General features: G+C 37.1%; 9 protein-coding genes across 20 annotated transcripts in view; 5 read left to right on the plus strand and 4 right to left on the minus strand.

Annotated features, from left to right (window-relative positions):
* Window positions 1–841: 841 nt before the first annotated feature.
* LOC130421086 (solute carrier organic anion transporter family member 1C1-like) lies at window positions 842–11,909 on the minus strand. 5 transcript variants are annotated; one of them, XM_056748765.1, is made up of 17 exons: window positions 11,796–11,909; window positions 11,618–11,725; window positions 11,431–11,500; window positions 7,283–7,402; window positions 7,001–7,142; window positions 6,652–6,784; window positions 6,436–6,560; window positions 6,215–6,361; window positions 5,990–6,088; window positions 5,635–5,844; window positions 5,281–5,445; window positions 3,939–4,134; window positions 3,614–3,779; window positions 3,204–3,388; window positions 1,958–2,022; window positions 1,747–1,864; window positions 842–1,582 (listed from the first exon to the last, which is right to left on the minus strand). In XM_056748765.1, the coding sequence occupies exons 4-17, from the start codon at window positions 7,385–7,387 to the stop codon at window positions 1,300–1,302; spliced, it is 2,139 nt and encodes a 712-aa protein (XP_056604743.1). In that variant the 5' UTR covers window positions 7,388–7,402; window positions 11,431–11,500; window positions 11,618–11,725; window positions 11,796–11,909; the 3' UTR covers window positions 842–1,299. The 5 variants fall into 5 exon arrangements, with proteins under 5 accessions (XP_056604743.1, XP_056604747.1, XP_056604742.1 ...); XM_056748769.1 differs by lacking the exons at window positions 11,431–11,500; window positions 11,618–11,725; window positions 11,796–11,909 and adding an exon at window positions 8,218–10,053 and having other exon boundaries at window positions 7,283–7,323; XM_056748764.1 differs by lacking the exons at window positions 11,431–11,500; window positions 11,618–11,725; window positions 11,796–11,909 and adding an exon at window positions 8,218–10,053.
* A 4,080-nt stretch (window positions 11,910–15,989) lies between these two features.
* On the minus strand, window positions 15,990–31,210 carry LOC130420849 (solute carrier organic anion transporter family member 1C1-like). The gene is made up of 15 exons (XM_056748341.1): window positions 31,124–31,210; window positions 30,105–30,158; window positions 28,312–28,453; window positions 27,752–27,884; window positions 27,134–27,258; window positions 24,848–24,994; window positions 24,333–24,431; window positions 23,255–23,506; window positions 23,008–23,172; window positions 22,093–22,288; window positions 21,841–22,006; window positions 21,172–21,356; window positions 17,942–18,006; window positions 17,742–17,859; window positions 15,990–17,312 (listed from the first exon to the last, which is right to left on the minus strand). The coding sequence occupies exons 2-15, from the start codon at window positions 30,150–30,152 to the stop codon at window positions 17,099–17,101; spliced, it is 2,055 nt and encodes a 684-aa protein (XP_056604319.1). The 5' UTR covers window positions 30,153–30,158; window positions 31,124–31,210; the 3' UTR covers window positions 15,990–17,098.
* A 1,392-nt stretch (window positions 31,211–32,602) lies between these two features.
* On the minus strand, window positions 32,603–57,575 carry LOC130421256 (mucin-2-like). Its single transcript, XM_056749046.1, has 45 exons — window positions 57,453–57,575; window positions 57,177–57,206; window positions 56,771–56,996; window positions 56,447–56,576; window positions 56,235–56,298; window positions 56,044–56,126; window positions 55,500–55,692; window positions 55,286–55,408; window positions 55,077–55,197; window positions 54,709–54,844; window positions 54,551–54,628; window positions 54,189–54,258; window positions 53,973–54,104; window positions 53,710–53,853; window positions 53,393–53,487; window positions 53,175–53,307; window positions 52,313–52,556; window positions 52,155–52,195; window positions 52,046–52,079; window positions 51,519–51,759; window positions 51,252–51,406; window positions 50,354–50,492; window positions 49,961–50,059; window positions 48,977–49,177; window positions 48,334–48,576; window positions 48,013–48,169; window positions 47,761–47,871; window positions 47,016–47,156; window positions 44,972–46,840; window positions 44,392–44,469; window positions 43,686–43,763; window positions 42,329–42,532; window positions 38,810–39,048; window positions 38,476–38,662; window positions 38,072–38,285; window positions 36,933–37,111; window positions 36,288–36,357; window positions 35,918–36,027; window positions 35,130–35,161; window positions 34,869–35,019; window positions 34,745–34,782; window positions 34,441–34,548; window positions 34,294–34,333; window positions 33,838–33,946; window positions 32,603–33,195 (listed from the first exon to the last, which is right to left on the minus strand). Exons 1-45 carry the CDS (start codon window positions 57,499–57,501, stop codon window positions 33,033–33,035), a joined length of 7,482 nt encoding a protein of 2,493 aa, XP_056605024.1. The 5' UTR covers window positions 57,502–57,575; the 3' UTR covers window positions 32,603–33,032.
* An 11,585-nt stretch (window positions 57,576–69,160) lies between these two features.
* LOC130420552 (proton myo-inositol cotransporter-like) lies at window positions 69,161–125,628 on the plus strand. Its single transcript, XM_056747888.1, has 10 exons — window positions 69,161–69,830; window positions 76,796–76,955; window positions 78,352–78,560; window positions 104,181–104,289; window positions 118,679–118,842; window positions 119,393–119,513; window positions 121,761–121,886; window positions 122,415–122,533; window positions 122,722–122,874; window positions 123,665–125,628. The coding sequence occupies exons 1-10, from the start codon at window positions 69,299–69,301 to the stop codon at window positions 123,889–123,891; spliced, it is 1,920 nt and encodes a 639-aa protein (XP_056603866.1). The 5' UTR covers window positions 69,161–69,298; the 3' UTR covers window positions 123,892–125,628.
* Window positions 125,629–125,655: 27 nt separating this feature from the next.
* LOC130420553 (uncharacterized) lies at window positions 125,656–131,492 on the minus strand. Of its 5 annotated transcripts, XM_056747892.1 has the most exons (13): window positions 129,812–130,071; window positions 129,614–129,656; window positions 129,321–129,462; window positions 128,967–129,099; window positions 128,803–128,878; window positions 128,602–128,673; window positions 128,500–128,526; window positions 127,706–127,824; window positions 127,470–127,585; window positions 127,333–127,393; window positions 127,194–127,245; window positions 126,288–126,621; window positions 125,656–125,965 (listed from the first exon to the last, which is right to left on the minus strand). In XM_056747892.1, exons 1-13 carry the CDS (start codon window positions 129,832–129,834, stop codon window positions 125,907–125,909), a joined length of 1,257 nt encoding a protein of 418 aa, XP_056603870.1. In that variant the 5' UTR covers window positions 129,835–130,071; the 3' UTR covers window positions 125,656–125,906. The 5 variants fall into 5 exon arrangements, with proteins under 5 accessions (XP_056603870.1, XP_056603869.1, XP_056603868.1 ...); XM_056747891.1 differs by lacking the exon at window positions 129,812–130,071 and adding an exon at window positions 131,390–131,492 and having other exon boundaries at window positions 125,661–125,965; window positions 128,500–128,673; XM_056747890.1 differs by having other exon boundaries at window positions 125,661–125,965; window positions 127,488–127,585; window positions 128,500–128,673; window positions 129,812–130,065.
* Window positions 130,568–141,305, plus strand: LOC130420551 (ATP-binding cassette sub-family D member 2). The gene is made up of 10 exons (XM_056747887.1): window positions 130,568–131,696; window positions 132,235–132,415; window positions 132,720–132,841; window positions 134,724–134,889; window positions 135,298–135,392; window positions 137,276–137,421; window positions 138,202–138,347; window positions 139,341–139,425; window positions 139,520–139,645; window positions 140,021–141,305. The coding sequence occupies exons 1-10, from the start codon at window positions 130,749–130,751 to the stop codon at window positions 140,235–140,237; spliced, it is 2,232 nt and encodes a 743-aa protein (XP_056603865.1). The 5' UTR covers window positions 130,568–130,748; the 3' UTR covers window positions 140,238–141,305.
* A 702-nt stretch (window positions 141,306–142,007) lies between these two features.
* LOC130420571 (kinesin-like protein KIF21A) lies at window positions 142,008–187,970 on the plus strand. Of its 3 annotated transcripts, XM_056747933.1 has the most exons (35): window positions 142,008–142,292; window positions 157,673–157,895; window positions 160,826–161,005; window positions 161,368–161,517; window positions 162,011–162,142; window positions 162,836–163,003; window positions 164,065–164,180; window positions 164,283–164,478; window positions 165,224–165,413; window positions 165,583–165,646; window positions 165,882–166,082; window positions 167,382–167,429; window positions 168,321–168,396; window positions 169,592–169,697; window positions 169,792–169,980; window positions 170,196–170,395; window positions 170,881–170,988; window positions 171,084–171,152; window positions 174,361–174,500; window positions 174,695–174,839; window positions 175,329–175,523; window positions 175,655–175,756; window positions 176,566–176,731; window positions 176,840–176,860; window positions 177,652–177,709; window positions 178,258–178,312; window positions 178,925–179,106; window positions 179,309–179,431; window positions 181,360–181,496; window positions 182,553–182,727; window positions 182,831–182,995; window positions 183,394–183,511; window positions 183,803–183,973; window positions 186,929–187,128; window positions 187,233–187,970. In XM_056747933.1, exons 1-35 carry the CDS (start codon window positions 142,249–142,251, stop codon window positions 187,288–187,290), a joined length of 4,671 nt encoding a protein of 1,556 aa, XP_056603911.1. In that variant the 5' UTR covers window positions 142,008–142,248; the 3' UTR covers window positions 187,291–187,970. The 3 variants fall into 3 exon arrangements, with proteins under 3 accessions (XP_056603911.1, XP_056603912.1, XP_056603913.1); XM_056747934.1 differs by lacking the exon at window positions 176,840–176,860; XM_056747935.1 differs by lacking the exon at window positions 167,382–167,429.
* Window positions 187,971–192,643: 4,673 nt separating this feature from the next.
* Window positions 192,644–288,358, plus strand: part of LOC130420573 (copine-8) — a 98,161-nt gene continuing 2,446 nt past the window's right edge. Inside the window, exons 1-20 of one of the 2 annotated variants that reach the window (XM_056747938.1) lie at window positions 192,644–192,957; window positions 218,954–218,994; window positions 221,432–221,478; window positions 222,034–222,137; window positions 228,975–229,014; window positions 234,195–234,271; window positions 248,047–248,110; window positions 251,571–251,674; window positions 263,409–263,513; window positions 265,513–265,554; window positions 266,392–266,467; window positions 267,815–267,868; window positions 268,622–268,683; window positions 277,567–277,613; window positions 278,752–278,933; window positions 279,409–279,536; window positions 284,002–284,104; window positions 284,435–284,492; window positions 285,522–285,595; window positions 287,168–288,358. The exon at window positions 287,168–288,358 is cut by the window's right edge and continues 2,446 nt beyond it. In XM_056747938.1, coding sequence (XP_056603916.1) covers window positions 192,848–192,957; window positions 218,954–218,994; window positions 221,432–221,478; window positions 222,034–222,137; window positions 228,975–229,014; window positions 234,195–234,271; window positions 248,047–248,110; window positions 251,571–251,674; window positions 263,409–263,513; window positions 265,513–265,554; window positions 266,392–266,467; window positions 267,815–267,868; window positions 268,622–268,683; window positions 277,567–277,613; window positions 278,752–278,933; window positions 279,409–279,536; window positions 284,002–284,104; window positions 284,435–284,492; window positions 285,522–285,595; window positions 287,168–287,356 — 1,707 coding nt within the window. In that variant the 5' untranslated portion in view covers window positions 192,644–192,847 and the 3' untranslated portion in view covers window positions 287,357–288,358. The other variant, XM_056747939.1, reaches the window with a different exon arrangement.
* Window positions 255,990–259,336, plus strand: LOC130420572 (uncharacterized). The gene is made up of 2 exons (XM_056747937.1): window positions 255,990–258,685; window positions 259,129–259,336. Exon 1 carries the CDS (start codon window positions 256,024–256,026, stop codon window positions 258,436–258,438), a length of 2,415 nt encoding a protein of 804 aa, XP_056603915.1. The 5' UTR covers window positions 255,990–256,023; the 3' UTR covers window positions 258,439–258,685; window positions 259,129–259,336.

Consider the following 288,358-nt stretch of genomic DNA (forward strand, 5'->3'; position numbering starts at 1 on the left):
AGGTCCAACTGGGTCCCACTCCGCGATCAAAACAAGACAACAGAGGAACAACCAGGGAAAATTGTAATGGCATAATGTAACTTTATTCCTCTGCTGTCCTACATCGACCACAAAACAAAACAAGACCAAACCAGACCCACACAGTCTCAACAAATGAAACCACAACCAAAGAGCCCCCCTCACTCCCCACAAACACCCATCCAGGAACCTCCAATCAAAGTCACTGAGTGCGGCTATAACTTCAAACTGCTGTCATTGATGTAAATTTAGCATTAAGTACCAAGTGTTGTAAATTTAGCATTAATGTGACAAGTAGTCAATCTTTGCTCCTGGTTGGGGATGGAATTGTCTGAGCTGGGATGATCAGTCAGTCGCAGGCTCTCTGTAATAAAACAAAAAGTAGCCGTGAAAAACCTTTTTTTTCTTATGCAGCAGTTAAGTGCCTTAATGTGGAATCTACACCTATTGGAGAACCCACAGTCCTTATGTGCCAGATGTTTTATGTGCCAGATTGTTTGAACTTTGTTAAAATACCTTTATATTGAAGAACATTTACTTATTGATGAGAAGGGCATACAGTAAGTGAAGGGTTTTGCAGAGTCATTATCTATTCCTCTCTAATCAACAAAGGAGTCTTTCGACCAAATTGTGAGTACTTGAAATGCTAATGATTTAGGCCGGACTTGACTTACTTGACCTAACCTGAGAATAATAAATGATAAGGTTAAAGGTGGTAAGATAAAAGAACACACAGTAAAACATTGGTTGCTGTGTATGTGTATATTTTTTGTGCCTTTATTAAATACCTACTGTACCTACAGTTTTATTATGTTTCCCAATATGTCAACAATCGGTGAGATTTTGGAGCAGGACAACCTGCTTGTATGGCCAATGGCAGATAAGGTGAATTCAAGTATGTGCATTGTTTATCAATTCTTTTTTTTCAAATGTCTTTATTAAGAGATTTCAGATCTGAGTTCGTACTGTTTTAAGATACAGAGATTTGGGAAGTTGTGAACTCCTATGTTACATTTACATTTAGTCATTTGGCAGATGCTTTTATCCAAAGCGACTTACAGTGCACTTATTACAGGGACAATCCCCCTGGAGCAACATGGAGTTAAGTGTCTTGCTCAAGGACACATTGGTGGTGGCTGCTGGGATCGAACCAGCAACCTTTTGATTTACCAGTTGAGTGGTTTAACCCACTAGACCATCATCTCCACTCTATGTATTTCCAGCTGATATTTTGATGGTCTTTGAATTTCATGGTCATTCTTCATTGAACTAATTGTCAGTCTAACCCACCACAGGGTTCCCTACATGAGAAACAGAAGGTGGAAGCTGCTCTTTAGTGCTGGTTATTGCTGTTGTGTTTTCTGTGGGTCTGTTGTGAGTTTGGGATCCATCAGAGATGCACATATTTGGAGCCTGAAGCTCAGTTTCACTTCGCTTGCTGGCAGTTTGCTGTAGTGCTATGACCTCATCCTTCCTAAACTGTTTTCTCAGGAGAACTATTACTGCGATGGCGAAGACGTAGGAACAGCCATTCAGACATGTGAACAAGCCCAAGAAGATGACTCTGAAAACAGAACATTAAGGCTTTGTTCACATCGTTTGCATCGCTTTATTTGTACATTCATTCACATTCAAATGTTCAGATGTTTAGATTTATGTTCAGTTTAAATTCAGGCTGTTATAAAACGCATCTAATGAGGACAGGGATGTATGATTACAAACACATACCTGAACATATCTGAGTCATACATACGACAGGCACCTCTGCCTTCACACTTCTTCATTCCCCATTTCAAACATGTAGAGTCGATGAAGGCTCCATAATACACTGGTGCAGTAATACCACCTTCAGAATAAAAGTATTTCATTAGGCCAGAAAAGTTAAGACTTGAACTTATATTGCCCAAAGCTATATAGCTATACACAACATGCTTTGTACCTAGAGTTCGCATCATCAGTGTTTGAACACCTAATGCTAGGGACTTCAGCTCAGGTGCAGTGCAACTGAAAATGTAATGAAAATATTTAAAGAATGTTAAGCATTTAAAGTAACAGTACCACTCAAAAATTTGGAAACGATTGAATGAAATGTTTAAAATCATATTAAAATCACAAGATATATGTTCTGGTGTCTGAAATCACTTTTGTAGAAAAAACAAATTTGTGCCATCATTTACATTTTTGTTCATTGGAAAATTGAACTTTTATTATTTTAAATATAAAGCCCTGGATAGATGGGAACTTTTACAATGCTCTTGGCAAAAGGACACTCAAATATGACTTTTAGTTTTTTAGATGCTTTTAGTCTCAACAGAAATATCCCAAATATCCCTACTGTAAAAAAAATGATTTACGTATTTTTTGTTTTGTAATTTTTTTTGTGTCAAGTTTTTGCACACAGTTTTTAAAGTAAAATTTACCCAACAAAAAAAAACACCAAAATAAGTAAATCTTACCAGTTGATTTTACTCCAAAGTTGCAATGAGTTTACTTTTTTTTTATAAATTAAATATTTCTAAAGATTTGATTGGTACTGTAGGTATCCATTATATATGTATTATCTGAAAATAATGCCCAATTTTCAGTGAAATGAAGAAAGTGTTATTTTTATATATTTAAAAACGGTAAGTTATAAAAACGTATGAATAAGCAAGTGAAATTTTTTGTCAAAAAAGCATTTTAATAACACTTAAACTTTAGAATTCAGAAGTTTTACATAATTAATATTGCATATAGGAACTTATAGTCTGTTTAATATTTGACCTGTGATTCTCTATGCTTTATCTCAAAAGTGTGCTTTCACTGTGCGAGTGTGTTTGCGCGTGTGTGTTGATGTGTGTAAGTATGTATGCATATTGTGTGTGTGGAGCATTTATATGTTTGTCTTTTGTGTTTTCACCTTTTTCTTGTTTTTACAGGTGTATGACTTTAGTTGTTTTACTTGTAGTCAATGTGTCTTATGTACAGCTGCTTTGTAACAATGAAAATTTTAAAAAGCGCTATATAAATAAAGTTGAGTTGAGTTGAGTAAACGTAGCTACAATATGGAAAATAAAAACATTGTCACGTACAAGCATTTAAAAAACAATTCTATACCTCTCCAAGAAGGAAAAAGTACTGCAAATATTCTATGAATTGATTACTCAGATGAAACAGAATTAGAAAATATCCAGGTAGTAGCTGACCGTAAAGTGACCATGTATCCTGGGGTTGTGCCCAGCGAGCTGATAAAGAAGCTCAAGACAGAAACTGCCATGTAGGAGGTGAAACTCTGAGTGCATTCTGGGCCCCGGGGACACTGGCCCAGAGATACTGACGTACTGTCCTCTACTGGTGAGGGAGTGAGGACACAGCTACAGTTGTGGAAAACCTGTGATCACCAAAAGCAAAGGAGAAAATATTACAACAGTAATTCTGGAGATCCTGTAGGCTAATAAGTCAACATCTGAAAAAGTGTGTATAAATATTATCCTAATATACAATGTATGGGTAACCGAGATAACAGCTTTTAACGACAAGCCTTTAATTATTTTAAAAGGTCTATAGGACCGTTTTGGAGCACCTTTGTCATTAATACATGTACAGAATGAGATACCGTGATATTGCCTTGTCCGATGGAGCTGGTACATCCTGCGAAACATGGCGATGCGTATGTAATGCCACTGTCTGAGCATACCGGATTCCATTCACTTACGGAGCAGGAGCAGTTCTGGTTACACTGAGAAACCAGTGAGTGTTCATCATGTGATATATTTGCAGTCCTGAGGAGAAATTTTTAGATTGTTGATTGTTAACAGTCAGCATTTCATTTACCAAACAGTAGCCTAAAAGCTGGAGAAAAGGGTGGGTCGGAGACACAATGCTGCGGTCAACGAAACTGGAAGCCAGTGTTTACTTACAAACATATACAAACACTTTACCCATTGTAGGACACAGTGATCCCGGCCACACGCACATTGTCACATTTTGTGCCAAACTGGAGGAGGAGCAGAAGGTAAGCTGTGATGGAGGCAATAAAAGAGAGCTGGGCCCCGGCCACCACACTCAGCTTATACCTCTTCATTATTAAACCGCCCAAAAATATTCCTACGGCAATCACAGGCAGGTTCAGGACACCTGGAGACATAATGTGTTTTTGTTACAATTACAGTCGAACCCTTGTTCTCTGTATTTTTTTGGGTTTGGTTTTGTGTTTTTTTATTCAAATGCCCCTTTGCTTTTGGTAGCCAAGACATACTTGCCCAAAAGTTTATCCTTGTTGCAAGTGAAATTAAAGAAATGCCTTGAAAAACATTACTGGTGTGCAACTTGACATAAAACAATGTCACTGACATTTAAGGATATGTCAGGACAAGTTATTTAACACAGCTCAAACATTCATTTTAGTCTGGGACTATAGCCTTCAGGTACATACACACCGGGCGTTAATCGCACGCGCTTGATGCCAGCGTTTTTCAAGACATTTTAAGGTGTTCATACCCAAACGCAGAGGGAATGTGCAAACTCACTTCCTGACATAAATGCTGCTTAATGTAAAAAAGAAACAACCCGGAACACACGGTGGCACTGCGCAACTTTATGCGTTCTGACACATTTGCTTGACACGCAGAATAAGAATTCATCTCGGTTCCTCTTCGTCAATGCGTGTTCGGCAAGACTGTTTTGTGCTTGAGCACCACCAAGTCGTGTTTTACTCTTCGAGACAAAAAAATGGCACTGATATATTCTAAGATTTTTTTGGGCATGTTATATTAAGTTAAGACTGGTCACACATTCATTTTAGTCTGGGACTAGCCTTAAACCTTGTCTGTGAAACCGGGCCTACATGTGTTATTTCCAACTTTTAGATTTGAATGTTTTAAATATGTAAATTACTAAAGTCAAACATCTTTTTTTTACAGAATGTTTCAAATGTCAACAAAACTGAATTTTACAGGGTTTTTTTACAGATTTTGCTCATTTCTTATTGAAATACGGTTCAAAATTTCTGTTTTTAATACGATTTTTTTTTTACAGTTTCATTTGTAAATACGGCAAAAAACTGTTAGATTACAGAAAAGGCCACACATTTTCAATACATATCCTTGTATTATGTAACTTTACAGGAAAAAATATTATTTTACCGTATATTTCTGACTCTTAAGCTGTTTTTTATGGATATTTTTTTACAATTAACCGTTTGTTAGTAGATATTGAGAAAAAGCCTTCATTTTCGCCAGTCATTTAATAAGATGCTGTTTTTCATTTACATGAAAAGCTTACCAATAAGAAAAGTTGCTCTTGATGTAGATTGACCAAACTGTTGCTCCATGTATTTGGCTTTGAAGGTGAAAAGGCCGCTGAAAGAGTTGAACTTCAGAACAATCTCACACAGCAACAGAATGTATATTGGAGTGCTTAGGAGCCTTTTCATGGAAGGGAGGAATCCTTAACAGTTGTAATAGAAAGTAAGAAATAAGCAATTGTTATGAATTAACTTAAGACATGTAAGATCCATTCAACTTAAATAGGAATTGTTTACTGCAAAATGTTATGTCTGGATGAACTTCAACCATTTGTGTTACATATATGGACAATACATGGATAACATTTGCTTAAAAGGTGGAAGTCAGTTGCCTTTTGCAATGCTGCCCAGTTTCTTTGAGTCAATGTTGTGGCTCTGGTCCACGTTAGAGTTTTCTTTTCCCTCCTCCCCTTGTTTGGGTAAAGATCTAGGCAGGAACCAGAAAGGGATGCCAGCAAGCAGTAAGAAGGCAGCTGACACAAAGAAGCCAAGCCACCAAGCACCTACCCAGCGTGTATCTTTTGACGTGATGGTTACAGTGTCTGAAGGGGAAATGCCATGGGGGGGAAAGAGTGTTTAATAAAATGTTAATACTATTATCATTATACAATACACAAAGACCCAAGGAGCACTTTTCAGACTGTACATGAATACACATTCATCTGCAAATATTCTCTGGGTGCTTACCTACACTGACAAATCCAATATCCACGTAAAGGCTGGCACAAAATGAGCCCAGAAGGAACCCAAATATCGGACCCAGCAATGTGATAGTCTGAAGGCATGCTTTACATAAAAAAAAGTTTGATGTAATATTACACTGTAAGTATTATTTCAATCGTTTGCCCATTTTCACATCATGTAATCATTTGATAAAAATCCTGAATATCCAAAGACCTGCTTTTTACTAACCAATGTAAAAGGCAGAATTTTCTGCTTTGGCAAAATCGTCAATATAAGAGATGCCAAGAGGTGTGACTGGTGACTCTCCGATTCCTCTGAGAGCATTTCCCAAGAACACATAGATCCACATGCTTGATCCCGGATCCTTTACACATTCTAGGGTTGAAATAGCCAACGATCATACACATATAGTGCTAAATATTTTGCATTGTTCTGTTTTAATCAGCTACCTGTTCCGATGTCATCTGAAGAGGGGATGTGTGCATTTGAGTAATCACTCTGAGCCATGGGATTATGACAAGAAGCTATACTTGTCTTATTAGCAAACCCTTGTATTACTGTGTCATATGTGTACCTGTATAAGTGAAAATTTAAGTTGATCATTATGGTAAATGACAACAAATGCCCACTATAGAAATGATTACATGTGTGTATAATGCATGTACCGCCCCATGAAGAAATGTGGCAGTCCAGTTAGAGCTGATCCAATGGCCATAAGGAAGCAGCCTATCCCTATAAGCCGAGGCCTATGCAGTGCCGCCCCAAAATGACTGACCAAGGCCATAAACAGCAAGTTACCTGCAGCGACATATAAGAGAACAGTCTGTCAGCCACACCTAAGGAAAATCCACAGGAATCTGTAATAACATTTACGTTTGTATTATAAATCAAAATTTGTGAGGTATTGTAAATTATTGACAATAAATTCAATTGTTGAACTGAATTGTTGGAGATCCAGTTCATTTTAGTGATGCTTTCAGGGAGATATTCTCAGAGAGTTGTACTAATACAAACCCATCTCGAAACCACCATCGATAAGGCCAACAACAGAGCTGGCAATATCAAATCTCCTCTCAATCTGAGTGATGGAACTCTTCAAGTAGGCTCCACACAGAGTTTTGGAGAAGTAGGCAAAGGAAAGAGCAATCATGAAAGTCTTTTTGAAAAGTAAGAGTAGAAAGAGAACCAGTGAAAAATATTGTGATAGCTCAAACAAAATAATGTCTTCATCTTCGATCATAGAAATTGATAAAAATAATTGTAACAGTGAAAAGAATGTCAAACTCAGTAAAATACCTTTAATTTGGAACAGCAGTAGTCCTTTGGGGAATTTTTATCTGGAATGCAAAGATGCCGTTGGCTGGCTGTCTTACTATAGTCGTCTGCGGTTGGCTCGGCCATTTTTCAATGACAATCCTGTCAATAAGCTTTTTTAAACCTAAACTTGACAATACAGGTAATAACAATCTGCCATCATTTACTTAGCCCATGTTCTTTTTTTTTCAAAACTTGTAAGGATTTTATTTCCTCCTATATCACAAAAGACGATGCTCAGCAGAATGTAATTTGATAGTTCTAGCAAAAATTTAATTCTGTCATCATTTATTTGCCATCAGGTCATTCAGAACCTGTATAGGACTCTTTTTACTTTTTTGTGTTTTGCAGAGAATGTCACACACGTTTGGAATGACATGAAAAAAGGGTAAATAGTAAAAATAACATTAAATTAATTAACTTACTCAAAATTACTGTCTTATTTCCCGGATGTGATGGCAGGGCTTTACGTATAGTCTGTATAGACTATAGTTGTATTGCCTTTAATGATATATGAACGTACCTGTCAGCATTTGAGACCAGTGATCCTGAACCGGACAAAAGATCACTGCGATCGCTGGTCTCAAATGTTACGAGAGTTTCCATGATAAATAAACAAGCAGGAGGCTCCCTGTAACTTATAGATATCACCCAGCACCCGAAATAATATCAAAACACTTCAAAAGAGCTTCATTATTCGCAAAAGGTGGATAAAACCTTGAAAAATTTAATTAAGAGCCCACCAAATCACAGAGATCCCGATTCGCATGGGCTTAAGATCACAGGCAACCTCTGCAATTAATACACATGACTAGAGCTCCCCAGGTAATACTAATCTTGTGCGAATAGTGCTCGGGGCACGTCAAGTGATCTCAAAAAAAGCAATAGTGACCCATAGTACAATTTTTTTTACTCACATAAGATTGCTGCACCATTCCTATTGGATCCAAAATTGATGGCACAGCACTACTTTTTAATTTTAAACTCTCCACAAATCAGTGTCGACCTGTGCCTTGTAATTGAGAAATAAAAAAATGATCAAACGCTCCGTTTTTCCACATGAGCTGGAACGTCTTTAAAAATAAACTTTAACCACGCATTCCTAATAACGGAATCCGAAGGAAGCTTATGCAGCATTGTATTCTTCCACAACCAAGGAATGGCACAATATTTAGCTATCTTTAACACCGTGTTTGTTTATTGCTTGCTCCCTCTATCCGGTTCCGAACCACTTGTGGTACTTCAGTTCTGTCATGCACGAACCAGTGGGCGGGGCTAGAATAGGAGTCGTTGATATTTTCTATTGAGGCGGTGTTCAACCTATCAATGTTGTCATAGACAGTTGCATTCCAGAATCTGCCATTCACTGGGCATTGTGTCAATAACAGATGTAATCTCAGTAACAAGGGCATCTTCAGTTCTGACACTTACATGATGTTCGCATGAATACGATTCACTCTTATATAACAAAAGCCTGGGTTAAAAATGGGGTTTTAATACATGCCTCCTTTAAGTTTTGGTAGACTAAACGTATCCCGAGAACTGACTGCTGCAGTCCCCATTCACTAATAGTATGGAGAGAATAGAAGTTTAACATGCATTAAAATCTGTGTTTAGCTGGCAAAACTAGCCGAAAAGGTTTGGAACTACACAAAGGTAAGAAAATATTTTACTTTTATAGGTGAATATAATACTTTTTTAAACATTTGCAACCTTTTTAAAGGGACAGTTCACCCAAACATTTAAACTCAGTCATCATTTACTCACCCTCATGCAATTCCGTACTCCTAAATAACTTTGTTGTGATGAAAACAGAAAAAGATATTTTTCAGATCTGACTAGGGCTGTCAATAGATTGCAATTTTTAATTGTGATTAATCGCACCCTTTTCGTGCGATTAATCACACACGTGTAGTGAAATTAAACATACACTATTTATTTTATTTAACATTTTAAGTTTGTGCTGTCAATCAATTAAAAAATTAACTAAATTATCAAACACAGCTTTTAGATTTTTAAATATGCTTTTATATTCTAATAATTTCACATTGTATCTCAGAATTATTGTAGAAACAACACATTTCTTCAACAGCATCATTTTATGAATGAAAGCCAACATTCTTATTTTGTTGGATTTGCAATAAAATATACATTTTTCTTCGAATCAAACCCATTATAATAAGTGTTCCCTTCCTACCTGTACAATATACAGAAAATAAATACAGTTCTCAAACACTGTAAACTCTTTACTGCTAAATACATGAAATACAGACGAATCCTCATTAAGCTACAAATCATATAGATTTAACAGTAGTGACAGGCAGGCGCGGATTAACCTGTTAAGGGTCCTCTGATTGGCATAATTTTTATTTTAAATCTACTTCAGCGGTAGTTAGCTCTTCATGTCATCGGTAATATATCAGGTAGTTATTCCAAAATGACACGGATCTTATACAGGTTGTCTCAGAAAAACATTCACCGATGCGTTTTTAGAGGCCGTTCATATTTCGCATATAAATGAGCTTACTTGGTAAACTGGTTCTTCGTGTTGTTTTCTTAGTAACCAGGTATGTAGAGAAAACTCTATAGTATTTGATTTGTCTGAATCCGAATGCGATTATACTGACACCCCTCGCAGCGTCGGTTTGTGTCTCAGCTTGATTCTATCGAACCCTGGTGCGTTTGCATTTACCTTACGTCATCAGGAACGTGCATGACACATGATAGTAAACAGAACACGAGTCAAAATATCTTGTTTTCATTCACTTGATGCTATTATGAGCAGCGCAGAGTTAACAACACTTCGTCTTACTGTTACGCTTAGGGACTGTACCGCTTAGGGGCTGTGTACACTGAGGCGCTTTTACGCGGCAAAGCGTTGCGTTCTTTCCCAAGTTGAGCATTTTTCAACTTTGGACGCCCGGTTGAACGCCGACGCTGAGCGTGGAAAAAAACGCCAGCTGCTCGCGTCTTCAAAAACGTGTGCCTCGGTGGACACAGCCCCATATTGAACTTTCTGCTGCTTTCAAACCGACTTTTTATCATTTATTTTTAAATCTGGAAACATCGTATTACCATTTATTTGCCGCTCCGAATCCATTCGCAACGCGCAAAATAATGCATGTTCACTCTTGCTCAAATCTAAGGTTAAATACCAACGGCAGCATCTTTTACAATTGTTTTATTAAAGTTAATACATTGTAATCGGCTAAAGCGCATGCGCAGGGTTTGGTGTGCACCTGAGTTCGCATGACATCTTTTACATTAGCAATTTTTTATGCAAACCGTGCTCCTTTCAAAACTAAACTACAATCGTGAAAGGCACCTGAAAGCCACCTAAGGGGGGCCTCACCCAAAGAGCAGCCTAGGGGCCCCTGATCCCCTTAATCCGCCCCTGGTGACAGGAGTCACAGCAGCACATTTTAGAATGCTAAGGAGCTGTAAAATGCGCTTCCCATTTTTACTACTCTTTGCATTCATTTAAGACTTTATCTAACTCGTTGAAGATTTTTCTTGAGAAAATAATAGATAAAATATGTGGTTTCTGGCACAATCTTGTGTGTTTTTGTTCATTCAAGCACGAAAGGGAAGTTAATGCGTTAATCTGAAAAATGAATAGCATGCATTAACACGTTAACTAGTTGCTTAATAGATGCCTATTTTTTAGTTAATTAGTAGTTATAAAGCACATATTCAACGTGACCATATTCTATTTCCCTAAACCTAACAACTACCTTACCTACTATTAGTAAGCAACAAATTAGTAGTTTACTGAGGCAAAAGTCATAGTTAATAGTTTATTAGTACAGAAAATTGGATCTTAAAATAAAGTGTGAATCAAATAGATATATACAATTTTTTTACTATGGAAATGGATGATGTCCCACAGCAGAAAATTGCTAACATTCTTCCAAATATATGTCTATGTTTTCATGAGAACAAAAAAATCTAAACATGTTTCAAACAACCTGCAGGGGTGAGTTAATGATGACTGAATTTCCATTTTTGGGGGAACTATCCCTTTAAAAGACATGACATAAATTTCAGTTCACTCATACAGTTAACACACATAAACACTATAACATTCTCACTACATGTGTCAACAAAATGGTATAAAATTTAAAACTGACCTTGAATATCCGAAACACAAAGATGTTTCAAACTTTGCTGAAGGCAATGGTCAGCATTTTATTTCCCCATCTTCACAAGTTGTTTAAGCAGACAAAACATCTTATGTAAAAATCTTTAATTGTACAATAACACACTACTTACAAGCAGAAATGAATGACCAAACATGTTAAAAAAAGATTAGCAAACCTTTTGAAACAGAAAGAGCCGCTCTGCAATGTTTTTTAGTCTTACTTTGATAATCCTCTCATATTAAGGTTCCCCTCCCTGTAGGAATGACTGGAGACGGCTACACATCTGAGCGAGGTGAAAATAAATGTTGTGGGTTTTGAGAAAACAATGAATCGTGTCCCAAAGTGAGCTCTACCTGACATGGGAAAATGGGTGTGTACTCTCCAATGAAGGACCGATGTGCTTTGCTGCCTTTGTTTTACTCTCAAAGCCAGAACACACAAAAGCTACTCCACATTTCTATTCCAGCAACGCTTCAGCTCAGAACGACACCAACAGCCTGACACATGCTAGTGAAAGAGAATGTTTTTGTCCCAATAAAAGCTCAGAACCACGTGTCTCGATTACATACAACATGTTTTGATGTCAAAGTTGGTTATTATGCCATATATTAACTTCAGTGCCGGTACACGTGCTAGGTCACTCTACACTTTAAAAAAACATTTCCGTTAATGCTAAAATGCAGTTTAATGCAGTGCAAAATGTAAAATACAGGTTAAACAACATTATAGTCTTATAAAACACGTGCCAAAAACATTGACCTTTGGACACAAAATTAGAGTGAACTATATAATCCGGCCCAGCCTATTAAAAGTGAATTGGTGTCTTTTAAATTATTTTTATTTTAAGATGTTTTACTATTAGTTGTACAGTTAGGTGGGATTTAAGGTGGTTTGATTGTTATTATGCATAATATGCTGTTATTACTGTGAGAATTGTCTGTCACAGCATGTGTACCTCCCTGAGGAATGTCTTATTATAATATATTTAACAGCATGTGAGTTCTGACGCCCATTTCTCCAAGCAGCTTTACCCCAACAGAACTGATGAGGATTAAGATTTACACATTCTTGAACGTGAATTTCAAGGGAATATGCGATTTTTACCATTAACCCAAAATGTTCTCACAGAGATGAATAATGCTCTAAAAAATTGCTGAGATTACTTATCTAGAGTCCATTATAATTTAAGAATTTATAATAATATTTACCCATGTTAAAGATACCAGACATCCAACATACAGTTGAAAGAAAAAGTATGTGAACCCTTTGGGCTTACTTGGATTTCTTCATAAATTGGTCATAAAATGTGTTCTGATTTTCATCTAAGTCACAACTATAGAGAAACACAGTCCGCTTAAACTAATACCGCACAAACATTATACATTTTCATGTTTTTATTGAACACAACATGTAAACATTCATAGTGCAGGGTGGAAAAAGTATGTGAAACCATAGGCTAATGACTTCCCCAAAAGCTAATTGGAGCCAGGAGTCAGCCAACCTGGGGTCCAATCAATGTGATGAGATTGGTTGTGTTGATTAAAGCTGGCCTGTCCAATAAAAAACACACACCGGTTTTGAGTTTGCTGTTCTGAAGAAGCGTTGTCTGATGTGAACCATGCCTCGCACAAAAGAGCTCTCGGAAGACCTACGATCAAGAATTGTTAACTTACATAAAGCTGGAAAGGGCTACAAAAGTATATCTAAAAGCCTTGATGTCCATGTGTCCAGGGTAAAACAGATTTTCTACAAATGGAAGAAGTTCAGCACTGTTTCTACACTCCCTAGGCGAGGTCGTCCTGTAAAGATGACTGCCGGAGCATAGCGCAGAATGCTCAATGAGGTGAAGAAGAATTCTAGAGTGTCAGCTAAACACTTACAGAAATCTCTGGCACATGGTAACATTTTTGTTGACAAATCTACGATAAGGAAAACATTAAACAAGAACTGACTTCATGGGAGGACACCACGGAGGAAGCCACTGCTGTCCAAAAAAAACATTGCAGCACGTTTGAAGTTTGCAAAAGAGCACCTGGATGTTCCACAGCACTACTGGCAAAACATTCTGTGGACAGATGAAACCAAAATTGAGTTGTTTGGAAAGAACACACAACGCTATGTGTGAAGATGTTGGTGAGCACAGCACACCAACATCAAAACCTCATCCCAACTGTGAAATATGGTGGAGGGGACATCATGGTTTGGGGCTGCATTGCTGCCTCAGGCCCTGGACGGATTACTGTCATCGATGGAAAAATGAATTCCAAAGTTTATCAAGACATTTTGCAGGAAAACTTAAGACCATCTGTCCGCCAACTGAAGCTTAACAGAGGATGGACAATGCAACAGGACAACGACCCAAAGCATAGAAGTAAATCAACAACAGAATGGCTTCAACAGAAGAAAATATGCCTTCTGGAGTGGCCCAGTCAGAGTCCTACTCAGCTATATATCTCATCAAGACCAGATGATTCCTTTAAGCTATCCAAACTGGCAGAGTGCATCGAGGACATAAAACATTGGATGACTAGAAATTTCCTCCTTTTAAACTCTAGCAAAACAGAAATATTCCTTATAGCACCAAAATCAAGTAAACAGAATATCTCCGACTACAGCCTGCAAATTGAAAGCTGCACTGTTTCTCCAACAAATACAGATAAAGACCTAGGCGTTATATATTGGACGGCAATCTGTCATTTAAAAATCACATCTCAAATATCACAAAAACAGCCTTCTTCCACCTTAGTAATGTTGCCAAATTACGAAATAGTTTATGTTTTGCAGACGCAGAAAAGCTTATTCATGCATTTGTGACCTCACGGCTTGACTATTGTAATGCTCTACTTAGTGGTTGTCCTGTATCATCGATAAACAAACTACAGTTAGTTCAGAATGCAGCTGCCAGAGTTCTTACTAGGTCAAGAAAATACGATCACATAACCCCAGTTTTATCATCGCTTCACTGGCTACCCATTAAGTATCGTATTGATTTTAAAATTCTTTTAATTACTTACAAAGCCCTGAATGGTTAAGCACCTACTTACTTAACCAAGCTTTTATCACGTTACAACCCTTCATGCTCTCTAAGATCTCAAAACTTAGGACTTTTGATAACACCTAGAATAACAAAATCCACCAAAGGGGACGAGCTTTCTCATACGCAGCACTTAAACTCTGGAATAGCCTTCCTGATACTATTCGAGGGTCAGACACACTCTCCCAATTTAAATCTAGATTAAAGACACATCTTTTCAGCCAAGCCTTCACTTAATGCATAGTTAATGAACAGCAGCTACGCTAATTATTCTCTTTATTCTCTTTCCGCCTCTGCCTCGGGATGCCCATGACCGTGTCCAGACGACTGACAGATGCCCATCCCCAATTTGAGATTACGCCAGCTACAGCTGCAGACTGACTGACCATCCCAGCTCCATCTAAGGCAATTCCACCACCAGCCAAGAGAAATATGACCATCAGACCATCCCAGCTAAGACCACTACATCCCCAACCAAGAGCAAAGACGGACTATTTGTCTTATTAATGCTGAAGTTACAATATTTGGTATTAAATGCTAAACTTAAATCACATGTCAGCAGTTTGAGTGCAGCTATGACATGTCAGAGGGGATCTGGCCCTCCCTGTTGAGCCTGGTTTCTCCCGAGGTTTTTTTCTCCATTAATCAATCATTGGAGTTTGGGTTCCTCGCCACAGCAGGGCAGTGTTGGCCTGCTCACCGGGAGACTGCATTTATTCATTTATTTATTTATAAATTAGATATTATTTATTAGAATGATCTTACTCGTTGTATAAACACCATGCACTGTGCTGTGTTCTAACTTATCTGTTTTTCCTGTTTGCCCCTGTAAAGCTGCTTTGAAACAATACACATTGTGAAAAGCGCTATATAAATAAACTTGAATTAAATTGAACTGAGTCCTGACCTCAACCCGATTGAGATGCTGTGGCATGACCTCAAGAGAGCGATTCACACCAGACATCCCAAGAATATTGCTGAACTGAAACACTTTTATAAAGAGGAATGGTCCAAAATTTCTCCTCACCGTTGTGCAGGTCTGATCTGCAACTATAGGAAACGTTTGGTTGAGGTTATTGCTGCCAAAGGAGGGTCAACCAGTTATTAAACCCAAAGGTTCACATACTTTCTCCACCCTGCACTATGAATGTTTACATGTTGTGTTCAATAAAAACATGAAAACGTATAATGTTTGTGCGGTATTAGTTTAAGCAGACTGTGTTTCTTTATTGTTGTGACTTAGATGAAGATCAGAACACATTTTATGACCAATTTATGAAGAAATCCAAGTAAGCCCAAAGGGTTCACAAACTTTTTCTTTCAACTGTAGATAGTACGAAATCACCAAAGAGATGCTTAACATTCGATTCTTAGGTTAATGGTCAACCAAGTTGAGCCACTTTCAGAACTGAGAGCAGCATTGCATGAAAAAAGCAACGTAACAATGACAAAATGATTAGTTTATGTGAAAAGACACCATGTTTCATGTACTAATATACAGAAAAGTACAATATTTACTTCCATGGACGTGAGACTTTATTCGACACAGAGAATTACAAACCGCTGCAATGTATACAAATAAGATAAAGCAGACAGATATATGTAACCAGAATCTATCGGGAGGATAAGTGAGGTTAGTTGCAAGGCAAACATTATTTTGATACATTTAGAAGGTACAGGTGTGAATTGTAATCACTATGATACATTCCCACCATTATCTTGGGGTGACAGTAAAAGTTGTGCGTCTCTGTGTAAAAAACGAACATTTACAGAACAGAAGACAAACCTAGCTTATTATTTGATTAAACGTCATGTTAACATTTGCTTTGCATTTCATAACTGATTTTATTAACAGGTTCTCCGGTTCAATTTGATATATAACATCCACACATATTTTACAGATGTTTGAGAGGTCAAAAAATCATGGCTATGAACACAGTAAAGATTGTAACAATACTTTCCAATGCACCTTTACTGGACCCAAACGGAGAACACAAAATAAAACTATAGTCCTGCATTTGCTGCATGACCACGAACAAACAAAAAACACACACACGCACACACAAAATGTGATCCTTTAAATGCCTTGAATGATGTATTTCTTTCCTTGGGCCATGAAACATAGAACACATGGATCCAAGTGTCCACATCCTATGAGGATCTGTTTTTTGAATTATGATTTTAGAATTGGTTGTCTGTTTTGGTTGTGCTTTTGTTTTATTTAGTGTTTTGAATTTAGAAAAACATAAGTGCAAGAAAACAACAAAAATCCACCTCTTTTTTTACATGATATGAGAACTTTACAATGATATGACACTATAAGAGTGATTCTATGTAACAATGGTCGGAGGAACTACATTAAACAAATGAGGACATGTCTTCTTTAACTACAAACATTGCATACAATGTATGTGTTTTTTCTCCATTTAAATACTTACTGTTTTACTTGTATACTTGGTTTTGATATGATACTTGTAAAACGTGAAATGTCTTAAACTAGCACAACATAGTGAAGACGTTTAACCCGGCAACCTGCATCTAATACTTCTACCACGTCTATCATCTTAAATGTATAATAATAAACAAACAATTTGACTTTGTCTGTGCAGAGATTTTCTATATTCAGATAGTTGTCTCCTGGTCAGGATTTTCATTGCATTTGATGATGGCTGATGGGGCCTTTCCACTACCATTGGTGGCTCTAGCAGTGTCATCCTGGTTTAATTGGTTCTTAAGATCAAGTTTCTTTTGACGATGAGACAGTCTGTTGTACAGGACCCCCCAAAACAGGTAGGACAAAATGTAAAGGCCATAAATAAGACCCAGAAAAGTATTTCTGTAGAGCAAAAAAGAAGAATATGTATTACAAACCTTTTCTCTCATTTGCCCAAAATACTGTTGTTCTGTGTGATAATATCTACAATTTACAAAACAGCGAGCTGCGGTGAGGCGCATCTTGATCAAGGAGAGTTGAAATGAGGTCAACTTTAAGGTAATGAGCTATGATGCGGTTCGGTGGCAACCAATCCGAACGTAGAATGCGGTCATGATTCTGCCCCATCATGTCATGTTTCTCTTTATCTAGTGACATGATCGTGACAGAGCCAAGTGTTTTTTGTGGAGAGAGGCAATTATAGCCCTAATGGCCAATCTTTTTACAGGTTTCTTTATGATTCTATATGATATTGTATTATAATACTTGTGAATTGTTATTGTTAATTGTTATAATTGTGTTGTTAAAATTTCCCATTGTAATTTCACTGACCTGAAGGCAACCGAGTCGTAAATGCGACATGCCCCTAGACCTCCACATCGCTTTGAGCCCCATTTAAGACACGTCCTGTCAATTAGGGCTCCGAAATAAATGGGTGGAGGGATCCCACCTAGAAACATTTCTTATGTTAGCTAAACATTATTCTGCTTTGCAAGCTAGGGTTAAAACGATTACAGCATGAATCCTCTTACCCAAAGTCCGAACAGTCAAAGTCTGTATACCAAGGGCCAAAGACTTCAGCTCTGGTTTAATTGATCTGAGAAAAATAACAGATTATAAACATACTTATTTAAAAAAAATCAAGATTCTATTCTATTCCATAAATTTACGGTTCAATTTCACATTGGTCATTCTGTCTACATGGTGCATTTCCTGTCCGGAAATTAAAAATATGCTGCCAAAAGGGTCATTTATAGAGAAATAACAAAAACATGTTTGTGACAAGGTGAACATTTTCGTTTAGTATCTGGTGTCACTCACTCGTGCACATCAGCATGGAAAACATTTGGCCAAAGTACAGACCTTTAACTCGAAGGAAGTTTTCTCACATTGCTTCAGGTTTTCCACAACGTTTCTGTTAGGATCTGGACTTTGACATGGCCATTCATTAAATTCACATTAATTTTATACTTCAACCATTCTCAAATAGAACAACACGTGCATAAGGTCACTAAAAACTCTGTTCCTCCTATTTATCTATCTATTTAAAAAAAAATGCATGATTGATTTGATTATTTACCTTATGTCTTTGTGTCATGTTTAGAATGTTTTATTTGATTATATTTGGTTTTAAAAGGTTTACAACCTTTTTCCGGATGACTTTAAATATGCTAAAATACAACACAGTCATATATTTAGTCTTTATTTAATATTTAAGTCACACCCTAATTCCCCATAGACAAATTTGTGCTATTCCATTGTTTTAGAATAAGCACACTGTTGTTTTTTAATTTAAAAATAATATGTAAGTGTAATAAAGTATTATGTATAAAATAATGTGTCTAATGTCCACCAAGTGGCGCCAAAGACAAGTTAATCTCTTAGTGTTTATGATCTGCCTTCACTCTATATATGATGTAATATGCACATAAAACTGTGTGTACTATTATGTACTCGTATATTCAATCTTATTTTAATTTCACATTACACTCTGTTGTGACATAATGTTATACTTGTAATATAATTAGTGCTGTCAATCGATTAAAAACGATTATCTGATTAATCATTTTTTTTTAATCACGATTAATCACAAATAACATTAATGGGTAACACTTTTCTTTAAGGTTCCCTTTATAAAGCATTCATAAATGTGTTCATTAATGATAGATAATTAATTTACAAATGCATTTTATAGCATTTATAACGGTGTCAATAAAAAGGAATTCTATCAAAATAACTGCCAAATAGTGATACATTTTTAACTCACATGTTATACACATCAATACTTCACAGGCATCCACTTTTCTTTAGAGTAAACTATGCTGGGCTGTCAATACTTCTAAATATTACAATTCACATCATAGATGTAGCCTTGTGAGCGATCATTCTGTTTCTACAATAAATATTAAATCAATATTGTGTGATTTTGATTGACTATTGGAAGTAATTGAATAATCAATAAAACATTGTAAACAAACAAGTTTACAACAACCTTTGTAAATTTAGTGTTAAAAAGTGATCAATTGTTTGAAAAAAGACATAAGATTTGAAATATACAATAATAAGAAAGAACACCATAACACTATAATATTCTGTCTAACAGCCTATTTTGCGAACAACATCAAGAAAATAATGAATCTGCTTTTGAGACAATTAAACAATGAATACAGACTTTTTAATACTTATTAAAAATGACTCACTATTTGGCAGGTAATTCTTTAGAATCCCCCTTCTCATTTATGCATTTATTACTGCTTTATAATGCATTTGTAAAAGAACACATTCATAAATGCTTTATGAAGGGAACCTTAATGTAAAGTGTAACCCATTAATGTTTTAAAATTTATTTTGACATTCTAAAAATTTCACATTTAATCTCCAAATTAATTTACAAACAACCAATTTCTTTAAAAATACTTTTTTGAATGAAAGCCAACATTCTGAGATTAGTACTGAAACTGATATCTCCATAAAATTTTCTTTTTCTATTTTATAGCATTAATTAAAGCCATTTTACATTAAAGTGCAGTATAACTTAAAGGTTTTTTAATACTGATGCGCTGACTGACAGAGATTCACTGACTAAGCCTTTAGCCTGTGATAGTATACATGCAGCTGTCTATGGCTGTGTCAAAATACCCCCATTTACGGTCCTTGCACTTGACCACTTGACTACTTTCATGACATATTCCCTGTTTTTGGCCCAAGTGTTCTAGTGGGCGTGAAGATCCAAACTGAGCATATTTTATTTACACTTAGCAAGTGCAAACATGTGATTAATGTGGTGTTCCTAATTATGTGATAAAAATAAGTTTACTAATAAATAACTTGAGTTTTCAGCTATGACATGTGCAAGACTTTACATTTTACTACAAAATGATATGTAATATCTAATCATATAAGTCAGATTTATTTTTACAGTGCGCTATTTGTATTAAAAAAAAACACATGTCAGACAAATATAGAGTATATAAAGATATAACCTTAAAAAGTAGTAGTAGGCCTATAACTTGCACTGGAAAACTACATCTCGTGAGACCCGAGTGAAAAGTCTACTGATTAATATCCAGAACGTGATGCATGATGGGATATACTTAGCCCTAAATTCCCCCATGGATGCGGCATTTAAGATAGTGTGGGTTAAGTGTATGTTAAGGTTGCTGCACTTTGGCGTGATTGAGACATTGGAAAGACCTTCACTTTTTCTTCCTTTCACGTATACTCTCAAGTGGCCAAAACCCCAAGTGGGCGTAGGCTATTTGGACGCAGCATGCTATTCTGAACGCGTCTAAGCAACTGTTTCAAATTGCACTTAAATGGTTAAAAGGCCTATACACGAATAATAATGTGATCATATAATGTAACGCATGAAAAAGGATGGCAAAATTAACGGATAATGCGTTAATTTTGCTAAATATTTTAAAGTGTTAACACATGCCTTAATTTTTTTCAGATTAATGCATTCAAATATTTAACGCAATTAACGTTGAAAGCCCTAAAAATAATGCATTGTAATCATGAATACAGCCCTGACGATAGGGTTATGCAGCAGAGTCAATATACAGTATACTGTATATCAGTATTTGTAGTAAGTATCAGTTTCTCAAAATCATTTGTATACAGATTTTTCTTCTGGTAAAACTGTGATATAAACATGCATGTTGTTCAAATTACGGCATAGAAAGAATGATCCATATACTGTATATTGTACAGTATATATGTTATGGATAGATGTAGTTGCACTGTTGTGTACATTCAGTACCTGAGCAGAATAATGTAACTCGGTGTGGCCCCACAAGCAGAGACGAAGGCGCCTACAACTGTTACCGCCATGTAGATTTTAAACATGAAGTCACAGTCTGCCTTGCGAGGGCATTGCCCCAGCACTGCCGACATGTTTGCATGGGTAAGAGGCGAATCTCCAACACAGGTGCAGTTGTGGAAAACCTATGCAAAGAGTGAGACTGTCAGTGAGTTCAATACCTGTAATTCCCTGGTTTCCCTGGTTTACGGTTAAATTCACAATTCACAATGAAGCAAAAAATAAAGAAAAATACATAATTAAAGACTGAAGAATTTTGTGATGTCTTCTCAATTATTATATACTATGAAACACTTTACTATGGGTCAATTATGCATATCATGGCACTGAGCGTGTTTCACCCCAATCTGCAGCAAAACTTTTTGTTACCACATGTAACAAACTTGTTTAAGTAGAAACAACAACTTTTTGGCATAAAATTTGGTAAAGATTCAATCTTAGCCTTCAAAGTTTACTGTTAAGTATTCTTAAAAAATGACCTTATGGTCGGTGTCATCTCTACACATATGGCATCACTACAGGAACTCGTGTTCTGTACCATCATCTAATAATTGTGCACAAATCAGATTCAGACGTGCATCACTATCTGCAAAGGTATGGATAGCTTACCATGTCCTTGCCAAACCCAGTGGAGGTCTGGCAGCCAGCAAGGCAGGGAGAGGCATAGGTCATGCCATTGGAGGCGCAAATGGGATCCCAATGCTTGAGAGAGCAAGAGCAACCGGTGTTACACTGAGAGATCAGAGTATTCTGCTGGTATGAAACCTGTGGAGTCCTGTCACAAATAGAAAATTACAACCATTAAAATTGCCAGACAATGCTAAACACCAAAAAAATTGTTAAAATTTCTGATATAGTTACCCCTGATAAGACACAGTCAGTCCAGCCACTTGCGAATTATCACATTGCAGGAAATATTGTACAAGCATACAACAAAAAGCACAAAGAGAGGCAACAATGGCCATTTTCGCCGCACCAAGAACATTTATCTTGAACCTCTTCATTACAATCCCTCCTGTGATAATTCCCAAGGCAACAGCCGGTAGATTCATAATGCCTGGCAAGAGAAAATATTATTTTTGACAGTAGGATTGATAGGATTAACAGCTTTATACGATATTACATCCCTTTTTCTTAAGGTAGACAACTTCAATCTGCATCTCCAAAACATGGCAACAATGTTGACCTAGAGATGGTCCCAACAGACCAACATATTTAGCAAAATCAGAGTTCATGTGTTTAGAAAATGTTGCCATCGAAACATAATAAAAAGTTTTACAGAGTGATATATAGTTATATAAACAATAAAATAATTATTTAGGTTTTTATACAGATTACGGGAGCAATAATAGAGACCATTTTAGTAGTGTAACTTCACATAGATAGAAAGGAATTGGAAATCCCGGTTACACTTTACAATAAGGTTGTACTTTTTAGCAATAGTAAATGCATCAACTAACATTAACCCTAACAATGGAAAATATATTTTATACGTGAATTAATTCTTTATAACGTTAGTTTATGTCAATACAATTATTCAAATTAGCTCACGGTGGATTAACTAAAGTTAATAGTTAAAAGTTTTCTTTAAAAAAAATGTGTATAAATGATTAAATTAACATGAGATGAATTAGAATGTTGAAAAAATGCTTTAGAAGTATTGTTTACTATTATTTCATGCTAGCTAAAGCATTATTGAAATGTTAACCAAATTAACCTTATTGTAAAGTGTTCACTATTCAACAGACAGATGCTATAAAATAAATGCAATCCTACCTATCAAAAAGATGGCTCTTGATGCTGATTGGCCGTAGATTTGCTCCATGAATTTTGGCTTAAATGTGATCATTCCTATAAAACCATTTATTTGCACAAAAGAGGTGCATATGAGGAGGATATAAATTGAGCTGCTGAAGAGTTGCTTCAATGATGGCAGGAATTCTAGAAAATATCAAGAACTTAGTCTACCTGCAAAAAATCATGAAAACATACATTTTATATCTCATAAAAAGAACTAAAATACCTTTAGCCATATCGCGCATTGAGACCTCCACTGGTTTGGAGCTCTGTTTGTTGTTGTCGGGAATGAAAGTGTCCTGCTCACCCTCCTGGGCGTTTGATTTCTTCTCAGCTTCACTCTTACCTTGCTTTGGAAGAGACTTGGGAAGGAACCAGAAGGGAATTCCAGCTAGTAACATCACCACGCCAGTTATTATAAACCCCAGCCACCAGGCGCCAACCCAACGGGAGTCCTTATAGTTGATGGTGATGGTATCTAAAGTTAAAACAAGCACAGACATGGGATTTGCATTTTTTTATGTCAACGTCATTTTAAGTTGATGTATCTTATTCAGTTCCTGTTATGCCCTAAGTGTAGTTTATGACTTCATGGACATAGAGCAATGTCTGAAAACCATGAAGTGTCACAATAAGTTTTGTCTCTATGCTGAAAAGTTTTGTTTTAGCATTTGAAACCTCACAAACATTTTTGGTGTTTCACTAAGGACTCTATATGTCTACAAGTTAGCAGTTATGTAGATAGCGAGGTAATCTTTACCTAAGCAACACTGAGAATGTGTCACACGCTTTATCATAAAGCCCTGTCATTCATTAAACCACATATACGCATGTTATTAGTGACTGCAGATCTCATATAACAATATGTATGGCTGCAGACTTTTGGGAAAACAGAGGGCTATCACAGAGTTAACCTTCAAAACTGATTTGCACAAATGGCCTGATAAATCGATGAGGCACAAGGACAAACACTCACCTTTTGCACAATTTACGTTAAGTTACAACAGTCATAATGAAAGGCGAAGGACTAATTTCTATGTATCAGATTTATGTAAGGAAAGTTAATGTAAGGAATGTGAGATATTGGTAATTTCATCCATTTTATTTTCGACTGGAAAAGTTTGAAATATCCTAATTAAAATTCTCTTGTTTTTAACTATATACTACTATAATAGAAACAACAATGACTGCGAGTCTTTTTAACTCCAAGAGTGCTCGTATTAAGTACAAAAGTACACATCTGTACACTGCTTGGTAACACACATAGCTTGAGGCTTTTGTAATATTGTGTTAAAAAGTGTAACCTGAATCAATGGCTCCTATGTCCACATAAAGCTTGGCACAGAATGAACCCAGCATAAATCCAAACACGGGCCCCATAATTCCCACAGTCTGTATGCAAGCTGAAATAAAAAAAGTGCAAGACACTGTGAAAAATCACAGAAAACCTACCAATTACAAAAGAAAGATTTTTGTATTTTCTATTTAAATCAAAGATTTGGAAACGGCTACTAATGACCATGCAAACGGATTCACATAAATTGAGGTAAATAGTAAACAAAGAACAAAAGATCTTCAAAGTAAGCGTTTGATGATGTCATTTGGTTGAGATTCATGACCTGTGCAAAAATGTTTGGGTTCATGTCACCTGGATGGGCATTGTCGTGTGGTATATAATTATTATCCACGATTACAAATTAATCCAATTTACCAGTGATGAAAGTCTTAAGGGGTTACAATGTAACTACCAGGTTGTAACTAGCCTTAAATGTCTGTCAGAATTGCTGATGTAGTATTTGAAACCAGTAATCAATCGTACCCAAGTAAAAGGCAGTGTTTTCCTCTTTTGAAAAGTCATCTAGGTAGGACAACCCAAGAGGCATGACAGGGGTCTCTCCGATACCACGAAGCATGTTCCCGAGAAAGACATAGATCCATAAGGATGAGCCGGCAGCTTTCTCACACTCTGCAAGACAGAAAACACAACAACGGGACAACTTCACACATGGCTCTTGAGTACACAAACGAAAGTAAATATACTTGTAAGAGAAAACGAAGGTATCAATGACATTTAGGCTTACCAGAGTAAAGTAGTTTTAAAATGAGAAGCCAGAGAACAGATTTAGAGTGCAGTGCATTGTGGGTAGTAAAATCATATTACAAGCCAAACATTTTTAATTTTTTGTTCTAGCTTCAGTTTCCCAGGGTTTCTAATGGCACTTTGCATGTGTAGAAAAAAAGCGTCTCTTTACATTAAAACTGAGACAAAAGAGATTTGTTTAACACTATCAGTGTTAAAGTTCAAATATGATAGCAAAAGTTAAATGACCATTTCTATACGGTTGCATGGCATTGAGATTGGATTTTTTTAAGATTATGAAAAAAACGATTTATAAAAATTCTGCAATTTTGAGCAATTTTTTTAGGCAAATTGTGATTCCATTCCATTCCATTTTCTACCGCTTATCCGAACTACCTCGGGTCACGGGGAGCCTGCGCCTATCTCAGGAGTCATCGGGCATCAAGGCAGGATACACCCTGGATGGAGTGCCAACCCATCGCAGGGCACACACACTCACTCACACCCTACGGACAATTTTTTCCAGAGATGCCAATCAACCTACCACGCATGTCTTTGGACCAGGGGAGGAAACCGGAGTACCCGGAGGAAACCCCCGAGGCACGGGGAGAACATGCAAACTCCACACACACAAGTCTGAAGCGGGAATCGAACCCCCAACCCTGGAGGTGTGAGGTGAACGTGCTAACCACTAAGCCACTGAGCCTGGCAAACATAGCTTGTTTAAACGAAAAGTCATTTGACGGACTTAGAGGGTTTTGCATCTTAACTCTTCATATATTTTCCAGATGTTATACAGGGCGTTTCAGGCTGGTCTAAGTGAGCAATCGCTATAAGATAACTTTTGTTCTTAATTTTAGCAATTTAGCGTGTCTTACACAAGCATTGGCAACTTATGACACACCAAAGACAAAGAAAAACATGTATTCACGCCATAAGGACGCCAATAAGCAATAAAAGCCATGACTGTATCGATATCTTATATTATAATTCATAACAATTGTAAAGTAAGTTATGTAAGTAATTAAAATAATTGCTTTAAATGAATTGTCTTTATAAAGAATGGATTTCATGACTTTGTTGTTTTCATTGTCAAAAAATAATGAATCTTTATTGTTAAAAATACACTGTAAACTTTTCATTGTAAATTTGCAGTAATTTCAAGGAACTTTTTTTCCACAGTTCTTTACTTTATGTAGAATTACAGTGTGATACGGTGTTAAAAATGTACCTGCCATATTACTGGCAGCTGGGATTTCAAGATCATTTCGTTTCTGTGTATTAACATTTGCAAGCGTCTGCCAAATTAATTAATGTAAATTTGGTGTTAGTTTAGTGAGCGTATTTAATTTGATCCCACTAAAAAAGATTATCTGACACAAAATGAACCTGCTAAGACATATTAAACAACAATTTAAACATTTAAAACAACACCTGAACTGAAGCCTCACAAAAAAAAATCATTGAATTACAATAACACATGTGTGCCAACATAATTTACATAGATTAACCTCGCATCAACAACCACATAGTTATTTAAAACCAAAACTATAGATCAACAAACCCTTAAACACTTCTGCTAGTCCTCAACACATTGGTGACATTGTTGTAATTTTACGTTAAACTACTGGCATTACCTTCACCTGCATGAATATGTTTTTCTACAGTTTGTTTGCTGTAAATGAGATTATGAAGTGATGAACACAAACACAATTACTGAAGAAAACATAAAGGAGAACAAAAGAGAAGACAGTGTCAGAAGCCACAGTTTAGCTGCAGCCCAAATCAAACAAATCTGAATAAACTCATCAATGTGGTTCCCAATTCCCGTCCTCAGGACCCCCTGACAGAATATTTTAGATGTTTCCCCAGTTTACAGTATGACCCTGTATGTCATCAATACAGCAGAATACTGTAGAATTTCACCGTAAATTTACATCAAAGTTTTACAGTGTAAGTTAAATTTTTCTGTAGGGTTGGTATTGTGGTCTTATCACAGGTCTGTATCTGTGTCATGTGTCTCACCTGCTTGTTTATCTGCTCTGGAAGCTTCATCATCTTGTGGAAGACTGCCATTGGCTAAGCAAGGTAGGGCACTCTCTGTCCCATTGGGGTTGATGGAATGTGAAAGTGTTGTCTCATATTTATACCTTTAAAGTATTGTTTATTGTTAGTTCATGTTAGCAAATCCATTAACTAATTGTTAACAAATACAACATTACTGTGAAGTGTTACCACATATTTTAAATCATTTTCCCAAAGAAGATCAAAGGACATTCTTGTCATGGTGCGTTCAGGCCCCATGGGCAAGAAACATCTAAAGATCTAAAAAAGAACCTCAAAGGTAGATCTTATTTATCCCAATTATCTAATATCTATATCTACTATCTTCATTTCAACTGTTAAATTGGTGTGTTTTTTCTATCTCTATATAAGAAAATACTGTACATTAAATATGTGATAATTCCATCAGGCTATGATAGTGCAACCTCTTTGCAATTATGGTTTTCTCTGGGGTGTATATCTCTAAAAACAAAATCTGATAGACATAAAAGCAGGTCTAAGACCACTAAGAATGTTGTCCGGGAACACATCCCATCCCCGATGTAGTAAGTATTTCAGAACATGTCAGTGTCAACTCACGGTCCTTGGAAGAAATGTGGCATGGCCGTTATAAAGGATCCTACAGCCATGATTAAACATCCAATTCCTATTAGCCGAGGTCTGTGAAGCCTAGCACCAAAGTAACTGACAAACGCTATTACAAGCAGATTACCTTAAAGAAAATGTTGTAAAGAAATATATCAGACATATGTTCTTACAAAACAAACGTAAAAAGTCAGAGTTTGCAGCCTTTACAGTAAAATAACAATTTTCCCAGGGAAGTATTTGGACCTAAAATGACATTGTAATGACATTTGTAATTTGACTTTGTTAACCAAGTTATTTGCAGGCAACAACATATTAAACCAACATTCATTGATTTGAAAGACCACATCCTTGGAAGAATGAAACAAAACAAAATTTTAGGGTCAAAATGATGTTGGTAGTAAGAGAAGTTCTTACATCAATTAATTGTACATTGTTATGTTTATATTGTTTCCGATGCAAAGATGTTCAACTCTTTTTGGGGCTATACATTAAATGCTTATGTTTATATTCTGCTACATTCAAGGCCTTAAACAAGTGATTTTAATTCTTACCAATTTCAAAACTTCCATCAATGACCCCTATCAGAGAGCTGGGAATGTCAAAGCGTCTCTCGATCTGTGTGATGGAACTCTTCATGTAGCTTCCCTGAAAGGCTTTGGCAAAGAACACACAGGACATGGCAAACAGAAACATCTGAGGGACACACACACAAACACATTTTGTAGACCTTTTAAGCATCAATTCTTTAGATACCAATACTCAGTTTCAAAGACACAGACATAGATGTTGGCAGGACATTGTTGTTACTAAAGTCTTCTATGTGGTTGGCTGGTCAAAAGAGCCCACTCCCAAGTTTATGTATTTTGTATTATGTATTATGAAAATAATTTGTATTTTTTTGGTATGAATCATTTAAATAGTTACAGTAAAAACCTAAGTGTTCTTTCGCAGTGGCTCCATATTTACACATATGTTTTGGCTGTGCTGTGTATATTCCCTGTTACATTTGAAGTATATTGGATTACCATAAAAACAATACATTTGTCACCGTGGACAACAAAACCAGTCTTATGGGTAAATTTTTCTAAATAGAGATTGAGTTGTTAGAATAGGACAATATCTGGCTGAGATACAACCGTTTAAGACTCAGGAATCTGAGAGTGCAACAAAATAAAAATATTGAGAAAATTGCCTTTGAAGTTGTTAATTAGGGGCACTGTGGCAGGCCATCCACACACACAAATAAAGTTTTTATATATTTAAGGTAGGAAATTTACAAAACATCTTCATGGAACATGATCTTTATTTAATATCTACGTGATTTTAGGCATAAAAGAAAAATCAATAATTTTGACCGATACAATGTATTTTGTCTTTTACAAAAAATGTTAGTGTGCTACTCAAGACTGGTTTTGTGATCCAGGGTTACATATAAGTACTACATTTTATTTTAAGATAATGTGTTTATTAACATAATATGGTATTCTTTCCAAATTATTAGAGATTATTGAACTACCAAATGAGATATAATAAATAATAATCTACACCATTAAAAGATCAAGAATTAACGTGTTAAATCTATATTCTGGGGTCAGAAGTCACACCCTTAATTGGTTACAGTACAACATGGTTAAGTATAGTATTGCTGTGAGTAAAGGGTTCCCACAGGCTTTATTACTTTCAATGCCTTTTTAGCTTAAACTTAAGATAAAATGTTAACAAATGTTAATCATAAAACAGTTTACAGCAGTACTTTTCAGAAATTTATATCACATTTAAAAAAATACTGCATTGCATTGAATGATAAAATCAGCAGGTGGCGTCTGCAAATAAATGATGTTAGAACTTATCAAAAATGCAATTTTAATTTTCTTTGCCTTTGTTACTTTAAACCTATTGTAAAAACAGTGTAACTCTTTCTTTAATTCAATTGGGGTAAATGGGATTAGTCAATTGCCCTCAAATACAGACGTCCTAGCAGAGTATACACAGCTGTAGTTTGTCACATTAACAATGAACATGTTAAACTAATGTCTGACATTTAAAAGTGTTTACATACTGTTTTTTAACAATTTATCTGTTTTATCATTACCAATTTTACACAATCTAAAAACATTTTTGACTGAAATGTGCACTTTTAAATAGATGCCAATAGATGCCACAATATAAAAAAAATTCAACCACATTATTTTGTAATGTATAACTTTCATGTCTGAATGTTGTTTGGCTCCTGGAAAGTAAATCTCATTAGGTAGAAAAGGTTGACTTGATCTACAGATGGGATTAAATGGACTGTTAACAGCTCTTTGATCATGAAGGATTAACAAAACCAGTGCATAATTACCTTTAATTTGGAGCAACATGGCTCTCGTGCCTTCTTTTCCACGCTCATGATGCCCTGGAAGCAAACCAAACAAAAGAAAGATGATTGAAGAGTGCAGAATGTCCAAACATCAGGATTATGTCCAACATCACGCTATTGTGCAGTAAACGGCATTTTCATAGCTCCATTGTTCATGGGAATAAGAAAACATCATATGAAGGGAAAAGACCCCTGAGGGTGGAGCTGAGAGGGTTTCAGAAATTGCACCCCATTTCCTGCAAGAGGAAGGGTGTTTAGAAAAAATCAAAGTTTTGTAGAAACGTGGACAAACATTGTCCTAAGCATCAAACCAACTTAAACAATGAAATGTGATGTGAGGGAATGTTTTTTCAACAACCAAATTTAGTGTTTGATGCTCTTCAGAAGAAAAAGAGGTTTTAGGGGGTGCTGGGGCTGGTTGTCACGTGGGGAAATTGTCATAATAGGTGCATCTCAGTAACTGTAAGGTTTAGAGGCAAAAGTCTTATTTCACAATTGCTTGTTTTCTCTTTCATAGATTAACTATGTTGGCTTCAAACGTTAGTCAAAACAGTCAAATTGTTTATATTTCATTTAAGTCAAATTGTAGCTCAAATAGTGGAGCATTGTATATTAGCAACCAAAGATTGTGGGTTTCAATCCCAAAGACACATACCTATGCTTATAGAAATTTGCATCTCGAGTGCAATGCAATTCACTGCCAATTTCATAATTTATGTAAAACGGCTGTCTGTATTATAATTGTTGTCTTGTTTTTTACATGTAATTAATCGCTCCAAAAACTATGTTAAGCAAAATAATTACAGTTTAAAACTCTTCTGCATTTCAGAACTGTTTTGCTCAAGTCTATAATAGGCTGCTAGCAATTCCAAATGTGACAATTTCGCAAATAGTGTTTGCGTAAAATTGACATAAATTAGAGAAACTGCACAGATTAAAAAATAATGGCATTTTAGACAACACGATTCATACAGTGAAATGTAAAGAGAGCTCAAATGTACCTGTGCTGTTGTCTGCTCCCCTCAGAATGGATGGAAGACGAAGGGACTTTGCTCACAGGTAATGCCTTATCATTCAATGTTATAACATCTAATCAGTAACCAAACAGTCATGACCATTTGCTGATCATGTCAACAGATCATTTCTCTGCTGGGGATTCACAATGTTACAGACGACACAACAGACAAATAAACATGCTCTCTAACACTGTGGCATAAGAGTGTGTGCCTTGGACAAACAGAGAGGGGACGCCACAGTAAAAGGCGGCTTGCTGAAGACTGTCACTAGTAGTTCTTTGAACAGTGAGGGCTTTCACTGCAATGCATTTACTGTGAAATCGCCTTTTACTCCAGTTCAAATACTTTAAATGATTGCAAAACAACTGGTATATGCTGTCCGGCGTAGAATACTGTGTTTGAACATACAGATCTGATGCCTGGAATGTATCTTCCAAAGATGGTCTAATGAAATTTCACTTTTTTAAATTTAGTTAGTGAGCATAAACAACATCTGCCAATTCGAAACAGTTTACAAGTAAATTAAGATATTTTCTCAGCTCGTTGGGACTACAACAAACTTTTCACTCGGTCAGTGACATCATGAATCCCAAAATTTACATTGACCCTGCACCCCAGAAAAAGGATAGACTAATGGGTGGGACATCTCAAAACACACTCAAACCGGTACACCAATCACAAAAGATTGGCACAGCTTGACCTATCGGAGCATTTCAGAAGGAGGGACTACATAGAACTAGGACCTCAACAGAATTTTCTGAGAATTGAGATGACGGTGTAAAACACAGGTGAAATATGTAATACATGAAACTTTTTTTTTGAAAATCGAAACAAGAACGCATATTGTTTAACATAATAAACAGTTTTTTTGCAAAATAAGCAAAATAGGACCCCTTTAAAATGACCAAATAATGATGTGTTCAGGATTCTGTACTATACACTAGATTGCTAGTTAAATAGCCTTATCTATGTGTGACAAGGAGAGGGGGATGAGGGCCGTGAAGGAACGGCGCGAGGCCGGTGACGCGAGTGATAATGACCGTCAGCTGCGCGTTGCACCGGTTTCGCATTTCTCACGGAGGAGCTCCAAAAGATTAAATAGGAGGAGCAAAAACAGTGAAGGATGAGAGAGAACCAGGCCTGGATTTTATGTTATGTTTTATTATGTTTGTGTGGCCGGCAGTCTACAGTGAGGGTTCGTTTTGTTGTTTGTTTATTTTATTAAAAGTTGTTAAATGTTCGCAGGTTCCTGCCTCCTTCTTCCCGTTTACTTGGAACGTTACACCATGAAACTGATAATGAAAACTGCTTTGATTTTTGGCTTGATTAAAGAAAGATGTTCTCTGGAAAATTACTAAATCCTGCTGGGATATCATGATTCATTAAGTTTTGGAGTTTTGAAGTTCATGCCAGCTCGAGTGCAAAAAAAAGGTGCATACTAAATACCACAAAATTCTAAAACACTTGTTGATTATTAATGTTTATCTCATGTTGTTATGCTTCTTATGTATCACGTCACTTTATTGAATGATTATTATGCATCATGATTCCATAAAATGGATTATAGTAACCTTAGAGGCATTAATACCTAAAATCAGGTTACAAATTACATACAGGATTGGCATGAAAAACTGATTTTGGCACAAACTGCCAGACAGACGGCTGAGATTCAATAAAGTTATTTTCTTTTAGCACAAAATGTTCCAAAAGCCAAAAGAAATGCAGAAATGAAAGAAATGTGTTGATCACTTGATTATAAAACAGAACATAGAGTTGATGTGCCAAGTAAATTATACAACACATCAATGTATTAATCATGCATTAACATTGAAACATTATCATGTATAAGGTAATCATGTGTAAGATTAACCATTTTCTCACACTCTGTAGCACATTAACTTTCAAACTTGCATTCGCAGCCCATGACATGTCTGTATGTGAAGTGTGTGGGGGGTCTTTTATTGCATGTCACTGTGATTTCCCTCATTTCATAAGCGCTTTCCTTACAGCATTGGTGACCCTTTTCGAGCTGTAATGTCCCGTTGGACTGAACCCATCTGTAACACAACATAAAGACTTCAGGACAAGCGACTGAGGCCACATAACTTACAGTATTCGAAATAAGACATGGTTTGTATTTAGATTTTATTCAGGGTAAAAAAAAAACTCCTGTAACAGTGACTAAATTTATATAATGAAGGTATTATGAGATAACAGAAAATGGTCACATTTTAAAAGTATTTTAGGTCTGACGTGCATAAATGTATTTAGAAGTTACATAAATGTGAGGTCAAAGGCCACCCAGCGAGTTAATACAATGAATTATTTATTTATTTTTTAAATCATTATGTTTAACAAAGAAAATATTGGTATGCACAAAAATCCTTGTGTAAATAAATGAACGAAAATTATAAAATAAAATGTTTAGTAAGTAATGGGCACAGGTATAATTTAAACCCTCTAATGGCCAAAATGCTTTTTTCCAGATAAACTTTATCAGAGTGCTGACTCCAAATTTGAGATTAGTTCATCAGTTAAATAGATAAAGACATACACATTAATCAGATATACACCTTACTAGCCTATAGCTAATGATGTGTCCAGTGGTCTCGTTTTGCCTTGCTTATGAGTTTTCCAGACAAGTCAAAGACGAAGATGAATATGTTTCGGGGTAAATAAAAATCAGATGTACGACTTGCCTGTTTTGTGAGTCGCATTGGCCTTCACAGCTGGGCAGCTCGACTTCCTGTGTGCAGTCAGCATCTGTGAGGTTCACTCGGGTCAGTCTGGCGGCACATGTAGTGTTACCTATGATGCCCAGAAGAAAACCACATGAACATAAACATATATCTTTATGTCTTAATTTATAGATTCACTGTTCAACATGAATAAATATCTGTGCATTTGCTGGTTTCTATACATTAAAAAGCATAGTACACCATTTGATGACTTGTTGTACATTTTCCTGACATTTTCTGTATCACGTATTTATAATGATAAAGGTCCAGGTCTCCAGTACACAGTACCAAAAAAGATTTATTTCAAACTCCTTCTAAACTAATTACTTTAAAATAATTATGACTAAAGTTCAGTAAATACTGTACATGTATCAATAGACCACCAACAGGAGAAATACAATTTTAGAATAAGCTCACATGAATAGCAGCAATGATGATTGTCCCATATGCGTAAGTCCTGAAAAACACACATAAAGCATGACAGTATACACAGTAGCTGCGTAAAAGAAGACCTCTGCATTGTTGTGTATTATTGATTTTCTTTGTTATGCTGATCTGAGTTACCTCAGCACAGGTCAGCTCTGGACAAACAGTTCTCTCAATCTCAGTTCCTTTTTGGCTACAGCTGAAAGACTCACATGGATGTAAGGGGTCTGTCCACCGTTCACCCACCTAAACCCACACAAAACACAAATCTTCACAAATACCTCCAAACTCCTGTATAAACATCTATGAAAGATCAGCTTGAATAATATAAAGTAGTTCTGGTCCTCGAATCTGATTGGACAAGAGGCTTTCCTAGTGTGTTGATATCCTGAACAATGAAAGCACTGTTGTGAGTAATACAAATGTAAATTATTTCCCTTACCTTGTAAGTGTATCCGTTGTACTCACAAGTCTTCTCAACTGCAATATAGCAAAAGATACTCAGAATCAATTTTGCTGCGAGCGTTGGGAAGAGACAACTTTTAGATGTGAAGTTTAAACATTACCACAGATCTGATTGTTACAGCAGTCAGAAACAAGGAGGGAGTAGGAACTGCATATGGGAGTAGCTGTTGGAGGCTTGGGATGACACTCTTCAGATTTGGTCTGGTTATTACATGTGCATATGTGACACATTGATTCCCATACGGCCCCGACCTTATAAAAAGAAAGAAGATCGTACAGTAAATGAATAGTCACAATAAACATCTGATCAATGCAGCGTGAGCTTTTTATTCATGTTCTTGCATGCTCTGTTGTAACCTTACCGGCATAGGCTCACCCAATGGCCCTTTGCACTCTGTAAAAAATAAAATTGTAAAATATCTACAGGTGAAATTTGAGATTAAGATCATATTTGCGTATTGTCGCTTACATATTTGATACAAGTGTGATTGTTTTCGATACGATATTAAAGGGGTCATATGACACGGCTAAAACGAATTTTATTGTTTGTTTTAGATGTAATGCAATGTGTATACACTTAAAGTTAAAAAACGTTGTATATTCCACATACTGTGCATGTTAGTGTCTCTTCTTTGCCCCGCCTCTCTGAAAAGCGAGGTGTGCTGTAATTGGCCAGTTAACTAGTGCGTAGTGATTGGTCAAATACTGCAAGCGTATATGGAAATGTAACGCCTCTTACCATATTTGGAACATCAGGTACCAAAGCAATTGTACTGACAGGTACGCCCACCTTACTTGCGTATACATTTGGGCGGTCTTAGTCAAATAAAACCACGAACTGACATTGATTTGTTGGGGTGTGGTTACACAAGGTGTTTGTGGCAGGTCTGGTTGAGCATTCGCTTTTAGATAAAAGGCATCTTTTGCTCCAACACTTCAATTTTTGTAATTTTACGTGTCTAATTTACACACCAAAGACACAAAAACGTGTATCCGTGCCATACGACCCCTTTTAAATAATAATAACCAGAGTAAGCATTATATGAGTCTGGTATTACATAGTATTATATGAGGCACAAGATAACTGAAATACGTTTAGCATTTGACACATATGGCTGAATTTGGTGTGTATGTAAAGGAAATAACTTACTTGTGCATTCAGATACACATATTTTCTTGTGTTCCTCAGCTAGTATCTGGCCGTCTGGACAAAAGCAGCCTGAACTTATACCAACCAATGATGTTGCAGGAACGGGAATACTGAGGAGACAGTAAAGCGATGAGCGTGAGCTCACCTCATTTTTAAAGAGACATACATATGACCCTAGTCCAATTCTTCTAAGCAAAAATCAGTTTTAAAAGCTGAAGGTAAAAAAAATACCAAGAAAACAACAGTTTGCACAGAATAAAAAAGAAATCATATTTTTCCTTGTAACTCAATCTTTCATTTTAAAGGTGAAACACATGACGCATGGTTTGCACTGTGGGAAATGTTTCGGTTGTACGAAAAAGATTCTCACCCGCCTTGACAAATATCTTTTGGAGACTGTCGACACTCATCATATATCATTCCTTCAGGACAGCTGACGTCTAGAACACAGTGAAATATTATTCAAAGAGAGAAACCGACTTTTAAAGATCTGGTCTTCTACCAGAACACATAGAAAATACATTTTAGACAATCAACTTATCCGTTTGCAAACACCCTAAATACCCTAGAGGACTTAATTCACAACACGCACAAAATGTACAGTGTAAACCATTCTCAGACCTAAACATAGAGACGGAGTGAATGACAACAATGGGGTCAGTGGTGTCCATATTAAGATGCAATGGTACGTGGGTCATTACATTACATTTTATCCAAAGCGACTTACAAGTAGGAGAGCATGTAAACACTGTTAGTTTAAAAGGCCATGCTACTAGGAGGATTAAAGCCGGAGTAATAATCAGACAGACAGACAGTAGGTGTCTCGTCATCCATTTGGTAGTTAGTGAGGTTTGGCTTATTTTGTTTAATCTTTAGTGTTTAAGTTGACATTGCTTTATGAGGCAACACGCAGGGGAGGCAATACATTGAAAAGCTGATCAACAGGTCTAAACAGCCATCTTTGATTGTAATTTTTGGCTGCATCAAAGACTTCTACACTGAAGGCTTCTCTTACCGCAAGAGCCATTGGTGAGATATCTCCAGTCAACACAAATACCGATCGTCTTGCACACTGATGCTGCGTACTCCAGAGAAGAACAGGCACCAACAATAGTTGTCGATGAACAATGGTCGAACCTGCAATTCTTCTCCACGGATACAAGGTCAATGCTTTTGTTGCATTCTGCAAACACACTGCAAACAAGGTGCCCACATGTATCATTATAAAACAGGAGAAGGCAAACAGACTACTTTGTACAAAAAGCAATTTTCGCTACTTTACCGGTCAAGCCAAAAAAAAAATGTCTAGTTGGTGAGTCAATGTTTATCTTATTCGAGTGAACTGAAGCCTTATGGCTTTTCTGTAGTTTAGGTGGAAGAGCGTGAAAGCAATGATGAGTTAATAGGTTTGGACATTTTAAAAACTGATGCTTTTTGGTGTTTTTTCGACAGGTATTTACATTGCATTCAAGGTTTACATTTGATAATTATTTAGTCTTTCCAGAAAATCATACCCATGATAATGAGGTTTCTATTTGCCATGCACTACCAATGAATCCAAAGGGACATTTAATGTTCAGTAGAAATATAGATATATAGATATATAGAAAATATAGCCCTAGAATTGCCCACTGATTTCCCTGAGAGTGAATTTAGGAGCAGAATTAGACATGATACAAGGCTAGCTGACATTGTAGGTGATAACACAAAACCATTTTCAACTAAAAACTGAAACTGCATTTTGGAAACTCTTTTGCACAAATGCGCTTATAATCTCCGTTTAAACAAACTTGCCTTTTTTTATAGCTTACACCAGGAGTGTCCAATGTCGGTCCTGGAGGGCCACAGTCCTGCAGAGTTTAGCTCCAACTTGGTTTAACACACCTGTTTTGAAGTTTCCATTCTGCTTTGCGAGACCTTGATTAGATGTTCAGGTGTGTTTGATTAGGGTTGAAGCTAAACTTTGCAGGACAGAGGCCCTCCAGGACTGACTTCGGACACCCCTGGCTTACACAGTTTAAAAATTGACATCACCAACTACTGGCCTGCCATTTTTCGTCATTTTCACAGATCAGTGTGTACTTTTCAAAAATTGCAAAGGGAAAATGTTTCCGTTTTAAGTACATTTTGAAAAAACATGCAACACTGGCTTACTCATGGTGAAGGAGGTCACATATTGGGGCACTGCATGGAGGTGGAGGTGGAGGTGGCGTTGGTGTGTGAAATATACAAGGAACATTTCTTGTTGGAGATTTGCAGTAAGGTTTCAGAGGATCTTCCACCACCCAATCGTACGCAGTCTTATCACAGCAGCTATTATCTTCAACTATGCCATTTCTGCGTATACAAGACTGCCCACCACAAACACCTGCATTCAAAGCAGATAGAAATACAGTGCCCAGAGAAAAACAGACACGCATAGAACAAAACATTTAGTTATTGCCTTTATCATTAATTATTCATTAATTAAGTATTATGATTTGATAATTTAACTATAGTATATAGTAATCCTGCATCATTCATGCATGATATCTTATGCAGTCATTGTAATGACATACCACACTGTCCTTGAGTGTTGTTGAGAAAGTGCTCTTCTGCCAGGTTGATCAACAGAGTATTAAATGGTGTAAGAGAAACATAAGAGTGAATAGGTTTGATGTAGATGGAGACTTCTGAACCAGTGCTTTCAAACTTGAAGATGTCATTTTCGTATGGTGGTTGAATAGTTTCTTGATTCAAAGTAGACTGTAAAAAGAAATTTGAACAAATCAGAACTTTGTGTTTTTTTCCAAATAATTATGCATCCTGGAAATGTTATAGGTCCCCAATACACTGTTAATGTTATCATACCTTGAGAAAATACTTTTTCATTCATTAGGAACATAAGTTTACCTTCACTGTAAGCTCTGGTGTAACCATAAGTGTGACCTTGTCATTCCAGTACTTAATTGTGATGCCCTTGGAACATGAAGCATCAATGCCTGGCTCGCAGAAGTAGTTGTCTCCAGTAATGCTTAAATTGTGCTGCAGTACTTTTTCCTCCACAAGAGTGTAGGTGCAGTTATCCATGAAGTCAAAAGAGATGCCTTGGAAGGAAATGTAGTGAGGGTCTCCATAAAGCTGACACTGGCCTGTGTAGTTAAACAACCGAAGTTTTAGTTTGCATCAATGGCAAAAATATTGAATTTCAGATATATCAGAAACAGTTCAAGACATATGTTGAGCCGGTTGGCCCGATTAAAAAAATCAAATACTCAAGGAATACAGTAAGTTTTTAGCGCACCAGCAGACATAATTCACCAAAACCACCTTTTAACTACTAGTCATCGTTCAAAAGTAGGTTTAAAAAATCCAGAGCAAATGAGCAAAGATGGCATAGGCCTACTTTGCTTGCCAACTTACCTCCACCAATAACTGCCATCAAGTAAGTGTTTAAGGTACAGATTCTAACATAGATCATTTTTTGAATCAATATTTTGCTGCGATTGGATTGGTTGGACTGGTAACCCCCCCATGTTTAGGCAGTAAACCATGACAGCCATGTCAGCTCAAGTCATCCTGTATAGACACCATAAAGGAATAATTTACTAGTTGCACAAGATGGCGCCGGTGAGATTTTGGGACTCCAGATCCGGTAGAATACTTAGAATACACTGTATGGGAAAAGGAGGATTTTGGGCCGGCAAATATGGGTATTATATTTAGAATTATATTAAGAAAGTAATATTTAACCCTCCTGTGGAGCCACCACCTACAGGAGGGACCGTAAGGGGCCGGTGCAAAGTGGATCGGGTGGTAGTCGAAGGCGGGGGCCTCGACAACCCGCTCCCTGGACGCAGAATCTAGCTCTAGGGACATGGAACGTCACCTCTCTGACGGGGAAGGAGCCAGAGATTGTGTGTGAGGTTCAGAGATTCCGACTAGAGATAGTCGGGATCACCTCTACGCACAGCTTGGGCTCTGGAACCACACTCCTCGAGGGAGGATGGACTCTTCACCACTCTGGAGTTGCCCAGGGTGAGAGGCGGCGGGCTGGTGGGGGTTTGCTTATAGCCCCCCAGCTCAGCTGCCATGTGTTGGAGTTTACCCCGGTGAACGAGAGGGCTGCTTCCCTGCGCCTTCGGGTCGGGGATAGGTCTCTCACTGTCGTTTGCGCCTATGGGCCAAATGGCAGGGTAGAGTACCCGGCCTTCTTGGAGACTCTGGGAGGGGTGCTGGAAAGCGCCCCGACTGGGTACTCCGTCGTTCTGCTGAGGGACTTCAACGCCCACGTGGGTCAGGTGTCAACGACAGTGACACCTGGAGGGGCGTGATTGGGAGGAACGGCCCCCCTGATCTGAACCCGAATGGTGTTCTGTTATTGGACTTCTGGGCTAGTAACAGTTTGGCCATTACGAACACCATGTTCAAGCATAAGGGTGTCCATCAGTGCACATGGCACCAGGACACCCTTGGCCGGAGGTCGATGATCGACTTTGTGGTTGTTTCATCTGACCTACGGCCGTTTGTCTTGTCCACTCGGATGAAGAGAGGGGCGGAGCTGTCAACCGATCACCACCTGGTGGTGAGTTGGATCCGATGGCGGGGGAGGAAGCTGGACAGACTCGGCAGCCCAAACGTATTCTTAGGGTCTGTTGGGAACGTGTGGCCGAATCGCCTGTCAGAGAGATCTTGAACTTCCACCTCCGGCAGAGCTTCGACCAGATCCCGAGGGAGTCTGGAGATATTGAGTCCGAGTGGACCATGTTCTCCACCTCCATTGTCAACGCAGCCACTCGGAGCTGTGGCCGTAAGGTCTCCGGTGCCTGTCGAGGCAGCAATCGAGGGTTCATGGGAGTTTGCCCAACCAGTCAACATGTGTTTTGTGGATTTGGAGAAGGCATTCGACTGTGTCCCTCGCGGCATCTTGTGGAGTGTGCTCCGGGAGTATGGGATTCGGGACCCTCTGCTAAGGGCTATCCGGTCCCTGTACGACCGGAGCAGGAGCTTGGTTCGCATTGCCGGCAGTAAGTCAGACTTGTTCCCGGTGCATGTTGGACTCCGGCAGGGCTGCCCTTTGTCGCCGGTTCTGTTCATAATTTTTATGGACAGAATTTCTAGGCGCAGCCAGGAGCCGCAGGACGTCGGGTTTGGGGACCACACGATTTCATCTCTGCTCTTTGCGGATGATGTCATCGTGCTGGCCCCATCAGACCAGGACCTTCAACATGCACTGGGACGGTTTGCAGCCGAGTGTGAAGCGGCTGGGATGAGAATCAGCACCTCCAAATCTGAGGCCATGGTTCTCAGTCGGAAAAGGGTGGCTTGCTGACTTCAGGTAGGTGGAGAGTTCCTGCCTCAAGTGGAGGAGTTCAAGTATCTTGGGGTCTTGTTCACGAGTGAGGGAAGGATGGAACTGGAGATTGACAGACGGATCGGTGCAGCTTCTGCAGTAATGCGGTCGCTGTACCGGTCTGTCGTGGTGAAGAAGGAGCTGAGCCGCAAGGCGAAGCTCTCGATTTACCGGTCAATCTACGTTCCTACTCTCACCTATGGTCATGAGCTGTGGGTCATGACCGAAAGGACAAGATCCCGGATACAGGCGGCCGAAATGAGCTTTCTCCGCAAGGTGGCCGGGCGATCCCTCAGAGATAGAGTGAGAAGCTCGGTCACTCGGGAGGAGCTCAGAGTAGATCCGCTGCTCCTCCACATCGAGAGGGGCCAGCTGAGGTGGCTCGGGCATCTTGGGCATAAGCGATACGACATATCCTCTTTACATTGCAGTTCCTTTATCCAAAACAACTCGATAGACCGGAAATTAGTCTGGACTCTGGCAAAAGTACAATGGCGCCATCTTGTGCAACATCTTTTGTCCATTCACCCAAATATTCTGTCATCCTTAACTCACACTTCAAGCCTGTATGACATTCTTTGTCTTGCAGAACACAAATGAAGATATTCTGAAGAATCTTGGTAACCAAACAAAGCCAGCACTCATTCGCTTCCATTGTATGGACCCAAAACCAATGTAAATAGGTGCCGGTTAAAAACATTTTTCAGAATATCTTTTTTGGTGCTCTGTGGAGAAAGTCATACAGGTTGAAATGGCAAGAAAGAGAGTTTTTTTGGGCGAATTATCATCTTAAGATACCTTAAAGAACCTATACATTCTATATTTTTGCCATTAACATCGCAAAAATAGGTGAATTTTAAAAACAATCCATAGTGTTAAATTCACCCATCCATATTTTCATTAATTTTTTGTATGTGTCTTCTATAGAAGGAAGATCATACAGGTTGAACAGACATGAAGCTGAATAAATTGTGAAAAAAATTAATTACTTGAACCACACTTTACAGTCATGAAATCGGGATGGCTGAAAACAGAGATCATAACATGGATGTGTGTTCATGATTAACCAAGGTACTTACAATAACACTGCCAGCTCTCACAGCAAGTGTCTTTATCCATAATCAGACTCTTCATGCCTCTAGGGCAATCGGTCCTGTCCTGTAATGTTGGGCAGGTAATGGGTGTTACCTCAATCACTCCAGCCTTACAGACTTTATCAGCGCAATTCTCTCTCCAAGCGGCACCATTTGGCCAGGTTTGGTTCCGCAGCACATCTCTGCAGTCTGTTTTGAAAAAATAAATAAACAGAAATACAGCATAAGGCAGAGTTACACAAAAGAAAAAAAATATCTCTTTCTTACCTTTTTATAATCTGAAGAACCTTTTTCACCATTAAGGTTCTTTTTATGTGAAGGGTTCTTTATGGAACCATTTAGACAAAAAGGTTATTCTATTCTATGTTTCAACTTCAACTTTGTGACCATGCAAGTTTACGTTTTTGTTGGCTGGTCAGTGTGTATTTAACACAAACATTACATTATACAAGATTTTCTGAGAAAAATGGTTTAAAATATTGAGCTTTGAAGTCCTCAAACTGGATAAAATCATAATATGAGGGTAATCTGCATCTTCGAGATGGACATTAATTCCTAACGATATGTTTTAGATTAATATATTTTTCCTAAACTAAATTAGTATATTTTCAGTTGACACATATAGATGATAATCAATTGAAAAATAGAGCAGACATGGTGGTGTCATGGTTGGATAGAAATGTAGAACATTTCTGTTATTTGTTTTTTTATTTTTACGTTTTTATTCACTTTTATTCATTTTTGAAGGCTGTTAAATTTATTCACCCCCTGTATTGTGCAGATATGATAAATTATGTTTAGACCTTATCTTGTGAACCAAAAGACAGATCCAGAAAAAGAAACTTGAATTTTCGGCTTTAGTTTCTTTTGCAGGGTTTTTAAATAGGATATTGTTTGCAATTAAAGTGTTCAGCTTTCATTGCTCTATACAGTAAATACTCACCCTTTTGCTTTTTTTGTTTAACAGTTTTTGAAAGTATTTCAAATTTAAAAAATAAAATCTTGTTATCTGCTGGGCGCATTAATAAACTGTAAAATAAAGTTTTTCCAGTTAAATCATATGTTTCGTTTTCTGTAATTTTTTTATATTTTTTGCAATTAAAGTGTTAAGCTTTCATTGCTTCATACAGTAAATACTTGCCCTTTTTTTACATTCTTTCCCAATGTTTTTCCCCAATTGTTTGTTTGTTTGTTTATTTTTCTGGTATATACATTAATTCAGAATAGGGTTAGCACCAGAGGGGGAGAAAAAACATATGGTTGTCTAACCCAATGCTTGAGAAGGTTAAACAAAGAGGGTTAAAAAAGTGTAGGGGCGCTATACAAGTAATGGTACTGGTACCTGGTGACGTGGTCGTTTGGACAGTCTCTGTGCCTGAAGTAGTCCTGGAGATTGTTGGGCCTGTAATAACTGTAAAATCTGTTGGCAAAATTTATGATAACAATTACATACATGAAACTTTATTATTTATTTATATGGTAACATTGTTGTCATATTCTAATGGGTAAACAAATGTACACTGTTAAAATATCCATAAAAAAACAACATTTTCTGTCAGCTGAAGTGACATAAATACACCGTAAAATAACAGTTTTTCATGTAAAATGTCAGAATAAAAGGATGTATAATTAATTGTTTTCCCGGGTTTTCTGACATTTCTGTAATTTAACAGTTTTTGAAAGTATTTCAAATTTAAAAAATTAAATCTTGTTATCTGCAGGTCGCATAAATAAACTGTAAAATAACGTTTTTCCAGTTAAATCATATGTTTCGTTTTCTGTAATTTTTTATATTTTTTGCAATTAAAGTGTTAAGCTTTCATTGCTTCATACAGTAAATACTTGCCCTTTTTTTTACATTCTTTCCCAATGTTTTTCCCCAATTGTTTGTTTGTTTGTTTATTTTTCTGGTATATACATTAATTCAGAATAGGGTTAGCACCAGAGGGGGAGAAAAAACATATGGTTGTCTAACCCAATGCTTGAGAAGGTTAAACAAAGAGGGTTAAAAAAATGTAGGGGCGCTATACAAGTAATGGTACTGGTACCTGGTGACGTGGTCGTTTGGACAATCTGTGGGTCTGAAGTAGCGCTGGAGATTGTTGGGCCTGTAATAACTGTAAAATCTGTTGGCAAAAATTATGATAACAATTACATACATGAAACTTTATTATTTATTTATATGGTAACATTGTTGTCATATTCTAATGGGTAAACAAATGTACACTGTTAAAATATCCATAAAAAACTAAAATTTCTGTCAGCTGGAGTGACATAAATGCACCAGTTTTTCGTGTGAAATGTCAGGATAAAAGGATGTATAATAAATTGTTTTCCCCGGTTTTCTGACTTTTCTGTAATTTAACAGATTTTGAATGTATTTCAAATATAAACTGTAAAAAATAAAATCTTGTTAATCTGCTTGGCGCATAAATAAACTGTAAAATAAAGTTTTTCCAGTCAAATTATATGTTTTGTTTTCTGCAATTGTATGTTTTTTTACCTGTTTTGAAAATACATACAAAATTCTGTAATTACATGTTTGTTTACAGTGCAAATTCCTGAAAATCAAAAAATATAAGTAAGTTTATGCCTATTGTGGTTACTGTTGACACTGCGTGGTCGTACCTATTTCAGTTGTTGGTTGAGCTGTGCTTGTGTTTATCTTTGTAGCTGTGGGTGGTTCAGTTGATTTTTCTAAAGTTGTTGATTGTGTGATAGTTATAGTTGGTGGTAACAAGGTTGTGGATTTTTCTGTGTTAGCATTTGGTTGTTGAGTTGTGGTTGTGTGTTCCACTGTAGTTGGTTGTATTTTGATTGAAGTAAATGATTCTGTTGTCGGGTTTGGTGGTTGTGTTGTGTATTTTATTTTCGTAGAGGAGACTGGTTGTGTTGTGGTTGTTGGTTCTTCTGGAGTTGTAAACCATTCTGTTGTCCTCTCAGTTGCTGAGGTTGTGTGTTCTTTTGTTGTTTCAGAGGTTGGTGGTTGTGTTGTGGTTGTGTGTTCCTTTGGCGTTGAATATGTTTTAGTTGTTTTTACTGATTTTGGTGGTTCTGTTGTGGTTGTGTGTTCGACCAGAGTTGTATTCAGATGTGTTGTCCTCTCAGTCGTTGTGGTTGTGATTTCTGTTGTACTCTCAGGGGTTGGTGGTTCTGTTGTGGTTGTTTGTTCCATTGGAGTAGAATGTGATTCAGTTGTTATAACTGAGGTCGGTGGTTCTATTGTGGTTGTGAATTCTGTTGTGCTCTCAGAGGTTGGTGGTTGTGTTGTGGTTGTCTGTACAATTGGAGTTGTAAAAAACTCTGTTGTCTCCTCAGTTGTGAATTCTGTTGTCCTCTCAGAAGTTGGTGGTTGTGTTGTAGTTGTGTGTTGTGTTGGAGTTAAATATGATTTGGTTGGAGTCTCTGAAGATGGTGGTTGTGTTGTGGTTGTGTGTTCTATTGTACTTATATAAAACTCAGTTGTCTCATCAGTGGTGAATTCTGTTGTCCTCTCAGAAGTTGGTGGTTGTGTTGTAGTTGTGTGTTGTGTTGGAGTTAAATATGATTTGGTTGGAGTCTCTGAAGATGGTGGTTGTGTTGTGGTTGTGTGTTCTATTGTACTTATATAAAACTCAGTTGTCTCATCAGTGGTGAATTCTGTTGTCCTCTCAGAAGTTGGTGGTTGTGTTGTAGTTGTGTGTTGTGTTGGAGTTAAATATGATTTGGTTGGAGTCTCTGAAGATGGTGGTTGTGTTGTGGTTGTGTGTTCTATTGTACTTATATAAAACTCAGTTGTCTCATCAGTGGTGAATTCTGTTGTCCTCTCAGAAGTTGGTGGTTGTGTTGTGGTTGTGTGTTCTTTTGGAGTTAAAAATGATGTGGTTGTCCTCATTGAGGTTGGTTTTTCTGCTGTAGTTGTGTATTTTGCTGGAGTTGTATTCAATTCTGTTGTCTCCTCAGTTGTGAATTCTGTTGTCCTCTCAGAAGGTGGTGGTTGTGTTGTGGTTGTGTGTTCTTTTGTAGTTGAATGTGTATTGGTTGTTATGACTGAGGTTGATTTTTCTGTTGTAGTTGTCTGTTTTGCTGGAGTTGTATTCAATTCTGTTGTCCTTTCCGTTGCTGTGGTTGTGAGTTCTGCTGTTTTCTCAGAGGTTGGTGGTTCTGTTGAGATTGTGTGCTCTACTGTGGTTGTATACAGTTCTGTTGACCTCTCAGATGTGGTTGTGTATTCTGTTGCCCTCCCAGAGGTTAGTGGTTGTGTTGTGGTTGTGTGTTCTACTGGAGTTGTATATGATTCTGTTGTACTCACTAAAGTTGGCAGTTGTGTCATGGTTGTTTGCTTTATTGGAGTTGTACTTGATGCTGTTGTCCTCTCAGTTGTTGTGGTCGTGTATTCGGTTGTCCTCTTAGAGGTTGGTGGTTGTGTTGTATTTCTTGTAGATGTATGTAACTGTGTTGTGCTCTCAGTAGTTAATGGTTTAGTTGTGGGCAGTATCGTAGTAGTAGATGGCTGACCTGTGGATGTGCTAATTGTGTTTGTTGGTGCAACTGTAGATGTTGGTATGCAATGGATGTTTCCTTCAAGGCATTTGCTATAAAAAATAATGATAAGTTGTATCGTTGGATTCTATAAATATTTTGTCTAGAGTGTCTTTACAGCATCAAGAAAACAATCCACCCTGTGGCTTACCAGCACATATCTGGACTGCACACTCATCTTTAGGAGTCCACACTTTGTTCATGAAGTTACAAGTGCAGTTGTCCAATGTGGAGCATTTACCTGTATTCTCATCATAATATGGTGCCTCCGCAGGGCACCTTGGATAACAACCTGGGTAAAAAGTTAAAGCATCAATACATCTGCAGTTTCATTTATCAAATGAACAGTACAGTTTTGGTATTGGGTAAGTAATTGAAAAGTGTCTTTCAAATTCTTTACATTGCTACTGTATATATTGTTTGTTTAAATGCAATGGCATTTGAACATAAGAATATCACTGGTCTACAGTCCAGTCCATTTCAGGGAAAGTCAGTTCTCTCAGCAGCCATATCTGCTACATTTACGCATCTATCGCATTCATACAAGTCATCCCAAGTCAACCTGAATGACTTTCAAAAGTCAATAAAATAACACATTTCCATCTTAAAGGCACAGTTCACCTTAAAAAGAAAAATTCTAATAATTTATCAAACAGCTATGGCACCAATTGACCACTAGACGCAAAACCGCTGATAAGTCAATGTGTTTCAGAATAGCAAAAGGGTGAGTAAACGATGAAAGAATTTATGAACTAAATTAACATGATAAATTGACAGCCCTTTGTTCAACCTTAACACTCTTATATAGCAATAATATTAAACTAACGGTACTGCTGGTTTATGGCAGTAAATGATAACAGCATCATCGAGAAAGGGAAAAGAGAGAAAGTAATTACCTTCAAGCTTTCCTGTAAAGCGGTTGTTAGTGCCGCAGGTTTGAACTTGACCACAGGAATTGTAATGCCAGGTGCACTGGTCCTCTTCATTGTAATAATCACAATAGACCGCTGTGGAAATACTAACATTATAATCACTTGGCTAACCCAGTCATAGTTCTAGTAGACCAATACCAGGAAATAAACATTCTGGAATTTCTAAAGTGTTTCCGCAATACAATACAATAATTAGAATGTGAAGCAATTACGTACGACACAAATCCGGGGTTCTCCAGTTTATGCAGATGTCCTTTGCACTGCATGCCTCTGCGTAGGCTGCAACAGCCGTACAGAAACCGAGAAACTTTCCCTCAAACTCACAAGAACACGACTCAAAAACACAGGCTTGGTAGTAAGGTTCTGGATCCACCTGTTGATCAAAGGAATGCTACAATTTCCTTGAACGCAGGTGTAAAAATTTTTTTATATAGAAATGTGTTTGTCATTGACCCGATATTAACTGCCGTACATTAACCCAAACATTAGAAACTATATTGCTTTATGATTGTGCTAAATTAACACATTTCAATCTACCTTCAGGTGGCAATCGTTAAAGGTGTCAGATCTAAGAATCATACAGCGTCTTTGGGCCCAGGCTGCACAGTAGGAGTGGCGCTCACAAGGAAACATTTCGGTAGTCACGTCCAAGCAGGGTGGGGCTGCCGTCTTCCAGCTGTTGCCAAATTCCATGACACTGAAAACCTCAGAGGAGCTGCTTGTCAGAAGGTCATTTGTCACCCTTCCATCAAAGTTCCCACATAGACCCAACACTCTGCCCTTTTGAACAGATGAGAAAAAGCATCAGTATGTGGTTTCCACTCTTATGATCACATTAAATGTAGGGCGTATTTCTTGATGTCAAATAATTTAAGCCTTCGGTAGAATTATTATCACTTTAACTCATTCCCTAATCCAAAACCTAAACAATCTCTACAATTAAAACAAAATGTTTTCTTATTAAATATTTACTCAGACAATTAACATTAATACAAACTGATCATGCTTCCAGTATGCTTCCATAAGAATCAAAATCTAGTAATATGGATACATTTTTTCAATGTTAAAACTAAACAGGTACATTATAACATTAGGCCAGTTGTTCTGTTGGATTTATTGACAATATGTCTAACCTCACAGACATAGATTTTATATCAATATTATAAACATTTCTCCTTACTCTCCACTGAGACTCCAGCTGGATTGTGAGCCTGGTGTGTTTGTCCCAGATCACAGTCAGGCCTAGCAAGGGTATTGAGATGATGATGTACAGACCCACAATGTGGACAGAGTACAAGGGCTCTGTCAGCATGCTCTGGGTCCCCGCTGACAGATATGTCTCAGTGACCTTCATATCACTTAGCAGAAGAGACACTTTACCCTGTCAAATATTAAAAAGCATCCTCATCTTTATCAGGTATAAAAATAGGGCAAACAATTTTAATTATTGTATAGTCTGTTAAAATGGGCCTCAAAGTGATCAACCTTTTCAAATATATACTGTGGTGGTACAACGTTACATAATGCAGTATCAAATGGTAAATCGATAGATAACAATGATTGTTAAAGAGATTCTCCACCCAAAAAGGTTAAGAGGAGACATAGTCAACAAATATTATGATCGCATTGTGCAGTTGTTACATCATACTGTAAAATCATTTCTTTACCACTTTTCTTGGTTTCAATGTTTGAAATTTAAAACACAAAGTACAATGACAGAGTAAGTCTGGCATGAAACTCTAGATTGCGCGTTCCCAAAGTCTAAACCAATCTGACATTATAATTTACTACACTGTGAAGCTGATTGGTTCCCGCCGTATCAGCAGCCAATGAGCTTAAATATTGACAAGAGATTGTTGTAGAAGTGCAGTGCGTTTCAGAAACCCTCCTCCTTCCCCAGCTCCACCTGTATAGATCTGCTACAAGGTGATCACGTAAGCTATGGGGGTTTATTCATATGTTATATGTGCAGCAGCAGCATTCCTCATAGGCACACAGCAGCGTTCCTAATATGCAAGTCTATCAGCGTAGCAGATTCCACCAAGACAAAAAACATTTACATGTCATGTGCTCTACCATGCCAAACCCTCAAAGAGTTGTCATGACATAAATATATGTACTGTATGTACATATATACAGTACATATATAGAGATGATCAGTTACCCATAGCTCCACTGAGATGGCGCGAGAACACGTTAGCGACTCGTCGCAGCATGGAACACTCTCAGTTTGGATTGTAAACTTGCCGAGTCCACTAGCATCCTTATTCAAAGACAAATCAAAATGAAGGTTAAAAATTGTCCGGTGTTTGCCCAATATTGCATTTAGCATTTGCAGAATTTACAAACATACTTTGAATAAACTAAATCATGCTATTGAGATAGTAAAGTAGGTTTCCATTCATTTTTAAAATGTGTGTCTATCTTCCGTAACATTGATTGGTTACTAAATTGCTCCTGCCAATACTTATGTATAATGTTTAAACTCCTAGAACACTCAGCTAGGTTTTAGAAAGGTCATTTGTTGCATACAATGCCTTTGACAAGGACCACGCACCTTAGATAGTGTGTACTGACAGTGACCATCAAACCGGTACCATTTGGAGTCAAATGTGCGGTACTGCCCATTCCCAAACACTTCACACACTCCTGAACATGCCTGGTCGATACAAGACCACTCACCTCCTCTACAGGTGCTGTGAGACAGAAAATAACATTTTCAAAACTCGGGCAACCAGAATTTCATGGCCATGATAATCATGAAGTGAAGGCATAGCAAAACATAATAATTAAGAAGCAGGGAATAAAGGATAATGTGTGTGTACATGTGTATTATCTAAAATGGCTCTGAAATTCTGACCCAAGAGAGCAGACATACATCTGTGTTGTATTTATGAGTTTCTAGCTTTATGTAACAAATAAAAAATATTTCCAGGTGGAGCATTTGAGAACTAGTGAAATTAATCTAAATGTTCTATTTAATCAAACTCAAATTGTTCCAAACCGGTGTGCATTTATTTTTTCTGAACACAAAGAAAGATTTTTGGAAAAAATCAAAATATCCTCAGTTGGATAATTATTTTATCATTTTTTTGTTCCGTTAAACACAAAGAGATATTTTAAAGAATTTACGAAAGTATATAGTTCTGAGGCTCCTTTGACTACCATAATTTTTTGTCCTATACTGTAGTCAGTGCTGTCCCAGACATTGCTAAATATCTTTATTTGAGTTCAACAAAACAAAGAAATGTTTACAGGTTTGGAACAACTTGGGGGAATGAGGGGGTGAAATTCATGACAGAATTGCGATAAGCATTTTTGGTGAAGTAAAAGGATGGATTGATCGAACTTGCTTTTGTTCCAATCAAGGAAGAATATCATACTTGGAGTTTATTACACAATGGGTCTTTTCATAAATGATCCATAGTAAGGATTCCAGAGTACAAAAGTCTTACCATAGTTTACAGTTTGTCTCCACACTCTGCCCAGTTTCATACACTGTTCCGCTGAATTTGCAGGTGCAGTTCTCATGAGTCACACAACCGCCATTATGATCTTCAAAAAAGCCTTCTGGGCAATAACAGCCACTGATACAGGTGTTATCTTTACTCTGTGGACACAGGTTTCATACTCTTTTGAAACTCTTCGAGACAGGAAAATACTGAAGAATTTCAACAGAAATGCCCCCGTTTAAAAAAAAAACATAATAGAACAACGCTTACTAGTGGCTTGGTCAAGCTTTCACAGGTTCTGTAAGCCGTGTTCACAGGTATTTGAGAGCAATGCACACAAATCTTCCCCACTAGGCAACCTAGAAAAGAAAGTTTTGAAAGCATATATTGCACTGCAAAAATGATTTTCAAGAAGTTTTGCATCTTCCATTCAAGATAAAAGAAACATGTAAAATTATTTTTACAGATTGCATCTTGGATCTTAAAAATCCATATTTCAGTGCTAAGATTACTTTATATTATTGTGGTGAGGAAGGCGTGACGGGAGCCGTGAGGCAGGGCCGGTGGCGTGAGTGATAGTTGGAATCAGCTGTGCGCACACTGGTCCCGCATATCTCACGGAGGAAATCGGGAGCATAAGAGGACGAGCGACGGGACTGCTGACGAGAGAGGACCGGGCCCGGACATGTGTTACGTTTATATTTATGTTCTTGTGGCTGGCAGTCGACCGTGAGAAGGCTGCCGGTCTTTTACTTCCGGGTTTTTTTTATTTTTATTAAAGTGGATTGAATGTTCGCCGGTTCCCGCATCCTTCCTTCCCAACTATTGAACCTTGTTACAATTATATAATACGTTTTTAAATAAAATGGTTATGTGACAAAAAAATAAAAAAATAAATGAAGTTACCACACTCTTCAGGACATCGTAGTTGTCCATTTTCACACATGCTGGAACACAATAAGTTATACGCGTGTGTGTACACATGTTAAAGAAACAAATATTGTTTGTATATTACTGGAAAATGGAATCAACATGAAAGTGTGACAATTTGTATTTATCTTTACCATTGACGTCCACCAATAACCACCGGACCTGGCGGTACGACACCCCCAGGGTGGTAACAGCTACAAAGAGGGCGAGGGCTGCAGGTGTTTCGGTTGTTCAGGTGAGTGCCTGGCGTGCATCCACATCCCTCCACAGGGTCATCCACTACCTCACAGGTAATATCAGGGCCGGAGAGGGAACGGCAGGTCTGGTTACAGGCCATCGTGGCATATCCAAATATCAGGTTGCCCTCACACAAAGCAACTGAAACCCAAATAGTTGCGTGTCAACTACTTGTTTTATCTTATAAAAGCTAAAAGTGCAAATGTGTGTGTACTACAGGTGCTTTCTTGAAGACTCCTAATTTAAGCTTGGACTAACCCGTCCATCCTTAAAGTCACAGGGAAATAAAAAATTACTATTCTTATTTTTTCATGAAATATTGAAGCATTTATAATAAATATGTTACCAATGTGGGTGATTCTCTTTTAAAATTCATGCACACTCATAATCTTCAGTAAAAAATCTGAAAATGCACTTATAATGACCATCCATCTAATGAGCATCCGTTAACTCCTCGCCTTCAACTCTCGGTCTGCTGCCAGTTTCATTTCAAAATGCATTGTCACAATGTTCTTTCATTCATTCATTCAAAAACACATTACCAAAAAATACCATGCATGTTTATATTATCTTGGAACTTATTATTTATCACCAATGATGCAGATTTGTAACCTGGGTACTCCTTAGCTGTTGTTCATGAACTTCTTGAAATTTTGTACAGTACATATACATATGGCACACTGCTTTTAGATAAGTAGGCTTATTGGACACAAGAACTTCCACACTACAGCATAGTCAAGCATCGCTGTTGTGACTCACGGCAGTTTGTTGTTGATCTCCAGTCCTGAACAGTGATTCCCTGAGTCCCGCAGGCTTTGGCATAGTTACCAAAAGAGACACATAAACACTCCTGCAATGATGCTGAGCACTGACATGTTCTCTGTATGCAAGCCTGATAAGAAACAAACATTAATAACAAGAAAACAAGAATACATTCTAAACGTATCAAATTTGTATGGGATGCACAGTATCCTTGCCTCGACAAAAGAGGAAACAGGTACATAGTCATGACACAAAGCAAACACTCCATTCGGATCTGTAAGCTGGGCACAATTCTCTTCGGCAAATAACTCTGAAAATGCAAGAGATACGAAGAAAGTTAAAGGGCTGAAAGTCTAGTTTTCCTGACGACTCAAAGAGATTTATGTTTTTTCACTCAAAATTTAAAACACATTTTCTCTTCTCTGAAAGTTAAAATTAAATAGTTGAAATAAAGTAATTCTATAAATTAAAAATGAAATCCAGATTATGCATTTCAGTGAATATTCTATGGTAAACAGGTTATGACCGTTACCATTGTCAGTGTTGATGCATCCAGTTATTGGAAAACAACTATCCATTGACCAGGATTGGGCAAAAAGTTGAACTGAATTTTCTATGATACCACTGAAAGTAGTGAAGTCATCACTTGTGTCATTATTATGGGTTCCACAAAGTCCTAAAACAAAACATTTATTTAATACAAGTTTTACATTTTGACCTCCATGCCGAATTCACTTTTGATGAAGACGTATGTTTACCTTTAGATTTGTTTGTATGAAGATGTAATTGTTATACCTTTTGATGTTTCAGTTGACGGCAAATACAGATATATTTGAATCTCTGGAGACACCCGAATTTGCATTTTTAGGCCAAATGAAGTCTGAACTTGAATGAACATCGAAGACTGCCAGAAGACTGTGGCATATTCTGAAACAAATCCAAGTAGAATGCATAAAAAAGAAAGTAAATTATGTGAAGCATATTCTGTATTTTGGAATTTAAAAAACCTACCAGTCTGTGACAGGTCACGGATTTCTATATTGTTCAGTTGCACATTGTTTACAGAGAAGATATATCTTTCCTGGAACGAAGACAGCATTAATCATTCTTTAGAAGAATATCAGGGTAGAATTAAAACGTACTTAAAAAAAAAACATTATTAACAGCTGAAACTAAAACCAAATAAACTTAATTTTAAAGATGTTGTCAGGACATCCGTGTTATGTTTAAGTGTGCATTGTCATTTTTTATAAAGTGCAAGATATAGTTAAAAAATAACTTGGCTTGTAATAAAGATAATGATAAGGACTTGCTGAAAAGGTGTGCAAATATGCAGCAAAAGGAAATAAATGCAAGATTAAAAATCAACCAACCTGATTGATATTAAGATATGCCTTTTCTATGGCAATAGCTTGCCCAGAAAACTGAATGTTCAATGTCCAGTTAAGTCCCTGAGTGATAGAACCAAAAATCTATTTTCAAATAACATGTAATAACACAATAGTAATATTATAAAAGTATATTCAGTTACCCTTGCAGCCACATAGGTACATCTGTCTAGTAGAGAATACTGTTTGCCATCAAATGTGGTTATTAACTGACCCTCAATAATACACTTGGATGGACATGTGTTTGTAGAGCATTCCCATTTGCCTCTCACACAAGTACTAGTGAGAAAAAAAACTGTTTATTCCAAGAGTGAAGTCAAGTAAATCCCTACATTTTATACAATATAGCAAACTATTACATCTACAACAAAGCATTCTTTGTTTTTTAACTACACTTTCAATCAACTATTTCTAGAAAATGATGCCATTGTGGAAATCAATATTTATATTTAATTAGATACTGGTTTACATCGTACCATTTTAAATCCACAAGGAAGTACTTAGTTCTCACCATGTCTGGCACTTGGTGGTGCGATTCTGCCCTGGTGCATATATTGTCTTCCCATGCACACATGGACAATCCTCCACATTAATGGAATAGTGGGTGTCAACGCGATCATTCACAACCTTCCCTGAGAATAAACAATATATATCATTATACAAATATTATAAAATGACGTTATATTTCTGTTTTTGTCTTAGAATTTCTTAAGGACTGACCCAGAGGAGGCTGGCAGGTGCTGGTGCTGGTGAATTTTGGGTCAGGCTGTGGATTGGTGCAAGTTGGTGGGAAAGGAGGACCCATTTCCATGTATTGCAGGTCTCCAGGGCAATCAGGCTCAGCTGAAAAATGAATTCTTAGTATTTCAAACATGGTAGCTTATAAAGACATACAGTATGCAATCGATTTTTTGTAATAAACAATATCTCTTACAGCATTTGCTGTTACTTCTCCAATTTGACCACAGCTGACTTGAGGTTCCGCACATAATCGAAAGCTCTTTAAAAAATGAGCAGTTTGCTTCTTTATGCTGCAACCCTTGCATGTTCTTTTTGCACATAGACATGTATATGGACTTTTTCTTTTTAAGACATTCAGAGGAATGGGACAAAACACGTTCACAAACCTAAAAATAAATAAAAACGGTTAGTAAATGCTAAATATACTAAAAGTAACTCAAACATTGTAAAGCTAAATGAAGCCTGTACTTTATGTGTTTTTTATTGTCATACATTAAAAAGATGTATAACAATTTAAACACAATTCAAGAAACCACAAGTGTGGATTTTGAGACAGGTTCAAGGTTTCTTTAAGGACTATTTGGGTAAGCAGAGAAAAAACTTAATGTCTTGTTCATAGAACTGTATGATATTTGACTCAAAATAGCTGTAAATTGCTGCTGCATATGACATTGCTAATCTGCAGTTATCATAGAAAGCATTTCCATTTATATTTGTTCAGTAATGCAGAAACTCACTTCGTTTTTCCCTTCAACAGAATCTGCAGTCAGGCATTGTCCATCGAAGAGAACGTTGTCAATTATCAACTGCTGCATTGTTTCTAGCAAACATGAAAAAATACTTTTAAAGCATTGACAGAATCTTAACAAAAAATTACTGGTTTTACAGTAAAACCATAAAGTGGGTTTCGACCATGGGTTTTCAATACCTGAACTGTTCTTGTGCCCACAAAGTCCACTCATACCTTCTACTAAATTCTGGTCAAGTTGCACCTATAACAAATATAGATTATTTTCCTTCAAATTATATAAATGTATAACAACAAACATGGATATACAGTATCATTGATGCATAAAGTATCTAGCAATACGTATTAAACTAAACAAAACCATTTTTATAAAATATGTGTTGCCAGCTCACCCATACAGAACTTATGCCATCCTTAACATTGTACCAGGTTACAGACAATGGCAAAACTTTGCTTGTGAGTTTGGTGTAGATTCCATAATGAAAGACATGCTGATATGTATGGTCATATGGAAGTGAAATTCTGTGAAAAACAATTTATTTTATTATTCGATTCAAATGTTGTCCACATATTTGTATCAAATTGCCAAATGTGCCCCATGGTAAGGTCATGATGTTATTTTCTTAGTGAAACCTAAAATGCATTGCATAATTTTTTCTCCATTGCACTGTTGATTACGTAACGTAAGATGCAGTAGATAGCCACATGTTTCATACCTGCTTCCCTCAACTGTAATTGTGTTATTGTGAATAAGGGTCACAACTTTATTCACAATAATCTCCACCCTGCTCATGAGCCCATTCTGCTGACGCTGGACAATGATATGACAGTCCACTCCAGCATGTGTGAAGTGTGTGAGGGTTATAGAACACGTAGAATTTAGGTGAAACGCAGTTTTGTTAAACGTCTCAAAGACTCCACTGCCGTACGTCTTACACACATCTGAGAAAAGACCAAAAAGATTATTTTTCCCCAAAAGTATACAAAATTGTTTCGAATTGTTTATAAAATGATAAGTAGTTGTTTGTCACAAAACAACTAGCTGGTCAATAAAATCAACAATTTTTAAAATCAAAATAATTTAATTTTGCAATGAGTATATTAAATTAAACAGCGCCTTACTTTGGGTGGTAAACACGGAGTGGATATTGCCTGCAAAATAAAAACGAAAGAATCTTGTGTAAAATTATTTATTTACATATTAAAATGAACCTTTAGGATTTGTAACATGTAACAATAAATAAACCTAAACCTTTTAAATTATTTATATTTAATCACATTCAAATATTGTCGTTTAAATTATATTAGAATTAAAATGTTAATAATTGAAACTAGATATTATACTTTTTTAATGAATATTTATTTTTCTTTTATTTAAAAAAAGACAAATATACTAACCTGAGAGTAGTACAATTAATCCTAAAAATATGGCCACTGGAAGAGCCATGCTGACTAATAAATGTGCTCACAGGAAGGCAAATGCATCAGGACTTCAGAATTTCGTGTTCGCAGCCTTTTTATGATGAGACCTTTTTCTCTAATTTGAATAACATGAGGAAACAGAGCCCAGATTAAACATTGACTATTCGCATGAACAAAAAGGGGAGTTTAGTACACACATGTTAACAAAGAGCTTTTCATTTGATCTGATTAGTGAGAAAGTAATGGAAATTCCTTTATTTACCAGTAATTATGTTTGGGTCAGCCTCTTTTTAACATTTTTCCTCATTCCCCTCTATGAACACTGGGGTTTGATTTCAGGAAGTTCAAAGAGTGGAATATGATCTGAAAAAACGCACATGAATAAGTCTGATCCCCAAATCTTTGTGGCCATTACCTTAAACTCATGTTTTCTATAAGCATTATTAAACTCGAATTTAAATGTACTCAGACCATGGAAAAACTGCTCTGTCACTTAATATAAAATAGACACCCCTGCTACACCTGAAGTAGTGGCACATGGTTGAAATAATAGTGTCATTTAATAATAATAAGTAAAATATTACATCCTTCTCCTCCAGGATGAGCAGAAACAAAACATTCTTAAATGTCTCAAGGACTAGAAAGATCCTCATAGCAACATGACTAATGAACTTAAATGGAGTGTTAATATTAGATAAATATTACCTAGAGCATATAAACGCCAGTTAGGGAAACCCCTTTGGAGTAATCTAAACAGTATTTGCAGATGCAGTTATTAGTTATACTGAATATATGTTTGAAAGTACAGTATGTTTTTGCTCTTCCAAACTTTAAGAAAAAATTAAATCTGATCTGATTAAGGGTACAGTGACACAATTTTTCTTTTGCAAGTTATTCCACTCAGGTTTTAAATAGTAAAGTAAATGTAATACTTGTTAAATCAAGTAAAACTTGGTTAAGGAAGTTGAGTAAAATTAACAAAGTTAATGAGTACATATAATTTGGCCTTTTAAATTTGGTTGAGTAGTTTTCACTCATGTACCTGATGTAATATATTGATATAATTAAGTAAATTCTATTTCTCTTTTAATTGAATTTTACTGGTTTTGTTAGTGTTAGTCAAATAAAATAAGTCACTGTTACAACAAATGTGCAATCAATAGTTATTTATTGAGAGCTTATTTTTACGAAATAACAAGGCGTTACAGAAATTGTAGATCTTTAAGATCCATAACATTCCTTAAAATCAATGCATATAGACATTTGAACAGGTCAAGGTTAGGACCTTGCTTCCTTCTAGGTATAGTTCACCCAAACATGGACATTTGCTGTTTATTTACTCACTCTCAGTTCTCCAAGACATTGGAGTTTCTTCAGTTGTCTCATCTTTTGGCAGGGCAAACAAAGAGTCTTTCTATTCGCAACGAAACACACAGCGTCTCCGCGACATGGCTGCGGCGGTGACGATACAATTTGATTTACAAGTACGTCCACTACACTTCCGTTTAGATTTTGCCGATTTTAGTCAGGTCATACCACGAAATGATGTAGATTATTGGGGGTGTGGTTACACAAGGCGTTTCAGGCAGGTCTGGGTGAGAGTTTGCTTTTAGATAGAATGCATCTTTTGTTTCCGACACTTACATTTTTGCAATTTTATGTGTCTAATACATGCATGAGCAACTTATAACAAACCAAACTGATCCAAACTGCTACATTACAAGACAACTGCCAATCTTCACAGTTTAAACTTGAACGGCACCGCTCTATAGGGCACACATTTCAGGTGTAATCTGCACATTTGGCAGAGCCTGTAGATTATAACATTGTTGTAAGAAACGTTCAGTTTCCTCCAAAAACAAATAAATTTGCTGCACAAGACGTCAATATGTCACCAGGAACTGTGGAGATTACTGCTGAATGTATCTGCTTTTAGAACACTCCAAAAGGCAGAACCTGCAAACTTGCATTATCTGAATCACTGGGGACTGCGTTTTTTGCTAAAAATCTTCTTCTCTGTTCTCTGGTGAGCAAATGAACAGCAATTTGTTTTTTGGGGTAAACTTACCCATTAATATGTCTGGGACTTAGATTGCTGTCTTTGAATAGGTCGTCTGGCACATCTCCGAACATACATTAGTAAACAATGCCTATACAGTATATTTGATCCAAACAACCTTTATTAATAGTCAAAAAAGCCTTTTCCAAAATATATAGTTTTAAAATATATAACCGTTTCAAAATGTTTCAGTAACTTCGGTAAGTAAAATAGAGTGTGGAGGAATGGATGTGTTTATATTCATGATAAAAGAACACTGTTTTCCAAAGGAAAGCAGACAGAATAGCAGATACTGAACTAAGGACAATGTTCCCTATTCCTAAAAGAATGTGTTCTATTTCGGGCTTAAAAGTGTTTTTTATGGCAATTTGCACATCATGTTGTTTTCTTATTAAATATCAGTGCATTAACCTGTTGTTAGTCCCTGCCTCCTCCTTCCAAAAAGGCATGTATGTAATGAAACAAATATGTGTAACTATGTTTAAAACTGAGCTCAAAACTACTCAACAATAGCAAAAACATCAGATTTGTTTAATAACACACAAATTATAGCAGCCAATACAAAAGCAACATAAAACTATAATTCCCTGGTTTATACAGCTACTCGTCACATACCTAGGTCAATACATTGAGTATAGGCTGAATCTTGAGTCCTGCAACACCTCCCTTAGCTTTCATAAGCTCCAAGAGTTTTGGCGTCTAGCCATCTAGTTTAGATATAAAGGTTTCTTCCAGAGAAATGGCAGTAATTCTACGGAATTCCTCCTTTACCTGTAAAGACAAAAAACATTTTTTGTTAAAGAATCTCTTTATATGAACACCAATGACAACATTCAGTTCAGTTCAGTCATTCTAAAAAGTTTGATTAATTTATTGTACCCCAATGTGGAATGAAGACAAAAATGAATTGTGTTTGGTCCCTTTCAAGTGATCTAGAACAAGTAAAACACACTGGACAGGATCCACATGAGAGATATAATCTGCTATTAAGGAAACATAAAAAGAAGTAATTAGTAAACTGTAAAATACTATCTATAAACCAAATATGTTATACGATATTTGCAGCACCCAGAATGAGATTACACATACAAACGTGATAAAACGAAACCGCAATCTGTAATGACATGTTCAAATCCGAAGCACTATTTTTAACATCAGACGCGAAAAGATATTATAACCGTCATTATTAGCATCATGCCTCGCGCCACTCGCGTCAAGTGTAGATGTGGTCTTGTATGACTATCAAAAATACTCGTCACGTTTCTTCATTTAAGAATGCACAACCATACAAAACTACAACAGTTATCAAACAGAAACGTATATCACGTTTCGAAGATGTCGTGTAATGTTATAACGGTTATATCGTAAGAATCCCTCCTTGACCATACAGCATAAGTACACTGTAAAAAATAACACAGATATTTACTTAAAAAAATTAAGGTAACAGTATTACACAAAATATTTTTAAGTACTTTGGAGCATATTTTAAACGCAATATTTCATGAATATATCAAGTAAAACTACCTTAATTATTTAAGCAGGTCACATGATAAACTTTAAAAGATGAAGGAGAATTACTCATTTGAGCATTGGATTTAATTTCTTGATCTTTTTTAACTTCATTTTAACATTTATTATTGTTCACAACATAAACGATTTACAAGTAAGCTGACAGTTGACTCAGTACTGACATTAGCAGCATTGCTGTTCACTGAAAAAACACTGTACAAGCTCTCCCACAAACTAAGTACAAGCAGCACTCTTCTGAAAGATGGTAACCACGAAACTCAGAAATACAAAAATAATATCTTCTTAATCTTAAAGACAATGGAACAATAAACACTATCAAGTCTTTCATTTCATTCTAAAGCACATAAAATAGCACTTTTTAATAAAAATGACTCTCCTAATGCAGTCACATGCAGAGCATGCTGGGAACTCTAAATTCACTGCTCAGTTAGGGATTTTAATTTAAATAATTCATGTAGTTTCACCACAAAATAATTAAGTAAAGATCCTTCATACAAGTTTAAGTGGGTTGAACATGATACAATTAAGTCGAATTCATTCAATTATTTGTGCATTTAGAGTTCTGAGATATTTCTATAATTTTAACTTAAATTTTGGTTAAAAAAAACAAGAACACAGTTGTACTAAGTAATGTTTACTCAATTAATTTCATGAAATCTACTTTGACAAAGAATACATTTTTACAGTGTATATCGAATAACATCTAATCGAACAAAACATATAACACGGGTAAAGTAACAAACAAATTCACTTTATTGTGTCTTTATGTAAAACTAGATTGTTGGAGATTGTTTACTAACGTTAGAATAAAGATCACCGAAGACTCCAAACATTTCAAATGTGCAGAAAATATAGAGAATTACAGTCGTGACAACTCGGATGTTTAATAATAAAATCCTCGTCATCAGCTAAGAATCTTGGCGTTGTATTCGACAGTACTCTCTTATTTGAAAGCCATGTCGCCAACACCTGTAAAATTGCATTTTTCCATTTTAAGAATATATCTAAATTACGTCATATGCTGTCACTGTCAGATGCAGAGAAATTAATTCATGCATTCATGACATCAAGACTAGATTACTGTAATGCACTTCTAGGTGGTTGCCCTGCGGGCCTATTCCAAATCTGCAACTGGTTCAAAACGCGGCAGCTCGAGTTCTTACACGTACAAAAAAGTATGAGCATATAACCCCGGTTCTGTCAACCTTGCACTGGTTACCTAAAGCATCGCATTAACTTTAAGATCTTGCTTATTACCTATAAAGTCCTACATGGTCTAGCGCCGCAGTATTTGAATGAACTTCTATTGTATTACAGACCTCCACGTACATTACGCTCTAAGGGGTCCTGTCAGTTGGTAATACCTAGAATTTCAAAATCAAGTGCAGGTGGTAGATCGTTTTCTTAACTAGCGCCTAAACTTTGGAATATTCTTCCCTGCACGGTCCGGGAGGCAGACACACTCTGTCAGTTTCACAAAATTACTCTTTGCAAAAATTACATTTTTTTTAGTTTTATTTACAAAGCCTTAAAATCATTTTTTACAGTGTAGTGTACATTAAATATGTTAATATTCATTCGTTTTTTTCCCTCATATTTATTTTTAGAAAATACATGGTAAAAATAATTCCCTTATAGGATTCGGTGCATTTGTACATCTGCTTGTTTATGCTCGATCTCCATGTGCTTGAAGGTGTTACCAAATGTCTGGTTTGTTCATTCCTATTATACATGTATAAAAGATACATAACTCCACTGTTTTATGTCAGAAATGTGCGACACACTGACTTTGACCATTGGCAACCAGGAGATATGAGACAAAAGAAGATCATGAGTCCCCATGCATCAAACAGGAACATTATAAGTGTTTTACACACTGTTGCAGTGATTATTATAAAGGATTACTCCATACACACAAATATTTTTTTCAATTCATTTGCACTTGTTATCTTTAATCAAAAACGTTGAGTCTTCTCCCCTTCTCAACAGCAACACTTTACCACATGATGTCAGCAACAAATAAGAGATATAAAGGAGTAGGGATGTGTATCGTTAAGATTTACTAGTTAAGATTTAGAGATACTGCTTATCGATATCGGTATTATCAATACTGTTATCGATACTCCACTCTATAGTTTGATGATGAAACATAAAAACATTTGAAAAGATGTTAAACATTTTAAGGTCCTTTCATTTTAAGTCCCTGAATAAGTTCCACTTATTCAGAGGAACTTGAATTGACCTAAAAATGGTCAGATTGCATCAATTGCTTTTATTTTCCACATAACAAACATCTACAAAACCCCTTTTTGACAATAAACTAAATATTAATTTGATGTCACCATTATTGTGATCAGTGTTCACTTTAGATGAGCTCTTGACCCTTACACATGTTTTACTGAAACCAAAATATCTGCCATGAAATTCAAATGAGGACCCAGGTGCAGACAGCAGGTGACAGAAACAAATATATTTATTATCAAATAAACAGAAAACCCACGATGGGGGACACCCATCTTGGGGATACACCAAAAACAAAAGACTTCCCACGTGGGGGACAACCAGAGAGTACCCATCTAACAAATAACTATGAACAGGAATCTTGACAAGACAAAACTTACTGAGGAAGATCACGAATGAATGATTAATATTGATCTCATAGTGTAATCTAAACGCACACATTTCTACATGGTACATTTCCTGTTAACTTTATTTTGTCATTTCATCGTAGAATCCTTCTCATACGCATTAACACTCCTTAAAAAACACTTAAAAATGCATTTACTTTTTTTTATGATGTGTTGTATTAAATTTCTGCAGCAAATTTTTAGTGTTATTAACACAGAACTGTGGTCCATGAAACACTGCTTTGATTGACAAAAGAGAATTAACTTTGTGAAGTGCAAGAGTCAAGAGCTCAACTAAAGTGAACACTGATCACAATAATGGTGACTCAAATTAATCTTGTGTTCTTTATCAAAAAGGTTTTTTTTAGAAGTTTTTTATTTGGTCAATAAAAGAAATTGATGCGATCTCCTGTTTCTGACCATTTTAAGGTCAATTCAAGCTTATCTGAATAAGTCATATGTTTAATAATTCAATATTTATCATTCATAATAAGCATATGAACTGTTGTCGGTTATATTAACTAATATTACTCCATTTTTATAAGTAATATTATTGAGAAATATTAGGTAGACTTTATCTAATTTATTTTAGTGCATTGACCCATGTCTGATAAATTTAGGTACTTTTTACTTGAAAACATAGAATAAAAAACTACTCAATCTAATTAAGTGCAAATTGTTACCTTAATTTAATTGAGTAGTAATTCAGTAAGTTTGCATATAGTTTACTTAGCTATCTAATATATGTGAGTAAAATTGAACTGATTTGCGTGGGTATATCATTTTTTTCAGTGTGTCCTCTATCAGATTATTTTGGTAATCATGGAGACTGTCGCTCTTGAAACACCAAACACTCAAGCTGATAAAGTTACAGATGCTTATGCTAAATGGACTGACTTGTCCCCTTAGAAAATTTCACAGGTCACCTTTTTCACCATTTTTTTGCACTGCTGAAAATAATGTGTTCTGGCACAAGATTTTCAAAACCTTGTAAAAACTGGACAATCATTCAATATGCCAGACCACGCATTAGAAGTTCAGAGACTGATTGTGGACTCTTAAAAACGTTTACATAGGAAAAGCCAACGTCTTGGAGAATAGACATACTGCCACCTGTTGGAAAAAATGGAAACCAACAAGCCTCTAAAAATCACTAAATTTTTTATTTAGAAAGTCTGCCCACAGAGGTCAAGAGAAGCTTCTGGTGATAAAAATAATTCATTATTTGTATGTGCATCAGACAAATGCTAACTTGAATAAAACCAATTCTGCCTATTTATTAGAAAAAAAATGATTATATAAATGATAATGATTTGATTTGCTTCACAAAATTTCCAACATATAAGACCCATTATCACAATTCAAAAATTTAAATATGAATTTGTACATTCCACTTTTAACATATATCTTTAACCACATTCATTTAGTTTTTTTAAAGATACTTAATTTGAGCAGGTCCTTAATTTTAAAAGATTAATTTATCATTTCTTTGCTAGAGTTAATTGCCTTCACATAAATCAAATTTTGGTCACACTTTATTTTAAGGTCCAATTCTAGGTATTAATAAACCATGACTTTTGCCTCCGTAAACTACTTATTTGCTCCTTATTAATAGTTAGTAAGGTAGTTGTTAAGTTTAGGTATTAGGTATGATTGGGGAAGTTAAATATGGTCATGTTGGATATGTGCTTTATAAGTACTAATAAACAGCCAAGATGCAAAAAATAGGCATCTAATAAGCAACTATTTAAAAGTGATAATTGGTCCTTATTCTAAAGTGTTAACTAATTTTTGATTTATGATTTTAATGTTAACTAGTAAGGATTTATGTTAAAAATGGAACTTAAATCATCTGCAGTAGTACTATGATTGACTGTTTGGTAATGAAAATTAATGTAATTATTGTTATATCTACACTGTAAAAAGGTTTTTATCAGGAAACCATCCTTAATTTGTATTATTCCTGTATAATTTAGTATGGTTTAATACCAAAAGTAATGTCAGATCAGACAGCTCATAGATATAGCCACAGCCATGTTCTAAAGAATGACACTAGAATTGCCCAGATTGGATTCACATTAAAATGTGGCTAAACGATTCCAAAATGGCAGTACATGCAAGAAATTCCTCAGAAATCTCGACACTACTGCGTTATAGCATTAAGTCAGTTTCTGCAAATTGCTGGATAATTATGTAAAAAACCCACAGGAGGTGTCAGATACTTTAGAAAATCATTTTTAGAAGCACATTTCTTTGTGGTTTTGTACAAAGTCATTATCGTCAATAATAACCATTGTTACAAAAATACTCAAATGCTTGCCATAAAAGATGACAATTTCTGAATTTATATTACTGCACGTGTTGTCTGTTCTGGGGCAACAGTGTAGGTCAGATGTTCACTACTTATTTTGTAACCGATTTTTATGTATGTCTAGAGAAGCGTAAACGTACTACCATTAGCCAAAATGAATATTTAAAGACAAAAAAAAAATGGTCAGTCCTGGAATGCCTTCTGTTGTTTGAAAAAATGGACAACTATGTTGAATACTCTGCTGCATTTTTCCACTTTTTTATAATGTTTCAAAATATATCAAACATACATGCTTATAACATAATGACAAATAACATGATATCACATTTGTATTATCCATATCTAAAATGCATGTACTGCACATGTGTATGTTGGTGTGTAGCTGTTTGACGTCATGGCAGTCACAATGACACTGAGCTTTACCTTTGCCTCTTCTCTCATCACTATTATCGAAGGCCACTTTAGCAAAAAGTCTTTAGACCTAACGTGTACTGGCGATGTAAGGCGTGTACGTGTTATTGCACGTAAAGACGTTGTCATGGCAAGTGTCAAAACGGGAAAAAATCTTGAAATGTATTAAGCATATAGTCATGACTTCATCATTTATGTAACCACGTGTGATTCATGCTTGACTTTGCACGTGTGCCTATGTCATCCGTTTTCCGTAAAGGTAAGCACTATCTAAATACACATCAGTTGACACAGATTTACATCAGTAGGATAAACGAAGGATGTTGTGGCCAGGGTTATTTTCATTCATCGAATAATAATATTATATCTGCCAAAATAGATCATTGTTAATGTTTTATTATGATAATATAATTATTATGTTGTGTATTATAATATTATTTAACCAACAAATGAGATAGCATAATTTCGACCTAATACAGTAGGCTATATTGTTAATAAGCCTTATTATGTATGCTTAGTAAGCTTAATTATGTGCCTTTCTTACAAATAAATATTGTTTTTGTTTTTGTTAATCTTTAAGTATTACCTTCAAGACCCTTGACTCTTGTTAGACTCGAATGCTAAAGAGCAGAACAAACAATTTTATATTGAAGCAGCTTACAACAGAAAAGATTGATGTCAAGACCTGTTAGGGAATAAATCCATTATTAATCAAACAAACGCAACTTTGACAGGCAGAAGGGCAGTCATGTTTAAATAACCAATCAAACAGGTTTGTAGGGAAAGATAATATTTGGCATTAGGAGTAAGTCAGATTCAACCCCAAACTGAGAGAAACACAATCTCTCACAAAGTAATAGTGACGCATAGCACAAAAATGTTTTACTCACAAAAGATTGCTGCACCACTCCTATCGGATCCAATATTGACAACACTGCTTTTTAATTTTAGTCATTCCACAAATCCAGTGTCGATCTCTTCCTTGTCCACGAAGGAATCCTCGGAGAAATGAAACGAACATACGATCCATGTTTTTCTCACATGAGCTGGAAATTCTCTAAACCTAAACTTTACCCACAAATTCCTAATGTCAAAATCCGAAGGAAGGTTATGCAGCTACTAAATTCTTCCACAACCAGGGTTGGCACAATATTAGCTATCTTTTGTTTATTGCTTACTAGCTCTATCTGGTTCCACGTCACCTGTGCTACTTCAGAATTGTCATGTGCGGACCAGTAGGCGGGACTGTAGAACTAGTTTTATTATTTTTTTCTGTGGAGGCGGTGTTCAACATATCAATGTTGTCATAGATAGGTGCATTCCAGAACCTGGCGTTCACTGGGGCTGGTGTCAATAACTGCTGTAATCTCAGTAACAAGGGCATTTTCAGTTCTAACACTTACATGATGATAGAGTGAATACAATTCCTTCTTATATAACAAAAGCTTGGGTTAAAATTGTGATTTTAATTCACGCTTCCTTTACGGATGCACAGACAATTGGCGTATCAGTGTATGACATCAAAGTACTGCGGGAGTGATTACAAAGTTCCAAAATGTGCTCTCATGTACCTTTGTGGACTCATGCCTAGTACCCTACAAGGTTTCACTTCCTGACATCACCAAGTGTGGACTCAGGGGAGAACTTTCCTGTCCGAGCATGCTGCACAACTCCTAGTCCATTGTCTTGTCCAGACTGCTCTATTAAAATACGATACTGGCTGGACTTCCAGCTTGCACAACCACTCTAAAGATGATCCAGAATGCCGTGGCAAGAGTGGACTTCAATGAACTGAAGAGAGCACACGTCACTCCTCTCTTCATGAAGTTACATTGGCTAACCATAGACGCTCGCATAAAATTCGAAGCTCTGCACATTTTGAAACGGAATTGAGGTTGTCATGCTGGACTTGCGGTACTTTGATGATGTACGCTGATCAGTCTGCACAGCGCCGGATGAAGTTCACCACACTGTTGTGCTTTGTTGTTATATGGGACTGGACATTCTGTTTTTCATAGTTCTGTGTTTCATATGGTGCTCGTGCCACCCGAGCATTGATATTTGTAATGCAACTGCATATATATTCTATATTCATGTATTTACCTTATGTGCATAATGTTTTCTTAATATGCATATATAGTATGTTGTTACTTAACATTTCTGTATAATACAGAAGCTGTGTTGTTCTGCTTTACAGAACCCAGAGACCATTAAATGCCATTGGTGTTGGTAAATGAGTGTAGTCTTGTAAATGGTAGTATTGCCTAATAAATAATTCCAATTTTCTTTTGTTTTGTTGCTTGTTTTGGTCTATTGTGTCTTATAATGTCTCAAATTTATTATAACAGGAGTGTAACATATATGCTATATTTTTAACAGATTTTTCTGAATATAAAAATGTAATAAAAATAATCATCATGTCATAAAGCAACGTGATATAATTAAAACGGGCCTTAATAGCAAACAAATAATAATGAAGCGTAAACAAGGAATGCCTTATTAAAAAAAATAGTAAGTGCTAAATTGCTTGATGTGAGTTTTATTTTTACAATGGGAGTTGTCAAACACGCAATTAGGCGTCCACGTGTCTAACGTAAGTACACGAAATTACGTATTTAGGCGCAATAACGCGTACATGCGCTAACGTCTGTACACGTTACGTCTAAATAAATATTTGCCAAAACGGTCTTCCATACACTGTCTCATCCTTCAGACTTCAGACACTGAGCCGTGGGATAACTTATGAGGAGTCAACCTGTGTAGACCGCTTATAAAATCTCACCAACAACAGACCAAAACATCGAGTTGGACTCACGTCTGCCTACTTTTCCAGTTGATCACCTTTGACTCTTTGTGGACATTTTATTCTTGCGGGTTTTCACTTATGTCCCGCAAATCTAGCGATGACTATAATCTACGTAGTATGAGCAATCTGATGGGCGAGAGGAGAAAGCGAGCATCGGATGATGGAGAACGGAGTCTCATCAAGGCTCCGTCCAGCGCCAGCATCAGCAGCACCGCGCACACACCCGCCGCGCCCACCGCGGACCTGGAGCGGGCTGCGCGCAAACAGTTCCAGCAGGATGTCACGCCGAGCTTTGTCTACGTGCTGGCCGTTTTCTCCGCGATCGGCGGCTTTTTGTTCGGCTATGACATGGGGGTGGTTTCCGGAGCGATGCTTTTGCTTAAGAGGGACATGAACATCACTGCCCTATGGCAGGAGCTGCTCGTGTCCGGGACTGTGGCCGCGGCGGCGGTGTCGGCGCTGCTCGGGGGGTGCCTCAACGGGCTGTTCGGGCGGCGGGTGTGCATCCTTTTGGCCAGCTTCATCTTCTCCGTCGGGGGAATAGTGTTGGGATCTGCTCCGAATAAAGAAGCACTGCTGGTTGGACGGCTTATAGTGGGAATTGGGCTTGGTAAGTATAAGACGCACCCGCTGCTGGTTCACAACTTTAGTGTGCTTTTGACATCAGGAAAGTTAAAATAAACATGTTTGATGAACGATGAAACTGATATATTTTCTAGCTCTCCGTGTTAAACATTACTTTCATTTGTGTAAAGTAGTCATGTTGGTTATACTATAAAAATTATAAAAAATTAAATACTGTCATCATTTACTGTCATTATCTCCGAGTTGTTCCAAATCTGTATGAGTTTCTTATGATGAACACAGAGAAAGGTATTCGGAAGAATGCTTGTAACCAGACAGAGTTAGCCATTGACTACCATTGTATTTGTTATGGGAGTCAATGGGGGGCAAGATATGTTTGGTTATTAGAATTCTTCCAAATTTCTCTCTCTGTGTTCATCAGAACAAAGGGATTGATAAAGATTTGGAACAACTCGAAGGTGAGTCAATGATCACAGAGTTTTAATTTTTGGGTGAAGTATCCCTTTAAATAAATCCAGATATCCCGTTTATTTGCTATACCACATATTTGTGTGCCCAATGCTGCCATTTTATTAACAATTAAATTCTCTTTATTGTCTCAAACAGACTTTTAATTAAGTTATTGATGTTTATATTGAGTGTTGGGTGTCAAAGTTCACTCAACAAGATACTTTGACAGTGGCCAACATGGATAAAAGGAACTCATATAAATAAAACCTGGAATGTGTCCTCTTTATTATACTGCCACAGTAAGATGCTATAAAACACTTTACAATAATGTTTACAATAGTTAACATAAACCAACATGCTTCATTAGCACACTGTAAAGATTAAATAAATAGTTGAGAAACAGAATAAAAACATGGCAACCATATACAATAAGATTTTTTTGATTGTTTAAACATTTAGATACGTAAATATGCTCATTTATGCAATGCTTTTGTTATTTTAGGTTATTTCACACCAATTCAACACATGCCAACACTTTCACAAGGCTCAAACAAAGAGATTTCTTGGATCAGTGTGAAAAGCCTTCAAGTATAATAGACTCTAATAAATATTTGTTCAAGTTACATTGTTTCCTTTGTTAGGAGAACATCTTGAAATCCGATTTTTTTACAGTGCATTTATTAATTATGGATGATATTGTTTTTTTAATGCAGACATATTGTACATTATTTGTTTAATATTAGAGCATTCAGATATTGAATGCGTAATTTTGGAGAATTCTTCGATTTAAAATGATTACATATTTGACATAATTGCATTTAAAGGGGTCACATGGCGTGGATACGTGTTTTTCTGTGTCTTTGGTGTGTTATGAGTTGCCCATGCATGTATTAGACATGTTAAATTGCAAAAAGGAAAGCGTCTGAACAAAAGATACATTCTATCTAAAAGCGAATGCTCACCCAGACCTGCTTGAAACGCCTCTTGTAATATTCGTCAAAAAGTCAGTTTTTGGTATGATTTGACTAAGACCGTCCAAATGTTTACGTAAGTAAGGTGGGTGTACCTGATGTTCCAAATTTGTTAGGAGGAGTTACATTTCTGTCACACGCTTGCAGTATTTGACCAATCACTACGAACTGGTTAACTGGCCTATTATAGCACACCTCGCTTTTTTAAAAATCTGAGCATTTCAGTGACGAACACATGAGAGGAGACACAAACATGCACGGTGTGTAGAAAATACAGAGTTTTTTAACCTTAAATCGTGTATACACATTGCATTACATCTCAAAGAAACGATAATATTTGTTTTACATGTGTCACACAGTATGACTCCTTTAACTATTTGTAGTATTTATAAAAAAACAAGTGGCATAGTACATATCATGTAATTATCTGTTTTCCTTAAACATTTTATTAGCTTGTTCAACACGTTTTTATGTCTTAATGTTTGTCAGCTCAATTAAAGCCAACCTATATATCAATAGTGTTATTCTGAATTTAATTGAAGACCTACTCTTTTAAATTGTCTTTTCCAATGTATTGAGTTCCAATCTAGCACAAATAAAGCTATTATTTTGTATGCTTTCTTTGCTTGGATTTAAGTATTTCACTTCTCCAAGAAATACATTATGACTCAACAAAAGCACAAGTTAACTTCTTTGATGTGATTTCAATATGCCTGATTATTCTAAAAGATTATAGGCAGCCTGTATAATTACTTCACTTGAAAGAGTGTGTAGGCCATAACGTGTGTATAAGATCATAGGCTTTGATAAGATTTCATGCCGTGCCTCATTGAAAATTCAGAACTATTTTTAACGAAGGCAATTACTAGATCAGAATCATAAGGATTCACACGATTTGATTGGGTGGTTAGACTGACAGAGCTCCACTTGCTGCAAGTGTAATTTCTCATTAATGCATGTTCCATGAGTGCTTCCAAGAACGAGTCAAATGTCCCATGAGTGTTCACAAAAGCAATTTGGCTTATTACTTATTGTACAGGATTACACACAGTCATCAGGGAAGACTGGTATTTTCTCAAGCTTAATATTGTCCTGTGTATGCGATCTTGGTTGCTCAGATACAGTGAATCACTTTTACCTTTCTCCCAGTTAGGGTTGGGCAATATAACCAAAAAATATAGCTAAATATTTTTTTTTTGTCGTTTTGTAATATGTAATTTGATATGTGATGATATGAATGTATGCTGTCTGAAATGTATTAGAGAAACAACAATTTTGACCAAAGTATAGATTTTTTCAATTTAATGCATAAAGTTAATAGTTCATTTTTGTTTATCGTGACTCCCAAGACAAGAAGGGATTGTGAAACAATCCCTGACATGCTCTCTAAGAAAATGTAATGGCCATCCCTATTATATCGTTATACTAATAGTCTCTATTTATCTATATTTTAAGTGCACATTTCTCAAACATCATTGTTGGTGCTTTCCGCATGTTAAATCAGAAGAAAAATCAATATACTTGTTTTAAAGGCAAGACCTAGCCATATAAGGACATAAAATATTAATGAGATTTTGAAACCCACACACATAACAACATACAAGCAACTATATTCACAACATGATGACAAATTTTGCACCAGCAACAAGCGTCACTCACGCTTTCTTCACAAATGTCTTATTAAAGCTTTTTCGTTTCATTAACAAGTCTAATTTCACTGTAAAATACTTTTCACAAATTACCTCGTAGTTTACCTGTAATGTTACCTGGGCTTTTTCTTCAGAAGAAAGACAAAATGTCTGGTTCAAGCGATTGAGCCCAATTATTTTTGAACTGACCTTTATGAGAACACTATAACAGTAAAGGGCAGATCCGAGGTCAGTGGAACCATAAAAATGAATCATATTTTTTCCAAGCCTATTATCTTCTTTATTTCTAGTGGATAGTAAAATCTTCCTTAAAATCAGATAGTCCCCTCTAAAAGTCGAGTAAAGTCACAAACACAGGTCAGAAACTTCATCCCGAAGGATTCACATAATTCCTCCAGGGTTTTTCCTGCATAGAGAAATTGGAGGCGGCCGTATCCGTCAAATGTCGTGCCGCCTCAGTCTCTCGCCAAAACTCTGTCATTTGTAACTCAAGTTGAGGCATTACCCCACAGTGGATACACTGTTATCATCACACTTAGGCGCTAAAAAGAGTTGCAGAACAAGAGCTGGCTGTGTTTCACGTCTGTTTGTTTTGCATCCAAGTACGTTTAATTTATTGAAGTTTCTTAAATAAACATGACGTACATCATTGTAATATCGTTAGATTTGCAGTTGGATCGTTGAATCAGCATATACTGTACGAAGTGAGTTCGGCAGTATGAACGCACATTGCGTGCAGAGCAACTCATAGACGAAAGACTCATTTGAACCAATTCATTTAAACTATTTAACTTTTCAGTCACTAGGGAAAACAAGATATCATTGAATCATTTAAAGTGAACTGCAGAGAATGCAAGGTGTGATCAATGAGCTTTGCTTACTAAGTAAGACTGGTTAATTCAGTTGGCTATTTTGGGCTGAAAAGTTAGTTAAAAATGATACAAATATTTATTTGATTAATGTCTGTTTGGTCAAATAAAAATGTTTTATATAACTTAATAATTGTCATTTTCCTCTAATTTAATTTGAACTTTTAATATTTCAAAGTCACTTTGTTGAAGCCACTTAAAGGTACGGTAGGCCTATGTGTGTTTACAAGATCAGGATGGCACCACCTCCGCCTCATTTTGAGCCAGGAAAAACCCTGTCCTCACCCTTCAGTCTGGGCACAGACCTTTCTTCTAAATCCCAGATGGTGTAAACTAGCAGTTCAGTTGGCCTGATGACGTCTAAGCCAATGGTGTGATCAGAGAAGTTAAGCTGTCTCGACTGCTGTCTCCATGACTCCACAATCCTTCTGCAGTGAAAGGCCAGGGTTGGCCTCCCACTGTGTGTGTCTGGGAGAGGCAGTTGACTTGGATGGGTTTTGGCTTCAAGATACTGTCACTGGTAAGAAAGGACATCCAATGGCTTCATTCCCACTTTGTTTACAGCGTGGACTCTCCCAATAATGAATCCGTCCCCACGTTCGGCTGATGAAGAACAGTAAACCAAAGAAAAAAACATCTTTGATATCGTCAATGGATATAAACAAGCACACATCTTCTACCTGACTGTTCCATTTCTACAGATAAAATACTGATGTTTTTATGTAGTGTATTTCGCAGTCTTAAGACATTGTATATTGTGTTTTGTGTCAGTGAGTAGATACTTGATACTCATATTTTAAGGTGAATTTTTTGAAAGAGCAACAGATTTGCTGATGGCCATCAATGTGTATTGGCACCGGAAGGTCTTGAGGAACATAATAATGCGACTGATTTTAGCATTATTTTTTATCCTATTGACGCTGTCTACAATTGCATTGTTTTTTAGCACATGCTTTTATCCAATGCAACTTCAGATCATGAAGCATTTTGTCATTCTACTGTCCACAAGCAGTTGCGATGTAACTGAACACCATACATACTGGATTGAAATGATTTATTTAGCAACTTGTTTACAGTTACTCAAGTGCATTGCACAAATTGCTTTGCTTATGAGAGATACACAAAAAGCTATTGCTCTTAAGAGAATGATTCATTAGAAATTCATCGCAACAGTGTAGCTTTCACTTTTTGAAAATGATAAAGGTTCTAGGAATGAGATGTGGTTTTATTGCATGAACACATAATCAGCTATTTTAAGCATTGGGATAAAGGTATTAAATGAACTGTATGCGTGCTTCAGACCCTTCAGCACTTACGTAATAACAGTGTGTTTTCACTACATAACAGCAATCTGCTTCAAGCATGTCTCATTCAGATCGCCAAGCTGGTTAGGCTGATCTGTTTTAATGATTATGGGAATTTTTCATCAGAATGACAAGCTGCCTTACAAGCCAAACCAGCTGACCGCAAGTTGGTAAGGGAGACCATGTTAAATCAGCAAATGACTAAATTGTTTTTCTCCACTGTTTACATCGTGGTTATAATGACAGATATATATCTACTACATGTCTGCTCATAATATTATCCACATAAAAAAACAAAAACATAATAGTACACAGCTTCCAAACAGCAATGTTGCATGACCTGCATCAAACACTTTTGTATGAGAGAATACGTATACGTCACCCATTTGAAGTCTGCGTTTTTCAAAGCGTAAATGATACGCCAATAACAACTGTTGTCTCACGGTATTGATTAACCTCCTTGCGAGGCAGCAGTGAGGCGTTCCCATGGCAACAGGTACGTTGTCTGCCGGGCAACGAGAGCGACGGCAAGCAGTGAACTGGGGCTATTAATAGACTTTATAGGGAGCTGTGATGTCGTAGACCTTGTCAGATAAATGTGGCCATGCACTATTGGTTTGTCTTCTATTATAAATATCGTGAGAAACGTTGATTCTGCCATATCACATTAAAGGCTACTTACAGTATCTCCTTTCCCAATCCGAGTTATCGGGGAAACACATTTACGTATCCAAGTGATTCCTCAAATAACTTGCTTGTAAATTATTTGCATAACGTGACACTTCTGTGATGTAATTGGTCAGGTGGTCTGATTGTAGCATTGGGCTTTTCTTAAACCCCATTTGATTGATGGGGAACATCGGCACACAAAGAATATTCACTATGCAGGTCAAATAGTCTTGTGTGTAGTTCTTCAGAGAACTCTTACAATGTAATAAACCTTTCAGTATTTGAGGATTAATTGTGTTGGTGACTCATAAAGCATTATTGGTATGTACCGTACGCACAATTATACACACGCAAGAAAAACTAAAATGAAATAAATGGTTTATGTAGTCATTTCTCACCTTCAATTGTTTACATAATCCCAAACCTCCCAAAACATTTCTTCTTTTGCGAAACCTAAAAAGAGTTTAAACTCACTACATTTAAAGTTCCCTGAGCTGTACAATAGCTTTGCAATTAATAAATTCAAGTCGTCATTTGTTAAAATATTGTTCTTTGCTGCCTGACTCTTTGCTATTATCGTGTCCTAGACATGCCAGGTTGCACATGAATGATAAACGCCTTTAACCTGTTATGTTATGGTTTATGGTTTAAATTGGTAATATAGCACAATTATAGGCTAAATGACAAAAATATATGTTTAAGCTTTCCTCTTTTTTGTTGCACTGATACTCATGAGGGCAAATGATGTTTTTCTGTGCTTATGTTTCATTACTATTCATTCTAACGCTCTTTTCAAACAAGACTAAACAATATTTTATCAATTAAAGATTAAAGCTCTCTAATTTGGAAAAGTGATTAATTGCTTTGTAAATAATGTTGAAAATATTATTTTTGTTTATGTTCATGACCTCAACACCCTTTTTATGTATGCTACAGCAACATGCTCTTTTGTTATACAGTAACTTGTCATTAAAATTATTATTTTACAAGCAGAATTTACCAACATTGCAATGCTGTGTGTAGTTTGTAGTCATCAAAAGTATCAAAATGTAATGAATGAATGAATTAATCTGTTCAGGTATAGCCTCTATGACTGTTCCTGTGTACATCGCTGAAACATCTCCACCTCATCTAAGAGGACGACTGGTCACCATCAACACATTGTTCATTACAGCAGGCCAGTTCATAGCAAGCCTTATAGACGGTGCCTTCAGCTACATGCATCATGGGGGCTGGAGGTATGTTCTACAGCTTCACTGTTACTGTGGCTCAACCGATACTACAGGTTATTGGTTAAAATCCCAGGGAACAAATAAACAAATCCTTGAACTGTACATTTGAAAACATTGTGAACCTCAGCAAAGTTTCAGATTCAATGTAACATTTCAGAAAGAAATCTAATTTGCATCAGGACACCACCATAGGCGGATCTCCTGAAATACTGTAAATATGCAAAAATGGCATTCAATTACAATAAACAAGTGTTTATCGGGTTGGCAAACAAAGTGTTTACACTGAGATATTTAACATCAATGTTTCTTGAGGCAGTACGTAAATAAACCGTCCATGGCTATGATTATATATACAGTACAGTATTGTTTTATGAGTTGTTTCTGTGAAATACAGCTTAAAGTATTGGTGTCTATTACTTTTAACATACAAAATTTTGTTTAAAGGTGTTCAATGGTCAATTTCAGGGTGCACTGCGTCAATACAATACATAATTGGTTTTCAAAAAAAATCTAATTCCAAAGAATCGTTTACAGAGAAAAACCTGACTTCATGCAAACTATATTGCATCGACCTAGTGCCATCTGAATTTTGTTATTTGTTCAGATTTTATATAACTATCTTATGGCGAGCTGTCTCTGGCTAAATGGAACTGGATGCTGAATGGATGAATCATACAATAAAAGATCCACTCAGTGGATTTGTTTATCTCAGTTTGACGTGAATCTCAACCCGAATGGAAGGAATCAGCCAGATCCTGTCTGCCGTCTGGCACAGTAAACCTTCAGAACAATACACAATAAACCAGACCAGCTGCAGAATATCGCCCTTCAACATGAGGGAAAGAAAATCTGAAAAAGATCTACGGGATGGGTTCTGTAGTTGTTTTAATACTAAATACATTTTTATATTTTTAATTTAAATAAAAAAAGAAATCTGAGATCATCTTCTCAATCCTTTGATAGTTTTTTTTAGATTTCTCAAGTCTTTAAAATAAACTGGTGTGTATTGCCAATTGTTTGTCACTAATTACGCTAAATCGTTAAAAAAATCTAAATATAATAGAATAGTGCAAACCACAACTATAACAACAACAAAAAAATATTGTCGGAATCATTTTTAAAACAATTTTATACCAACTGACTAAAGATTAAACACCGACAATCAAAATCCATTTGAATTTAATGGGCATTTAAAATGTAAAACTGCAGCAAGCTTGCTTTGTATAATCATAAAGTTATCATCTGTTGTTGTTGCTAAGACTGTATATTTTTAGTTTTATTTATAGTCATCATTCTAAAAACGATCCTTTAAGCAGGTAATAGATGTGTAAACTGGTGCAATTGAATATTTTTGCATTCAAAGACAGTTTAAGATTTAACATTCTTTTTTTTGTCTGTGTAGGTATATGTTGGGTCTTTCCGTGGTTCCTGCTATGATGCAGTTCCTTGGGTTCCTATTCTTACCAGAGAGCCCACGCTGGCTCATCCAAAAGGGTCTTACCCAGAAGGCCAGGCGTGTGCTGAGCCAGATCCGTGGTAACCAGAACATAGACGAGGAGTATGATACTATCAAAAGCAGCATTGAAGAGGAGGAAAAGGACTGTGGAGAAGGTGAGAAAACAGTTTTCACACTCTCATCCATGCAAGTAGCATGTAGAAAAACAAACACAGTTCACTGGTTCATTAAATTATGGAAAGTAGTTGTTTTCAATCTTGCAAGAACCACGTGACCAGATTCATTCTGAATGACTAAATAGCAATGTGAAAACCATACAGTTATCAGAAGTAGTAGCAAGGTGCTTTGCCAGATACAAACAGTGATGTTGTTATGTGTCCCGTTTAGGTTATGGGGAGATGGTAGGAAGGCTTGAAAGACACTGGTTAAAGTCCCCCAAAAAATGTGTTTAATTGATGGCAAAATTGAAAGGAAACATGTAGGTATAAATGTGCAAAAAAGAGAAAACTAGTTCACAGACATTATTTTGGCAACCTTAACAAAGAAAACTTTTTAAGAAAGCTTTAAGACACTTTAAGCTCATTGACACCTCTCTCGCCCCAGGTTACTACTAGACCGGCCTAAATAACCTTGGCCAGCCTCACTAATACAACCCTACAAACTGTTTCAACTCTTTTAACAGTTTTGAGAACAATTGGTCACAACCTCAAGCCTAAAGTTATATTACTTGGCCCCACATTGCAATATGGTATGACCCACAAGAATAAATAAGAATAACTATTGTCTCTCTAAGTGGCACTCTCTAAATCCTTGGTTTTTCCAGTCCGACGTCATCATGCAATCATTTTTATTGGCAATTTTAACAATCATGGGTAGTTTAGATCGTTAGCATAAGATTAGGGTGTGGATTAGGGTAAAAGTTTGTTTAACTTGAAACAACAATGATTTAGTTAAAATAAAAAATTCACGCCCATGGATCTGACTCGAAACACCAAGGATTTAGTGAGAGCCTCTCTTAATAGGAGGTACCAGTCCAGGAATTGTTGAGTCGGCCACATGGCATGTAAGATGACTTATTCACATATGCAATATACTACAAAAAATATGAATAAAACACACATAATCTCCGAATGATGAATTTATGACTGGCCAGATTGATATTCTCCATAGATAGCATAAGAGGAGAATATTACTCATGTAAAATATGAATAGATGACATTTCAAACTTAAAGTTGGCTTCTGTAAGAATGGAAGCCCTGATCAAAAGCCAGTTGCATATTTAGCTTCACCTTTTCACTTACTTGAAAATTTTAGTGTCAACGTTATGGAGGAATGTTGTGTTGTGTTTGTAGTTGTCGTGTGGAATGTAAAAATGATTGTGAGTACGTTTACACAATAAAAAACTGATATTTTTTTTCCTTTGCGTTTTCGAAAAGATTCAAGTACACATGACAGCATTATCAAAATTATCTGAATTAACATGGATCCGGGAAAGCGTATAAAAATGATGTATCATGCATGCCAGGCCAGAGGATGCTGATGTGATGCTGATATAAAGTAACACTACGTTCCTGCACACATACGTATACATTGTTTTAATGGAGAAAGCACTTTTATTACACTTTGTCCACGTGTAATGTATATGTGTTTGTAGTATTGTGCATATAAATGCTTTGTCTCCGCTGGTTGTAGTGGTGCAGTAAATCTATTTTTGCTGGAGAAATGAGTGTGTCACGTGGCACAAACATGCAGGATGGAGGCCGCCATTATTGTTTGGGGAATACTCGTGCATGCCTACAGACTGAACCCCCCAAAAATAAAACTTTTTATAATATAAACACCTTTAAAAAGACCCAGGTCTCACATGGAGTCACAGTTTGACCAATGCTGGCAGCAGGGGCAATCAGGGGCACCAGAAAAATAACTGTAAAAATTAAATGACATGTTGTTCATGTTATTTTACACCAAACTTGCAAATTTACAGTATTTTACCGCATTTCAAAAATACTGAAAAGTCTGTAAAATAAAACAGTACAGTTCTGTAAAGTTACAGTATTTTAAAGTGTAGGCAAACAAAGTTTTTTTTACATACAGTAAATTTGCTGTAAATTAATTATTGTAAATTGAGTCATGATTCGACTGCCCAGAAAAGTTAAACTCTATCAAAGAAACCCATTAAAAATTGAAACGCTTAAAATACAAATGCCTTAAAAGAAACACTCCGCTTTTTTCATTCTCCAACTCTCCCAGAGTTCAAAAGTTGAGTTTAACCGTTTTGGAATCTATTCAACCGATCTTCAGGTCTGGCGACAGCACTCCGAATTAAATCTGGACTCTTCTATAGTTATATTGTGTGCTAAGACGAGTGTTCTTATAAAAAGACCTAGGTCTCACATGGAGTCAAAGTTTGAGCAATGCCAATACAATGTGAAAGGGGAAGAGGACCTTGAAAACTGATTTGGTTCTGCTAAATTTCTCTGACTTTTGGTTTTTATACCTCACTGCTATAGGCGAAGGACCCCTTTAGTGTATTTGAGCTCTATACATAATATCAGTCATATTATAGTGTATAAGAAAATGCCATGTTGCACATTTTATTTGACACAGTCAGAGTACTGCTGTAACGCCAATTGGGTAGGGAAATAGAATATGAAAATTATAAATAAAAGCCAGACAATGCAAACACATCATGGCAGTAATCTTGGGACCACAACTAATTTGAATTTGTTTTAAGGATCAAGTGTTATGGAAGGTAAAATTAGTGGCTATTTAATGGCAGCGGGTGGCAATTAATTATTATGTTATGTTGAACAGCATGTTACATTCTGATTTATTCAAATGAATCTAGTTCAGCCGTAGGTGGAGACAATTGCTAGGAAGCTGCTAACCCCCAACCAGCCCTTATACAATCTTGTTCACAAATCACATGTCAGTCTCACTCTCCCACACCTGAGTTTTAGGAAGACTAGTGGCCAATTACTTTCTTTTGTTGTAACATTTTGTTGCACTAAATTGAATCTGTACCTTTTCTATTTATTTACATCAAATTATTCACAACAGAAAACACATAGTGATCATTTTTAAATGAAACTGTATTTAACCTAGTGTTGGACATGTTGTTAATGTTAAAATCAACATAATTTGGTTACTTTCTATCAAATGAGTGATAAATCTGCATCTCCATGTTGTGGGATCTGATTATTGATTGTTTCCCCCCCTGTTTAAAACATATGAGTTTTGACCTATCAATTTTAATATGAAAAAATATAAAAATATATTTGTGTAATATGAACTGCATTTTCCATTAGTTTTGCTTGTTATCCTTGACCCAGTCAAAACAGATCAGAACATATGTCGGCCCCAGCCATGTCATTGTGGATCAGCCATAAACCAATCGCTCTTGGGCATCATAAAAATGACACCTTGGACATAACACATACAAAACAAAGTCATGCTCTCACCTCTCAAATGTGCAAGGTCATTTGTTTTTTGTTTCATGAACATGAATGGCAGGGACTTTTCCCAGTGGCACAAAGTTGAGCAGGGGTCAATCATATTTGTCATGGTTCCACTACCATGTCATGTTTTATTTCTTGTCTCAAGTGGAGCCATGGCATAGCCTGATGGTTTCATGTGGGGAGAGATGTCTTGTCGGTTAAGTACTTCCATACTCTCCCCGAGTCACGTGATCATTCCTACCCTCCTGTTTCCTAGTTAGTGTTAATTACCTTCCCCTATAAAACATCCTCTTGTTTCTTTGTCTAGTGCGCGTTCATTGTCTGTGATGTACTTGTATGCTGTGCGTCTACCTTGCCTGTATGCTGTTTGTTGTGCCTTGTCTGCCAAGTTCCAGTTTCCCTCCAGTCTTAGTAAGTGTTAGTTTAGTTTTGTATCAAGTGTTCGTGTTTATAGTTTAGTTAGTCAGTGTTTGTTGTTAAAGTTTACATTATTATTTATCCTGTATGGTTTTCCCCATCGTGGGTTTTGTTTTGCCTTTTTGTTCTGTCTTGTTATATATATATATTAAATCTGTTAACCCCGTATCATCTCGTCCCGTCTCTGTCTGCTATTGGGTTCGATTCTGAGATTCATAACAGAATGAACGCGCCTTCTCTGAACCCAGCAGGCAGAATGGAAGAACGGGGGATCGCTGCCACAAGAGGCCACCAAGCCCACGTTTTGTTTGGCCTCCGGCAGCGGGGAGGGTCCGTGAAGGACTTTGCCTTTGACTTCCTGGCCGCAGCGCGGTCCTCGGGGTTCAACGAGGCGGAGTTAAAAACTATTTTTAATAGTTGCCTCGATGAACCCCTAGGACCCGCTGAGATGCGCCAGCTGAAGTCCCAGGGCTTCGCGGACACGGTCCAGGCCCTTCTAGATCGTGAGTGGTCTAGGGTGAGCTCTCCCACGGGGCCGGTCACCATCCCGGAGGACCAGACCCTGCAGATCGGATTCGTTGGTCTCTCCTCGCCTTCTGTAGCCACTCCACCGCCCACCACCTCTGTTGGCAAGCGGGGGAGAAAGAAGAGGCAACGGAGGACAGCCCCGAATCCTGTGGTCCCGAGTCCGGTGCCTTCCAGTCCGGAGCTATCAGTCCCACGGTCCCTCCAAGCCCACTCAATGCTTGGACTTCGCCAGGGGAGCGTCGGTGATCGGGAGTTCGCCGAGCTATTTTCGACGGCGGCGGTGATGACCGAGTTTGGAGAGGAGGAGTTGAAAACAATTTTCAACTGCTGCCTCACTCGGCGCCTCACGCCGTCGGAGAAGAGGCTGCTGGCTCCCCTGGGGTTTGCGGACATGGCCAGGTTCGTGAGCAACCGGAGCGATCCCGGAGGTGAAGTTCCACTTGGGACTTCCGCCTCACGGTCGAACGCTCCGGGGAATCTCGTCGTGGCCGCCGCAGCCCTGGGGGACTCAGTACCCGCTGGCTTGAGCTCCATGGTCGCCGGTCCCTCTGGTGGGGTCCGTGATGAGTGGGGGAGGAGAGACTCTGGGACGCCGCCAATAGACTCCTCTGTCCCAGAACCCCCTCTGTCCTCCTCGAGCCCAGCCATGGCTCCGATTTTCCGGAGGAGGAGGCGGGGTAGAGGAGTATCCAGTCCGGTGCTATCCAGTCCGGTGCTATCCAGTCCGGTGCTATCCAGTCCGGTGCTATCCAGTCCGGTGCTATCCAGTCCGGTGCTATCCAGTCCGGTGCTATCCAGTCCGGTGCTATCCAGTCCGGTGCTATCCAGTCCGGTGCTATCCAGTCCGGAGCTATCCAGTCCGGAGCTATCCAGTCCGGTGCTATCCAGTCCGGAGCTATCCAGTCCGGAGCTATCCAGTCCGGAGCTATCCAGTCCGGAGCTATCCAGTCCGGAGCTATCCAGTCCGGAGCTATCCAGTCCGGAGCTATCCAGTCCGGAGCTATCCAGTCCGGAGCTATCCAGTCCGGAGCTATCCAGTCCGGAGCTATCCAGTCCGGAGCTATCCAGTCCGGAGCTATCCAGTCCGGAGCTATCCAGTCCGGAGCTATCCAGTCCGGAGCTATCCAGTCCGGAGCTATCCAGTCCGGAGCTATCCAGTCCGGTGCTATCCAGTCCGGTGCTATCCAGTCCGGTGCTATCCAGTCCGGTGCTATCCAGTCCGGTGCTATCCAGTCCGGTGCTATCCAGTCCGGTGCTATCCAGTCCGGTGCTATCCAGTCCGGTGCTATCCAGTCCGGTGCTATCCAGTCCGGTGCTATCCAGTCCGGTGCTATCCAGTCCGGTGCTATCCAGTCCGGTGCTATCCAGTCCGGTGCTATCCAGTCCGGTGCTATCCAGTCCGGTGCTATCCAGTCCGGTGCTATCCAGTCCGGTGCTATCCAGTCCGGTGCTATCCAGTCCGGTGCTATCCAGTCCGGTGCTATCCAGTCCGGTGCTATCCAGTCCGGTGCTATCCAGTCCGGTGCTATCCAGTCCGGTGCTATCCAGTCCGGTGCTATCCAGTCCGGTGCTATCCAGTCCGGTGCTATCCAGTCCGGTGCTATCCAGTCCGGTGCTATCCAGTCCGGTGCTATCCAGTCCGGAGCTATCCAGTCCGGAGCTATCCAGTCCGGTGCTATCCAGTCCGGAGCTATCCAGTCCGGTGCTATCCAGTCCGGTGCTATCCAGTCCGGTGCTATCCAGTCCGGTGCTATCCAGTCCGGTGCTATCCAGTCCGGTGCTATCCAGTCCGGTGCTATCCAGTCCGGTGCTATCCAGTCCGGTGCTATCCAGTCCGGTGCTATCCAACCCTAAATATTTTTTGGGGGGGCGCCGTGGGAAGGTGAAGGTCCGAGCAGCCGTTCCGGCCGCGGATTCCTTCCAGGAGCCGGAACCAAGCCCGTTCCAGGAGCCGGAACCAAGCCCGTTCCAGGAGCCGGAACCAAGCCCGTTCCAGGAGCCGGAACCAAGCCCGTTCCAGGAGCCGGAACCAAGCCCGTTCCAGGAGCCGGAACCAAGCCCGTTCCAGGAGCCGGAACCAAGCCCGTTCCAGGAGCCGGAACCAAGCCCGTTCCAGGAGCCGGAACCAAGCCCGTTCCAGGAGCCGGAACCAAGCCCGTTCCAGGAGCCGCCGTCAGAGAGCGCTGCCCAGCCGCCGTCAAGTCATGCTGCCCAGCCGCCGTCAAGTCATGCTGCCCAGCCGCCGTCAAGTCATGCTGCCCAGCCGCCGTCAAGTCATGCTGCCCAGCCGCCGTCAAGTCATGCTGCCCAGCCGCCGTCAAGTCATGCTGCCCAGCCGCCGTCAAGTCATGCTGCCCAGCCGCCGTCAAGTCATGCTGCCCAGCCGCCGTCAAGTCATGCTGCCCAGCCGCCGTCAAGTCATGCTGCCCAGCCGCCGTCAAGTCATGCTGCCCAGCCGCCGTCAAGTCATGCTGCCCAGCCGCCGTCAAGTCATGCTGCCCAGCCGCCGTCAAGTCATGCTGCCCAGCCGCCGTCAAGTCATGCTGCCCAGCCGCCGTCAAGTCATGCTGCCCAGCCGCCGTCAAGTCATGCTGCCCAGCCGCCGTCAAGTCATGCTGCCCAGCCGCCGTCAAGTCATGCTGCCCAGCCGCCGTCAAGTCATGCTGCCCAGCCGCCGTCAAGTCATGCTGCCCAGCCGCCGTCAAGTCATGCTGCCCAGCCGCCGTCAAGTCATGCTGCCCAGCCGCCGTCAAGTCATGCTGCCCAGCCGCCGTCCAACCCTGTCAGGCCGATCTTCAGACCCTGGTCCAGCCCGGCATTCCAGCCGTGGTCCAGCCCTGCAGTCCTGCAGGGAACTAGGACGGTTCCCCCCAGAACTACCCCTGTCAAGCCTCCTGGGGCTCCGCGCCCTGGCGCGTCCCCAAGGGCTGGAATTTCCCCACCCAGCCCTCCCCCTTCTGGACTTCCCAGGTTTTCTTGTTTGCCCCCACCCCCCCTCCCTTGTTTGTTATTTTTATTATCCCACCCCAACCCATGCATAATTTTGTCCTGCATGCCCCTGATCATGTTCACCTTGTCTGTCTGGTCTTTGTCCTTGTCTAAGTCAGTCTTGTCTTGTTAGTGACCCCTTGATGAACACCTGGAGGTGTTCATTAAAGGGGGGGCTTATGTCATGGTTCCACTACCATGTCATGTTTTATTTCTTGTCTCAAATGGAGCCATGGCATAGCCTGATGGTTTCATGTGGGGAGAGATGTCTTGTCGGTTAAGTACTTCCATACTCTCCCCGAGTCACGTGATCATTCCTACCCTCCTGTTTCCTAGTTAGTGTTAATTACCTTCCCCTATAAAACATCCTCTTGTTTCTTTGTCTAGTGCGCGTTCATTGTCTGTGATGTACTTGTATGCTGTGCGTCTACCTTGCCTGTATGCTGTTTGTTGTGCCTTGTCTGCCAAGTTCCAGTTTCCCTCCAGTCTTAGTAAGTGTTAGTTTAGTTTTGTATCAAGTGTTCGTGTTTATAGTTTAGTTAGTCAGTGTTTGTTGTTAAAGTTTACATTATTATTTATCCTGTATGGTTTTCCCCATCGTGGGTTTTGTTTTGCCTTTTTGTTCTGTCTTGTTATATATATATATTAAATCTGTTAACCCCGTATCATCTCGTCCCGTCTCTGTCTGCTATTGGGTTCGATTCTGAGATTCATAACACATATTTATGCAAATGAGTCGTGGGAATACCAAGGGGAGTAGAGACAGAGAAGTTCATGTTATCCAATCCAGTTTCTCAGAGATGACATCTTTTTGCAAATAAATATTTTTTTACAAATAAATAAATAAACACATGCAGGAATCAATAATTAATTAAATAAATATATGCATAAAAAATACATGCATAATGATATTTGCTAATGATCGTAAATCATTAGCAATCGTTCTTAAGACGCCCGCCATCTTAGATAGGGCTAGTAGTAACGGACACAGAAATACAGAAATAAATAAATGTAGAAATGCATAATTAAATGTAGAAAAATGGAAATAAATTTAGGAATTCAGAAATAAATGTAGAATTACAAAAAATGGTACAACGTTGATATTTTTGACAGATTTATTTACGCATTTATGTATTTATTGATTTATTAATGGATGTATTTATTTATTTAATTATTTATTCCTGCATTTATGCATGTATTATATTTGTTTCTTTATTTGAACTTAAATCATTTCTCGTCCTCCATATCAAGCAACACCATAAGCTAAAAAGAGAGAAATGAGTCTTCAATCTAGATTTAAAAAGCGAGGGAGAGGATCTTACAGCAACTGGAAGTGCATTACACTGTTTGGGTGCTGCTACTGCAAAAGCTCTGTCGCCCTTAGTCTTTAAACAAAACCAAGGAACAGAAAGGAGCAATTGGTTTCCAAAGCGGAAATATCTTGTAACAGAATATGGTTTAAGTTGAACAACAATGTACTTGGGTGCCTTCCCATGGAGAGTTTTGAAAACAATCAACAAAACCTTAAAATCAATTCTGTATTTAACTGGTAACCAATGCAGGAAAGTGAGCACAGGAGTAGAGTACTTACTCCTCCTAGTGCTGATCAAAAGTCTAGCTGCTGGATTCCGGACCAGCTGCAAGGAGGAATGAGACCCATAAATAATAAGTTACAGTAATCAAGCCGACATGTAATAAGTGCGTGAATCACTACTTCTAGGTCCTTCTTCAAGAGAAACATCTCGGGTTACTTGGCTGTAACCCTGTTCCCTGAAAAAGCGGGAACGAGATGCTGCGTTTCAAACGCTATGGGAGAACAGTCTTTGTTCGACCGGTTGTGAAGCACGTGTGTCAAACACGCCAAAAATTATTTTGGCTTTAAATAACCTCGGCAGGTGACGTGGCTAATTACACCCGCACCTGCCGGTTATAAATACGCGTGAATGCGGACGCGTCATCAGGTTCCAACTTTGTCTGAAAGGACGTCCGGGCACGCCTACAGTGCGGCATTGAGGCGCAGCATCTCGTTCCCGCTTTTTCAGGGAACAGGGTTACAGCCAAGTAACCCGAGACATTCCCTATCAAAAGCTACACTCGATGCTGCGTTTCAAACGCTATGGGAACGAGAATACCAACGCCGCCGCACTGGAAGTGTCTGGACCCCCCAAGGTTGTGTGACGTGTGTGCACAATCCGAGAGGAGGACTCAGGCACGACTCTGGGATGTAGACTCCAGGACACGTGAGCCGGGAGTGGCATGGACATCCAGACTATAAAATCTAACAAATGTGTGCGGAGAGGACCAGTCCGCCGCATCACACACTTGCTGCAAGGGGACTCCTCTTGCTAAGGCCATAGAAGAAGAAAGCCCCCTTGTGGAATGAGCTCTGACTCCTAGAGGTGAAGCTTGACCGCGCGCCTCATAGGCCAGAGCAATAGCATCCCTCACTTCAGGGCCCGAAATACAGCCATCATTTCGAGGCAATTGATGTGCCAATCGAGAAGATGACCTCTCCAGATCCCTTGGGCTGGACGGCGATTTAAGACCGCACCCCAACCCGTGAGGGATGCGTCTGTCGTTAGCATCTTGCGACGACAACACGGACCGAGAGTGGGACCTAAAGTCAGAAACCGAGGTCTGAACCACATAGAAAGGGTGCGAAGCCCCTGGCGCGTCACCCTTATATGCCTCTGGGGGTTGGCCCTTGGATGAAACCCCCTGGCTCTGAGCCACAACTGAAACGGTCTCATATGCAGGAGGCCCAGAGGTATCACTGTGGAAGCCACCGCCATGAGACCTAGAACTCTCTGAAAGTAATGATTTGTCACTTTCTGGCCTAACCTGATGCTCCTCAGGGTGTTTTGTACGGACTCGACACGTGCCGGAGACAGTTGTGCCTGCATTTCGATCGAGTCCCATATGACCCCGAGATACGTTGTATTTTGCGTAGGGGAAAGAACGCTCTTTTTGACGTTGAGTCTCAACCCTAGAGCTTTTAGATGAGCTAGGACGACATCCCGATGTCGAAGCGCTAGCTCTCGAGACTGAGCTAAAATCAGCCAGTCGTCTATGTAATTCAAAATGCGGATGCCCCGGAGTCGCAAAGGAGCCAGAGCTGCATCCATGCATTTTGTGTATGTGCGGGGTGACAAGGCTAGGCCGAATGGAAGAACCCGGTACTGGTAAGCGTCCCCCCCGAAAGCGAACCTCAGGAATCTTCTGTGTTGTGGCAAGATCTCTATGTGAAAGTATGTGTCTTTGAGATCGATCGTCACGAACCAGTCGTGACACTGAATTTGAGACACAATCATCTTGATTGTCAACATTTTGAACTTGAGTGTCTTCAAGTAGCAGTTCAATCCGCGAAGATCTAGAATTGGACGCAACCCCCACTCCTTCTTGGGGACTAGAAAATACCGTCTGTAATAGCCTGACTCTCTGTCTGATAGGGGAACATGTTCTATGGCCCCTTTTACCAGCAGAGCTTGTAATTCTTGTGTCAACAGATGCACTCGCTCCGGTTGCACGGAAGTGAAGACCACGCCGTTGAAACACGGAGGGCGATATGCAAATTGAATTCTGTAGCCTTTGGTTACAGTCCTTTCTACCCATGGAGAGATACCTGGCAGTAGTTTCCACGCTGCCAGATTCTCTGAAAGGGGTAACAATGTCAACACTTCGTCCTGTTGGGGGGATGCCAGACATTCGGTGCCCTGCAGTATGGCAGGAGACGACCGAATATTTAGCATTTTTGAGCCCGCTAATCCCCGAAAGGTCGGTAGCTGCTGGGATTGCAAAGCGGCCCTGTGAGGGTACCGAAGAGGAGCCTCTAGTTTCTCTTGGAATTCTGGGCACCCCTCCCCGGGGGGGCACACCCCCACAGTCCCGGCCACACATGTCTCAGGGTTTCTTCTTTTTCGAAGAAATAAAGCGGCTCAGGTCCGGACCTCCCGATGCGGCCTGAGGGGGAAAGTTGGGCCGTTCCCCTGCCTCTGCGAGGGGGGGCGCGACTCGCCACACTCTCCCTGAGGACCTCACGTCTCAGGTAGACCGGACCCACCCGAGACTGTGTGCCTGGCCGAGACTGGGGAAATGATCCAGAGTGGGTGGCCGACACTCCAGACGCTTGTGCACGGCGGGGTAGGTATTTGACGAATGCCTCCTCGTGTCGTCTCGCCTCCCGGAACCTGGTGACAACGGTATTAACCGAATCCCCAAACAGTCCAGAAGGCGAGATCGGGGCATCAAGGAGGAAGGCTCTGTCCCTGTCCTTGATGCCTGTGAGGTTCAACCACAGGTGCCTCTCCTCTGACCCGCTGCCTGAAAAGCCTTTCCCACCAGCGCAGATGTAACTCTGCAAGGCTTGGTGGGAAGAGAAGGCTTTTTCAGGGATGACGATGTCCCAGGGGAGAGATAGCTAGCCAGCGTCTCTTCCACCCTGGGCATCGCAGTGTATCCCCGTGTCTTCGCACCAACGATGGTCGAATAAATTGACGTCGATGGCACAAAAACACGGGAGGAGTGAGGTTTCTGCCATGAGCGAGATAGCTCGCCATGGAGATCCTCAAAGAAAGGGAGAGCCCTATTCTGGGGCTCCTCCCTCCGGCGACCCGACAGATATCTGTCGTCAAGCTTTGAACCCTTGGGGGCCTCTTGTTCCTGCGGCCAGTCGAGGTGGAGCCTGTCGACTGCCTTGGTTACCGCCCCGATTAGATCCTCAATCGCCTTAGTATCACGAGAGGAACGCTCGGAGGCGGTGCTATCTAACCCCGCAGAAACAAGGGAAGCCTCGTCCTCCGCCGGCTCGGAAGAAGTGCCGAGGCACGCTCCAGAAGCGGACGCGAGGACGTCGCCGTTCGGCGAATGCACGGGGGAAGCGGACGGATCCGTCTCTCGTGCCTCAGCAAGCTCAAACCGCGAGCCCCAGGATGAGGAAGAGGTGGCTCGGTCTCGCTTAAAAAACGCGAGCCGAGCACGCAGAACTCTGAATTCAAAAACATCACAGAGTTCACACTCTCCCTCAAGTCCCCGGGCGGCATGGTCAGCCCCCAAGCATTCAAAGCAAAACTCATGCTTATCGAAATCGGAGAGGATCCTCTCACAGGGAGGAACACATCTCCGATCTGAGTCAGTCATGGTTTATTTTACTTTTCCTTATTCTTACTCTGGGCTAAGAAACTCAGAGAGTGCTTGGTCACTAGTCTAAGAATGTAGGTAATATCTTGTTTTGTTTTGTTCGTTCGTTCGTTCGTTCGTTCGAAAACAACAAAGCAGGAGACTTCTCCCTCACACACACGCACACACAAAGCGGTCCTTGAAGACAAAAGAACCTGATGACGCGTCCGCATTCACGCGTATTTATAACCGGCAGGTGCGGGTGTAATTAGCCACGTCACCTGCCGAGGTTATTTAAAGCCAAAATAATTTTTGCCGTGTTTGACACACGTGCTTCACAACCGGTCGAACAAAGACTGTTCTCCCATAGCGTTTGAAACGCAGCATCGAGTGTAGCTTTTGATAGGGAACTGTTTTAATTTGGCGATGGATCGGAGATAAAAAAGCTTCCTTTGACGCCTGAATTTATCTGTTTGTTCAGTAATAAGTAAGAGTCAAAGATAACGGCTTCGATAATCTTTACAAATTAACACAACATGTCACTTTTGAAGCCGAAATAAAATCGGCAGAGGTAAAAAGCAAACACGATGCTATAAGCAGACTACACGTAAGGTCGTTTCATATCAACATCAAAAGAACGCAGTCAATATTAGCAACTTGTTAGCAACCACCATTTAAAGACAAAATAAAGCTTTAACAAATCACGAGTGGATAATAATTGGTGTATTTGAAAGAATTAAAAGTGAAAATATTTAGAGGTTTTGTTTACAACATTTTCTATTTGAGCCATTTACCAAAAACCCATAGACTTTGGAGCGATGGAACCCGAAGTCCTGAAATGCTAACTCGCTTCCTGGGTTTGCATACAAAAATATGTCATCTCTGAGCCTCCCTATACAAGTGAATTCTCGTGTTGAGTGGGAACTAGAGGTTTCCTAAGCAAACCTTCTATGGCTGTGAGTAAATATTTAAGAAAACACTTATGGAACAAGAACACAGAAACACAATAGAAGCAATAGAACAAAACAATTGAACATAGATGAATAATGTGTTTGTTGAGTATCTCACATGAGTATTGAAAAAGCATATAAATGTTTCGAGAGGACACTCTTCACTGTATTAATGATAATACGTGTGATAAAGATGTACTGTAATGCTCTGACCAGTGACCAAATAGTTTTCGCGCGGACATTTTAGTCCTGTTTCAGCTACCGTAGTGCTTTGAAAGTGAGGGGATAGGTCGAGTGAGCCGTTGGTTGCAATTCTCAACCTACTTTGTGTACTAATATTTATTACTTTAAAATTACAAGCTGCTTTACCACAATGCAGAATACTGAAATAATAGTAATATGTGCTAAAGAATACATTAGAATTGGAGATGTTCAAAGTTTTAAACTTACTTTTGGCAGTTTCTTCTTTGCTGGAGTATGGTCTCACAACAGCAACAATAACATAGCAAGTGCATCCAAGTGTAAAACAGAATTAAGTCATGAAAAAAGAATAAATTTTGTAGATGCTACATGGCTAGCTTTGACATTACAAACAAAATGTTCTGTAGTTGATGTCTAACATTTTATAAACTGTTTTTGTTGACTTGTTCTTTGGAGGTTTTTGAAAACAGGAAATGGTCTTTTCGCAAAAAATCCTGTTTCCTTAAATCATTTCTTTAAACCATACTGTAGCCAAACAAGACTCCAACAGTTGTGATAATGATCTAGAATCTGGATGAATAATTTAATAGCCTTGATATTTGTTCCAGACAAATTATTTTCTGAGATTGATGTCACTTATTGTAATGTAGGCTACACAGAGGGATCGCCATGTGCTGCAATCATGCTTTGTTGCCCTGCTGTGTATACTGCGCATGTTGTTCTGGTTTAGTTCATCATTTTGTTTGTTTTGATTTTTCCTGATGTGGAACACCACGGCACTAATAGAAAAGGATGTGATAGATTTCTAGAGGATCAGGGGAGATGTAATGAGAAATTGTCTGTGAAAATGAGGTGACACTGTTAAACATGCCATCTGTGATTGCACCGACTGCGACAGCTAAAACATCACATATAGAAGAACACTGATAAAATGGGACTTAAATGTTTTCGTTGCTTCTAGAATAAACAATTCAGATATGAGGATGGAGAGTATAATACCTCATAAGCCTTAAAGTTCATAAGCCTTAAAGTAACTTGTAAAAATTGTGGTTTAAGCAAGGGAAGTTTGTGTAGTGCATTGTGTTGCATACTTCTTGCACACAGAAGGTTTTTAAGAAAAAAGTGATAGAGAAAGTATAGGATGGAGAGTATAATACCTCAAGCCTTAAAGTTCAATATATCCCAATTTTGGGAATTACTTGTCTTGGCAAAACTTGGTTGTTGTGGGTGGTTTCCAGGATCTTCTAATTTATAAAGTTATCTTTATAGTAGCCTATGTTGCTATATGGTTGAATGTTACAGTGTGGATATTCCTTGATAGTTAATATAGTATGTGGTTGCTTACTGGCAGGGTGCGTCTCTAGACCCCGTTTACCGTAGTATAAATTTCAAGCTTAAGTTATAACCATTTTGTTTAGTTGTCAGTGTAATAATTTACATTAATATAGCGGCAAAAAATCTATATGCAACATAGTAACCTAATTCATGCTTGTAAAAGCAACGCAGTCGTGCATTTGAACCAGTCCGAAAACACAAACTCGTGCTTTACTTTCGCGGAGAAATTTATGTCGGCTCACGTGTGTGTTTCCTTGCAACAACTCCAGCATGGAGCTGCGCATGCAGGGACAAAAGGGTTACGACACACGACTGAGGTACTGAAGGCTATGAAAACAAAGTACGTTTCTAAATAATATCGATGATCTTATTCTGACCCCTGTAGATGGACATCAGAATTTGTTTGTGCAAAGCAGGGAAATGGAAGCAGAAAGGTTAGATGATGAGTTTGAGTGAGGTAAGACTTGATAAACAAACTATTGTACATGTCTGAAAATTGTCAGGAAAACCTTTGTCAAGTCTGTAAAATTACTTTGTTGCTCAGAAATTAAATTAATATATAATTTACGAGCTCTATAGGATATTACATAAAAAGTTGGCAGTAACTATGGCTGAGCTAACTATGTGCTATTACAGTTCAATGCACTACAGTTGCAAGTGCAGTCAAAAAATTAACCAATTTTGTTTGGACTTGGCTGTAAATCCAGAAAAAATTGTTTGTTTTTTAACAAACAAAATATGTTCTTTATGTTAGTTGGAGCCATAAAATGACTGGTTTATTTGAAATATTGTTGAAAAGATGTCATTATTGTTTGTTATCATTGTTTAATGAATGCGGATGTGCAAGAAATGCATTATTTCCATACAGTGCATGCAAACACATTAATACATTGTTTGTTGTTCTTAAGTATGTTGAAGATTCATACATATTTTGAAAAACATACATGTATACCTTCCCCAGTATTGTTGCACTGTAAAAATTGTGGTTTAAGCAAGGGAAGTTTGTGTAGTGCATTGTGTTGCATACTTCTTGCACACAGAAGGTTTTTAAGAAAAAAGTGATAGAGAAAGTATAGGGGACTATGTGCCCCAGTACAGCTTTAGGTTTAGCAACGCCCCTACTTACTGGTCAAAGAAAACAGTATCTCTCCAGTATCTTCCTGATAACATGTCACCAACTGTAAGTAAAAATACATCTGCATCTACTTAATTGGTTTTGATGTATGTTTTAATGTGCAGATTTGTATGTATACATCATCACCCAGTGACCACAAGAGTGTAAAGATGTGTGGGTTTTTTTATGTGTAGAATGTTGCAGATTGTTGTGGCAATAGAACAGTTCAGTTGTGTGTTTATGTTGTGTTCACATATTTAAAAACACATGATATTAAGCTTGAGTTCCAACACCCACATCATGGTGTTCAATGTTAATGACAAACACTTTAATCTTTTTTTAAATATAAAACTAAAGTTTTCTTGTCCTATGTTGTGTACATGTATAACAGGTTTATTTCATTAATGTGTCTTTGTTTTGCTACATCACAGTGATTGGACACAGTGATTGGATAGGGCAAGACATTGAAAATAACCAACATTATCCTTTGATGAAAGCCTAATGTTAGAAGATTTACGCTCAGGCTTTTAGTGTTATATTAATGAGACGAAATAACAGAATGTACTGTAATGATGCATTTAGTAGGTCTATGATGTTTGCCGTGTTATGTCCATTCAACTTACTATAAAGCTGAACATTTTACAATGCTCCCAGGAAAAATATGGCCAGTTTATTGCCTGTAGCTGTTACTTTCTTTAGTTGCATCCTTTCAAATGGTCTTTCGCTTGGATAACCTTTTAGTGTAAGTTTCCCAAATGGGCAGGCACAATGACTACAGGTATGACATATAAACACACACTCTGTCTATGGCTGGCGAATACTGTCGCATCGATAATATCTTGCCAGATATGTTCCTCTCTGCTAATTCTGCCATTTGGGTGACATTTATGATTGTGGGAAACACACTTGAATGATGTCTTACAAATCTTGAATAATTAGATTTTTAAAAAGAGTGCGATGGATAACCATACCATTCACTATTTTTTATTCATGAAGAATTTACATATAATAGCTGATGATGTCATTGGAAAACTGTGGATTTGTATAGATAGCCTGAAAATAAAGATATAAGATTGATATTGAATACCGAATGTAGATTAAAATACAGACAATACTTTTAGAAAATAGATGTATAGATATTTTGAGCATGTGTAGTTTAAATAGCTTAATAAAACCTGAAAATATTTTCTGATGTCATATTGATTAGTTATTACAGTGCACCTAAGGCTCATAATTAATAATAATAACCAACAATCGTTCTAATACGTATGTGAAATTGGGTATGGTATGACAATATAATGCACTCATTAAAGACTAGACTGTGACAAATAGAAGAAGACAAACTTCACATCATATCACTATTTAAAGAGATGGTAACGATAAAACGAGAGAAAGGACCTTTATCCCCCTTCAGAATTTTTCTCAATATTAATTTAATATTAAATGAAAGTCAGAGTACAGCAGTAGCTCCATTATAGTCCAGGGTGCTGTTGGCTAACCTTTTTGATTGTTACACAAAAACATTGCTTCTACATAATTACAAAGTAAAGTATTTTCTGTCCTGAAGGGATTTTTTAAGATGTAATCAGTATTTAGTACTATGCAATGAAAATAAAGATTTTGTACAGTAGTTGAGGTTTTATGATAGGGAAAATAAATAATAATTGAATGAAAGTTTGATTAGCAAGTCTCCAGGTTTGCTTAAGAGCATAGTTTCTGTGTAGTATGATATGTAGACTTAAAGAGATCATACTTAGAGTATGTGCAAATTAAGCAAGCAACAAGCGCTGCATTCTAGTACATTGTACGTACATCTTCTACTTCACCGGAGAAATGCCGAAGTGACAACCCTGGAACACCTGCAAATTAATAAAAAGTCAAAAGTAGTATTGAGTTGCCAAGTTCATCATTCACAGCAATAATCTGACTTTAAATCTGAATGTATTCATTTGTAGACATTAGACTTGTTCAACTTCATGTTGCGCCGTATCCTCAAGAACCGACTGGCGGATGACATCACTTTACCACAAGAGTGATTAAAAAGGGTATGGGGCAGTCGGCTCTTGACTCTTTCTCTGGGAAATGTGATGTTATCTGCTTGTCGGTTCATGTGGAGCCACTTGAAGTCAAAAGCCCAAGATTACTTCACCACCTATGTGACATCATCAGCTATATTGTTGACCCAATAGTTTAAATGATTTATGATTAAGGAGAAAGTTACATTGTTATTTGGTAAACACAGCCCTGGGTTTTTGCAATGTGCTGTGGGGATTTTATGGGAGTGAATGTTTCAGTTCCCTTGAAGGATTTTGACATTGAGACAGATCAAGAAAGGCACTCCTTTGGTCTGTGCATTAATTATTAAAGTGATTGAGACATAGCCTATATTCCTGTTCTAGATCTACAGACTATATATGTGGTTTAGTCAAAACCTGATTTCGGACATATGTCAGCACATAATATTTTTCAGTATTGTAGTGAACATATTTCATGTGAACTGAACAACAAAATGGATCTTCTTTTCTAGCTTTACTCCTTCCTCTTTCTTTTGGAAGCTTTTTACCACGAAAGGCCACATGATGCCATTCCCAAACAATATGCTTTTGTTCATTGCATCAGGGATGCCTTTGCACTTCATACCAGCTAAATGTCACTGTCCATCAGGGAAAGTATAGTTCCCTCCTTTCAAAAGGCCATCAAAGCATATTCTTAAATGACAAAATAATTAGATTTTTGGAACTAATCTCAAACCTTACATAGACATTTAAGACATTGTGAAGTGGTTCCAAATTCCATTTTGGCCAATGTACCCAAGCAGGTTGACTATATATGATAATGACTTAAGGGTCAATCAGACAGAACGCGTTTTTGATGTTAGACAGGACTCTTTTGAATTGTTTTCAGTTGGCAGGGAGCGCTTTGCGCGCCTGCTGCACCTTGCGCTTTTGGCAGAGTGCTGTGAGCACCTGAGGAGAGGCGGACCATACGGTGTGGTGAAGTTGTTTGTAACGTCCTGAGACTGCAATGAGGAAGAAGAAACTTGTGTTGGTTGACCCGAGTTAACCGAGCAAGGTCAGAGCAAGTGCCCTCTGCTTGTACCTTTTTAAAGTTTATGATAATATAACAGCAACTATAAGCTTGCGCTATAATCCTTGACTTGACAGGACAGCTGTTTCAACATGAAAGTAGCGTTCTATGTGACACAGGTGTCATGTACTCTTTACAAGCATGAACAGGAACAAAACTTTTCATATAAACTTTACCATCATCTGGAATGTAAAACCACCCCAAAATAAACAAGGAGAGTATAAACATGTGGACTTCAGAGGGAACTAATCAAAATAGCTGAACATAATTGGTAGCTATGGAAACAAATCATAACACAATAGGTAACTAAGGAAACTGATGAGGAACTAATTAAGCTAAAATTTGACTAAAGGACAGGAATCACAAGAACACAAGAGTTAACAGACAGTTAACTGGGATATTTTGCCCTCCAAAGGGCACTTCGGAGTGAAAATATCATGGTGTCCATAGTGAAAGGTCATTCCGAACCGAAACGCTCGAAACTGGACACTTCAAAGGGCCCTTCAGAATGAAGGATTTCGAAGGGTACAACCGATGGTAGTATTAGTAACGTAACGTCATGTGCTTGTATGCCTTGTATTTGTCATTGGAGATGTTCCACCTTTTAGCACTGTCATATTTGCACTATCAAAGTATATGTATATTGCTTTGAAACACTGACACAGTAGACATTTACACACTACAGATATCAAAAAATTTAGATCCATCTATATTCTTTATATACTGTATGTAAAGTAATATCCATCCTTATTATATAGATATCTTCTTTTCTTTAAATAGCTCCCAAAGGCTTCTTTATAAGTTTGAAATAATATTAGATAGAGGGAATGCATAGACGCACTTTCCCACGTGAACATGAAGGGACACCCAAGGAACACAGCCACTTGAGTTGGAAAACACTTCATCAAAAAATGGTTGCTTTCAATAGAAGCAACAAAGAAACCGGGACTAAACGCAATTGCTAATAAGCACTGGACTCGACGGTGATCCTTACGACTACCTTACGACTTGCAATGGAATCAGGTGTTCTTGGACACTCAAATGTTGCGCGGAAGAGAGTTTCCTGACATTGTAATCATTCATTTTGCCGAGTGTTTTACCACTCGTGTGGGCGTGTTCACGTGGTAATCACATGGGAAAGTGTCAGCAAACCCCCCAACAAAAAGTGCAAAACATGCAGAAATGTATTCATTATGTCATATTATTTCTTTTTTTAGCATGGTCACTTGATTTAATCAATAAATCCTGGTTGTGGGATTTAATGTGGCTTTTTGCAATAGTTCTTAAAGGATTTAAAATTAGTCTCCTATTGTATTTCACAAACGCATACTCCTGAATAATAAACAGCATGCATGCCCCCTGCAGCAGTCAACCACAAATGTCTACAGCATCTCTTCTTCAGAATGTACTGTAATCATTACCTTATACAAATTGTAACCCATATGCAACACTTTTAACAAGTTAAAAGAGTGAAAATCGCTTTTATCTATATTGCATTTTTTCTGCATATGATTTCAGGACATGATAATGAGGACATCCTTTGTGTGTAGACTTCCTTTATTCAAAGCCGGTCTGAGGTCTAAGAAACAAAGCGTGTAGACTACGAGATGAGAGAAAGTGAAAGAAAAAGGGAGAGAAAGCTAGAGCGAGACCGTACTCTCGTCTCCAGGGTACGTCTAGCATCCTAGCAACCATTTGCCCAGGGCACTCTTTGATAACTACCCAGCTGCAGGGGCGACTCTTTGTAGCCGGGATTGGTGAACTTAATCGGGGATGCCTGGCAACCAGTTCACCTGATTCTTGGTCAGAATTACATGAAAGAGTGATAGGCTTGTCCCTTTGTTGCCATAGTGTTTATAAAAAACCATAACTGCCGTTCTTTGCTCATCCATTAAAGTGTATCAGAAGTGGTCTGTCATGTTGTAAGCAAATTGTAGTCCAATTAAAGTGGGCACATGATTGATTAGAGATTTATGAATGATGTGGCTGGCTGCCTTTTTGTGGCTCCAGAGTAGTTGGCACATTGATCGGTCTTCCGTCTTTGAATCGATCCAGATATAGCTGGCAGGGATTTTGTTGTCAATGGGGATCACCTGTTCTTTGGCAATACCCTTATTTATTGGTTTATTCACTTGGTTAGGTGGTGGTGGTCTAATGTCTATACTGTCTATACAGGGCAGTGTTGACTAGCTCACAGGGAGACTGCATTTATTGAATTATTTATTTATTACATATTATTTATTAGAATGATCTTGCTTGTTCTATAAACAACATGCACTGTGCTGTGTTTAACTTTCTGTGTTTTTCTGCAATTCTTTGCTCCTAAATGCTGCTTTGGAACAATGCACATTGTGAAAATACTATATAAATTATCTTGAATTGAATTGGTTTGGTGTTTTTGGCGCTGAAAGGTCCTAAATACTGTTTGGGAATAACTTTGCAGTGCATTTTCAGTTAGCACATTGATGAATCATAGAAGATCAGCAGTAAATATGGGAAATGTCTGTTAAACAGGTTTACACAGTAGATAAATATAGTCTTGCAGCCATGTCCCCTTTACTAAGTTAAAGTAATATGAGAGAATGCAATATTAAATCCATTCTGTTCTAATACGTTGAAGCTCCTTCTAGCTATTTTTGAATACACAAATAAACGCGAATGGCCCATAAAAAGGTGTCCAATATTCCGTAAATCAACCTAACGGTGCAAGGCTTCCCCGAGACCAGTTCTCCAGTTACCTATCAATATCACTAGAGCAGAACAACATTTTCGGTCCAAAAAAGAACTTTACTGTAAGAAGATCATGTAACAGTAATTGATGTGTATTATGATGTCCACTGAAATAAGCTCATATCACTGCATAAACCCTGGAGAATGGCCACACTATAATTGTTTTCAACATAATTTGCAATTACGATGGTTTTCTGCCTAGTGTTATAGGTATTAAATGTACTGTTATTGGGGATTTCATTTTGTTTGGGCTCAAAAGGAAATTACATTATCATTAAATAAAATGGTCCAAGGGTAAGCCACACTCAGAGTTAACCACCACTATACTTCTAACATTTTACTGCTTCAGTTAATGTGTCTACCTTTGACATTAGTACAGAGAAAAGGTTATCTGACCAAGTGGTTTCCATGGAGATCAAGAGAAGATTTTTGTTCAAAGCAATCAAAGCCAATTTAAATATGGCATAAAGTGCTTGATTGCAGGCCTTCTTCAAATACACTTTATTTTGTGCATCTTAATGAAAACATACATACAGTTATAGTATAAGAAACCGTTTAACGTTGTTGTAAACGTAGGTTATTGCAATAGTGTTCTTTATGAATGTTGGTTTTGGTGGTTATAGGGTGTTCTGGTAATCTGCTTACCCGCACAAATCATCATAGTCCACCCGCAAATCTCCATTTTATGTCTCAATTTCATTATTCGGGTAGGCCAGATGACATTGTCATGCGGTATCTATTACACTATTCAAAACTACGACACTACTCAAAGACACAAAGTTGTTCCTTGGAAGAGCCAAATCTGCCATTGATTACTATTCATAGAATATATGTCTGAACTAAATTATGGGATAAATGGAGAACTGCACATGATCACCACTTTACATGCTTTCTTCCATAAAAAATCCTCTGTACTGGGAAGAATGTTTCTCCTATTTCCTTAGTTACTGTGCTCCTGCTGTGATTCGATTAAAAAGAAACACAGATGTTTATCCGCTTTATTTGAAACTAAAAATTGCAGGTCTGTGTGGATGAACTCAACACCATATTAAATCTTGTTAAATGCAGTTTATGAATCTGAATTTGGAGCAGTAATCAAATCAGCCGATGTCTCAGAGGAATAACCGGCCATCATTTTGCATAAAATATGCAGTAGGTTTCTTTCACAATCTGATGCGTTTGCCGTTTGGAGGCTAGTTTAAAAAAACTGTTTATGTAAGTAAAGCTATTGATAATTTTACAGTGTAATATTTCTCATAAGCAAAAAAAGAAACACTCTCAGCACTAAGCAACAGTTCCCCTACATGTAAGGAGGTGGTTACACTGGTAGAATTTTCCTTTTATGTAGAATTTGTTGTGCTAATTGTACATATTGTTAATTCTGAAAAGCGTTTGAGATCATTTTGCCGTTTCTTACAGTACTCAAGTACTCAAAATGTGTTGCGCAGTACAAATAAGTCATACAAAACAAATATTTGATTGACATGTGACATTATGGCTTTAATTAGGGTGGTATATCTGTTACAGAGGGGAGTAAGGAAGTGTTGCAAAAATGTAAAAGCACCCTTAATGTTAAATATTCTGCAAATATGGAAAAAGGTTACTGCAAAGTCTACATCAGGGAATTTGTATTTAATGTAAAATACTACTGTAGTGACAATTTTTTCTATTAAAAAAGGGGTATCGTCCAATTAATCCAAGGAACAGCACAGGAACACAAAGCACACATAACCATGAACAATACCAAAACAGGGAACACACAGGGCTTAAATACATAGGGATATAATCATGGGAAACTGAATTAGGTGTGGGTCAAATGACAACAAAGCGAACAAACGAGGCAGGAGAGCAGAAAACTAAACCAAAACAGAGCATAACTGTGACATATCGCCCCCCTACCGGAAAGTTGCATTCTCGCGCTGACGAGCAGTCCAACGGAGGAAGTAAGGCGTGGACTCAGGAGGTGGACGAGGGGCAGGCCACAGGAAAAGGGGACAATGCCGTGATGAAGGTGGGAGGAGCCCGGAGCAGGAGGAGCAAGGTGTTGGCCCAGAGATCAGCCAGGACTGCAGTCCATTGGGGAGTCACCGGAGGGAGGAGGCATTGCAGAGATGGGACAGGCGACACAATGGGGCAAGGGGAAAAGGGGACAGTCCAAGGGGCCAGGGTGGTTATGAGGACTGGAGGAGCCAGGGAGGTGCCCGGAGCAGAAGCAGCGGTGACAAAGGAGAGCTGGATGGGACCAGCTGGGACTCAGGAGACAAAGGAGAGCTGGACGGGACCAGCGGGGACTCGGGAGAAGAAGGAGAGCTGGACGGGACCAGCGGGGACTCGGGAGACGCAGTAGAGCTGTACGGGACCAGCGGGGGCTCAGGAGACGAAGGAGACCTGGACGGGACCAGCGGGGACTTGGGAGAAGAATGATAGCTGGACGGGACCAGCGGGGATTCGGGTGAGGAAGGTTCAGGAACTTGGTTCGGGAGTTGGGCTAGAGATGTCCTCAGCATGGCAGACTCCACAGAAGTGCCGAAGTTCTCTCTAGGACCGTTCGCTTGTAGGTGTGCCTTCCATAGCTCCCTCAGGCTGGTATATTAAAAATACTGAGAGAATGGTCAGGGAAGGGCTAACACAAACCGAAAAGAAAGAGAGAGCTATTCTGTAACGTGTAGCCTTTATAAAAATATAATGAACACAACAACAGAGTATAATCCAAAAGGCTATCGTTTAATGAGTCCTAAGAAATCCAATGAAATACAACAGGAACAAAAAGCACATGTAACCATAAACAATAGAAGTCAAGGAACTAAGGGGCTTAAATACATGGGAAAATTTAATCAAGGGAAATTAAATCAGATGTAGGGCAATTAACAGCCAAGGGAACAAAAGAGGCAAGAGAACAGAAAAATAAACCAAAACAGAGCCTAACCATGACACATGTAGTGAAGTGCGCATGGGATTGTACAGAAGGAACAGACCTAATAACCACATGCAGTACATCACTTATGATTATTTGATATCTGTGTTTTCATCTGGATGATTTCATTAATCGGTTTAGTTAAAAAGGGCATATCTTTGGAGGATCATTGTTGAATTCAGTGTAGGGACTCCACATTAAAGCCATACCGAATTATGTCTGCTCATATAAGTAATGGAAATAGGTTTGGAATCTGTAAGAATCTGATGCTTTCATTTTGTTTAAATGAAAAAGCCTTTGACGTATTCTCTGGATCAGTTCGAAATTTTTGGAATGATCTGCCCCCTGCACAAGATCAGCAGATTCTGTAGCCATCTTTAAGAATCGACTGAAAACAAAATCTCTTCCATCAGCACCTGACCGATTAGTTCTGACTTTTATCTCTTTTCTACTCTTTCTATCCTAAAAGATTTGCACTGTGGCTATATGGCTATATGAGACCAGTTTTATGGCGCTTATGGTTGTTGTTGTCCTTATTTTGTTCAAATTGCTTCCATTGTTTACCTCATTTGTAGTCATAAAAGCTTCTGCTAAATGTAAATGTACACTACTGGTGCACATTGGGCCTTTCTGATTTTGGCAGGTGAGAGTTCTTTGGTCATCATCATTGTTGAAGTTTACAGTTAATGTAATGGTGTATTTTTAACACAATCCAACCTGAACTGAAACATCTTCACTTTGCAAAATATCACTTTCGCTCTTTTTTAGATGTTTGTAAACAACATGTTTCTAAATAAAGTTAAGTTTTACAAAAATCTTAGTGATGTTTGTATTTGTACTGGTGACAGAGGGAACAGCTGTGATGCCAAGTGTGGGTCATTCGTTTTTGAGGAATTTGGTCAATGTTTTGACGTAAATGTGTGTTTTTGTGCTTACAGAGGGCCCGGTGATCTGGCGCATGTTGACCTATCCTCCAGTTCGTCGCGCTCTCATCGTGGGCTGTGGACTCCAGATGTTCCAACAGCTTTCCGGCATCAACACGGTCATGTAAGTCTCATATTATCTTTTAACTCAGGTAATTTTGGAAACGAATTTCAACATGGCCAGTTAAATGAATGCTTCTTGATTTAAAGTAAGGTGAATTCAGACTTTAAGATGAGTCAAAAACAGTCCTAATCAATATATATTCTATATTCTACACTTCTGCATCTTAAAGGTTTACTTTTACCTAGGTTTACCTATGTACTCTTTCAAAATTAAAAAACAGATGTGTTTGGGATGATCTAAATAACAGCCAGATCAATCGATTTTCGTGTGAGAGATTTGTGTATCTGATTTAAAATTTAGTCCTTATTTATTCACTTTTAGTGTACCTGTACTTGTAATTCTTAATTTAGGCAACCTTTATAAATACCTTGCTATAGTGCGGCTTTCCTTTCATGATCACTTTCAAGCATTGTAAACAATCTCGGAATGTGTGATGTTGCTAGGCAACCTCTCATGAGAAAATGAGGAGTGTTTATTGGAGGGTGAGGGGAAAATTGTGTGTGTGGACTTTTTTCTCAGCTGTCATTTCGGAAGATTACAGGTCTTGACAGATGGGTTCTAAAATGACATTCTCGATCTATCAAACACCTTCAGTTTATTCCTTCTGTCGTTGTCAGTCCATCTTTTCAGGGTGAGTGTAGACAGAGAACGTAGCAGCTAAAATTGACAGATATACACACAAACATATACTCAGAAATGCCAAACAGAAAAATCAACACAACCTTTATACAGCATACCATTACCCCAATGGGCAGAGCGATATTAATCCAAAATTCGCTACTTCTCAGGCATTTACAACTCTGTCAGATGTAAATCCCCTGTACACATAAAAGCTTGTCATGGAAAATGTTGTCCGTCAAGCGTAACCTCTAGAAGAAGCATTTGTAAATGCTGCAAAAAAAAATGACTAGGGGTAATTAAGTTATGCCAGTTGTGAATATTGATTATGTTCAGACATGCATGAACACAAACCTTAATCAACTCTGAATCGAGACAGTTTGTTCTAGCATTGAGAAAGTCACATGTGACCATTTTCAGTAAAACAACGGCCTTTCTCTTCTATTTTTAGTGTGTGGGCTTCATTTTGCTTTTATTATTTGGGCCTAGGCACCTCATCTTGGACTTTTTGGGCGTTTTTGGTGTATATATACTATACATAATTGGACAATGATTTCCTTGCATAGTGCTTTTATAAATCAAAGGCTCTGTGAAGGATTCATGATTAAATTTTTTGCTGTGTACCCTTTGGAACAACATTTGCAAACAATCAAAGATGTGCAATATCATAAAGAATGGAATACAGTCTTGGTTTAAGATGCTAAAAGTAATGCATAAATAACATGATATTTTACAATGGGATGATGGAGCAAATAAAATAATATAGGTAAGTCAGTATTACATTAAAAAAATTATACTGGGTACTAAGTACCAGGTGTATAAGTGTGCACATTTGAAGGTAATCAGTAAAACACTGGTGTTCCCATCACTGGGGTTAATGTCATTCAGTGGATAATGCATAGTAGAGGACCAAGAACAGAGCCCTTTGGGATACCCTGAGTAAAATGAGTAGTAAAGGATTCACTTATAAAAGCAGTGCCTGAGATGTCTATAAAAAGTATTTGTATATGGCTATACAATTAAGGTATAAATGGTATAAAAAATGGTATGGTATAAAAATTAAGAAATACAATACAGTAAACATAAGAGTAAAGCTATAGAGAGTAAAGTTATGTGTGTATGTAAATATGTACAAGTAAAAATAGAATAGACTATTTCAGTAAAAGGTATGCGTTATATACAGCAAGATGAAATATAATTTACAGAAAAAGTTGTATAAAAAATAGATAGTGTAGGAGATGAGTCGAATGCAACACTTTTTTGCATTAGGATGGTGAAACAAATGAGTTAAGTCAGCACAAATGAGAATGTTGTTTGATTATTCTCAGTGTTGCAGTTTCGGTGCTGTGGTTTGATCACAAAGCAGTCTGAATAGGATAAAACAGATTGTTAGATACTTGAATTAGAATGTAATTGAAAGACAGATCCAGGAGAAATTAATCAAATTAATCCGGCTAATCAAATATGACATAATAAAGGAAATGGCAGATAAACAGTCATTTAAAACACATTGAAAGTAGTTGCAGAGCTCATTAAGACCAGATATATGGTAAACAAAGAACTGAATAAATGTATCGACAGTAAACAACAAGAGAATATTGCAACATTATAATGTGTATCACTAGCCAGTGGCTATTATTAATACTAATGTCTTCCAGGGCAATTTTAATTGTTTCCAGTTGCAAGACGCAGCATTAATGAGATAGCTAATTAACTAAATATGAAGAAAAGGGATGTGGAGTGTTTTACAGCATATAAACGTTGTACAGTTTAGCATCATTATACCAAAATATAAGACTAAAGAATGCTGTGACTGACAGAAAGCTGCGTAGTTAATATTCATATGGAAAACTGTCATTTGATTGTCAAGACTCTTTGGCGTCTAAATACATCCGAAGACAAGGACAATAGATTTCCCTTATCAGTGATAAGCAGCTGGATGATATCCCAGTGTAGGCTGAAACACTGGCCATGCTGCTGGTGTAATTAGGTTGTGCTAATGCTTCCTTCTCATCAGACACCGACAAGTCTGCTTTCCTGCAAACTGCTTCCTCTCCACTCACCTCATCCCATACAAAACCATCATTTATATGCCTTAATTGCTAATTAATGCTTTACATACACGTTTTTCATTTCAGTACAAAAGTGTTTCAACAAGTCACAAGGGTTGTGAAGTGTGAATTTTGGAAGAGCTGTCTGGGCATCCTGTACAGTGTGTGTGTTTGTGCACGTGCAACTGAGTCTCATCTGTTTCTGAATTAAAGGATGAATTGCCAAAACAGGCACAATAATCTGGAATCACTGTTTTTAAATGAAGACTGATGCTCATTTGAGTCATTATCGAGCAATGCCGATCAGTTTGAGCTATAAAGCGCTGGCCTGTTTCTGCTGCTGCTGGCATACTGTGTCATTTTATTATGTTTGTGGCATGGACAGTGCTGGCAACACCAGTCTTTGGCGCTCTATGGTTTTCACGATCACCATGTATTCGTGTGTGATTCATGTTTAGAAGCCACCAATCAGACCACAATCTGTTGACTGACCATCTGATGCATACTGCAAACAAAAATGGTTTTCTGAATACATCAAGCTCATTTGTAAGGTTTGCAGTTTGACATTTAAAACAAGTGCAAAATCTATAAAAGTTCAATCCCTTTTGTACGTAGTTTTTTTTTATGATGTACTTATTGACATATGACCTGCCATCCAGTTTAAAGTTAACAAAAAATGATTTTCACTGTTTACGTTCGCAATCATTTGTAATATATTCACCCATATGATGTTGGATTTCTATATATTATTAAAAATGTAGAATTGTAGGGAAGAAAATGTAGATTTATTTGAATAAGTTGTGATCAAACATTTTACTTTTTTCAATTGTAACAAAAGATAAGGTCATATGGAAAACATCCAACAAAACAAGTAAAATGTAACAATCAGATCCACGAAAATGAATCTCGTACACTTTCTTTATAAAGATAATTATATGAAATAAAATGTTTTTCAGATATTTAATAAACAGATGAGACGCTTTTGAAATGATACGTCAGAAAAATTCCCTTGTTCACAAAATATTCGCCATGTACTTTAGCGGACATGGCAGACGTAATTGAAGCTGGATAACGACATGCCAATGTTTATAACAAACATAATTCAATATGTCAAAGTCTTGAAAAATCATTCCAGTGCACTGAAACATCTGCGCCCTGAACAATGCAATGCAAAAAACAGGGAGCACTGATGCTCACTGTGTTCTCTTATCACATCACATTTTCTGAACCCTCTCACCGTAACTCAATAAAATGCAGCAGAAGTTTTGAAAAGACAATTTTACATATTTTATCAACATGAGCATAAACACCCATTGCTAGTCGGGATAGGAACATTTAAATTAACATTTGCATAAAATGTTCATTATGTAACAGAAATATTATGTTTCAAACAGCATAAAAACAAATGTCTGAAACCTATTTGTAATGTCATTGTTGATGAACACTAGTGATGATTAATAACACGCTTAGTTGCACCAAAATTAATCATTGAGACAAAGCAATTCAGATTGATTTGTTTGAATAAGCAGGGGAGTGTGTACCCATAGGTTTGTATACTAGCATCTGAGCAATGCTCAGTCTTTTCATTATTGAAATAGGTTAGCCCTCATGGGAGCACATCTCGCTCTACCTCTCTTTCTGTCTATCTCTCTGCATCTCGCTCTGTGTTTATTTTCATACAACATACATTTGTCTCTGCCTTAGTGTTGAGTGTAAATCCACAGCACCCTCCCCGCTCCCAACCTGTTGTCCATGATGTACCTTCACTCCCGTTTACATAACAGAGTATATCATTGAGATGGATGGTGACTGAGAATTAGTCAAAAACACCACAATCTGCTCTTGAATGAGTCAAATTGCATGCAAACCCACGGCAGAATGCAAATTTTTAGGACTACTTTAATGGAGATAAAGATCCTCCAAAAAGGACACAACATTTGTCTCTCATACATACCAGTGAAAGAAGAGAAAGTGCCAACAGCAATATTCATTTTTTTCTTAAAATGAATAATCTAGGTTTTCAGGTTTCAATCATCCTAATGCTTCTTCTGATAGCCTAACTGTGTGCAATAAAACAAATGGCTGTTAAACCTACGTTTTGTCTCGGCAGACTGTGGCGGCAATATGACCTTTTGAAAACCTCATAACTTATTATCAGCATGAGGTGTGTGTACCTTTGGCTAGAGTGAACGAAGCCGTCTGTCGGCCAGCGGGAGTCTCTTACATGAGAACATTGTGTCTGGTATACATCTGTGTGCACTTTTATATCGACAAAGTTGGGAGTTTATTTCATCCTCGGGACACAGCTGATGACTTCGTAGAAACTCTATTTTAGTTACTCAAAGGGATAGTTCACCCAAAAATAAAAATGTTGCATTTGTTTTCATCATAAAAGTTGTGAACACTGTTATTTTAGGTTTCATTTACCACTATCTTCAACAGCAATTCTCATAGCGTACTGAGTCTTTTTGGTTGGAATAAATGATTTCATAATACAACACTCTCAAGAGATCAAAGAATATAATATTTGTTATGATATTCTGCAGGTACAATACAAGTTTTAAGTCTGTCCTGTGGCTACACATCTAGTCTAGACCTGTATCACACCTCTCTTTATCTCATCCAAAAACTCACCTATTATGTCCTCTAACCCCTCTGCCATCCTTCTCTGAACAATTGCCAACTCTGTTGTATTTTAGACTCCCATTGAGAAGCCTTAGTTTTTTTTTTGCCATGCTGGGTTATGTCTAAAGACTCTTCAAACACTAACTTTTTTTCAGATAGGACTTGGAGTCCATCTCACAGCTTGTCATAAATCCAGGACTTTTGCCATTTCACACCCATACCTGTTTTTGAGGTTTTTTTTTATTTTTGATCATAAAGATTTTATTCAATGGAGGCAGGTGGGCTGCACAAATAACACATAGTCGTGACTATGTTTGTTCTTTCATCATTTTGAAGGTCAGTGTGTTCTGTTTTTCACAGACTAAAAAAAAAACTTCCAGATGAAACAACTTACATAAGCTATAAAAGTAAAGACAGAAGTTTCTATTTGGACCAGACAGCTGCTAATTTAATTGATCACTATTCTTTAAGTTATCACTTTGAATTTTAAGTTATCTGTAATGTATTCTTAGTCACAGTTGAATGAACTTGTTTTTATTTCTCTCATATCTCACCAACAGGGTTGTTAATGATGAACTGAGAATCAAATAATTCTAATTTAATAGATTACATTCGCCTGTAGACAAATGCTAATTTCAATTCATTTCAAAGAGTACAATTATAGATAAGTGAGTGAATAACACAGAATAAACAAGCTGTATTTTTATAAAAAAAAAGCTTCATTCAGTATTGAAAGAAGCTCTGCTCTTACCAACTTATGAGTAGTAATGTCCATCTAGATGCAATAACAGTACTTTAAAGGGGTCATAGGGCGCGAATACGTGTTTTCTGTGTCTTTGGTGTGTTATAAGTTGCCCCTGCATATATTAGACATGTAAAAGATGGAAAAAAGATGCATTCTATCTAAAAGCGAATGCTCACCCATACCTGCTTGAAATGCCCAGTGTAACCACATCCCCACAAATCTACATCGGTTCATGGTATGATTTGACTTAGACCACACAAATGTATATGCAAGTAAGGTGGGTGACCTGTCAGTACAATTGCTTGGGATCTTGATTTTCCAAATATGGTAAGAGGTGTTACATTTCCGTCACTCGCTTGCAGTATTCAACCAATCGCTATGCACTGATTACCAATCCTAGCACACCTCGCTTGTGATGAGTGATGAGCTTCGTAAAAAATCATCACGTTTCAGAGAGGCAGGGTAAAGAGGAGATACAAACATGCACATTATGTGGAAAATGCAGTGTTTTTTAACCGTAAACCGTGTATACACATCGAATGACCCCTTTGTATACTTCCTGGATTAAAGACTTTAAGGACTTCTTCTTAAACGTTTGAATATTATGCTGCTATACAGTAAGTAGAACATTCTAGTTCATGTTTGTTGAATTGTGTTAACTAGACTACTAGCTTTAGTAGAATGCTGCATTTAGCTGAATTGTAATAAAAATATGCCGTAAAATCATAATAAAGTATATTTTGAAATATTAAAACCTGGATTCATTCAGTATTTTCCTAATACATATTTCTAAACATCCAGTAGGTTTAGAACCTAATGATGTTGTCAATCATCATTAGGAGCGTATATAAGTGGCAGTTTCCGCAGTATCAATGCTTCAGACATCCTTCCAATTTCCAACTGTTTTGCTCTTATTCTTTCTCTGTGCAGTTCTATTATGGGGTAGGGTTACATTCGGAGCTCAAGACAAGCCTCGGTTTGAGCCCGCTTCAAGTACAGCAAGCCAAGTTTGTTTACCATGAATAGTTTTTCAGTTTTGAAGAGGACCTAGCATATGTTTTTTAGGCCCTACTTTGGTTTATGGAGTGTCCAACAACAAGTTTATGTAGATACAATGTGTTTAAACACTTTAATGTCGTAATAATAGGCAGTTATTCGTACCTTACTTCTTGACTGACTCTCAAATGATTCGTTCCGCGATTCATCCGTCTAGGCCCCGGCTACCCGCTAACCTTTTGTCATGTGATTGGTCAGATGGTATAGTCTGTTGTTATTGGTCAAACGCGTCCATCATTTGGCGCAAATGGAACCCCACTACCATCATTACAGTATTACGGTTTACATGTGGTTGGACGTCACGTACATTATATGTGTAGCTAGAGATGGAGGCGATTTTTCCGTACCAATTTGAGCCCCGAGTCTGACGAGGAAGAAGACACTAATCCACAACAAACTCCACCACGACTGGAGCAGGATGTTTGTCAGTGGCAAGTGACAACTCTTGTCATAAAAACTCCCAGTGTGACAACATGCATGTTGTGCTTTTGCTCATCAATGAAATAAAATATTTTTTTCTTAAAATACTGTTAATACATTAGTAATACTATTATTTCGTCTAAACTGTGCGATGTCATGGTACATAGAGCATTTCAGAAAGTCGACGTTATGAAAAATTATTGTAGTATCACCCAAATATTTCTATATAGGTGCACGTGCGGCAAATGTGTCAAAATGCAAAGTTAATTGCAAGATAAACAAACTGTAACACCCCAGAAATAACAGTACATGCTAATGTTAGCGTTATATGCATAAGCTAAACACAGACATAAGGTACGGAAATATTTCTTGAAGTTAAAATGAATTTTCACACTTACAGGTTGTGATTCGGTGGAGCTAACAGGTCCAAATAGAGTTGGTATTGCCCCCTCTTTCAAGGATAGTCGTTTCACATACCCTGCAGTGAACGAGCCAATATTATTAAACCAATCTTCGGTGAAATGAGGCGCGCACAGTTAAATCCTGGGTTTATACTCCTATGGTATCGTTTGAAAAAGGAATTGTAACCATTTTTCCCTCAGACGTTCTTCCTTTGGTAGTTGAAATAAGACGGACGTAGTGTCACACCGTAGAACACAGGCTCTAGACATGATACACACGCATCACGAACGAGCGACAGTGTTTGGGGGAGGAGAAATAAGTTCGCGTCAGTCTCAGCAAAACGTAGGCGGGGACTATGTATAGTGACGTAGATATGCGGGTGAACTATTCCACATCTCGTTTGTGTGATTCAGAGTCGACTCCCATTTTTACAAGCAAATAACTTTGTTATTTCTTCACCTTCGGATTTACAACTTGGCAGACATCTTACTTTCAAACACGGCAACATAACAGACTGCATGAAATGTCATTTTCATGATCTCATGCTACCTACTATTTAAGTATCGGACTAGTATCTGGTATATCAGAGGATACTAAAACGAAATGTCCTCGATCAGATCGATGTGATCAGAACGTCCCTATTTGTCAAATGAACACTCTCAAAGTGTGGATTATATATACAGTTTAAGGAGCCAGTCTTTTGCTGTTTTAGAGGATTTGATTATGTTTTTTTGGGTGTTTAACAATGGATGTTCATGTTTCTAATAAAAAAAAAACGCTTTATATTTCACATATTTCAAGTCTATTGTTCACCGCTGTCCCTCTTCTAACAAAACGACTGGATTTTTTCAGGTCTATATAAATTCCTTCTTCCGAAACTCTCTGATTGGTAAGCTGACCAGGTCTGTCGTGATTGGTTCCCCGCTTAGAGTGTTTGTGTGAAGATATCCCAGTAACCATGGCGTCAACCTCACTTCACTAATTACATTTACATTTACGCATTTGGCAGACGCTTTTATCCAAAGCTATTTACATTGCGTTATCCTATACATTTATACATAGGTTTTTGCAATCCCCTGGGATCGAACCCACAACCTTGCGTTGTTAATGCAATGCTCTTACCACTGAGCTACAGGAAAGCAATTAAATACATGTGGATCGAACAAAGTGTAACTGAGGTCTGCTTGTGCATGTGCAAACGTCAATCTTTGTTATAGATCGCACATTTTTACCCACTATGGCGAGGGAAATGACACTGGAACTGAATGGCGTCAGACCGGTTATATTAATTAACACTAATAACAGAAGCTTTAGTTTTGCCTTTTTATATTGGACCCGAGTTGGATAATAAAACAAGTAGATTGACCAAGAGATACTTGCAAGCAGGATTTCAAAGGATGTTTCATAGAAGTGTTTAAGAGGTATGCGTGCACACACAAAATATCAGTGTATTACACGGAACAGCTTTCCCAACCGATGTTAAAGTCATGGAAGCTGTTATTTGACCATTGGTGATCTTAGAATGTGTGCAGCTGAATTCCTATTACCAGCTGTAGGGCTGTGATGAAAATTAAAGTAGTTAAGCGTGTAGCTCTGTCAGATGTTTACGATCCCTGATAACCAAACAATACTCCAGGCTCTTCCTCTTCTCTAAGGAAGGCCTCGTCCATTTTTTGGCGTATTCCTATGGGGGGAGGTTTCTAAAAGCACTCGGAATAGTGACATCATGTACCCGGGAAGTAGAGGGCTGTAATCGGATTCCAGCCGTTTTATGTAGTCCTTGAAAAGCGAATTCTGTTAATGAGAATATCTCGCTTGGCACTGAACTTTGAGCTTTATCATTTTGCTGGTATTGTCTATGCTCTAACAGCAACATCAGACACTAACCAAAGGTTGAAAATGGGATCGCAGGAATGGGACCTTTATTTTGACCTATTTTAACTGCTTATTTTGCTGTGTAGCAACATATCCTGGTTAATTCACCAGTAAAGGTAGTTCAGATCACATTTGACAGGTTCAGGGTCGACTCTAAACACTGACTCATTGAGCAAATTGCCCAATCAATGAAATTGTCCTTCACATCCCACACTTTATGGCTTTTTGCTCATATTGCAGCATTTGAGGAGTTGAGTGGTTCTAAAGCACCACTACCTTTAAAACAATTTATCTGCAGTCCAAAAAGATCTCTGACCGACTACTAGAAGCACTGTATTACATATAAAGAAAAAGAATGTCCTTGCAATCCAGGGGGAAGAAAAGACACACTTCTAATTTGGGCCTCTAATAAGTACTCATCAGTGTCTTCTCATGTCCTGACCTTCTGTGACACCTATTACCACGAGCAAAATACCCCCCACCTCTGTCATCCTGCTATATTTCGTCTTGAATTCTCTCCTCTTTTTTTATTAATCCACATAGTTTCTATATGAGATCATTAAAGGACTAGGGACCCTTGTTGAGAATGATATTTTCATCAGACTTCAAACCTCAGGAATGGAGTAAGAAGGCATTAAAAGATAAAGCCACCTCACTTTTTTACATAAACGCAAGGGAATACTGGAGGAGAACCTTTGATAGGCCTGGGATTTCAGATCCAGTGGATAATGTGATGGGTTCAATTTGCTAATGAAAGCAGAAATTAGTGAAATATCTTAAAAGTGGTGCTATGTTCATGGACGTTTCCTACTTTTCTATTTTCATTCCAATTAAATCTGTGTTGCCTCATGCAATGAAGTTAAATGTTCACCGACTCAGAGTTGAGACCTATGACGTTACTGGCGGATTTAATTCCAAGTCTATGCTCCAACCATTATGAGAGGAGGTTGTTCGCCCCTTTCCCCAAATATGCCCATAAGAGGGTGAATTGGTGCCTCTACCGGCAGCAGGCGAAGCTATTGCTTACTGTTGTCATGAAATCATATGTATGTGTATAATGTTGCTATGATGATGATTGTGTTGGGTCTGGTTTTTATTTTAAACCATTAGAATTAATTGTATTTGCTATAGTGCCTATACTTCTTAAATATAACAACAACACCTCTCACCCAACCAGCAAGCTAGTCGCCAGGGGGTCTACCCCCACTCTGCAACTAACAGCTAGGCGCAGGACCAGATCTCTGGTGACCATAGCAACCCACACCAAACCATCAAGATAAGAGTATTTTATGACCGAATGGAATGTAGGGATATGATATGATATTTGTAGTAACTCATTTAGGCAAGATGACGTGATGTTGTTTGTAGTTCATGCTCATAATCCGGAGTGCCTAAACATGCAGATTGCAATTGATCATAATCAATTAAATTCATCCCAATTTGGGCTGATATTTGTTTCCCTTAGAAAGGGTGTAGGAGAATATATTACTTATAATTGCGATCACAGCTCATGATAATTCTTACAAATTTGGTGAAGAATAGTGTTTAAATAATACTGTTCCTCATTTAATCCCCTACATTGCATTACACAATTTAGGAATTTTGAGGAAAAACATGCTGTTTTGGAGGACAGTCTCTTAATTCCAGACAGATGAAAGGTTTATTGTTAATGTACAGGCAATAAGAACAAAACTGAGGTTTCAGTTATTTCCCCAATAATATAAAAAATATATATTTGTCTATTAGTCTCACATATGGAAAAGTAAGCTATTTCTTTGAGATACATTATTAATCTCGTAGTTTGCTTTGACACAAATGCTGTCTGTTTTGGAACTATGGCTAATTAAACTTTGTCTCTGGTTTGCTTTGACACTTTATCCTCTAATCAGCATTCTCTAAGCAATCTGTGTTTTCTGCATATTGAGAGGATGTCTTGGTGGCGAAGCTTTGTTTTCTTTCTTTATAATAAATTCCACAGTGTGAAATTGTTTTGTTTCTCCCCACCTTTTTATAGATCTTTTACATTTCTGGGGTTGTTTCTCCTGTGTTTCCCCCAATTTCCCATGATCCTCCACGTTCCCTCACCAGTCCCTCGTTTGTAAATATAGCACCGCCTGTCATCATCCTCATCACTGGACACTATAAATACTCAGCCTGTCCCCTTGTTCATTGTCTTGTCTACTCTTATGTCAACCTGTGTTGTTATCCTGATTTTTTTACTGTTGTAATCTTGCGTGCCTCTTTAAATGTATCGCATGTGTTGGAAGAACCTCATCTGTGGGTTCCCTGGCAGTGGTGCTATAAGTATTGTGGGAATATTTATTTTTATGTAGCATCAGTGTTTTTAGGCGTATATAGCTTGTGGAAATTTTGAGCTCATTTCATTAATTTCGATATATCGGTAAATTGCAAATAAAAAACAGTACAATTTTCACATATTAAAAAAAATATTTTCCAATTGTCACTGCCAGAAAATTCTAGAAATGTCTGTTGTACAGGGAAGGTGGGATGACGCGATGATAGGGGACTACGTCTGAAACTAAAACAATGAAATGTACACTTCTGAAATTTTGGACGATTGCCTTTTTGTAATTGTTATGTTAAACTTTTGTTTTGTGCTAGTACCTTGTTATTTCTGTGTACGAGTAACAATAACAAAATGTATTAATACGTGAAAATATTTGTTTTTTCACCGTCAATGGTATAAAAATATGTAATTTTCATATTCAACATGTTAAACTTCATAAAGAAACTTAACATAAAGAAATTTTATTTTAATTGTTATATTGTGCTCTTTGTTTTTTCAATCAGAGTTTGACTGGTTGGGTCAGTTAATGGAAATGAATAAAAAACATATTAGAAACAACAACAGAGTGGCAGGAAAGACTACTAAGCCTACTTCACATTGGTTCCTGAGACTCACTATTTGGCCATTAGGTGTGTTGGAGTGCAAGCTGCGCTCCAGAGATCGATTAGCGTATGACAAAGTATCATGAGGGCGACCCGACAGTAGCTTACTGCTTTCGAATCACTCTTGATACTTCGATAGATTTCTATGTTGATTGATCTGTGCAGCACCACATGAAGTCGAACACTGTATGGCATTAAAAGAGAAACCGAGAATAATGTGGCACTTTGAAGATGGGCTTTATACTGCTTAAATTTTTTAAATTCTCTGGATTTAAAAGAACATTTGCAATTATCTAAGTACACAACTGAACAAAATATATAACACGGTGTTTTTTGGACATTTCAATGCAAAACAGAGTGTGCTTTAAAGATGACATTTTTTTACTTTTATTTTTAGGAAATGACTGTGTAACTTTTGATAAGAGTTAAACAAATGCAATAAACGCCAACATTTTCAGTTTATGAATGATTCCTTGTATCACTCTGTTCCGTAGAGGAAAACACTTTTGCCTGAGTTTTGCCCTCTCATTAACTTTACATCCATTATGCAGTACTCAAGTGCTGCAGTCATAGCCAAGCGTATGTGTGTGCGTGTGTTAAATTGTATGTGTATGTTTTGAAATAGTATAAGCGTCTTTAAATATACATTAAGAGCTCCAAGACTCTGTGTAAAGTATTGGTTAAGGGAAAAAACAGATGAGATGATAGCATGAGGGACCTGAGCAAGACTGTTTTCTCATTGCCTGTCATGTCTAGTAATATAATGTACAAACAAGCTATTCTAGCGTTATGCCTGTAAAAAGCACCCAGTAGGCTACTATGGCATCTCACAATTCTTCAAACATTTCATATGTGATGAATGACAAGCTATTTTGAATATTTTGACACATTAATTATTAGTCGGCAAAAAAATGTAAGGGATAGTTCCCCCCAATATCCTAATTTCTTTACTACCGTTTAATTCAAAACCTGTAAATGACTCCTAGAACACAAAAGACAATATTTAGAGAAATTTCAATGTTGTTTGGTTACCAACATTTTTTAAATATATTAAACATATCTATATATCACCAAATATTTTTTGTGTTAACTATCCTTTTAAGACATATAGCATAATATCATGTGATCATCTCACAACTAAATGTTTATGGATGCACAATTAACTTATCTTACTATTTAAAAAAAATAACAGGCAGTATAGAATTTTCCTGTAGCTCTGTTGGTTGAGTATTGAATTAGCACTGCAAGAGTCATGGGTTTGATGCAGGGTACACATACTGATGAAATGAAGACATTGGTTCCAGAATGAGATAACTCCGTTTTAAAAAATGTTTAAATATTTTTTTATTATGCATTCCAATTAATATCAATCACACTGCAGTTGGTTTGTTTTGATTTAAGTCATAATAACAAAAAAATAGCATGATAACAAAATAAAACACATGTTATTTTATTTTTATTTTAAACGGAGTTATCTCATTTTGGAACCGAACTCTTCAAATATAAACACTGGATGCAAGTCCCTTTTGGATTAATGTGTCCCAGTGTCCCAAAAATGGTCATATATCATACATTGAAAGTAGCTGATGTTCCTTGACAATAAATCTTTTTCTTTTGGTAACATGAATATGATTGTTTTTAATGTAAATAGGTATTTTCAACTGTTCCCTTCCCATTCTATTTGTAGGTATTATAGCGCCACTATTCTGCAGATGTCCGGAGTTCGAGATGAAAAGTTGGCCATCTGGCTAGTGACTGTGACAGCATTCACCAATTTCTTGTTTACCTTGCTGGGTGTTTGGTTGGTTGAGCGGGTGGGCAGACGCAGACTTACATTGGGGAGCATCTTTGGTAAGATATTGACATCCCTAAATAAACGATACATATGTTGTAACTAAAGCATTTCAGTGTTTTTCTGTACATACAGTTATATCAGGGGTAAGAGGGGCTGGTTGTCTGTTTTTAGAGGATTTTTGTCAGTTCTTCCACACCTTACAGCCATTGCCCAAATAAAAAATATTTTAAAGATCATTTAAATCATTGTCGCAGAAAACTGATATTGTGCTTCATGATTGTATAAAATGCCAAGATATAATCTCGTGGCCCCAATATAATTTGCTGTATTTACCACCTCAATCTGTCAATCAAAACTCTCCCCTGTAAACCCAGTTCAGCCTTTCTGTTAAAATCTACTTGAATCTACATTTGAGAATAAACAAGTGTTTGTACATTGAAATACAGTTTCACGAGATATAGTTTGCTGTGCGACAATACTTGTTCTTAGTACATTTTTGTTTTTCATAGCTATTCTGAAAGCAAGGTTGTTATATGTACTGCTGTATGTGAGAATGTTTGGTAACATATTATTCAATGTGAAACATGTGCACTTTTTTATGTATAGGCACTGTTTTGAGTCTTTGCGTCCTGGCTGTCGGTTTTCTGCTGTCAGCTCAGTATTCTCCACCTGTCACACAACATCTGACAGACCCCACAACCCCCAACTCCAGCTGCACAGCTCATCTGTGAGTATGCAGTAATACACATTGTTATCTTCTAGAGCTAGCTCTCCATTGCAAATAAATAATTTATAATACAGCAAACAAAAAAGTGGTTTCATGTAGATGTATTGTTACTTGGTGACTTGTCAAAAAGATTGCTATTACAAGAAACTAGAGTCCCATTTTGTACACATGCTACTCTTCTTATTTGATCAGTGCATGTCATTCCAAAGCAGAAAGTTTCTTTGTTATCTTCCATCAAAGAGTAGTAACTGGGCTTAACATACTGTTAACCAAAAGGCTCACATTTGACATGAACATTCTGTTTTACGGTAAGTAAAATGGGTTGCAAATGCAAATTCTATCTTAAAGGGCTACTTCACCCAACAATGAGAATTGTGTCATCATTGACTCACCTTCCAGCTGTTCAAAATGTTTATACATTTTTCTTCTGATGAACACAAAGAAATAAATTTGGAAAAATGCTTACAACCAAACAGATCTCAACACCCATTGACTACCATAGTATGAAAAAATACAATGGTTGTCAAAAGTGCCCCAGAACTGTTTACTGTCCTACATTCTTCCAAATTAATTATTTTGTGTTCAACAGAACAAAAAAAGATGAAGTCATTTTTCCTACTATGGTAGTCAACGGGTGTTGAGATTTATTTGGTTATAAGCATTCTACCAAATATCTTTATCGGTGTTCATCAGACCAAAGAAATGTATACACATTTGGAACAACTCAAAGGTGAGTATATGATTATATTTGATGGGTGGAGTATTCCTTTATAGTAATGTTTGTCTGGATGGATTTAAGTCCACTAAGCACAATGTGTATAACCATATTCTTACTGTGAAATTATACGATGTCTAATGGGTTTTTTCTTACTTTAGACAACAAACAATACATCAGCCTCAAAGCACAGTGAAAATCAATTTTATGTTTGGCTCTACTGGTGTGTACTCTGCAATAATAAGAGTGCGTGTTAGGGGGTCCAGGCTGCCCGCTGTTGCCTAATTTCACAGTAATAGGGTCTAGAGTGTTTCTAACCTCATAACAATGACCACCCTTGTAGTCTTAAAGAGTGTGGCAGCTCCCTCCATCCTAATTTACTACCACAACCGTCCTTTAGATCCCCCTGCACACAATGCAGAAACAAAATACGTTTATTTTTCTGCTAATGGAAGGTAATGGCAGCTCTGTCACGATGACAACATACCAATTTCTCGAATGACCTGAACTCAAGTTGTCTATAATGGAAAACTATAATAGTGATTAACTAACTAACTACGCTGTCACCACAGTGAATTTGTCAAGACTGCTGGCATGTTCTGTTAGCAAAATGTATGTCATTTATTTTAAAGCATTCAATTTTTTCCCTCAAATTCATTCTATAATAATATTTTGCTTTGAAAATTAAAAGACTTTTTAAAATCTGATACCATTTTCCATCCACTCTCTTCCTACTGTTTATGTACAGTATTAAACATGTTGTACAAGCTACTATACCTTTAGAATTTATTTTATTGTAACTGTGCAGTGCACATGTGCAGAGCCAGTGAAACCTATAACTTCTAACCAGAAGTGCAAATAGCAATATTCATGTGTTTGTGTATACCAGAGTTACTATAGTTTTGATTTGTTTTTTATTCATATTTTAAATTAGCTTTTATTTTTAGGTTTTGTGTTAATTTTTGTTAACGTTTTTAGCCATGTTGGTATATGCTTTTGTCATTTTATAATTTATTGGTTTATTTTTAATGTTGCTTTATAAGATTAATTAATATTTACTTCTGTTTTTGTTTATTATTATAATTTGACATGGTCTAAACATACTTTAAACATGATTTCAATGAACAGGAACGTTTTCAAAGTTTTAATTTAAGTAAACTAAAATAATATTGTTATGAGATAGACGATGCAGAGAACCAGCTTAATGCAAATGACTTAAAAAATGACAATGAAATTGTACCACATCTATATGTAAATGACCTCTGTTTTGACTGGCCAGTGCAACACAATGTTGTTCATTGGGACTGGCTGGGAATACTGAATAAGTGTTGTTTAATCGATGGCCATCTTAATGAGGCTCTGGTTTGGATGTTGAGGTATTTATTGAGAACCTGGATCAATAAATGGTCTGGAATTGACTGAGGTTGTGAACGTTAGATTACGTACATTATAATGTTTTAAGTCAATGTCTGCCCATTCAGTATGACTTGAAATTGAAAAAGTTTTGTCTGCATTGGCAACTTGTGTTTCAGGTCATGTGAACCCTGTATGTTGGATCCTAGCTGTGGTTACTGTTATCAGGAAAACAACACTGCTGTGTTTGCCTCCTCCTGTGTACCAGTCAATCCGACCTCAACTGAGAGAGCAGCGTGGGGCAGGTGAGTCACCACTGATGCAAAGACCAGCTTATTTATGGGGTTTTATTAGTTTTACAGTAAATCTCCAAATGCCAGGGTAAAATTGCATTTAATTACATTTAAATGTATAATACATGTGTAATAATCTAATTTTAAAATATATGTCCTCTAGCTCATTTGGGATAGTTTACCCAAACATTTGTTACTCTTTCAAACAATTGATTCACTTTTTATACACTAAGAGTGAACAGGGTGGACTCTGTCAATGAATAGACACAAGGAGATTCCGAATCTCGATGACTACAGTTTCTGTGTATGGATTTAGAATGAGCTATTTCTATCTACTGTACATACACCGCTGGTCCCCTTACATGGATTTTGCCATGTTGTTTCTACGGTAGCCATAAACGGACAAAATTCTATAAAGATCGCATTTCATAAATAACAATGATAATAAAGGCGTTTTCTTTAGTCATCACCCAGAGCATTCTAGTGTCCTAGCAATTAAAATTCACCCCTACTATTTTGTGTCTTTATTACGTCCAACAGGTGCTCTAACTCAACACATACGCCGGATAGTGGCATATGGGCTTATAACTTTTGTCCAACCTCTTACTCATGGGTTGTGCTTCTGGGACTTGTGCTCTATATTGCATTCTTTGCCCCAGGTAAGATAGTCAAGTCACTGGCTCAAACTTTTTTATAAATTCAAGTATTACGTCATTTCAGCAAATAATGGACCTGAGATTTGAAAACTTTTTGTTTTTACCATAACGTTTTGTTGTTAGGTCTTAAAACAAATAAGGTCCAGTAACAGAGGCTAACCTACAACAATGCATTTGTAACCTCCTGACAGGAATGGGACCCATGCCCTGGACGGTTAATTCTGAAATTTACCCTCTGTGGGCTAGAAGCACAGGCAATGCTTGTTCAGCCGGGGTGAACTGGACCTTTAATGTACTGGTGTCTCTGACGTTCCTCCACATGGCCCAGTACCTGACTTACTACGGTAATGCTTTAATTAGTGCAGCGACATCAATCATGAACATGACCTTTTTGTCAGCACTGAGACCGTATTTGATCTCACAACTTCAAGAGTGTGTACTATGCATGAAGGTATTTAGAACTAATTATGTCTTCATGACTCAGTATTATTTTCCCCTTAAGGTCAACACAAAATCAAAATGCTGCCTTTTGGATTGGCCATAAATTGATATCATGACTGAACAGCTCTATTGGATAATGTTAACACATAACCATGAACTATTTACAGTTTTACATTAAGGCCCTACCTAAAGTGAAAACCCCCAAAAAATCTGTCATCATTTACTCAAGAGTCACCCTCTTGTCTTTTCAAACATGTAGGACTTTCTTTCTTCGCAGAACACAAAAGAAGATGTTTTGAAAAATGTTGTTAACCGGCCCCCATTCACTTGCATTGGTTTTGTGTCCATACAGTATAAGTGAATGGGGGCCAGTGATGTCGGTTTTTGAAACTTTCTTTAAAATATGTTCTTTTGTGTTTTGTGGAAGAAAGAAAGTCAAGGGTTTGGTGGGTAAATAATGACAACATTTTCATTTTTGGGTGAACTATCACTTTAAGGTCAGCTTTTCACTTTTTTATGATTTATGTAACTCTCTGGAAATATCAAATTTTGAATTTTTTTCTCATTTAATATCCTTGTACTTGTATATAAAAGTTGACACATTATTTTATCTATATAACAACATCTCTTATAACTAAAATAGATTTTGAATACCATTTTGCATGTAACATATTGATCTCTGTGGTTTTTCAGGTGCATTTTTCCTCTATTCAAGTTTGGCCCTGATTGGTTTGTTTTTTATTTACGGCTGTCTCCCCGAGACAAAGGGCCGACGACTTGAGGAGATCGAGTCATTGTTTGAAAACAAACTGTGTTCGTGCGGTATCTCAGATTCAGATGAAGATCGGCAGGTGGAATACATCAGGGTTAAAGGGTCAAACTACCACCTATCGGACAACGATGCATCAGATGTTGAATAACAGGCAGAAGGGGATGAGAAGGTATCGATTGAACAGCCTCACTTAACCCTGATGTCAAGTCCGCCCACTGTACTGGTCAGGTTGAGTCTCTCTCATCCAGACGTCCATCGTGATGGCAAGAACAGGGTTGCAGAGCACACATTATACACACAAATACACACAGTGCCAAGCCAGTCGTTATAATGTAGTCAGTGTTTTTGCGCTACTGGCATATAGTGTTATACCCTCTGCTTATTCATGTAAAATGACATGTACAAATATCAGTACTATGCTGAAGGATATTGTTTGTTGAAGAACCAAAATGCTAATTTTAAATAAAAAAAATTGCATTCTTGATACTACTGCTTAACACGTTATCCCCTGATCATCAACAACAATAAGATAATGGAAAATATTTGCAAATATTGAAACTTCAAAAAATTGTAGCATACCACGTTGTTTGTTTGTAATATGTGATTTGTATGATTCAAAGTTTTCATTATGTAATTTAAGACTTTTAACCTTTATTACTACTTGGGCCTTCATAAGCAGTAGGATCAAAAATAATTTACACTAAAAAGTCTTATGTAGCTTTCTGCAGTTTCCTGTGATGGTGTTGTGTGGCCTTACAAAATATTTTTGCACCTCTTGGTTCAGTTGGTTACTGTTTTTGGACTCATTTTAAAGGTTTATGTTTATTATTTGACTTTTGAATTTGTCTTCCTTATAGCCTAGTGTACAAAAGCCATCGCATTGGTCTTGTCCATATAGGATAACTGTTTTGACAAGTACTATAATATCCAATGTTCTGGTGTGCTACTATGTAAGTATCCAAATAGAGTAAAAAGAAATCTCTATGTTGTGGCTTTAGCTTTATCAAAACCAAGTTGATAGCTAATGTGCAACTGAAAATTGATGGATTAAAGGTTTCAGTCTGTTCTGTTCAGTGATACATAACTGTGCACATTAAGATTTGTGTATTGTGAGTTTTGTTGCGTTGTCATTTAATATTCTTTATTGAAAGACTTGTTAGAAAGAAGCACAAATTAAAAAAATTATCTTTTCAGGTTTTAGAGAAATAATTCACACAAAAATGAAAATTCTGGCTATATCAGGTCATTCTAAACCTGTAGAACTTTGTTTCATCATTGGAACACAAATGCAGGTATTTTGTCTGAGCTGTTCTTAACAAAATTCGATCTTAAAAGAAGATCATATCACTTATGAGATCCATACAGTAGCTTTGTTTGGCTATCAGAAGGAAAAAAACATACAGGTTATGAGAGACGTGAAAATGTCCAAATGGTAATAGAATTTTCTTGTTTTGTTGTGAAATATTCCTGGGATTAACCAAACCTCCAAAATATAACGTTTTAGTTTAACTAGGTCAAAGAAAAGCGAATAAGTTCCTGATTGTCTTTGATGTAATTTAGAGGTTTATTGAGCAGTTTCATGTGTAGCAGATGTATTTGAATTTTTTTATTGTATTTGGAAGGTAGTCCAACATGGACAGCCCTTTGTCACTACCAACACATCCAATGTTTGTAGTGTATGACACATCTAATGTATTTTTGGTATTTGTATGTGCAAAAATTTAAATGCAGTGTTTTTACCATTGATACAAACTAGTGAGGACCAATGTTGTGTTTGATTACTGTTGCTGTAAATGTTGGCTAGATTTATATTCTATAAAACTAAATATATAAACTTTGAAAACTTGAATATGTACTTGGAGATAATAATAAAGAAATACAAATACCTGCATTGTTTTCCTACGATTCAGCTTTTAATCAACAGGCATTGAACGAAATGAACACAAAGTAGAAACAATAATCAGCTTTTAGTTCTCGTAGTCTAAATTCATTGTCCTCCTTCTTATCTAAGTGTTAAATCCTTTTTTCATTTTGCATGTCAGCGAAATGTCAACAATTTCTTTCCTAGTTTCCTATGAGAAACAATTCACACCATTCTCTGCTGTGAAGTTCTTCTTAACGGCTGACGTCCTTGACAGGGTTTCGCATCACACTTTCCAACTGTTAGTCCTTACACCTCTCTATATTTACTCTGCATTCCATCAGCTGTCCCACTTTCAATTCTAGAGTAAACAAAGGGTGTAAAAATGTTTCTGATCTTACACCAACGTATTTCAATTTTAGAACCATATTACAAAAGCAATTCACAAAAAATCTTTCTGTATTTCCTGCCCCTCGTGTTAATATATAATAAAATACAATTATATCAGTTTTAGAAATAGACTGCAATTAATTAAAAGCTTATTTTCCATGTGACGTAGCAATTATTTTCCTTGATTCTATGAGGGTGAAAAAAGTTATGACAGAATTTTCATAATTTTCAGAAACCAAATCTAGAAGATGTGTTTAGTAGGTTTCACATTAGATTAGATACTATATTTATACCTAAGCCTTTGCGTAAGGGACGTTTTAGTATTGGAGTTTTTTTCATGCTGGCCTGTCGGTGAGATTTGCGGGAAGATAACCCTTTTGGTAGTTTTGGTTGTGTCTGGGCCTGCACTTTTGTTGCTGATGCACCTGCCGACACTTCATTAAAATGAACAGACTGCCGCCTAGTGGTGTGGACGCTGGTTGAGTTGATGGAGTTTGCATGAATAAGTGAGCACTGCACTGAGACATCACAGCAGGAATTGTGGGGAAAATCTGCCGTTTGAGTCCCTGCATCCTGCATTATTGTGGCATTTTTCTCAGCATTCACATCATGTGCTTGTTTTTTAATCTGCAGATGAGAAAGAAGAAATGTATCTCTCTTGTATTTCACTATATTATGAAGAACTTTCAAAACAACGGCGTTACCCATTTACTTCTGTTGTATGTGCACAAAACCTTTGCAGCTACTGATATTCTTTAAAATATCTTCTTTTGTGATCTACAGCAGAAAGAAGTCACTTACAAGTTTAAATTACAAAGTTCATTTTTGGGTGAACTATTCGTTTTAGATATCTCAGTGTTTCTTTTGTCCAAAAGGAGGCAGTATATACCAATGCAGGAATGCATTGACGCCTCATGAGATGAAGAAAAGGGTGGGACATATAAATCACACAGAAAATCAGTACAAAAGCTTTGTCACTCCAGCTGTACCCTAACAGTGTACAGAACCGTACCTTTAAACATTTTTGGATACATTTTGGTACCTTTTTGTACACTTTTTTTAGGGTACCGCTGGATAGTATTTCATTTAAACCAAAAGATTTGTCCTGAGCACAATTACTTTAAGTTCCCACAGAGAAGCAAACAAAACATCAATGTATCAACAAGTTATTTTGGATTCATTCTTAATGTTCTTTATACCTGGGTTAGGAAGTCTCCATTTCGGTCCATGTTTTGTGATCCATCACTGTTTCTTGAAGGAAAACGATAAGACAATCACTATATGACACAAATAATGTTTTTTAAAGAACATCTACTTATAACAAATCAAAGCACTAACTTTATTCTCATGGAGGAAGAAAGTGATGTTTCCAAAAAGATGTTCTCAGTGTGAGGACTTTCTATAAGCAATAAAAGAGGAAAACTTAGTAAGGTTCATTAACTGAATGGATTGTTTGTGATGAGCCTTATCATGACCTTTATGATCTCTATTACTGAAATCGATAAACAGCGGCTCTTCCTGTTGTTCACTGCTCTTTAAAGGGCTGGTTGGATACAAAACCGAGTTTGCTGACTCATCTGCTGTACCTGTGCTGTGACAGATGATAATTATAATGTTATACATGGGTCAGAACAGATTTATCACGTGCCTATAGCGTGCCTAATATATTTTATTGCTGGACATTGGAATATGATAATAACAGTTCACCCACTTTGGTAATGTGATTCCAAACTGAGTTTCAGCAACTGGGCTGTTCTGCATGACATGTGCTTCCTTTGCTACATCTGTGCATGGATTAGCTGGTTTTATTCGCTGAGAGAATGGCACAAACTGAAAAAACACAACATTTCCAATCAGTGGTTTTAATAAAGGACAAAAAAAATTTATTTGAGAAATCTTATGTATATTATAACCTTGGAATAAACTAATATGTAAAAACAACAGATATACCCACATCATGTGATGAAATTTTCTTACATTAGTTGTTTAGGTCTTCATACTACTTCAAATTTCATACTCATTATCATCGAGGCATAAAAGTTAAATAAAAAACTTGGCCCTCACATTCTTATAACTAGTTTCATCTGCACAATTCATCAGTGCACAATATTCTCAAGATTTTTTTTGTTTATGTTTTAACTTTCTCCCCACTGAAATCACTTTTTTCTGCTGCCATGATCATGTGCACATGCATGATTTACATAAGAAAATTTAAGGGGGCATCCCAATGCACAACTTGCTGCCATAATGCTAGGGTCTAGAGGCTGATGCTTTCTGACCTGAACTGATGAAAATCTCTGTGAAATTGTTCCCTAAATATGTTTTTTTTTTCATTATAAATCTAAAGGATTCTAGTTTCAGGTATGATCATGTGGCGCGTGTCTCCTTAACAAGCTTTATGATCCATTTCTCTTACACAAATGGTGCAAAGGTGCCAATATTGTGTTTACTTAAAAAATATGTCATAAGTTAAATGTATTGTGAAAGCTGAGTTACACAGTGTACCTTCATACTGTCAGGGTCAGGGTTTTCCTGAGATGGCAAAGACGGAGACACATGTGATGCAGGTTTGGACTGAATACTGAATGGATCTGGCAGGGAGCTTACAGTGTTCAGGATGTGAGGTTGTTTTTCTGAGCCGCTAACGTCAGAGAGGTTCGATTCAAGCAAGGGTGAAAGCTAAGACAAAAAAGAGCAGAATAAAATGCTGTTTGATTAAAGCATTGAAAAAGATGTGATATAAATGTCCGTCATTTGTCAAGTAAATACAGGTAATTTGTAGTATTGGCCATTTTTAGTTAAACTTACCGGCTTAAATTTAAATTCATTAGAAATCTGATGTTTTCCGACTTTGAAACCAGGTGTATCAACATCTGAATTGGCGCTGTCAAAACCAAGACCCATGATTTATGGTTCATAATGAATTTATTAGGAAGCATATGCCATACAGGTAGATGAAATAACATGCTTACGTAACCATGTACTGTGGCTGACTGGTAACCAGGTTCAGTTTTGAAGGAGAACATGGGCTCATTGGTAACTCTAAGGGCTCATTTAAAGTTTTCTTGGTCTCTTTTTTATTAAACAAATTCATTTTAGGTTTGCCTGAAAGTCAAAGTATAACACATGACCTTAATTTTTATTTAACGTTATTTTAAGGTTATTAAAAGATGAAATCATGCAGATAGAAAACCAATGTTCATACTGCTCTTTTAATTTAACATGCACATAAATTAGTTACAGAATTTAATCCAGAAATCCAAAATGTCTACATTCTGATGGAATCAGGTTTCAACCTGCTTGTAAATTTAGAAATGTTTATGTACCAGAGTGCATTTTCTTTGATGCTATCTGATTGACAATGAATAAGGTCAGCAGGTCCATATTTCCAGTACTGTTTCCATTTGGTGATGCCTGTGGGTCAACATTTTTGCATTTTGCCTTCATCCTTTGTTTTTGAAAAAACACCTAGAAGTTAAAAAGAGAAATCACACATACATGCTCTCTGACAGAATAACATACACGTACACGTAAACATAACCGTCACTCCAATCCAGTTTCATGCAACCAATACAGTTAAGCTCATATTTGCACAATTTTGAGAGAATGAATACACTACCCTTTGTTTCATGGTGTCTTCTTTGTTCTTCATAAACCTGCTCCTGAAATGGGTTAGTTAAGACACATTTATACTTAGGCCTAACTCCGGCTACTTCATTTAAACGATTTAAATGTTTTACGTATCAACTTCTTTGGTTTAATTTGTATAATAAAGTCTGTAAACAATGAGTTTTAAGTTTTCTTGTTAGTTACTTACCGCGCTCCTCCGACCCAGTTCATATTTTACAGCAACGTTAAATTGAATAGACTGAGGCGATGTAAATAAATTTCTCTAACGTTATACAGATACTAAATGACTGCGATTTTTGTTTTCGTAAGGAATACACCAGAAATCAACGGGATATAGGAATATTAACCTCAAGTAATTGCAACATTTTAATACCCTTTAATACACGTAACGTCAGGCTACTAAAAGCAGCTAGGCTAATACATTCGGCTAAAGTCTGCGCGAGGAAGAAATCGAACTTTTGAAGGAAGCTTGTTGTAACGTCACAACCAATTTTAAAATGTATAAACTTGTAAATTAAAAAAGAAGAATACGATGCCCATAAGGAAAGCTTCAGCACATTTTTGTCGTGGCCAAAAATAGCCAATGGTTTTATTTAAAATATATGTATCGATTCATTTTGTAATTGTGATCTGATCTGACCCTTAAATTCACATTTTTTTAGGTTACCCGACTTAACAGTAAAAAATGATTAATAGTTTAAAAAATGTTTTGTATATTTGGATAAATGATCGGCTAAATGAATGTGTGATGTAAACACAATAACTTCATAACATTTGACAGTTAGATGTGTGATAGATAGATAGATAGATAGATAGATAGATAGATAGATAGATAGATAGATAGATAGATAGATAGATAGATAGATAGATGGATAGATGGATCCGTTATAAGCAAGTTAAGTCCAGGAGCCAATCAGCAGAGCATACGATGGGGGCGTGGTGGCCTTTGAGGAAACCCGGACGGTCACGGAAACGTTGCTAGCGAGCGGTGCTGTTTCAATATCACAATACCATGAAGTTATCTGTTTATATCACCTTTTTGATGCATTGAATAACCTTATGGAACTAGTTCGGAATAGACTAAAGATTCGAAAACATTTATTTTTCTAACACCAGGACAAAAAATGAGCAACATCCTCCATGCGACATCTAAAGTAAGATGGAATCAGAGCACTGCGGCGAAACGAGCGGTGTTTCTAGCGGCCGCTGCATACGGGGCGAAAACGCTTTACCCCATCATCTGCAGACAGATAAATCATCGCAAAACCCAAAAGAACAACCCACCTGCAGCTCGGCAAGAAAATGGATTGATATCATTAACACATAAATCCGAACCGGAGAAGATTTCGGGTCTTAATAAATCGCCCGGCGTCAATGCGGAATTCTTCAAGCAGGTTCTTGAGCTGGTTAAAATCGTTTTTCCGAGGTTCTTAACTAAGGAACTGTTTTTGCTTAGTTTGCATTCAGTGGCTCTGGTTTCAAGGACCTTTCTGTCTATTTACGTGGCTGGTTTGGATGGTAAAATAGTGAAAACGATCGTAGAGAAGCAACCGCGGAGCTTCGTGATCAAACTGATGAAATGGCTTCTGATCGCCATCCCGGCTACATTTGTGAACAGCGCAATCCGTTATCTGGAGTGCAAGCTCGCACTGGCTTTCCGCACGCGTCTTGTCAATCACGCATACAAAACATATTTTACCGACCAGACCTATTATAAGGTCAGTAATATGGACGGGAGACTGGCGAACCCCGACCAGTCACTCACCGAAGATGTGATGATGTTCTCACAGTCCATTGCGCATCTGTACTCAAACCTCACTAAACCGATCTTAGATGTGATTCTCACTTCATATACATTAATACAGACTGCGAGATCTCGCGGGGCGAACGCGACCGGACCGACCCTCCTGGCCGGTCTTGTCGTGTTCGCAACGGCGAAGGTTCTGCGTGCCTGCTCGCCGAAGTTCGGCAAGCTGGTGGCGGAGGAGGCTCACAGGAAGGGATACTTGCGATATGTGCACTCCAGGATCATAGCCAATGCAGAAGAGATAGCCTTTTATAGGGGACATAAGGTGAGTATTTAATGCGCATGTGTATTTATAAACATAAATGAAGACCGTAACCATGTTGTTTCTAGAGCTCAGTTGGTGGGGCATTACGTTAGTAGGGAACGGTATAAGTATTTAAAAATGTATAGATATAATGATAATACATTAAAAATCATATCAAAAGAATTATAACAAATGCAGAGGTTATCCTTCTACAGATGATATTGATATAATTATGGGGGTGGATATGAGGCAGTCTACGTTGTTAATAGATTTATATAGAAAACATAATGCAAATGGGATTTGTAAATACTTTAAATATGACACGATGGGGCAAAAGTTACAGACCATAATATACCGGAAATATATGCGTACAGTAGAAAATAGCTGACTAGAGAAAAATGAGGTGTGAAAGATTTCATTTCAAATTCAGTTTAATCGGTCCAGGTTCCTGCCGATAACTAGACACTTGCTATTTGAAAGTCATTAAAGAGACTTTCAAACAGCAAATGCCTTACCAGCCTCCTTTGGCTGTTGTCATACATAATTTTGCCCATGGCAGGTGGAGATGAGGCAGCTACAGAAATGTTATAGCGCCCTGGCAGAGCAGATGAATCTCATCCTTTCCAAACGTCTGTGGTACATCATGATCGAACAATTCCTAATGAAGTACGTCTGGAGTGGAAGTGGTCTGGTTATGGTCGCTGTGCCCATTATCACCGCCACTGGCTTTGCTGACAACGGTATGTTAATTCTGTCTCCCATCTCATATGTCCATTTTAATGTTTTGGTGATGTCATTTTTTTGTCTGAATGTTTGTTGTTTGAGGTGTCAGACTTAATTTCAGAGTTTTATATGCAAAATGTCATTGCTTTTAAATGATAAACACAACTCTCCACTCTACAGCTGCCAGGTCTCTGATAAACGGCAGTCTTTTATTGATTGCTGGATGGCTATTTTAAATGACACTATGATACTATGAGTAACCTAAACATTTTAACAGCATTTGCTTACAACATGTTTTTTCACATCCATTTGCTTTTCAAGAGCTGGCCGATGGTCAGACACAAGTGTTGGTGAGCGAGAGAACAGAGGCCTTCACAACTGCACGCAATCTGCTGGCTTCAGGAGCCGATGCCATTGAAAGGATTATGTGTTCTTATAAAGAGGTAAAATGCACTTTCCCTTTTTGGGGGGTGAAATCCATGATCATCATTTATTATTGTCAGATTCGGATAAATCTTCATTATGATTGTTCTTGATATGATCACTGAAAATAAGAATATGAAGAAATAAGTATAACATCATCATATAAGTGTAACATTATGTGTAAAGCAAAGACCCAAAGATCTATGAAACTAGATGGATAAGGCTGTAGTGCTTTCTTGTACTTGTTAAAGAGCTGAATTGCGGCCGCATGCGTCAGATCACCCTGGGAACTAAAATCATGAAGATGTGGTGTCGCAGATCATAGAAAGCTAGGAATCTTTGCATTGGCTAGTGTTCAGTGTTGGTATCAGACTCACTCTCTTTTGACCAAGCCTGTTGGGCAACTTAATCCACCATCTTTGAACAGAGAAACAGTCAGAAGCATGCAACGTACAGCATGTAGTTTGAAAATATGTTACCTCAATCCGATGCTTTAAATTAAATTGTGTTGTGCTTATCATACAGGATGATGTTGAGGAAATACTGGACATGGGCTGAACTACTTTTTTACATGCTCAAAGTTTGCTTGCGCATTTATAGATGGTTGCTTTATGGTTTCTAGGTGGTTGCTAGGTTGCTCTGCATGGAAGAAAGGGGGTTAAATGGTTCAACATAGGTCACACCAAGTCTCTGGGATATTCTTGTTCCTCCTTCAATATACGTCTATAGGGATTTTTTTGTCCGTTTTATCGGCTGAAGTACAGTATGGCAGACCTCTCCTCTGCAAGTCAGTTTCAAATGCAATTCACGACAAATTATTTGCCAAAATGTGTTACTTAAGATTAAACCCTTATGGTTGAACTGTTCAGCTTGAGTAGGAAAAAAAGTAGAGAAGACTGCGGACTGTTGCATCATTGGTTAGTTGCAACATGGCTTATTCCTCGGGTCAGGAATAAGCTAGAGTGATGATGCTCATACTCCATATGCTCAGTTTGCCCCTTCAACCGCTTGGAAAAAAATCTGACATTTGTTACCATTCCTTCTTGCCAAACTAGATACTGTCAGACTAGACCACAACATAACATTAATTAAAAACATTTTATTTATTTAAAGACCCTGTTTGTTCACAAATAAAATAAAGAAATTGCAAAATTATGTTATAGAATATTTTTATTAGATTTTAATGAATGTTGCAACTGTCCCTGTTATGTGGTCAATTGCATTATTTGACTTTGTCTGTTCAAGTATCAATTGTGTGTATATTATCATACATACGCATGTTACAGCAGTGTAGGTTGGCAGCTGACAGATGTGTGTTTAACATATACAAATGTTGGCTTTCTACTAAAAACACTCTCTGAGAAACTGAAGGTTTCACAAAATGTTGCAGCCGTACCCAGTCTCCCCTTATAGTTATCCTTGACTTGGTAAACATCACTGCACATTAGAAAAACTAACAAAATTCTGATCTCAAAGTCCCGATCCATTAAAAGATCACTTAACAGGTCATTCTGTAACAGTATGAATCTTTTTTGTGTTGACACCACTCAGTTCCCTAAGGAAAGCGTCATGTCTCTTGCTGAGCCCCTTGGGATGTGGTGTGTCTGCTCAAACAAAGAAAAATTCTTGCTAAACACATGCTATGAATCAGATTTGGAATTCTGACACATGCAGGAGAATGGATTGATCTGTTAATGTCAAACATTGGGCTTAGCATAGGCTGAATAGCATTATTGATGCAGGCTTCTAGTTTCAAGATGCAGAATTCTTAGGTCACATGTTTTCATAAGTACTCCAAATGCCTGGCCAATGACCTTGAATCTAAAAGCAAGCTATGTTATCTGATCCTAGACCTTGTTGTTGGGTCATACCAACCTTTAATGTTTTCTTTGTGTACTATAGGTCACAGAGTTGGCTGGTTACACAGCACGGGTACACAACCTGTTCCTGGTGTTCGATGAAGTCCAGAGGGGAATATACAAACGTTCATCTGCTGCCACCACTGCAGGGGAGATCATAAGCGGGAACCAACCTGATATTCACATTGATGATCCTTTGGAGATCAAAGGTATTGGAAATATAGAGGAGCTCTGCAGCTTTGCAAAGAACAAAAAAGTACCATATCAGTAATCTGTATACTTGTAATATATTACAAAATGTGTTACAGCAGGTGTGAGATCAATGACCATCAGTCCCACGAAATGTGACAACCAATGCTGACAGAAAGATAGACCAAAGCATTTTTAAGAACCACAGATTAGACCATTTTCAGTAAATACTACGAAAGTTGAGCACATAATAGAGTTCACAAAGTTCAAAAGAGTTCAAAGCTCATTAGAAAATGCATGCAGCCTTTTATTATTGGACAATGACCTATTTGCCACAATAAGTGAATTTTGAATTCATCTGTTTCAAAAAATTATTCTATATTCCAGAATTCTGCCTGATAAACATATTGTTTCTGTGCACTCTATAGGCAAAGTAATAGATGTGGATAAAGGTATTGTTTGTGAAAATGTGCCTATAATCACTCCGAATGGGGATGTGGTTGTATCCAGTCTAAACTTCAAGGTGAGTAAAACAACAATTATAACAAACTTTTAAATGTACACATATACATACAGTATACACTAAAACAAGTTTAGTTTAGTAAGTTTTCATTCAGTTTCATTGCAGTATCGATTATAATTCACCAATCCCCACACAGCAATGACATAACCTTGTGCTACCAAGCTGGTATTAGTGGTTTTGCTAAAGCAAGCATCTATAATACTGTTACTCATACTTAAAGTGGATGTGACACATGCAGTTTCTGCCAATGTCATATTAATCTTGATTACCTATAGAGTTGTTTTGCATGCTTCGTAACATCGAAGACTACATTTGTATTAGACAGATACAGCTGTACATTTATTTCTGAAACCAGACAACCTCCTGAAGGAGTGCAGGGGTGTGAAACTAAAGCTTGAGCACACAATACATCATCGCATTATCCCTAACTGATTCGCGATAAGTTTGTGTTCTTTACATTATGCACGTATGCGCCTATTGCCAACAAAACACAGACATTTGATTCTGGTTCACTTACCGCGTGCGGTTCATGTCTGGCATCTTTTAGCGCTGGGACCACTCCATCTAACAGTTTAAAATGATCTCCAAATCCACCATTATATCCACTGTTTATATATCCTTCCTAATGAAATGCAGTGAACAAACAAACACAGCTGAACTTCACAAACGAAGCGCATTGATGGGTGTGCTCTTTCTCTCGCTCTAGCTGGTTGACGTGTGTGCGTGCTATTTCTTCCACTCTTGCTGGTTGTTGCATAGGCGTCCTTTTCCGGGAGAATTGTCAGATAAGGGTCTAAGAAAAGTTGTCACTTAACTCTTTCACCGCCATTGACGAGTTATCTTTCAATTAAAAAAAAACGCTTCCCTGGCAAAGACGAGTTTTTATGGCAATCAGTGTTTGTACTTTTATACATTAGGTGGCGCTATTACACACCATTGGGAAAAAGTATAGAATCCCAGAACCTAGGACGTATATGTTTTAGCGGTTTTTAATGATTGTTCTGAGTGTAATCTGGGCGGAATCTTTGACAAAAAACGTTAATTATTTTAGCTGTTTAATCAAAATGATGCATTTTTGTAGAAACCTACCCTCATATACGGAGTGATAATAAAACGAACAAATGAAAATAGCAGAATACGGTTCCTTTTGTTTAAAAGCTGAGACTATGTTCTTTTATTTGACATATTGTTTGTCCATATATTCTTTACAGAAAATTTACTGTGAGCCATTAAAGTTGGGTGAAAATGTTAAGTAACGCTGGCGTAGGCTGGCAACTTTTCTTTTAAAAGGCTGGCAGCGAATGAGTTAAGGGAATTTCATATTCGAAAAAAACTTCCTGAAACCTATACGAACGCTAGGAGAGTGTATCAAGCACAGAAATACTATGTTAATGTCCAACTCTTTTTTTGACAAGTTGACCATGTCAAGCATGAGAAGCCAGCACTTTTAACATTGTAAAGTTCAAGTTCAAGTCAGCTTTATTGTCAATTCTTTCCATGCACAAGACAAAGAATCGAGAGGACATTTTCTCATTCACCCGTAGTGAAACAGATAAAGTGCACAGGCACAACAGATATGACGGAATGCATGAACTAAGAATCCATGAAACACTGTTGAACCACCCCTTAAAGGTCATGGATGCTTAACAAATGTTTGGTTCATACTGTAACTCATCCTACCCAGGATGTTGTAACTTGTTGTGAACAGGTGAATTCACAAAAACTTGTTGTGAACAGGTGAGCTTTTTCAAGTAATTACATGTGTGGTTTTGAAGTCACATAGATTTTAACAAGAATTAATGTATGCTTTGCATTTACATTAAAATCATAAAATGTCCAAGACTTATTTTATGTGATTGGGTGTGCCTGGGTCTTGATTACAGGTAGAGGAAGGGATGCATTTGCTAATCACAGGGCCAAATGGATGTGGGAAAAGCTCTCTTTTCCGGATCCTCAGCGGCCTTTGGCCCGTGTATGGGGGCCTTCTTCACAAACCTTCACCTGAACACATGTTCTACATCCCACAGAGGTATGTGCAACAGTAATTATTCATAGGAACGCTGACACAAATCGGTTAAGGCGCAAATAAAAATATTACACACAAGCTGTATTCTCATTCACCATCTTGAATGAATATATTCACAGAGGTCATAGCGATATATTTTGGGACTGACTTGTTAGCGATGGATAGATTTTTTGTCGAGACATAGAATCTTAGTTCCTTTGGAAACTGCTTTAGTGAATGAAGAATTTATATCATGATGCCTTAAAATGGTGTCTACTTTGCAGATGTTGCGCCCTCAGTATTTGACCTGTGCAGACCTGTAACCAGAGAAAGAGACAACGTAACTAAAGCTCTATGAACTGCAGAGTGACAGAAACCAGAGTCCTCAGTAGTGAAATATTTACAGTTTCCCGCAGGTGCAAGCGCAGCCAGAGCTCAGGAAGGCGGTTAATATTTTATACTCAGGCTAATGGGAGAAAAAAAAAAGAGGCACCAGATCAGCTATGATCTTTGTAGCTGTTCCCTGTTGGTTGAATCATCACTGGGATTTTGTGCAAACTAAATGGTTTGTTTTTGTTCACTTCTGACAAGGCAGCAAAACTGTGAAGTGATAAATTTAGAGAAACATTTTCTTTCTGAATTCTATTGTCTTCTAGGTCACAATTCATTTTCAATGAGTTAAGTGCAGACTAGATGCTCTGTCATGTAACAGAGAAACTTAAGCAAAACAACTTTTTCACCACAGTCTGACCTTGTAAATATAGCTCATGCATCATTTTTGCTACGTGTAATTCATATTCCCAGGCCATATATGTCCATCGGAACGTTACGGGACCAGGTCATCTACCCTGACTCTCTGGACGACATGCATGAAAAGGGTTACAGAGACAAAGACCTGGAAGTTATTTTGGACATTGTCAATCTAAACCAGATTGTTACTCGGGAGGGAGGTATGAAAGGAATTATTCTTTCCAGCCAAATAATAACGTTTCCACATTGTCACATCTATTCTTGTTTCACATAGTGAATACAATCAAATATTTCCATAAATGTCTCAGAATAACAAAATCTGAGGTGCAAAGACAGGATCCATACTCAGTGAAAATGTTTCCAAATCCAAAACAATAGCTCCTCATCATGATTTTGAACAACACGTACACACGTCCACACGTGAAGAAAACCACCAGCTAGAGACAGCAATAAACACAACGGTAAATACTTTATACACATGATAATGATTAGGGGGAACAAAAAACAGCTGGACACAATTAGGGCAGGGCAACATGAAAGGACTACAAAGGCGATCAACATGACTACAAAAGGAAGTGACAACATAACACTACAACCTTCAAAATAAAAGACAAGAAGAAAAACTTTTAACTATCATAAAGCAGTAAACACTTTACTTGCAGAGTGCTTTCTATTTAAAAGTAACATGGTGCTAGTAGTAGACAGTTAGAAAAAAAAACGTTAAAGAGTAATGCCTGTCTACCTTTTATATTGATCATGGCAGCAATATTTGAATTATGGAGAACGGTATTATAACTTGACACACATCCAGATCTGTAATGGAGTCAAGTTTACTTTTTAATTTTAAGAGCCTAGATCACAATAGTGGAGTGATGCTGTACAGTCCCTGGTGCATTCACAATCTACAACAGCAATCAGAACCAGTCTGCATAATGGGTCATTGTTCAGGGCAAATTTGCTGGAAAATTTGTGCACCAAATTTGCATAATTCATGTAGTTTATTAAACACTCAATTTCCACTTAAACAACATCAACATAACATTTTCTGAGCTACTATATCTGAATATTGTAACTCAATTCTCCGAAACAAAGTTGATTCTTACATACAGCAAGTATAAACGCCTTTTAAATCTTCAGGACAATGAACTGGAAGCCTCCAAGCAATAACATTTTCTTCTGGTGTACATTTTCAGGCTGGTATGCTGAGCTAGACTGGAAAGATGTACTTTCTGGAGGAGAGAAGCAGCGTATGGGCATGGCACGCATGTTTTACCACAAGTAAGACATCTTAATTTATACTGCATTTGTTTGTCCGTATTTACTGGTACATTATGTTGAAAGCTTATAGAATGTAATTTAAACCTCTCCTCAGGCCCAAGTATGCACTGCTAGATGAGTGCACCAGTGCTGTCAGCATTGATGTAGAGGGTAAAATATTTCAAGCTGCAAAGGATGCTGGGATCTCTCTGCTGTCCATTACTCATAGACCCTCCCTATGGTGAGAAACATAACACTTTTTCAACAAACAAAAAAATTTGAGGGACCCTGCTTGTAGGGAATGTCTTTGAAAGAATATTCACAAATATATTATAAACGTTCCAATGGCCCTTCAAAAAAAAATATGTATGTTTGCAATATATAACAAAATATATATTGCAAAAGAACACAAAATAGACAAATTATGAAAGGTTTAAGATCAATATACTGTTAAAAAGAAGAAAAAACACATCGCAACACTTTGTAAACAATTGCATTTGTAATTATGTTATGCTGTTGGGACACCTTTGTGAACATAAGGGGAACCAACTGTATAAATACACTAAACTCAAAAATGGAACAATTGGCTAAAGGTAATTTCTGCCCTTGTCCACAGGAAGTATCACACGCACCTGCTTCAGTTTGATGGAGAGGGTGGCTGGAGATTCGAGGAGCTGGATACAGCCAAGCGGCTCACTCTGACAGAGGAGAAACAGCGCTTAGAGTCTCAGCTCGCCGGCATCCCAAAGATGCAGCTCAGACTAAATGAACTGTGTAAGATCTTGGGTGAGGATTCGGTCCTAAAGACAACAGAACAAAAGGATGGGGAGTGAGAAATGTTCTTGATTTTCAGGAATGCACAAGTTTCTATACTTAGGTTTAAACATTGATTTTAACATTTGGGATGTATACATTTTCCTCTATAATGAACTTTAATTGTAAAAACTTCTAAAATCGAACTTAATTTTGCTCTTGTTGTTTTACTTATTTTGTTTTGCTTAGTTTTAGCACTTTATCCAAGCTTATTTTAACCAGGAATTCAACTGTAAAAATAGTTTTCATGTTTATGTTGACAAAGAGAAAGACTCAAATGATGCATTTTTCTTGCTTCGGTTAGGTACTTTCAAGTATTACAACTCTAAAGTTATTTTGCTGTGTTTCCTCATATTGTTTATTGTAATTATGTCTAGTTTTTTATAAATACCCTGAACAACTTACCTAGGGTAAAACCAATATGACAATATTTTTATACACATACAATCCACAGAACAATCGTTTACACAATCGGCTACCAAATGAGACAAAGGTCATTGTTTCTTCTTTTCTGAACAAAAACTGAATGTTCTATATTTGTTTCTTTGTTCTTTTGTCTCATGTCAGGTTGTATAATTTGGTTGTTTGGCAATGAATTTGCACATATTTGTCTTTTTCAGACTGATATACTGTGAAATTTGTCTAACATAGCTGTGATATGGTTGCGTTCAGTTCATCGTATTTTTAGCTTCTTAATTTGAATGCTTAGGTCAAACATTTGTAGTGTTTATTTTTTACCAGCAAAGATTAAAAATCGTACTTGTGTTCGGCAAGCTGTGATGACCAGCAAAACACTGCATCTTTTCTTTACGGGCAGATAAAATAATAACTACAATATGCAGGATAGCACCAACATCACTAAATACCTTCAGACTACATACATTTTAGCCAATTGTTATGGTGATCATACCAGAAACAATTTGTTATAATCAACTATTACCTTTAAAAATTATAATACATGGAAGATGTTGATCTCTGGGTATAAGATCTTTCATTTGGGAGTATGTTTTAGTTAAGATAAACCCAAGGAGTAATTGTACTACCTAATGTACAAAATGCAACATTAAATAAACAGTGAAAAAAATCTATTAACTTTTACTTTTTTGATTAACTCAATGCCTGTCAGGAAATGTTTTGTACTTTTAATTATATATGGATGAAACTTGACTATCACATATGTAAACAATCAATAACATGTAATAAAAATAACATAACCAAAAAAATAAAGTTTGTTTGTCTGTCTGTCTGCTTACAAGAAATATATACAAACGGTCAAAGGTCTGAATTGGACACACGAGTCACATTATTTAGTATGCAGTTACAGCACGTTGTCCAGGTGGAGGTGCTCTACCTTATATTACAAGTTTTTATCTTTTCTGTATGTAAACCGAAGCAATGCTGTTTTGCTTTGAGCTGTGGTGCTCATTAAGCATGTAGGTAGGAAAAATAACGAATAAAACAAATGTTAAAATTATTAATAGGTCTACATAGGAATACGTAATGCCCTACGTATGTATATACATATATATGAGTATGTATGTATATTATTATTTTATATAATAAGCATTTATCTGTTTTTTACAATTATTTAATGTAATATTAACGTTAATTTTATTAACGTTTTATTGAGATGTATTCGCTCATAATCACAGAACACCTAGTAACATTATAAAAAAAATTATAAGGAAAAATCAGACGATCATAGATTGGGTTGTCTTTGTTGTGTTGCAGGGAGGAGGCGTGGCCTAACGTGCATTTCGATGACGTACCGCTCCGGGGGAGAGTCTCTCTTCAGGTCACACAACGCGTGTGTGCAAGAGCAGTCAGTCATCGAACAGTACCTGCACCGATCACGAGATGTTTTGTTTTGTCTTTTATCAATTCATTTGCAAGAGAGCAGCTGTCTGGATTACTCGCGCTTCATAATGGCTGAATAGACGCTCGGAGAGACGCCGTGTGTGTATCCGCTGCTTAAGCCGATCAAGAAAAGGAAAATCATCTATATTTATCCCGTGTCTCCTGAACGGGATCATGTCTGCGGGACAGGACGAGAGCTCAGTGCGCGTGGCTGTCAGGTATATCATCTAAATTTATTATATTCATTCTACGGATTTATTATACTCTACAGGAGTGCCGACAGAGCTGACGATGCTCCATATGGGCCCGCCTCTAATGTACCTGCTACCATTTCATCATAGGGCCCAATGACAACATCACCACAGGGTTTTTATGTTCGGCACAAGCTCATTGTGTTTACATACTGTAATGTACTGTAAGCGGTTTAGACATTTTGGTTATATAAGGTTTTTTGCGTGCAAACGACTTTTACCTGACTTTTAAGGTTGTCGCTCTAGGCCTTATGTGATTATATAAACATTGCCCTTATATTCTATACGGCAGAAAATGTTAGTGAAGCATAGAAGTGAAGTTATGGTAAAAACAGATGTCATGTGTACTGCATGTAGGCTATGGTCTTTAATTTTACCATATGTTAATTTCTAAGTCTATTAGATAGATGAAGCCATATTATATTGTGTATATAGTATATCAGTATAGTATATATTATATAATCGTGTTATAATTTTAAACTCTTATTGCCATTTCAACTCTAGATACCTTTTAATTCAATTCAATTTAAACAAATCTTTGATGTCATTAATATGTCTTGCTTGATCCTCAGTGTATATATCATTCATTTGCATATAGGTTCAGGACTGTCATACAGTTCAGGACTATCATGACGCTATTCAACACGTCCTTTTGTTATCAGACTGAAAGGGTATACAGAATGCTTCTTTTTAAAACAAAGGCTTTCTATCCGCTCAAGTTTCATTGTTCTGATAAGTCTTAGGATCTCTGGTTACTTAAGTTGACAGACTTTGACCTGCAGCTCAGTTTGCTTAAAGTCTGGTCTTAGGCCTAATGTCATTCACTCCGCCTCTTATTCTTCTGTCACATTTCTATGAAGAGATCCTGTTTGTCTATAAAAGCTTGTCAAAGATTGAAAGGAAGGAGTGGGAACTTCGAATGTATCTTAACAGGTGCAGTCCTCTTTGCGAACACCTGAGGCACCGGTATGATCTGGGAATGACTAAAATTAGAACTGTATGTGTAGTGCTTCATATGTTTGTTACAACCAATGTTTATTACAAAGGTATATAAAAAGGGAAATGTAAATCCTACATTGTACAAATTATGTTCACAGGAAATAGGTAAAGTTGGCTGAGTAGGTCTATACGTAATTTTGTATTTTTACTCCGTAGGCATATGGGATAAAAGCATGTACAGATCACATGAGTGTGTGTGCTATTCATTTCCACTGTAAAAACCAGATTTTTTGGGGGGCATTTACTTAGGTACAGTGGTGTTCATAAAAGTACAGTCATACATGCGTAACAGTTGTTCTTTCACTATGAAGCTACTCTGGCTCAAAAATAGCAAATTAGATTTCCAAAAGAACAACTGGAATTTTAAATTTGCGAGCTTTTGGTCACGTGACAACGAACTGCGTCCTTGCGATGCATAATCTCCATTGAAATCAATGGATTTTCAGAGTTCTCTGGCATAGTGCAAACTCCAGCAAAGGTGCACCCTAAGAACTTGCTTGTGTTGACATATCTCAGACATTATCACACACAACAACACCCCCTCTGGGTTTCAAAGCACAGACACCACAAAGTTTGTTTAAGCTTGAATTGTACTTCGAAATCACTTTGCGTAACGTCTTCAAATTCTAAGTATCAGTGGAATTTCTCTTCACAAGGCATGACATCAGTGTTTATTTGTCTGGTTCAGCACCTAGAGACAGTGGGAGTCTTTATTTTCTTATAAAAGGAGTCGATGAAGACTGCCTTTGACAGAAACCTAAACCCACAAATCTGCTACAATAATACATACAGAATGAATCTATCATTTTTCTTTTTGTTAGCGAAAGACACTGCCGTTTAATTATAGATTAACCAGTGACAGTGTTTTTACTGTGGAAATAGATGAGATTTAGGAAACTTCTCCCACATTTTAGTTTATCCAGGCTGAAATGACTTGTTGATACAGTACCAGTCTCTACCTGTTACACTGCTGCCTTTCAAATGCACTCCATTTGACTTGTGTTCGAATCACACTTTAATTCATTCATCTGTTGTGTTCGTAACTCTACTTCAAATAGAATTCTGATGCTTGGATGCGTCTCTTTTTCTGAACGGCATAACAACTCTAATACTGGGGAATTCTATCATGTCATATGTCTGTTCATTAGATGACAGACTTAAACCTGAAACAAGGCTATTAGACAGTTTACAGCATACTTGAATAAACCACTACTAATGGGCCAAACAACAGGGTGCTTTGTCTTGCTATTCTCATATCAGTAGTGGTACTTGCCCATGCAAAAGTCTTTGCAATTGTTGTCAGGGCACTGTTATGATGTTGTCAAGGTCTTTTGAATATTCCTGGAGTAGGATGTTTAGATGGTTTCAAGTGTGTTTCGCGGTGGTTGCTGGCCCACTGCGATGATATGTTGGTCTTAAGTTGTGGCTCAGGTCTAAGGAATTAAGGAATAGGTTTTCCTATATGATTTTACATTCATTCGAATTACTTGTAATTGTAACTAAAAACAGTAAGTAAAAACAAGTATTCATGTTAATATTCATGTTCATGGTACAGAAGGAAAGCACATTTTTGAACCACTTAACCATAACCAATTAACAGTAAAACCAAACTAAAGGTAGTAAAACTAAGGGTATCCCAAAGCAGTTGGAAGGGATTGTTTGTGTACCTTGTGCAGGTCATTGCACTTGAGTTTTGCAATTGACACTCTATCGTGTATGAAAAACAGCCAGGCAGATACCACACTGATGAGCTTTTTTACTGTATATAGTTTATTGAAAGACCTTTAGAAATGTCATGGTTCTTAGCTTATAAAACTTTATCAATGGTACAGTATATTCAGTATCACTTGGATGCTTGAGCAGGCCATTAATAATTGAAGCCCTTGGGCCTCACAACAGGTTGCTTTGTCACATTACTCTCTGAGTCAGTTGAATTGGTCCAGAGTTTATATTGAACATGATACAGCATTATTGTTTGGTTTTGCCATTTGTTTGTTAGTGGTTCACTTTTTTGACCTCTATTCTTCTATTTAAAATGTTTACTCCGAAGGGCAATTGGGCAAACATTTGTTATTGAGTAACTCAATTGAACTGAATACTTGTACCCCTTTCCCCTGGTTAAAATGTCATCATTGTTATTAGAAGAAAAACTCCACTTGATCATAATTTCAATTCATGCTTCTTGATTACAAAGCGTAACATTTTTTTGTTTCGCCCAACCTTTTTATAGTTCTTGTACAATTCTTTGGTGCTAATTATTGTGGTAATATTTATTGTCATGTAACATAAATGTATCTGTTGTATATTATATCAAACTGCATTTTGCGATCAGTATTTGATACAGCGCGAGCAATTTTTACAAGTATTCGCGCATGTACAACCTGCCAATTGACATTTTTTTCTAATTGTTATATCTCATGTGAAAAGACAAGTAGATCACCAACAGTGTAGCAGGAGAGAGTTCCGGAGCTTGGCGGCTTGGTGCCTGATGTTTCTCGGTGTCGTTGCGTCGGTCACAGCTCAGCTCAGCTCAGCTCATCAGTGTCCTTAAGAGGCCTACACAATAAAGTCATCATAAGAATGAATTAAGACAAGCCCTTTCGTTTCGCTTTAACACTATAAACAACCAAATATATACTTTTTCATACAAAAGGACATGCATATATTCTGTAGGTTCAAATGATTAAGAGTACTAATTTGGTCTGGTGTATTCAGAGTTTAAACTCTGTATGCTCTGCCCCTTTTAAAATGATGAGCAGAACCAAGCCCCTGTCACCTGCAGTTAAATGCGTAGTAGTTTTTTAAAACTGTTTTAACACATTTAAACCCTAGATTTTCTGCTTGCGTCCCTAAAAACAGTGCAGGCAACAGTGCTCCTGGTAAAAAAAGGTAGTCGTGAGCCCTGTCATAAAAAACAAAAGAAACAAATGTACACTTCTGAAGTTTGGTAAAATGATAATCACCATTTCGTTTTCTCAAAATTTTAATCACGTTTAATATACACGATTATTTTGCCAGTTCAGAACATTTTTTTGTAATGTTTATTAGGCCTATACTTATACAGCCAATGAATATATTATAATCTGCTGCCGTTGAACTTCTACACCTTATTTCAAAGCACGCAATCAATCATCTGAACACTCTACCACAAAAATGTTGTGACCTTCGGTATGAAACCTTGCTCCATTTTTTATTTTTTGTTTATATATTGTTCATATTGGTCACCCTTCATGTTTGTCTGTAGATTTTGCAAAAAAGTATTAAAATAGTAGAAATGCAGTGAAAAAATGTTGTGTTTTGTATTTCCTGTAAAGTGGCATTTTAAAGGATACAAGTTTTGCGATGATTTTCTGACCAGCATTTCTCAAAGTGTGGGGCGAGCCCCACTGGTGGGGAATAGAAGGGAAATGGGAGGAAATTTTGTCTTTTTTGTGCACATCTCTATTAATTCCTTTATTTATTGACCATACACTCAAAACATTTACACATTTAATGGTAAGTCTAACTTAAAACAATATCGGACTGCAAAGAAAATTGCAATTGAGCCATAGTAGCATATGAGAATGATTTCACATCGGAATGCAAATTGAAGCAGAACAAAAACATTATTGTGGAGAGGTGGTAGTGTGTATAAAAATTTGCAATGGATAAGTTTGTGACATGGAATGAAAAGAAAAGTGGAGATTCAACACCAACAGACAGTTGACCACAATTTACCAGTTTGTTGGGGCGATTGGGGATGGGTGGGGTTCGGAACCCTTCGATCCCTTCAAAGTTGGGAATGGGATAAAAATTTGAGAAAAACTACCTTATCGGGAGTTTTGTGCTTGCTTTTAAAACCTTAAAGGAGGGATGAATTAAAATCAAAATTTTAACCCGAGCTATAGCAGCTTTGTTATATAAGAGGGAATCGTATTCATACAAACATCATGTTAGTGTGTTAGAACTGAAAACTCCCTTGTTGCTGAGATTACATCTGATACACCAGGCCCATCGAACACCATGTTCTGCAATGCACCTATCTATGACGACATTGATAGGTTGAACACCGCCTCCATAGAAAAATATCAACGACTACTTCTCTGGCACCGCCCATTGGTTCGCAGGATGACAATTCGGAAGTGAATATTAAAGATATATATTGTTTCAACCTTAGTTGTGGAAGAATACAGTCGCTGCATAACCTTCTTCGGATTCCGACATTAGTAATGCGAGTTAAAGTTTAATTTTAAAGACGTTCTAGCTCATGTGGAAAAAGATGAAGTGTTTGTTTGTTTCAATTCTCAGAGGATTCTATCACAAACAAGGCAGAGATCGACACTGGATTTGTGGAGTTACTAAAATGTTAAATCAGTGCTGTGTTGTGAATATTGGATCCGATAGGAATGACGCAGCAATCTTATGTGAGTAAAACATTTATGTTCTATGCATCACTATTCTTTGTTAGAGATCGCTTGATGTGCCCTGAGCACTGTTCACTCAAGATTAGTATTAACTGGGGACCTCTAGTCATCTGTAATACTTGCAGAGGTTGTCTGTCATCTTAAGCCTGTGCAAATCGGCATCTCTGTGATCTAATGGGCTTGTATATAATTTTTCAAGGATTTATTCATTGTTTGCTAATAATAGAGGCTTTTTTGAAGTGTTTTGGTATTATTTTGGATGCTGGATGGTTTCCATAAATTACCAGGAGTCTCCTGTTTGTTTATTTATGATCCAAGCTCTCGTAACATTTGAAACCCGCAATCGCTGCTATCTTTTTTCCGGTTTGCGATCCCGGGTCTCAAATGCAGACAGGTACGGTCATATATCATTAAACACCATACAACTATAAGCAATATAAACTATACGCAAAGCCTTGCCATCACATCCGGGAAATAAGTCAGTCAATTTGAGTAAAATCATCCCATGCGATTGCGTCACATGAAATACTGATGTGAGGAGGTCATTTTTAATTTACAGGAGGTCTTCAGATAATAGTGATGCTGTGCGAAAACTGTGTATGGTGCTAATGTGTTAGCTAACGTAACGTGTCTAACCAAATTCACAGAAGGCTCCAACTATGCAAACTGCTTTCCAATCAAAGCAGTGGGCGTTTAATTATAAAGTCTTCAATGCGGCACGCCCATTAAAACCATGCGTTTGCAGAGCTGACCTCAAAACCTGTGTAGAAAATAGCCTTTTACTTATTGATTTTGATGTTTAAATGTAAAAACCATAAAACAGTTTTAAACAATAAACAAGCACAGTTCATGAGACCTTTAATATCAAAATGATTGTGATCAATAAAGCATAAATCGTTATCACGATTGAAATACGATTAATCCAGCAGCCCTGGCTTCACATGTAAAGTATTTACTGTATCCTAATTACAACTATCATAGACAGAATTATGGTTAATATTTTTGACATTTACCCTTGTTAGATCGCAATTATGAAAAAAGTGTTTTAGCCGCTAACTTAAGACTAGTCACACACAAGCAATTTGAAATAACTGACTTAAAGAATTCATGTCCAGTCTTGAAGAAAAAAATGTATGACTAATTTCTAAGACTAGTCTTAGCAGTTAATGCAACCTGCCTGATTACAGCACATCACTTATGAACGGTATATTAACTCAACGTAAAGGTAACATTTATTCTTAATTGCATGTCTTATTGTGAAATAAAGGAATAAATTGAATGTAATAACCAACGATGTAACAACTTTTTTAACAGTTTTATCCGAGCCCTCTTGTTTTTCAACACCTTCTATCTTACCAGTCATCATGAACAGTGAGGCACTTCATTTTTTTGTGATAAGAGTCCTGCCCTACATTTGATCATTTTTTATTTAAAAATCGTTTTTACTCGAAAATTACTAAGTTAATGAATGATAATTCATACTTTGTCTTTAACAACTACTAGTTTAGTTCGGATTTGTACGCAAAAATACAGTTGTCACTATTTGATATTTCAGGGTAAATCCTCGGAAAGGTATTGACAGCCGTATTTAGCTCCAAGATGTAGATTTTAATAAGTGGATTTTTGATAAGTGGGTGGACTACATTAAAATCAAGAGTTCCACCTTCTGTCTGTGCTGAATTGGATTTTGTTAAGGTTTGCTCATGACTATTTATGAAGGAGTTATATAGAAACAACCCTGAGAGCCATCTGTCATGTTAATTCATGATTCAACACACTCACGTGCACAAAGGGCTGGGTGGTTTTGTGTAGAGATGTTGGCATTAGTGGACGTCTTCAGATAGATGGTTTTATGTTTACTCATGCACATGAGACATCTGTTAGCATGTTAAATTGCGTTTTTATAAAGCAAGACTCAATATCCACTATTTTGAAACATCAAAGCTGCATACGTCTCAAAAGTTTAGAATCACTTGACCAAATTGCTTTTCATGATCATTTTATCTGAAATCATGTCCATGAATGTTGAAATTAGTTATGTGGAGAAAATTGTTTTCCTGGATAGATCTGTATTTACTCCTGTGAAAATGCATTATTCTTGAGATATTGTGATATTAAATATGCATATAGTATATATCCATAGACTGGCATAAATATCAAAGAGCCACTAGATGAATGCATTGTTTGTGTCGACCCTGTTACATTTATACTCTTTTGCAGTTTAATGCTAAAGAGGTGAAAGTTACTGATATTTCAGTAATAAAGTTGAATCAGTCAAATAATTAGAAAAAGTTGAATATAAGATTCATTTAAGCTTTAGAAAACTTTCAGACTGGAATGCCTAATTTGCTGATGTGTACGTATGATGTGTACCAACTGACGGTTTTCCGTGTTTTCATTATTGGTCATTTATTTTTCCCTTCTTGACCCATGGGGCGGCAGTTGGACACCTTATGTTTCCGTCCTGTCCATGACCTCGCATGTGTGCAGTGAGTCCTTTGATCCAGGAAGTGGCAATCGGGCTGTCAACCAGTCTGGACACTTCTTGTATTTGTGCGACTGAAATATACTTATTTCACACTTTCTGATAATGCAAAGCTGATTCTGCAAAAATTCCCTCATTATTCTTTATACTTCAGAGACATTTTTATCCTGTTAGGACGAACACTTTCACTGGATATTAATAGGCTTAGAAATGCGATAGCATGATTCTGTATGTTACAACGTGTAAGAAAATAGGCTTGTTTGTACCTGTTATTTAAAGTTAATTTGCAAGTTAAGCTCTATTAGTTGAAGAAGGGGATGGTGACAAAACCTGTTTCATGATATAAGTAATAAAATTTCATGCCATCGATATGCACTCTTATATAGTTACATATAGAATCCCAAGCCATTCCCACCTCTTTAATGTTTATTTTTTGTCACACCCAATCTCACCTGCCACTCGTTTTAACGTGCAGAAACGCTGCGTCTGAGTTGACCACGCTCAGTTATTTAAAAACCATACACGAAATAGAAAAAACTGTTTCTGTTGACATTTTATTCCGTTGCAGAGACATAATCCGTCATACCTTGCAGCCTTGGTAAAAACATTGAAATCTGAAATTGAAAAGTACCTATAAAGCCATTGCATAAAATATGGCTTAAAGGGACAGTTCACCCCAAAAAAATTCTGTCATTTATTTACTCACTATTAAAGCTGAACACAAAGGAAGATATTTGTAAGAATCAAAACGGATCTTAACCCCCATTTATTGCAATAATAGGGATAAGAATATGGTTACTGACATTTTTCCAAATAGCAGAACAAAGACATGTATACAGGTTTGGAACCAGGCTGAGTAAATTATGATGACAGTTTTCATTTTTAGGTGAACTATCTAGGGATGCACAATAAATTATCAGTCATATCGGCTTATAGGCTTATAAATAGTCATTTTTCATCTCTTCAGTATAGGACGATAATACAATTTAGGGCTGATATATTATAGCCGATAAATCATAAATCATTTCATCTGGTTAAACTTCTTCAGCTGCACATTGCACACCGTTAAAATACAGTACAGTACAGTACAGTATCTTTTTGTCATGATCATTCACTATTAGCAAAACATTTTTGGTGTAGGTAAAGTATGTAGATAAAGTATTAATAAATGAGGCAATTATAGGAGCAAAAGCATATTGTTTGAATCAAACTGTTGTCTGAATGCTTTCTGTTTTGAGACCTGTTAGACATGTGGCTATAAAGAAAATGTTCTGGGTTGCTCTGGAAGAACATGTATAATTTGTTTATTAAATAAAAAATATGCAAGAAAAGTTTGAAGGTTAATGAGTCATTAACTAGTATAAAGAAGGCTTGGTACATTATTTTCGGTGGGGGAAAAGAGAACAAATGGTAACCTTGTTGTCTGCAGTCAATGTTTTCAAATAAAAGCAGATGTCCACTTTTTGCCTTTTGTTTCAGTCTAAGGGAATTTAAAATTAATATTTAGATACTGCATTTCGGCCATATGTCAGCTATAGGCTTCCAATGTTAAAATTCTCATTAAAATTCTCCAAATTTTACATATCAGTGCATCGCTAGAACTATCCCTTTAAGTCCCTCCTTCAATCTATATGAAATTATTTGCTAGGTGAAAATAATCAGATCAGTTATAAAAATACAGCACTCCTCTCCTCAAAAGCTAAAAGATTTGAACCATTATGTATGTTCTTTGACCAGATAATATTTTGGCAAACAGTGGTTCTATTGTAAATTTGTAAATATATGTAGCCTAATAAGTCCCTATCCACTCATCTGGCCACTATTCTGTTCCTACAACCTTAGACTACCTTTCATTGAATATAAATGGCTTAGAGATACAGAAGAAAGGGTAATTTCCATGAACAGGATTCATTTAACCGCAGAGCAGAGGTCCCTGATCATGTTTCCCTGAAATGTTTGACAAATGGTCAAAGGATGAAAGTGTAGTCTCACATAGCCAGACTTATCACAATCAAAGTACTGTATCTGGTTTGCATTGCATCTTAGCAGGAACCACCGCCTATACATGCTTTGGAAAAGTATTGCAAACATATGCCACCATAATAATGGCATATGCAACACATGCAATGGTTTTGGCATAATGTTAGATATGTGTTGATTGTTATGTGCAATTTGCCTCAGAAAGTCTGTTAACGGTCTGAGGGTGTGTCTGTGGGTTTGTCTGCAATAAGGATTAACAAAGGTAGGAGTTCAACTTCATAAACACTTGATAGGGGAAAAAATCTATAATTATTAATTGTTATCATTATAGTGTAATAACTACAGTCGTTGCCTGTCCCTATCAGTCAGTGCCTTATACAGTTAGGTCTAACAATTGGGTGTTACTGTCTGCAGGTTTTGCAAATGTATATTGTATATTGCAACAGATATTTGCTACTCATACATGGTATTATAAAATTAATAAACCAATTAATCAATAATAATATTACAGTATCCAAAATCAATGCAAGTGTGATACAGAATCAGTACAAAGTGTGTTATCCGGGTTAATTTGAGCCTTTCTTGTGTTTTGAGCTTATGGCGCAGTTTATACTAAATTAAGTTTCCTTAAAAAATTATGTTACCTTAAACATTTCTATTCATACTATTGTGTTTTCTTTTCAGCCATATCAGTGTTTCCCCTACCATTATATAAGGGGGGCGCCCCGCCCTCCTAACGGCTCGCCCCGCCACCCTTGGACGTCAAGTAAATTTGATTTGATTTTCTTTATAGCGCCAGATTAAATAACCCTTAAGTAATATGTTATTTATCTTATTTCCACGATGGCATGTCTTTTCTGTCTGTGTTTGCGCGTTTACAATTATCCCAATGAGTGCGCACACGCGCTCACACAAACAAACATTAGCGGACAGAGAGCGCGCGGCGGGAAATATGTCGCTTCAATCAGATGAAAACCAAATGAAAATATTTGCGTTTTTTAAGAGCTCACAGGGAACTGAAGATGGCAAAACTCACTCCACTGCGAGTAGCAGCCGTAGTAGCTCTCCTGCTCCAATCTAAGTGTTTCGCATCCTGCCCCTGACAAGCATCAAAAGTCCATTCATCACCGGATGGCGGTTAAAATGTATATTAATGAATTACATGCCGCTTACTATTTACATATGTGTGTTTAAAATGTTTTTAGTCAGGACATTGTAAATCTGCTGATTAAATAAGACAAGAGATATTTAATACGCTATGCAGATGGCTCCGTGTTGTATGGGAATGTCACGTGATGACGTTCAGAACAGCGCACGTGATGACGTTCAGAACAGCGTCCGCGTCTGACAGGATTATTCTCCAATAAATGCATCATAGAAATTAAACCGTCTCCCAAAAAAAATCCCATTTAAAATTACTTTATCATATAAAGGTATTAACTAACATTAACGAACAATGAATGAGCAATATATTTGTTAGTATTTATAAATCTTTTTTTAGTTCTTTACTTTTTTAAGCTCTGGCCCATTAATATTAACAAATACTTCTATACATTTAACAAAGGTTATTTGCCAAAGTCAATTTTAAAAAGATTTAAATACATTTATTTATATTTATATGTAACATTTTTTAAATTTTACAAAGCATTACCCTCCCAGACAATCAATGTATGTGACTAGATAGATAGATAGATAGATAGCACATAAAGAATGAAAAGGAAATGATTTCTCGTCAATTCCCCCCCCCCCCCCCCAAAGCTGTAAACCTAGGGGAAACACTGCATATCATAGATTTTTCAATGATATGGATATTACAAAGGCTGTCAAATGATTAATCGTGACTAATCACATCCTGAATTAAAATCTCTGTTTACATAACATATGTCTGTGTACGGTGCATATGACATTTTGTATTTATAAACACACGCGTGTATAAATATTTAGGAAATATTTACATGTATTTATTTATATTTACCAATAATTTAAATTATATAATGTAATAATCTTTATATTTTATTTAAATATATGCATGAATGTCAATGATTTTTGTAAATATAAAATATGCACAGTTATAATTTATTATGACATTATAATATTTATATACAGTATACATATACTGTATTATGTAAACACAAACTTTTATTCTAGAGCTCTAGATATTACATTTTATAACATTAGATAAACTTTGGAATTTAATCAAAATAGAATTTGTTAATTAATTTAACATCCCACAGTTTATAATGTTCAGTGACTGAAATCTGTAGTTACCTGTTGACCTGCCAACAGAAATGATGACTCTCGAGAAGAAAGGAAAACTGGAAACAAACCTCAAGACTGTAGGGTGTGCTTAAGTTTGTTGTTTTTGGAAAATCATGACCGTAGGTCGGCAAGTGTGTGATGCTAATATTTTACAATCTGTTTTGCACCTCATATTTTCGGTAAAAGTCTGCATATTACAATTTGGTTTGAGTCTACTTTCATCTCTTTAACAAGCTGTATCATTGTGAGCAAAAAATACCCATAAAGCTATAAGCTTGCTTTTTTTTGAAGCAGTTGTTCATTTGCATAAATAAGTCTGCTTTATTGGAATTGCAATTTATTTTCCATTTCACATTATTTACGATCACCGGTTCTTGGTTCATTATGTGGTCATCTGAGAAGTTTTGAGAGGTCAAATGATCATTAACAGACCAACTGGACTCATGTGCCTTTGGATAATGGCCAGATAACCCGCAGAGCACAGTCATACCCAATTCAGTCATGGCTTTTTCTGGGAATATGTGAAGCTGTGGAGACTTTGTCAGAGTAATCGCAGTAATGAGGTCTGTAGCTTGACATTAACAGGGTCAGTCACATTATTAAGGCTTGTCAGAAGCTGATGTGCATTTCATGTCTTTTAAACAGTGTGCGAGCTACCCTGCATTTCTTTTATCCACCTTTACTGATAGACTTAAAGTTAATTCCCTTTATTAGCATTATTTTCTAGCTGTTCTTTTCTTTCTCTCAGTCCTGATGTCACTTTCAAGACTGGATTGCTCAAACACACTTGTGTGTCTTGTCTTGCGATGTGACATCTCGAATGTCTCCAAAGTCAGGGGTTAAGCCTGTCACTCATGGCATCATGTGTGCTTGTGCATTCTGTGCAGTTTTGAGGGAACGCATAAACGCATATTTCAAAAATAAACCATATTACAATGACATCCTTAGTCCATCGTAAATTCTTTAAGTCTTTTGTGGACATATAAATTGGTCTCGTAAATGTAATTTAACTCTGTAACGACTGATGATGTCATCAAAGAGAGACCATACAACGACCCTGACTCTGTAATTATACATATTGTAAAAGATATTGTGAGACATTTACAAGAGTGCAATACACTCCCATTTCCACTCCCTGGACAAGGAGTTCACATTAGTTTTAAATGTGAACAACCAATATTTATTTGAAACTGACACATAACACTAAAGAACACTGAGCATTGGAATTGCAAAGCATTACCTTTAACACTCCAAATGTGTATGTGTAAATTTGTAAGTTTGAGTGTGCTAGATCTGTTTGCTGCATTAGGGTTCACATGAACGATGTCCGGTGTTGAACTTCTTGAATTAGTGGAAGTTTAAGCCGTTCAAAGTCTGAACAAAGTTCTACTGACCAAATACAGAGTCAATTGTAGCTTAAGCGTAGCTCATGCTCTCACAGCCATTCATTTTACTCATGAAAATGAGTCTGTTGTTACCCTGATAGCACACATACATCTTGCTTATATCTATTTGACGTCTAAATTTACATCTTCATGACATCTGCAATACGTCTCAGAGATGTCTATAAGATGTTTATGATTTAGAATGGACGTAAAGCTGCTCTTTCTAAGATGTTTAGCAGATGTTTTTATGCAGCAGATTTTAAGATTTTTAACAGAGGTATTACAGATGTTCAGACGTCTCCGAGACATATTGAAGATGACCAAACTATGTATTGCAATGCAGATTTCTTGCAGATCTAAAAGCAGACGTCAAATAGACATAAGCCAGATGGATTGTGCTATTTGGCTAAGGTTAATATCAGCGTCCCTTTTTAAAAGTGCTCTAAATGTTGTTACACTGAGCAGAATGGTATTTTAAAATGATCTAGTATTGTATTACACATAAAGGGATATTGTACTGTAGTTCATTGCAAAAACTAAATTCAACAATTAGTAACTATTTCAAGGTTATAACAGAAAAGACTAACTAGTCTAGCTATTATTTGTAAAAGTATTTGTACACGTTTGAATGCATGCAGTATTTAAAACTGACAATTACAAATCAGCAATATAGCTAAAAGACCTCACATAAAAATGAATGTCAGATGTCAGAAAGTACAGTGCTGTATTTGACCATGAATCAGAAGACCCTGTATAGTTCATTCAACTCTTTCATTACAAAATAATCTTTTCATATTTACATATTTAAAAAGTACTAGGCAAAGCAGAGGTCATATAGATGAAAGGTTTAATAACGAAAATAGAAAATGGGAGTAGATGAATCCCAGGGTGTGACTGTTTACCTATCAGGTTGCCAGAGTTTCCTCTCTCTCTCTCTCTCACAGAGGGCCTCTGTTCATAAATGGGCTCTGGACTGGAGTTTGTGTGTGTGTATGGGCATCATGCTGAATTTCCATACACAAACAGCAGTCACAATCCTCCTAAAGGGAAGTTTACTCTACATCACGTTTAGACAGAAATGTAGTATACAGTATGTTCCCTCCTCTGAGTTTATAACCATCCTTTCATACATCCACTTTGAAAAAAAAGACATATTCTGTCCAAAAACTGGAACCTGCATTTTTAGTGTCAGTAGTTTTGGAGGCTTTGGATCAGGATGAACAACACTTGAGAAAGTGGTGTATGAGGGTTAAAGGAAAATTCTGTCATCATTTACTCATGTAACTCTTGTTACAATGAATGTAAATGAGTACTGCCGTTGTTCGGTAACCAACATTATTGAAAATATATTCCTTTCTGTTCTGTTGAAGAAAAAAAGTCATACAGGTTTAAAATGACAAGAGGGTGAGTAAATGATGACAGAATTTTCATTATTGGGTGAACTATCCCTTTAAGGGTTTGATTGATTTACTGTACACAAATCAGCTCTATCAGCACTGCTTGTTTTACATGCTTTATGTTTAAACAAATAGGATTGTGTTTTGATAGCACCAAAGTGAAACAGACTAATAGAAAATCAAAATAACATTTTAATAAATCAAAATCTTAATAGAATATATAGATTTTATTATGTATGTGAGTTAAAAAAAAAAAATGGAACCGGAAGTGCCTTTGGACCATTGTTTACATCTTCCAAAGTGGTCTATATATTGATTTTATGTTAAGGCAGAATACAATTTGGTGATATACCAACACTACCAACTGGCTTCAACATAAAATACATTAATCAAATACATTAATCAGTTAAAAGTTTTTTAAATGTTCTCTGTTTTTCAGGATTCGTCCACAGTTGGCAAAGGAAAAGATAGAAGGATGCCACATCTGTACCTTTGTGACCCCTGGGGAGCCGCAGGTGGTTCTGGGAAAGGACAAAGCCTTCACATTTGACTATGTGTTTGATATTGACTCGCAGCAGGAAGACATCTACTGCAATTGCACTGAGAATCTTATCGAAGGATGCTTTGAAGGATATAATGCCACTATCTTCGCATATGGACAAGTAAGGCTGAAGCACTTAAGCATTGTAATGACATCTTTTCAAGAATCTTACAGTGATTTATGGGATGGTGTGGGTCTAATTGTTTTTAAGTCTGTATTAAAATTGACAGATCACATTTTGCCTATAATAACACATTTTAATAGTGATATAGAATCACTGTAATTCGGCCCTTATGGGTTTATGTTGTCATTAAAACCATTCCATTTTGTGAGAAAAGCGGCATAACTATAGACCATTTCATTGGACGCGCGTGCTGGGACTGCAGTGAACTTCCGGTCTGTAGTGTCTTATAATATAACTATTAATACTCTATTTATTATATTTAATTGTATAATAATTGTATTATAAATTGTATAAACAATCTTTTGAATGGGTTCTGTAGTTTGGTCACATTTAAAGAAACCGTATGGGACATCTAGCGGTTGAGCTTGGTACAGCAGTCTAAATTCAAAATATTGGAGAGACAAATAAGGCCAAGTAACGGTTCTTCGGTTTCTTTTGCTTGTTAACAGAAATAATAAACAGGTACTCTATTGTTTGTGAATGTGTACTGAAAGTTAAGGGCAGTCCATGGATGCGCGCATGTGCAGTAAAGTTTGTTTATGTTGTCACTTTAAAAACGTCTATAACGGTACAGAGGAACAGTAATGTTGGGATCGCTTTTAGAACAGTTTTTTCCATAGATTTATTATAAAACACTGACGGCTACTCAAAATGTACATTTATCCAAAGTGACTTACAAATAAGGAGACCAATAGGACCAATCACCTCAAACAAAACTTATGTGCAAACGTGTGCCCGTGGACGGGAAGATGCGATCGTTTCTACATTTCCGAGTGAAAAGGAACTTCAAAGTAGCAAATTCGTGGGTGTGGCTTGCATTTTTCACTGAGAATTGATTGGATGTGTAAAATGAGCTGTTTTCAATTTTAAATGAAACTCGCACCAGACTGACAGTTGAAGGGAAGGAGTTAACGGATGCCGTCTAATTTACGTCATTTGAGATGGATTGTCATTTGACGGGGGAGTTTATTTTCCGATTTTAGCTGAAGATTATGAGGCTATGTGAATTTGAAAAAGAAAATGAACCACATTGATTATTGTTTTACTTTAAACGCTGCAATATTTCAGATTTTTTTTTTTAAGAAATATTTCATTTTTTATTTATTTCACTGGGACTTTAAGGTTAACATAAAATTATAATACTACTTAGCTTCACCAAATACAGTAAATGGTGTTTTTAATTTGTCTTACAATATGTCGATATAGTACTTAGAAATCTTATTTCAAAGAACAAGAAAAATCTTGTTTTGCATTCCTGGACTGCTCAAAAGAAATTGAATGACTTTTACTTCATCTTAGAGACTGATGTGTTACTTTTGGCAAGACAAATTATTATGCAATTTAAATGTATTTTCTCTGTTGTTACAACAAACACCTGGTTAATGTTTATTTTACTGTTCTCTGCATGGTACACAAGGCTAAGCTGATTTTAGCTGTGATAATGTGGAACGTGCTACACATCAAGAAAAGCAAACAAGCCATGAAGCGTCTGTCAAAACCTGAACAACAGACACGTTCTGACAAGAAGCTGTGGGTTTCATCATACTAATGGATTACTAAGAGCCTAACCCCTCAATCTAAATACAATTTATATTTTGTCAAGTGTATTCTTCTGATTTATGACTAAAAACTTTCCCGCGTGAGAACCCCAAACGTCTCCTCAGTATTTCTCTGGCTATTTGTTCATTCTCCTGCTGTTGTTTAGGTTCTTCCTGTCAGCGTCTCTTTCACAGGGTGACGTGTGGACAGGCCTCTCTGTGTCATTCCTCTCTGTGTCTATAGCAACAAGGACCCAGAACCTCTTTTGTCTGTGGTCACCACCTCAGCAAGCCATGCTAACAGAAAACGTCTCTGCTTTGCATTTATCACACAACCAGTTGCATGGCCATGTGTAAAATTATTAGAGAACATGTTTCTTTGAAGATGCTGGGTAACAATGCATGTAAAAGAACTAAATGAATAAAATTAAAGAGTAAAATTGAAGTGAACCTATATTTCATGATATGCGCAACATTTTGTTTTTTATCAAAGGTGAGAAAATCATTTTTCTTAAAGGACTGAGAACTGAGACACATCTATCTTAACGTTATAAAGCATTTTTTATGATTTCAAAGGAAATATTTCTATAGTCAGCTAATTGTCACTTCCATAACAGGATTGTCACATCGCCAATGGTTCTTTTTCCTCATAAATGGGCACTTCTAAATATAGTCATTTTATGTTCAGAAAGGAGTCATCCAAAAATTCTGATACATGTGCCTGTCACATCCGTAACATCTGTGTCTTTTTTGTCTTCTTTCCAGTAGACGTTTGTCAATATTCTTGAATCAAGAAGCATTTTCTTGATGAGCAAACTGACTTAAGAAAAAAAAGAGATTTCATTGAATTTGTGCTTAAAACAAGCAAAAAAATCTGCCAATGGGGTAAGAAAAATTATCTTGAATTGAGTGACTAAGAAAAAGGTAAACCTTAATCCAAGATTCTTTTTCTTACCCCATTGGTAGATTGTTTGCTTGTTTAAAGCACAAATTCACTGAAATTTCATATTTTTTTTTAACCAAAATAATTTTCTTTGGTCATCAAGAAAATCCATCTTGAAGAATTTGTATAATTTTTTTCTGGAAAACAAGAAAAATATATTAAGTCATTAAGTCATTTTTTGCAGTGTTTACTTTATCATCAGTGGTTAAGTCAAATATAAAGGGATGGTTTAACATTTTTTACTGAAAATGACACATTCATAACGCTGGAATTTGTCCCTATAATAGCATTGTTGTTTATTGTCTTCTTTTATTTTATCCCAAAACATAATTATGGGTGGGGATTGTTTGGAGCCTGTCTTCACCTGACATCCTTTGTCTTTACAGACCGGTTCTGGGAAGACGCACACCATGGGCACAGGCTTTGATGTGAACGGTGATGTAGAGTTGGGAATAATCCCACGCGCGGTCAGTCACCTCTTCAGGGGCATAGAAGAGCGCAGACAGGGCGCAACAGAACAGGGACGTCCCGTGCCTGAGTTTAAGATCAACGCCCAATTCTTAGAGGTGACAACAAACGCTGGTTTCTCAGTCATTCTTGTTTAATCTGAGCTCTGGAAACCACCTTTAGGATTCCAGAGCCATGTGGCTCCTGATGAGTGACAGGCCTGGTATGTTTGGCCTTAATGGAAGTCAAGATGTTGTGTTATCTGTTCATATCAGCGCAGAGGTTTAAATTTATACATTGACATGCAGCTAGAGCTGCTGTCATGCCAGTAGTGGTGTTGACAGCGTGCCACAAATACTGAATGCTTGTCTTAACATTGGCAGAGTTTGGAGATTTTCACACAAGCCTCTACTTGGCTAATTAATTACATAAACCGTTTGCATGTTTTCAGCTGTCTAAGGTGGGGCATTTTGTATTATAGTTGTACAATGAAGAAGTCCTGGACCTGTTTGATTCCACCCGTGATGTGGAGGCCCGGAAGCAGAAATCCAACATTAAGATTCATGAGGATGCCAACGGAGGGATTTACACTGTGGGAGTCACAACACGTACTGTTAGCTCTGAAGCTGAGGTAAAACTTAACAAACAAATAAATAAATTACATGTTTTTTTATGAAAATTCAAATCTAATGAGCGGTAAGTAATTGTTTTACCTATTTTTATTTTCTATCAGTTAACATTAGTGCTGTCAAATCGATTCATCACGATTAATTGATGCCAACGTAAACATTTATGTTTAAATATAATCTACATATACATGTTTGTATTCATATATACATTAATATACACACCACACACAGCTGTATATAAACACAAACATATATAATATATAAACTAAATATAAAATTTTAAGTAATCAAAAATATCAAAAAAGATTAAAATATTATTAGTACTGATAAATCTAATCTTTTAATTTTTTATGTAAATATTTTTTACATTGTTTGTTTATCAGGTTTTTGAAAGTTTATGATCACCTTAAAAGAACACCATATATGCATTATTTCTTTATTGTCCTTATACCCTTTTAGGGCCCAATCAGAAATGAATCTCTCTGTCTTTTGCAGATGATGCAGTGTCTCAGACTAGGTGCTCTATCTCGCACCACTGCCAGCACTCAAATGAACGTTCAGAGCTCGCGCTCACATGCCATCTTCACCATCCACCTGTGCCAAGTTCGAGTCTGTGCCTCAGACAATGTGAGTGACTCCACCCAGCTGGCAAACTTCAAAAGGCTGCTGGAAAACTTTCTCCCTGCTGTTTCATGCTGATCACAATAACATGGATCTGTGAGAGACAACAACAAAAAAACTGCTTTTAAATCTTTGGTTTCTAACCAAATGTTTGCACTGTTGTAGCCAGGAAAAAGGAAAGAGAATCGTTATCAGATAGTATGTCAGTATAATATATATTGGTATTCATACCAATAAGTTTCTAGTATAAATACTAGGGATGTAACAATATTATCGATATCGTGTTTTCGCAATAGCAAAAAATTCTCTCAATATTATCGTGGTCACATGACTGTAGGAAACAATAGGTCTTTTGGGCCTAACATAGAGAATGATAGAAAAAATAATAATAGATATGAAATAGATGTTACCTTTGGCAAGGTCCATCTGGTGCAATTATTTTATTTTATAATAGAGATTTGTGATTTTAAATATAGCAATAAATACTGTACCTTGGACTGTATAAGGAGGTATTATCGCACAGTGAGATACAGTGAGATTTTGATTGTTACATCCCTAATAAATAACATTTTTATACTCCGTTATTTACCTTATTACCATTGCTGAAGTCTGGCATCAAGTTAAAAGAAAGCTGATTGGTCTACCATCAGTAAGCTTTTCATGATGTCTTTTTTATATTGTTTTCTTTTAATTTTACAGGACACAGAGACCGATAACAGGCTGGTGAACGGATCCTCAGAAATGAACGAGTTCGAGACGCTCACGGCTAAATTCCACTTTGTTGATTTAGCCGGCTCTGAACGCCTGAAAAGAACAGGGGCCACCGGGGACAGAGCCAAGGAGGGCATCTCTATCAACTGTGGACTGGTAAGAGAAGAACTTTTTTGTTAAGAACAGAATTGATAGAGTTTGTTTGTAATAGATTGTTAGTTTGTAAAATTCATTCAAATGTTAGTGTTTAGATGCACTGAACAGTAAGTTTTGTTTGTTTCACCTGTTTGACAAAGGTCTGATACCTTTTTTGGTTTAAATTTTACACGATATTTGATAAAACAGGTGGAAAATCCTAATTTATTGTTAAACAAACAACTTCCTGTAGTCCTCTGCAGTGAATCAATAACTTTTGAGTAGTTTTAATTTAAATTACTAAAAGTAATATACAATAAAAAATTTAAATAAATTATTTTTTATATAAAATATATTGTGGGGGGCACGGTGGCTTAGTGGTTAGCACGTTCGCCTCACACCTCCAGGGTTGGGGGTTCGATTCCCGCTTCCGACTTGTGTGTGTGGAGTTTGCATGTTCTCCCCGTGCCTCGGGGGTTTCCTCCGGGTACCCCGGTTTCGTCCCCTGGTGCAAAGACATGCATGGTAGGTTGATTGGCATCTCTGGAAAAAATTGTCCGTAGGGTGTGAGTGCGTGAGTGAATGAGTGAGTGTGTGTGCCCTGCGATGGGTTGGCACTCCATCCAGGGTGTATCCTGCCTTGATGCCCGATGACTCCTGAGATAGGCACAGGCTCCCCGTGACCCGAGGTAGTTCGGATAAGCGGTAGAAAATGGAATGGAATGGAATAAAATATATAGCTATATTATAACCAAACACAGAACAAGGATTATTCATTTCTTAAATAATTTTAATATAAATTTTATATAAATTAGTTATATTATAACCAAACACAGAACAATTTTTTTAAACACTTAATGCTTTGAGCAACAAAGGAATGTTACAAAAGGCACTATGTGACAATAAAGACTAAATGGCATTCCACATAACATATATTTATGTGCTCCTGTATCTAGTAATACTGCCACCTGGTGGTTATTAATACATCAAACTCGTCATGGACGTGAGGCATTTTAATGTGACACTGACATGTATTGCCTCTGATATCTTAATAATTCTTAATTTGTTCTGTGGTGATGCAGTTAGCTCTGGGCAATGTGATCAGCGCTTTGGGTGACAGGAGCAAACGTTCCACACACGTGCCTTACCGCGACTCCAAACTCACCCGCCTGCTTCAAGACTCCCTGGGAGGAAACAGGTATGCCTGTATGCCTACAGGTATACCTGTAGATTTAATTTATTTTGAGACAATTAATTGTCAATGTCTTTTCAAACATTTCCTGTCTCTTGTGACTTCCAGTCAGACGGTGATGATTGCCTGCATCAGCCCATCAGACAGAGACTTCATGGAGACCCTGAACACGCTGAAGTATGCAAATCGTGCCCGCAATATTAAGAACAGAGTGATGGTCAACCAGGACCGGGCCAGTCAGCAGATCAGCGCTTTGAGAACGGAGATCGCTCGCTTGCAAATGGAGCTGATGGAGTACAAGACGGTTTGTTATGGGATATTTATACTTTGTGTTGACGAACATACAGCCTCAGAATTTTGTTTCCAAATTTTCATTTCTAGATGTAGTCTTCCCGCATTTCTAAATGTATTGTGGCCATTCCAGTCTAGTGTCTGTTGAATTTTAAGCGTTCAAACCTCAGCATTGACCTAAAGTCATCCAACAGCAATGTGAAAGACTTACAGGATGACAAGACATATGAAAACGGGGATATAAATCAAGGTTATCCGATAAAAGAAACATTTTAAAATGTTTTCTAAATACATTTACACATATAATAGTTGAATTGGCTAAAAGTGAAATGAACTTGTTTTCTTTGCAGTATTTGAGGACCGAAAAAAATCCAGAACATCTTTTCTGTTATTTTGACCTGTTTCTCCAGTTAGATTTTCTGCAAATAAAACACAAATTCTGCAAATATTTTTATTTGAAATTTGCAAGAAATATTATTTGTAGTTCACAGAATGAAAAAAGATATCGTGATTTTACCTAGACGCAACATAAAAAAAATTAATTCAGAAAAACTGTTTTTACATTTTGAAACGTTCTCTTTATTTTTTTCTCTGCTGTACATACATTAAACAATTCACAAAATGGTAAATGCAGTCTAATTAGTAAGACGTGTTTGGATAAAGGCATCTAAATGAAAAAATTTACATTTCGCCCAAGGTTATATTCACCTAATACAAAAGATGAATGTAAAGATGTTCAAATTTCATATATTTCTCAGGGAAAGCGTATGGTTGGCGAGGACGGATTGGAAAGCATAAATGACATGGTTCATGAGAACTCAATGCTGCAGACGGAAAACAACAACCTACGTGTGCGAGTGAAAGCCATGCAGGAAACCATCGATGCCCAGCGAGCCAGACTCACCCAGCTACTGAGCGACCAGGCCAACCAGACCCTCGCCAGAGCAGGTACATGCAAAAAATGCTGGGATTTTCAAAATATGACCAGAACATAATCCAAGACCCCATTTGGTTCATTTGATCCCTGAGGAAAGGATAATTTCCTTCAGATGAACAATGATTCTACTCGTTTTACATACCTCATGTCTGTATATGAATGAGCTGAACTTTTCCGCAGGTGAGGGCAATGAAGAGATCGGAAACATGATCCATAATTACATCAAAGAGATCGAGGAGCTCAGGTAATGCCTGCAAAACTATTTAGAATAGAAAAAGTAGTAACAAACTTTTTCCCAACAAACGACTAATATAACTAAAACATCCTAATTTACTATGTGAATTAATATTATAGTTCAATATATTAAAAAAACACAGCAGTATTTACATAACAACTTCATTTTTTTACTGGAAAGTAATTCAATTAGTTTTCTCTGCCTGCTTGTGTGTAATGTGTATGTGTGCGTTTATTTTTTGTAGAGCGAAGCTTCTTGAGAGTGAAGCTGTGAATGAAAACCTAAGGAAAAACCTGTCGCGCGCCTCCACACGCTCTCCGTTCTACACCGGCTCCGCCATCTCCCCCGCCCATCTTGCACCCGAAAAAGAGGCAGCGGATATCATTGAAATCGCAAAGAAAGACCTGCAGAAACTGAAGAAAAAAGAGAAAAAGAAAAAGAAGAGGTAAGATGCTGACACTGAAGCTCAGTAGTTGAGAAACAGCTCAGATATCGTCTTTTCCCTTCACAAAAGTGGGTGTGTCAGGGATTGTTCTTGAATAGACGGAGACGCTTGCTCCCAAGAGGAAACATTGTAAAACATTTGCATATACATAAGCGCGTGTGGTTGTCAATGGACCTTTTTCACGTTTCTGGGTTTCTCGGCACCACAAGTCGTCATAGTTGGGTAAACTTCTATAGGGGGGAATGTGAGACTACCACAAATATATTTTTTTGCACTCTCATTTGCTTCAATAGCAAAAGAAAAAATCAACGATAGTGTTTTTCACTTCTTTCAACAAAAATGAAAATAATAGAGAGTCTGATAACGCAGTCAAGAGAGAGAACGATGTCAAATTTACTGTGACTTCCATAGGCGCTGCATAAGAAACACACTTGCATAAGCGTTATAATTTTTTTGTAATTTTATGCAAAGGTAATATAATACAAAGTGTAATGTTATAAATGTACATACATTATAAAAAAAGAAAATAAAAAAAACTTTATAGGATATACCGTTCAACACGTCATCACAAGCTTGTGAAAATGGTCCGTCGGTTACCATATTTTCCTCCTTACCTTTTCAACCTATATCAGATATCCAAGTATACTTTCTACACTTTCATACTTTTGTACCATTTTATTTTCTTTAATTATTAGGAATGATTGCACCAAAAACTGTTAGAGTTAAATTTTTATGATCCTTTTCCACCCTCTCTCTGAGCAAAATGTATATAAACCAACTAGTCGAGATAATTTAAAGGTATCGTTTTCCGTAAAAAAAATTCATGATTTACTCATCCACATGTCATTGCAAAACTTCAATGCCTTTTTCACAAGATCAAAAACATATTTCAAAAAACATTTATATTCAACCAGCATTGGCCCTCATTGATTTTCATTGTGTGGACACAATGTTTTTTAAGAGTTATGTTCTGGTTTGAAATGACATGACTGTGAATAAATAATGACAATTTTTTCATCTTCCTGAAACACTGATGCAAACAACAGTCAACCCAAATATTACAGTGCAATGAGGCCAGAAGATGAGAGGGTGGAATGGCACTTTGGTTCTGTTTGGTTCAGACCAAACAGCATTACAGCATCTACACAGTACATCAAACAAAGTAGGCTAGTAGTATTACCAAAGTGACTTAGTAAAAGTTTAGCTTGTCCCTAAAATGTTCTGTTCTACCGTCATTATTGGGACTTTGATTTTTCTCATCCTCACCTCACTCTTCAATCCAACCCTTCACTCCTGAAGACTCCAGCAGATGGATGAAGTTGTTCACGAGGATCTTGAGAATGTCAGGTTGGGAAAAGTCGCTAAATGCCGTTTTCCACTAACCGTAGTAGTCACAATGCCATGAAAAAGCCGATCCGTTGTTCTTTCCTCGTTTTTCTCTGATATAACACAACCAACTTCAGTGAATTAATGACTTTAGTTTCATCACACTAGATTCATCAAATTTCTTTATTTTCTGCATTTGTTACAACCTTACTGGGAAGATACAACGGCAGCTACTAATACATGTCTCGTATTCTAAAATAATGTTTGATCAATAATGAAAGTAGTGAGCAGAAGTGAGCTTGCTTTGATTTTACATTGGAATATTTGATTTAATGAAGCAATGATTTATAACACTTTACAAGGTTTATAAGGTTATTTTCATTCATTATTCGTTATGCATTAGATCACATGAACTACAGGAACAATTTTATATTATTTATATTATTTTATATTATATTTTACATTTTTATATGTTTATATTAGTTAACACTGTACAGTACACTTCTTTTATTGTGAATTAACTAATATATTGCCCTTTTTATTTTAAATATCTATTTGTAAACTCTAAATGACCATAAACTAAGATAGATATATAGAGCAGAAATATTGTTCTGTAGTCCACTGTGGAAGTGTTATGCTGTTGTTAAAACTTGTAAAGTGTTACAGATCTAAACTTAATTTAATCTGGAATTGGGTTTAATCAGGTTTTCTCATTTGTTTGTTTTAAGGATCCTATGAAAATTTGGGGATTTTACTATATATGACTGATGGGGAACAGAAGTTGTTTAAGCAGACAACTTTCAGTTCATAGAATCTTAAACCACATCTCTGGGCTGAGGGTTCCCTTCTTCGGATGTGTCAGTCTTAAATGTGGTCTTTGGTTCTAATAATATTTCTCATCATGTTATTCAGTGTCATAAAGGAGGAGGGGCCGGATAATGAACAGGACAAGGAGCCCTCAGATAGAGCCAATGAGGAACCAGAGGCAGTATGTTTTTACAGACTCCATTTTGTCAAACTAAAATTATCATTTATATTAAACAAAATCTGTTGTTAGATGGTTAACCAAATATCTAAGAATGTTTTACTTTGTATTATTAACATGGATTGTGTTAAGGTTTTTGTAGAGCACATAGGGCTATTGGGTTAAATAGTGAATGTGAAATGTTATTAAATATTTACATCAGAAGTTAAATAAGAGAATAACTTGATAACTTAAGTTCATCAGTTGCCCAGTCATTTCTTTGTGAAAAGTCAACAAATCATTGCCTTGGACTTATGTTCTATCTGCATTCTGAGCAGTTTTTAGATTATGGGAGTTTAAAAGTGTTGGCATTCCATTTGAAATAGAAAAACAACATCACATGATGTAAAGAGGTTGTCACTGAAAAAGAATATGGGAATAACTCAATTTTGAAAAAAATGCAAACCTTACTACACTACCGGTCAAAAGTTTTAGGACACTAGGTCACTTCTCATATTTTTTCCAAATTTTTTTCCAAACACTTAATTCCACAAAATTATGAAATAAAACAAAAGGAACTATGGAAATTAAAAAAATAAAACGTCATTTTCCATTGTTTACCTCATTTGCAAGTCGCTTTGGATAAAAGTGTCTGATAAATGACTAAATGTAAATATTTCATCATCTTGAGTGTAGAACTGTAGAACTAGAGTCATTTTATCCAGCAGTTTCTCGAGGTCTCAACCTGAGTTTTTTTTTAAACAGTATTTAAAGAGTTCCCGTCTATTCTGTGTTCTTATTGGCTGTTCTTTCTTCATTATATATTTACAGCCATCCATTTCAAAAGTAAAATTTAATAAATAAAATGTTTATTTAATTTGTCATGAAAACATGTATCTTTGCAAAATTATAGTTTTCTCTCCTAAACTTTTTTCAGGCATCTAAGCATACGCCTTCAGATTTTTTTAAATAATGAGAAACATTTTACTCAAGTGTCCTAAAACTTTTGACTGGTAGTGTATATAATTCCAAGGCAACAAAGTTGTTGAATATAAAGGGAAAACTGACCATTTACTTATTACCTAATCATTACATATTTAATATTACAGTTTACTGTTTTTCAGTAGTCTTACGATCTTGGCATATATCAAATACATGTGGTTACTGTGAAAATAAGCCAGACATTGGTGCTAATGGTAGTGTACTGTAATGACCGCAGGATGGGAGTGATCATGATGAAGCTGAGGAGGCAGATGGAGATGAAGAGGAGGATGAGATGGAGGTGGAGAGCTCTGATGAGTCAGACTCTGAGCTGGAAGAAAAAGGTAAAACTTTAAGAAACCTAGTTAAATCAAGTTGTCCACTGTTGCCTGTCTGGTGATCGAATCTGTGTTTTCTGTTTTGTGAATGTGTTGACAGATGACTTCCAGGCAGACCTGGCCAACATCACGTGTGAGATTGCCATCAAGCAGCGACTGATCGACGAGCTTGAGAACAGTCAGAGGCGCCTGCACACGCTTAAACAACAGTACGAACAGAAACTCATGATGCTGCAGAGCAAAATCAAAGACACGCAGCTGGAGAGGGACCGCGTGCTGCACAACATGGGTACAACATGCACACAAGACACTCATAAACTCATCATTACCAAAAATGCAAAATACTAAACAAAGCATTGGAATTAAATATGCAAGGCAAGCATTCCCATCCTTATCTGTAACGCCTTCTAGTGGTATTGATGGGAAACAACTTGACTGGAATGGTGATAAAAGCTTTGTCAGTTAAATCACAAAGGTACTTTTTAAGTCAATATTTTTATACAGGCTCTGTGGAGTCCTGTACGGAAGAGAAAGCAAAAAAGATAAAGTCAGAATACGAGAAGAAACTGAACTCCATGAATAAGGAGCTGCAGAAACTACAGTCAGCACAGAAGGAGCACGCCCGCCTGCTGAAGAACCAATCACAGTATGAGAAACAGCTCAAGAAACTGCAGCAGGAAGTGAGCGAGATGAAGAAAACCAAAGTATGTTTGCTTAGTTTTATCATTGCATATTTTTGTTATATGTACCGCACTGTCTGTACTAAGACATAATACCTCAAATCATGTGCGTTGTTGAGGTGCTATGTGTTTTCTTCTAACCGTTCTGATTTAGCAGACGATAAAAGATGTCAAAAAATTTCCAGTACAGTATATAAGAATATTGAGACTTGTAGGGGATGCCACTAAGAAACTTTCTTAAATTTTAAAATTGAAATTATTTTATCTTCTATATTACATATTTATTATATTTTTATAATAAAGGAAGAAAACAATTAAACCACCAAGCATCAGCATATCAACACTATTGGCAACACACCAGAAAAGCGCTCGTAACCTCGCTCAAATGTCTTACGGACCACTATTTAACATACATGGAACTTCTCCAAACTCCCCAAACAACATGCTGTTTATTCATGTTTTTATGAAATTGGTACTATCAGATGTCATGTTGACTCTATTGCCTTTAGGTGGGTCTGATGAAACATATGAAAGAGCAACAGGAGAGGAACCGAGCCACAGAAACCCTCCGGAACCGAGAGATTGCCACACTAAAGAAAGACCAACGCAAACAGGAGGTAAAACATTGCCACTCGAACAGCTCATGGGGATTATGGGATATGCTCGGACTCGCACTTTAACCACTTCTCTTTCACGCATTTTTCTGTTTTAGCACCAGCTGAGGCAGCTTGAGGCACAAAAGAGACAACAGGAGCTTATCCTGCGCAGGAGGACAGATGAGGTGACCCAATTATTTATTATTAAAGAGTAAATATTTTATGATTTCTAAGGTGCTTCTTTGGTTTATGGAGTGTCTAACAACAAGTTTACGTACACGGTGTAAAAACACTTTTATTTTCTAATAATAGGCAGTTATTAATACATTGGCTTACTTCTTGACTGACTCAAAAAATGATTCGTTCGGCGATTCATTTGTCTTATCCTCTCCTGTCTATCAGCCTACTCTGATCTGATGGGTTAGATGGTTTGCTGTGATTGGTCTACCGCGTGCTGTGTCGCAAATGGCACATAGGCGAGCGTTACACTGAGTGACGCTTCTTACCCGGAACTTAAATTAGAATGACAGATGACTCTGTTCGCATAATTCAGAGTCAACTCGTTTTTCCAAAGCCAATTACATTGTTATTCGTTCATTTTTGGCTTTACAATTGTCATACTGCTTACATTCACACACAGCAACATTACACACTGCAGGAAAGTAATTTTAAGGACATTGTAAATTGTAATAGTTACTCTTTAATACAAATTGTACTGTATGGAGCTCTATTGATCTTAAAAATGAAAATTCTGTCATCATTTACACACTCGCTTGCCAGTTTAAACATATATGTGATCCTGGATCACAAAAAAACAGTCTTAAGTAGCACGAGAACATTTTTAATAAAAGACAATAATACATTGTATGGGCTAAAGCTATCGATTTTTCTTTTATGCCAAAAATCATTAGGATTTTAAATAAAGATCATGTTACATGAAGATATTTTGTAAATTTCCTACCTTAAATACAGCGGGGAAAATAAGTATTTGACACATCAGCATTTTTATCAGAAAGGGGATTTCTAAGTGGGCTATTGACACAAATTTTTCACCAGATGTAGCCATCAAGCCAAATATTGAATTCATACAAAGAAATCAGAACATTTAAGTATACAAGTTCAGTAATAATAAATAAAGTGAAATGACACAGGGAATAAGAATTGAACACATGAAGGTAACAAGGTGCAACATGGCATAGAAAGCCAGGAGATCACCTGAAATATGTCAGTATTGAGAGAGAAACCCTGCTCCCTATCAGTACTAATTGATAACAGCTGCTTTAGTCCTAATTGATGGCCTATAAAGGCTTCTCATTACCTAGGAGGCACACAAGAAAGATTTCATGATGGGTAAAAGCAAAGAACTCTCTGTAGACTTCGTAAGCTTATCGTTGAAAAGCATTTTGACGGGAATGGTTATAGGCGCATTTCCAGAATGCTGAATGTTCCTGTGAGCACTGTGGGGGCCATTATCCGGAAATGGAAAGAGCTTCAGTTCACCATAAACTGATCACGATCAGGTGCTCCACGTAAGATCCCTGTCCGAGAGTCCAAAAAATAATCAGGAGAGTTCTCCAAGAGCCAAGAACCACTCGGGCAGAACTTCAGGAAGACCTTGCATCAGCAGGTACTGTTGTTTCAAAGAAAACTATAAGCAATGCACTGAACCGCCATGGCATCCATGCACGCTCACCACGCAAGACTCCATTGCTGAACAAAAAGCATGTTGAGGCTCGGTTAAAGAGCATTTGAGAAGCCTGTGGATTATTGGGAGACTATAGTATGGTCAGATCTAAGCAAAATTGAACTTTTTTGCAGTCATTCTACACACCATGTTTGGAGAAGAAATGGCACTGCCCACCACCCCAAGAACACCATACCAACAGTTAAGTTTGGGGGTGATAGCATCATGGTTTGGGGCTGCTTTTCAGCAAGGGGTACTGGCAGACTTCATATTATTGAAGGCAGGATGAATGGAGAAATGTACCGGGACATTCTGGATAAAAATCTGCTGTCATCTACCAGAAAGCTGAAAATGAGAAGCGGGTGGACATTTCAGCAAGACAATGATCCCAAACACAAGGCCAAGGACAAAATGAAGTGGTTTCAAAGAAAGAAAAGCAAGCTGCTTGAATGACCCAGTCAATCACCTGACCTAAATCCCATAGAAAATCTATGGAGAGAACTGAAGATCAAAGTTCATAAAAGAGGCCCAAGGAACCTTCAAGATTTAAAGATCATTTGTGTTGAAGAATCGGCCAGAATAAATCCTGAGCAATGCAGATGACTGGTCTCTCCATACAAGAGGCGTCTAGAAGCTGTAATCACCAACAAAGGCTTTTCTACAAAGTATTAAATAAAGTGTGTTCAATACTTATTCCCTGTGCCATTTCACTTTATTTGTTATGACTAAACTTGTATACTTAAATGTTCTGATTTCTTTGTATGAATTCAATATTTGGCTTGATGGCTACATCTGGTGGAAATTTTGTGTCAATAGCCCACTGAGAAATCCCCTTACTGATAAAAATGCTGATGTGTCAAAAACTTATTTCCCCCGCTGTATATAAAAACTTTATTTGTGTGTGTGGATGGCCTGCCACAGTGCCCCAGATGAACAACTTCAAAGGCAATTTTCTCAATATTTTGTTTTTTTTGCACTCTCATATTCCATAACTTTTGAACAGTTGTATCTCAGCCAGATATTGTCCTATTCTAACAACTCATACATCAATATAAAGTTTATTTATCAGATTTCAGATTATGTAAATATACAAATTTCAACCCATAAGACATTTGTCCAGGGTCACATATGACTTTCTTCTGCAGAACATAAAAGATGATATTTAAAAGAATGTTACGCAAAAGAAACCTAACGATGGCGGTACCCATTCACATACAGTGCTTACCTGTCTATTTAATGTAAGTCAATGGGTACTGCCACTGTTAAGCCCAATTGACATTTTGCGTCCTTTCTGCTCACGTATTCGTTATATTAAATGAATTGACTCGCATACATTTTTCAGCCGCATCGGTGCCTCATCAAGATGAAAATAGCTCAACTTTTCAGAATGCCGCATGAGAAAGCAGTGCGGCTTGCGTTTTCACACGAAATGTGAAGCGCCTCTTTGGTTAGCAACATTCTTCAAAATCTCTTCTTTCGTGCTTGCAGAAGAATGAAAGTCTTCCATGTTTTAAAAAATAAGAGGGTGAGTCAATATTGACAGAATTTTCATTTTGGGTTGAACTTTCCCATTAAATGTGCTAAATCACAGCATTGCAATTCGTTTTTTTCTTTTAAATATCAAATTAAAATCTTTAACTTAATTTCCTAACCGGAACAAAAACACCATCATAAAATATAACGAATGTCTGATCTATTCCCTGCATCAGATAACCGCTTTGAGGCGACAGGTGAGACCCACATCAGGCAAGGTTAACCGTAAAATCAGTTTACCAGAGCCTTTGCAGGAGTCCTCAACTCGCACGTCTCGACCACAAACCGCAGGGGCCACTGCAGCAAATGGAACAAGGTAATGTGTGATTCATTACACGTCAGTTACTTTAATGTGAAGTTGGGAAGGCCTTTGACAATGGCCTCTCCAAACAAACAGGTTTCTTGAACACTCCCGTCTGGTCAAAGTATTTAACTTTGGAAAAATAACATGCATGACCTTTAATGTTCATTTGAGCGACTAGTCTGAAGCGAGTGTGATTTATTCTGCAGAAAATACCTGATGAGAACTGGAGGCGTGTACTTTGCTAGGTCGGCACGGGCTAAATGGCAGTCATTGGAGCGTCGTATTAGTGACATCATCATGCAGAGGTTGACCATCTGTAACATGGAGACTGAAATGAATCGCCTGCTAAAGGTGACTGTTGATATTGATTTTGAACTTTTAACTAGATTTCATACAATATGAATATTTTAACAGCACTCCGTTAAATAAAAAACTTTGCTGAACAATGACTGAGATATTATGTATAATGTTTTAACATTGTTGAAAACTTGATCCTGATTGGGTGACAGACGTTTAAAGATATTGATTTAAAAAAAATACTACTGAACATGTAAAGTAGTTGGTTAAACAGTTGCGTTCCCCTATTTTGCTAACCAACGGCATCTGTCAACGATATTGTGTAGTGCTGGTTAGCCCCGCCCTCACCGAGATTGACTGTTAGTGAATTTGTGTTTTGCACATTATTTTACTGCCATTTAGGAGCAAAAATTGCTTGATGATGACATTACATTGCATCTAGTTAAAATATGCAGCTTATATATTTATAAAAGTAAATAAAAAGTTTAGGCCCAATCAATGGCTTTAAGTACATTAACAAATATTTAAATTCTGTTTCCACAGCAACGTGAAGAGCTGACCAAGCGCAATGAAAAGGTTATGAGAAAGAGGGATAAGATCACAAGTGAGGACACGGATGCCGACAGAACCGTCCTTTCTCTCACTGAAGAGATTGAGTCGCTGACTGCTAACATAGACTACATCAATGACAGCATCGCTGACTGCCAGGCCAACATCATGCAGATGGAAGAGGCCAAGGTGTGTAGAGAGAACAGGCAATATGCAGTTACATACCTTGCACATACTGTATTGTTGTTCATGATATGAAATACATTTTGTTTGATCAAATCAGTGGTTTAAAACTGTTCTATGTGAATTGGTCAATATAGGAGGAAGGAGATACAATGGATGTTTCTGCTGTGATCAGCTCATGCACACTATCGGAGGCACGTGTCCTGCTCGACCACTTCCTGTCAATGGCCATCAATAAGGTACTGGATAAGAGATCCATAGATTTAAATTTTAATGAAAATATTTTTTATACATTTACAATTTGGTGACTGTGTCAGTATCGGCATTTAAGCATAATACTTAAAACCTTTGAATATAGAAAAATATAGTACCATTGTTTAATATCAGTCAAAATAAAGTACGTATTTAACATAACAATTTTTTTTATGATATTCATTATTATATTTTATTACACGGCTCATTGGAATGCTTGATTCTGATTGGCCATTCGCGACATCGTTTGTTATTCCCAGATAAGAACCTTTCAAAACTAAAAACACGGTAACCCGGATGAAGCAAATCATTTTAACAGATTTTATTTTGACAAGTTAAATATGAATATATCTTTCAATAACGTATGTGAAATTATATTTAAAAATTATTCAACCAAATTTCCTGTTTATGACATTTGAACGTCTTTTCTTACCTTAAAACCAAAAGTATACGGCTTTTCCGCACAGAAGTTCTGCATTCGGTAAAAACGAGCTAATAAATATTTCAAATTGACATTTATGTCCAGTTTTTTGTCATGTGCCAAGTAGCTTTGTAATAAGATAGATAATGTACAAGCAGTATAATTATATTATATTATAATATACAGTATTATACTATATTATAAATGACAAGGTTTGATTTTCCATCAGGATTTGATTGGATTGTGAAAAGCTGACATTGCGTTTCAGTTTTATACTCGTCCGCACATGATGATTAAAAATGTAAAAGCTTCTTCAAGTAAGACCATGATTGCAAATACAAATTTTGTGCTCTGTAATTTCAAAACTATTCTTAGGGCTTACAAGCTGCACAGAAAGAGTCCCAGATCAAAGTCATGGAGGGCCGTTTGAAACAGACGGAGATCAACAGCGCCACTCAGAACCAGCTGCTCTTTCATATGCTGAAAGAGAAAGCCGAACTCAACCCTGAGCTGGACGCTCTCCTCGGAAACGCTCTCCAAGGTCTGACATGATCGCAAACGCGCGTTTAGCAAACAGCATGGTTTTGGCTCGTTCTTTTGAAGTTTGATCTTAATTTGCTTTTGTCTTTTGTTGCCTGAATTCAAACAGAACTAGGTAACATGCCGTCGGGTAAGTAAAGGCCACTAGAGTTGTCCACCTGTGCATGTGTTTCCCGTAGACTAACCGCAGACAGTAACCGTAGCATAGAGCTGCATGGTTCTTGACTAAACTCACCTAAGGACTTCACTCTTTACAGCAACTGAAGTATTGCATATAGAAACACAATAGAAAGCTTTCAATGTTGACCTGTGGAAGACTTTGACTTGTGTTTTGTTAGAGAAATCCAGTATTATTAAATAGTGAAGAGCTCCATATTGAGTATTATTGATATTCTTTGTTTTATTTTACACTATATAAACATGGACTACGTTCAGAAACACGGATAGAACCAAGAAATTCAGTTTATTACTATCGATATTAATTTTAATGAAATTTTTAGCAGATTTCCCAGCTTTACTATTAACTAAAGTTACTACTCAGGTGGAAAAACATGCCGTCGGATTGTTCATATGCAATTGCAAGTTTTCTAATTCTACATACATCTGACCTTCTGGTTAATATTGTGGCCTCTTTGATTAGATTTGCAAAGGGACGTATTTACTTTACATCTGAAATCCCCACATTGTCTCTAAACCCCATGCATTTTTAGATGGTTGGTGGAAATGCGTTTTCTACCCTAATGCTGGCGTCCTGGTTTTTCCCCACCATGCAAAGCTCTCTTCTAGTTCTTTTGAATTCAGGATTGAAATGAAACACCATGATGCATGTCACTTGAATAACACTTGTTTACTGACATTAACAAGTTAAAGAGCGCTTTCTAATGCTGAAGTGTATTTGTGTGTGTCATTGTGCTTATTCAGAGAACGGTGATGACAGTAGCAGTGATGAATCATCTCAGACTCCGACAACAGAGAAAAGGCAAGTCTTGATGTTCTGTAATCTACAAACCATACCTAATATATAAATAATTTTACGTGTCTAATACATGCATGGGCAACTAAGAACACACCAAAGACACAGAAAAACACGTTTTCACAGCATATGACCGTTTTAAGGGGCAGTTCACCCAAAAATAAAAATGTTGTCATCATTTACTAACCCTTGAGTTGTTCCAAATCTGTAAAACTAACTTTAAATGAACTCGGAGAAAGATATTTGCAAGAATGCTGTTAACCAAACAGTTCTTTGCCACAATTGACCATAGTAGGAAAAATTACAATGGTTGAGATAAGTGCCCTAGAACTGTTTGCATTCTTCAAAGACATTTTTTTTGGTCGGCTGTTCCTTTAAATCAGTTTTTTTCTGATAAAAAATCATGTAATTTTCCTATTTTCCATTATTTGTTTTCTTCCGTATTTTATCTTGTTGTTTTTTTCCTTTATATTCTGTTGGTTCTATACATTCTGTAAAGCTGCTTTTCAACAATGCAGAATCTGATAACTGAATACTTCTTTTGTCTCTTCTAGTTCTTTGGCTTCAGATCTCGTGAAGCTTTGTGGAGAAACCAAAGTCAGGAGTAAGGTAAAACAAACAGATATATACACGTTACCCCATGAATTCATGAGTTTTGACTTTTATTGAGTGCCTGTTAGTTTTGAGGGCATGTGTATGTTAGTGAATTACAAAGATTAAGTTTAATAAAATTTACCACCATTTACAGACCTTCTCTGCCACGAAAATAGGCTAAACGTATTAATAACATCTGCTTAAATGTTAAGCCAAACAGATGTTTGACCGAATAAGAATTCTTCTTATGCCAATGACTGTGAACCGCCAGTAGAAAAAATCTTTGTCCTAACCCAAATTTTACTCTAACCTGTTTCAAATCCTTTTCCAAATGCCAAGATAAAAAAACTACATTTGTAAAACCCGTCCATAGGTCTTTAAAGTAGAGTCTGTTTTGTACAAACCTAACTGTCTCCCAATCTTGTATTACCTTTCTTGCTAGTTCATAAACACAATTTCTACGTAATATACATAATGATGATTAGTCTTTAGTTTGATATTTTCTACTTTTGCCTACCACAGTATCCACGGTTTAATAAATGGATAATAATAAGCATTTAATAAATGATCATCATTTAAAACATAAGTAAAGTCCTTATTTTCCTCTGAAATGTATAATGGATTTAGGCTCGTAGAAGAACAACAACTCAAATGGAGCTGTTGTACGCCAACACTGGAGACCCTGATGTCCCACCAGAAGATTTCTCTGCCCCCCTGCTTCCTGTAGTGGGTCCAGACAGTCATAAGGACCCTGCAGCCCACTTAAAAGACAGAGACGCAATAAGTTTAACATCCAAACCAAATGCTGCGTAAGTCTTTGCTTAACAAATAATCTGTTGTGCCAAGAAAATATGGACACATAAAAGTATTATATGTATTTACTCAACCTCTTGTTGTCTAAACCTTTTTGATTTGAATACAAAACTTGTGTCCTCAGATACTCACTTTATCTAGAACTAACTTAACTGTCAGTATTTCTGGGGATTTTCATTCAGAGTTTCTTTTTTACAGCTCCAGTGCCAGATCTCCTACGGCAACAGAAAGGAGGCTTCTGGATCGCTCGCCTGTCACCCGCAGGAGAGCTCAGGAGAAAAGCCAAAACCCTGCAGACAGAACCAGAACCCAGGACAAACAGTAAGAATTCATCTTCATATTGTTAATTCGCTGCTAAATTCGAAACAAAAAGTTGGACTTTATTACTTAAGGCCTGGCTCAGATTACAGGACTTTTAATATCCTGACCGATTATAAAATCTGGTTGCAGCACACATATAAGGATAATCTTGATAGATTCTCTTATTTAAAAATCTTAACCATGCTCAAACAAAATATTTGACATTTCTGTCACATAACACACTACAAGATCATTTTAAGATTAGTGCACCAGAGGACACGGGTATCATGTGATTTCATCAGAAATCAGATGTAAATAGTGTGATGGCATGGGGACATCTAGTGATAGTATGCCGTTATGTCAACTGGTGGTCATGCAGGGATGTTTTGTTTCTGGTAGCAGTTAAATAAAGTTGTGTGAGGAAGCAACAGCTTGTGTTCACTATGTAAAATACAGAACACAATGGACATTGCGAAGCGACAACTTAAGGACATATTACATAGGTATTTGTAATGTTGCCACATTTCAACACACTGTTGAAATCTCTTCATCTCAGCTTTCCAACGCACTGCATTTACATTATTACTGTCCTGTCAGTCACTCCGTCATCTTGCAGTCTTGTCTCTAATTGGTTGTTGTAAAAGTACCAACGTCATCACACTGATTTATAAAACCTAAATATTAAACATGTTTGATATGATCGCGGCCATCCCTACTTTCTCAGAGCAGATCGGGAGGTGTACCAAAAATCTGACCCAATCGAGGTCATGGACACGATTTTCTCTAAGATTCTCAGGAGGGTAAAATCTGGCTGAGAATCCTGTAATTTTACCAAGAATAAGAATGAGTAGAAGTATAACATTTCAGGGCACAACTCATACCGCAAAGTTTGCTCAAAAACATGAATGAAATTTAAAATTTTACAGCTTTTTGAGGATAGATGTGATGTACAGTATTTTTGTGACTTTTTTGTCATCTTTGATCATGTTTCTGCATAGAAGGGGGGCTTGCATATACTATAATGTAGAAGCTATATCTAGAGACCAGAATATCATCAGGATTTGGTAATGAGCTATTCAGACTTGGACCAAAACATAACCACATAATAACATTTAAGCATCAACCTAAAATGCATTACACACTCCACTCCAGCACACATGCTTAGAATTTAAACTTGTTGTGCTTCACACAATATCCACCAGGTGGTGCATTGAATCACATACAGTAAAATACAGTACAGTAACTCATATACTGTATCCCAACCAGTAAAGATGTCAAATCATTTAACTGTATATTAATTGCTTTTGGTCGCTGACTTTTCTAAGTCAACTATGTTGGTATTAGCATTCTTTTTGACAAAAACATCAACGAAGACAAATTCAAATTTTAAGGAGAGCGCTGCAGTGTGTGTTGGCGCAAATCCCTATTTGACTGCCAACATTCTTTTGAGAGTTACCATCGGTCTCCCTGCCATCAGGCTACAAAAGAAATGGGTCAATGGCAAATCTGCATCACACTGCGGGCACATGGGTGATGCTAATTTCGGCTTCCTATAATGAAAATATATTTCTAATCACAGGAGTTGAACAAAACAGTGTGAACACTGGGGAAATAAGGTTCAAAAGATTCACACGTTTTCATCAAGAAATGTTGAACTATTTGTCTGTCAGAATATCTTTTAGCTGTTTCAGACTTAACTGCTTCATGTATTCTGTACAAAGGATAAGAGTGAAAAATATTAACGCCATTGAAAACATGTCATGTTTATTTTGGACACGCTGACAAACTCAAATGATCTTTAAATATTTATTCGGTGTCAAATATTAATTTATCTAAATATTTTGATGAAGTAGTCAACATATTATGCGAATAACTTGACAAGGTTATTTTTCCTTTAGTCTTTTGGATAGTATATCAGTATTGTATGTGTGTGTGTGTCTTTGATCCAGAAGCGCATTAAACCCAGTTCAAGCAGCCCGGTCCAGTCGAGCAGCCAAACTACAGTGCGCGCACGTGGCCGAGGGTCATGCTAAAGCCCTGTTGTGTGTGGACTCGACTGATGATCTTCTCTTCACTGGTTCAAAGGGTCAGACATTCAACTTCATGACATTTTGAAGAGATATTAACAGCACCATGATCTAAACAAACAAAATAAAGCAATAAATGACTTCTCTTTCATAAAGCCAATACTGCAGTAAATGAGAAGATATTTTGTCACACCCTTATTATTATTTTTTTCATGGGTAGCTCCGTCCAGAATGAGATCTTATTGATCCTATTTGATAAAAAATCTTAAAATTTCAGGTTTGTTGGTAGATCTTATTTGCTTTAAGGGATGAATCGTGTAAATCAAGTCATGAGAAGACGGTTAAAACAGTGTCATGAACGCAACTAGTGAGCTTAAAATATAAGTAAACTGTTAAAACGCTGTGTTAAAGGGATAGTTTACCCACAAATAAAAATTCTGTCATCATTTTTTTAAACACATGTTGTTCAAACATGTACAGTATATGACTCTTTCTTCTGTAGAAGACAAAAAAAGACGTTTTGAGAAATGTCTCAGGGGTTTTGTGTCCATACAATGGAAGTCAATGGGGACCCAATGTAGTTTGGTTACCAGCATTCTTCAAAATATATTCCTTTGTGTTCAATTTATAAATAAAGAACATAGATAGACATAAAGGTTTGGAATGACATAATGTTGAGTAAACAATGACAGAATTTTCATTTTGGTTAACTATCCCTTTAACAAATGCTATATGTTAACACAACTTAGTATGGCAATTCTATACGGTTTTATCACTGTATATACTATACTGTACATGTATTTGTGCTCTATTCACTTTCATTTACACTAGAAATACTTATAAGAACAATAAACAGTGAATTAATCTTAAATCTAACCCTCCAAACTTGTAGGTTTTTAACTCTATTGAACACATAAAAGAAATTCAGCAGAATGTCCTGTGTGCTTTTAATAGTAGAGACGTGACATTTAAGTTCCAAAAATGACTTTAAAAGCACCCTAAAATTGGTCCATGTTGTTCATTTTTCACATATTCGTCAACTTTGTTTTATTCAAATATTATGGACAACTATACAGTATACAGTATTTATCATGTGAATGGTCTTTTTATGGTAGATCGCACATGTAAAGTGTGGAACCTAGTAACGGGTCAGGAGATCATGTCTCTTGGAGATCACCCTAGCAGTGTGGTGTCAGTCCGATACTGTTCCAGCCTGGTTTTCAGCGTCTCCACTGCCTACATCAAAGTGTGGGACATCCGGGACTCTGCCAAATGCATCCGCACCCTCACGTGAGTTATTCTGCTGGTATTTCAGGGACTAAAGCCTAATATTCTCTGATGTTTTTTAATTGTTCTGGATGATCACTTACAGCCCTCAATCTCTGTCCTTTAGTTCATCCGGACAGGTGTCTCAAGGTGACACATGTGCTTCTATGAGCAGCAGTTCTGTTGGCATACCACCGGGAGAAAACCAGATAAACCAGATCGCCTTGAATCCCTCTGCCACATTCCTGTATGCTGCATCAGGCAACACAGTCAGAATGTGGGACTTAAGGAGGTACTATGATTTTCTAAAGATAATGAAACATTTGTTTTTATAAAGTTGCCTAAATGTGTTTTAATTTATTTTCATTAACAAGACATTTTTTTATTATGATATTTATACCAAAGTTGAGCAAAGATTTTAAAGACCTGATAACCATTAAAAATAAGTAACATGCATACTTGCATTATTTTATGTTAACAAAAGTTGACTAACTGGGCTTTAATTGCGTGGACTATCCAGTTTTCTTTCAGCGGTTGCCGTGCCAAATAGCGCCTCCTGTGGCAAGAGAAGGCCATTCCCTTTTATGTGTTTCAGAAGACTTTGCAGAAATAGTTTCACTAAAGGCCATCGTTTGGATATTTTCGGACTCTCCACTTACACATTTTCATGTTATTAAATTCTGTCTTCAGGTTTGTTTCCACTGGTAAACTGACGGGACACCTGGGATCGGTAGTGTGCCTTACGGTAGACCAGATGGGAAAGGGTCAAGATATGGTCATCACAGGCTCAAAAGATCATACTGTAAAAGTACGTTCAGACATTCTGAAACACTGTTTGTGAACTAACACAGATGCCTCTTGGGTCGTAAATGCGTATGCTGATCTCCATATGATAATTTTCACCTTCTGGTCACAGCTCACGCACAGTTTCACAAGCTGTTGCGGCTCATTTGTGGTTGCCTTAACAAAATGAATAGTTTAAACCAGTGATACGGCTTTAATGTGCAATCGGGATCATTAAACACATTGTGAAAGAAAATGCTTTTGGACTCTTTAAGACTTTGTGATGCGTCTCTAAGTCATTTCGTTTGCGTTGCAGATTTTTGATGTGGTGGAAGGTGCTCAGGGGAGCATCGGTGCCACACACTATTTTGATTCTGCCCATCATGACGGCCTGGAGGCTCTGGCAATACAAAGCGATTCTCTGTTTACCGCTGGCAGAGACTGCTGCATTAAGAAATGGGATTTGACCGGCAAACAGCTGCAAAAGGTAAGAACTGAGGGAAGGAAGGGTATCTTTGCTGACTGATGGCAAACACAATGGATCAGTTTCAAACCCTGTTGGGGTCCTCTGTGCAGCATTTTTCGGGCATATTAGGTATGTTGCCAACATGGAGGCTTTTCTTAAAGAAACAGTTGCCCCAAAAATGAAAATTAATTTGTTCACTCTCATGTTGTGTTAAACCTTCATTCATTTTTGGATCTGTTGAACACAAAATAATATATTTATAACAATAGAAATCAAACCGTCCCACTGACCACTATAGTACACTTCTATAATATAGAAGTCAGTTGTACCTCAGAACTTTTTGGTTACAACCATTCTTTTAAATATACTCGTTTGTGTTCAATGGAACAAAGAAATTCATGCATGTTGGAAACAACTTGAGGCTGAGTAAATGATGACAGAATTTTCCTTTTTTCGGTGAACCATCCGTTTAACATTATGTAGCAAAAAACAAAAAATGTTGTCGGTAAGGCCGTTTAAGAATATATTACTTCTGCCTTATCAAAGCTCATCAGATTGATAGAAAATAGTTCATTCTAGAGCATTGTATCTCAAACTGAAAATATTTTTAACCCATCCTTTTCCCACCATCATGCACCCACACATATGATGTAAGACACATACGTCTTTTGCTTACAATCTCCTATTGGATTTATTTTTAAACTTTGTAATTTATAAAGTACTGCAACTACAGTGTGTGACATTTTACTAAAAACAAATAAGAAATTAGTCAGAGTGGAAGCATTTAAAGTGCAGGATGACACATCCACTGTAAATCTTTGCTGCGTAGATGCTAATTCACACTGATCGGTAAACACCTACACAGTTTTTTGCAGTTCTGTTTGCACAGTTCAAAAAAATGTGGAACATAAGATAAAGTAGCATTTATACATTCAATATTTCTTTGTGTTGAGCTTTAAAGGGTCATGATCCCCCATTTTCAGCTATAGTGAACCTCACTGTTGTTTTGAAAAATGCAACCTTTTTTTTTCAACCGAAAGTCAATACCTGTTTTATGGTCATTACATGAATCATACATTCAAGGCACAGCTTTATTAAAGAAATTTAAATGTTATATGAGTATTTATTTTTATCAAAATGCAAGTATAACTGTTCTTGTTAAAATATGACAGTTACCGCATTTGAAGAAATAGAAAAGTCCTCATGTTATCGTACCGCATTCCTGACACAGACTGCCTTCACGAACGAGTCCAAAAGCCTACTTCTCTCCATTTCTAAACGTTTTCCCGAGTAATACAGTTTACTACTGTCCTGGGCTTGCTCGCATCCGTGATGAGCGGGCTTCAAACCGGCGATCGGTCCGGCATGGGAGATGGGTGCTCTAACAACGCGACTAGCTAACATTGTTTTCTATGATTTGCAACATAACCAACTCTGTTAACATCTAATTAAATATTGTTTTGTGTTTCATAACGCTTTAAGGCTGTTTTCACACTTGACTTCAAATAGCAGCCGGCAATGTTCAAAGATAGCGTTTGTGCAGGAAGGCTGCTTAGAGAGACAGGCTTCACGAGGGAGCATTACGGAAGTCTATTTGATTAATAAGCGAATAGCGTCTTTGAAATAACCAATCACATTTCAAAACTACAATTTTCATTTCTCGCTAGAAATGCAATCAGAAATGATTGAAAGTGAAAATGAAACATACATTTTTTAATTAACTATGCTCACATGATGTGTCATATTGACACATCACGTTCCTCGCATGTTGTTATGGAATTGGTCATTGATTAGCTTTGAAAAAGTTGCTTGAGGTATGGCGTTTTTTCAGAAAAGTCTAACTTTTTTCAACATCAAATGCACTCTGAGCTCCAGAAAAAGATGTTGACACTGTAAATACGTAAATACGGTTTACTCCATAGGATTTTAATGTAAAACTGAGGCTTTAAAAAAGAAAACAAGTGTGAACTGATCTTTAAAAACGAAGACAAGTGTGAACACGGCCTTAGTCTGTACTTTTCATTGCAAATTACTTGACAGTGTGGTTAAAATGCTAAATAAAAAATGACAACATGTACTTTAAAATAACAGAATCTGTTCCTAATTTGTGCAATCCGTGATACAGCTTTAGTGGTACAGTTTTCTCAAACAGATGGTGTGTGTAACATTTTATCATAATATTACATTTGTTTTAGAGTTAAATTGTCCATTACGATTATGGCAAATTAGCTGTTGGCGTGGGTCTAACTTGAAAGTTTAACACAAAAGGTCCATTACTTGGAAATAATTATACCCACAAATATATTCCAATTAGTTTAATAATAAGCTGGCACTTTATTTGTAAACTAATAAAACCAAACTAATTAAAGTTACATAAGTGATTTATGTAAGCAAGTATTTATGTCTACTTCAATAAGATATATATTTTGTGCTCAATGCCAACATGACGAACATGAAATAAATCAAGGATAGTGACATTTTCTAACAATCCAGCATAGTATTTATTTCAGTTAGGTTTCATCAATGTACATGGCATACAGAAAATCTTGCAGAAACATATATTAATATGATATACTGTCTTCCTTTTGTTTTACATATTAATCTATTACTATTATAATTTTAAATTAAAATGTATGTAAAGCTGCTTTGCAACAATGGAAAGCGCTATAAAATAAAATTGACTCTACTTGACCTTAAATAATTTAACCATGTTTTTGGATTGCTGGTCATGTGCTGGTTTAAGCTGGTTCATGTGCTGGTCCATAGCTGGTCATGTGCTGGTTTAAGCTTGTCCTTAGCTGGTCATGTGCTGGTCTAGAGCTGGTCATGTGCTGGTTTAAGCTGGTTATGTGCTGGTCCATATTGGTCAAACCAGTATCAAAACATACCTTACCCAGCATATACTGTTTTTTTTTCAGGAATGCATTTATTACGGTAACAAAAACAACCATTTATGTTTTTTTTATATCACTTTAGCAGGTAGAGCAGGCTCATTCTGATCTGGTCAGCGGTCTGGCCATAGTGCCGGGCTCCAGCGCTGTTATGAGCAGTTGCAGGGGCGGACTGCTCAAGTTCTGGCACTCAGACACGCTCCGAGCCCTGGGAGAAATAAGGGCTCATGACAGCGCCATCAATGACATCTGCACTAACAGCAGTCATCTCTTCACCGCCTCAGAGTGAGTAACAGTTCTTTCACAAGAACAAACCTGTGTGAAGTAAGCTTTTGTAAGAAGCAGAGTGAACATTAAAATTTTATAATCTCTCTTTTTTCTTTTTTTAGTGACCGGACAGTAAAGATCTGGCAGGTGAAAGGATCTTTAGAGGAGGGCCTTCAGTGACCAAATCAAAGATGAACTAGACGTTCACAGTGAACTTTTTGGCTTTCTCTGAGTTTCCTCTTATCCTCGACACACCTCTTTCCTGAAACTCTGCTCCCATTCCTGGAAGCCCAATATCTGCTCCATAGATCTTCCTGCTGTATATTTTCTAAATTGCAGTGTGAAAGTGCCCTGTTCATATTTATGTTTAGCCTATAGATGTTGCTGACCATCATAGGATACTGTAGGTCAATGTGTGTGTTTGTTTAAGTGGCACAGTCCGAAAGCTGGGCTTTGGACATCACTGACTGCCACATGAGCATTGCATTTGAGAAGCACATGTGTTTGTAAATGTCAGGACTGGACTAAAGTGATTTGCTCCTAAGTTATTCAATAATATTGATGTCCGGTATTTTTTTAGATGTTTGTTGACCAAAGTTACTTTATTTTGTGGATTTCTACACTGGAACTATGATACGTCACAAATCTTGATGCAATTGTATCGTAATCTTAACTGCTGGAATGGTACAAAGATATGTGCACCAGCGTCTCTGTCCTCTATTTTACTTTTCATTAAGCCTGAACTGTATATCTGTTTTTCTGGTTCAAACCTTTGGGTAAGCTGTACAATTTCTTCTATCGTCCCGTAGTTATTATGAATGTCAGATGCAGTTGTAAAATAAACTACATCTGTCAAAATCATACAAGGTGTGTTCTCGTGTCATTCCAAGTTGAAGAAAATTAGGTTGTTTTGTAATACACTGACCCTTGAAAAAGTGAATTTACATTTCAGCGAAGCATCAATAGGGGGCAGTGCATACACAATATAGAGTGAACAGCTAGGCGGGGGGTATTTGACAGTCAGACTGCTCAAAATTTTGGGTAAATGACAGCAACTCATCTAAACTATAGAATAACAAACATATGTAGCTATGAAAATTATACTGTGACTAAATCCACTACAAAACTGGAATGGTTTAACGTCTTCAAATTAGTTGCCCTTTGTAAAAATGATCTCCTGGCATTTTTCAGTCCGCATCTTGAGGTTTCACACTGAGAAGCCTTTTAAACAGTATTGAAGGAGTTCCTATCTCCTCTTGGTTCTGATTGTCTTGTTTATCTTCATTATATGATCTTAGTAATGCATCTAAATCCAAAAACAAACAAGATTATTTGAGTATGACACCGTTTCAGAAAGGTTTTTAAGCTCATAATAACATTCAAATTAAGTTACCCTCAAGCTCTTGAACAGTGAAGTATATGACGCCATGTTGTCTACAGGAAGTTTAGGGTCACCATGAAAGTTTTGCAGGAAAAAAGATCTCTAGGTAACCAACAGGTCAGTGTCAAGTTTTTTTGCTTTCTATGAACCAAACAAAATATTTATTGAAAAATGTTTTAGTCATTATTTAGGGCCAAATACCGAATACACTACTAAGCAATGGGATGTACAAAAGTGAGGTTTACTCATTACCCACACCTAACTGAAACAAAGGATTAAAAGAATAAACTTAAAAAGTGTATTTATATGCGATGGGATATAGAGCGGTGGCCTAGTAGTGCACATAAGTTACTACAAAAACTTTAACTTCAAGCCTAAGTAATGACATGCAAACTACATTTGAGTTGAAAGATTTGAGTTGAAAGATTTGTTATTTTTGGCAGTATAAATATATCATATAAATCTTCTCTTTGAAAGAGTTAAAGCATTAAAGTAAAAGCACAGATGGCGAACTAGACGTTGGCGTGGGTCTATTTTGAAAGATAAACACTAAAGATGCATAACTTTGAAATAATTATCCTCACAAATGTATTCTAATTAGTTTCATAATCAACATAAAAAAGCACACTATAAAAGTTATGTAAGTGAGTGTCAATTTTATCTGAGCATTTATATTCTTTTCTATAATAAGACGTCTTTTGTACTTACAGCCAACATGACAAATGCTGTTGCTTTGCTGTTTTGAAAATGTTTTCTCTTTAATGGTATTTATAACAATATTTATGGATTACTGTACATACAGTAACATCTTATTTTTCTCATTTATGGTATTTATAGCAATGTTAATGGATTACTGCATATATAGTAACATCCATTTAAGTTATTATTTCAGCTCAGATACGGAACAACCATGATAGACCTGTGTTTTCGAATAACCTGTTAAAGGCAAGGGTTTATTAATAAAGTAGTCTTTAAAGTATGCTCTTTAAATGCTCCCACAGCTGTTTTTATATCTTGTATTGTAAAATAATCAACCCTGAACCTTCATTATGGATTAACCTCATCCAGTCCAAATGCCTATGAACACACATCTTGCACATCACATTCTGCTATTCAGTTCCTTGTTGTGTATCAACCTCAAACAGTGAATAAATACCCCTAATCCATGATAAGATATAATGTACAGTCTCTCGTGGCTTATTTCTTTGTTTTAAGAGAACTGCAGTAGGCTACAAAATATTGACCAAATAATGCAGAAAATTAGACCTCCTTATCTTAACAGGTCATTTGCATGATCTCTTTTTCCATCAGGAGGTCTGATTACTTCACCAATAGCCTTTATATCAATCTCTCTCCAGGACCTTGGATTTATGAGACATCCTCTCATCAAGAGGTCAAATTAAAGGTATAGTACACCAAAAAATAAAAATTCTGTCATCATTTACTCATTTTTGCATTAACATTTATGCATTTGGCAGACGCTTTTATCAAAAGCGACTTACATTACATTATCCTATGTATTTTTCTGATTATGGGATCGAACCCACAACCTTGCATCGCATGCTCTTACCACTAAGCTACAGGAAAGCTGTACCCACCCTTTTGTCATTTCAAACCTGTAAGACTTGCTTCCGCAGAACACAATAGAAGATGTTTAGATTTTTTTTGTTAACGGGACCCTATTCACTTACATTGGTTTTGTGTCCATATGGAAGTGAATGGGGTCCAGTCCTGTTTGATAACCAACTTTCTTCAAAATATCTTCTTTTATGTTCTGCAGATGAAAGAAAATCATAAAAATTGAAATGACAAGAGGCGAGTAAATGATGACAGAATTTTCCATTTTCTGTGAACTATCACTTTGATCATAGCATTTGCACATGTTTCACATTGCATGTTCATGCAAACACTTCTTCAGTTAACTTGATTCTCAGTTTTATATAGAATAGACTATTTTTTTTACAGTCTTTCTGTTTTATCTGAGGTAAAGTGGGACAGTGAAGATACTGAAGCATGGCATGATGGTATGAGTATGGTATGATGACGTGAGAGCGTTCGTGGTTGAGCTGGTCGATGCTGAGAGATTCCTTACAGCTGGGTGAATTCCCTCTTCTAAATATAGAAGAGCACCTTGCAAAATGAAGAAAGCTGCTGGGCTCTGAGGTTCTGCATGGTAGAAAGGGCTTGCTGGGTGTACGATGTGCAGTATGTGTGATGATAAATATCATTGAAAAAATCCACATAGCCTACTGTACACTGTAAAAATTAGATTAATATAAATCTACAGTAAATTAGTAAAATTACAGTAAGTACAATTTTTGCATTGAATTAATTAAGCCCTGTTGAACTTATGCTGTAATATGATGAAATAAATAAATAACTTACTGAGTATGATAGGGACTCTTTATCACGATGGTGTTTTCTGTTTGTTTGTAAAAATATTATTTAGAACATAGACAATGTCCTGGATGTCAATAACACAAAATGTACACAAAAAAACCTGTAGGTCTAGCTCATTTTAGCCTCCTACCTTATTGGTTAATATTTAATATACATATATAAATAGAATATAAATTTAAAACAGATTCAGAATACTTAATTATTTTTTCGTGATAAATCAAAGCCATGACCTTTTCAGCAAGCTATATTTTGTTTCTTTGCGGAGCACCACAAGCCTATTTTTGTTGCATAGCAACAAAAATGTTACTGTCTATATGTCAGGCATTATATCGTCTAGCAGAGTGATGGAATTAACATACTGTATGTGCCTTTTATAATGTTGTAACGTTATGTAATGTTATAAGGCACTTGATGCTGTGCTATAGTCAAGGCTGAGGAGAATACAGCACCGCTTTTTGAACCTTGTTGCTTTATTACTGCACATAGAGAAGCTGTAAACAAAAGTAGGCTATAACCAGTCTCTACCACAATTCAGAACAAGTTGTCAATAGAGATAATCATATCTCTTTTGAAGTGTAAGAGCCCACACAAAAGATCTTTTTATCCCTCCGTTTGTTATTCTTCTCAATTCTGTCACTTAGAAGAGCCACTTATAGCTATACAACCTACTCAGCTGGGCCATTCATGTAATAGTTCTAAATAGCAACTAACATTCACCATTACTAATAAATGTGGGCTTTAAATATCTGGTGAGTGTAATGAATATCTGTTTAGCTGTCCACGTAAAAGAGTTTTAGAATTCATTAAAGAATAGATAAGTTTTAACCAGTCGTCATCTTATTTATCATGACTGCAACTCTGCAAAAGACAATTCCATCAGAGATTCACAACGTTTTAATACATACAAAAAAGACACTTCCTAACAGAGTTATGAATTACTGTTTGATCAGGATTGACTTTTTAATAAATATTGATAATATTCGAAAAAAATAACACTCGGTTATTTTCAAACCATAGTTTGGCCAGAAGGGGAAGAACCTAACTCAACTCTTTGGCTCAAATTAACCCATAAAATCCTCATATTTGACCCAACCATGGGTTTAAACAACCCATTATAGGTACATGTTTAGCCCAACGGTTGGGTTTGTCCCTTTCGACCCAACCGGTTGAAAATAACCCACTTTTATGGGTTATGATTTATTCCTGCATATGTTTTGTTTCTGGTTTTTTTTTCTGTGTCATTTCGCTAAATCGTTTGTAAAATAAACAATGTAGCCTATCATAAACCTCATATTTTGATGGTTTCCTCTAAACTGAGAGGGTTAAAGCAAATATTGTGGAACTATGCCCTCCAGATATCCCTTCTGGCCACTATACCTAACAATTATGATGATACTGTTATTTATAATATATAGTTACACCATACCAATACAGTTATATACAAATCATTATTTCACATTATTTCTATTCAGCTTACAAACAAAATATTAAAACAAGGGTGGTTTTAATTAATACAATAAAACCATCAACAATAAGTTACATATTATTGACAATTCTATTTATTAATATTAATATTATTACCACTACCACGACTAATACTATATTGATCATATATAATACTATCGTTTTTTCTAGCTTTTGAAATAATTGTTTGTATATGTGTCACGGCACTGTCAGTGTTAAATCTGTTTTGAGTCTCACATGAACTTCACAGTGAAGAATTCGCCAAGTGTGGCTTCATTCCGTCGCGCATGCAGGCGGACACACACGTACCTTCACTGACAAACGCACGCGCTCTCTTATGGCGAGCAGAAGAGACAGTGTCTCTGTTATGGACTGACATCAGCTTTGCTTTTCTCCGCACAATCTTTCGTGATCCTCTAGGAATTTCCTCTCGTAAGCGGTGCGCGACTCCACACACTTCCGTAGGCAGGAGTTTAAAACCGAAAGCTCACCATGAACACAATGAGTAGCTGCGGCTTTCTGAACATGGCGACGACAGGAGATTTTGACCCTCTCAATGCCACTATTCCAGCCACAAAAGTTGAGATCACAGTTTCTTGCAGGTGAGACATTGCCGCTAACACCTTTACGCACAATCCCTTTACACACACATTGCGCGGTTTGTTTTTATAGAGCGTTTGGAGAATACAAAATGACGTATAACTTTCATCAGGCAACACATACAAACTTTTCTGTATTTTCCACAAAAAAAGTGTGTAAATGTTTTGCATATCGGTGTTATTAAATAGATTTGAATGAATGTTATTGATTTTTACTTCCGCCCCATAATTACTTTCAAAGTTGCTCACTTTTATGCAACAACACAAACACTTCACACTGCCCTTGTCAGCTGTTAGTCTAAGTTTATTTGTGTGCTGGAATAACCGAATATGGTGCTTTTATGTGATGTACCTATATAAGAAATAAAGAACAAGACCGTTTACAGAGAGCGCAGATATGGTGCTTTATGTTAAGATTATGACTCGCTATGTGTCGGTTATTTCATATGGTTGCACGAACCGCTTTTCGCATTTGCATTTAAACTGGAGACTTTCCGTTGAGTTCAGTTGTTTACATACAACATTTGTGTGTGTTTCCTTTATAAAACTGTTTTTCAGACACTTCCAAATGTGACATATTGTTTAATTCAGTCCAGTTGCTCAAGAGCCGTTTATGATAAATGCTGTAGATCTCACTTTATGCTATTACATTGTCATTTATAATAACACGTTTTTGTTGTCAAACATTAGCCAGCTATTTATATTTACGTCGTTTGTTTAGCAGATGCTGTTTTCCAAACTTACAAAAGAGAGGGGTTAGTGTTTGACTAATTTCAGATGTAATCGTATTATAAATCATCTGCACACAATTACTCATCAATTACCAACTCTTTAACCAACAAGAAGGGTTTCTTAGTCACGAGCCGTTTTCAGAATGATTTATCTCATACTTCTTGACAGCATGTGTTTTTCGACTTCACTGGAAAACATTTTATGGCTTTGATATTGAGTCAGTTCTGCTGTTGTTTTCATACATCCATTTTATTCTTTCTGTGTACTTATAATGAATTATTGATGTGTATTAGTGTTTGGTGCATCTGGCTTTGCTCTCGTAAACAAATATGAGTGAGCAGGGGATGTCTTCTCAGTCATTGTGAAGAGATGTTGACGGTGAATTACTACGCTCCATGTCCCCTTGGGCAGGTTTGCTCAACAGGGAACACACACACATATGCACAATCTTGTAGCTCTTTTGCAAAACTGCACAGGGTGGGCAGGACCTAAACTGATGCCATGGTTACGATCAGGTGCATTCCTGTACTGTAGGGCCACTTTACCGCTGTCACCATGGTTATCATTGCGATGAGCTGAGTCACAATAAACCCCATAAACACGGATAAAAATGAATCAGATTCATATTAATTATGTAAGAATCTTGACTAATGCATTGTGTTATTGATATATCAGAACCTACTTGAAAAAAGGAACCTGTTCTTTTAGTCCACAGGTGTTTTGTGAAGGGATATTCAAGGTGTTAATTATGTTTCGGTGTGACCAGAGTTCAATTTCAGTTTGACAGTGTTTTTTTTGAGTCGGTGTAATTACCTGAACTTGAAGTGCATGAGGGTGTTAGGTCACTCTAATCACATATGGTTTGGTAAATGTCTACAGAATATCCACACCAATTGGTTTCCGCTGGTCTTTTTCAAGAGAATTTTATTAATAGAAATAACTAAACCTTTTTTATTAGGGAAGTATACATAGAGAATTGTAGGCGTAATTTGCGGGTGGGACAAGTGGGCCATGTCCCTGCAACTTTTGGAAGAAAATAAGATATGTTTGCGGAAGGTGTGAATTGTTTAGGGGCCATTAACATCTAAAATGCATGGAAAACACAGGTTGCGCTGGTTTCTTACCATTACCTTTGCTAACACTCTTAAGTTATATTTGCGGAAGACACAGAGACACGGACAGTATAAAAATGCATGAATTTATGATAACTATTCTCAATAAGTTATTACAGAAACAATTTAATAAAGTATTGTTTTTGTCATCTCTTTCCGCACCACTTTTAAAAAACAAAGTAAAGCTGTTGAACATTTCCATTGTTATTCACCTATACAGTTACAGATCTATACAAAGGCATACATTTGCATGTTAGTTCCTTCGAATATTGTTACTTTAACAGAACAACTGGGTCAGGGTTTGTCTTAAAAGTTAAAGGAAGACCTTTCCTTTGTTTACGACCTTAGTTAAGCCGGATTGGATTGTTACAGTTCTCTTATAAAAATGAATTGGTGAACAGGACTGTGGATCTCTGTTTTGTTCCTGTTTGACTCTCAAGGACTCTGACATATCAATGTCACATGAACCTTATTCACTTAGTCTTTGGTGAAGGGAACTTACTGTAGTCATTTTTGCAGAAAGAAAAAATATGTTTATTTATTTACATGTTCTGGCACTGCCTCCCACTGTGTTGATGTTCAGAGTGGTGTCAGCAAAGGCATGCTGGGAAATGGGGGCAGTGTGTGCATTTGAGTGCGATAGTGAAAGTTTCTTGCACTTCTTGGAGGTAAAAATGCTCTGCTGATAAACATAATTATTCAATCAGAATTTTTAAGTTTTACATATTTATTATTACATATAGGAATTTATACTCTGTTTAATATTTGACCTGTGTTTCTGTCTACTTTATCTTAAATGTGTGCTTCTTAGTGATAACCACTGTGCGTGTGTGTGCGTGTGTGTGTCTGTGTGTGCTAGTACGTGTTTATATTGTGTGTGGAGTTGTGGGTGTGTTTGAACCTGTGTGTGCGTGTCTGTCCTCTGTGTTTTCAACTTTTTGTTTTTTACTTGTATAACTTTAAATGTTTTGCTTATAGTCTAAATGTTTCATGTACAGCTGCTTTTTTAGCAATGAAAATTGTAAAAAGCACTATATAAATAAAGTTGCGTTGAGTTGATTTACCGAGAAAGATTTCTCTTCATACATTCAGCTCAGACCTACTGTTTACCAGTTACAGTGAAGAAACGTGTGGTGTGCTTTGTATTATTTAATTTTTTAATGTTAAGTTAATGAAAGTTATACGGTTTTGTGCCTGCATCTCCATAGATGCTGTGAAATCATATCTGTTTCATTCATTTTTATAACACAAAACAAATTCTTTCACTTTTACTATGAGAGACCAAACAAAAATGTTATGGTAAAACAACCTTAACTTCTTTTGAATTCAGAACGTTCCTTTAAGAGTACGTAAGAAGTGTTTGAATAGTTTCACTTTTGGGGAGTGCACCGATCTGAAACAGCACATTTGATCTCCTTTTACCAAAACTGTTCCCACAGATTCGTTTTGCTAGGCACTACCACTTTACTCCCAGCCTGCCAATTTGTGATACTCGTGTCTAACATCATTAGTTGATGCTAATTTAGAGACATTTTTCATAAGCTCTTCATCTGGTGGATATGCTGGGGATCTTATTTCCTGTGTAACCGATATGGAGACTTATGAGGGCAGCCACTGACCCCGCTGAGTCCAGCCCTCTTTTGGGGTGGTTTTCTAAGCATTTTAACAACTTCACAGCCTAGAACCCTTTAAGTATCCTTAATATAAACTCATCCTTGGTTCGATTATGGATTTATATTGCACCCAGAAGAGACCGTATCAAAGTAAAGAATATTAAATTTACAATGTTTTTCACTTTTGTAGCTTTAATGTGTTACTTCAATTTGTTCTAATATGAGAAGTGCATCAGAGCTTCTTGAACTTTACAAGCCATTTTTTAGGGGCATCAGATTGCTTTAGTAGATGCTGTGACACTGGCAGCTATTTGTCCCCAGACAATGATGAGAGAAATCTTGCGCTCCTTGTGAGTATATGAGAATTCATTTTCTTTCTTTTTTTAGAAACAAGGTCTAACTCGCAGGCTAGAACATGAAATAGGCTTGCGTTGAGTGCGTTCAAATCATGGCTGCTGGACTTATTAGTAGCCGAATGCAGTAAAGCATGTAGATTGAAATGAGAGTAGAATTGAATATGTTGCTCGGGGGCCAGCCTGACAGTGGATCCGGGTGCTAATGTACATGGAAGTGATGGCGAGGAATTTCCATGCAAGCCTGTGCTGTTTTCCTCATGTCACATTTTTGTGTGTCAGAAAGATGAAAAAAATGTGACTGGCTGAAAATGCTATAAAGCTAAAGCTGTTCGCCGCTGGCCCGCAAAGCCACATGAATTAATCACACTGTTGAAAATGGATGGATTTGTTCAGAAAGTGACTAGAATGAAGGTAAATATTGATAATACAGCTGAACAGCACTTAAGGGATTGCCAAAATAAACAATTCTGTCATTATTAATTCGCTCTCATGTCATTCCAAACACCAAAGAAGAATGTTGCTAACAACATTGGCCACCAATGACTTCCATTGTTTGCACACAAAACCGATGAATGAGACATTTCTCAAAATATTAATTAGATTAATTTATGTTTTGAATGACATGAGGGCAAATAAATAATGGCAGAGTTTAGATTTTTGGTTGAACTATCCCTTAACAGAACAATCTGCTAAAAAAGCTTTACACAATATTAATGTAGCCTATAATAATACGGTATTATAATTTTTAGACATTTCTTTTTAAAAACATGTTATTATAAATATACAAGAATATAATATTATTACATGAAAGTGTGAAATAAATGCTCATCCATAAAAGCATGTACATTTAAAAATTATACAAACAGAAAGATAAATTCATATTTAAAATCGAATGAAAATGGCATTGCTGTGTGTTTACTCTTTAGGATAAGATGGGAGATGTTCACATTTGTTCAGTGCAACAAACATTGTTTCCTCTGAAGCAGTGATGATGACCTGCCCAGGCGGACAGCATGACTGGCCCCGGCTCAAATGCTCGCCAGGTTTCCAGGAGCCTGTCGAAGCAGTAAATTCTGGTTGCTATGTGACTCATTGCAGCGGTGAACCTCTGTTGGTCTAATGCTCCTCAGGCCTGATAAGAGATTTATACTGCTCTGGATGTCACATTACTGTGCTGCTTTGCTCTTCTCTGCTAGTTCAAACTAGGGGTCACGGTTCAAATTAAAAGGCCAAACCCTTACTAAGAGGCACATTATGGAAAAACTTGGGCTTTGGGTTAAATATGCCCTGAGCTCTAAAGCAGAAATCACATTTACAGTAATGTCCCTATAATGGGGCAAAGTCTGTGGAACAAGCACTTATATAAATGTTTCAGAAAAAATAATTTATTATCACTTTTAAAATCATCAGTAATCCTGATTGTTGTCTCTGGCTAACTAATATATAATTCTTGTGTGTGGAGTTAAAAAGCTTACTTGTTTTTAACATAAATGCTAAAGACTTTACCAATTACCACTGAGCTTTCCTGTGCTTTCCTGAGCTTTCCTGAGCTTTCTCAGTGGTAAGACCATTGCGTTAACAACGCAAGGTTGTGTGTTCGATCCCAGGGTATTGCAAATACCTATGTAAAATATATAGGATAAAGCAATGTAAGTCGCTTTAGTTAAAAGCGTCTGCCAAATGCCTAAATGTAAAATGTAATGTAAACGATGGTAGCTGAATTGTGCATTGGGCCAGACTGCTCTGAGTTTATTTCATGGTATTTTTGGCACCGTGATCTCTGTCACGACAGCAGGAAGCCGCTCCATTGACCTATAAGACCATAAAGATCACATAATGGGTCGCATTGAGGACAAATGAAAAGTGTGTCTGAGTGTATTGAGCAGTGACAAGAAACCCGCTGAGCTAGAGCTCAATACCCTCTATAAGGAAGACTCAAACAGTCTGCACTGCAAAGAACACAACGCTACAATCCCAACAATTGACAGTATTTAATCGATGTACATTTTCCTCAGTGGTTATAGACCAAGAGCTTTTTGGAAGGACAAACCTTTTGGTTTGCTTGTACAGTGAGACTTGCGTCATTTAACTGAGACCCCCTTTGAAAAAACAGCATATGCTGGTTTAAGCTGATCATGTACTGGTCCTTAGTTGGTTTAAGCAGGTCAAATCAGCATCAAAACGTAAACGTATTTTTTCAACAGAGACGTTTAAGACCAACATCTAGTTTGGGTGTGGCATGCTCATGTAACTGTTGAAAGCAGACAACATGATGGGAAAGACCTTTGGCCAAGACCACCTTCAACATGCACACATGCACACATTAATTAAACTCTGAGATGAAAACTCAGTACTAAACTTTTCACAGTTTTACAAAAAGTTGTGCTCTTCACATTAATTATACAATTTATTAGAATTTTTACGCCGTTTTAATAAGTTTTCATTATAGGACATCAAGTAGCTCAAATGCAGTATATATACCACAAAAAAGTGGTATGGTAATATGCTGTTTCAAGCTAGCAAGGCATAAATGAACAATAACGTTAAAGATCACAACAGAAATAAATTGCTCTTAACCTCAGTATGTATTTCAGTGAAAAAAATTGTATTCTGAAATTTCTATAACAGTAACTGCCTTAGCTACAGTGACTGCTTACACTAAAAATGTTGTCTCATTAGAAAACCCTTCTAAAAAGACCAGCAAAAATGTATATTCTGGTACAGGCTGGTTTATGATGGTTAGTGCTTTAGAGCGTGTCGTGTTGTTCACTAGCTCTTGCTGAAAAACTAAAATCTTAAAGAAACAACGGAAATCCTATATACAGGCATGGTTGTGACAAGCAATGCTGCTTTTCCTAAGGCTAGCATAAGCTATTTAACATTTTGCAAAGATAATGTCTTCACAATAAAATATATTTTTTGCTAGTGCTTTCACTTTGAGATTTTAGAGAAATACAATTCCGCTGAGAGCTTTGACAACAATGTCAGCATCTATAAACAACACTTGGTCAAAATAGGCTGCATTTCGTAGCTTTTGCTTTATCACACCTTCTTTGTTCCTCTGTGTGAAAGTCGGACACTGTTCCTGGCCGTGTTACGATCTAGCTAACAATGCCTTGGAAACATCACTTCAGAGTGAAAAAATCAATAACTACAACAACCAATTTTGTTATGACACATGCATGGCACATAAGACACACGAGTGGTAAAGAAATCATTCACTGAGAAAAAGGAAATGGGTCAGCTATGGGAAAGTAATCTCACTTTTTGTTTTGTATTATAATGTCTTATCATGTAGGTCAAATGTTGATATGAGACTGTAGACCTGACATCTATGATCATAAAAATTCTAACGTTGTTGCGGTCCTTCTTCCTATTATTTTTTCACACCTACTTTTTAAATAGCCTAGGTTTTCATATTTCCCTTGAGTGGACATCTTAAGAGATGACCGTATACTGTAGGATGATGCACCAGTGTCCCCTGTGGTTTCATTTGCATCTACGCCAACAAATACTCATACATGAGAAATTACTTTTTGGAAAACTGTCCACCACAGTGAGCTCTGTGCCAGAAAGAAAATGCAAACAATATACCTTGTTAAAATGCGTTTACAATTAAAGTATTTGCATGTAGTTACACCTGTGACCCTAAACCTACCCACAACATACATTTGGTAACACTTTATAGTAAGGTTGTATTTGTTAACAGTTAGTTAATGCATTAGAAAATGAATGCTGAATTTACAAAGAACAAGACTTCTACAGCATTTATTAATCTCGGTTTATGTTAATTTCAGCATGTTTACATGTATTTAATGCATCATAAACTAACATAAACATAAACCTTATTGTAATATGTTACCAATGTATTAAAGTGCAGTGTATTAAATGCAGTATTTAAAAACACTTAAAGTGTTAATTTTGAAAGAAGATAGTTTGAAGAATGTTGTTAACGGGATTCATTCACTTGCAGTGGTTTTGTATCTTTACAACAGAAGTGAATGGGCCCAGTGCTGTTCGGTGACCAACTTTCTACATAATATCTTCTTTTGTTTTCTTGGGAAGAAAGAAAGTCCGGTTTGGAATGACATAATTTACATTTTTGGTTGACCTGTCACTTCAATGTAAAGTGTGCTTGTATATTTAATATAATATGGCTTCAACTGAGCCCTACTCCATTGTGCAGTCTATTAGGATGTCAGCCCTCGCTTTAAAATTATGTCGCACTTGAACCCTCTAATTAGTTCTGAATAACACTCACTTTAACCTTGCAAGGGAAGGCTTTGCCCCAAGGTGGAACTGCACATGTTGCGCTTGCACCCACTTGACTTTTTCTGACAATATTGATGGAGGTCCGTTTAAACTTTTAGGTTGAAACTAAAGTGATACATTTACCTCACCTACACTGAAAGTCTAGTAAAGAAATACGCCAGTGAATACTTTTAGAGTTCTTGAAACACTCAGAAGGCTAATTACAGTCCCCTTGACTGGCCGCATCATCAGCTCTTGCTACAAAGAGCTCTTGTCAGCACAGCGCCTCTCTCTTCCCTCAGAGTGACTCCAGTATTGATTTCGTTCTTAACATGCTCTCGTTCGGTGACGAGATCTTTCCTAAATTAACTCGGCTCTTTTAGGTTTAGTGTAATAATCTGACATTTGCAAGTAGGCAAAATTTAAATGCCACTATAATAACTAAAATAAATTGAGTAGCTTTCCTTTCCAATTTTTCTTCCACAGATTTCTTGCATGATTTGGTGATTCAGAAGGTTCAATATGTAGACTAGATGCATATCTGACTGATATATAATCAGATATTTCAGATATAAGGGCACTGTACCATGTTATTGTCTCAGTGATTGAACATGTGCTTCGGTCATAACATGTTTTTGGCATGTTCAAAGATGTTTGACTGTCGCTGTGATTAAAAATCCGGTTGCGTTTATACATAATGTGTATACTTTTTAGATGGCCCCTCACCCACCATTTTTCCAATATTCTTTTCGCAAAATTTTACATTTACTGGATGCAGGATCCAGCTAACAATACTCCAATACTCAACTGAGCTACCACAATCCTTTATTTTCACACAGATTCTATTGCGTAATGCATTAGGGAAAATCGTTTCTGTCGCAGAGTTTATATGATTTTATCTTCTGTTGATACTACCTTAATTGTTTCTTTTTATGCATTTGGCAGGATGTTTTTTTTTGTCTTATCTGTACTGTGAAGTGAGTGGGAGGGTTGTGTCAATCACTGTCAAAGTAAACCGGGCTTGCTGTAAGACTGCTGGGGTGGCAAAAGTCCACGGATGTTTATCACACACCTCGTGATGTTTACAATATGTGTGTCATGACACACGACTAAGGAGACTCAATTGCAGGGGTTTAGAATATGTATTTATTGAGACTTAACAATGGGTAAATAATCACAAGAGTTCAGGGATACGTTGGACTCGTCCAATCCACGGGGAAATGCTCAACCCGGAAGAATCCAGTCTTATCCGTAGGTGCGGAAGAAGCCTCGGGGGGAGGGCTTTGCTGTGAAGTCTCGGTGCAGGGAGGAAGTCAGGAGCGCCAGCGGTAACTGCGGGGAGCAGACACTGATGAACAATGTAAGCAAGAATCCTACTACTAGGAGAGTGTAGACGAGATAAGGCAAGAATTGCCAAAAGCTATGACAATAACCAAATACTAGAACAATACTAGGACTAAGGAACAGGGGCCCGTTTCAATAAGGAAGTTCAACCAAAACAGAGTTAAAATCTGAACTCTGAGTTGATTTACTCAGAGAATCGCTACTCTGAGTTTTCAGTTTCAGACCAGGTGATTTGAGTTAGTTCAATCCACTCTGAGTAAGTTCACTCTAGGTTACGCGCGTGCAGCATGGTGATGAAAAGCCATCATCAATTGAGTGAAGATAGCACGATTCACCAGGGCAACTGCACGTGACAAAAAATGCTCTGTTCATTTCTCGTCAACCGAATTGAAGGTACTGTTACAAGCGTATGGTGAATATGAGCACATATTTAGAAAAAAAGTTGATAAGTTGGCGTGGGAGAAATGTGCTTTACGTGTTAATGCGCAAGTTTATATGTCAATCACTTTTATATTTATTTTGTTGAAATTGTGAAAATGCGAATTATATTTAACTCTCTCGCTCTCATGTAGGCGATATCCTTTTTCAATAAAAAGATATTGGCAGCAGCTGAATATGAAATATACAACGGCGTCGTAAAAAAAAAAGATTTCGAGAATAAAGTCGAAATATAAAGTCGAAATGTTACGAGAATAAACTCGTAATATTTTGAGAAAAATCACAGAATTGCTAGAAACAATGGCTGTGGGGGATTTCGTTGAATCCTACTTTAGATTAGGATTTAGCAATAAGGAAATTCTTTGTCTTTTGGCGCATCATCACGGAGTTATAATTAGTAAAAGGACACTGCAGCGGTTGTGTAGGAAACTGAATTTATTCAGAAGAAAAAAATCAGACATGAACTACGAATTAACTCACTGATTCAGATGACGTGCTTAAACATAACTTAAACTCTTTAACTACAACTTTCACGAAAATAAAATGCGTATTACGACGAGTTTATTATCGCAACATTTCAACTTTAATCTCGTAAAATTTCGACTTCATTCTCGTAATCTTGAATTTATTTTATTTTTAACGTGGCACTAAAACGCCGTCATAGAAATACAAAAACATCATTCATTCAGGAAAGTTTAAAGAAATAAAATGGTCTTGGTAGTAGGATGCCTGATTGGGAAATGTTAAATATACTTCTTAAACTGGCCTTAAAAGTTAAGATAAAACGTCCAAACGGGGCCTCACAATTCTCTCCCGACACAAATATAATTCCCTGCGAATTAATGCAGCTTCCTCGTCTATGGGTTCCTGAATAAATGGACATGCCATTTTAAGTTCTGTGTGACTAAATAGAGCACGATTAGGAACACGAATCAATAAACAAATGGCGTATGCAATTTCAACACCATTCACGCTTCGAAAAGGGGTGGAGATTGTAACAAACCCTGGCTTTGCGGAATAAAACCTGCTCCCGACCAGGTTAGGTTCACGGAGTATGTTACTCTGGTTACTCACTCGGAGTATAAGATACCTCGATTTCTGAAATGGGCTTGATTTACCCCGCGGTCGCGGGTTTGACATACCTCACGTTCTGAAACCAAAAACCCTGAGTATTCCATTTTCTGAGGTTGACTTACTCTGAGTTTGCACTTACCCTGCTTTCTGAAACGGGCCCCAGACTAGACGCGCTAGTGTGTGGCAGTCAGTGCAGGCTATGAACTAAGCAACGGTCTGACACAAGACGAGGGAACAAGAGGGATTAAATAGGAAAACCTAATGGGAAGCAAATGATGCAACTGAGGAAAGCGATTAACCTAATCGCCGGTGATGATCTACAGGTGGAAAGTGTGATGAGAAACCGGTGAGAGGAAAGCCTGATGGGGAAATACAAGGGCGGGGTTATGACGTAGACACCGAGTGCTATCAAAACAAACAGTCGCAAGCGCTCGACACAAAACAAACACACCTCCGTGTCAGACAAAGAACCGCCGTTTCCGGGGTCACAACAATGTGTGTACAGATGCGGCTCTGATCCAAAACCTAAAAAGCTGCTGCCGACTATCTAAATATGCAGTTGTTTTCTTTGGGATTATTACTGAGACATTATAAATATTTGTTAACCTTTTTCTGCCAATATATAATTTCGGTAAAATATCTATTTTCTCAGTCTCTGATGAACAACTGAATAGTCTGATTAACAACAAGTGAATAGCATTTTGTTAAACCACCAAGAGCTCATTTCCTTGCTGTTTTCAGTATGCCACCTTTAGTAGCATTGAAAACTGACAAAGTGGGTGTAGAGATAGAGAGAGAGAGAGAGAGAGAGAGACATAAAGAAAGAAAGAAAGAAAGAAAGAAAGAGAGAGCAAAAGAGAGTCCAATGATGTCATCCATACGTAGATCACACACTCTATCTGTTCCTCTTAGTATTCCACTGGGCATGCTCACGGCGTTCCAGAGCTCTGGAATCGCCCCCCATCCAGGGCTTTTCTACCACATTGCTTCCAACTTCCTGTGATTGACAAAGAGGAAAACTGGCAAAGTGAAAGGGGTTGTGCGTCTTTCTTTCCAAAGTGTGTGCGTACGTGGCCCGTGTAAAATACAGTTTCTATTCATGAGATTTTGTTTCCTCTTTGTGTAGCGTCAGAAATAACTCCGTCAGAGTGTTGTGTAACTTATTACATACTGTATATATCGGGGTAAACAGTGGACTGTGGTGAACTCCTGAATTGAAGATACAAAGTCCCTCTCTGTCTTTTTTTGTTTAAGTCGAATGTATAGGTTCAACACTAGGAGACCATTTGGGCTGGTTTGTTGATCTATCACAAGTTGCATTGCTACATCTGTCATGTTGATGAAACACATTGTATATAACATTTACATTTACACATTTGGCAGACGCTTTTATCCAAAGCGACTTACATTGCTTTATCCTATACATTTTACATAGGTATTTGCAATCCCCTGGGATCGAACCCACAACCTTGCGTTGTTAACGCAATGCTCTTACCACTGAGATACAATAAAGCATATAAATTATGTGTAGTATTTTTATCAGGTCATTTTGGGAGTAGGACAGAAAAAATACGTAAGTTTGCGCCCCACACAGTTAACCCATATCATAAATAGATGAATAATTCTGTATCACAACCCCGGTCAATATTTTGTTTACGTGAAAAGTCAAATCTGGATCTTAGATCTATTCAGACTACAAAAAAATGTGATTAGGATCTAAGATACTCATATGTTTCATTGAATTAAAAGTTGTGGTTCTCATAATAGGTTATTCCTGTTTTTAAAGAAGTGGTTTAATTTGATCAAAGTGTGATAACCTCAAAACGTGCATTTCATCTGTTGTTTCTTTCTCTCTTTGCCGGCAATTACAAGCAGCGTAGAACACACTACAGATCCAAGTCACTGTCTCTCTTCATGAATAATAAGCAGAGCGTTTGCTGATGTGCTTTAGAACAAACAGTGTGTGATTATTACCTTAGCTCAGCTTACTACAAAAGATAAAGACCATTTTGATAGGACACACGCATATATGTTTTAAGTTTTACGTGGGTGTTTCCTAAGTTTCCTTATAAAGTGGATTTGATTTAAGTTGGTCGTCATCTTGTTTGTCTTCAGTGAGTGTGTCATTACAGATATGTGTCTGGTGGCCGATAACGATAACTGATAATTCTTTAACATTGGAAGCTGATAACTGATGTATTGGCCAATACAGTATCTAAATATTAATAAAAAAAATCCCTAAGACTGAAAAAACATGCAAAAAGTGGACAACGGCTTTTATTTGAAAACATTGACTGCAGAAAACAAGGTAACTATAAGTTCTCTTCTTTCACCTTAAAAGGATGTACCAAGCCTACTTTACACGAGTTGAATATTCTTTAACATTAAAACTTTTCTGGTATATTCTTCCAGTATTAAACAAGTTACAGATGTTCTTCCAGAGAAACCCAGAATTTTTTCTTAATAGCCCAATGTCTAACAGGTCTCAAGACAGAAAGCATTCAGACAGCAGTCTGATTCAAACAATATACTTTTGTTCCTATAATTCACACATTCATAAATACTGTATCTACATACTGTACCTACATCAACACTGTTTTGCTAATAGCAGTAAGTGAGTGATCATGACAGATAGATTGTACTGTACAGTGTGTATTTAAATGTGAGCAACGTGCAGCTGAAGAAGTTTAACCAGACGAAATTATTTGATTTATTGTCTATATTATATTGGCCTAAATTTTATTATTGGCCTATACCGATAACATAAAAAATTGCCATTTATCGGCGGATACCTTTATAGCCGATAATTTATCGTGCATGCCTACAAGTAACGGTTCTTATTGGATTTTTTTGATTGTCAAATCATTCTTCTCTATTGTTTGTGAATGTGAACCGGAAGTTGAGTTGGGGTCACAAAAGAGCTCATTGTCGTAAAGATGAAACTGCTATGATCTCACTTTACAAGAATGTAATTGAAATGAATGAAACAAAATGTGCTGTTACACGTGACATCCATTTAGCCAACAGTTGGGCCTGATGGGCATTCCCCTGGCCAGTATGATGAGACCCAACCAGTTATAATGCAAATATTGTATGAAACAAAAGAATTGATGTTTCATTTATTTTATTATAACATTTTGAATCCTATAAATAATAGTGCTTGATAAGTTGGTAAGTTTAGTATCCAGTCCATTTAGTATCTTTCGATAAGTGAGGATCCAGACTGTATCGGGCTTAGCCTGCGAGTTTGTGTGAGTTCACCTATCTAGTCATACAAGAAAATCGCACTTGTGGCCAGTTATGATGTTTAACCAAAACACAAGGAAACACTTCTTTAAAAACATAGATCCGGCACGGAGGCTGTTTATCAGCTCTCTTATCACAGGTCGCTCAAAAGCGGCCCTACCGGTTTGTTCAGATCTTGTGTCACATATTATTTTGGATGTGGAGGGTCCACAGGGCTGTTGCTGTTGTTTGATTTAATGGACAATTTAAAAAAGTTCACATGTGTTTTGTGTGGAATTAGTTTAACATACGTGCATTTGTGACCTCGTGTAAGTGACTCTTTCTCCCTGCTTTGGTCTATTGTTAATATTTATGACGGCATGACTTTTTTGACACTTCATTTTTTTGCTTCAACAAGTATGAGTTTTACTACGGATACATTTTTGTCACATAGATTATTCCTTTTCACAATGCGTGACAAGTCTTACTAGTGCTATAGTGCTACACTATTGATATGTATAGTGTATTATAAAGAGTGTTTCACACCCAGTTAGAAAAGACACTGTTGCTCACCAGTGGTAGTTTAATTCAGCACATTAGAATATACTGTGTGCAGTTTCAGACATAGATTTGGAGACGACAACAGGAAAAGAAAACAAGACAGGTAGACAAATTACAGTAACAGGACATTCCTGCACATAAATGCATGATTCAATTATTGAAAGCAGGTGAAGTTCTACTTGTGGAACCAAACAGAATTACAAAAATAATGACATGTTCCAACAATTTCCCAAACATGCCCTCTGTCTGTAGTCCTGTCTGGGAAAATGTCAAAGCATCCTTAGTCCTAAATTCTATAAGATAAAATATGTTATTAAGATTGTTTTATGTCCTGACTTAATTAATTTTAGTTTAAGGGGAAACCTCAAACTGACACAGTTTTTCCTAAAATCCGAAGTATATAAAACAACCCATGAGTTTTTCATTTGCAAAAACAGATCACTCTAAATGAAAAAATGCAATAATCATGTTTTTTATTATGTTATCAAGTTTTTATTGTTTTTTATTGTTATAGCTGTATTTTTGAGTTAGTATTACTTAATAAAAACAACCCAACTGCAGTTCCATTGATATTAATTGGAAGGCACAGTAAAATTAGATAAAACAATCTAGTTTTTGCAAATAAACTCTTCAATTTAATTCAATTTAAATTAGATCTTGCAGATAATGAACTTACCTGCATTGATTTTACTCTAAAACCTCATTTGGCAGACGCTTTTATTCAAAGCGTCTTACAAGTAGGAGAGCTTATCAATATTTGGTCAACACGCTTAACAGTGCCGTTAGTTGACAAGCAAATTGTGTGCATTTAGGATTCTTACATGTTTTCATTACCTGCTGGTGTTTTACAATGCTTGTGTGTCTGTGGTGTCGGTTGCTTGATGTTGTCTGTGCAAAAGAGCTCGTGTGCAAACAGGTTCCAGGCTTTAACAGCCCTGTCAAATGAAATTAGGGCAGGTCTCTTTTTTAAACAGGCACTGAGAATATTCAAGCCACAGCGATGCAGATGTTAACTCTTGCTCCCTGAGTGTATATATGTATATGGGTGTCCAACTCTATACAACTGCTCGCACTGTAAAGCCTAGTATAAAGCAATGCGACCGGGCCACAGACCTCTGATTTACACCTTAAGCTGTAAGGAAAACTAACACTTTTGTGGTGCTCTGATTTTTAGCATTCTGACACTCATCCCTTGAAACTTCAAAGTTTGTGGCATTTTTGAAAGTCCTTTGTCAGACTTTCCACGGTTCCAGGTTCTGAGCTGCTGGAGTGAAAGGCTTGTGTTTGGAATGTGAAGGCATCTCACTCTCTGAGCGCAGTTTGAATCTAGTTCAGTGAGATGTTGTAGTCTCTGAGGAGCCCTTAACCAGGTCACTACAGGAAAAGTCAAACCCAAAAGGAATCGTCTGGGATTTCACAAGGTCTGAAGACAACGCAGCAGATCTGGGAGATACAGTTTTGTTTTGAACACCTGTCATGTCTCTGTGACACTTTTACCATCCTCACTTTGATCTACTAAGATACACCCTGCTCTGCACTACACGGCCCCAGAATACTGTATGTCCTCTCCTCTGTTTTCTCCTTTCCTCTCATTGTCTCCTCTCATTTTCTCCAAAGTTACCTTTTGCCGCAATACCCGAGACACGAAGCACAGAAAATCCCATGCTAAATTGGTTCCGGCTTTTTCATGTAATTAGTTACTGTATGACTAACTGTTCTGTCGCAGTGGTCTAGCTACTTTCTTCTCACACAGATCCAATTTATTTCTCATCCTGGACCCGACGACAGCTAGGTGAGGTCCCGAGGGGCCATCAGAGCCCAGCATATCGCCAAGGCAACGCTGTTATAGGACCAATCAGAAGAGCTGGTTAGCCGTGCTTGTTAAAGAGATTATTAAAGTGATATCTAATTAGAAAACAGTTCAAGGAGGGAGGAAAAAATATATCCATGTGTTCTTATATAAGATATCTCAAATCTATCATTTATAGAGGATACTGGGCAGCTGTCAATCAAGGCAGCAGACATCATTATTGGCAGTTAGTTGTCAGGGTAACTGCCTCCAGCTTCACTCTCGCCCATAGGGAGGTTCAACTGTGATGAAGGCAGCCGCACAAGGCAGACCTGTCGTGCTTTTTTTTCTCTGTCTGTCTCTCTTTCTCACCTCATCATCCCTTTGTTGTTTCTGCCATCTACAGTAATTATACAACTGTGTTTGGGTTATTCATTAGTTGTCTCAAGTCTCATCCGTTCCATTTAATTGGCTTTAAAACAATCCAAACAATAAAATTCTGTCTTTATTTTTGTTGTGTCCAATATACAAGTAGTTCCAAACTGGTATGATTTTGTTAACACTTAGTGTCAGCCTTCTTAATTAAATACGTAGTAATAGGTGTTGTAATAATATGCTGAAAAATGTTCTTAACATGTTACTAAGTTAATGTATCACTGTACTTACAGATTGTAATTATGTACATGTAATAGACTTCCATTTATGGTTCACACTTTAGATTAGGGTTTCACTTTTAACTACAACTTTTGCATCTATCAAGTACAAACTACTGCTTATATGGAAACTGTTAAGTTTATGTATCGGCTAGGGCTGGTATTGGGTATTAAGGGATGTAGAATATGCATGCAGAATACGGCAAGTTTATTTATATAGCACATTTCATACACAAGGGCGATTCAAAGCGCTTTACATAAAATAGTTGACAAAAAGAAATAAAGACATTTCTTTAAAAAAATACTAAAAAAAAAATACTACGCCAATTTCCAAGTAGTATGCATACTACACTCTAAAAAATGCTGGGTTATTTGTTTAACCCAAAAGCTGGGTTGAGCCTGTTGGGTCATTTTGTTGGGTTATTTTCTTAGTGTTGGGTCATTTTTTGAGTAACCCAAACGCTGGGTTAGCAGTCGGGTCCAATTGAGTGACAGTTGAGAGAGTAAACCCCTCCCACTCATCGACGCATCAGACAAACTTTACCTTCGCGGGCATTTTGATCCACCTCATCTCGAAAAGTTGTTATTCGGAGAAGAAAAGGTATGTTTACGAGTTTTTAATGTATAAAACTATTACTGTACAAAAAGTATGCAAAATTCGGCTGTTCGCATTAGGTTTGAAAGTAACGTTACAATCTAGCTTCGTTAGCTTTGTATAGCTAGTCTGTAACGTTATGCCCACGTTGTTCTAATTTACAGCTTTTTAATCATTTAAACTTCATTTTTGGTCAACATTTCCCTTTGAAATTCCTGACTCGTGTGAGTCATTTAGTTCAGTAACTTACGCATCTTGATATTAGTTTAAGGTCGACACGAGAGAGCGTCGTGTAAAAAGCAAACATCCAGCAATTTTTTTATTTTAAATACCGCTAATGTTCGGTGAGGGAACTTAGTTTAAATAGTCTTTTAGACGAGAATGTTGTTGTTAAGAACACAAATACGTGATTTATATATAAACATAACGCCTCTTTGAGATTTTGTTAAGACGCTGTCGGAGGTGTGAGCTTCAGGCTGAGCAGCTCTATCTCGGCCATTGCCTCGGGAGTAGCCGCTCTTATAACGTTAGTGGTTAACCGTGAGATATAATTTATTTTGGGTATATGAGACGAACAATTGATGCTCTTTTTAGACTTCTACTTATTCCCGAGTGTGTCGAATTAGTTAAGAGTTGTGTTAACGATTATAATATTATTTTTTAAGACTGTATTTCGCTTTCTGTACTAGATCCCACTCTTCTTTTTTCCCCCCACTGACAGCGTGCAGCATAACAGCTAATATTAATGGATCATTCTATTCAAGAGAAAGTCAACTGGAACGTGGATGTTTTCATAACAGGCTTAAAGGTAAACATTATTTAGGTAAAATGTTAATGTACTTCTTTATATGTTTATTATAATCCATTGTGCTCTGGGTAGCCCAGTTTCCTTACATTCTTCTCTTGTCTCTTTTCTTGTCTCTTTTTCTCTTTATAGATGAACAAATTGATAAAGAAACCCTCCTGCTGGACATCCACTTCCAAAAGTGCACGCCACACTGTTGTCTACAAACTCCCAGGAAAAGAATCCTCTTTAGTAAGACTGCTCCGTGGATATGTCAGGTTAAGCAGTGCTGAAACCGAAAGAACTAACACTATTTAAAATGTTTTGTGAGTTTATATGAAGAGGAAAGTTACGGTGTCCCTTTTTCACATCCATAACGCTTGTTTATTTCTTTTTTTATAGAAAACTTGTGCATAGACTGATATTTTATCATATAAATGCGATTCTATCAACAAGGGTTTAGTAAAATACTTTTTATAGTGTTTTTATGTCGCATCCATAATGCTGCATTTTACTCATGCCACTTTGTTAACTGTATATGAATTTTTGAAGTGTTAAGTTGTCTAACTATTTATATTTACTTGTGCCACTTTAATAACCTTGTTAAATGTATATGTTAAAGTCTAAACTAATGTAATTTATTGAAGTTAATTTTCCTTAAATATGTATAAACATACATTTCATCAAAGTGTTTTATATGCCATTTTATTGTTCATTGAGCATAACATATTGCATGTTTTTATGAATTCCTTTTGTCTTGCATTTTGATCCTTAATAAAACTTTGATTCTTACTGATGCTGGAGTATTTCTCTGTGATTTTGTTATTATTATTTTTAAACATTTCGGGTTTGTTTTAAACCAGCAATGTCATTTTTAAGCAAAAGTTGATTTAAATAAAACAACCCAGCATGTTGGGTCAAAGATATAACCCAACTGGCTGGGTTAAAATAACCCAACGCTGGGTTTGTCCATATTTGACCCAACGTTGGGTTACCAAAATAACCCAAATTGGGTTGTTTTAACCCAGCCTTTTTTTAGAGTGTAAGCAAGTTAATAGTGAGAGCCTTATACAAGAGTATTTTGTTGAAATTGATAGCTATGTAACAGACACTGTTAAATCAGTGTATCAGCAGCTGCCCTTTGCATGTACTAGATATTGTTATTACAATTATTCTAGTCGGTTACTAAGTACATTATTAAGTAATTGCTCTGTATCACAGACACCGTAAAATATAGTGTTTTCATACCTCTGTGAAAAAATATAGATATAAGGCAGGATAAAACATGGTGCTGTTTTCCATACGATGAAGTCGATGATGACAAGGGACTATAAAGTTTACCAAAAAAGCACACAAGAAACCCTTACAGAACCCACATGAGTTTCACTATTTGTATTCTCACATGGTCAACTGTGAAACATGTGGTTTTGGAACATTTTCATGTGACTATACCAGCAAGTTTTCTGGTGCTTATTAAACATTTTCTTAATCTTGACAGCCCTTAATCATTGTTTGGTTTCACTGCATGGAAAAGCGCAGCATCAAACTTGTGATAAGGTTATCTCTTTGTGTAAGAAAACAATTATAATATCTTGTCTTCCTTCCAACATGACATTACAGGGAGTCATTTCTGACAGAATGTTCATGATTTGATTTGTTATTTCTTTTATGAGGACAATGTTTGACACTAGGATTTTTTAGTTCTGATTTTGTTACTTTTCTTTTTAATGGTAGATATTTGCAATTGGTTAGTCAGACAACATTTGAAACAGAATGTGTTTTTCAGTTCGCAAACTTGTCAGAAGCAAAAGCATTCAAACTGTGAAGGCGTAAATAAATGCTATGATGCCGAGCCAAATTTTGTAGCTATTAATGTCTTTAGGTAGACAGGTGTATAATGAATCATATCTTTGAAAGTTTCAATGTGCTTCATCAGACATCACCGCTATTTTAACATGGCAGAAGTACCCTCAAGTATCATGATGTTTAAGAACCGATTCTACATGATATTAACAACAGTATTATCTAATACAGTCACTGTACTACAGTACTGCTATATCATAAATTGTGTGTCCTTGTAAAACATCTCACAATTTGTTCTATCATACAAATACAAAACTGAATTCCCTATAAAATTACTGTAAATGATAAAACTATGTTTACTAAACAATTCTGTATTTATTAAAAGCTAATCCGGGACGGCCTAAATTGAATGTGGTCTGCAGAAGCACTTATTTATAACTCTGGAGATCGAGTTATTTGCTGTGTGGAAGCAGTGGTAATAGTACTGTGACAGAAATGAAGACAAACACAGTTATGTGAAAGTGCCAGGAGAGGCATTTATTGAATTGGCAAAAACAAAATGTGAGAAGTCACAGTGACAGGGAACTTGTCTGAGCTTTAAGTGAATGGTTGTTCAGCTGGGATAACACAATATCTGATGGTTTTGGAACAGGTCTCAGGCAGTGCTGGAATGCTGGGTTATCTCGTCAGGGCTTTTGATTTCTTTGCCACCTTTATGGCATCCAAGTCACTCACTTGTGTATTTGAATTTCACTCCCTTGTGATGGAGAATGTTGTACAGGGACAGGAAATAACGAGACGAAAGTGCTGGAAACACAGACGAGACTCAGAGAGAGAGTATGGCGTTCAAAGAGGCCCAAAAACCTCTCTCTCTACAAGAAACAAGAGATCCTGTCCTGGCTCTGCCACAAGACCAAGATATATCAGACATGATGAGACAAAACCCTGACATCTAGGCCCTGGCTTTAACCAGATGACAAGAGCTGAAAATTCCTTTACAAACTATCAAACCAGGCTATCTCGACCAAGCCAAGCATGTTTTTTAGCAGGGTTGGACAATCTGGATGGACAGCTATGCTTCATCGAGACTATCAGTTTACAGTCATATTTAGCAGCTGTTTACAGCTTGTGTTGAACTATGCTCCCATGACAGCTTCTTGGGCAAAAGTGTGAACCTTCCATTCTGGGCTGTTACCTTAAGACTCTGATGTTTGTATGTGTATAACAGTCCTTTCATTGCTTATGTTTATGACTCCTACGTTTATGACTCTTCTGTTTTGTAATCATATAATCTTTCATAACACTGTCCTAGTTCCTCTGTCACACCCCTCCAATCATCTCCCTGTAAATTGAAGCATCAGGAAACCATAGCAGGTCCACTGTACTGTGACTGTTCTTTAATTAAAAGGCTTTTCTCTGGGAATTCAGACAGCTGTGCCTCTGACTAACCGATTCCCTCGCTTCTTTCCACGCGGATGATTGCCATGCGTCTAGGCAGGTGATTAAACATGTTGCCTGTCCCTGCTGACCAGCGCTAAATCCGCGCCTAAGGAGAGCATCCAACCACCAGATAAAAATGAACATCTACGCTGTATGTTCATGGTTTTTTAGAGCAAAACAAGGTCCTGCACTCTTTAAAACCTTAATGCTAACCCTAACTAGCACAAGTCAAATAGCAGCTAAATGTACACCTGTGATTACTGCGTTGAAGTCGGCACAGTTTTGTGTTGTGCACTTCTCAGTGACAACTTTTTTGTCTTGACTTGGTTAGAATGTAGACCGTTAAAAAGATTAACGACACGTCACCATTCACTTCCACTGTGGAAAACTGTAGCCAAATCTGGCGCCAATGACATCAGTCATGCAGAGTGAACTGACATTGACGTCAAAGCAAAGAATACTAAAACACACAAATGAGATCAAATTAATTTATACCAATTAGCCCCTTTAAATAAGAAACGTAATTGTGTTGCTGTTTCGCTTCTTCATCGCTTGTGCATGCAAAGGCTAAATTAGACTAAAACAAACACAGACAAACTCCAATGCCAGTAAACACACACATTCTAAATTCTCAAGCGTGTTTGTTGGATCAGTGTGAATTAGCCTTGAGTGGAACTTACTTGCATGAGTAAGTAACAGAGTTTGCACCAGTGGTTTTCAAACCGGGGGGCCCCAAGATGGATCCAGGGGGAACACAGATTTTGTGGTATTTTATGAAATATATAAATTTATCATAAATTTTATGCATCATACATCAATAGCATAAGCCCTCCAGCCAAGAAATGTATGTTTCAGCATTGAAGAGCTGAATATGTTTTTGGTTGAATTAAAATCCTACATATTTACGAGTCTTTATTTGGGGGGTGCGCAAGACGATGCACCCTACACTAAGGGGGCCTTACAACAAAAATGTTTGAGAACCACTGGTTTACACATATCTAGCCGTGCATGCTATTAAAGGATGTGAGTCTGGGAGGATCTTCTAGTTGTTGCCAGTTGTTCATAGTCTGACACATCGGAATGAAGGAGTGGGGACAATTATGTGTTTATTTTGTCTATTATGATGTACATCGCCGAATAAACCAACTGCACTAAAAAAAGGTGCACAGACTGAGTACTTGGCAGTTATTCCAGGAGACAGCTTAGATGTTTTCTGAGAGAGAGGGAGGGATTGGGTGGGTGTAAACTGTGAACTGCCGGGAATGTCACATTTTCATCACTGGTTTTTACACAGGGATTCCTAACATGTGACAAACATCTCACCCCCGCTTTCGGCTTTCATTTCTCTCTCTGGCACCCCTCACTGTAGCTCCGAGGGCCTGCATCTGTCTGTATCCTGTCAGCAGATGAAATAGATGACTGTCTCACAGTGAGCTCCATTATCATCCTACTCCCACTTGCCCTGTTATTTACACTCTGTCCAGAGTTAATGCTGCACTTTTGATGCCACCCAGTCAACTGCGGGGTTAGAAACTCTAGCAATGTTTCCCTAAAAAAGATCAGGACCACCACGCTATTGCTATATCTTTGGTATCTGCATCAAGACTTGTGTCACACTCTTTGGGCAACTCTTTGAAATCGATGCGGCACATTTGTGTGAAGTATTTCATGTATTGAGGTGTTTCTATGCTTATAAATTTAAACGTGTTTCCCTGAACAGGCAATAAAGAGACGTTGAATTTCTGCCCATTTGCACTCTCTTTTTTAAGCATATTTTTTTATTAAACAAATGCAGACAGTATGTGCTAAGAAACAACGCTAACAGTGGTCCCAAAACATTCCTCCGTGTTCTGTTTCTGTCTTTCACTCGGTTTGCCCTCCTCTCTCTCCGTCTTGTCCTTGAGGTGTTTCCCCTCTGTCAGCTTGCCAGGAACATTCACCCAGCCGCTTGAAATTACAGCTAAGAGAAAGAGCTTTTTTATTCATTTATCATCCTTCTTCCTCAGAAAACTCCTTGAAGCATGTGTCAATTTTATTAGCATGTCAGGTGGAAGCTCTTATGCAGGACCCTGAAAGCTCCGGAAACCCAATGATGTAACCCCACGTGTGCAGCTGCACACACTAAAAGATTAAATGAACATTCTGGGTTATTTTCAGTTTACGCAATTTGAATTAGAGAGACATTTTGTTGCATTTAAAATGGAATGATGTTGGAAGTTTATTTGAGCATGTGACGACCAGTCATCATCTTGAAAATGTAGGATATTCATCTAGTTTTGTGTAAAAATATATGTATATAAGACTCTGGATATAGTTTACAAACAAGTGCAAGCCATGGAAATACATAGCCATTGCTTTATAAAGTTTTTAAAATCCTTAGTTTTTGCTGGTTATGAGATTAGTTGAAAGACTGGATTATAATTTAACAGGGTTGATAACCATAGCCTACTTAAGAAATGGTTTTATCTTAGGATAACATAACATCACGCAAAAGATGTAGGTTTAATTTACACATAAACAATCAAAAGATACGTAGATTTAGTACATAGACAGTACAAATGATATAATAAAAATGTAATATTTCAAATGAAAGAGATAAAGCAAGAGAGAGAGTGTGAAAGTACATTAAATACCTCTCTGACAATCCCAGCGATTTGTCCAGGTTGTAAGGGGATGTACTGCACATTTCCTCATAAAGTGCTGCATGTAAGCTCCCCATCAGAATAACTTTAATGTTAGTGATGGGAATCATCCGCAGCCTAGCAACGAGATATTATGATGTTATCTTTGTTAGTCTATAATAAATTGTAATTAGAAACTGTGACATGTTGAAAACTTTTAATAATTTTACTTGCATTCAAGGTGGACTTTGCCCGTTGATATTAGCAACACTTTACAACAGGGTTTGATTCATAAAGTAATGCATAATCTAATGTGAAAACAAATACATGTGTTCATTGTTTGTTAGTTCATTGTGCATTATCAAATGGGATACAAGGTTTGATTTTAAAAATGAATTTTAAATTAGCATTTCATTAACATTAACATCACTAAATGTGGAAAGATTGTGCTACCATTACCATTATATTATATTGACCCAATGACACAGTAAGCATATGTAGCGTGAAAATAATTTATCTTTCCAATTTCTCCCCTCCAACGTCTCTTTAGGTTTAAGTTTCTTCTCTCCACTTGCATCTGAGAAAAACACACACTGGATAGCACACACTTACCGATTTGCCAAAAACTTCTTTCAAAATTTGATCTGAGTCGTGATAAATAATTTTGGTCACACTATGAATGTTAGTGCTACAACTAAACGTGTAATATATAAATATCACACTATTTGCAAAAGCATATTTTCCCTCAGCACTGATCCCTTCATGCACTTGATAAAGAAAAAACTCCATCCTAAGCCAAGATTTTATCTGAGTGGACAGGGCAGTCTTTCATAAGCCACCACTGACACAATAACTTACCTCACAACCTGCACAAATGCAAAGTTACTTATGCACAGATGTGGGACATCAACTCTTCCATATTGGGCCTGCTGAGTTTACATTGTGCGTCTACCGTAAATGGGTCATAATCTATAGCCTTTTGTAGCATTTGTACCCCAGAAGTCAATTTCTTGTTGATACACTATATTTTTTCCACTTAAACTGTTATGATTACGTTTCTTTACAACTTTTTTTACAGTAATGCATCTTTAAGTCCCAATTCACATTGTGCGTCTAAAACCGAGCGGAAAATGCGTGCAGCACCCCTTTCTCTCTTCAAATGACCCGCGGTGCGCACGCAGCACTCCAAAAGGTTGAATTATTTCCATCTCGATGGGGCGTATGTGAAAACGCATCTATATTTAAAATAACGAAAAAGCGCGCGAAAAAGACACAAAGTGTTAAACGGGCCTAAGACTTCTACGTAATGTACTGTCACTGACCTCTGCTATTATTGGTTTTACTTTGCATGTTTCTACACTCTGTTGTTATATATTTTGTATTAGTTTTTGCTATAATTTGTAAATGAAACTTTAAGGAATTTATTTCAAATTGAGTTTATTTTAAATTGGTTGGTTATAATAATAATGAACCTATGACTGTAAGCATTTGTAAGCTTAGTTTCAATGAGTTGTCTATGTAGACTGGGGAGGGACCTTTAGATTTAGCGTTAGATTATATAGGCCACATACCACATGCAATTATTTAAATGTAATTTTTCTTTTACAGAAATCTTCTCGACATGGACACGTTTTCCAAATCAGATCCAAGTAAGACTATCTTTTATATTTCCAACAAATGTGCTATATTAAATCTGAATGGTCTGCATTTCTAATCATATTTTTGCGGAATGACCTCATGTAGGGCTGTACATTCAACTGCCCCTAGCCTTGTTAAGAGGGGACTTTCTTCACAGTCTGAAAGCTTACACAATCAAATGACTCATAGCTTTTTGTTTGCCATTTTTTAAACTGATTGTGTGAAGTCAAGCCTCCAGCTTCAGATCTGCATGTGACATGGGACTCAGATATAGAAACACTGTGGGCGGATTTGTTTATTGTCATTATGAGCAAAGACTAAATGTCACACGTTTGGTCTTCCACATCAGAGTTATCCAAAATCCATAGTGCAGGTGAGGTGAGCTGTCTCATAAATGATACGTATACCTACTTTGGTTGTTTTATAAGATCAAGTTTTCTACATTATTTATTTTAGCGGCCAAGATATTTCAACTCTTATCTCTAAACAATAGAGCACAATACACAGGTTTTTACCTCATCCTTAAAGGAAAAGATTAGCCCAAAAATGAAAATTCTCTTTTGACTGGAGATGCCTATTTTGAATATTTTTCTGGCCCAACAACCAAAGCTCATTAATCTGTCATTAACCGCTAACCGATTAGATTAGAATGTAAAATTACAACATTAGAACGAGCGAGTGTTTGCGAGCCATTAAAAATACGAATGAATATGAAAGTGGTTTATTTTGACACAATATCTTTGTGAACATAGAACAAGAGCATAAACAACAGCAGAGCGTGAGTAATTTATGACAGAATTTTCTTTTTTTGGCAAAGCATCCCTTTAATATCTTGTTTAATTTACCATCCAGATCAGCTTGCTTATAGAAGATAACATTACAACTTTTTTATATAATATAATTTTTCATTTATGTTCAGCAAAAACAATGAAATCATAATTTGTATTCATTTATATTATATTATATTACAGTATAATATTATTATATTATATATAATTTTATATTAAATAAAAAATGTTGTCATCGTTGTGTTCCCTGATGATCAAACCCACAACATTTTGTGAAGCTTACGCAATGGTCCACCAATAGAACTCCTCGTGCACTCATTTACTCAGGGCTGGATTGGTAACTGGGCACACCGGGTATTTTCCTGGTGGTGCGGACGGAAGGAACACAATTATGGACGAAGAGGGACAAACGTAATGTTACCGAAAGAGGGGCGCTCTTAGCAAAAGTCCATGGCTGGTTTTTTCCCCAGCCTTGCATTCTTCAATTTATTTACTCACAGACTCAGACTCATTCTCTGCTTTCTTTCTTAGTTTCATACAACTAATTTTAAATCTTTGAACACACTCTGTGTTTATTGATTAGATGTGTTTATCTTTAAACAAAATGCAGTATCTGAGTCATTGTAATTCTGATGCCAAGTACAATGAGCCTCAGACGGTTTTAATGCTTTCTTTTGTGCTGTGTGTATGTCTAACAGTAATAAACATAAAACAGCTCTGCTATTAATCACTCAGATATTGTTATTAGGACCTGTATTGATTTCAACGCATCTGTTGTCTTTGTTTTCCTGTATAATTTTTTTTGCATACTCTCTGTTTAGTGTCAAATAGTTTCTCCATATTTTCACTAGATTTCTAAACGGTTTTGTTCACAATCAGCACATAAACATCTTAGTAGACGTCAACTTTATCCAGGCTACTCACGGGGGGCTGTGCGATTATGCAAGCAGGCACTTGTGCTGAGGCACAGTCTTAATTATGCTGAGTACTGCTGGCCCGGTCTCGTTGTGTTATCATTATCACCAAATATACGACACATATACAGCCAGATACCTGTTACACTTGACTAATCCTTAACGTAGCGATGTTTAAAATTGTTTAAGTTGTTAAAAAATTGTCCTCTTTTATACCTTTCGCTCTATTTCTAAACTTAACTTTGCAAATTAATGAGTGTACTACTTAATTATTTATTTTTCACATTTCATTTGTTTTCACGAAACGATATAATGCCAGACAAGAAAATGTATATATTGTTCCATGCATTACATCACAATATGTTCAACCTTATTGCTTAGTTAGCTTTTATGCTCCAGTATAACACCTCAGAAGCAAAAGCACAAGTATGCAAAAAGAAGGTTTTGTCATTGTCAAGCAACCGTCATATTGGTCATCCATAAATGATAAGTCTCAATCAAATGCATGTTTACTCTAGAGAAAGAGAGCAGTTATCATCTGGTCTCAAGATGGCGGTTTTAGGTCACCTAACCTTAAATATAAAACCCCTACATTTTCCAAGCTGTTATGTTTCAAACAAAACAGTGTCCAAAATATGAAGTACATTAAGTATATGATGGGCTCAATTTTAAAAGTTATGTCCCACAGGTGGCAATTGATAAACTCTATACCATTGTGTGACATATCTCTCTCTTCATCTTCACAGTATGCGTGCTGTATACCCAAGGCATCGGCAACAAAGAGTGGCGAGAGGTGAGCACAACAATCTGGCCTTGACTTCTAAGCTCTTGAGGTGCCCGGCAGATCCTTGGTCACATAAATATTCATACATGTAAATGTCGTGTTGAATTATTCTCGGAATAATAATCTCAATTATTCACGTCACTCTTATTTTTCTGTGTCTATCAGTTCTGCTCTTTACATTTTTGGCCTTTCTATAAGAGGGTTGTGTGCTTATTAACTTTAATAACTTTCTATTGAAATATGATAAGCCACAGAGGGGATGTAATAGTGCTCTCAAGTACTCAAATCCTGCCAGCTCATGCCCACTTTTCGAGATGGCTTGATAAGTGCCTTTTTTCTGAGTTTATGTCTTTTCAATACTGTGTTTAATCGTTTTCCTTTGGAATGTAAAGTTTGGTTGGGACGTATCAAGGGGCTCAACCCTTGTTTCATACAAATGTCAGGAGGCTTTAATTCATGTCATACTGTGTCATAAAAAGGCAATATTTCAGATGCGTTTATTTGAAAAAGCTATCTCAGGATATTTGCTATTTACTGATCGCTGACATTTTTCTGATGTTTCAGTTCGGCCGGACTGAGGTTATCGATAACACTTTGAACCCAGATTTTGTCCGAAAGTTCATACTGGACTACTTCTTTGAGGAAAGACAGAACTTACGATTTGACCTGTAAGTATCATTGAATTTTCTTTTGGCTTTGCCTACAGTTACTTACACTGTGAACAGGTTCGGATATGACCAAATCTGCTGTACATTGGCTTGTGTCGAGTATTTATTAAAAGCGAAAGCACATGGCACGTTTATTTGCTATTTCGACCATTTTGAAACGTAGTTCTGAATCTAATATTCAATTTATTGCACTTTTCACAGTGTGCATTGTTCCAAAGCAGCTTAACAGGAGAAATTATGAAAAACAGAAAAACACAGAAAAGGTCAAACACTGTACAGTGCATGGTGTTTGTAGAACAAGCAAGATTATTCTAATAAAGTAATGTTAACGAAATTTACCGAACCTTTAAGCTTATCTAATATCAGCAGTGAGCAGGACAACACGACGATAAATAAATGGAGAAAAAAACCTCAGGAGAAACCAGTCTCAACTGGGAGGGCCAGGTCTCCTCTGACGTGTTGCACTCAGTGACTTTCATTAAAAGTAAAAGTTCATCGGGAAATTTAATCTGTTGAAACTGTTTAGGTCTAACTTTTTGTGACCGATGCATATATTACATAATGTCTAATCTAAGTTTATACACCCTGTATTTTATTCCGCTCTCATTTCTTATGAAAAAGAAAACTTATTTATGTGAAAACAATCACTTATGTCACTTACAGTCACTTACGTCTTTATCTAATGAGACAGGACAAAACATTTGGATATGTCACCTTCATTATCTATTTTTATAGATGTGTGCACTTTATAAACGCAGTATAACAATAATCGAATGTGAACCTGAACTGTGGCATCACAGGCTTAATCCTGGCTTGATTTAAGGTATGCGCTACTATTTATTTATTTATCTGTGCTCTGAGTTTGTTTATATGTGTATATTTAGGTATTTAGGGGAGTATTTTGGAACAGATATGAGTCATTCTTTATCCTCCGGGCCGAGTGTGTAAGGAATTTGTTCTTGTGTCTGTAGGCTTTAGCATGAGTGTGTTTGTCTGTAGGCAGTGTGTGTGTGTTGTCGGGGCAGATCGGTGTCTCCGCTCGACGGCCTGTCATACTGTGTATGTAAATCTGCGGCAGACATCATGGGTCATGAGGTCGTGTGGGCAGTCCCAGTGAGACGAGAGCGAAACCCAAGCACAGATGATGAAGACGACATGGCATGTCGCCATGGCAACAAGGGGGCTGGAAGATAGACATATACGTGATAAAGACATATATGTGAGGACTAGATACATGTTACCCTATAGGGACAATTCGTGATTCAGAGGTCCATTGATATTTGTTGCTTGTCTTGTTTTCTCGTCTTTCTTTCCCTCTCTCTTTTTGTCTTTCTCTCTCTGTTCCGCTTTGACAGGGCAGAAAAAAATGATTCATGATGTCTGTGTTTTAATGATGTTGTTCTTCCACCGTAATGAGAAACAGGCAAGCGTGAACTCCTCTCATAATCCGTAATTTAATTAAAGCTCAGCCCAAAGTCTCCCTGCACTGATTTTTTAATAGATCTCTTTATTCTTTTATTGTATTCTTACTTTTATTATTACTGATACTAACCCCTTACCATGCTTATGAAGCATTATTAAAAGCATACACGCACCTTCCTAAAGTCTATGATGCAAAACGTTTCTTGTTAAGTTGCTTGAATTTCTCTACAAATCCTTTGCAACCATAAAGCAATACCACCTAACCACAGATGACAGCATCTCCCAATGTAACCAACCTGTTGCCCTCCACCTGTTTTGATGCTTCAGAATTATTTTATACATGCTAATGCATTCCCAATGCTGTGTGCAGAATATGTCATGTTGTGAGCAGCAATATGGGCCCGTTCGAGGTCTATGTGCATGTGTTTGTGTATGTTAGACTGACAGATTCCTATCAGTGCATGCGGTGCTATAAATAGCATATGGGGAGAGAAGCCTAATGTGGTTTAGTCAGACTGTGTAAATGGGAAGCTCTGTGTGTGTGTCGTTCCCTTCAGGCTTATCTGAGTGTGTGGGAGGACAGCAGACCACACTACAGTCCTATGCAAGAGCCACTGAATATCTTAATATTATTTCTTTTAAGTGACAGAGGGGGAACAAGCAAAAAACTAAAATAATTTCTGACCTTGGAAATACATAAAAGGTGTGAAATAGAACAGAAAACCTATAGGTGTCTTTTCTCTAAAGCACATTTGCTTGAGCATGCCACCTGTATCTAATTTGTGTGTGCACGCGTTGGTATAAATAGTTAATAGGGTGAATTAGAACGGATCAATATTTTATATTTTTGTGTTTACTAAAATACATTTCTGTACGAAACGATTAATCTCGGTTAATCAAATACAGAATAACGGTTTGTGCTTACATAATATATGTCTGTGTACTGTGTTTATTAATCTATTTATATACACATGTTTTTTCTTAAATATGTGCATCTATATGCATGTTTTTATAAATACAAAATTTGATAAGCACAGTACGCAGACATATATTATGTATACACAAACCTTTATTCTGGATGTGATTAATCATGATTATTAGTTTGACAGCCCTAGTACAAACGTATAAAACTAATTTCGTTTGGATATTAAATTATAATAATTACAGTAGTTCAACCAAATATGAAAAGTATGTTATTATTAAAACCCTTCTTTCTTCTGTGGAATACAAAAAGAAGATGATGTAATAAATATGGGTGAAATCAATACAATACAAGTAAATAATAAATGCGTCTGCAAAAAAATGTGCCTCGCTGTTTATTTTGTTTATATATTTTTACTTTTGTCATTTATTATAATGGTAACATTGCTCAGAGAAAATGTGTATTGCTCATAGGTTGCGATTTCATAGCTTTTTGAGTTCTCAGTTGTGTTTTACTGTATTTAGGTTATCATTATTAGAAGTTGCTCAAAAAATTGATTGGGTAAAAAAAACATTCAAACATTTAGTCTATTGCTTTCAGACCTTTATTAGTTTATTCTGTGCATGTTGAATTTTTTAAGAAAACCCAAAGGGACAAAAACTTTTGAAGTTTTGAAGTTTTGGCTATATTTTTGCCTCATTCTACAGTAGTTGCAGTGCTAAACAGCTGCCACTACTCAACATACTTATGGCCCCACAACTGCTTAAAGGCTTACAAGAGCCTCAGTTAGAAAGATTGTGAGGGAACTTTTGAGCGTCAGTCTGGCACAGTTATAACATAGCACATCGAACTGAGAACACCATTACGCTACAGTGAACCAGAGTGGTGGCATCTTTACGCTTTGGGGATATTTCTCTGTGGCACGGACTTTGAAAACATCAAGTTGGGAAGGAAAAAATGCATAGTGCTAAGTATGGGAAACTCCTCAGGGTAAAACCTGCTGCATTTATGCAAGAGGAAGGAGGCTTAGAGTGCAGTCCAACTGCAAAAGAGCAACAATGTAGAGATGGCTCAGAACCATGAATGAGTTGAATGAGTTAATAATACTATTCACAAACAACTTGGAGCTGAATTAACTAAATTGGAGATTGAGCAGAAAAAAAAATTAACTGCCTACTGTTGAGATTTGGAGCGTTTATTTAAGGGGACTTGCTGGTGTAATTGCTTTCAGTGAAGTAGTAACATTTTGTTTTGATAGTCCATTTCAGATATTTTACAAATTACTTTGCAATAACATGCCAACGTGTACCGTATACACAATCCTAGCCTTAAACCTAAACAGTATACTTATACTCTTATGAGAGTTAATTGGCATGTAGATGCAAATCATTGAGAGGTAGTTGACATGAAGTTTAGTTTTCAGTAGTGGACTACCAACATAAAGTGTAACTGAATTTGTTGAAAAAGGATTTTATTCAGTTGTCTGTGTTAGGCTATGAAGCATTATTGAAAGTAAAGGGCAATTTTGGCAAATTATTTTAAATGTAGAGCCTATGTCTCAGAATAATGGTTATGGGTCATTACTCATCTGTCATGGTTTGGGTGTAACATAAATCATACATCGAGGTTAGTGGGTCAGACTTTATATTACAGTCCTTTTATACATGTACAGTACAAACTCTTTATGTTCTGCGTAATTACTAGGCATTCAACATATAGGTAGCCGTATTTTCTTGGATAAGTACACTATGAGTACACTGTTAGTGCAGTGCACATACTGCAAAATAACAGTTATTTCATGAGAAAAAGTAAAAGCTCTCAAAAACATTTACAGTATTCATGCCTTGTTGTTACAAACCTGTATAACTCTCCATTGGTGTACAGAATGAGATGTTAGAGGCTTGCATCATCTTTTGAGTCTTATACAATAAAAGCATACAGGTTTAGAATGACATGCGGTTAAATTAATAATGACAAAAATGTCTAACCCTGTAGATAATCCTAAAATTAAATTAAAGAGAAAAAATGATTATAATCACATTATAACTATATTATCTGATACAATTTTAGTTTAAAAAAGTCAAAGGTTTGCCAATGTAATCTGTATCATCGCATTAATGCCAGCATGTTTGTACCTCTGTTAAAGTGATAGTTCTCCCAAAAATACAAATTTACTGACCCTCTTTTTATTCAAACCTGTATTACTTTCTTTCTTCTACTGAACACAAAAGAAGATTTTTTTAAGATTGTTGTTAACTGGCATCAACATGTTCACTTGCATTGGTTTTGTGTCCATACAATAATAGTGTATCGGGCCAGTGCTATTCGGTTACCAACTTTCTTCAAAATACATTCTTTTATGTTCTGTAGAAGAAAGAACGTCATAAAGGTTTGAAATGACAAGAGGGTGAGTAAATGATGATAGAAATTTCCTTTTTGGGTTAACTATCACTTTAAGAGCCACACATTACCTTCCGGAACCTTACTGTCTAAATTTTCCAATACAATATCTTGCCAATTTTGCAAGGTTGCTAATTTGTATACAATTTGTATATAAATTCATGCCTCATAAAACAGTTGTGTTTTCCAATTAGATTATGTATTTCCCTTCTAATCTGGTTTCTTTAAAGAGTACCTAGCATATGGTTTTTACATTTACATTTACATTTAGTCATTTGGCAGACGCTTTTATCCAAAGCGACTTACAGTGCACTTATTACAGGGACAATCCCCCTGGAGAAACATGGAGTAAAGTGTCTTGCTCAAGGACACACTGGTGGTGGATGCTGGGATCGAACCAGCAACCTTTGATTTACCACTTCAGTGGTTTAACCCACTAGACCACCATCTCATTTAGGCCCTACTTTGGTTTATGGAGTGTCCAACAACAAGTTTATGTACATACAATGTGTTTAAACACTATAATGTCGTAATAACAGGCAGTTGTTCGTACCTTACTTCTTGACTGACTCTCAAATGATTCGTTCCATGATTCATCCGTCTAGGCCCCGCCTACCCGCTAACCTTGTGTCATGTGATTGGTCAGATGGTGTAGTCTGTTGTTATTGGTCAAACGCATTCATCATTTGTCGCAAATGGAACCCCACTACCATCATCACATGATTACGGTTTACATGTGGTTGGATGTCATTTATATTATATGTGTAGCTAGAGATGGCGGCGATTTTAACGTACCAATTTGAGCCCGAGTCTGACGAGAAAGAAGACGCTAATCCACAACAAACTCCACCACGACTGGAGCAGGAAGTTTGTCAGTGGCAAGTGACAACTCTTGTCATAAAAACTCCCAGTGTGACAACATGCATGTTGTGCTTTTGCTCATCTATGAAATATTTTTCTTTTTCTTAAAATACTGTTAATACGTTAGTAATACTATTATTTCGTCCTAACTGTGCGATGTCATGGTACATAGAGCATTTCAGAAAGTCGACGCTATGAAAAATGATTGAAGTATAACCCAAATATATCTATATAGGTGCACGTGTGGCAAATGTGTCAAAATGCAAAGTTAACAGCAAGATAAACAAACTGTAACACCCCAGAAATAACGTTACATGCTAATGTTAGCGTTGGATTAAGCTAACTTCGTTTCACAACGTAGAACACAGGCTCTAGACATGAAACACACGCATCACGAACGAGCGACAGTGTTTGGGGGAGGAGAAATAAGTTTTCGCGTCTGTCTCAGCAAAACGTAGGCGGGGACTATGTGTAGTGAAGTAGATATGCGGGTGTACTAGTCCACGTCTCGTTTGTGTGATTCAGAGTCGACTCCCATTTTTACAAGCAAATAACTTTGTTATTTATTCACCTTCGGACTTACAACTTGCAGACATCTTACACGGCAACATTAAAGACTGCATGAAGTGTCATTTTCATGATATCATGTTACCTACTCTTTAAGAAAGAGAAAGAATATTAGAACATCTTACTTTTATCTTTCTGTGCCTGTATATTTCAGTTTGAAAGAGGGCTAGTGTGTGTTTTTGTGTCTGTGTGCGCATGGGTTAGCTAGTGTCGATGTACCATATTTGCTTGCTCCAGTCTAAAGTTGTACAGTATTTATGAATATGAAGCCATATAGCTGAATAGAACATCACAGTCCCCTTTGGGACATCTTATACATGTATGTATAACAAATTCATCAGGTTTATAAAACTCACAGTCATGAACTGTACATATAAGTGCATATCTTTTGAAAGAGAATGTGAAACAAGGGAAGTAAAATTTTACTTTTAAAACAGCTAGGCCTAAAAGAGATTGCTCTATCATTTTGTTTTTGAAAATAGACAGACCAAATAATTTGAAAAGTTTTGCGACAGTATGTTAAAAATCACAGATTATTTTAGTTCCGTCCCAAAATCTTTGCTTTCTACTTTGGTTTTATTTTTAGATATGCTCATGATTCAAATATACAATAAAAATTAGGTTATGAGTCTCCTTTTGACCATTTTTTATAACTTTTTTCTCAGGTACGATGTGGACTCCAAGAGCACCAACCTCTCAAAACACGTAAGAAAGTTCTTCTCACCCTGTTGACTTCCTGTAGATCATTATAAAGTGAAGGGCATCATCATATACACTCATCCCACAGTAAAACCATTTCACACAGCTTTCAATCAGTAAGTCTGTTTATATGAGAATAAAGAATCAAAATTGGGTTAACAGACGTATGTGATTAGTGCCGCTCTCAGAGAGCGAGTGGCATGATTGAAGCACCATTTTGATGCCGAGGCGAGCCCCTGAGGTGTCATCTCACACACTGATGATGGCTTTGGGAGTAGAAGATGCAAATTGACTGCAGTGGTCCCATCTGTGCACGCCATGGGACGGTGTGTAATTATTCATTTGACTCCACAGAATGACTTAATCTCGCTTGCTTTTACTGTCTATCATGATCAATCAATCAATAAATTCCATCCATCCATTTAGCTATTAATCTCTTGCGTTAGGGGTAGCTTCCAGATGTTGTTAACTTCTTTCGCTCATTTATCATCACATTTAGAACTGCATGAACGCCTGTATTTTCTTGATCAGGTTTTTATCAAAACATGTTGCATTAGAAGTTACATGCAACATTTGTATTGTTTCTTCACAAAATGCAGCAGAAGTAATAGCAATGTAAAAGCTCTTCTTCTCCACAACATTTTGCTGTACTATAGGGTTCCTTTTCGGTTCTTACTTCTTACTTATTTTTTCATTTATACAGTTGTGGCCAAATGTGATGTCCAAAGTAAAAAGTAATAAACATGACAAATTTGTTTACTACAGCAGTCATTCACATAGGCATTGAATCAATAAGCGATATTATATATCAAATATGTTTAAATAAAGACCAAATACATAAGTTACACAAAAAATAAGAAAATCTGTTCTCCTTTGACATCAGACTATATTTGGAGTCTAATTGTATTCTTTATACAACCATACAGTATGTATACTGTATAATACTGATTATATAAGAGTATAAAAGCAAAATATATTTTAAATTCTTAGAATTTACACTGTAAGTCTAACCAGGTAGTAGATTCAGGTTTCATTCAACATTCATAGTGTCAGAAGACCGTGGGCGTCCATCAATGTGGCATAGTGGAACTGCATTACACCATTCACTAATCCAGCATGTTCCTGCCGCTCAACAGCACCATTGATCTAAACCTCCACACAATCCTCTGGAAACCTGCCGTCTCCAAGCAAAGCTCCCATGGCATCCATGCCGATTGTTTCTCCTGCAGTCATGTAGTCACACTCGCTGTGAACAGACACACAGAATGATCTCTCCACACACAGCGTGCAAGAGTAATTGAAAACGCCCGTGGTGTCTCCAGTGTGGATGCCAGATCCATCCCTAAAAATGACCACCTCCAAACGATCTAACAAATCATAGAAAGTGCCCCGGGTCCTTTACTCACCCAAAAATCAATATCGCCCTCTTCCCTCCTGACTTGGAAAGACAAACCCAGGTCATCCACCCCTGAGGGTATAGCTCAATACTCCGTAAAACCATTACAGGATGTGTTGACATGAGAGGAACCCTTACACTTCGGGCATCAGGTGAAAATTAATAGTAGGATGCCACAGGGAGCAAACCATACATGAATAGGAAAAGAGAAATAAACAAGGAGTTAAAAAACGGAGGCCATCAAAATAGAAAAACATATGTTTTAGAGCTGCAAGAGAATAGAGACTCATAGGGAGGTGTCAGTGATAATCTTTCACCAATAAATCTGAAAAATCTAAATCTGAATTAGGTATATTTTTTTCATATACAGGAATCTTTTGCTCTCTTTTATACCCTGGGAATTGACTAAAATGATAAACATCTAGGCTTGGTTACACAAACAAGGCTTCGCGTAAACCAGGACAATGCCTTTGATGAATTAGGATATTAACGTTGCTTTTATTAAAATGCATTATGAAAATACATTACAACAGGTATGCATCTTGAAATGAAACAATGTCCCTGAAATATTTAAGGATGTGTCTGGCCAAGATATTTACAGTTAAGAAAACTCAAACATTAATTTTAGTCTGGGATTAGCCTTAATCCTTGTCTGTGAAATCGGGCCCTAATGTCTAAAACATTACATACTATAATGTACAACTTCATACCTACCTTGTCTGTTACTGCGTCATACATAAAAGGAGGCTGGACCAATTACACAACATCTGCTGTTCTTACACACTAAAAACAAAAGGTATAAATGTTCACCAAAAATAAAATACAGTTTAATTGGACACATCTGTTTACATTTATACATTGTACACTGTCATCATACCAGCTATCATCCAGAAGCTTCAATGTGAAGCATTTCTAAGGCAAAGCTTTTAGAGGCATAATTATTTTTCTGAGATCTCTATCATGCTATCTCCACTTACCTTTTATAAATCTGTCCTTATCATTGCACTTTTACTCCATTGATCCGTACTTATTTTTATTAATACAAAACATAGCAGGCTACATAATTCATATCTATTATTTCAGTCAAAGACAAACAGTATTTCATACCCTTTAGAGAAGCTGAACTCTGTTCAGAAGCGCAGAAACCACCAAGATCTGCTAAGAACAATCCGAATTGTAAGAAACTGATGTTGTGCTCCAGATTAGATAATGTATCCAGTGTGGGCAGTTTGAGCTAAATTTAGTTGAGTTTATTATACTGCCAAAGTATAAACCTGGTTGTCCTACTGTATTTACCTTGTATGTACAGTGATTGGATAAAATCATGTGAACAATAAGTAAAACAGTTGATATGTCTTTCGTCTTACCTTTTATATAAGGTGTTGGGAGACCATTTGCATGCCTTTAATACAGCTTCAAACCTTGTGGTACCATTCGTCTAGTAAAATATTGAAAAACTTGCTTCTCTCTCTTCTCATAATTGTAAAGAGATATAGCAACCTACAACATCAGATTTTTTTACAGTAGCCCACACAAATAATATTAACACCAATAAAAATAAGTGTTCAAATTATTTTCTCTAACCCCTGTACAGTACATGTTGACAGTGCCACACGAATGTAGACAACCACTTTCATATCGCTAGTCAAATCCTTAACAAATCCCAATGCTACAGTAGTGCATTCAGTGAGATGCTCTAAATTTGTGGCAATGGTTTGGGGACAAAGAAAAATCTGCTTCAGCATGTCAATGCCCTGTGCACAATGCACGGTCTATAAAGCAATGATTTACTGAGCCTGGTGTGAAAGAACTTTACTGGCCTACACAAAGCCCAGACCTAAACGCCTTGGGGATGAATCGGAAGGCAGACTGTAAACCAGACCCCATTATCCAACATCAGTGCCTGACCTCACTGATGCTCTTGTGTCTGAAAGGGAGAAAATCCTTGCAGCTATGTTTCAGCATCTAGTGGGAATGCTTCCTAGAAGATTATAACCTGTTATAGTAATAAAAGGGAAGACCAATAAATCGACCAATATAATACACTTTAGATTGTCTTTTTTGGTTTTCGTATACATTTGGCCATGTAGTGCAATTTCCATCATCATATAGTATTTGTGATTACTAACTATAAGTAGAAGGGACTATGCACACTATAAACAAATTATGCGATTTATTAACCATCTATTATATATTATTATAAACTCAGCAAAAAAAGAAACGTCCTCTGACTTTCAACTGTTTTTACTTTCAGTAAATTTAATATGTGTAATATTTGTATGAACACTAAAGAGTCAACACCATAAGACTAAAAAACTAAAAATGTTTCACAGACATGTGACTAACAGAAATAGAATAATGTGTCCCTGAATGAAGGTAGGCTCAAAATCAAAAGTACCAGTCAGTATCTGGTGTGGCCACCAGCTGCTTGAAGTACTGCAGTGCATCTCCTCCTCATGGACTGGACCAGATTTGTCAGTTCTTGCTGTGAGATGTTACCTCACTCTTCCACCAAGGCACTTGCAAGTTCCTTGAAATTTCTGGGGGGGATGGCCCTAGCCCTCACCCTGCGATCCAACAGGTCCCAGACGTGCTCAATGGGATTGAGATCCGGGCTCTTCTCTGGCCATGGCAGAACACTGACATTGCTGTCATGCAGAAACTCACGCACAGAACGAGCAGTATGGCTGGTGGCATTGTCCTGCTGGAGGATCATGTCGGGATGAGCATGCATAAAGGGTACCACATGAGGGAGGAGGATGTCTTCCCTGTACCGCAAGGCCTTGAGATTGCCTGCAATGACAACAAGCTCAGTCCGATGGTGATGTGATATATCGCCCCAGACCATGACGGACCCCTCACCTCCAAATCGATCCCGCTCCAGGGTACAGGCCTCGGTGTAAAGCTCATTCCTTCGACGATAAACACGAATCCGTCCATCACCCCTGGTGAGACAAAACCGTGACTCATCAGTGAAGAGCACTTTTTGCCACTCCTGTCTGGTCCATCGAAGGTGGGTTTGTGCCCATAGGCGGCGTTGTTGCTGGTGATGTCTGGTAAGGACCTGCCTTACAACAGGCCTACAAGCCCTCAGTCCAGCCTCTCTCAGCCTATTGCGGACAATCTGAGCACTGATGGAGGGATTGTGTGTTCCTGGTGTGACTCGGGCAGTTGTTGTGGCCATCCTGTACCTGTCACGAAGGTGTGATATTCGGATGTACCGATCCTGTGCAGGTGTTGTTACACGTGGTCTTCCGATGCGAGGATGATCAGCTGTCCTTCCCTTCTCCCTGTAGCGCTGTCTTAGGCGTCTCACAGTGCGGACATGGCAATTTATTGCCCTAGCCACATCAGCAGTCCTCATGCCACCCTGCAGCATGCCTAATGCATGTTCACGCAGATGAGCAGGGACCCTGGGCATCTTTCTTTGGGTGTTTTTCACAGTCGGTAGACAAGTCTCTTTAGTGTCCTGCGTTTTTAGAACTGTGACCTTAAATGCCTACTCTCTGTAAGCTGTTAAGGTCTTAACGACCATTCCACAGGTGCATGTTAATTAATTGATTATGGTTAATTGAACATGCATGGGAAACAATGTTTAAACCCTTTACATTGAAGATCTGTAAAGTTATTTGGATTTTTACAACATTATTGTTGAAATACACAGTCCTGAAAAAGGGACGTTTCATTTTTTGCTGAGTTTAGATCTATATAGTGAAACAACTTGAAGATACCTTTTATCTTGACGTGTAGTAAAATGCCACATACCCCCCTTTTCTATATCTCATTTCAGGATTTTCTGGGCCAGGCCTTCTGCACATTGGGGGAGATGGTTGGATCGCTAGGTAGTCGTCTGGAGAAGCCTCTTGGGTAAGAATTCTTACATTTGCTTTATTTTTCATCCTATCTGTGACAGGCTTTATTCCCATTTCTGTGTCTATCACACAACAACCCAAATCCTAGGTTTACAGATACGTTAACATTTCAATGTCAAGGTCTTGGGTTCGATCCCAGGGATTGCACATAGGTAGGAACAATTGTATAGTATAATGCAATGTTAGTTGCTTTGGATAAAAGCATCTTCCAACTGCATAAATGTAAATGTCTCCATTTAAATTTTTTCAAAGTTTACAAACAGACACCAATGCTGTCAAAAATGTTAGACATTCACACAGTTTTTCTGACGTTGTTGTTTTGAGTGTACTGATGCATGCCTATAGACCGAACACATGCAGTACACATATGATGTCACAATTTTTACAAATTCTTGCAGGTTAAGTGAACTGTATCATTTTCAAAAATGATATACCAAAAAAAATGATATAACTTTATAACACGTTTTCAAGAATTTGCAAAAATGAAATACAAATGCAAATTTGGGTGTTGAAAACATTGCCGTGTCCCCTAAGCTTCAGATTGGTCGCCCTTGAACGATTCAGTGACCATTTGATACATACTGCAAACAAAAATGGCATGAGCTGGCTGACATCAAAAGTCCTAAATGGCACTAGACAACATGCATAAGGGCCACAACGTTTTCTGTACATTCGTGAACGTGGTGTAAACCAAAGTGAAACTTTAAAAGTGTCTTCTTAAGTTTGTAGCTCGATGCCAAAATGTGTAATGTATAAAGTAGGCCTTGTTATAGTGCTTGTAAATAGTTAAAGGTTTACTTCACCCAAAAATAATTATGTCATCATTTACTCACCTTCGAGTTGTTCCACCTCTGTATAAATATCTTTGTTCTGATGAACACAGAGAAAGATATTTGGTAGACTGCTAATAACCAAACAGAGCTTGATTCCCATTGACTCCCATAGTAGGAACAATTACAAAATCATTGTTTTTAATCTGGTGAACACAAAATACGACATTTTGAAGAATGTAGGACAGAAAACTATTCTGTCGCACTTTCGACCACCATTGTATTTTTTCCTACTATGGGAGTCAATGGGGGGCAAAATCCGGTTATTTGGTTATAAGCATCTTCCAAATATCTTTCTATGTGTTCATTAGAACTAAGAAATTCATAAAAATTTGGAACAACATGAAGGACATATTTTTTTGGGTGAAGAATCCCTTTAAGCTATTATAGGCAAGGCTCCTCATTTTGGTAAATTCCATTGGTAGTCTTTGATTGTGAAAGGATAGTTAAAATATTTCTACACTGTCATACGTTATGTTGAGATCCAGTTTAGATCATTTTGAGCAAGTACAAGTACATAGAAGTGAGCAAGACACTGTATCTGAGCGAGTCTGTTGTGTTTAACAGATGTGTGTGGTTGAAGGGTTGCCGTTCATACTGACTAATGAGCTAACAATCTGCTCTGTAAGATTTTATTCAACCTTGCTTGCACAACCAACCTTTGAGCTTCCCAGTATTCCTCGCCGTCATGTTTTTAGCACTTAGCACCTGTCCCAAGATCAGTCAGATGGAACTCCTTCACTCTACCTTCCTCTAACCTCGGATCAAAATTCAGGTCAGAGATTTGCCGTCGTGAGGGGAGGAAAAGGCCTGGCCTCACATACTTTTGTTCTGTCTGAGTTATCAAAGCAGGCTCATTAGTTTCTTAGCGGGTGTTCAGCTTCATACTGTGTGTGGGGGCTCCGCACTATTGCTCTATTAGCTGAGCTGAAGCGCTCGGTCATTATGTCCAGCTAAAGATGGACCACTGCTGCCGTTCAAAAAAAATAAAAAGAGAGCTAAATGTTTTTTTAAGTTTACATTCAAGTTGTTGGAGAATTTAAGTTTTTAATGAGTATTTAAATATGAATCCATATGTGACCACATCTTGATGTCAGAGAGGTAATGATTAAAATGTCAGTTTGGAGAACGCTGGAAAAACGTTACAGTGCACATTGGGCATGCTGACTGACCATCTGTTGCATGGGGCACACAGTAGCAAATGAATGCTGAAAATTACAGTAATGGGATTCCCTGTCATTATGGCTGATACACAATATGGCCAAACGTGTGGACAGCCTCTTTTATTAAACAGATTTAATTTCAATCAAAACATATTATATAAAAAAATATTATGATGAGATTTTAAAGGAATTAATGCCTCCGTCCAACTTAGTTGAAACAGTCATTCTAAAATGACTGTACCCCTGTGCGCCATATTCTTCTCCTCAAGCCATACCCAAAGTGTTCAGTTTGGGTTCAGTTGGGTGCCATCACAGCAAGGCACCAAATCGCATGCAAACACCTTAACTCATTCGGTTCCCCTGTGGTAGAATGAACTGCCAGCCTCCGCCCGAACTGCAGTATCCTTCACAACTTTCAAAAAACAGCTCAAAATATACCTGTTCAGCATTTACTGTATTTGCCTAACAACTGTCTGTCCAAAAAAACAATTATTGTTCTTCTTTCTCTCCTTTGCTTACTCCAGCTTTAATCCTCCTAGTAGCATGGCCTTGTAAACTAACGGTACTGTTTAGCGTGTTGATATGTCGTTTATATGCTCTACTACTTGTAAGTCGCTTTGGATAAAAACGTCTGCCAAATGAATAAATGTTAATGTAACCTACTGTCCAGTTAAGTCTTTAGACTAGACGTAGTTGGCCATTTCTTTATGAACTTGCCATGTTGAAATAGAAAAGAGCCCTGCCTAAACTGTTGCCGTAAAATTAGAAACACAATTCTCTGGAATATCATTGTATACTGTTGCATGGAAGGCATAGTCCATCGTGAAATTCAATTCTCAAGTTAAGACATTTCTTAAAATGACTGTGCTCCACAGAAGAAACAGTCAAATACAAGTTTTGAAAGAAATGAGGAATACATTTGAACAAATGATTTAGGGGTGAACTATTTTAATATTTAGATTAAGGTGTTGTTAATATCTAAGCAAACAGCACTAACTTAGCCCTGCTAAGGTTACAATAGATGTTTTGGAGGCATTAAAACATGGCAAAAGCCCACACCTGCGCATGATGCCTGACATGGGGGACCTTTAACAACCCTAATGACTGTTAATTACATCTAATTACACAGTTCAATCACCCCGCCAATTGTGTTTGGAAGACGCTGCATGTAACGTTGTTACTATTTCGAGCTGTTAGTGGATAGAGAGATAGAGAGATAGAGCACGGGTTTGTTTCGACAAGCGTTGTGTGAGACGCATGGTACTGTGTTCCTCCCGTATGTTTAAATAGTCTAATGAGTGTCTTCTGTGTGTACACCAATCTGAACAAGTGTTGCGTGAATGTTTATATGTACATGTGTGTGAAAGGCATGTATATATTGATAGTAATGCTTGCATGGTGTGCAAACCCGTAACTTTACATTTAATTGCTTTTTTTTCAAATTATATATAAAAACAAAACAAACTACTTGTTTGCTTTCCATGTGAATTAGATGGTCTTTTTGTTGTTTTTTGATCAGAGCTAGCTACCAAAACTCATTAACCAATCAGAATTTCAGATAGGCGGGCCCAGTCTTTCTAATGCGTCTCAAGAAAACTTCTAACTATTTTACGAGCTGACTAATTCTTATGATCTTATTCATAATTTTAGGTACAATCTGATTTACGATTGAGTAGTGAAAGACTCAAGTAATAGTGTTTTACTTATTGGGAATTCACAAGCTATTCATTTCTATTATTCTTTATTATTCTGTATTCCCTGTGAATCAAACCCACAATCTTTACATCTCAACCCCAGGCATGACAAGCATGCAACTCACAGATCCAAAATGCTTGATCTAGTGCAAATAGGAAATCCTATGCATGCTTTATCATGGCTAATTTCACTGATATACAGTATTGTAAGATACTTAACATATTTTAAAATGGTTTACCATTATCACATGAATCTATTTTAATAGTACCATTAGTTAAAAAAAAATTGAATGCTTAGTTTCGAAACAAGTCTTGGGCTTGCAAAACACTTCATAGCTGATTTTTGTGTTAAGAGCGCTTCATCAAATATTGTTAGACACAAATGATAGTGCTTTCAAAAAATGACTCACTTTAAACCCCTTCTCAACGTCGATAAAATTGATGTTGCAAAAGAGCCGGTCATCCGGTTGAGTCAAACCTTAAACAGTTAACAGTGAACATTAGTGAACATTGACAGGAAAGCGCTACTTTTATTTACAAAATTTTCCTCATAGCAAACTTTTTTTCTCTGCATGCTTGCATTTGTATTTCTCATTCCCTCAATGGCCTCACTCCAGTTTTGTGATGCTGAAAACAGAAGTTGACTGAAGTTAATAATCTCCATTGTTAAATTCAAGTACTCTCGTTTATGCAAGTGGGCTCATTAAATCCCAATCGACAGTGCCCCCCTTCAACTGTGAATGCTCTCTACTTAAAAACCATTGTATTTCTATGTAAATTTTGTGTATATCAGAACAGATAATGACGAGATATGAAAGTTGTTAATCATGTAACAGACTATGTCCTAACCTGATGTCAGGATCAAGGATCGAACTCGGGTCTCTGGTGTGACGAATCCCCGATTCCACCACTGAGCCACGGATGACAGTGAGGGAAACCCAATTGCAGGCAGACACAAAGGCGGTGGTACGGGGTAAACAAGTGTATATTTAATATATTTAACAAAATGGAACAAAAAGGCAAAACAAAACCCACGAGGGGGAAAACAATACAGGATAAATAATAACGTTAACAAAGACACTTACTAAAACTAGAAAACAAACACTTGAGACACGAAACTACACTTACTGACAAACTCGAGGACACTAGGAACAAGCAAAAACTGGAGACCATCGAACATACCACAAACAAGGTACAACGTACAATGAACCAGCACAGGAAAAGGAACACGAGGATGTTTTAAAGGGGAGCAAATCAAGAGGGAACAGGTGCAGGAGATAAACTAATTAACACAAACTGGGAAACAGGAGGGTAGGAACGATGACGCAGACTCGAGAAACAAAGGATCCTGTATGATTCCACCTCAAGACCAAGAATTACCCAACCAGAAGAGGTGGAATCATGACACCTGATACTTGACAAATATCTTTTATGAATAAGTCTTGATGAGATTACTTATCTGTTTTTTTGGAAAAGAGAGGTGGTTAACATTGGCTGAACCTACATTAAGTTATGGAACAGTCTGATCAAATCCATCCATCAGATCCCTGCCTCACGCATGTTAAATGCTCTCTCATGTGTAAGTCCCTTTGGATGAAGTGGAGAAATGTAAATGATTTAAAATGTACTTTCTTAATTTGGCTAGTTTACTAAAAATAAAACTTTGAAAACGTTTCTGTTTACTGAAATCAAATAAATATTGGCCAAAAAAACTAAACCCAAAAAATGAAATGCTGCCTTAGAAATAAACTGAAATAAGTTTAATACAGTTTAATATAAACTAAATGAAATGATTTGATTTTACTTTATTTAAAAAAAATCTTATTACAAAAAAAAAAATCTTATATAGTGATATATTAAATAAACAAATAAATAATAAAATGACAAACGCATTTCACAGAATTGTTAAAAATGTAACTAAAATTAAAAATTTAAATAAAAAAATAAAAACTCATTAAAAATATTAATAAAATCTGTTTATTGTAGCACCATGATATTTTTTTATGTTTATTCACACTGTTAAAATAAATAATTGAGGGAAAAATTCAGTTTGGTTTTTGTTTATCCATGTCTATGCCATTATGGTCACATATTGTGATGGAACAAATTGACTAGACCAACATGTTAATCTCTGTTTTTGTCAAAACCATGGCCATGACAACCAGCAACATTTTGTAACATGTGACGTGTAACATAGTTCGTAGAAGAGGAGGATCAAAGTTACTGCAGGCATATAATGACCATTTGCAGAAATGCAATAACTATCATATCTGTTCCTTTGTTAGAACATGAATTAAGGTCAATTCCTTAGTGCACTGAAAAAAACGCCAAGAACGAAGAAGTGGGACTCTACAGTTTGCTTTTAATGATACTTGTTATTTCATTCAGGTCTCTGTCGACATCAGGGAGATAATTGCGTATGCACGGACAGAAGAATCAGCCATTTCTCTGCTGTGTCTCCAGTACTTAATTACCTCTGCACTCCAAATGCTGATTGCGAATGCATGCATCTTGATTAGGTCTTACAGGAGGGACTGAATGCAAAAAAACAAGGTGGTGAAATGAGAAGAGAGCATTTGAATGTGTTTGCGTGTCCGTGCACATTTGAATGATTCAGGAAAGTCTGTTCGAGGCATTCTGGATGCTCTTGGACAAGGTTCAAAGAACTTAATATTAGAACAATGTTGTTTGTCACATAGTTCATTGCATATCCCTGTTGCTAAGAGACTGAAACGATGAAGAAGAACCCCCACGAAGTGCTCAAATATTAACTGTATTGGAGCAAAGAATTGGTTATTATATATTTAAGATAAAAAAATATTACTGATACTTCATTTCAAGATGAAATACATTACTGTAGCTGAACTTCAGACTTTCCCCATGCAGATGTGGAGTTAAAATATTTGATGTTCTCAGCTCTTTAATCGTTTTGTTGTACCTTCTATCTACCAATTTCAATGTTAGATGTTTCATAACATGAAATTTAAAGTCGTCCAAATGATTCAACTCAAATATGCATGAACCTATGAGGTGACGTCTTATATTGGACATCTCCGCTGGGTTCCTTGCCTCAGTCGCACAGGTTGGGGTTGTCATGGAGACCATGGGGTTTCTCACACTTCACGTTTTCCTCCCATTTGATGGGTCGGATTATGAATGCTGGAACGGTTTTTCAGTTTTATACAACAAGAAGAAGCGGTTCTGCCTGCCAGCTGTCTTATAATGTACAAAGTGTGGTGTGTAATTGATGCACCCCAATAGAGGGATTTGGATTGGAATTGAATGGTTACCCTACCAGTGGCCTGCATTTTTTATTTCATTTGAAAATGAGGTAACATTTTATGTAACATTGTCTTTGTACTGTAAATTATGCATATTTACAAGCAACAAACAACCTAACCTAAACCTTATATTGTAGTAAGCACATGTTATCAATAAATATTAACTATACTTAATATGTAAATCACTATAAGTATAGTATTTATTTATTAATGTTAATTATATTCAAATTAAATAATATTTCATTCGAATATTGTGTAATTACACAGGAGCAAGAACACCTTCAAATAAAGAGTAAATGAATATTAATGTAAAACTTATACTTTAAAAATAAAGGTGCTTCACAGATATGCCATTTAATAATTATTTTTGGTTCCACAAAGAACCATTTAATCAAAGGGTTTTTCAAAGAACCATCTCTTTATTACTTTTTTCAGATCTTAATGGTTCGTTATGATGAACAATCTTCATTTAAAAACAGATTTTCAGTGGTGCTTGTCTGTAACAAATATTTCCGAATAGACAGCATAGTGACTTTGCATTAGGTTTGCATTAAGGTTCTCTAAACTATCTCCTGTTTCTGTCTCAACAAAATTGTATACAACTACTATATTTTTAGAAGTTGTTAGCGAATTGTTAATCATCCTAATCTCTCCAGAATCAGATTGGAGAAGATACATTTTATAATGAAGATAAAGGGGCAATATTAAATGATCTCCTTCCTTAATTAAAAATGTGAGAAAAATGCTTCTGTGAGATTTTTAAAACAGCCCAAAAATATTACGTGGGAAGATTTATCAGGACAGACGCAGTTAATCATTTTTCAAACTAAGTCTTTATGAGATGAGATTCAATTTTCTTGTCATTACACATGTACAAGTACTTTGCAACGAAATGTATCAGATTTTTGTTTTTAATCCAATTTTCGTTTATGTCACTGTATTAATAGATTTGTTAATTTCAGAGTAGGATAATGATTCAATACTCACTTATTTAAGTAACTTCATATGGTTATTTATTTAGTTCGTTATTTTGTAGATTTATAGCTTCATAAGATTACATACATTGAAGGGAGGACAGGAACTCCTATGGGGTGAGAGAGAGGGAAGCACGATAGAACTAATTGCAAAGACTCGAACTCTGGTCACTTTAAACGTAACATGTCAACATGCTTCTCCCCGTGCCTCGGGGGTTTCCTCCGGGTACTCCGGTTTCCTCCCCTGGTCCAAAGACATGCATGGTAGGTTGATTGGCATCTCTGGAAAAATTGTCCGTAGGGTGTGAGTGCGTGAGTGAATGAGTGAGTGTGTGTGCCCTGCGATGGGTTGGCACTCCATCCAGGGTGTATCCTGCCTTGATGCCCGATGACTCCTGAGATAGGCGCAGGCTCCCCGTGACCCGAGGTAGTTCGGATAAGCGGTAGAAAATGGAATGGAATGTCAACATGCAGCCCATTTGGATATTGGTCATATCATCTTTAATGAAAATTGCCCAATATATGTACTTCATACAGTGGCGGCTGGCCAATAGAGGGCGCTAGGGCACCGCCCTCCCTGAGCTACACACACAAAATAATAATTATATAATTTTTTTAAATGTATATTTGCATAATGTAATGTTAAAGATAATCATCTGTGGAAAATATATGTTTTCATCATCACAATATGGCCTCTCTGCCTGTCTGCACATCTCAATTTCAGCTGAGGGGCAATAGAGAAATTGCCCACTGGAGGCGGGACTTTGTAGAATTTAGTCAAATCCTGATTCAAAATATACAATTAATTTAAGACGTGACATAAATTTACCCAATCAGCGTCTAAATGTCTAATGTTATCTAATTGTAAATTAACTGATCAGAGAAGATTTAATGAATTAACAGGTAACTAGATGTTGTTTAACTTTGTTGCTTGCTGAAATTTTTTGTTCTTTAACTTTGTTGCTTGCTGAAATTTTTTGCTGTGCCAGTGTGCCACAGCTAGGGTGACCACGCTTCCCGCTTTGCGTTGTACTTTACAGCATGTTCACCCCTTGTCCCCCACGTCGCATATTGAGAAAATGCCCTGCATTGCGTCTAGTTATTTGTCACATTAAGAAAAACATTAACACGAAACGCACATGAGCCATTGTTTACAGTATTTAACTATTTAACACCGCTGTGTCAAAAGCAGCAACCCGATGCACACCAGTGAACAACAAGCTCATATAAACATGAATTTTAAAGCCTTTAATCCAATGTATGAGAAGAAGACTGTGATTTTAGCCATCAAGAGGCTGCAACGTCTTTCAGTTGATCGGTTGGCGATCCTCTCATGTCAACTTGGCGAATAAAAAGTCACTAAAACATCGTAAACTGTGTCGCTTTGAAATATTTTTTCTCTGTTTTTAGCCTTTAGGTTTTGGTTAGCGTATTAAAATAAAAATTATTAGCAAATCATGAAATGTATTATTTAACAATAATACATTTTAAAAGAGAAACTATTTTTCATTATTTGTTTGTTCTTTGATTCTTTTAGTTTTCTCTTTTTTTGCAGATCATCAAAGTCTACAACATGATAAATGGCGATAATTAAAATCGCCATTAAAATTGTTTTGTTATATAACATTTTTATCATAACACAGTTATAGTTGGAATGGACTAAATAACCACTTATTTTTATAAGTAAAAATAAAATATACAAATGTTTCACGTTTTTCAATGGTGTCCCACATTGTCCCACACAAACGGATTAGCCACAGCCCCACACACCCTAGCCACAGCCCCATCTGGAGAAGTGTGTTGTTCTCTTTTCATTTGTTTAAGTTATTTTAATGAGCAGGGTTAACACTATGTTAAATCACTTTATTAAAAAGTAATTGCCCCACAGTTGAATTAACCCAATTAAAGTAATTCAGTCAGGAGATAGAACATTGCCTAGCTTGATTACAAACCATGCTCAATGTAAATCAAAATTTTAGTTTGATAGTTATTCTCAAAGATTTAACAGGATTATGTCACATTTATCAGAAAATAATTTTGATGATATCTGATTATACTGGCAGTTTAAATATGGCTTATTTAAATGTTATGAAATAAGCAGTCAAAGGTCCCCACTTTTCTAACATAAGATTTAAAAACAGGAAGAAGATACTAGAAGTAGTGTAAAAAGTCAATAGATACATAAATCAGATTACAGCTGTTGTCATACGAATTAATTAAAGGTGTCGTTTTGGACTCCAGTCCTGTTTGGTTTATCTTGTCCCCCTTGTGGGAAGTGTTTGTTTGATTTAGCTTTAGTATTTTCCCCATCCTGGGTTTTTTGTGTTGTGCTCAAATAAAGAATCTTGTCAGTTTACCCTTCGTCTGCCTGTCCTTGGGTTCTGCCTCACCCCAATTTCATGACACACAGTGAGCCATTTGGGGCATGATGGTAAGATGTACTGTTGTTATCTAGATGTATCACTTTACTTATCTCACTTTTATTGTTATTATAGCCCCCATTTCATTTTAGACCCATATGACTCGTTCTGCTGTGGAACATAAAAGGTCAAGAACAATCCTGGCTTCTCTTTTTCATAAAAGGAAAACGAATAGGGATTTAGGCACACCAGTACACAAGTTATATTGAATACACTGCAAAAATCTATTTTTAATAAGAATACTATCAGCTGCTTTATAGTCTATTTCCCGTGTGGGGCTTGATAATCTCAGTACACATTATCAACCCTGTACTAATAATGTACCCAAGCAATGCTCGCTTTCCTACATGACATTACATCAGTTCTACCCAGAGCACAATGGCACAGACCCAGACCAATTACACTCACTTATACTGTGTATACACATGAGGGAGCTCTCATAAACTTTAATCAAGACTCCATCCACCGAGTCAATTCATTATATAATCAACAGCAGAAGAATCCTTATAAAAGGATATATAAAAACGCTATGGGGAAAAACCTACCTGAGTCTCAAAAAACAGTTTAGATTTAACTTGTTAAACTCTGCCAACCCCCATCTACCCACCTGCGACCAAATAGTCGCATTTTGCGACTTTTTTCCTGGCGATTCTATCAGTTTTTTTATGGTCGCACTATTGCGATTGCCATAGATCATTTTTGCGAATTAACATATACGGAAGTGGCGAATCCAGTTTCTCCATTTTGTCTATCAGTAGGCCTATCTATCAGCGCCTCCCCCCAGAGACATGATATGCGCTGGTGTAGAGCCATGGTTAGAGATGCATTTAATGCTATTGATGATGAAGCATAAGGACCGAAAGAGTGGAGTTAAAATAAATATGTTTGACTGCAGAATACAAGAATTCCCCCGGCTAAGGTACAAAACAGACACGATTACAACGTATGTTGTGTGTTTTGAATGCAGTGTGAGGCTAATGCAGAAAACATGTTTAAACATGCGTCCAGAGAGTAAGAGCGCAAAAAACAAAACTGAGTTATCTTCTTACTCTGAAACGGACACATAAACACAAAATTACGTCAACATTCCCATATAAGCTAGGATCCTTGTAAAAGTACTCCATCTCACGAACAGGAACAAAAGCCATGTGTCACAGTATTAAATCTGTATACTTGCTCTTAAAGGGGCAGCAGCATTATAAAGATCTCGGTTTATAGTGTCCATCAAACAAAAAAGGATGACCCTAAAAGACTCACTGATATTAAAGGAATGCTGTTTTTCTTATATGAGTTGTTAAGATAATGAAATAAGTAGCATACAATAATTTTGTTGTTAAAGATGTGCTTTAAAGTTACTGTTCTTGATTTACAGCGGCCACTTGCGTTGTATTACAGTTTTGCCACCAACTGCTCAGTTCAAACACGACGGTGGCCACCACAGTACAAAAAGATGTTATTCTCATGTTGAAGGAGGGAAGAGATCATATGGGCATTAGAAAGACTGTAGAAAGAGCGATGTCTTATTTATTACATAAAATGTCAGTGGATTTTAAGTATAAAAGAAGCATAAAAGTCAGGCAGCAGCTAGGACCCGCGCTAGGACCCCCGGTACTCAGGCTTTTAGCAGATATACTCTGTATGTAGATATAAATAGCTTATTCTAAGGTGTTACAAACATATTGGTTCATTACTTAAGGTCTTTATACAGCTCTGAAGAAATAATTTTGTATAATATATTGCATTTCTGTCAATAGATCCTTTTAAAAATCCAGTATTGTTCCTTTAAATAGACTTTCAACTTTGAATTGAAAGAGAGTTTATGTATAAGCAATAAAATCAATAATCACTACATAAACTAATTGTTTTTATTAATTTGCAATTGGTTTATTAATGTATTAAACATGTTTGGATGTAATTTTAATGTTTCCACTTTCTTGCGTCACACCAAGACCACCAGGTGCTATAAAGTGTATAACTTGGTGGCACCAGTGCCACCTCTCTGAAATGTTAGTCTAGAGCCCTGGGGTCCAATATTGCATAATTAAATCTAAGTTGTGGAGCACAAAACTAGACATCTTATAAGAGCTTAAAAATTTTCTTGCAGTCCTATAAATTTTGCATTTGTATTACATTAAATAACATGAATTTGTCTTCCCAAAACCATAAATCATATAAATAATATGCAATTTGTTATTTATATAATACAAAATCAAAAAACATAAATGAGTTATATCAAATGAAAGCTCTCTTTCTCAAGAATATCACTCTATATTTTACCGTTCTAACACTTTAGAGTAATATAACATGGAATAGTTGTTAAATTAAATCTGATAGTTACAATCTAGAGAGTTTTCTGTAAAATATTTTTTTTTAATCAATTTCTTCCAACATATGTGGTGCACTCTTTTGAATTCAAGTATAAAATAATATTTTATAACTGAGGGATGATTTGCATATAGCTCAAAGAGGGGTGGTTGTTTATTTTGGCATGAAAATAGTTAAAAAGTACGGAGAGCTGTGTAACAGTCAGCTTTGCTTTGCTAGAGATTGTGACGTGGCGTTTTCTATAAGAACCCCATCTGTCGGTTCAACATAATGTCGAGAGACCGACAGATAGGGAATGTCCCAGTTACATATGTAACGTCCGCCCTTGAAGGATCCTTTTATACCCGAATATTCAAGGTGGAGTCCGGCATGCAAATTTCATTCGCCAATTTCATTGGCATTTTCAAAGTTAATCGGAAGATCATAGGTTCTCAAGACAAACCCCATCGGTCGGTTCGACACATCATCCGAGGTTACATACGTAACCGGGATGGTATATTGTTTTTTATTTGTTTACTTACCACTGTCTATTTTACATATCGCTGCTATCCTTCTGAAACCTCATTCTCCATATATCTTCATTGTTTTTTTTTGTCATAAATCATCATTATTAGTCACCCTTTATGCTTGTCACTAGGTTTTGCAAATATCTAAAAAGTATTAGAAATTGTCAAGTTTTACAACAGAGTTGTCCTGAAAACAGCAAATTCTGACATCAGAGGTTTAGGAAGGACAGCAACAATATATAAGAACAAGTTACAGCTAACTCTTTAATCACAAGTGTATTCATGTATTAAATATATTTCATGTATTGCTTTAATTACAAAAATACATCAACTACTCTATATAATTAGCTGTATATAAATAGCTGTAATTTGTTTTTCTTATGCACTGTTTTAAGATAATAAATGTTCATTTAAACCAAATTGAAGCCAAAAATGTTACTGTGTGTTTGTTCATGAGGATGGAATGTGTACTGTAAAAGACAAACGCACACTCCGGCAGTCTTGTAAAGCTAGTTTTGTACAACTGCACTGTTCAAAGACACATTATGACCTGAATACCAATTTTTCTCAAACGCAGGGGGATTCCCGGGAAGAAATGTGGGACGATTATTGTGAAGGCAGAGGAGCTTAACAACTGCAGGGTAAGAGCTAATATTGATTGTTTGTAATTGGGTTTTATCTCCATCTCAGGGATACACATTTGTTTTAACACAGCCGGGATTGGCCACAACTGCCTTGTTCTAAACCCCTATATGCTACCAAGACATCTTTTTTAGGCACCATTGGTGTGCTTATAGTGTGAAGGCTGTTTCAAAGAGCAGCAAACAACATAATGCTGCCTCAATCGAGACTTCGCTTTGGCTGTAATCTGAGGCGGCATTCATTTCGATTACATGCAATCCCAGAATGCACTTTGGTGAGCACAGGAAAAAAATCATAGAAGATGATAGGCAGCTCTTTTTTTTTACAAAAATATACTTGTTTTCGTCATTCTGTTTTGGAATCTATTACAGAAACTTCTTATTTTAATTCTTAAATTAAGATCTGGCAAATTCTAAATGATTATGTGAAAACAGCAGGATGGTGGCATGTTTCAGAACAAATCTTATGCAATTTCCCTTTTTACAGTACCACTCCTGATAGTTTAAGGTTTATGTCAGGGCTAGTCAACTCCGATTCTTGAAGGCCACCATCCTGCAGAATTTTGTTTCAACTTTTACAAAGTTACTCTGAAAAAATAATGAATTACTACAGCTTTCCTGTAGAAAAAATAATGAATTACTACAGCTTTCCTGTAGAAAAAATAATGAATTACTACAGCTTTCCTGTAGAAAAAATAATTAATTACTACAGCTTTCCTGCAGCTTTCCTGTGGCTCAGTGGTAAGAGCATTGCGTTAACAGCACAAGGTTGTGGGTTCGATCCCAGGGGATTGCAAAGACCTATGTAAAATGTATAGGATAAAGCAATGTAAGTCGCTTTGGATAAAAGCGTCTGCCAAATGCCTAAAAATGTAAAATATAAATGAATTACTAGTTACTTATTACATATTCAATAGTGTAATTACATTACTGTATAATTACTCTCCAAAAATTATTTAATAACTTTTGATTAGAATTGATTCAAGGATAGACATGAAACGGCTTATTTAATTCATCCAAATAAATATCTACATAAATAATTCTTATTTACTGACCAATGTATACCAATGTGAGAAGGATACATTAAAACATACATCAAAAGTTAGACTTATAATTTTGATGTCATTTCTACTATTGAGCATATTACACAGTATTTAGTTCAATTACATCAGAATTAACTGTAATTAAATTACAGAAAAAATAAGAGTTATGCCTTACTTTACTTTTTCAAGGGAAAAATAATTAAATTACAGTACCTAATTACATAGTAACTAGTAAGACCCAACACTGCTGTTAAGTTATCTATAAAACATTTTTTTTACTGTGCATTCCAATTAATGTAAACCAAACTACAGTTGGTTTGTTTTGATTTAAGCCATGATAACTAAAAAATACAGCTTACTAAAGCCTGGCTCAGATTAGAGGATTCTTGGCCAGATTTTACCCCGATTTCCTCTCCCGAGAATCTTTGAAAAAATCGGGCCTAGAGCCGCCCGAGAATCGGCCCAGATTATAACGTAATGTGAGGCGTTCACAGATCGAATCTTACACCTCCCGATCTGCTCCGAGAGAAATCTTAGCCGCCCCGATCATATCAAAAATGTTTGATTTTTAGGATTTTAAATCGGGCTGATGACGTTGGTACTTTCGCTACAGCCAATGAGAGACACATCTCCAAGGTGACGGAGGTAAAGCTTCTGCAAGGGTACGTTGTACAGCGGAGATGGAGGATAGTTTTTATAATGTATACTCAAAAACATACCACAACCGCACAGAAAAGAACAAAAGCTGGAGAGAAGCCACGTCGGTTTTAAATGTACCGCGTAAATTAACTGCTAATGCGCAGCTTGTAGTTTCATTCAACAGATTATTATTTATATATAGGCGCACATATAACATGCGTTTATGTGTTTGTTTTTATCTTATAATCACATTGGCATTCCTCTTATTTCGGCAGCTACAATTCGTTTTTTTCCGTTATTTATAAACATTAAACTTAAGTGGCTCACCTAAAGCACAGTCAGCCCTAGTAAACTTCAGCCCTAGTAAAAAAGCATTATAGCACCCTTTGCTTAAAATACGTCCCCGCGGCTTTGGACTGACAGACAGAGAATCATTCAGAGCGCGACAAAGACACAGCATTCCTTGATTTTGCTACAGTAACGTATAAATCCCTTGATTTTGAATTGCTACCGAAACATCTGCTTTTCACGGCTGATAAGCCGTAGTACAGTTAAAACGGTACAGTTACACACACTAGACCTGTTGCATAGCCGCTCCATTTCCTTCATCTATCAGGGAAAAACACTTTTTTCATAAAGGACAAATAGATCATGCAAAATTAACTTCGATGTCCCTTTGTTTACTTCTGTTTCCCGGTGAGATGACGTAGGAGGCGTCCTCTGGTATGATAATCTTAATATTATTTTAAAATAAATGTCTTTTGTTGTGCAATTATGAAAAAAAAAAAATCCAGTTAAACTTTCTAAATCAGTTTTTTGCACTTGTTACCTTCAGTCGTATTTATAAACACAACTTTACCGCAAACTTTTTCTTCTCTGTACATTGAACATTTCACATTCATAAATGCAAGTTTACAAAGGGGAAACCTATTTTTGTAGTGCTTGAAAAAGAGATTCAAATGTAGATTTTACACAAGATAATCTGCCAAGATTCTCTTTATGTGTGAGCTGTAACCAGAATTTAAAATCTGTCAGAATTTTGAAACTCCTTTAGTCTGAGCCAGGTTTAAGATTTTACATAAGAGAATCTGGGAAGATTCTCTTTATGTGTGAGCTGCAACCAGATTTTCAAATCTGTCAGGATTTTTTAAACTGTAGTCTGAGCCAGGTTTAAGACAATAAAACACTATAAATCATTATAAATTATAAAAGATTTTTGAACATTTTAAAAACGGAGTCATCTCCAGGTTGGAGCAAAACTCTCAAGAACAATTGCCCTTCAGGAGGCATGATCTATGCATAGTAAATTTTTAGTTGCGAAACAAAGCAGTCTGTAATAGCATATGTTTTGCGCCAAGAGCTCCAGCTGTGCTCACATACGCACATAAATCCAGATAGACCTCTGCAATGCTAGTGTAATTATTACATTTGTCTTTCACAACAGGGATCAATAGACCTTATCCCATTCCCTGCTGAAGCATTGCATCTCACACAGATAGTGCTTGTACACACAAATGCTTTTCAAATGGATTATTTTTGAATAGCCCCTATAGCTTTGCCATCTGGGTACAGTAGTCAAGCAGATGTGAGAGAACAAGCCAAGCCGTTTAACATTTACATAATGGTATAGTCATCTAAGAACCCTGAATGGTTACTATTCTTCTCATTCGTGCTGATATCATTTTCCCTGGTCTGGCAAGTGGCCTAAATTCACATGTACTTGCTTGTTTGCCCCGATAACCTACTTTTCGCTTTTCTAAAACATTCTCACCCTGCAGGAGTCTGTGATGATGCAATTTTGTGGCAACAAACTGGACAAAAAGGACTTCTTTGGAAAATCTGACCCCTTTCTACTGTTTTACCGCAGTAACGAGGATGGAACGTGAGTAAAACACACACACACACATGTTTCTTTTCATCTACAGTACACACACTGCACACAACATTAATGTTAAACTCTGTATGGTAAATTACTTTCCATTGAATTCCTTTAAGTAAACACACATAGTTTTGCGTCTGGATCAGGAGTGCCTTACGCTGAATAATCTCTAATTATCTACTAGGTCCTGGCCTTTATGCATTTTTGCTATGTAAAAACATAGGATTTTAAGAACCCTAGGTCTGGTTTCACAGACAATGTGTTGGGTGCTGTCCCTTTAAGGTCGCTGATTCTGTGGGCTCTGGTGACTGCATGGGGGGAGGAGCTACGGGGTGAAAACGCTAAGAGAGAAAGTCATGTTGTTTTAATATTGAAGTTTACAATTCCGGTTTGAAGCTATAACTTAAAACTACATATTCCCAGTGTGGTGAGTTATTCTTTTGTGTTTAAGCTTATTTATAGTTTCTGATATGTGGCTATGTAGATCGCTATTTCTGCTAGTTGTGCTATTTGCGATTAACGCCATAGCGCCTAAAAGGATAATGTTATACACGTGTGATTTGCTGTTTACTGTTTAGATAACTTGTTAACTATTCATGCAATATATGTGGCATTTAGCTGCTAAACGAGGTTAAATATGCTTTGTGAAATGGAGACTGATTTAGAAATGTTTGTTGTTGATTGTAACACTTTACGCTCGTGCTTAATGCTAACATGTGACATAGCATTAGCGGGATTACTATATTTAGAGTTATTAGCATATAATTTAATGCTTACTATCTGAAGCTGATGCTGAATTGGTTGTAGAAAATTGTTTGTTGATTTATACTATATTGGATAGTAATTGTGATTTTTTTTTTCTGTTTCTAGTTTGACCACAAACATACACACACAAACATACACACACATACATACACGCACGTAAATGCGCACGAATACTTTCAACTAAATTAAACTACAACAACAAAGACCAAATGTGTACATTGTGAGTTCTGCACGAGAGGAATAAAGGACAAAAACAAAATCTCAAGTTAATGTTATCATTTTGTGGGTAACATTAAAGTCAAACACAAGGAATTACGAAGATTACAGACAACATGGATAAAGATTCAGAAACAAATACCACTCCTGAGCAACAACAAATGGGTCTCAAGCGTCAACGTGGAGTGGCAAAGGCTGCTGTGACGCGCTTGATGACACAGATTACAACCGCTATGGACTGCAACCAGCCCAAAGAGGTGGAATTTAAACTTGCTGGTTTGGATGAGGCTGTAAAGCGCTTTCATGAGATTCATGACACATACCATGAGACACTAGAAGATGATGATGATCTTGATGCTTCAAAGGGCTATTTAACATCAGTCCTGCGTGATGTTCAAGACTTGCAGCACACTGTCTTGAGCTGGCAAGATGACTTTAAGCCACCAATGGAGGATCCAAGCGTAGAGTCTTCAGATGGTCTTAATTTCCAAGAGGAAGAGCCAATGCTTGATGAAGCTGCTTACCTTCCAATGTCTTCCGTAGAACAGCTTTCTACCGAGCTTCAAGGGCTACACAATCTGAGACTGAAAGAAAATAAAGAGTTTTCCATGCTTATTGCTCAACAGGAAGAACGTCTGCGTGCAGAGTTTAACTTACAACTTCAGCAAGCTGAATATGAAATGGAGGGACTGAAAGGCTTACTGAAACTCAAGGATGCTGAGATGAAGGAAAATCGTCGAAAGGCTGAGCTAACAACAACAAATAAAGACTTTTCTACTCCTGTCTCAGGTAACCCATCCCTTAACTTTCGTCCATCACTTTCTACAGTGAACGAGAATTCTTTATGCCAACTACTAGATCTGTCAAGACAACAATATCAGTCACACATCGATTCCATGCACCTACCACCTGTTGACATCATCAAGTTCGATGGAGAACCCTTAAAGTACTGGCAGTTCATGAGATTGTTCTCCTCAGTGATAGATAAAGAGACCGTGCCAGATCAAGAGAAACTCACTCGACTGCATCAATACACGGTCGGCCAAGCTAGAGATGCTATCTCACATTGCTTGTACAACCCCAACTCTAGTCTGGGCTATGCGGAAGCCATGGCTATTCTCAAGAGACGTTTTGGCAATCCATATGCAATATCACAAGCATGGGTTGACAAGGTGCTTAATTACAAAGACATTAAAGACAACAAGCAGTTGCAAAGCTTTGCTGACATTCTGTGCAGCTGCAGAGACACCTTAAAAGCAATGAAGTGTGAGGAAGAGCTGAATGGTGGACGCGCATTGCTACAAATTGTAGAAAAGCTACCTGAAGACATGAAGAAAAGATGGCTTACAAAAAACTACGAGATCATCAAATCTGGAAGTTTGCCAAAGTTGGATGACATCGTCAGTCTTGTTGAAGCAGAAGCTGCTAAGAGGGCAGATCCTATCTTCGGGAATCTTCTTAGCCATGCCAGTCGAAATTCTCCAACAAATATGAAGTCAAGTTTCAATAAGAAGAGGCAGACATTTGCAACAGTATCATTTACTAATGAATCCACTACATCGTTCACACCAAAGACAACATCAAGATTTAAGTGTCCAAAGTGCACTGAAGGACACTTTCTGAACCAATGTCAAGCTTTTAGAGCTCTGTCTGTTCAAGAGCGTTTGGCCTTTGTTCAACAAAAGCAACTCTGTCTGAACTGTTTCATGAAAGGTCATCGCAGCACAGTATGTACTCGCAACTGGGTATGCAAGGTGCCTGGATGTGGAAAAAAACACAACAGTTGGCTGCACTCTGCTATCGTAGCTTCTAATAACGACAAAACCCAATCTACTATTCAAGCTATTGAAGATGAGCCAGCTGCTGACCCGCCACAAGCCATTCAAGCACATGCCACCAGAAAGTACATTGAAGCCAGTCAAAAGAAGATTGCACTTCCTATCTTGCCAGTAGTGGTTTCAGACAGACACAACCGATTCTCTATGAATGTCTTTGCTTTGCTTGACAGTGGCTCAAATGGGACCTTTGCTTCTAAGAAGCTAATTCATGCTCTTAAACTAGAGTCACGTAAAACGAACATTAAACTGAACACCATGGAGACAAAAAATCTTAATGTAGTCACCCTAGAAGTGGATATACGAGTTGAAGATGCTCAACAAAGGAACTCTTACCTGATGAAGGGAGTGCTGTGTCGGGATCACCTGAACATAAGTCTTGACAATCTAGTCACACAGCATGAGGTGTTCCAGTGGCCACACCTAAAGGAAATTGCAGATGAAATCAGTTTACCTGATGTCGATTTAGCGGATGAAGTTCACCTGCTTATAGGTCTAGACCAACCAGACATACTTGCTCCTCGTGAGACACGTTGTGGTGAGTCAGGAGAGCCTTATGCAATTCTGACTGGCTTGGGGTGGACACTCCATGGACCAGTAGCTGACGGGTCAACATCTATCTCTGCCAATTTCGTTCAAGCTGACAACTCTTTACAACAAGCTGTTGAAAGATTTTGGAAACTGGATGATCCAGTGCATGTGAACAATGACTCATTGTCAGTAGTCGACGAGCAAGTTGTGGATCTATGGAACAAGCGGTCAGTCAAAGAAGATGGCCACTACACACTACCAATCCCCTTCAAAGAACATCTACCACGACTGCCTAATAACTACACAATGGCCAAACATCGACTGGACCTTCTAGGAAAAAGGCTAAAGAAAGACCCGACTTTGCATCAGAAGTACACAGAAGGTATCAAAGACTCTTTACTGAAAGGATATGCAGAAGAGGTCATTGACATCAACAGTGAAGATAGTTGCGTGTGGTACCTGCCACATCATCCAGTGATACATCCACGCAAGCCAGAGAAGGTTCGTATTGTCTTCGATTGTGCAGCACGGTACCAAGGTACTTCATTGAATGACCGTGTTCACCAAGGCCCAGACCTTACCAATAAGCTACTGGGAGTTCTTCTCAAGTTTAGGCAAGAACCCATTGCCTTAAATGCGGACATCGAGAGCATGTTTTATCAAGTCCGTGTGCCAACTGATGAAAGAAATGTGCTTCGCTTCCTGTGGTGGCAAGATAACGACCCGGACAAACAACCCAAACATTATCGTATGACAGCTCACCTTTTTGGAGGTGTCTGGAGTCCTAGTGCTGCCAATTTCGCCCTGCAACGAGTAGCTGAAGACAACCGTGGAAACTTCTCTAAGGCCGCTGTGGATACAGTAAGGTCTAATTTCTACGTCGACGATTGTCTTAAGTCCGTATCAACAGAGGAGGATGCCATCAAACTTGCTTCTGAACTCCGGGAACTGCTCAACTGTGGAGGCTTTAGATTAACAAAGTGGTTGAGCAATTCTAAGGAAGTGATGAGATCAATACCAGCTGAGTACTGGGCAAAATCATTGCATGAGGTAAACCTTGACCAAGAGGATTTACCATTTGAACGAACACTGGGCGTCCTTTGGGATGTGGAAAGAGACTGCTTCACATTTGACGTCAAGGCAGTGGACAAACCTACAACAAAGAGAGGAGTATTGAGCACTACCAGTTCCATCTATGATCCTTTAGGATTTGCAAGCCCATTCGTGCTCAAAGCAAAAGCAATCTTTCAAGAGTTGTGCCGCATGAAAGTTGACTGGGATGAGGAGTTACCTGTGGACATGGTTGCACAGTGGCGCAGATGGTTAAATGACCTGCCTCTATTGTCAGCACTGACAATTCCAAGATGTCTTAGGCCAACACCCACTAGTTGTTTGTTAGTTGCCCAACTCCATCACTTTTCCGATGCTTCAGAACTGGCTTACGGTGCTATTTCATACATCAGGATTGGCGACACTTGCAGGCTCGTGATGTCGAAGGCAAGACTTGCTCCCATCAAGCCAGTTAGTATACCACGGCTGGAGCTACTAGCAGCGGTAGTTGCTACAGAGCTGGATCAGCATATCAAGGGGCACTTGGAGATTCCAATTGAAAGGACTTTCTTTTGGACAGACAGTACTATCGTACTTCAGTACATTAACAACAAGCTTTGTCGTTTCAAGACTTTCGTTGCTAACCGTATTTCAAAAATACATGAGCGTTCAGAACCATGCCAGTGGAGACACATTGACTCTGCTTTGAACCCTGCGGATGATGTTTCTCGAGGAATGAACATGGGAGAGTTTATGTCGAATGAACAATGGGTATCTGGTCCACATTTTCTACGACTTGGGGAGGAACATTGGCCCGCTCAACCTATCATAAATGATTTGCCAGAAGAAGCAGAGATCAAAAGAATCAAAGAGGTCTATGCAGCTAGCGTAAAACCAAACCAAGTGATGGAAAATGCAGTGGACAGACTGCTGGAGCGATACTCCAGTTGGCATCGATTGAAAAGGGCTACTGCTATCTTGTTGCGTGTCAAGGCTTTGTTACGCAAAAGGGCAAGTGGGAATCTTTCTGACCCCATCACTGTTTCTGAGCTTCAACATGCAGAATTAGCCATTCTCAAGTACATACAAACTGCATCTTTTGGATCTTCTCAAGTCAAAACCAGTTCACTTCTCAAGCTTAAATCCTTTGAGGATGAAAATGACAAACTCCTTCGTGTGGGAGGCAGACTAACAAATGCCCCAATTCCCTTTGAGGCAAAACATCCAGTGATCCTACCTAACAATCATCACGTCACCCAACTGATTATCAGTCACTACCATCTCCGTTTGGGTCATGCGGGTCCAGAAAGAGTACTTTCGGAAATTCGTCAACGTTTCTGGATACTAAAGGGACGTGCTGTCATTAACCGTACTCTCAAGTCATGTATACAGTGTCGAAAGTTAAGAGCTAGACCACAAGTCCAACAAATGGCAGACTTGCCTAACTCTAGAGTGACACCAGGGGAGCCTCCATTCACTCGTGTGGGCATAGACTATTTTGGGCCATTCTTGGTAAAGAAGGCACGGAGTGAGCTCAAGAGGTATGGATGTTTGTTTACATGTCTCACTACAAGAGCTATTCACTTGGAGGTTGCACACACCCTCAATACTGATTCCTTCATCAACGCCTTACAGCGATTTATCGCTAGGAGAGGCCCAGCCACGGAAATCCGATCGGATAACGGGACTAATTTTGTTGGAGGATTACAAGAGTTGCGGAAAGCCATCAGTGAATGGAATCAACAAAAGATTTCTGATTACCTGCTGCAGAACAATGTAAAATGGATCTTTAATCCACCTGCCGCCTCTCACATGGGTGGTGTTTGGGAGCGACAAATTCGCACCGTTCGTTCCATTCTAAACTCTGTTCTATCGCAGCAGGCACCAGATGACGAGGGTTTGACAACATTGTTTTGCTGCGTTGAGTCTATTGTCAATGGTCGACCAATCACGAAACTCTCAGATGACCCATCAGATCCTCTACCACTCACACCAAATCATCTGTTGTTACTCCGTTCTGGTCCAATTCTACCTCCGGGAGCCTTCGTAAAACAGGACATTTACAGACGCAGATGGCGCCAGGTGCAATATCTGGCAGATGTCTTCTGGTGCAGATGGCTCAAGGAGTATTTACCTGCACTGCAACAACGTCAAAAATGGCTACAACCAAAGCAGAATCTTCAAATCGGAGATCTTGTGCTTATTCTGCATGAAAGGACACCACGCAATCATTGGCCGCTAGGTCTGATTACTCAAGTCTATCCAGGTTCAGATGGACTTGTGCGTACTGTGGAAGTGAAAACACAGGCAGGGGTTTTCATCCGTCCTGCTGACAAAATATGCCTCTTAGAAGCCAGTCTTCTTAGTTGACTCTTTTCAGTTGAATTGGTTTATTTGAAACATCACCCGTCCTATGTTTGAATGACCTGTTTGGGTCATTGGGGTCGGGATGTTGGGTGCTGTCCCTTTAAGGTCGCTGATTCTGTGGGCTCTGGTGACTGCATGGGGGGAGGAGCTACGGGGTGAAAACGCTAAGAGAGAAAGTCATGTTGTTTTAATATTGAAGTTTACAATTCCGGTTTGAAGCTATAACTTAAAACTACATATTCCCAGTGTGGTGAGTTATTCTTTTGTGTTTAAGCTTATTTATAGTTTCTGATATGTGGCTATGTAGATCGCTATTTCTGCTAGTTGTGCTATTTGCGATTAACGCCATAGCGCCTAAAAGGATAATGTTATACACGTGTGATTTGCTGTTTACTGTTTAGATAACTTGTTAACTATTCATGCAATATATGTGGCATTTAGCTGCTAAACGAGGTTAAATATGCTTTGTGAAATGGAGACTGATTTAGAAATGTTTGTTGTTGATTGTAACACTTTACGCTCGTGCTTAATGCTAACATGTGACATAGCATTAGCGGGATTACTATATTTAGAGTTATTAGCATATAATTTAATGCTTACTATCTGAAGCTGATGCTGAATTGGTTGTAGAAAATTGTTTGTTGATTTATACTATATTGGATAGTAATTGTGATTTTTTTTTTCTGTTTCTAGTTTGACCACAAACATACACACACAAACATACACACACATACATACACGCACGTAAATGCGCACGAATACTTTCAACTAAATTAAACTACAACAACAAAGACCAAATGTGTACATTGTGAGTTCTGCACGAGAGGAATAAAGGACAAAAACAAAATCTCAAGTTAATGTTATCATTTTGTGGGTAACACAATGTTTATCTTAAAACAGGACTATACCTTAAAATATCAAGGGACAAATTTACTTTTCAGAGCGAATCAGTGCGAGAGCGAAGTAGTGCGAGAGTGCAATTTTAAAAAAGCGAAGATGGGATTTGAAATTTCTGTGGGTGATTTACTAACAGAGGGCAAAAAGCACAGGGCAATATGTCATTCCCATAATGACTAATGCAACCTACAAAGAACAGTTTAAGAGCGCGCAGGGTTTAAGAGATGCTTTGTTAAATAAAGCTGAAAAAACGAGCACAAAACCTTTGTATTTCGCGTTGCGTTATTCATTTAAATACTCTCCTACGACAAATTTTGCATCTGAATAGGAAACTCCTACAAATGCAGATTCATTAAGATCAGTCGCAAAAACAACTGTGTCCATGCCTTTTCAGCGCAAATTTTGTACATCTTGAGTCAAAAGAATGACATATTTTTAAGATGTATCAGGGCAAGTTATGTTCAGTTAAGACAGCTCAAACATTAATTTGAGTCAATTTTATCCTTATTCATTGTTTATGAAACCGGGCCCTAATATAAGGTAGATTCTGACATTGGCTCTCTATTGTGTCCATTATTATATGTCATGCTATCATGTTATGTGCAGTGTAAAGCTTTGCGAGTAACTCCCCGAAGTTATTGCTAATTGTGAACATAATGCTGTCACAACTGTTGCAATTGCAATCATTGTAATTGCAACAGTAGCTAATAGTTTTTCCTAATGGTGGGTGTAAACAAGAAATCTGTTTGTTGTCTATTTTGAACCAAGCTGAAAGACAAGTTATTGTACAGCAGTTGTTAGGGAGTGTTCAAGAGAGTTGTGTTTCTTTTTTAAACATCATGCACATCGAATGCTTTTAATTACATCTAACAATATAAAGATATAACAATTAAGTAACAACAATGACCAGTTGTCCATTTGAGTTTGTAAATAAATAATTATTGCGAATAGTTTTAGCATTTAGCATCAATCCTAATTGTATTTAACTTCAGGTGTTTAACCCCTAAACTATCAGTAAAAATAATCCAAACACAATTCAAGCAAGAAATGTGGATGCCAACTAATTTGGCGTTTTGATAGCATTTCGATAATGATAATGCACAGATTTTAAATTTTGAGAACAACAATGGTTACAATTGCTCTTGCCTCAGTGATTCAATGACCAAGGAAAAGGTTCACAAAATAATCCATATAAAACATCAATTTGTCTGATAGAATCGTTATTATTATAGAATTATTATTTAGAACTTCATGGATATAATCATAATATTGTAATTGTTATTAATAATAAAATATTATACTACAATTACAGATATGCAGATGATAATGGTAACCCAGGGTTTAGTGTGAAACCTCAGGTTATGAATACCCAGGGTAATCTCTTAAACCCTGGTAAATTTTAAGCATTTTGAAACAGATAGCCTAGGATTCGGTTTACCCGGGGGTAAGAACAGGGGGGTCGCTAGATCCCTTCGATTGGGGCACATATCTCAGTTTAAATTTCAAGATTAAGTTTTAACAATTGCCATTTGTTTATTTGTAAGTGTATTTTCATTGTCATTTAAATTGACAATGGCGAACAAAAAATGGATCCATATGCAAGGTAGTAACCTAATTCATGCTTGTAAAAGCATTTTAAATGGTCTGAAAACACAAACTTGAGCGGTACTTTCGCGCAGAAATACATGTCCGCGCACGTCTCTGTGTTTCCTTGCAAAAAAAGGTGACGCATACGACTGAGTTGGCTAACATGACGAAACTAAAGTAAATTCTGAAGATGGACATCAGAATTTGTTTGCAGAAAGGAGAGATGATGAGGGACACAAGTCTTGATAAACAAACTACTGTACATCCCCAGCCAGTCAGGTCTCAGACATTACATAAAACATGTCTCAGGAAAAGCTTTGACAAGTCTGTAAAATCGCATTGTTGCTTAGAAAAACATTTGTGTTCTGTACTTTCAGAAATGAAATTTAGATTTAATATACTAGCTCTAGTTTAGGACAAAAAGTTAAAAGTAGATTTTGTGGGCAGATATGTGCTATTATAGGCAGTTTAATGCAGTACAGTTGATGAACCAACTTTGTTTTGACTTTGAAACCAGAAAATATTGTTTTTTTAAGAAAATATATTTTATATTATTTGGTGCCAAAAAAGACTGGTTTCTTGAAATATTTGAATCGCAAATTATATATAAAATGTTCACCTTCCCTAGTATTATTGCACTGTAGGAATAGTGGGTTAAGCAAGGGAAGTTTGAAGTGCATTGTGTTGTATTCTTCTTACACAAAAAAGTGGGCCTGTGCCCCAGTAGAGCTTTAGGTCTAGTAACACCTCTGGTTTAAAATAACCCAGGGTTAACCATTTCAAGTGTGAAAAGCCCTAGATGTATCATCAATATTCAAACTCTTTGTTTTTTAAATGAATGTGTTGCAACACGTGCTGGATGTGATGTGCATTCTGTCACATTTTCAAAGAAATAATTTCAAATATAGTCTATTGCTTCCTAAAAAGAACGGTTGTTGGCCAGCTAGCAGACAGAAATGGTCATTACTTGGCATCTAGTTTCAGTAGCTTGACTGGCCCCAGACCACCTCACAGCAAAGCATGACATTTTTAAGATCATTTTTAGCAACACTTAAATTGCACATACACAAACCTGAACTCTTGTGAGAAAGAGACAGAGAGACGGAGAGAGAGAGTAAATACTGTAGGAATAAAGGCCAGAATTGAGCTATGTAGTGAGCCTGTAACTGAGCAATCCATTCATGTGTCTGTCCTTTAGAGAACAGAGTCTGTTTTTAAAGAAAATCCTGTGGCTGTGAGGAGTTGAGGAAGGTTTAGCTCAAGGGGCCACTGTCTGAAAGTCAAACCAATTATGTCAAATATTTGTTCGGCTTCTGAAACGGCTCAGTTGATGCTGAGCAATATGAATGTCCAAAAAGTAGTTTCCAGTAATTTTACACAAATAATGAGGATAAAACTCCATGTGATGTGAAGTGAAAATATTGCTATTTCAGCATGGATAAGATTAGCAGTGTTTGGTAACAAAAATTGCAGGATTGTTACTTTCGTGTTTAAATGACAATTAAATAAATATAAAATTATGAATAATATTAATTATACATTGTAACAAAGTTCGGGGTAAGTAAGAAGGCAGGAACTGCGAAAGTTAAACCAACTTTTAATAACATTAACAAAAAACAAAACGAAAGTAAAGCTCCCTCACGGTCGACTGCCGGCAACACAAACATAAAACATAACATAAACTCCAGGCCTGGTTCTCTCTCGTCCTTCACTGCTGTCGAGCATACTTTTATGCTTATAAAGCTCCTCCGTGAGAGATACGAGACCCGTTCCCTCATGGCCCTCGTCCCGCTCTGCTTGTCACATACATCCACAACAGTTCACAGTAAACTATAATGTCTGCAATCCATAAATTATCGCTATCTCTGTCTGAAACATAAAATTGCAGGTAACTTTACGTACTTCTCTTTACATGTGTTTATTATAAGCTTACTGTTATGAAACAGGATAATTAGTAATCATTTTTGAACACAGATTTTTTATGTGTGACCCTGGACAACAAAACCATTCTTAAGTAGAACGGGAACATTTTTAGTAATCGCCAAAAATACAGGGTATGGGTAAATATTACAGGTTTTTCTTTTATGCCCAAAATCCTTGGGATATTACGTAAAGATAATGTTCCATGAAGATATTTTATCAATTTCCTATCGTAAATGTATAAAAACTTTATTTTTGTGAGTGGATGGCCTGCTACAGTGCTTTTGATTAAGAACTTCAAAGGCGATTTTCTCAAAATTTTGCTTTTTTGCACCCTCAGATTCCAGCTTTGTAAACATTTGTTGTTCCGCCATATATTGTCCTATCCTAACAAACCATATATCAATATAAAGCTGTTTTCTTCAGCTTTCAGATGATGTAAAAATCTCAATTTTGAAAAATTTACCCTTAAGACTGATTTAGTCGGCCAGGGTCACACATAAGGTTTTTTTTCAACTAAAAACAGGTAACAGATGGCAGCTTTTAACCATTGTCTTGTCGTCTTGCAGATTCACCATTTGCCATAAAACAGAGGTGGTAAAGAACACTCTCAACCCTGTGTGGGAGGCCTTCAAAATACCTGTCAGGGCCTTATGCAATGGCGATTGCGACAGGTATGGACTGAAGTTGATTAACATTTATTCATTTACAACTTATGTAACTTCCAAATGAGAGAGCATTTAACATCTTGTCAATTAGCCGCCAATAATATTGTATTATGTTTCGACTGAGAAATTGTGATGAATTGTGATGCTTGTGTTTGCTGAATGCAGTGTTGATGCAGTTGATTTTGATGTTGAAGGATCACTAAAATAATCAATACAAATAAATCTACATCGCTATTGGAAATCATAGGTTTTCCAAAACTTTAAGTAATTTATGTTTTTGGACTGGTTGAATGATCGTTGATTTGTTTAGGTGATTGCATTTTTGCAAAACTTGATATAGTCATGGACATCCTTTTTTGTCTTTGACCCGTATGATAGTTTCAGTGTCAGGAGATACAGGAATATCTTAGGAACAGTATAGTGAGACAGTCGTATAGACCCAACATAAAGGGAAATCCAAAGCTCTAGATAAGACCATCAGGAGTGCCTCAAACAGACTCTTGCTGTGTGGCGATAAATCTGGAAGCTTCTGCACAGTAGAGGTACTCTCGCTGATGTGCATCGATCGGTGCCGTAGCAGACTCTCCCACACAATGCCATGGCTTTATCTCTAATTGAACATGTGGGACACGAAAGAGAGAGCCTGATGGACGGAATAGAGGAGCACTGGACAAACTGGGGAGTCTGGGACGTGAGATAAGCCACCACACACACTGTAATAAAAAAGCAAGGAGTGTCTCGTGATGATAACACAGAGAATGGGTGCGAAGGTGCTTTGTGGGGATTGGGTTCTTGTTAGCACGTGTTGCGTTTAAGCTCTGTGTAATTGACAGAGAAGTTCAATTTGAACTGAGCAAACTCATCACTTGCCTGTCACACTGGGGACAGCAAAGGTTGTGATTATTTTCTGTGAGTCACAGTAATCCATATGTAAATTGTTTTAATCCTTGCAAAGAAGGTTAGATTAAAATAATGATTTTATAGACGGATAGAAGAACTAGGAATTAGGACTGAAGGTAACTCTGAGTTTGCCACGGTGTTCTGAGATCCTTATACACCTTTCTCTATTTTCAACACATGAACTATTTTTTTTTATTTATAATTATGCTTTTTTCGTGTCCGGAAATATATAAGATGGAATGGCATGTCTACATTACTACAATGTGCTTTTTGCAGAGTGCTTACTGGCTTAAATTAAAAGTACACCGTATTACAGTTTGTTTGTATGGAATTCTAAATGTAAGAAGTGTATGGGAAGTCATGCTGTTTGGAAAAATAAATTGCACATTTCTCCCTAACAATCCACAAAATCATTCACATACAGTATGTATAATAAAACACCAAGGTGATGAGGTCAATACTCAGGGTACACACAAATTGGCTAAATGTACACCTTGAATGCACCTCGTCACTTTGAATAAAAATTGTCTGCTGAATTACACCATGATGGATCCAAACTCATCCACACTATCTATCAGACCATGTCTTTGACTTTTCCTACTATTTTCTATCCTCTGCCATCTAGCAGGTCACTGTTATTTTGTATTATCCTGCCGTTTGATGAAAAGAGAATAGTAATCATGCAGTACATGACAAACAGTTTATGAAAATGTATTAATAGGGGCAAGATGTGCAGGAAAAACATTTTGAAGAGTGTTTACAATATTTGAGGCCATTTTGTAGTTGTCAAACATTGTGAAAAATGCCTGTGGTTAATATGAGGATCTGTTGTGACCATTTCAGTTTGCAGATGCAAATGGTTTGGTACTTTGTTCGTGGCCAAAACATTTTGGGGGGGTTTTATTTAAAAAAATCTGACATCACCACAAACTGAGTGTACAAAATAGAAAAAATTACATTACTGTGGTGTGAAATAACGTCATACATGGAATCGTATCGCAAATAGGGATGTGTGATTGGAGTCACATACAGACACCACAGTTAATGGTCAATATAGACGAATACCAATTTTTAAACCAACTCTCTTTTTCTCTGTCTCTCACAGAACGATCAAAGTTGAAGTGTATGACTGGGATCGAGATGGCAGGTAATGAGCTGGAAACATGCACTGTATCTAACATCCATTCATTAAATATGATCCTTAACTGTCACGGACATCAAAATACAGCTCTTCTAAGGATCTTTTATTTAATTTTATTAATGTAGTGTAGCGTCACCAAACTTCTGACTCCTTGTGGTGAGTTGTGGGTAATATCAGCCGTTAAGCGTTCACACTTTGAATTTTCATCGGAAACAGTAGACATAGCATACTATGATTTGGGACATACTAGTATTTTCGAATACTATTTAGGACGGATATGCGAATTGCAAGCTACTGAAAATGTGTTTAGCAATGATCCACTCCCATGATGCATTGTGAATGAACATAATCGAGTTTCCCAACATTTCGTTTGAACTGCACCTATATTAGAATTGGATTATATTTTCCCTGTAAATCGATACAAATATATAGTTTCTATGCTCATTGATTATTGGTAATATTGTTTTTGATACAGTTTCAGTGGATTGTAAATTTTGCAATTTAGCATCTTAGTACTAACATGCTCTCTTGCATTACTATGGCAGGGGTTTGTTATTTCCTCCTTTGTAAATACCAAAATTGATAATAACATATAATAATGTTATAATAACATCTGCCTTTTTACAGTATATCTCAATGTTTACACACTTATATTGGTGTTTTAAAATGCAAATGAAAGATCCCATGCAGAGTCATTGGATTTTGCTTTGATCTAAAAGATCATTCATAATTTTTGTCATGGTAAGTTATGGCAAGAGATCACAAATTTCTCTGAACAAAGCAAGAATAAATGTAACTGAAAGTTCTCCATGCTGACAGATGTGTTTGTGTGTTTTAAAAAAGTCACGACTTTATTGGGGAATTCAGCACAAGTTACAGAGAACTATCAAGGGGCCAGTCACAATTCAACGTGTATGAGGTAAGTTGTCAAGCACATTCACTCAAATGTTTTATAAAGTACTAACATGCTTGTTTTCTAAAGAAGTGATCAGTCTGGAAGGAAACTGTTGTCCCGCTGTGTGACAGTTTAAAAAACAAACTGCATTGAAATGTTAACAAAAATCTACATGACATTTAATTTTACGATGTCTTAGTGAAATCTCATTGGTCCAAACCCCACTCCACATTTATTCTTACACAAATAATATGTCCAGATTTTGGAACATGGACATTCAAACATCATGTGCAAACTTTGCAGCTTAGTTTAAAAAATATCGTGAATGTGACAGAGAGATTAGTGGGAGAGTATATTTGATATGAATGACAATATATTAAATGTTAAAGGGGTCATATGACACGGATGTTATTGTTTGTTTTGGATGTTATGCAATGTGTATGCACGATTTAAGGTTAAAAAAATCTGCCCAGCCTCTCTGAAACATGCGCTCTTAAAAGTGAAATGTGCTATTATTGGCCAGTTAACCAGTGCATAGTGATTGGTCGATAAAAGCAACCTAATTACGTAAATGTAACATCTATTACCACATTTGGAACATCAGGTACATATTGTTGTGTCAACATATTGTTGTGTCAAATATAAACATTTTCTGGGTTAATTTAACCCACCAGTTTATTCTGTCACTGTCCGACCTAATGCTGGGTGTATTGAATAATCCGGTGTATTGATGTGATGTTTTACACTATTAATATGTTATCTAGAAAATGACGTTTGTCTTTATTGATATAAAATTGTTGCAGGCCAACTCAAGATAAGTTGGCTGGAAAAAAATGCAGTAAATAAAGTGCACTTGCCAGTTTTAACACAGTACAAGTACTTTTGTGTGTGACTGTGTGTTGGCGTTTATGTAAAACCATATGTCTTCAGAAAGGCCTTTTTTTACTGGCGAATGAAGCCTTTAGTTTAGCTTGTGTAAATATCACAAACATTTTAATTAATAGTCACATTTATTGGAATAAAGATTTTTTCTTAGTCGTTATGTAGACATAGATTCACTTATTCTCTTATGCCAATTTTTTAAAGCTAAACTGCAAAATATTCACTTAAAATAGTCACATGCAGAATTTCTTATCACCAATGCGGTGTTTTACTATATGTTTTCTTCATTGGTTTTTATGATATTATTTACATTTTAAACAAAGAGATTCCATTTCTGCGTGGTTTAAAGTTTTGACTTGGGCTTTGATTGCAACCATACACTTGTAGTATAATATAGCTTATCGTATTATAATTTTTGTTTATTAAATAATTTCCATTACCCTTTAATCAATTAAATGAATGCTTTAAACTCATTCTTTCCATATGCAGGTCATAAACCCCAAGAAGAAGGACAAGAAAAAAAAATACCTAAACTCTGGAACAGTAAGCAAATACATTTATCATATACATTTTACATTTAGTCATTTAGCCAACGTTTTTATCCAAAGCAACTTACAGATAGTTCAGGGAGCAATAAAGCGATATGTAATAGAGGCGGAATAATTCAATAGGTGGTAATACAAAGTTACTAGTTTCCACAAAAGCCAGAGCAAAACCTGTTGAAAGACATACAGAGTTTTTTTTCATTTGCCTGTCCAGTATTCACAGAAGAGATAGGTTTTAAGTAGTTTTTTTATGTTATGAGATATGTGGTTGACCGGACTGAGTTAGGAAGTATTTTTTGAATTTTCACCACTTTAAGTTGTTTACAGTTGTTGTTGACGAAAAATAGCCTTTCAATTTTCAACCTAGTAATAATAAATGCAGATATGTATCGTGTGATCTCTTTTACATGTATTAGTATTAGTATTTACTCTAGTATTTAGTGTAAATAAATGTTCAAATTAAGACTAAAATAAACTCTTGTACACGGACCCGTCTGTGGGGGGCTTGGGGGTAGCCTCCAAAAATGTCCATGCCCAAAAATGTGAAAATTCTGCATGCAATGAACTATGATGAATGATAAATGCTTAAATTGTTAGCCAGCAAGAATACCTGACTGCCTCCTAGCCAAACCATTCCATAATAGAGGGCAACATTTTCGTCTGAAAGTGGCTACTTCTTTTTATCCTTAGCCTAAAATTAAAGGCAAAGTCATTATGAAAATTCAGAAATTCACAAGATTTTTATCTTTAGGTTACACTGCTGTCATTTCTCATCGACACTGAAGTCACCTTCCTAGACTTTATCAAGGGCGGGTAAGTGATGTTTTACTCAACAGTTAACACTTCCTTTATAATCAGCCTATAAAGCAAACCAGTACCCCACACACAACATGCCTGTGGGGCAGTAAAACATAAATACATATACAAACACTTCGCAAGCCCGGTCCTCTCTCTTCGACGGTCTGGTCGCTCGTTCCTTTTATATGCTCCCAATCTCCTATGTGATTCGAGCCCGGTGTGCGCACAGCTGGCGCTCATTAACAATTACTCACCGGACTCGAACCACGGTCTCGCCCCGCCTACTCTACTACAAGTCCATTCTTGGTAGATGATAGATGAGGCTGTGTTGCTAATCTTAGCGCAGGTGTTTGAGCCGTCGGTTTTTGCGTGTGATGAAAAGTGAACTATGCCGCCTGTCATTCTTTGAAGGGTGGGCAGGGTGCATCCATGCATGGCAGATCGCACGCCCACGTTGAGCGACTCTTTTCATTATGGAGGTAAAAAGGAGGCTTCAGTCACCTCTGCTCTGACACAACACTACCAGTCATCCATTTTAATAACGTCGCCATCCTTTTAGACTGAGATGTTTTTTGGCGAAAGGTCATTGCACTCAAGCTGGATTTGTCCACGCCTCGGCAATACAGTTGGCATGTGTCTCACTTCCTGTAACTCTACTAGATTGCCTAAATCATCCTGTATTGATATCATTCAGTTTGAAATGATATCAAGGAAATTGAATCTGAAAGCAAATCATTGATATCTGAAGGCAGAACTGAAGCGTGATGAATCAATTGACGACAGAGATCTTGTACCTTATGTCAATATATAACACATGCCCAAATGCACATGGATGCTATTTGTAAAGTGATTTTTCTCAGCTGTAATGGCTGATTTTTCCGGTGTGTGTTATTGTGTGAACGGCTAGAGTGGAAAGTTGTGTTGGGCTGTAAATGGATTTTTGTCGAGAACATTACGTAATGCCAGTCTTGTTTGCAGTTTCCCTATTTATGCACATTCTCCTCTGCCGGTATAAAAGCTTTGTTGCACCTGTTGGCTGTCGCAGTTTGAAGCACTGTTAGTGTAATTCTGTTTGACAGTTTTTGTGCTGTAGCCTACAGCATAATCCTCCAGCTAACCGTAAGCACAATTACCAATTTGGGGAGTTTGGAGAGTTTAAAGTTGGTACGCTAAAGCTATGTTACTAGCTTAAAACCATATTCAATTTTTTTAATTTTAATTGAACGGGGAGTGTGTGAATATGACAAGACTAAAACCGTCTTGTTGGGAAAGAAGCTGTTATTAGTTCAGATCTGTCCAAACCTTTGTTACTTAGTCTAAAATGAATAATGTAAGCTTGGGTTGTTATTGAGCTGGAGACAGGACGAGTGAGATTTGTCTTGTTAATTTAAAATAAAAAATATTTTTGCATAAATTTCAATCTGGACATTTCTATGCCCCCAAATATGACACGCCAGAAAGCAAAACGGGAAGGTCTGGCTATGTGAGATTACAATGTAACTGTTGTAATATATAATATTTTCATAGTAAATATTTACTATTCTTACGTAAAACCTGTAAATATAGATCACAATATATATGGATTTTTTAACAGCTGTTTCACTTGTTTTATAAACTTTCCAATGCATTGTTTTTGTGTTAACTGAAATATCAGTTAAGTTAATGGATAATATTCCTGGCAGAAAACTGTATTTCCACCATTTTTATAGTGTACAGTGCAATGCGGTCATATATGCTCTCAAAACATCTTCAGTGTAATACACAACTTGGATAACTTTTTCATCCGCCCTCTATGGTATGTACTGTATTTCGTTGGCATCCCTGAGCAGTGATTGACATTAGTTTGGAGTGCACCTCATTAGCTGGAGAAGATGAAGAGCGCAGACCTCTAGAGAGACAACCATTGTGATGAACAACAATCCAATCAGTTAATTGGTATTTGGGAGCCCTTGAGGAGAACTTCACAAGCATCTGCATTCGTAAATTACAGCGTTGTGTGTGGAGATATCTCAAAGGACAGCTGTTGTCAGCCATGTTTGCATGTTTGGTGGGAGATTTCGCACTGTTGAGCCATGCTAACAGCTGTCTTTAAATATCAGGGGGAATATCTTCACACATTTAGGATGTATTAGCTCTGTGCTGCTGTTGCATGTTACCTCATTCTAATAATGCTTTTTATTTGGATTGGAATTGGCTAAATCCCTATTACTATTACCAGCAGTAGCTAGTCTCACCTAGCAGACCTTCAGTCTTAATTCAGCGGATCAGGACTTTGGTTTGTTCAGTGTCATGTTTAAGTGCATGAAAGTACAACATTGATGCCTATTCGAATCCCAGTGTTCTGTAGAATTCAACCAGAATTCAACCAGAATTCAACCAATTCAACTGTAGAATTCAACCATAGAATTCATCCATTTAGTGTGCTCTATGTATTAGACATGTCTAAAACTATTAGTAATTGCTAATTCATCAATATTGCATCTTTGACATAATTACTGGACCATAAAATTACAAAGGAGGATACAAAATTTGTCATGTTCCATTGAATGTGTTTTCATGCTCTGCAAAAATCAACATTTTGTTTACTTTGATATAATGCATGTCGTTGTTATTTTCTTTTTCTAAAAGCATTCTAAACAAATCACCATGTGTTATTATTTGCTTGTAATGGTGAGTGTATTTATTTATTCTTGTCATAGAATTATATTATAGTTATATATTGTATTCCATCCCTGAACAACGACTGTAAGTACAAATTATATCACTGATATTTGCGGTATCAAACTGGAGAGCAGCCAAAACGTTTGAGTCACTTAATAAATCATATTTTTCGAAAGTCTCCGTTTTTATAGTCAAAACTCCAACGTAAAAACAACGTTATCAAATTTATCCACTTTGGGGAGCCTTTTTTATAAGCTCCGTTTTCATTGACAAAATTTACATCTCAGTGTGGACGGAAGGCCAAAAATATATATAGAGAAAAAGATATAGACAGAGCCTTAAAAGCACAGCATCAAAACAACCTGTCTAATTCTAAAGATAAGAGAGAGGCTCGAAAATGTTCATGCAAAACTTTGAATAACATTCTTTTTGTTAGTTTTTTTGTCGCATGTTCATAGGTTTTTAAATTTAATGCTGAAGCAGTTTTGACTAAATTGCTTAAGCCCTTGAAGTTCCTCACCTCCAGATGGACAGTGTCCCTTCACCTTTAGTCAACAACATCTGTCCTCTTCCATACTTGTGTCACAACTCATTTCTCTTGCTACTAGCTCATGCATAAAAACCACTTCATCAGCTTTCAGCAGATTTTGGAAAAAGGAAAAACTCAATGTTTAACTTAATTCTTTCAAGCAAAAGTGCAAGCTCTCTTCTACTATGTAGAGAGCTAATTTCTTCTTTTTTTGAGAAAACCTTCAGATTTTTATCTAAATGACATTAAGTTATATTGTTAAGACTTTCATTTCCAAAGATGCTACATTAGAAATGATATACAGTATAACTATAATGTAACGACTATATGACGACTATAAACTAATAAACTCACCTTTACAAAAACTGTACATACAGTAAATCATCAGAATTACATAAAACAATACAAAATGTTTATGTTTGCAGCGCAAAAAATATATATAATAATGACATAATTACCAAAGAACTGTATTTTTAACTCAGATTAATTGTTGTTCTCAAGTTAAATTAGTCACATTTAAACACTTGTTTTAGGCTAAAATAGTTTTACATGCAGTTATATTTCGTAGTCTTGATGATAACCGCTAAAGATAAAGTAAATAGACAGTTAACTAAAAACATTTTGCTTCTTCACTTTTAACAATTTAATTTTACTGTACATCATGGATACATGTGCAATATGCAGTATACCATATGAAATAGCAAATCTTTATAGGACTTCATTTCATTTTTAAATGACATACTGCTTCAAATCCTAGAGGTAAGTTCCTTTGAGATTCAGTCAAATAATGAAAGATGATATTCTTCAGGATATTCTCTGAGCATCCTGAGAGTCCCATCTGTGGCAGAAACAGACCTCATCTTCCAATTTTTCATTTTCTCAGACGGCGAGTTTAGCACCTGCAGTCACACGTAACCACCCCCATTACAAACACTTAGATTGCAGGCACCACAATAAGTTGCCACTGCCACAAAGCTTTTATTTCTGAAGCTGTCATCCCTTAATGGGCAGAATGGATATGGTATTCTGGGGAGGAAGACTATGATCTTTTCCCCTTTAACCTCATGATGAATGTTTTTTCCTCCATTGGAATTGATGGTTAGGTGCCACACACATCAGGGACAGATTGTTGTTTCAATTTGCTTCTGGAAGCATTCGGGATGGCTAGGAATCCCTTAGGGAGAAAATAGAATGAAATTTGTTTGTGTGTGTGTGTGCATGTGAATGTGGTAATGGAACTGTCATGGCCAATGCGTCTTTATAGTCACTGATATTTGATAGAAAGCAAACATTTTCAGAACTTGTCCCTACAATTAACAACTTGTTTATTGGGTTTTGATGGCCAATTGACTGTGGCTCTATGTGTTTTATAGTAAAGCCCTCTGATAAAACTACTTTAGAAATGAATTATTTATTTTTTTAATATTACAGACAAAACCCAAAATATACTATTGCTCAGTAAATTGTGTGCATTACTCTAATCAGTAATACATAAAAATATTGTCCATACATCATATTAAACATATGTTTAATTCTTTGCTATTCCAAGGTGCCATGTTGCTTGGCAACTGTAAATAACCTACAGTTTCCAGCATGTTTACACCAGACACATTGTGTTTTTATAATTAGCATTGTGTTGTACCTAAATCACTACACTGTAACAACACATATGCACCCTTGAACCTTCTAATGTTGTATTATGTAAAGTAAGTAAATATATAAATTGTATAGCAGAAAACCAATTGACACTTTCTGTTGTCACATGGTGAGAAGAACATGCCAGTGAAAATCTCAGTTGCCATGATGATAATTAAAGTGCAATTAATTCCAAAAAAGTCTGTTGAAAGTTATTATATATGATGTCTTGGTCACACTTTATTTTGAGGTCCAATTCTCGCTATTTACAAACCATTAACTACAACTTTTGCCTCAATAAACTCCTAATTTTGTATTTATTGATGTATTTTATGATAGTTGTTAGGTTTAGGTATTGGGTAGCAATAGGTAGAATATGGATATAGAATATGGTCATGCAGAATATGTGCTTTTAAGTACTAATAAATAGCCAATATATTGCATGCTAATAAGCAACTGTTAATAGTGAGGATTGGTCCCTATACTAAAGTGATGCCGATGTCTTTAATATTCACAGCTTCAAATCTGTCTCCAATTGAAAGTTTTCAGTTTGCCAGGAAACCTACACTCTGGACTTTTGTGGACAACATTGCAGCAACTGCCTTCTCCGTTCAGGACATGCACTGTAACATATGGAAAATTGGTCCCTTCCGTTACCAGACTGTTGTCAGCTCTTTGTTTAGGTCCTGGTCATTTCTCAGACAGACTTCTGCTACATGTCCCCTGTAGTGCATCCAAGATGTAGCTGTTCAGTTTGTTTTGAACCTCTGGAAATACTGTCATGTTCACCTCTGCTCAAGTGTCTGCAATAGCTGTCACAATCAATTCAAGTCTATATCTTGCTTGCAATGCTACTTCTGATTGATGCTTCATCAAACTGGGCGTACCAGACCAGCTGATATGATAGTATCTGGATTTCTTTTAATTATTATAAAAATGTAGGATTGTTAGAATAGAATTTTTTAAGTGTTTCCTGTTTGTCATTTCACATTTACTTAAGATCTTGTGCACAGCTACATTTGCAGTATATGTCATATATATGATATAAATAAGAACTCACCAACACTTTTTTTTTGTGTCAAAAAATTAACCATAACTACCTGTCATGAATGCTCATGGACATGGCGTGGGAACCCAAGTGCAGGCAGACACAGACGGTAACAGATATTTATTATACAATTAACAGGACTAAACGAACAGGCGGGGGGCACGGTGGCTTAGTGGTTAGCACGTTCGCCTCACACCTCCAGGGTTGGGGGTTCGATTCCCGCTTCCGACTTGTGTGTGTGGAGTTTGCATGTTCTCCCCGTGCCTCGGGGGTTTCCTCCGGGTACTCCGGTTTCCTCCCCTGGTCCAAAGACATGCATGGTAGGTTGATTGGCATCTCTGGAAAAATTGTCCGTAGGCTGTGAGTGTGTGAGTGTGTGAGTGAGTGAATGAGTGAGTGTGTGTGCCCTGCGATGGGTTGGCACTCCATCCAGGGTGTATCCTGCCTTGATGCCCAAAGACTCCTGAGATAGGCGCAGGCTCCCCGTGACCCGAGGTAGTTCGGATAAGCGGTAGAAAATGGATGGATGGAAACGAACAGGCAAAACAAAAACCCACGAGGGGGAAAACAGGACAGAAATATATAAACTTTAAGAACAAACACTGACTGACTAAACTATAAAACAAACACTTGGTACAAACACTAAACTAACACTTACTTAGACAAGGGAGACAGGAACACGGGAGACAAGGAACTTGGAACAGTAAGACTTTTACAGGTACAGGACCAACTCAACTCAACTTTATTTATATAGCGCTTTTTACAATTTTCATTGTTACAAAGCAGTTGTACATGAGACACATTTAATACAAGTATGAATTCTAAAGCAGCCCCCCCGGCCAGGCAGATAGTGCAAAACAATATGCAAACGGTGGTGAGGAACCCAAAACTCCCATCGAGAAAAAAACCTCAGGGGAACCCAGGACCAGTACAGCAAACAATTCACGAGCACAGGACAATGAAACATGAGGACTCTTTATAGGGGAGACAGACACAGGATCATAACGAGCAACAGGTGCTGGGGATTAGCACTAAGGAGAGGCTGACGAGGAACGTGATGCAGGGAACAATGACGAGACACGAGAAAGAACTATGTCTTTCTCACATAAAACCATCAGGCAATGCCATGGCTCCACTTGAGACAGGGATAAAACATGACATGGTAGTGGAACCATGACACTACCCTTTGATTCAGCCTTTTTACACCATGTTTTTTACTGGCCTCATCCAGCCATCTTTCAAAAAAGTTTCCTGTGGGTGGCACAAATTTTGAGTTGCAAAAAGTGTTAACTAACTAAAGGCAGTTTCTGCAGAGACAGGCAGTAATTGGAATAGTTCAACTGTAATAGGCAAATTATATATAATTAATAGCAGTTCACCTCCCCAAGTTGTGTGCCTTTCATAACTGCTGTGAATAATACCAAAATGTCCAAAAGAACAGTCCTCAGAACGGAGTGTGCCAGCTTAGGTGCGGTTTTCACACCAGACATACTATAAATAAATCCTGACATCTCCAGTCTGAAAGCACCCTAATGTCTTTTTAGTACAGCCTATTACTTATGTTACAATAGATGCAAATACAAAGTCATATAGTTTACCTGTTTTCATTCTGTACCTTGTGGTAAAGTCTGTGATGGCATGACCGCTAGCATAGCTTTCTGTACAAAGGTTTTATTTCGCGAATGTTTTTTTTTCAGAAGGTGTAGAGTATTTGGATGATGGATATTGAGTAGGGTGTACTGTGACATGTAGTTAAAAATGAATTGAATTCTGACTACGTGCAGAGAATGTAGTCAACATGAGAAGCAAAGATTTAACAGAGATAATACATGAACATTCTCCAACTTGGTATGACTTTAAATAGGCAAGAATTTCAGGCTTGGTACACTTTGTTTATCTTTGTTGGTCGTTATTGTTGTCGTTGGAACCATCTTCAAACATTGTTGTGCATTTAAGCAGATTTGAACGATTTGACATTAGTTGACATTGGCTAATTGACATTTAAAGAATGTATTTTGTGTTTGTGTTTTAACCTAGGTAATGTGAGTAATTTAATAAGAGGAGACAGAGCGGTATTTAAAGCATTAGTTTGCTGTGTGTATTAGAGTGTCTCCCAGCAAACATAAACACACACACAACACACCGCACTAATGTATCCAGTCTATCTATTCCCCTTGCACTATAACGAAGAGAAACATACAAGATTAAAGATTATGACATACACACAGTTTCAACCAACTAGAATAGTCACAACCAGCCAATACAGTGAGTATGTTCAACACGTGTACTAGCAATACTGATCACTTTAGAAACCTATTTATTGCCATGTTTGCCATTATCTCCATAAATACTTTTTACTTTTTATTCCTGTTTATCTATACTGTTTACTTTTTATTTATTTATACATACATATGTATGTATATTTTGTTAATTTAGCCTTGCAGTCTACAGTATAGTATTGTGTCTTGTCTATAGTCTTAGTAGAAGCCTTCACGAATGTTTTTCATTGTACCTTTTACTTATACAATATGGAAATAAATGACTTGGACTACACAGGGAAAAATACGCCAAATAGGCCTGCTGTTTTGTCAAAACTCATTACGTTTATTATTTTTCATTAGTGCTTTATCAAACCTTGCTCAAAATCCTGTCCTTCTGTGGATATTTATAAGCTCTGTCCCAGTCTTGTGCATTCCAAACCCTTGCTATCTACTCATTTAGACATCTACATACATTTCAGATTTCAGAGTTTTGAAGATTTAGATAAAATAGTATTTTAAGATAAAATATGTTACATATTATTTTACTTTAATGTAATTTAATTAATAGTCATACACTTCTTGAGCTTCTCCTAAATGATGGCAAAATTTCGTTTTCTGAAACTTTCAATTATTTTTTTCTGAATTTATAACCTTGAAAGCTTCTCAATGAGTTCACTTTTATTGTGCCTGGAGCTTTTTGATGTCCACAAGATTGAAGTATTACTAAAATAACCATTATCTGTCTCTGTCTCTTTGTTGTGCAGGACTCAGATTAATTTCACAGTGGCGATTGATTTCACGGCTTCTAATGGTGAGTGCCGCCGACAGCTCAGGACTGCGGGGAATTATTGAAATATATGCAAATGGGAATGAAAAAGAGCCAGTAATAGCCACCCTCTATTATAATGAGTGAGATTTAAAATAATAAAGAGCTTTGATCTGTGTGATTATATTGAGAGGCCTGCCTTTTACATTCATTTGCTCAGGCAAGGGGGATACCAAAAAACTCATCTAAATTACAAGGCAACCTGTACCAATTCTATTTTTGTTAGATTTCATTATTGCACCTCTGAATTTATTATATCATGACACTCTCAGAACATTAGGGCCAGATAGCAGAAACATTTTCTTGAATATCTAAAAGCTGTTATAATTTTTTGTTCAGACTTTTTTCAAAGTTTATTGCTTTCTAACTGATTTAATACACAAGTTAAGTAATTTAATGTGGCTTGCAGGCTGTACACAAACTATTTTAAATTATATTATAATTTGCATTATTATTATTTTATTCATAATAGTGTACTTTGTACTTGTAGTTGCAATATACAGTACACATGTCCTGTTAATATACGATAAAATATTATTAATAATTATAATATAAAATAGCATAAGAGAGATTTATATTCATTGTTAGTTTTTCCCCAAATTATTTGCTCTCACAATACACATTGACGGTTTGTTTGTCAGCTACCCATTGTCATCCACTGTACCAGATGACAAAATAAACATACATAACATTTTATTGAATCATATTTTAACGGAAAATGAACCAAAAATATTGATTGGTGATGTGTTGACATTTTTGTCCATGCACTTTAGACTTTAAAAAAGTGTTTCTTCACCTTTTGCAACAACCACATGCAAACTACGCGATTACATTTTGCCCCTTTCAGACATATATTGGATGAGTTGCTTCATATGAATATCTCTTAGTATATTTCCACTATAAGCAAAGCATTTCGCACATCGTTGCTTAAATATGTATGGTTATACCTATAATAACTACACTGCATTAGTATGTGTGCTATCATGCGATACATTCTTCCAATGATTTCCAACATTCTATTTTAAGTCTGGCTGCAATTATTTATGAAATATAATGGACTAAGTTTTCTTCTTTGTCAGATGGTTTAGTTAAAAGTACATATTTCCTTTTACACTGTTCCCAGGCAACCCAGCCCAGCCCACCTCTCTCCATTACATGACTCCATATCAGCTCAACGCCTACGCCATGGCGCTAAAAGCGGTGGGGGAGATCATACAAGACTATGACAGCGACAAGATGTTCCCTGCTCTAGGTTTCGGAGCTAAATTGCCTCCTGATGGGAGAGTATCCCATGAGTTTGCCCTAGTAAGTAAAAATACAAACCATCAAACACCGTGTCAACCAGGGGCAACCACCTTATGCACAACATTCAGAACAATGTAGCTGCTTACTGAATCATTATCTCACCCAATTTGTTCAAAACCCAAATTCATTTAGGAGAGAAACACATCAAAAAGGGAGATGTAAGTTTTCATATAAACGTTAATGTGCATGTAACATTCCTTATGACACAACGTTGCTACTGTTTGAAAAATAGGTATTATTGAGATAATTCATTAGGGAAAGTACTTGCATTTGTCGTGTAGACCAGGTAAAAGAACGCAATATTTTTTCAGCCATCACAAAATATATGCATTTATCGTAAGCATGGGCGGAAAGAACACAGGGATCATGTAGCAGAAGTAGTTGGGATGTTTGATTTTTTTTCAGCAGCTAAAATAATGATGCTGTTTCTTTCATGTTAGCTTTCATACAATTTTAAATTGTTTCTGTGTATCAGAATGGAAACCCTCAGAACCCGTATTGCAATGGCATTGATGGAGTAATGGAGGCGTATTACCAGAGTCTTAAATCTGTCCAGCTCTACGGTCCAACCAACTTCTCACCTGTCATCAACCATGTTGCCAGGTATGAAATTCATTCAGAAACAATTTGCAATATTTTATCCTTTGGTAGGTAAAAGCATTAGTAATCTTGAGATTTAAACCAAAAAGGTTCTTCTCAATATTCTATATAGAATTTACTTATTAACATATTTGGCAGACACTTTTACTCAAAGCAGCTGTACCACAGTCAATACTTCGACTGTTTAACTGTTATCTGAGAATGAAACCCAGATCATTGGCCTTTGTAGCACCATGTTCTAGCAATTGAGCTACAGGAATACTTTGTAACCTCTGTTGATCCTCTGTTGATGTGATGATAGGAGAATGTTAACGGTCCATCACAAGTGTGACACTATGGCATGAAAATTAGATCAGTGTCACACTATGAACAAGAGCTTTGAATGTCAGGGTATCCCATAGGCATGCATGACAGATCTTAGACGGCTCAAGGTAAAAAATAAAATAAATCTGGGAGCTTACACTTTACTTCTTACAAGTAAGTGCTTAGCTGACCTCCATTAAAATCTGAAATCCATGACCGGCCATCCATGATAGTATCTATGACTTGAACTCTCTTAAAGGTAAGGCCAATGTACTTGGCCAAGGTGTATCATAACAGAAATCAGTCCAGATAAAATCAATATGCTTTATATATTTACATTTTTCGCATTTGGCAGAAGCTTTTATCCAGAGCGACTTATATTGCATTGTATTTGACATTTATTTCTGACTATGTGCAATCCTCTGGGATCGAAACCATGACCTTGGCATTGCTACTCCCATGCTCTAACCACTGAGACAGATATGTATATATGTATACATATGTACATATAGGTTGTATACATTATACAAAAATTTAGAAGTAATACATTAGTCATTTTATAATGATATAATAAGACATTTACCCCAAAATAAAACTGAATTTACTGTATGCATCATCGTGTAATTCTAAACCTGTATAACGTCGAAAGGCAGAATGGCTTAATTGAAATCATTGATGCCATAATTGCATAAAATTGGCATAAAAATGGCAAACTATAATAAAAACTATACTAGAATGTTTTCTAAAAGTCATCTGAAGCCATAAATTTTTTTGTATAAGGTCAAATCCAAATTTATTCAAGGAAAATCTTGCCTTGGATTGAGCGCAGAAGATGGTCAGAATGCTCATTACTGAAGTGGCAGCATACAGCAGGTGGAATTTGATCCCATTTGACAGCCACATACCCAAAAAAGCTTAGAAAAACCCTACATTGTGGTCTAGAGGCCATTTCTTGTGCAAATAGAGCGTTTCACAATAGCATAAGTCAGTCTAAAATTGCAGAAGGACACAGCTTGTGGTTTGATAAGAACCTGAGCACAAATGCCTCTTTCAGCTGTAATACAAGATTTGATTCATTATGTTTCATTTGCAGCACAAAGTGCCTAGGCTCATTTCAGCCTCTATGTAATATGGTGCCTGTTACGGTGTAAAAAACATTCAGTAACAATATCTAGCTTGTGTATTACATTTGTTGTGAAAATGCAATTGGAAAAGGAAAGTATGATGTTCCCCAGCATACTCTAATATTTTTTTTACCTGTCTTTTACATATTGCACTGCATTAAATTACATTTTAGCATTAGAGGAAATCTTAAATAAAGGGAAATGTACAGGTAATTTTCTGCCAGAACTTTATCCAGGGTTTTTTGGGGGGATTTTGTGTACAATGTGTGGTTTCCACAAATTTTGGGGCATTAGGGTTATTCTGATTCAGTGCATGAAAGCCTTTAGATGATTTAGACGAAGGAAATAGCTGCTCATTCCAATGACCTTGATTATCAAGACATACAGGGCTGTCAAAATATGATCTCATTTGCAGGGATTCATACATAAAGTGCATGTAGTTCTAACACATGTCCAGTATTACATCATAATACCAGAGGTTACTGTATGTAACTTATGTGATACTACAGTATAGTATATCTGTAGAAACCATTAGGATATTTCAGCTGATATAGCCTTTTATTTGCCAGGTTCCTGGAGAATACATTTACATGTATCTATTTAGTAACCCTTTTTTTCTAAGTTATAAGCTTTTCAACTAGTCAACTAAGATTTGCATTTACATTTACATTTAGTCATTTAACAGATGCTTTTATCCAAAGCGACTTACAAAGAGTTAGGGAGCAACAAGCGATATGTCATACAGGAGCCATAATACATTAGATGCCAATACAAAGTTACTGGTTTCAACAAAAGCTAGACCACTACCTGTTGAGAGAAAGGGTTAGTGTTTTTTTTTTTAGACATCTGTCTAAAATGACAATAGTAAATAAAAAGAATTATTAAACCATTTATTTATTTTATCACACTATATATATAATATTGTATTTGTATATTGTCTATTGTTTAGAAGAATGTCTGTCATATCTGTTGTGCCTGTGCACTTTATCTGTTTCACTGTGGGTGAATGAGGAAACGTCCTCTCGAATCTTTGTATGTCTGGTGCATGTGAAGAATTGACGATAAAGTCATGAAGTCGCCAACACTAGAACGTTCTGAATTTTCAAATTGTAATTAAGAGATCTTAGTGGACATGAAAGCTTTCTACAAGTTAGAATCTCAAATGATAATTCTGACATGGCGTGAATTCACCTAAATATATGCTCTACTTGCCAAGCATACACAATGCATTAGTTTAACTATAATTAGACTAAAAAAAAACATTCCTGTACTTATTTTCCTGGCCTGGAAATTTACAAGAGGGTTTAATTTTTTTTTAAGTTGAATTATCAATCTTTTAAAATATTGAGGCTTATTTGTATGTTGCCGTTTATATTTCGTATGACATATTTCTGTGGTTTTTTCTACATGTGTTATGATATTTATAAATTGGCCTTTTTTACTACAAACGGCTCTTCAGACCTCTCCATATTCACAAATCCCATATTAAACCCACACTAATTAATGTGGTTTAAAGTGAACCACAGGTGTGGACTGACACTTCCACACAGTGTATCTAATTATGCATTCATTTCATGGATTTTCTGGGATGTGGAGGAAAGGACATTCCATCAAGTCATTATCACCCCACTGTTCCAAACACACACACACAGTCACTGTGGTGTCCACTCAGCAGCGCAGAAGTCAGAGCTGTCACATTGCACTGCTCTAATCTCTGTGTGTATTTGTGGTCGGTCGCACCCACGCTGTTTAATAATAAACTGTTTTTATATTGCTCTTTCAAAGCTAACATTTATGAAACTAGCAGTTTTCCTGGTTTCTCAGCTTTGAACATTGTTTCTGTTTTTCTGGGTTACTGGAGAAAGTGAAAAATAATTGCTTGAAAATTCGAAACTTCAACTTTAAAGTGATGTAGCTGTTTTAAAAGATGTACAATTTTGTCCACCAACTTTAAATAAGCAAACATCAATAGAATTTATGTCGCGCGAATGCCATAATATTTACGACAAATAGGAGATAAATTAATTTGGTTTTATTCAAGTTCACATCTTGATTTCAGTTCTGTATAAACGTATTAAATACGTCTTTCTCTGGCAATTTTTTATCAGTGTGCACCATTAAATAAGAATCCCACTGTGAAAATTTTTTGAACTCGTTCACATGTGACTGTGTCTCGAAAACAAGAATCTGTAAAGTTTGTTTCTCTTTTATGTATAGTTAATAAGTTTGGCCACACTTCAGTGTAGGGGGCAAGTCTCACTGTTAACAAACCATTAACTACGACTTATTCCCCAATAAACTCTGAAATTGGTGCTTATTAATAGTTAGTAAGGTAGTTGTTAGGTTAAGATATTGGGTAGGATTAGGGAGGTAGAGTATGGTTATGCAGAATTTATGCTTTATAAGTACTAGTAAACAGCCAATATGCCAATAATAGGCATGCTAATAACTAGTTAATAATGAGAATTGCCCCTATACTGAAGTGTTATCAAAAGTTTGATAAAAAACATATAAATGGATAGTTTTTGATTTAGTGTCTATCCAAATGCTAAAATATACACAGAAACACAGAAATATCATTGGATATATTTTTTGATACAGTACACTATCAGAAAAGGTTTAGAACTGTACCTTTTCTGTCGCAGGTTGGTCCTCTTAAAGATTCCGTTTTTACCTTTTTGGGTGTTGTACCTTTTTTAGTTACATTATTGTATTAAGAACCTGTTGTGTATCAGTTAAATATAAGGGGTACAAAGCATTTAACTGTACCTTTAAAGGTAATCAATATGTACAACATTATACTATGTTTGATATCTCTGTAAAGGCACAGACAATAGAGAAGTTTATTGAATCAACAGACAGACTGTGCTGACCATAAATGCTTTTATATCCGGTTATTGTCCAGTTTATTTACCTCGTAATCAGATGGAAATAATAGTAAAACAATGAATGAAGTTAAGCAATGTGCAGGCTTTTGGTATACTGTATATAGTGCAGTAATGAAAGGTTTAATAAATACACTGATGTTTTCTGTTCTGCAGATACGCTGCGTCAGTAAAGGACGGATCTCAGTACTTCATCCTGCTCATCATCACAGATGGAGTAATATCAGATATGGCCCAGACAAAGGAGTCCATTGTTAATGTGGGTGTCTAATAAGATGCATTCTTGATATAATATAGAAATTGTATAAGGATGCTCACTGAGGGGCTAAACTGTTTCAGCTCATGTTATTTTAGTGCAAAAAACAGCTTCTCGTTCATGAAGCACCCGCTTTCCAGCTTTAGTCAGGAGCTAAACGTTAAATGCTTTTGTAAGAAAGTAAATCAAATAATACTATATATGCATGTACAGCAGGATTCAATACAGTATATGAAATTGCCTATATTTTGATAAAGCAGAAGGTGAAGTCATCACCTGTTCATTTTAACAGGCTGATTATTTCAATATTATTTTGTATTTGTTTTCCTCAAGGCTGCATGTCTTCCCATGTCAATTATTATTGTTGGGGTCGGACCGGCTGAGTTTGATGGTGAGTAAAAGAGCAGCCTTTCAGGCATTTTAAACAGCAATGTTTTTTATTTTATTTTAGAATTTGCATGTTGTATCTAGATGTAATATTTTTGTTTGGTTGTGGTGCTAGTGTGGACCTGAACTTGGAGTAGATTGTGTGCTGTAGGGTAAATCCGTTTTCTCTGACAGTAATGCAGTTCTGGGGTGTGTTTTCCAAAAGCATCGTTAGCCAACTTTGGTTGCAAGTTCCGTCATTTCAGCATAGTTCACAATTTAAGCGTTTCCCGAAACCATCGTTCGAACGATCAATCGCAAGCAGCATATCAAAGTTGCGTGGTTGGAACTACAGGTCTAGAACTGTGGTTAGAAGTATAGTTCCTTGATATTACGACATGTTGCAAAGTAAGCAAGCAACATGTAGTGCATTTTATATCCATCATTCTAAAAATATACAAATCGATTATACAACCGATTAAAATAATAAATCCGATTAATCACGATTAATCACAGATAACATTTATGTTTTAAAACTGCTCTAGGCAGTATTGACGCTCACGCCTTCTTCCCATTTTCACAACTCTTTGCATTCGTTTAGGATTTTAGTTAACATGTTGAAATCTTTGCGGCATTCTGGCATAATCTTATGTGGTCTTGTTCATCCGAGCATGAAAGACAACTTAATACTGATGGGCTGTCTGACAGAGATTCACTGATGCAGCATTTAGCCTGTGACTGTATATACACCAGACTGGACTGCTGTCGCATTGTGCGTTGTACCGCATCCCACAGCTAGAAGCTGTCTATCTACACAGAACGCGTCAAAGCAATTTAGTTTAAAATCGCTTAAATGGTTTAAAGGCCTTAACAGGAATAAAACAGGATTATATAATGTAACGTTAGACAAAGGATGACCAAATAAATAAATAAATCTCATGAGTTAACGCTGACAGTCCTACATAAAATAAATATTCACACTTATTGCAAACACACTAACTCACATACACAGTTTCCATGTGAGTGGTCATTCATGTTTCTGTGTTTGTCTCAGCCATGATTGAGCTGGATGGAGATGAAGTGAGGATTTCGTCAAGAGGCAGATTTGCTGAAAGAGACATTGTTCAGGTAAAACAAGCGTCTGCAGTATGTGTGCTTTTTTAGAATACAAATATGAATGTACAGATGCAAAATAAAAACATGTCAGTATACAGTACAGACCATTTTGCAAGACGTAAATAACAACACCGGTCCAAAAGCACTTCCTTTTTTGTTTTTTAACACTACACACATTCAACCAAAATACAGATGTGTAAAAAATATTTTTAATAGTTAAACATTATTAAGTATTAAAAATGAAGCTGAATAACTTAAAAGAAACATACATGAATCATAAGATTCATTATTAATTAGTATTATTAATACTTAAATGTGTAGGAATTGTGGGTAACACTTTTAAAGCCTTATATATAATGCATTATAGAGGGTTATTAAATGGTATGATGCATAATAATCGTTCATAATCTGTGTTTTATTGCAGTACATTTTTTTGTAAAGAATTATAACCACATTTAAAATGCAAAGTGTTACCATGAATTTTTTAATTGTTATATTATGTATTAACTGTAGTTACAATTATTCATGCGACATTAAAATGCATTATAAGGTACTTATGCATTATATTTTATACTTTAAGTAAAGTGTTATTAACGCTTTATTAATATCAATATAATGCATAAAATAAGCAGACCTTAAAAAAGTTTCACCTTAAACTTTACACTTACTGTAGTATGACTATGTAGTAGTGACCAACGGTCACTGCTGATCGTGTTGCCGGATGTTGCTGGCTGTCCATTGAAATGAATGACAATGCCTCTCTTTGGCGCTGACTCTCCATAGAAACGAATGACATTGCCTCACTTTGTCGCTAGGTGTCGCTGGCGGTCTGAACGTGGCATTAGTAGTTTTAACCTGACTTAACCTGCTAGCAAGTATAATATAAAGCAGCTATGTACACAATTTCTCTGCCTCCCTTTCTTCTTATAATTCATCGCAAGGCAGTGTTCATTATTTTCCCAGATCACCCCACGCTTGTAAGGAAGCATGTTAACAGGCAATGTGTATGATCAGCTATCATAGGTGGCTGGGGAGGCTTGTCCAATTAACTATGCCCTCATATAGCCTATACACACAATCCAGCCGATCTTGATTTATGTCAGTAAGCACATTTTTAAAGCTCAGTTATACTTAACTAAATAGTTGTGCGGGGCTCTCAAATGAAGCCATATCTCTTAGAATGATTTGGTCCTCTGTCTCAAAAGCATTTGGCTGATTGGCATGCTGTGTGTTTGATGACTGTGCCCTCATTTCTGGTTAATTGCTCTTTTTAGCATCAGGAATTTCCACAAAAATGCACATGAATGAGAGACCTGCTTCAGATCCTGTTCACCTGATGAAAACCGACATCAAGAGTGTTATGAACAGTAGCATTAAATTAGCTCTACAAAAACACTCCACATATCACTATCTATGCTTCACAAGAATGTGCAAGTTTAACCTAAAAAATGTAAATACTGCATGTACTAGTTTCCTACTGTCTTGTACATAAGATATAACTAAGCTGGGTGAAACATCCATTTTGTCTAGCTCCTGTTTTTTCATGTTCATTTTTCTAATATAACATATCTTTTTTTTCTGCAGTTTGTTCCATTTAGAGACTATATCGACCGCACTGGAAACCACATCCTCAGCATGGCCCGCCTGGCCAAGGACGTTTTGGCTGAGATTCCAGACCAATTCCTGTCTTACATGCGGACCAGAGGCATCAAGCCTTCCCCTGCTCCCCCTCCATACACACCCCCAGGACACCCGCTTCAAACTCAGATCTGAAAGGGGCCCAGGAGCGAGCCTTGCTGCATCTCAGTATCTATTTCTCAATCACTCAGTGATCTGAAGGTTCCCTCAGCTCTATCTGTTCCTTTCTCTTTGCACTATGGGAACTATAGATGGACAACATGCTTAGACAGGGTTCTGAGGGCAGGTTTACTTCCATTAAAGGCGTTCTCTATTAGGATGTCTTTCTCTTTCTGTCTCTGTCTCTCAATGCCTGGTTAACTTGTTTTTGAGGGCAACGTTTGAATTATCTTCTTGGCTGTAGCTTAATGAAGGAAAAACAGGCAGGTGAATGAAGTGAAGGAACGACTAAGAAATGGAGCTGATAGTGTTGCGCCCTGTTTTACAGCAGCCAATAAGCTTCCTCTTCCTCTGAGCAGGAAAAGACTAATCAAATGCCAGTCGCAAATTGTTGTAGATAACTTTTGAAGTAAATTTCTTCCGTCATTTCTTATCTTCTCGCTCTCTCTTTGTTTTCTGAAATCTCACTTAATGTTTACATGTTAATGATTTTCTTACTGTTGGATCTAAATTTTCTAAGTGTCTTCAACACTTTGCCAAGTGAATCCTTGATACGTGTTATCTTTGCCATGGGTGTCAGGTCACAGCAGCCGTTATCGTTGCGATAAATACACATTTCTTGCATGGAAATGGTGTGCAAAGGCATGTGATGCATGTTTCAGAACGTTCACTTTATTTTGGGCCTTTTGTCTTTTTCACAAAACCAACTAGTTTCTTTCTCTTCCTGTTATCTTATATCTTTCTTTTTGATAAATTTTGTATTTTTGCTCTTGGACAATTGCGACAGATGCGCAACTCACTCTGTAAAGAGAACCTCATATGACACATTGTGCTTCTTTATGTTTAAATATGAGCAGCTGCTCTCAAATCAGAGCCCAGTGGACAAAAACAAAGATGCCATTATTATTTCCTGTCTAAAAACATTGTTGAGATGTTTTGTCTTTTTCTATTAATTATAATGTTGTGTTCTTTCAATAC

The sequence above is a fragment of the Triplophysa dalaica genome, chromosome 5, assembly GCF_015846415.1.
Source record: "Triplophysa dalaica isolate WHDGS20190420 chromosome 5, ASM1584641v1, whole genome shotgun sequence".
Lineage (NCBI taxonomy): Eukaryota > Metazoa > Chordata > Actinopteri > Cypriniformes > Nemacheilidae > Triplophysa > Triplophysa dalaica.

What these genes read in the sequence shown, in the direction of transcription:
- LOC130421086 (XM_056748765.1), bottom strand. Translation starts at nt 7,387, where the DNA reads ATGGCCGAGCCAACCGCAGACGACTATAGTAAGACAGCCAGCCAACGG. An exon ending in AAGAGCAACTTTTCTTATTG is followed by an intron (nt 4,135 to 5,280) that starts GTAAGCTTTTCA and finishes TTATGTCTCCAG; the next exon opens with GTGTCCTGAACCTGCCTGTG. An exon ending in ACTGATGATGCGAACTCTAG is followed by an intron (nt 1,865 to 1,957) that starts GTACAAAGCATG and finishes TTTATTCTGAAG; the next exon opens with GTGGTATTACTGCACCAGTG.
- LOC130420849 (XM_056748341.1), bottom strand. Translation starts at nt 30,152, where the DNA reads ATGAGCGTGGAAAAGAAGGCACGAGAGCCATGTTGCTCCAAATTAAAG. An exon ending in CAGAGCAGATAAACAAGCAG is followed by an intron (nt 24,995 to 27,133) that starts GTGAGACACATG and finishes TCTGTCTTGCAG; the next exon opens with AGTGTGAGAAAGCTGCCGGC. An exon ending in AAACACTGCCTTTTACTTGG is followed by an intron (nt 24,432 to 24,847) that starts GTACGATTGATT and finishes TTTTTATTTCAG; the next exon opens with CTTGCATACAGACTGTGGGA.
- LOC130421256 (XM_056749046.1), bottom strand. Translation starts at nt 57,501, where the DNA reads ATGGCTCTTCCAGTGGCCATATTTTTAGGATTAATTGTACTACTCTCA. An exon ending in ATTACAGTTGAGGGAAGCAG is followed by an intron (nt 56,577 to 56,770) that starts GTATGAAACATG and finishes TGTTTTTCACAG; the next exon opens with AATTTCACTTCCATATGACC. An exon ending in CTGTAACAATCAGATCTGTG is followed by an intron (nt 34,783 to 34,868) that starts GTAATGTTTAAA and finishes GCTATATTGCAG; the next exon opens with TTGAGAAGACTTGTGAGTAC.
- LOC130420552 (XM_056747888.1), top strand. Translation starts at nt 69,299, where the DNA reads ATGTCCCGCAAATCTAGCGATGACTATAATCTACGTAGTATGAGCAAT. An exon ending in TCCGGCATCAACACGGTCAT is followed by an intron (nt 104,290 to 118,678) that starts GTAAGTCTCATA and finishes TTCTATTTGTAG; the next exon opens with GTATTATAGCGCCACTATTC. An exon ending in TACATTGGGGAGCATCTTTG is followed by an intron (nt 118,843 to 119,392) that starts GTAAGATATTGA and finishes TTTTATGTATAG; the next exon opens with GCACTGTTTTGAGTCTTTGC.
- LOC130420553 (XM_056747889.1), bottom strand. Translation starts at nt 129,834, where the DNA reads ATGAACTGGGTCGGAGGAGCGCG. An exon ending in ATGGAGACTTCCTAACCCAG is followed by an intron (nt 126,622 to 127,193) that starts GTATAAAGAACA and finishes TCTCATCTGCAG; the next exon opens with ATTAAAAAACAAGCACATGA. An exon ending in TCCCTTACGCAAAGGCTTAG is followed by an intron (nt 125,966 to 126,287) that starts GTATAAATATAG and finishes TGTTTACTCTAG; the next exon opens with AATTGAAAGTGGGACAGCTG.
- LOC130420551 (XM_056747887.1), top strand. Translation starts at nt 130,749, where the DNA reads ATGAGCAACATCCTCCATGCGACATCTAAAGTAAGATGGAATCAGAGC. An exon ending in CCTTTTATAGGGGACATAAG is followed by an intron (nt 131,697 to 132,234) that starts GTGAGTATTTAA and finishes TGCCCATGGCAG; the next exon opens with GTGGAGATGAGGCAGCTACA. An exon ending in GCACGCATGTTTTACCACAA is followed by an intron (nt 139,426 to 139,519) that starts GTAAGACATCTT and finishes ACCTCTCCTCAG; the next exon opens with GCCCAAGTATGCACTGCTAG.
- LOC130420571 (XM_056747933.1), top strand. Translation starts at nt 142,249, where the DNA reads ATGTCTGCGGGACAGGACGAGAGCTCAGTGCGCGTGGCTGTCAG. An exon ending in TCAACGCCCAATTCTTAGAG is followed by an intron (nt 161,006 to 161,367) that starts GTGACAACAAAC and finishes TTTGTATTATAG; the next exon opens with TTGTACAATGAAGAAGTCCT. An exon ending in CTCTGAGCTGGAAGAAAAAG is followed by an intron (nt 169,698 to 169,791) that starts GTAAAACTTTAA and finishes ATGTGTTGACAG; the next exon opens with ATGACTTCCAGGCAGACCTG.
- LOC130420572 (XM_056747937.1), top strand. Translation starts at nt 256,024, where the DNA reads ATGAGATCAATACCAGCTGAGTACTGGGCAAAATCATTGCATGAGGTA.